General features: G+C 42.1%; 3 protein-coding genes across 18 annotated transcripts; all 3 read left to right on the top strand.

Moving 5' to 3' along the window:
* Window positions 1-56,618: 56,618 nt before the first annotated feature.
* Window positions 56,619-182,480, top strand: MAMLD1 (mastermind like domain containing 1). Of its 3 annotated transcripts, XM_026106346.2 has the most exons (6): window positions 101,807-102,087; window positions 147,713-148,982; window positions 149,196-149,410; window positions 178,195-178,341; window positions 179,847-179,928; window positions 180,223-182,480. In XM_026106346.2, the coding sequence occupies exons 1-6, from the start codon at window positions 102,034-102,036 to the stop codon at window positions 181,239-181,241; spliced, it is 2,787 nt and encodes a 928-aa protein (XP_025962131.2). In that variant the 5' UTR covers window positions 101,807-102,033; the 3' UTR covers window positions 181,242-182,480. The 3 variants fall into 3 exon arrangements, with proteins under 3 accessions (XP_064374325.1, XP_025962131.2, XP_025962129.2); XM_064518255.1 differs by lacking the exon at window positions 101,807-102,087 and adding an exon at window positions 56,619-56,673 and having other exon boundaries at window positions 147,713-149,410; XM_026106344.2 differs by having other exon boundaries at window positions 101,808-102,087; window positions 147,713-149,410.
* Window positions 182,481-197,742: 15,262 nt separating this feature from the next.
* MTM1 (myotubularin 1) lies at window positions 197,743-245,459 on the top strand. Of its 12 annotated transcripts, XM_064518244.1 has the most exons (18): window positions 197,744-197,912; window positions 198,921-199,007; window positions 199,113-199,154; window positions 203,311-203,443; window positions 210,002-210,073; window positions 211,045-211,117; window positions 212,597-212,691; window positions 213,701-213,811; window positions 214,783-214,884; window positions 227,037-227,120; window positions 228,405-228,554; window positions 230,275-230,463; window positions 233,602-233,787; window positions 234,816-235,022; window positions 239,024-239,140; window positions 239,989-240,102; window positions 240,438-240,614; window positions 243,037-245,459. In XM_064518244.1, exons 5-18 carry the CDS (start codon window positions 210,011-210,013, stop codon window positions 243,202-243,204), a joined length of 1,836 nt encoding a protein of 611 aa, XP_064374314.1. In that variant the 5' UTR covers window positions 197,744-197,912; window positions 198,921-199,007; window positions 199,113-199,154; window positions 203,311-203,443; window positions 210,002-210,010; the 3' UTR covers window positions 243,205-245,459. The 12 variants fall into 12 exon arrangements, with proteins under 12 accessions (XP_064374320.1, XP_064374323.1, XP_064374314.1 ...); XM_064518247.1 differs by lacking the exon at window positions 199,113-199,154; XM_064518245.1 differs by lacking the exon at window positions 203,311-203,443.
* Window positions 245,460-246,324: 865 nt separating this feature from the next.
* Window positions 246,325-286,232, top strand: MTMR1 (myotubularin related protein 1). 3 transcript variants are annotated; one of them, XM_064518239.1, is made up of 17 exons: window positions 246,325-246,606; window positions 249,242-249,347; window positions 252,624-252,647; window positions 254,865-254,915; window positions 256,256-256,331; window positions 257,273-257,367; window positions 257,580-257,687; window positions 258,113-258,214; window positions 258,937-259,020; window positions 259,692-259,841; window positions 260,590-260,778; window positions 261,260-261,445; window positions 264,187-264,393; window positions 265,770-265,862; window positions 270,775-270,888; window positions 272,296-272,472; window positions 284,982-286,232. In XM_064518239.1, the coding sequence occupies exons 1-17, from the start codon at window positions 246,494-246,496 to the stop codon at window positions 285,144-285,146; spliced, it is 2,040 nt and encodes a 679-aa protein (XP_064374309.1). In that variant the 5' UTR covers window positions 246,325-246,493; the 3' UTR covers window positions 285,147-286,232. The 3 variants fall into 3 exon arrangements, with proteins under 3 accessions (XP_064374309.1, XP_064374310.1, XP_064374312.1); XM_064518240.1 differs by lacking the exon at window positions 254,865-254,915; XM_064518242.1 differs by lacking the exons at window positions 252,624-252,647; window positions 254,865-254,915 and having other exon boundaries at window positions 246,326-246,606.
* Window positions 286,233-288,358: the final 2,126 nt, after the last annotated feature.

Here is a 288,358-nt window from a genome sequence, read left to right as displayed (position 1 = left end):
TTAGATAGATGCCATTCTAATCTTACCTAAAAACACTTCCAAGGTTAGGTTGGAGCTCGTGGATCTACAATCTGTCATGAGAGTCAGACAATTTCATAAAAGGACAACTGAAAGCAACATGGAAAATATAGGTATTTCTTACCGGGATGTGAACAGCAGGTACTTAGTATGGCGAACGACTGCAGCGAGGCAGCCTGTCTGATGACATTAGAACACTTGTGAATTAATCATAGCCTTCCTTTGTCCTGTATTTTTTAAAATGGTAGCCTTGAAGCCTTTGTGAGCAAATACCCAGTGAGATACTGTTGAATCAGAATGTGTGTTAAAAAGAGATATTTATTATACTGAACATCTGACCAGCCTGAGGTTGCCTTGGCTGCATGGAAGGCTGCTGTTTTTTCCTGCGTGCAAACAGCAAGCACGTATTTTCAGTCAGAATGACCTTCATTCTAGATTAAAGGGAACATCTAAACAAGAACTTGTATGTTTGTCCTCTATGCCATCTTCAGCAAATTAAGTAAAAATTACTTCCTGCTCTCACACATCCTGAAAGATTTAAAGGTACAGCACCTACTAAATTAAGGATTAAGCATAAGTTATGTAAGGTTGTAGAAATAAATAGGAAACAGCAGAAGACTGAAAAAGATGGGTGGTACTTACCATTGGACGATATAGCAAGTCTGTCCAACACAAAACATGTTAGCGGGATGGAGCCAGACCATTTTATTTCTCTTGCTTCCATTTCATTTTAAAAGAATACTACACTTTGGTTTCAGGCAGTAGGAGGCAGTGAAAAGTTGCTCTAGTGCTTCTGTGTGCAACCTGCTTGAAGTTCTTAGGTAAAGACTTTCTTCTCCAGGATGAATGATTTTCCTCCTGTGAGTCTCCTGTGCCAGGAGGGAAAAAAGAGGAAACAGATTGGCAGATTTTAACAGGCTTTTTTTTCCCTCTAGGTTCCAAGCCAAATTCTACCTCACTTGAGTTCTCGAAACCTCTCTGATTTCACAGGGACATCATGGCTGTAAAAGAATAGATTTTTGGGGACTTAAGGTCTAAAAAGCTTCCTTCTGTATAAAGTGCTTTACACTTGGAATGGCTGCTGAAGCAATTTGACTAGAATGGTAGTCAATTTTACACAGCTGCCCTCTGCCCGCGAAGCACTTCTGCTGCCCCACAGAGACCAGCGATGAAAGAGGAGGGGTAGAAACACATGCGTGCACACACGTACAGGAGAGAGAAACGCTTGAAAAGAAGGTTTTAAAAAGGGAGAGAAAATGAAATAGTACTATATGCTCTCTGTCCTACATACTGGTCTCGTTGGGTGGGGGAGAGGGTTTTCTGCAGGACAGAGCATATCCAGTGAATGCACGCTGAGCTGCATTCAGTTCTGATCTGCACTAGGACGTTAGCTTCAAAGGGCTTTCTCAACATCTAGAAAAAATGAAAATTCACAAGTTAGAATCATTTAAAAAAAGATGCATACCAACTCATTCCATTGCTATATTGTAGTCTTCGGGGACAGATTATGTGTTGATGTTAATCCAGCATATTTCTGCTGAAGATGTTATAACCATACCAGTTTACATCAGCTGAATTTCTGGCCCCATATCATCAAACTAATCTGCAAGTTTTAATCAATATTCAATACTGACCAGATGTCTTTAATTCAAAGTATAATGATGTCTTTAGTAAAGAAGGAATCTGACAGCTCTGTCCAGCACTATCCATGAGACTCTGTGTGTGAAAATCTATTCTAGAAAATAATCTTCAGCATATTTGGTAAAACAGAAGTGCTGCCAGTGGAGCAGTTACCATTAGCAGTGTGAGAAAGGGAGCAATAGCAGGACATGTCAGGAAAATATGTTGATTATGCAAGGTCTCTATCTTTTGCAGTAAGGATGGTGTAGTGATACGACATAAAACTGAACAGCTGTTTCTCTGAACATTTGAGAGCTAGTGGGATATAATTTAAGGATGTCTTCTGTGTCCAGAAAGAAGGCTATTTGGTGCTGCTCTTGAATACTCTTTGGTTTTATTTTCAGGGACAGAAACAGAACGGTTACACATAATATAACATACCAAAACTTCAAATGTTATTCTGTTTAGGGGCAGTCTGCTATGCTTATGGTGGTAAATACATGTTTTTTTCATTTTCTAGTCTGCTGCTTCTAATTTTAAAAGAAAAAGTACAAGAAGAGAATAGCAAAAGTGCAATAATAAAGTTAATATTTCCTTTAGAGATCTTGCACATCAAGATTTCTCGCGTTTGCCATTCCAGATCAATTGGAATGACAGAAATTGTGCAAACTCATTTGTCCTTTTCTAACATACGGAGAAGAAATATGACCATTTCTAGCAGCAGAAGCTATCACTTGTACTGGCTTTCTGTAGACCTGTTGGGAATAAAGTGACTCAATCTTCCCCCCAAGTTCAAACAATCCTTTAATGAGGTTTGAAAGCACTAACCTCATGTTTTGTTTTCTTTATACCATAATGCCATATCCTTGGGATTTCAGGTCCATTATAAACATCTAAATAAGCAACTACCTTTGGTATGTTCTCTGTTAAAGTGGGAATGCTGGAAGAGTGGCATCATAGCTGGGCTTCCTGTCTTCACATGGGACACCAAGAGAGAGACTGCTTTTGAATACTCCTTGCTTAAGAAGCCCTAAGAATTATTGGCGATCTTGTAACAAAATCTGTTTTCAAGTGATTTGATCTGATTTAGAGTTCAGGGAAATTTTAACCCCCCTCTCAGAACTTCTCACCAGTATGGAAAACCTTTTACTTACGCTTTTTTTTTTTTTCCATAACTGTAGTTCCTTCAAGTATACTGAGGCTTCCAGACTACCAGTTATGGTGATAGTCTTTGCAATGTTGTCATTCATTTGTATTTTTCATCTGAAATAGGTTTTGTTTGATAGTGGCTCTAAGGTTTCCCTTTACAACTGTAGATTCTATACTTCTTACTGGCTGAAGATAAGGAGGAGATTCTCAGATATTCTAAGTTGTCATAACTCCATCAACACATATGCTGATTTAGAAGATCTGACTTACTAATTGTAATCATGTACATTTTTTCTAATCAGTAAGGATCTTACATTAAAAATAATGTGAGATTTTTATCATCAAAGCATTAACATTATGTATTATCTTTGGAAGAACATTAATTTGTATGTTTATTTTCATTTATAAGGAAATATATAATCAATTCTTTCTACCCAGTTCATTTTAATTAGGTAAATGGCTGGATCTATATTAATTATGACTAAATCTTTAATTTTATTAGGTAGATACGATCTAGACTCAGCAGGATCTTGTTCATTGGAACTTCTCTTTAATGAAAGTTCTTGTTATCCAAAACTTGGGCTATGTCTCCCCATGTGCATCATTTTTATTGAAAATTGATTACTTACATGAGTAGCATGTCGCTTCCCTCCCTTTATCAGTTTTATAATTTTTTAAAATATCTTATACTGCATATTCCATTCTCTCTTAATTCCATCCAGAGTACTGTGTTCCTTAGCTTCCAGTCGATAATGATATTGTGTAGGTTATGTGATATATTTTATTTTTCATTGAAGTTAGGTTCTGCTTCATGCCAAATGAGATGTCGCATTGCCATCAGTCAGTAGCAGAATCTGGCCTTCTGTTTCAAACTTGGCGTTTTACTAAAATCATCGACAAATTAAACAGAGAATGTTAAGAACACTGCTACTTGCATCAGTCGCAGCTGTTGATGGGTGAGATCCACCAGTTTCTGTTCATGTGGATTATACCTAAGAAACTCAGAAATGGGACAGGGGTCACATTATACTTTACAGTCCATTTGTTATTTCTCTTTTGTATTCTTTATACCCTTGTTCATCAATTTTAAAGAAAGTGATATGTGTATGATTTAAGATGTTATATGGCTCATTAACTACAATAGAGCTGACAATCTGATTTCAAAGACTTGTTTCTTAAGCTAGCGGTTGTTTAGCACAGCTTACGATACTTCAGACCCCAGCTGTGCAAAGGAATAAAGGAATGAGAGCACTCTTTCCTGCTCTTAGTCCTGGGGCTCCCTGAGGAGCAGCAGTTATCCTTGAAAGCTTCTCTGTTAATGCAACTGTTAGGATGAGGAGGAGCCTACTCAGCTGCCCCTAGGCATAGCAGAACGGTTGAGGGCTTTTAGAAGTTTAGGGAGCTGAGGCAAAGGAAAGGTGCTGGCAATAAGCTTTAGCTTAAATTTCAGAGTTCATAAATTTACAAATGTTACAACCTGAGCTGTAGCTGATGTAGACTTTTCTAAATGTATGTAAACCAAAATCAGTGAGTTTGACACAGCTCTAACAAGGACTCAGTGAAGACAGGAGATGAGATTGCTTTGAAAAGCAAATGAATTTAAATGGATTTGTGCCTGCTGAGAAAGGAGAGCCAGCTAACAAAGAGGAGTTTCCAATCTGCAGTCGAATTAACTAGGAAAATTCAGTTTACCAGTTACGGGCTCTCTTGAATCCCGGCCTGTCAATGTGGTGAGGAGACTCTTTTTCGTGAAGGCAAAACACCCTCGGAGTTGAGGGAAAATGGTTTTTGTGGCTGGCCACGTGAGGTTTTCCTGAAATACCAGTTCAAGCACAGAAACCTGACCTATGACTTCTTCTGTGAGTATTTTTGAGGCAGTCTCGTATAGTCGCCGATGAATGGAACCTGAAATGAAGAAACTCAGCATTGCTACCAACAGTGAAGTGCCAGGCTATAAATAGTGTATTTCAGTCAATTTTAATCCAGAGAGACAGCTTTAATCTCATGACAGCCCCTTCTTGTCTTTTGACTCCTTCTGTAAATGGTTTCCTCAAAGATTAGTTCAAACAGATACACAAACACATTAACTTATTAAGTAATAATTATGGTAATATAAACAACATAAAAAGTGATAGAACATGTTGAGAAATATATACATACTCATCAAATGCTGAGATTTGTAATAACCTGCTCCAACTGTACTTTTATTGCAGCCATTCAGTGTAGTCTCATCTATTTTGCCTGTTGCTTTTTTATTTTCATAAAATGATAAACTACAATTACCTTTTTGTCTTTGGCCGTACCAGATTACATCATAAAATACACTGAAGGCATGGCGTAGGAGAAGAGCCCAGTTCACCCCAATATTTACAAGTTTGCCCCGCTTTAAACACACACACGTTTCCCTACATTAAACGTTGTGCTGGCTGGGAGCCTACCTTCTCAGAAGCTATCTTAACCTCTCTGGTTGACACACTCTGCTTGATCTGAGTTCATGAAATACATGCATCCTAGCAGATAAAAGAAGTCAAAGGCTTGGGGTATGTTCACACATCCATTGTGCCAATATTGTTTGGGCCTGTGAAGCTGTTTGTGCTGTTGGATGTCGTGCCATGACATGTGTGTCTTCTCAGATGTCCTAGCCGAGAGGCACCTTTGAAATTGTAATAAGAGATATCAAAACCCAAAATATATAAATTGGATGTCTCGTCAGCTAATACCCCTTGCTTTAGTGACAAAAAAGCCTGCTGACATGTTTGGTCCTTCTCCTGCCGCCTGGCAAGAAGGCTCCGTGCAGCGGGAATGGAGCAGCTGCCGCGTGTCGAGGGAATCAATGACTCAGCATTCAGCCCCAGCATCCTGCTGGTCACTGCTGCCAAGTGCCGAGTCATCGATTTTCCTCCCTGCTAGGCGGAGACTGCTCTGTTTTCTTTACAGCAAGCTTTAAAATGTTTCCAGCATACCACATGCAGCTGTCAGCTCCCTTCGGTAGGTCTCAGTAGGAGCACCCCAACACAGGAATTGTATTGGGGATGGGGAATAAATCTCCAGTTCACCCCGTGTTGTCTTTTCGAAGTGCCTGAAACTCAGCATGTCAAATTACAAATCATCCCCTGTACCAAGATCAGCCTAAATGAGGCGTTCTGCTTGCCATAAACTCGCTAAATATTTTTTTCTTGTGTAGTGGCAAATAGAACGCAGCATTGAAACAAATCCAACAGCATGCCGTTGTCATCAAGAAATATGTCTAGGAAAGCCTCTATAGCCATGCAGTTTCAGCACAGCATGCTAGTACCAACCAGTTCTTCAATATTCAGACAAAGAGATTGCCATATATAGTGCACGTTAGAAGTGCTGCCCTTTGATTTCTCCTTTTAAAAGAAATCATCCTTACAGCTGTGGTCTATTGTCCCTGGGTCCCAAATATCTTCTTTACTTAAAGAGACCCTGGGATTCAAAAATAGAATCAGAAAGGGGTCTTTGTCTGCCAGTATTAAAATCTTGTGAGTCATGTTTTCCCAAATCCTCTGCAAAATTCAGTCAGAATTCAGCTCACAGCTTGAACTTCAGGAACATTGTGAAGGTGACTACAAACAATGATATTCATTTACAATTTGAAAAGCTCATTTAGGCTGAAATGTGTGATATATTCATATATATCTCTTTTCTGTTTCATTTACAAAGAGCAACAGTATTACTGAGTTGAACAATAAAGCTTGCAGCTTTCTCTTCCAGTCCATTTTCAAGATGCAAATGAAGCAAGTTCTGAAATCTGCAAACCAGCTTCTACTTACTGATTTTAATCTAAGAAATAGCCAACTTTAAAATAATAATTTCACTATATTACATTTACAAGGATTTTCAGACCTATAGCATTGCCATTCCCTTCAGGAACAAGGAAATATGCAAATAAGTTGTTATTTATAATAGCTGCAGCTTGCTATGTTTGTAAAATAATTATATTTGTCAGTTAATTGACCTTGTGTACACAATGTATGCACAAAAAAATGAAATGATGCGTGAAAATTCAAAGTAATATTGGATTGGTTTTGAAAAAAATATTAAATGTTAATTTTTAAAAATGGTAAGCAATTGATTGCTGCTCTAACAAACATTTCTGTTTTACTTTGGCAACCGTACTGTGTTAACATAATACATTGAGAGTTGAGGCAGACCACATGATTGCAGTGTTTGCACTGTAGTAAGTGTGCTTTTGATTTAATTTTACATTTTCATCTCAAATGTTCTTACAGAAATGCAGATGTTGTCCTATTTGTCAGTCTTGTTAAAATCTTTGTCGTGTGAGTGCCGGCAAATGTAGTAGCACCTAATAAATTATGTAAAGTATTGCAGTGTGCTGTACTTGTATGACCATTTCAATATACTGTAATTGTTTTCCAACACTTCCCCCCCAGGTTAGCCTGGCTTCCAGCAGAGGCAGGAGTGAATAACAAGCCAATCAACATGCAAACTATCGAGCAGAGTAGCTCAGCACACAGCCACCAGCTAACTGTGAGATTAACACGTGGCTGCAGTCCGGACAGTGGCTCTTTGCGCTTGGCTTTCCCAGCTTTGCATGTCTGCTCCCTGCGTCTTCTGAGTCCTATTTCTGTTGTTTATTGGTCAAACTAAGTTGTTGCCCGTGTCAGCACTGGAGGATTAATATGACTGCAGAGGTAGAGGCTGGATTATGTCCGTTGCACACTACCAGCTCAGGCCTCGCCTCTGCCTCCGTGGGAGTTTGGGGAGGGTGTGCGGAGGGAATCAGCCCGAGCCCCCAAGTCCGAGCCTGTCTTCCGAAGCAGGTGGCGGGTGACCATAGCCCCGGCGTGCTGCCTCGCGTGCATGGGAAGAGCAGGTTGGGAGCCCTGTTCTGATATGTAAATACGTTTGGATGCTGTTGAGGAAACTGGATGACGTTATACAGGGTGCGATTCTGCTCCTGCCACACTCCAGTGGTGCGTTCCCTTTCATTTCAGTGGATGGGGCTTTCGGGGGCCATTTTCCACAGACAGATTTATTTCGTGGCTGAGAAGGCGTCTGCAGAACAAGCCCAGGTCTGTTATTTCCAGTGCGGCGCTTGGAAGGGCTGTTCTTGGCAGCTGTGTTGTCCTGGGCCGTGGCGGCCAGCTCCGTGGCGGCAAGCTCCGTGGCGGCGCGCTCCGTGGCGGCCAGCTCCGTGGCGGTGCACTCCGTGGCGGCGAGCTCCGTGGCGGCCAGCTCCGTGGCGGTGCACTCCGTGGCGGCCAGCTCCGTGGCGGCAAGCTCCGTGGCGGCGAGCTCCGTGGCGGTGCACTCCGTGGCGGCCAGCTCCGTGGCGGTGCACTCCGTGGCGGCCAGCTCCGTGGCGGCCAGCTCCGTGGCGGTGCACTCCGTGGCGGCGAGCTCCGTGGCGCAGCGCATGCATGTTTGCGGCGGCCAAGGCCACGCTCCTTGCCCCGGCGGAGAGCGCATGGCGCGAGCAGCCCACCTGCGGCTGCTGCCTCCTTTGGGGCAGACCACGCTTTGTGGATTTTACGAAGTAACAAGTTTCAGTCACTACCAACCTGTGGTGGATTTAACCGGTAGTTTAAAAACAAAAATCCTTGTGCTGTCTTACAAATCCCCTGCGGCATCCAGGAGGGTTTTGGTGGAATCTCCTTTTTTTTAGGGTTTCCAGTGTTCCCATTAGCTACTGTAAGACTGGGTGGATAACTGCCCGTGATTTTGCTCACTTCTCAAGCAGTCAGGTATCTACAAGTTGGGAAGCTTTGGGTTTTGCCTGTGTAGGTTGGTGCCTCTTTGTGAGGCATGTAAAATATTTTTTGCTGTATTTTTTCCAAAACGGAATATTTTACGGTTCTGCTGTAGTGCTAGCACACCTCTATGCAAGGAGCTAATCTGTGCTCGTGACTGTGTAAGAATGAAAAAAAAACCCCACAGGAACTTCTCTCTGAATTTATGGCGTTACAGTCCTTCCCATGGCAACCCCGGCAGTCAGCTGGTTAGGTAGCAAAGTACAAGCAGGAAGAAATGGCGAACAATGACAGAGAGAAAAAAAAACATAGAAAAAGCCATGTGAGTTTCTCTAAAAATATAAGAATTAAATTGTAGAAGAAAATCCTCGTAAATGGTACTGTCTGCTTCTAAAGAATATCCTTCAATGTGTGTTCATTTCTTTCTATTAGACGAGCTTGTCTAAAACATATACCAAAAGCCCTTTAATATCCCATTATACTGTATACTAAAGCATTCAGGTCTAATACTATTACTGATAAAGAAACCAAAAGCATATTTACAGAGACTGAATGTCTATAAAGAGCAGATCAAGCAAGTCTCTTGAGAAAAGAAAGTCCCATATCAGATTATTGTGTGAAAAAAAATAGCATGCTCATCTCAATTACAGCACCAGTTGGGCTTATTCAAAAAGGAAGTCATTCTGGTTTTGTATCGTAAAATCACTTTTCTGAAGCCTGTAAATATCCAATAAATTAAATTTTAAGATAAGATCCATTTTGCAAAAAGCTATTTATGAAAAGCTTCAGATAATAATTAGAGAGGATTTAATAACATAATAACTGACTAATACTAGCACACAGTAAGTGCACTGAACTCGATCCTTCACCGGAGCCGGTGGTTTACCTCATGTCCTGTGACAGTTTCCTGTATGAGCTAAGCTGCTCAAGCCTGTCATTCCTGTGCCTGTAAGGTCCTGGCAGAAAACTTCTGATTAGGGTATCTTTAGGCCATAAATATACATCTGTAATAATGATTGTCAGCTATACTGTCTGACTGAACCAAATACAGGAGCCAAGTACAACCACAGAGTTACAGATATTAACATCAGAAAGACACAAGGAAGTTATGGTATTTAGCATAAACGTAGACCAGTTTAGTATTGTCAATGGAATGTGGAATATTAAAGTTTTTCCTTAAAAAAAATATGGGGTGATCTGTGCTCTACTGCAGTTAATATGAGCCCTTGCATTTGTAAAAAGTGCAGTTTGGGCCAGGCCCTGGAGTTAGTCGTTGGTCACGCAATTTCCCTCGGAGTATAAACACGCAAAACACTACCCTGCACCTGGTGAGGGAGACTGTGATGGGCCAAAATCAGAAGTATTAACACAACACAAGTTGTATCCCTTAGAATGAAAACTACCAATTTATTACTTGAATCTTTACTAGTGAGATTTAATTTAATTTTTAAGAACTTCAGGGCAGGTTAATGAAGGTCTACTCCTGTAATAGACAAAGTATTTAAAATGGGTCAAAACAAAACCCTAGGCAGACCACTGCAGTACTTTGGGACTGTAAAATCCTAACCCAAACCTTCTGTGTTAGCAACACTTGGCCGTTCTTGGTCTCAGCGCTGATGCTGTCGGCAGGCACTGCTGTCCGGTGACAGAGTCTTGTGTCACGTCCATCGCTGGGGCAAAGTAGCCTGGTCACAAGCACCGGAGACATCATATTAAAAGAGAACATAGTCCAGTGGACAAACACATCTTGTACATAGGCAAGTTACATTTCTGTCTGTACACTGGAATGTGAAACAGCGTAGAAGAAGTTAAGAAAAGGATGTAAGAGGAAAACCACAAAAATATGCAAGTAGAAATATCTCTGGAGTTATATATATATGTGAAAAGTAAGGATCAGATCCCTCATATTGAAACTGTCTTTAAGGAAGAAGGGGAACATCAGATCAGCAATGTGACCATCTCCATAGGCACCTCTCAAGTGTCATTAGAAAGTTTCCACTGGCACTAGCTACAGTGATGCAGCCGCAAGGAAACCACTGCTAATAGCTGCAGTCAAAAAGGCGCTGCGTGTTTGCCAAACATGCCGCCTGAAGGACAAACAGCCAGAGGGCCATAAGAGGGAGAAGCATAAAACAAAAGGGAAGTTTTTGCTTTTGAACAAAAGGGGTTTAATATATATGCCTGACAAAAAGTTAGCACTTAAATACCTATATAATTGCATGCGTTATATTTGTGGAAGTGTATTATTGCCACTGCATCGCTATTAAAATGGAAAACAAGCGGAGGCATGTTATGTTTATTAAACCACTAAAAAAATGTTTAGACAACGTTATGACTTAGGTTTCAGAAGCGTCGAAACGGGCAGAGGGAAAAAGGGGGAGGAATCGGAAACGAAATTCTCAATTTACTCTTTTGTGCCTAGTTATTGGAATATATAGTGTGGATTATATAGTCCTTTGAGATGTCTGCAGTAATGATCTTACATTTTAGAATAAATGATCTCAAAGTGCTTTGCAAATTTAACTGTTTGATATTCAGACTTAAGCACAAGATCGCTGCTGCTGTGTCTGAGATGTTCAAGGAAAACCGTTCACAGCAAGAGAAGAATACCTGTATTCTTCCCCAGCAGGGACTGCAGGGGAGTCATAGGTGGGCAGAATGTAATTATGCAGACTGAAATTAGGCCAGTTCACTGTGGCTAATTCCTTCTCTCTTACAAAAAGTGCCACAGGATCTTTAATGCCACAGATGATTAGGTTGTCAGTTTTATGTATCATCTGCAAGTTGGCAGCTCTAGTATCTTACCCAACAGGGTGTCTAGTGTTCAGAGCATAGGGATAAATCCTGGGGGGGCCACAGGCAGCATTTCCCCTCAGTTCTTAATGATCCCATGCTCCCCATCAGTGGAGCTGTAGGTTCAGTGCCTTCTCATTCATGCTTTCAGCTCAGCCAAAATTTCCATTTATTAAATCCTCAGCCTTTCCATCATCATCATTTCCGTTCTATTCATACATCATTTCTATCTATTGTAACACTTTTTCTAGGGATTTGAATAATTGACACTGAATAGCATGTGCAATCTGAACAAAGAGTCTTAAGCTATCAGAACAGCTTTATCTGAAACATACTTACAAACAAATGAATAGGAAGAATGTTATTTGTGTTTTGTGAGTAAAAGTTATGCAGGAATAGAGATATTAATGAAAATTGTATTATAACTTTAGTCCTGAGTACATTCCACTGCAATAGCAAGGTGCAACCACAGCGGTTGAAGGAAGCTGCCATGCCTGCGAAGTGAGCTCTGTCTGCAGGTCCTGGAAACATTTTTAACTGTCCAGTTGGTTCCATATCTCCAAATTTTGGAAGTTGTCTAGGATATTGGCTGAAGACCTGAGAGCAGTGGGCTTGTTCATTTTTCTTTGAGCTCTCTTCTCTAAATACGAGTGCTAATTTACTTCTGTTGCTAATACACCTTTCTGGGTAACATACTTTCCTGTTCTTTAGCTGTTTCTTTCACAATTTCTCAACCAGTCAGGCATTGTCAGTCCAGCGTCACATTCGGATTTTTAACTTGAAAAGCTGTATTGCAACCCTTTCTTTGCTTTAGAACTATTAGATGTTGTGCAACATCCCAAACTGTCTGCTCTGAGATCACTAGATAAAAGCAGACCCTTGGGAGCCCAGTACAAATTTCAGCCAGTATCCATATGTACCTCTTGCATTCCAAGGATTTCACTGCAGATGTGCTTCCTGAGAGAGTGTGTAAAGAAAGATGTTTTTAAACTAAAGCTAGGTTCCTACTTGGAAATACCTCTTCAAAAAAGTAGAAGTCTGCTATGTGGATGAAGTTTTGCTAGAAAAGGATGGGCATGAGCAGAAGAGGAGCGATGTCCCAGGGGAGCTCCAGGCATGTCGACAGGCTTTCTCCTGGAAACCTCGCTGGTTCCTCAACAGCTGTGAAGAGAGCTGCAAGAAGAAAGTTCATTGCAAGCAGTGTTAGAGGGGACTTCAGTGTGGAACAGTATTCTATTTTCTCAGACCCTTGGGCAGCAGAGGGAGAAGCTCCCAATGCAGTTATCTCTCTCCTTGTATACATCTAAGGATGTCAGCTAGAATCCTGCCCCAGAAGGCAAGATGGGAAGCACTGACATCTATGTTCCTTGATATAATGTGCAATGACCCAGCTCTCCTGCATGAACTATGGCAAGCCCTTGCTTACAGTCAGCATGGAAAAAAGGAATGAGAAACAACTGCTGTTCAGGTACATTCTTGGATTACATTACAGTTTTGTTTCATTTCAATTCCAAAGGAGGTAATGCCTATCAGGTTTTGATGAATAAATGTAGATTCAAGACAGGAACATTTTATTCATACATTCAGTTTTTTAAGTACAAATTTCAATGGATCATCAGAAATGACTTTGCCAAAGCAGTTTGTAGGCTTCTGACAATGAGATTCTCTATCTATTCCAGCTCTTTCTTTCCTTCCCTTGCTCTCCACTTTGCTGGGCATTTCCTTGCATTCTGTGATGTATCTGCTATAAGATTGCATGTTTTTACCTTGCTGTCCTGTGTGAAGGTGGTTCATAGCATGTAGCATGAGCCTGGGCAAAAGTGAGAAATCATTTCAGAGCTGGGGCCCTTCTTCCCAGTCCCCAGTGATTGCCTTTGCCCTGGCTCTCAACACTGAAACTGCACTAGTAGTATATTTAACAATACACATAAGAACAAAACGGGTTTCTGGTATTTAACATCTGTGTTGATCTGTTTGTCTTAAAGTCCTTTTAAAAGGGCAATAATACATTCTTGTATTTCCTATTAAAAAGTTGTATCACAGTAGCTTGATTCAGTTTGCACACAGCTTCCTTTTTTAGCTAATCTGATCAGGGAAATTCATACGTAAGGGTGGAGGCTTGCTAATGCTGTTCTCTTTGGGCTGTAGGGGTTCCTGTGTCTATGATTTGGGTTTGTGTGACAATTTAAGGACAGATGTAGAAACACTTCTTGATTGGATCTCTGGAAGTAGGCTAGCAGTATTCAATTTTTATTATATTAAGATGATTCAAGGCTAAGAATGCTGAAGTCACACTTCCCCCACCGCTCTCCATAGGCCGGCACACATGCGCGCGCACACACACACACACACACACACACACACACACACACAGTATTATCTCTATTTGCCTTACTAATGTCATTGTGCAATATTCCATTTTCCTCTCTCTTCTTGTCCCCGGGGTCCATAACAACCCCCTGCTGGACCTTTTATCCACCCACTAAGTCCAGATTAATTTATTATACTCCATCTAGTTTTTGAACTGTTCCTTCTAAATGTGTGATGGGGCTTAGGGTTGTGCAAAAGGGATTCAAGGATAAGGGGAAAAAACATCCTCAGGCTCTGGCTTATAGTGAAAGGTTGTGTTACAGTCTGAACACCTCTACTATTATTATGCATGGCCATGGAAGATGATGCAGGAGGAATGACTGATTAGAGCTCATATTTAGCTAAATTAACATCTCAAGTCCATTTTTTATGTATAAATCTGAGTTCATCATAACCTAAAAGCAAATATTTGCCTTTAATATCTCTGATTTATGCATAGAATACAGTGTACTGTTCATTTCCTTCTTAATTATTATTATTTTTTTTAAACAGCTTCCAGGCAGAAAGTCAAAGCCTGCTGTGTTTTATATTATACTCTGCAACTCATTTTCCTGTTTTTTTTTAATAAAACATCTAATTAATCCATGTAATCTGAATACTTTCTGTTTAAACTCAATGTGCTCATGAAAAGAACTGAATGAAAATGTAGCTGATTTGTTGTACCTATGAAAGTAACAGCCAGGTAAAAAATATACAGAGAGAAAAACTTGAATACTTCATCGCTTTATGGCTAGCATGTGAATGATAAATGAAGGCAGATAATGAGGGTAACTCCAAGTGGAAAATGTCTGAAAAAGTTCTTAATATAAAGTGGAAATTATGCTGCTAATTTTTGCCATCTCATTTTTGTATTTTTCTTCCCTTATGTAAGCTGAGCCTGATGATCTTGCATTTGTACCAATAAAACTGCTATTTCTTTTCCATTGTGTGTGTGGGGGGGTCTCAACATAAGCTATGGAGATATGGAGAAAGCTTGAAAGCTTGTTGCAGCTCAGGCCTCTTTAAGATATCTTGGGTTGAACACTACAAATGACTAGTTATGTTAAAAGTTTCTTGTTCTTCATCTCTGTCCAACTCAGCATCTTCTCCTGGGGAGAATGTAAACAAGGGGAATTGGAGCCAATCTAATATTTAGGAATTAAGAACTTGACTTCAGGTGGCAAAGTCTGTATTAAAGGAAAGGAAATAGAGAAGTGTGCTTTCTGATGGCTTATCATCAGCACAGTTTTTAATGGAATGTTTGTCAGGCTTTTCATGAAATACCAGCAGCTCTTTAACGTCTTTAAAATTATTACCCAGACAATTTCCAGGAACAACGAGGTTGGAAATCGATGCAGAAAATATTACCATAGTAAAAGTAGAAAGATGCCTCCAAATGGCAATATACAAAACCTCACAAGGGAAAGCTTACTTGCCTAAGAAGCTTTCCCAGTAGAAATATTTTAAATCATACATAAGTCAGAGCATGAATGAGAAAAAGAAAAATAATTATCAAGATACAGTTTAGAATTGCTTACAGTATTCACGATTTGGCACACACAAATGCAGACAGAATACATGTTTGTTAAGCATGCTCAGCAGAAACATGGCGGCTCACAGTGTCTGGGTGGAAACTGTAAGTCCTCTTTTTAAGAAAAGATGAATTAGATACTTTTCTCTGCCCTGTGTTGTTGTGGTATCTGCTGGTGGCTGTATGGGAAATGGAGAGTCAGACCCCTTTTTTTTTTTCCAGGAAAACTCACCTTTGAGGCAGCGTCACTTCTGCAGTACGGTCTTGATTTTACCTATTTTTGCAACTGAGCCCACAAAAGCAAGAAAGGATACATGGCTTCTCCTCTGTCACAGAGTCGGTCATTCACATTTAGAGCCCAGCATGAGATCTCAGCCTGGTTGTACCAGTGGTAAATTTCCAAATGACTTAAACAGGAGCAGCAGCTCCCAGTGCCCCCCATTTCACTAGCTACAAGATACCATTTGCTCTTGGCAGTGACTGTTTACACTGCAGATACAAATGGGCACATTTGGAAATACCCAGGGCTCTCAATGTTACCAACACCAGTCAGATAACCTGCCTATAATTCTGCTAGGTTTAATTTTAAATTAGGATGAGCAATATAATCATTGATATCATATTATAGCTTAGTTCCTATCTAGGACCGGGACCACTTTGTCTACAAAACAGTAATGTGAAGATTGTCTCCATCTCAGAAGCTTATAAATTATATGCTGGATGGGATACAGCAGGTGGCAAAAACAGGACATGGGTGGGATGGGAAAATGAAATAACGATAAAATAAACAAAGTTTAGCAAAGAAGCTTAGAAAAATTGTTCTCCACAAAATCACTCTCCTGGACCAGAACCTGCTAGAGGCAGATACCTTCTCCTTTGTAGGCACAAATGGGGCCTTGAGCATGGCTGGAGCATGGACAGCAATACAAATAATAACATCAAGTGTGTCAGTTCTCCAAGAAATACACACACATTTGTACTGTAGTGTTTTGTAATTCATGCTCAACTCAAAAAACATCCAGTAGATCATAAGAACAGCTGATAGTGAACATCGCATTGGCTGAGATTGGTTGCTGTCACAGTTGACCCCAGAATGACTACTGCAACTTTCCACCTAAAAGGAGAGCTTTTTAAAAGCTGGCAAAGGAAAGAAAGATTTCCCACCTAGTTTAGTTTAGTTAAACAACTAGTTTAAACCGCCACCAAATCATGCAGAATTTTTCTGCAGATACTTCATGTCTATATCTACAAAAATTTTTCCTGTGGATATCTTCTTATTTTATTGTCATAGTATCTCATCACTGGCTACTAGTTGCTTTCATCTCCAACATGTTGCATGGCAAAAATCTCTTAAATTAAGTATTATGTACTACTCTTCAGCAATCTTGTCTGTGTCTAATTTTGGAAAGCCTTACTAATAAACACTGTTTTAAAAATAACAGCCCTTATGATTTTAAAATAATTTTTTGGGTGTGTATCCATGGAAAAAAATAGAAATAAAAAAGCTCAATAGCACACTATGGAATCTCTTTCCAACAGCAATGTCACCTTGTTAGCAGAAGTGTGTTTGCATGTGGATTTGCATTGTCCATGCAAATTAGCTGAGTTTACGAGCACGTGGGCATATCATATTTTGATATTTTGCAAGAGTTACCTCTCCTAACTTTTTTTTATTAGGCTCTTCCTTCTGTTTGTATATTATATCTGTAGTAGATTTTAACTACTGTGTAGTAGTATTGTATTGCCCTAGTATCGGCGATGACATAGAGCTTTTAAAGATGAATTAAACCCAGCTATTCCTTGTTTGATGTATAACATGTACAATATTACTATTGGTTTGGGGTAGGTGGTTCATTTTGTTTATCTGGCCAAAGGCAGGTGTCATTTTGTTGGGGAGTTAAGAGGGGAGGGAAGATATAAAATAATAGGGTAGAAGACCTAAAGCAGAGAGTTGGGAGGATCTCAGTCACCTGCCAAGGTGGCTCCACATGGAGTCTCCAGAAAAGATTGCAGATGACACAAGAATTGTTGTGATTCAAAAGGTTCATGTTTTAATTTACACAAGGACAGAGGGGTGAATACCAGGCTATTTACAAATTCAGCTGTGCCCTATTTCAGTCTGAGACAAAGTCACATTGCATAAAGATAATGCTGTATGCCTGATTCAGGTAATTTCTGACAGTTTCCATTTCTCTCTTCTCAGCTTGCTTTGGTATAAAGCAAACCACTCACCAATGGTTTGGGTTGTACGTTCTCTAAGCATGCTGCTCAACCAAGTACATCAAAAACTGGCTATTATTAAAACATACACTCTTTTTATATGATGAGCAGGGTAGTAGAGTTTCTTCATCTTTAAAGCCTTGGATGAGCAGCTGGCCAAGGCTGAAAGATGGCACAGGTGCTGGGAATCAGCTAAGGTCTTAGTCCCAGCTGATGGATTAAATAGACTTGCAGCCTAGAAAGGAGAGTGGGTTATTGGGGGGGGGGGGGGGAGAGGAAGAAGGTGGCTTTGTGGCTGGGTAGATGTGGCAAAGCTCCATAGCTGGTGAGCTCTGGGTGCTGCAGACAGCTGTGTGCTGCTCTCTGACCTGCAGAAGGTAGGTGGTGTTGGCAGTTGTCTCCTGTTCTTGGATTCAAAGTAAAAACTCATGCTGGAGGTTTTTACACCAGGATGCTTGTAGCTGTCACCTGGCATGATGAGCTCATGTGTGATGCTATCTGCTCCTGATGTGCAAAGTAAGGGCACTTTTGTTACTGAGGGGTCTTTGACATTAACCCAGTGTTATCCTGCCTTGTGAGTAGTGTGCAACTCTTACTGGTCCCAGGGTGGCTTTGTAATTCTTCATCTGCAAAGGTGTAAGTTCTGCTGCTTTCTTAAATCTTTGTTGTATGATAGGGCATGAGAAATTTCTCTAGAGCTTTTCCACTGCAGAAAGGGGAGAGCCCTTAAAGAAGTTCACCACAGACTACCTCTTGCCCCTGCCTGATGACTTGTTGCTTTCAGGTAGAAGTGCACATATGAAAAGTCATTGTGTAATAGGGCTCAGAAAACAGTTTTGGAAAAAAAAATACAGCTTGTCTATCTTTCTGACTCCACCAAGACAATACTGGTGTTGCCTTATGGCTTGTATATTGACCCATATTTACCTTTATTTACACTGATTAGGGTTTTGGTCTACTACTAGCACTTTTGTCAGCAGTATGACTCTCTTGGAGCCAGGAACTAGACCATCACATTCCTGGAAATGTAGTAATGTCAAACTGCTGGGCAGTGTTTTTAGTTTTTTTTACTTCATTAAAATCGGGTGCTAGATTTTTTCTGTTATACTCCTCAGCATGGTTCAATCCCCTTTTGAGAGGGAGAGAGGATCAACAGAGGAAAGAGACTGCAGGAGAGCTCTCTAACAAAAGCTATGTGAGATAAGAGTTTGCTATTGTGGGAGTTGCTGGGTTTTTCCTCTCCCTCCACCCTCCCTTGATGCAGATGAGCTAATGTGGCAAAACTTTCATTTTGGGAATTTGAACTAAAATAATACTGTTTCTTCAGATTTTAAAGAAAGTTTAATTCTGTTCCTCTTCAGGCTCAGGCTGAGGCTTAGTCTTAGGCAGAGGCTATGAATTTCTATATGACTTTGACCTGCCTTCAGCTCCAGTTCATTCAAAGTTTAACTGATGATTGCCCAAAGACTGCATTTTTTTTTTAAAGTTAAGAGTCTGAATTTGAGTTTTGTAATGAAATGAGAAGGCAGATTATATTTGAAGCTTTCAACAAATGTTTGCTAAATGCTTGCCACTTGTGTGAGTAGAAGGGCCCTAGAAGAAATCTGTGAGACCAGCACAATAGTTGTGGTGCATGATACTATATGAAGACTAAGTGAAACTGTTTAAGTAGACAAAGTTTGAAAGGAAAGATCTTAGGGTCATACATGTTGAATCTAACACAATAAATATTCTTTTACTTTTTCTTACATGAAAACTTACTGAAACTGATAAGTGTTACACAGATCAAAACTTTGCAGAGTTTGCATCCATGATCAACTGGGCAGATGTCTTTAGGGAGAATTGCTGTTTAGGAGAGTGATGCTAGGGATAAACACAGATCCAGTAGCGATTTCTGATTAAACAGGAGCTAACCAAAGCCAGACCAGCTCTGTGCTTTGTTCTTCTGCAACGTGTCACCTTTACTGAGGATAAGTGAGTCAGATATTGAATGTCACTGCTGAAGTTATATTTGTTTCTGTTTAAACAGAAATGCAGTGCAAGTTTGTGTAGAATTAAGAGTATATACATGCACACAGATAATCTTTTAACATATTTGAAGCTCTGTTTTCAGAAACATACTTCTAGTATACCTGAGGCAAAATGTTGCAAAATAGTCCTGTAAAACATAATAGTTTACTGATAACACATTCTAGACAAAGCAGTTTGAAATGCTGCTTTATAGTCTGCTGTTTACAGCTGCTAAACTGAAAAATCCTTTACAAACAACATTTCTGCATTTCAAGGCAATGGTTAAATCACCTCAAATTAGTACCCCTCACTCAGAATTCTATCTTACTGGTTCAGGGAATACTTATTTTAAGCGTATCCAGTAAAATACATATTTTAAATGATATTTTACAGTTCAGTGGTTTCTCTAACCTGAAGATCCCGAAGTGGTTCACACACGGAGGTGAAGTTAGCTTAAGAATAGTCCTATGAGCACAATTATTTCCATTTTACGTAGAAAATGAGCAGTGAAAACTAATGGTTTGTTCAAGGTTGCACACAAGTGCTGGTGGGTAGAGTGGAAGCTGCACTTCTTGCCTCCCAGTTCAGTGCTTTAACTATAAAGCCACTATTACACTTTCCACATCATCCTGTGATTGAGCAACTGTCATTAGCTCAGTGGAGATTCAGGAATTTGGAGCTAATTAATGCTCTGGCACTTCTCAAACCCTCGGCTGCTCTTTACCTCTGACGGCTCCATAAGGCTCGATGTCTTTCAGTGATGTGTCTCTGAAGAGACAACAGAGAAAGGCAAATAAAGGATGGGATTCACTAACCTTGTCTGGCAAAGGTAGCAGCACAATCAGAAGTGTTTGCTTAGGTTTTTATAGGCTTCTTATTCTTTTTAAACATTAGGCATGAAAGCTTCTAAGATGAACCTTGTCACATTAATTACGCCTTAAAATCTGATATATGAGAAGTTGTTCTTTATCACAGTCCTCTGCATCTGTCTTCCACTGATAAAAGTAAATCACTTGGATCCTCTTTTAAAATTAAACATTTGCAATACCATCAAATTAAAAAAGACATGATTCCTGTGTGGCTACAAGGAATCAAGTATTCCAGATACTCTGCCAGCTGTATTTCTCAATAATTAGGAAGGCATGTAAGCTGCTAGTCTTAGGTTGGGATCAATACCTCCCAGAAGTTTGGGTTAAGATGTTTAGGTTCAGGTTTGTAACACCTCTGATTACAGCCCACTCTGCATAGAGGTTTTAACTCTTTCAACTTTTCTGCTAATAAGATTAATTGTGAAGAGAATAAAGAAGCAAAGCTATCAACAGTGATGAATTTTGCAGCAGGTCAGTTTTTTTGGTCTAACAGCACATGGCCTGTCAGTAATACTTGGCCATAAAGAGGCAGTACATTTCCTGCAGCCAGGAGGACCTGAGAACATTCATCCCTAAACTGTCATGTCATCTGAGTTCTCACCATTACTCTTGGTCTCTCTCCACATGGCAAAGGCTTGTGTTTGGTTTACATTGGTATTTTGATATGTGCCAACAAACCAGAAGTGGGTCATCATTAATCGGTATGTATATGCCCAACATGGGTAACTTCCCTTATTAGAAACAAAGTATAAGAAGGACAAATTATCTTTAATACTACCATGTTTTTTGTCAGTTGGTAATGCAGAATAAAATTAGGAAGGTAATCTTTGAAAATACGATGTCTTGTGATCCTGAGCATCCAAATCAAGCAGTTTATGGCTGCAATACTACCAATATATATTTGCTGCTGCAGAGACTGAATCCTTTGGCTAGTAAAACAGAAACATAATTTACTCTCTAAAAATCTCTGAGCAAATCAGTGCAAGGAACACAGGGATGAAGTAACTTTACAGTGTTAATAGGGCTTATTATATAAAGAATTAAGTACTGCTGTAGTGCTTGTAAAGCAACACGGCTAATGCTTAAACTTGTTTGACATTGGAGCCTCTTTACTACTTATATTCCAGCATATTTACAAATTGAGAAGAGGCTTGTTGAATCTTGTTCCCTGATAGACTTGTGAAGCAGGCAGGCTGCTAGCTTTCAATTACTTCATCTTGGCTGCGATTCAAAGCAGGCCAGCGCGAGGGGGGAACGGCGGCGATCGGCCTGGCCAGCCGAAGCAGGAGGGGATAACGCAGAGTCTTAAAGGGGAAGAGCTGAGCTCTTCTTGACATACATCATTAACTATTAATAGAGATTCATTATTTGGTGGATTTGTCACAATTGGCTCTTAGGACAGGGTGTCTACATGCTTTACTAATTATCCCTAACCTGCTTGGAGGCACATTTGTGAATGCCAATCATTTATTGCCAATTTACATACTTCAGGGAGGGGGCTGGGCAGCCAGATCTGATAATATAAAATATGGTAGAGTTAATGCATTAGCATTTCCCTCAAGATCATCCCATGTCACGATTTGACAAGGCCATCCTGTCCTAAATAAACCTAACCTCTTCCATCCTTTGCAAGCAACAGGAAAGCTAAACAATTTCCTTCAGGTTACTTGAATTCCTTGGAATAATGTTAATCATGCAGTTGAATTTTAGTATTTTTTTTTTTTAAGAATAAGATGATACATTAATGAAAAAGTCCTGATTTGCTGATTCGATATGAAATGTCAGTGTTTTCTCTTTGCATAACCCACTTCACAGCGTGTCAGGAAGCATTTTCCTAACAATCCATAAGGGAACATAAATCCCCTGTTTGAATATATATGAGTTTATTATACTCCTTGCCTTGAGGTTTGAAGCGACGTGTTTTCACTTGGTAGGAGGGTGGGCAAAGCTCAGAGTGTGGGTGTCATGGTAGTAGCATTAGCTCCCTGTACCTAAATGTGAGCTGTCATGCCTGACTGTACCATGCCACCACGACTGAGGTGGCCGTGCTTTGTCATCATTAGGTGGGTGGCTTTTGTGGCAAGATGCTTCTGCTCAGTGAATCAACTGAAACATGAGTGTCAGTCTTCTGCCGGGGGAAGTATCGTGCCTGCTTCTGTGACTTCCCACCCCCAGACCTTCCCCCTGCTCCTCTGACATGCTGCAACAGCTTTATGAAAATCAAAGGCTTTAATTGTAAAACTACCACTTAATTGAAAACACACAGCATTTGTTCAGCACTCAGCTCCTGGAGATCACTTTATTTAACATTCTCCTTTTTTTCCTCACTACGTCTTACCAAACAAACTTTAATATTTAAACACACAGCCCATTGTTAAGGAGGCAAGTGTCAGCATCTCAGTGAGCTTTAAATAAGTTGCTTGAAAACTTCATGTTTCTTTAGTATTTCATTTTATACAGGGCTGGGTTATCCAGTCAGCTTAGAGCTTACAGCAGCTGGCAGTGGATTATTCCTGCAGGATGGAGTTCTCCAGCTGCATAGACGTAGGCGGGGTCTAGGTACATCTTTGCAGAGCCAGGGATGGGACAAAAAAGGGTGCTGCTGTATGTAGTTTTTTAGAGAACTGAAGCCCCTGAGGATCTCACATTTGGTTTTTGCAGCTGTCATTTAGGATGGTGCAGCTCTAAAATATCAGCCATCAAGGTCCTTGCAAGTGCTCCGCTCTAAGGTACAGCAGCCGAGGAGTGCTTTCAGCATGACTGGAGAAAATTTCCCCTGTTTATGTTCTCTCTGAGAGGGCCAAGTGAGCAGGATGCCCCGTGGAGTTACCATAATGGGGCTGCTGCTTGTATGGGGAAGTCTCTAGCACGCCTACAACTAACAAAGTGAATTCATGATTTTTTCAGAGCGATACTACGCTAATCTACACAGAGTCCAGTACAGAACCGGCCCCCAGCTGAGGAGGCTGTAATTGGCCTCATTTGCCGGACACAGAAGAGGCCGTGTCCCACTGCGTAGGTCTGTGTTGTATGTGTTACGGCAAGGGTATTTATAGGCACATGGGTGCTGCAGAGCAGAATTGTACTGTAGAGGGATTCTGCAGTCTCGATCAGAAGTGGAATAAGCTCATTCAAAAGGTGGGTTGGAGTGAAGCTTGGCTGGGTGAGGCCTATGCAGGGTTTGCTGCTATGGAGAGTTTCCCAAGGAACTTCACAGCTTTTCTATGGTGTCCAGTTCTTCTAGACATTGGTCTGGTGACTCTGACTCTTCTAGACAATGTTTTGGTGCCTTTGCAAGGTGTTGATCAGTTTGGAAAGTCTCAGTTCTCCACTGCCACATAAACCTGTGGGAATGGGGAGTCTCTTTCTGGCATAAACATGTAGCACAAATAGTGGGCAGCTTTGCTCACTGTTCAGGTGGATCTCAGTTAGCAGAAGATGAAGTTTCACCTGGAGTCATAACAGCTCACCTCAGTAACATGGCCTACAAATAGATGAGGTCTATTTTAGCTGTGATTTCTAAGTATCTGCTGTAATACCACCTGGGGGTTATTTATCCCGTTTGTTTCAGAAGTGGCTTCTTCTGGGAAAAAAAAGGAGGAGGTGAAGAGATACAGCTTCCTATGTAGTAGTAAATGCATGCTGTGTATGCATGACAATATAGGTCTCCAAGGTTTAGTGAATCTGGAATTATGCCATTTATTTCACACTAATTGAAGCATGTGTCTACAAGTGTGCAGTGTAAAACACAGGATAAATGGAGATCATAAAATAAGGGTACTGCATAGCCTATCTTATTATCAGACAGGCAGTCACTTGCACAGCACCTGAGAATGTATGTTTTGTGTAGAAAAGCTGTGTTTTTCTGTGCATATGTGTCTACATATTAGGCTAATAGGATTTATTTCTGTTAAGCCAGTCTGAGACAAAATATAGTCTTTTGTAGCTTCTCAAAATCTTTCCTGTATGTCCCTTGTGTTTGTGAAAGATAGCAGATGCTTTTCAGAGCTTCTTAAATTGTGAGTCCAAAATAGGAAGTGTTTGATTTTAAGCTTCTTCTGTAGGAGAACAAGATATCTCAAAGAATAAGTGTTGTATCTTAAGCATGACTAAACTGAATTTGTTCCTATATTGGATTCTCTATTATGAGATTTATATATTGTGCAATCTCAAGTGGCAGCTGCTGAGATGAGGCAGAGCATAGTTACAATTCAAAACATCCTGAATGATACTGGGAAAGAGGATGCACCTCCATACCTGGCGGAGAGATTCAAGAAGTGTGCGAGAAGTAGGTTAATGCAATGTGGCCACAAAATACCTTATTACAAGTGTACATGATATCTTATTGTAAACATACTACTTAAAGATAATTAATGCATTTTTGTTATTTGAAACTTGGTTTCATCACCCAAGACAAATGCATCTATGCTATTGACTTGGGGATCAGATCTTTATATAATGTTTCTGTCACTCTTAAATTCAAAAGTCTTTTTCGTAACTTCTTTATTTTCATTACTATGTCTACTGTATGTAGAGCTATGCAAGTGGGTAGGAAAACAATGAGCAACTTAATTATTGTATTCTGGAGATATCTAACCATTAAGAGAGAGAATGCATTTGCCGTGTGCCTGATCTCTGCAAATCACTGAGGCATCCACTCACAGTAAAAAAAGAAAACATTTTTTCTCTATCTGTACGCTTCAGTGCATAACAAGTAGTGTATGCTTTTTAGGCATGATTCACAAGGCAGACTCATGTGCAAGTGACTCTAGGTACAGCAGTGGGGATGGGTCTGGATCATGTAAGGCCAGTGCAGAATATATGCAGAATGCAGAAAAAAATCTTTTTTTTTTTTTTTTTTTTTTTTTCCCCCCCAGCAAACAATGTCAAATGAAAACGACAACCCTGCAGTCTTAGTGTTAAGACAAGAAGAGACCTGGGTCAAACTAAAAGTCCATTTAGTCCTATATTCTTTTTGCAAAAGGAGCTAGTAGCTGATACTTAGGGCAAGAGTATAAGAATGAGGATAAATAGAGACAATCTACCCTGCAAACAGCACTTTGGAGTTTCCCTGAGTGGAGGCAGGAGCTGAACCAGCGTGTTCGGAGCAGCCAGTGGTGGTATGCTCCATGACTTTGTCTTTGAACCTACTTTTACATTACCTGCACAACAGTCTGTGACAGTGAGTTTCCGCAACTTAATCAGGTACTGGTGAAAAAGTACTTCTTTTTGTTCATTTTAAGCTTCCTACCCAGCTAAAGGGTACGCTGTAAGATTGTTGTGGTGTGAGGAAAAATGAATGTTTATTCACAGGCATTTTCTCCATTTTAGAGCCCTCCAACTAATCCAGTTGCAGTTACCACTTTTACAGTCTGAAAGATCCTAATTCTCTCTGTAGAAGGAAGCTATTCTATACTTCTAAGCAGCCTCGTTGCCATTCTTGCTACCTTTTCTGTACTTTTTTAAAAAAACAACAACCTAAGGATCAAAGGAATCATTCAGAAGAAAAGTTCATTAGAAAGGTCAAATGAAAGCAGAAGTTAGCCCAATTCCACAACTGAGAGCTGACAAAAGTATAAGCATGAGAAAATAGGTGGCTTAAGTGTTTTCTTTCAAATCTCTACAAGATTGGTCAGAAGTCTTAGAGGTAGTGTACTGTTTCTGCTTGGCTAATAGAAAATAAAAGCCAAAAGGGCTGATGAAGCTCAGAATGGAAGATACTATCAACCTGCTCTATGATTTTTTTTTTGGTTGTTTCACTCTCATGCATTTATATTTATTTCAAATAAGTTGATTATAGCAGCTGATAAATGATCTGTTGTCAGTTGTAGTCCACCGTGTTTGTCATCGGTGTAACTCATTGTAGTCAGTGATGAAATTTCACCTGCTGTGTGAGAGAAAATAAAATGCACAGTTGTGGTAGTAATTAGGGTTGAAAATCAATAGCAAAAGATGTAAAAATGAGAAAAACAGTGGAAGAGAAAATGGAGAGAGTTGCGAAAGTAGAACTAACGAGGGACAAATAGAACAGGGGATGCAAGAGAAATATCGGAGGAAAAGGGCATTAATACAAGGTGGAACAGCTACAACCACTTTCTGCAAGAAGTTGCGTTTTCAGTATAAGTAAAAATGTCTTTTCCAGTCAAAACCTTTTTTTCCTGTGGCAGTATGTGCATATGCGTGTGCAGAGAATGGAGTTGCTAATGGTGCCGAAGATCCTCACATTTTTTCTGCTTCAATCCCTTGGTGGGCACCATCCTGGAAAATGAAGGCCTTGGATGAAACTCGCTTCAGAATTCATGAAGGCCATCCCTGAATTGGCGAGAGAGCAGCCTGTCACACTACAGTTCACAAAGAAGAGTGCTGCACCTGAAGTTTTTTTCATTTGCCTTCAAACTATTCATTTTATAACCTTTGAGACAAAGTATCTGGGGGTTTGGATATGGCCAGATGGCTGAGCACAGAGCAGCCCTTTTCTAAGTCACTCCTAGAAAGCACCTGTACTAAAAGGGTGGAAAATTGAAAATTCTTGTTGGCTCTGCAGGGGATGACTTGTGTTCGGTTTTGATGGAGCGGAGTATCTTTCACTGTTGCTGATTATGAAAGGGCTTCTTGCTGGCTGGGGAGCAGAAGCAGCAGAGTACTCCTTTCTCTGCCTCTCTCAGCCTTCACCTCGAGAGCCTTGGCGCAGGAGCCGCTGTGTCAGGATGTCAGAGAGATGCTCAGGCAGTTTGTTCTTTTTGTTTAATCTCTCTAAATATCAGAACCCTTGGTCATAGAAAAGACAGTCTTTCTCTTTAATAAGACTACTTCCAGGACAAAGCTGGTACAATATGACAGGCAAGTACAATAACCTAATTAAAACATCTTCTGTGTAACACACAAACGTGTGAAATGTTTTCTCCTAAATAAATAGCCTTCAGTAAGGTATGTGTAGTGTGCTTAGTTATTAGGCTGCATTGTCAAATCACTTTGAAACTACATCTGCTTTATTCTAAATAGCATCCAACAAAGTATGACCAGATGGCAGAAGAGCTTAATATCATGCCCTTTATCTGCCCAGAGAGCAGGAAGAAAAATAAAGCAAATAGCTAGTGTACGAAGGGTAGAGCATGTTTTTCTATCAATGCAGACAATTCTGCTCCTATTTGGCACATCAATGGTATAATGTAGAGATAAAAATGAATCCTTGCACAGTGAATTGCATAGCTCCTAGAAGCTCTTGTTGGAAGTTGTTTCTGGTGTTGTTAGTTAAGGAAGGTTTACTTTAAGCCTAGGTTATCAGACATCAGATCCTTAGTGCACAAATCTACAAGAAAGCAGTGTCTCACAGGTACTCATGAACTTTTTCGTGAAGGGGTAGTAAATATATCTAACAGCTGACATTGAAAACTTTTGGTATATATCAAATTAAGCAAAATGTATCCAACAAACAAAGATTTTCTGTGTTTTTGTAGAAATGCAAATAGACTAGATGATGTCTGACACAGCATGTACACACGAGGGGTCTGCGAGGACAAAATGAGGAGGCAGACAGCTGCTTGGAGCCCGGTTTGGCAAACATGACTCACAAAGAGCCATGTTTGCTTTTACATCTGGGCACAGGGGCGACTTAAGTCCAAGAAGTCTATGGAGCTACTCTTAGAAGTCAATACCATCCATCGGGACTGCTGGCCCCTGTGAACACAGGGGTAGCTGCCACGCAGAACTGAGGAGGTGTGGTTAGAGCGGTGTTTTACCTGTGCCAGTTTGAGGGAAGCTTGTGGGCTTCGCTGGTCTGCACTTCTAAAAAAGTCCTGTGCGGACTGGGACAGAAACAACTTCAAATCCAGAGCTTCTGGTGACTTCAGTGAGGCCATGGGCTCAGGTATTTTTTGAGTCAGTAGCTTCCCTGTGCATCACTGCACGCCCCTTGCTGCCAGACACCGAATTCTTGAGCTGTCTTCAGCAGGCTGCACCGCTGCTTAAATGTAGATCTGCGCCTACGCGCAGGTCCCAGCTTGTTCATCCTCACTGTTGTTTATGCACAAGCCCGTGCTGAAGTGTGGATTTAGGCAGAGCTCCCGAGCACACCCCAGGGCGGCAGCCCCGCCACGCTCGGCTCCTCGGCGGCGGCTGGAGCTCTGGCTGGCGCTGGCAGCACCGGCCGGGGAGCGCGGGGCCCTGCGTGCCGCCCCCAGCCCGCAGCCTGCGACCGGCTGCTGGGGCCTCTGGCAGCAGGGACGATGGGCCACGATGGGCTGTTAGCCAGCAGCGTGGGCGGAGGATGCGCGCACCACAAGTCTCATCCTGCTGAACTCTGCTTTTTCGCCTTTCGGTGGAGACGCGGCTGATGAGGACTTAGTTTTGTGTCTGCTTCCGCAGGAGTGAAGCTCCAAGCCCCTCGTTACCCTGGAGGTTCCCTTTTCTGGTCCTCCCCTTATCACGCATATATTTTTGGAAGTGAAATTAGCAATCAGTGAGGAACCCATTTACTGTACGAAACTTAACTCCCATGGGGTATGACTTGGAAAGTGATTTTAACATTTCAAATGGTAATGGTGTGCTTTTACCATGAATGGTTGAGTAAATGGCCTCTGTATGTAAACAGGCAAAATTTAACATTTACGTTTTATTTTTAAATGTCAGGATGTAAAACCAATGTGAGGGTTGAAAGAGGAGGAAGAAGGATTGGCGCTGTAGTGTTTGCTTAGTGTACAGAACACATGCCCTCAGAAACCTTGATGTGAGTCTGATCTCTGCTAGTTATGGAAAAACTTTATTTTGTTGTTTCCACACAATTAATTGCCCAGCCGTTTCAAATTGTGAGTTGGCTTAAAAATCATGGGGATTTAAAAATAATATACTTCAGTTCTTCTACTCTTCTGGTTTTGGAACATTTTAAGATGTTTTTCTGTCTTACTTTCACGCTTTTCTTTGCCACTAGAAGCTCTTGAGTCTGATAGAGCTTTTTAAGGGAAAAAATAGTTAAAATTGTCTACTACAATACTACAAGATTAGGGTTAAATTTATTGAGAGTTGCCCATAGTACTTTGCAAGGAGCTGTTAATTAGAATTTTCAGAGCAAGAATTCAGAGAATAGAAACGAAGATACTCAGCAAATCCAAGAAAGGGCATCTTCAAAAAACTTAAACACTATACAGCATCAGACCTGCTGTGCACTGTCCGGAGGGTTTGGAGGGGTCTTTCCAACCAGGGGCCCATGTCCTGAAACAGGACTGTAGCCTGTCCTCAGGCTGCAAAGAGGAATCACTTTAAGGAAAAGAGTCCCCTCAGGCAACCTTGGAGAGGTGATTCTTCAGTAACTAATTTGAACTTGTAGAGGTAGATACTTAGTGCTTATGCCTTCTCTCTGGACAAGTTTTTTTAATCCAAGTCAACACTATTCTGAAACATATTTTCAGTTTTCCATAAGCCATAGACACATAGTGATCAGTTTTAATGGCCATATTATAAAATATATCTTCCTGCCAACATACAGAAGTCTCTTCCAAGTTAGAGAACTGGGTATAGACTGTGGGGTTTTGTGCTGAGCTGATTTCAGGGACAAATTATAAACATGTAAAAGTGGGGAGAGGAGAGTTTCAAATCACCAAATCCTCAGCTGGTGTAAATTAACAGAGATCTGTACGTTTCATAGGGACTGCTGTGGCTTACGCTAGCTAAGCATCTGATTCACAAATTAAATACTTCATTATACACATAAAAGGAGTATCATGTAAAATATCCTGATAAACTGCACTTTTATGTTTAAATTCCTCTACAGAATTAGGAAGGAACTCTAAAAATCTGCTGCTATGCACAAAAGCGACATTTATAGTGAATATTTCCAGGCAGTTGTACTCCTAAACTCAATTACACTGGTGGCTTCAGCATAGATCCTGGTAGACAATCACCCACATCATAAAAAGTGCGGGTCATTTGACACAACTGAGCAAAACTGTCATTTTCTGCCTAAAAGAAGCTGGGGCTAAGCTAAGGCAGAAAATAAATCCTCTGTGACTCATAAAGAGAGCGCTTTTTTAGGTCAGGTCAAGAACAAAGACATTGGCAGCGCAATGCTGAGAGGCTTATAGTGGTATATCCCTGAGGACGACTCCCGACACCAATAGGAATTTTTTTTTGGGACAGGGTGAATGGCTTTTGAATGGATGGGTAAATGCCCTTAAAATAATCAGTTTATTCAATTAGCAAAGTCTCCTTAAATATGGAAGGATTTTGCACTAAATATGCTGTTTAGTCTCTAGCAGGGGAAAAAAGAAAAAGAGACAGCACGCAGAACAGCAACAGAGTAAATGCTGTGGAGATGGTGAGACTGAGAGAACGTGACCATTGCCCTCCCCTCTCCCATGTGCAGGAGTGTGCACACCCTTTATTAGCACTCTGCATCTGCAGGTTCTGCAGTATTCAATATGGGATGGAATGGGCTTCCCCCTTTGAGTCAAGGTATTTGCTAGTATTAGTGAAAATTGAATTATAATTTTCACCTCCAAGCCACAGTTTTATTGTCGATCTTGTTGACTTCTGTGACTTTTTTTGTTTGCAGGGAAAGTGCAGAATTACAGATATTTTCCTAATTTCCCCTATGTTACCTTTACCAAAATTTGGAGCAAAACAGTATGCTTGGATTTTCCAATCAAATCCCAAGGTGCTCTGTAACAGGAACCATCTCATGGTATATTTGCTGTCGATCTGCATGTTAAAGGTTAATACTAGCCTAACACAGATGGGAGATGATAAAATCTTTCCCAGAAAGAGAGGAAGGAAAGAGTGCAAGGAAGTGCTGTGTGCTTGCTTGTTTTAGTCCATCTCAAGACCTCTTTTGGCCTTGGGTTTTAGACTAAGATTCAGTTCACCTTGGAATTATAATTATACTTTAAAAAATAATTTAAGAGATCCTTTTCAGGTTACTTGCTACCTTAACATTGATTTTTTTTTTTCTTTCCCAAGCACACTTGTATACACACGGTTGTGTACATATTCTTCCTTCTGCTCTTGAACAATGGGGGTAGTTGGGGTGTTCAGAGTGGGCAGATTTCAGAGGGGATGACATGGATTCGGGGATACGCTCCCTTTCCTACCCAAGCTGGTCCACATGAACTCTGCTTCCTCGCAAACCCGGAAACTCCACTGAAGCTTGCTTGAACTATTCAGCAGGTGGATCTCTAGTAATAGAATTAATTTCTGCTCATCACTTTCTGAGCTCCAGAAAAGTGTCATGAAGTCCACAGATTGCAAAAGGCCAGTGGAAAACTGACTCTATGATTTATGCTCTCTGGAAGAGAGACATTAGAGGGACTGCTTTGGCAAGTAAATATTCCCTAGGATAGAAGGGACCCTGAAGAGTCCTTCACCTACTCTATTCATCCATGAAGTGCACAGTGCTGCACCTAAGGAGGAATAACACCAGGCATCAGCACAGGCTGGGGACTGACCTGCTGGAAAGCAGCTCTGCAGAGAGGGACCTGGGAGTGCTGGTGGACAACAAGTTGACCATGAGCCAGCAGTGTGCCCTTGTTGCAAACAAGGCCAATAGTATCCTGGGGTGTGTTAGGAGGATTGTCGTCAGCAGGTTGAGGGAGGTGATCCTCCCCCTCTACTCAGCCCTGGTGAGGCTGCATCTGGAATATCATGTCCACTTCTGGGCCCTCCAACATGAGGGAGACATGGAGCTACTAGAGCAGGTCCAGCAAAAGGCTACTAAGATGATTGAGGGACTAGAGCATCTCTCGTATGAGGAAAGGCTGAGAGAGCTGGGCCTGCTCAGTCTGGAGAAGAGAAGACTGGGGCGGGGGGGGGGGGGGAATCTTGTCAGTTTGTGTAAGTATCTTAAGGGAGGGTGTAAAGAGGATGGGGCCAGACTCTTCTCAGTGGTGCAAAGCATTAGGATGAGAGGCGACGGGCACAAATTGAAACATGGCAAGTTCCATCTGAACATGAGGGGAAACTTTACTGTGAGGGTGACAGAGCACTGGAACAGGTTGCCCAGAGAGGTTGTGGAGTCTCCATCCTTGGAGATACTCAAAAGCCATATGGGCAGGGTCCTGGGCAACCTGCTGTAGGTGACCCTAATTGAGCAGGTTAGACTAGGTGATCTTTAAAGGTTCCTCCTGACCTCAATCATTCTGCGATTCTGTTATAAATCTTTCCTTTGCTGCTGGAGAATTAAGTAGTAAATGGACAAAATAAACCTCATGGAGTTGAGGGATTTTCTCTTACCCTGTGGATTTCTGCAGTGTGCCAGACAGTGGCAACTCTAAAAGTGTGTGTGATGTCATATGGCCAAGTGAGTATCTTCCTTTGAATCTTTTTTGGTCAAGAAGTGATACTTAATTTTACAAGTTACATGTGAGTCACGTACAGGGTTTGCTCTTAGGAGGTGTTGCAGTTCTTCTGACATGCTAAATTCACAGAAATTGAGAGCACTCAGAAGTTAGTGACCAAGTGAGAGACAGGCTGGAGCCTCATTGTGTCAGAGCTAAACAAAACTGTTCTGTGAATTGTTAAACTTTCACTGCAATTGAGATATCTTAGGAGATTTGTTCTGTTTTTTGAAGCAATTGTGAAACCAGTAAATCTCTAATGGCAGCCTGACTTACTATCAACGCAGGTTCTCAGTGGGGCTAGGTCAAGTGATTTGGCATGTAGAGTTTAGGCCAAATCATTTGCATATTGAGGAAACAAACTCGAGCATTTTTGAGGGTATAAAATAAATTTCTGAAAAGTTTGCCAGTGCTCAGACAGCATGTCTGAGAAATGCACTGTGAGGAAAGAAAGCCTTTCCACATTTTTCAATTTATACTAGACCAAGATGTACTGGAAATCTATCATTAAGTCTTTTTTAGTGATGTTTCTAGTCTGACTTTTTAGATAGAGACCTTCAGATGTAATTAGCCGAACTTTTGAATTCTTACAAATTTATGAATCTTTGAAGTCTTTCCTATCATTAATCAGCACAGCCATGAAAAAATACTCCAAATAAACTCACCATATGTGCTTGCATGTGCCTCTGTAAATAATAATGCAAACAACATCACCATGATGTCAACCTCATTATAATCCACACCTTTTGCAACAGCCTTCCTAGTGTTAGAAGGTTAAGAAATTAGATTCCTACCCTCATTTAAAAAGTATCACCAAGATGTAAAGCATTCCCCAAATGTATATTTTTCTTTAAAGATATTCCTACTTATGATGTTTTACTAGCGTGAACGGCCAAATTATCTACTCATGTAATTGGTTCAGCTCCACTGTACCGCAGAATTTGACATTATCATTTCTGAGTGTAACAAAATTCTTACAAAAGATCGGTTTGTTATATTTACCACGTTAGTGTACAACACCCTTAATAACAGAGCATTTTATGCAGCATTAGTTTTCCAACATTATTTTTAGTGCATGGAAAATACATTGTTTTCTTCGCATTAATTTAAGCAGCTCCTATTCAAGTGTTTTTGCTCCTCTGCTTTTATAAATTAACTAATTTAATTGTACTGTAAATGTTTATGTTCTATAAATTAATGTGGAATCAGAATTAATTAGGTTGAAAAATATGACTTGCTGTTCAATATCACATTCAAACACATAGCAAATTAACAGGATAATTTTTGTGTTTTACTGTCTGAATGCAAAAGCTGCCCAGTGTAAACCTCCAGATATGGTTTCCTTGTTCTCGGTTGTCATTAAGCACAAGCCTCTTTTGACAAGTTTTTGACACATTGCTCTTCCATCAGGTTCCTTACTTTCGATTGCGGAATGACAAGTCTATTTTGTGGCGGTGTGAAATGAACCATGTCCTGCTGCCGCTGTCTCATGTCTCATAATGGAAGGTTCACAGCATGGACAATTGGGAATTTCTCCAGGCAGGGGAAAAGCACTTATTTTCAACCCCTAGCTTTAATCAATCAAGGAGAAACTGGAAATCGCTGTAAAGTAATGAATGTCAATTTATGTACATGCTATTGATTTTAGAAATTTAATGCTCTGTTTCCCTATTTTATGTTGACCTTACAAAGCTTAAGGATGAACACAAAAGGTGAATATTTGCGAGACACTAGGAATTGTTTTTCCCCTGGAAATATGAACAAAAGATTTTATACCTTCTGCGTATGAAAAAAGAAAAAGAGAGGAGGTCATCTGGAATTTAAGTCAAAGGGCTGTACCAATTCAAGCAGCTGGGGAAAACAGGGGAGCGTCAGTGAATCCATTCACTGCAAGAAAGGACAAAACCATTCCTGCAGGACAGGTCCCACTTCATGTCTTCATGGCTTACTGATGGCTGGGGTTATTAAAATTCGCCCTTTGGTTAAATGCAGCCTGTATTTAACATTCGCTTTTTTATATGCAGTGTGAAGGAATTGTGTTTGGAGTAATTCTGAGTTGGCCGCCGCGGTGGTTTGCATGCTTTGTGCTCCTCCGGAGCCGTCTGACAGAGAGTGAGGGAGAGATTAGTAAACATGACCCCAGAAGACCTCTGTAAGTGCCTGTCTCGCATAACTTACTGGCTTCACTTTCTCTGCTCTGAGGATCGTTAGCTTCCCTGGATACATTACACACCAGTTTTGCTTTTACTTATCTTCACAAAGTTTGTATCTCCCCTTTTTTTATTCATAGATAAGGAACTAAGCCCCGTCAGTTAAAGCTTACTCCCAGAAACTTGCCATATCCCCTGTAGCGGCAGAGCACGATGACTTCAGAGATTATATAATTTGAATCTACATTGAAAAGCCCCATTATCATAATGTTGCTTCTATAGTTCCTCATAAATGTAAAAAAAAATTCCAATAAGAAACTGGATGTTCTGCTGGTGTTTTAATCAGTCATAATGTGCTGCTCCTATAGCAGAAGTAAGAAGACAGAATGTTTTGTTCACTCGAAGGATTTCTTGTTGATCTCCACTGTATATTTGTACAAAAGATCTCAGGGGATTTCTCGTGTTGCTTCCCTGAATACACAGTAACAGGATTGCACAGGGAAAGTGCTGGTAATAGCAGTGTGCTCTTAAACAGCATATTCCTCTGCTACTCTGACTAGTGCCAGAATTGAAGCCAGCTCTGAAAGACAGGTCTTCCTCCTCTTTAAAATAGTTTTACAAATGAAATCACAGTACTCCCTGAAATTACTAGTGCACTTGACTCCACAATCTATTTACTCCATTTTCAATATAGACTTTGACAAGAATGATTTGTTTATGCTGTCACATGAATCAGTCTCAGTAAATTAGACCTGTCAAAGTTACTTTTTCAGCACAATACAGTTTGCTGTATTTTTGACACCTGTGCAGTTGGGAGAGCTATTGTAAATAGTGTGAAAACTTGAGAGTCATAAGGTAAGATAACTGCCTTCAGATCCTATTCTGCGTGTCAAAAATACATCTCAGCAGTCCACGGGAGTATTTTTTACTTCATTTGGAATTGAAAATAGTAATAAAAATGTGTTGTCTGAAGTATGGATTTTGAATAGACTACCTATGTATACTAATCTTGATATGAAAGTTGAACAAATGTGTTTGTGGGAGTATGCAAGTACCTATACGTTGTGCTGCAGAGCTGCACAGAGATGTCATGTTGCCATCAAAGTATCTAGGTAGCATGTCAGCGTAACACCATTAACTCCTTTTTTTAATTACCTGGCTCCCTTTTATCATTGTGTCTTACGTCTAGATTGTGTCCTGAGGTTCAGCTGCACCTCTTACGTAGCCTCGGGCCTCTAGGAGCCTCAGTAAAGTCTTGTCCGTGGGGAGTTTCCTCAAGTTTGAGGTCTTGCTGCCCTGCCTGTATTGACAGATTTTTTTTGCAGTTGTTGGAGGTGGAATGGAAGTAGCAGCTCGGTACTTGTGTGCCCCAGCCGGTTAGCTCGGATGGCCTGATATAGGTGTAATCCAGGTCAAAACTGAACCTTGACAACTGTGGACTGCACAGCATGCTTCGGGGTACTGAAGGAGAATAATTGTAATAATAATTTCTTATGATAAGAAAACACTATTTAAGCTGTTTATGGAAATCAGAGTTAGTTTATTGCGTTCGAGTTACTAATAAGAACAAAAATCCAAGGAAGAGTGGGTGCCTGTTACACATGGGCAGGGTAACAGCAGGACCTCACTTTGCTCTGCGTGACAAAGCTGCAGCAGTAGCTTGCGTTCTCTGGGCAGGCTGCTGCCTGCGTGCCTTTCCCAGTGCCAGGGGAACTTTCAGTTTCATTCATACTGATGCCTGGTCACCTTAAACCCACTTTAGACCATAATAGAAGTACTGCCATTTTCTGCGGTGCAGTTTAGTTGTTTCACATAACAGGCTTTGCTTAATCCGGAGCAGCCTCTCCGTGTGGACAGGCCCTTAGCGCTCATTAAGGCCATGGAGTGACAGTTGCTGCTACCAAGCCTCAATTTTGCACTTTGGGAAATCTTACGAATTGAGGAGAAAAAATGTAAAAGCACTGAAGTAAACCAATATCAGTAACAGCTAAAGAAAAGCAAGGCTCGGCAGTGAGTATCAGGGTGATCTGCTACTAGTTGTTACCTGAAGAACCAGATGAATTTGGCTCTCGGGTTGCTCGCTCCGAGTCTTCCTCTCAGCCCACCGGTGTCTGTGCAGTTCAAATGTGCTGCTGGGAGGTAAAGCACGAGTGCTTAACAGGCCTTCATGACAGAGCTCATTTGATTGAGGCAGGCCCAATTTATAGCTGCTTCTCTCTGGAGCCTATTTACTTTGCTAGGATTATGATTTGCTGTTGTAATATTGGGATGTCAACAAAAGAAGCCAGAGACAAATGTTGTTGATTGATGGTACCCTGTGCTTCTCCAAAAGGAGTGTTTTATCAGCATCATAAAGGACCTCATCCTGTCCAAAAACAGGGTGGTTTTGTGGCCATGACAAACAGGAAGGGTTTTTTTCATTAGCATTGTAAGCGGTTCTGTAATCAGACATATTTCTGTGCGTCTGAGCAACTCCTAGGGCTTATTCGAAAAATCTCTTTTTCGATTTGAAATCATGCTCTAAAAGCAGAAAGTGAAAAGTGAATTTAGGATATATAAAAAAGGAAACTAATGTTTAAATCAATAGCATTTTAGGATTTTTTTTATTGTTACCGTTTTCCTTCCCCCCACCCCGTAACTTGCAGTTTGGGACAGCTAGTGATTGTTTATTTTTATTTTGAGAATAAAAATTGGAGTTGAATGGTCCTGAGTATTTTATAAGAAGTTGCTACAGAAATCTGTCTCCATAATTAGTAAGCTGTCTTGCAAACCATAGCTTGTGTAAGTAGTTTTTACTTATATGAATAATCTCATTTACCTCCTTGGGGCAGGAATACTTAAGTAGTCTTAAGAAAGTACATTTAAAAGATGAGGCTTTTACTGGCAGTAGTTCTTAACTCTTACCATTCTGCTTCCTCTTCTGTCATTTAATTAAAAAACGCATGGCTCTGACCTCAGCAGAAGGAGAGGCCAGATCTTACCCGCACTTACAAGTGTCCCCTGTGCTCACCTGTGCAGTTCCAGCGGTTCAGAAGAGGGGTCACTTGCGTCAGTTAAGCTTTGCCGGATTATGTCCTTCTCTTGGTGTTAGGATATGACGTGCAGCTGGCAGCGCTGCTGAAGTAAAGTACGCATTTGTCTTTGGTCGGTTTGGCAGAGCGCGGCCCTGTCGCTGGGGCCCGCAGCCGCCCCTGCTGCGCGGGCAGCCCGTGGCAGAGCCTGGCCGGCGCTCGGCCCCGCTCCCGGCCGGCTGCCGCAGGGAGCAGCCCTGCCCCGGCTGCTCCCTGACAAGAAGAATCAGGGAGCCGCTTGGCACACTGTTACGTTTTGTGTTTCACATCTGGAGGGAAATACAAGGAGGAATGTATTCATACTTTTTGCAACAGCCGTTGATTTCTAGAGGTCATTTCTCCTAAGAACAGATTGCCGTGCTCTTAACCCAGAGAGTGTAGCGCTGGCTCTTGTCCTTGGATCCCTGTTGGAGCTCATACTGCCTGTTTAAAAACAAAAACAAAAAACAAATTGTTTGCTCAGATTCCTTACTACAGGTCTGAGCTTGACATCCTCGCTCAGGCAGAATTCCTTCATGTGCGTTATGTGCCTCCAGTACATGTGGCCTCAAACGGCGGATGGCTGTTGAGGACACCAGTGTATCCATGTTGGGATCAACCCCTCCTCTTTCACTCCGCTCAAGTCCCTTCCTTCCCCACAGGCTATTTCCGTGCCACTTCTTTACCTCTCTAAGACATCCCTCCCACTCATCTCTGGCCATAGTTTCTTGCCCACTGCAATATCCTCATCTACCCCATGTCTGCCTTCCCTAGTGGTGGTTCTTCCTCCTTCCAGGTATCCTTCACCTTTCTTTTTTGGGACCCCAGCAGCTAAGTAGCCGTGAGGATCAGGGAAGGTATTTCCCTGCCAGACCAGTCAGAAAATACAAGCCTCCGTAGGGAGAGTGCTTGCCCCACACGCTTGTTACCTGTCAGCCACAGGCAACTCAAATAAATTGTCCTGTTGTCTGCATTCAGCCCCTGGGCAGCATGATGAGTGGGTCTAGTCTAATGCATGTGCACTATAGGTCTGATTCTTCTGTTAGTTTATGATCACCTGTGTTCCCACGGTTGTGTTTGATTTATAGAGTGTAATAACATGGAAGCATTTTTTGTACAGACAGTATGGCCTCTAACACTGCTGGGTAGGCTTCGCATAGAGCAGGGAGCATGTTCTGAGATACAGTAGATGGACTGTGAATGCAGTTACTGGTGAAGAGGTAACCTGAGCTCGTGTTGATTTCCTCAGTTTGGAGAAGGAAAGCCCACTGGCACCAAGAGTTATGACACCTGAGCAGTGAGCCTGATGCAGCTACAAAGGTACAGAATAACTCCCCCGTTGACATGCCCGTTGGCAGCTGGGGAGCACATTGTGCTCTCCATTACCACAAAGTCCTGGTCTATGGATTTATTCTTTATATAACAGATGTCAGAGAGGAGTTTGGGAGCTACATTCTCAGTGACACCAGTCAGCTTAAGCCCTCCTGAGCTGCACAATCGGAAGTTGGGAGTCTGGCCTTTGGTTTTCATGTGATGGTTGAATGCTAAAGCACATACAAAGTACTGCATCTTCAGGACTTCTGACTCGTCTGCCTGCCTTGTGCATTTGTGCAAGTCATTTGCAGAGGCATAGGTGAGTTGGTGAAGGAATCTGCCGACAGACCAAGTCTATTGCTGACTCAGTTTATTAGAGAAGAAAGATAACTGATCCTGTCGGCTATGACTTCATATTTTGACATCAAGAGAGAAAAACATTCCGTTACAGCCGATGCAACAAAGTGCGGAGCCCATTTACGAGGCTGTGAGCACCTGCACTGAAGTTCATGGCAGCTGGGTATCTTGCAGAGTTAAATCCAGAGGTAAAATTGCAGCACAAGTTTTAAAAGCTAAAATATCGCGTGGCTGTAGCTGCCACTGGATCACCCACAGTGCTGCTCACTAATAAACCAGTTTTACAGTCACCAGGTTCACAGGCAAATATTGGTTTTAAATTAACTAATGCAATTAGAGATTTTTTCTCCCCTCGAAAGTGGGTGCCATGCTCCCTTCCAGGTCCCAGAAATATCCTGGATCCCCAGAAGGAGTCCCTGTAGCAGGAAGGCTAAAGCAGATGTGTAGGTGGCTGTGTGTCTCAAACAAGTTTAGTGAGACAGGGAGTGGGGTGGGAGTTAACTCTAGCTAAGGGAAGAGGGTTTGTTAGGATTTGGGTAGTATGTAGAGGAGTGAGTGCGCATGCTGGGAGGGGATTTAAAGCTTCAAACCAATTAGATTTTTAATTGTTTCTTTTTTCTGTTTGTTAGCAGTTGTAATTAAGTACCCTAGGCCAATAGACATCCCCAAGTAGGGACAATATATCCCTATTCATTTTGGAAAGTTGTTACAGTGAGTCCTGAATTATCTCTGAAGTATCTACTATGCACAAAGACTGCATAAACCTGTAAAAAGAAGTGGGTTTGTTTACTGCTAACAAATTTTAGGGCAAATTGAGAATGTTTACCTTCTAAACACATTCCACTATAATTTTGAAATGATGGGATTTTTTTCCTTTACAAATAACAGTTTCAGCATGCTTTGCTTCCCAAGTGTTTGATCTAACCACAGCTGATATTTAGCCGTGGTAACACTTAGGATCTTTTTTTAATGCCTGTTGCTCCCCTCCAGCACCACCCCCCTGCCCAGAGAGTGATTGATTTGGATATTTTCCAAGCACTCTCCGGAGCGGTATCAGATTCACTCTGTTCTCTCCACACCTGGCCCATTCTGGTTTCCTTTAAATGCTAAAATTAGCAAGGCCCCAGCCCTGATGAAAAAAACTGAATGAGCAAAATCTCGTGACATACTATGCCTGTACAGTAAAGGTAGCTAATGGGGAGTTGTGTTTAGACGGATCTGTAATAGACTGTGTTAAAATGGTTGTTACCAATCAGGCGGCTTCTTAGATCAGATCATATCTAAGAAAGAGAAAAAAATAAATGTAGGCGTTTCTGAAACAGCTGTGCCTACATGTACGCTGCCCTGTGATTGTACCCCTCTGTTTATGCCCCTTTATTCATGCAGTAATAAAAACAAACCATTTCTGTATTCACATTTTAAAACACACACTGCAGTTCAATCTGATATTTCATGTAATAATCAAGCCAATTCCCCAGCTAATAGCTACACACACACTTGTGCGTCAGTCCTTTAAATACCTGACCTTTGGGAAATAGGCCCTGGGCTGGAGCAGGAGGTGCTCAGGCTGAGCATACAATGAGTTTAAATGGAATAAGCTAATTTGTCACTGTTTTGTTATGATTGAATATATGTGTTTAGAATGAAATTTAATTTAAATCCAATTTGTAACATCTCTGTGGGTGGGACAAAGGAAAAAAAACCCAAAGGATATATTAACTGGATACTGTACTGTGAATGTAATGGGACTTCTGAGTTTAATGTTCAATTAAAAAGCCCTGCATGTTCTTATTATTGTTTACAGGGGTGGGTTTGGGGGAGATTTATGTTACAAAAACAACGGTACAACCCTTTTTTGTCACTGCCTCGCGCACACTCTTTACCTGGCGCGGTTAAGCCATCTGTTACTCTTGGAGGAAAATGCAGTCACGGAAGTGTCGGGAGATAAAAAGAGCATTCTTATCTAGACGTTTCCCTGACTTGCCATGTTTTATTTCTTACTTCGGAAAATGAAGATGAATTTGTGTAACTGGCTTTTGTGTTTTGATACAACCCAGGAGGATCTGACCGGAGTGAAGGCGCGCGAGCCGCGCGGGGGCTGCCAGCCGCAGGCGGCAAGGGGTCCTGGCGCAGCGCCCTGCGGCGGCTCCCGCGCCCCGCGTGCCCCAGAGCCGCGGGGACACACCGCCTGCCTTCCCCTGGAGCTGGGGTAGAGAGCAGGCGGTGGGGGGGAAAGCAGCTTTTGCTGCTTGTGGGGTGTTTGTTAGATGGTTGTGGTTATTGGACTCCCGCTGGCAGGGTCAAAATTTCTGAGTTAGATTCCCAGGTGGTAAAAATCAGGACTGCCCTGCAGCCTTCAGGGAAATGACACTCCTTTACACCAGCTTCATTCCTCCCACTTATTTTTTCTCCCTTCTTTACTTGAGAAAAGTGTTCAGATTATCATATATCAAGCAGTGTGTTTAAAGACGGTTCAGCATGTGACACCAATCCAAGAAGAGCCAGGGACCATGAAGCTGGGGCAGGAAGGGGAGTCACCATGCTTTATGTTAAGGAAAAACAGCATAAATCAAAGGTATAGAAGTTCTGAGTGTACTGGCAATTGTTAGTTCCTATCGCCTTTGCATTGTTTATTTAACCTTGAATGTCTCTATCTATTATCTCCTTTATAGAATTACTATTCATGGAGAGAGATATAAATATACACCCATAATATATCTTGCAAAGAAAGATGTATTTATTAGAGACCCTTAAAATACATACAAATAATTAAATATTTTGTTGCTTATACAATATGTTCTTTCATTTGCATGTTATTTGCCTAATATTAAGTAAGGACTTATTACAGGCTCTCAAAACAGACATGTCCCTTATTGGGTAATTAATACTAATCTTGCAAACACATTAGCAACACAGAGACAGTAACAGCTATCTTAGGAGCTGTTACAGTGCATCTTGTAAATCCTTTCTTAGTGCATGGATTAGTTCATGCTCCTTTGGAGACACAAGAAGCTACAGTGTCAATGCTGATGCCATGCACAGAGGCCAAGTCTGTCGGGATCCATTCTCCTCCAGATTTCCAAGTTTTTGGATGCAGCCCTAACAGCACATCTCAAGTGCATACGCATGAGTGGTGTGTGAGCAAGTGAGGGAGAGACAAAAACCACACTTCTGCAATTCTTAACTAGTTTCTCGTATTTGGTTGGCTTTAGGAATAAGTAAAGCAAGCCTTTACGCTTTATTTTTAAAAGTGAATTTTACAAGGTGTATAAAAAATCAGAAACCCCTTTTTAAAATTCCTACTACCTAAAGAAAACAAGAAATACTGTTCAAGATCGTTTTCTTTTTTTAAAAAAATAAATGTCTCTAACTGGAATGCATGCATGATGTTTTGACTCAGATATAAATATACTTACAAGTTTTAGTCTCCAGAAATTACTTTTTTAAAGGGAATGCTAAGTGAAACTGTTGTAACCATGATTTTGCTGTAATAACATGTGGAAGAGAGATGGTGCAGAGTGTGTGATCATTTCATATACATTTACTCATGGCTTTTAAAATTACTTTTCTGCCTAGATAGTAGGACCAATCTTCTTTACCTTCCATATGTATATTTATACTTGGTCATCCACAAGATTATCCTGTGTCTGAGTAGGCAGTGAATGATATCTCCTGCCAGCATTGCCTACGCTGGCCATGCTACACCCTCACTGAGCAAACAATGTTACCTGATATATTTGCCTGCATTAAAATAGGAAATTAAGAGTAATTTTATGGGTGCAAAGAGTGAGTGTTTTGGGTACAGAGCATGTTTATGGTTCTAATCCTAATTAATAAGGAAAACATTATCACATATTTGCTGGGACAAGAAACAGACTCTTACACTGACTGTATACAGCGTCTTCTGACATAATCTCTCTTAGAAATGAGTGTTTCTTCAATTTCCATGCTCTTCCCTCTTTCTTTGCACTGTCAGATCTGTGTTTGTAGTGGTACAAAGAGGAGACACTACAGATAGTCCAACTTTCATTGTGCTGGAGCCCAGTGATGCAGGGGTGCATTTCAGCTCATCATGGGAGAGTTACTGTAATTGTCTCAGAGCTTCATTAACTGTCAGTCCTCCCCTCTGTGTCTGACATGTCAAAACCCAGAGACAAGCTGCTAATTTCTTGTTGAAAGCAGCCGGAAAGTCTCTAGAGCTTGAAAAGATATACAAAGCTTTCATGCCAACACACCTGACAAGTGCCGAGCACTCTTACCTCTCAGTGAAACCTGAAGTCAATAGGTATCGTGGGTGCTCAGAGCTCTCAAGTGGCTCTTGTGAGGAGAGAGAGCGCTGTGCTTCAGTGGGGGTGGATTTTGGGGGGCCTCGGCAGCCTTCTCCGATTCTGCCGCAGGCACCCTGCATGGCCTTGAGCAAGTCACTTAATCTGCCTGCTCTTCAGTTTTTTGATCTCAAATGTTATAGCAAACAGGTCTGTGGTGAAGATTAATTCATGAATATCTGTGAGATATTAAGGTTTTAGTGATAGGTATTATAGAGTAATGTCATAAATAATACTTGGATCTTTGAGCTATTCGTATGGAGGTGTTCACACTGCCAACATCCTGACTCCACCTCCGGACATGACTTAGGTCCTACCCATCCCAAGCTCTCGTTTTCGTGGGAAGGAAACTCGAGAGCAGGTGTTGGAACGCAGCCGGGTTGTGCACCATGTGTAGGGGCACTGTGGGGCCCATCTGCCCCCAGCTAGCAGTGAGATACAGCGCTGGATCTCCGAGAGGTGCTGCACAGTTTGTCCTCTCCTGAAGCCTGACTTTCTGAAGTAGGTTGGAGGCACCTCTGCAGCTTCCTTATTCGGGGCCTTGGTGGGTCCAGAGCAGTTGCTGGGGTATTTCTGGGAAGGCCGTGGGGTCCTGCCTACACAGGCAGACCGCAGAGCGGCTTTGGAAGCAACGTGACGAGCAGAAGCTTGTGGCACCGTCTTGCCCTCCCACGCTGGGGATGACCAGAATGTGCAGTTGTCTTCCTCCTTTCCTAAACTAGTATGTGATTTTATTGCCCCTGGATCCTGCACTGATCCCAGACAGGCGTATGCACAGTGTTAGAAAGGAGGAGATCCTGAGCAATGCTAAATATCTACAACTTTGGGTAGAGTTGCTCAGCTCTCAGGGTGAGAGCTGGGTCAGTTCTTTCATTTAAGGTATCGTGTATGCTGCCATTTTGCACTGAAAACAGGATTCTGATTTTTTGTTAGCAGATAACATGGGCCAAAATATTGTCTAACCACATAGAAGTTTATATAGTCTTTAGTGTGATTGCCTTTTGCAATTTTGAATCTGTTATTTTTAGCTCTCCATTTCTATGGCAGGACCTTTTGGCATCTTTGTGGAACAGGAGCAGTGTCCTGATTTAGCGCAGCTCTCTGATACCGACATTGTATAACCGAAGGAAGGAAATAGCTCCCCTGGTATGTACTCTTGCTGTAAGAGGCACAGGGATATTTGTTGAGATTCATTGAGGAGTAGAGGCTATCAGAAGTTACGAAGTATCGTAGCTTTGCAGCAGAGGACAAAGGTACAGAAGCTCCAGGGGAAGCAGACAACCTTTTTAATTCTCATAATGCTTACTCTTCTTTGCTTCCAAGACGAGCGAAGCAGTAAATATCAAGCAAAAGCTGTTGATTTGTATGCACAGCAATTGTTGGAATGAAAATCAGCTCAGACCCGAGTGACTCTTGCCAGCCACTGTTATGGCTGTAGAGATGTGCATGCAGAGAAGGTAAATAATACTTGCGATGCAAACTTCAAATTCAAGCTACCCATCAGATTGTAAATCCAAATAGATCATTATTCCTTCCAGAAACCACTCTGGAGGATGACAAGTTTCCGTGCGAGGGGAAACCGAGCAGGGGAGCGGGACCTGTGGAACGGTGCTTGTCTGGGGAGGACGATATTGCCGGCCTTGAGATGCTTCTGCTGACATTTCGTTTGTTGTTAAGTAACATAGAAAGCTATTGCAGAGCAATACAAAACAAGAGCTGTATATCAGTGTAGATACCAGTCTAGGCATTAATAAAACAATAAATGAAATGAATAATTTACCAGTGGCTGTTTTTATTTTGGGGTTTTTTTTGGAACACTGGTAGAAGAATATTTCCATTCATACTGAACTGGAGTGAAATTACTTCTTCAATAGATAAAACATATTCAGAAGAGTGGCATACTTTCCCCACAAAGCTAACTGCAATCCCAATTAACACTTCTCAAAACTGAATTTATTTTTTTCCCCCTACTTCCTAATGAGGTTTTTTCCTCCCTGCTGTCTTGATACAAAGCTTTATGCCGTATGAGTGTGTTCATATGGTGCTTGAGTGCGTTATCTGACCTTGATTGGTGTTTTGGGAGCCAGTTAAATAGATTACATAGAGGTTACCTTGACAACTGTCTTTGCTGATTTAGCAATGCAGTTCATTCTTGGGCACAAGACTCTCAGCAACTGTGGAATTCCACTGACTTCATATTAATCATTAACACAATGTTCCAGGGAGGCTCTGCCGAGCTAGCAATAAGGACTGTATTGAAATTATTTTTTTTACTGGGTAAATGCTATAGACCAAGATATGTTTACAGTATGAAATGTTGTTCACAGTCATAAAATGAAAATATATGTTCCTGTTTATTTTTTCTCTCTCTTCTACTTTCAACAATAATATTGGAATAATAAATCTCCTATCATGTCTGATGGGAAAAGATGGTCTTTTAAATGAAACTCTTTCCTTAACATTGATCTTATACCATACCTTCTTTTAGGTCTATGCTGTAACCTCGCAGGCATGACAGATAGTTAAATTCAGTGTGCAAAGGCTTATGAGCCTGGAATCCGATCTCTATTAACTTCGAGGAGATTGCTTCTGATTTACACCGGTGTTATATAGGGATCAGAATCTGGCCCTTTTCACAAAGATGTTTGAAGCAAAAACATTCATTTCCCTTTTCAAAACTGTTGTTTAAAAATTTAAACTTGTTTATAATGTCTTCAGACATTAAAGATAGTATATAACCTGGGCTTTGAACTTTGTCTTTAAATTTAGTCTTTTTACTTTTAAGTGCCAAGCTTGACTAGAATTTTGCAGGAGGATGTCAAGACTCTGAGGCTATATATTGCAAGAGGCTGGAAACTGGGTGGAAATTAGAGGAAGTTTTTTATGAATTAAGTATGAAAATGAATAATGTAGTCAGAGCAGAGGCCACCATGTTATTTCTTTTGATATTAAATTCAGTGTGTCTTATAATGGCATGTGCATCCTCCCCATTTTCCATTTGCAGTGTTGTACAGGATTGGGGGTCGAAAATGTATAAGTGTGTCTTAGGAAATGTCATGTGCAAGGTCAGTGAAGAAGACGGTTGTGGCTTAGGGCAAGTGGGGTTTCGGAGGGAGCCTGTGCAATCCATGGGCAGATGCGTCTGAAGGGCCTTCCACTCCCTTCAAAGCAGAGCGACCACTCGGTCCTGCAGAGCGGCTGCTCGGCTGAAGCAGATTGCAGCGTTGTTGGAGGCAGGTATCTGCTATCGCTCTGCGAGTGCCATGGTGAGACAGTACAGTCGCCTTTGTTGTGCTCGGGATCCTTTGTCTCCGATGCTGCTCTGGCACGCTGATAGCATTGAGACAAAACATCGGTGGAAGAGCCGGTTAGCAGGAACTGGATTCTGTGGCTGAGTTACTATAGCTGGGGGCCGTCGAGGCCCCGTGCCCATCACCCCCATGTCTCCTCCAGCAGAAATTGTCTGCATGACAAACTTCTTAGGATTTCTTAGCCTAAAAATGTACTGGAGCCTAATTTTGGACATGCACCAGAGTACCTCTGATTCAGTAGATTTACATCTCATTTTTGCTGTACAAGTAAAGTCAGGATCAGGCTGAAGCATCCCAGTGTACCTCGCTGGAAGGTTTCCAGAAGAATGCCCAAATCCTCTGCTGCAAGTGCGAGTGGAATTGCTTAAGGATGGCTGAAGGAAAGGAGCAAAACTTTGTTACTAGAGATTTTAATCTGTCACTTTAAAAGATAGTGAAGTGTTTCCAATATATGCTCCAGGGTGTTTCACAATTGGCAGAGCTGATTTATTTTAGAGGCCTGTAACCCTGCAAGAATTCAAAAGTAACACACTTGGGGCCTCTGATCTTAAGTTACAGGGTAAGGATGATGGAGGTTTTCTTGACACAGTTTCTCTCTTTTCGCTTACAATATGTGGATTTGAATATTGAGCACGCTGGTGCCCAGCTGCCAACCACCGGATTATGGAGTGTCGCAATATCATTCTTCCTGGAGAAGGACACGGATTAGCCAAAGTGTAAACAGAGGGAGCCTTTTTGTTACAGCTGGGACAGAACACAGGGTTTATCACAGGAACTTAGAAGCATAAAATGTCTAACTGCCACTCATTTTCTTGTAGGAATAGCGATTCCAACTACCTTTGACTCCTTTGAAAATCCAAGGCTCAACAAAAGTCTTACTTTAGAAGAAGATACATTGCAGATTGCTTCTAGCCCTATGTCATTTTTTACACCCATGTGCTGATTGCTGGAAGCTGTGACCTCATGTGAGCAGAATCAACCCCACTACTCCCTGCTCCTGTGTATTATTGTCCTACAGAAACATATCCCTCCACCATTCTGACACTGCCAGGGAAGCACGGAGATATTTTTGTCTTTCGTGATGTGTCATAAATAGATATCTGCTTTGTTCATATTTGGGCATTCTGTGTAGACATGGTGGCCCCATGTATTGATAATTACCACATTTCAGCATTTATAGGAAACAGGCTTTTCATAAATATCAAATTTCCACTGGTCCAATTTTAACAAAATGAAACTTGATGCCAAGTATCTATGAATATTAAAGCTTAATGACTAGTCAAGCCAAATATCCACAGGAATATCTGGGATATATCTTTGTTTTAGCCACTGAACAAACTTAGCCAGAAGTTGAAGGCAGTGTTCATATAGGCCCAAGAACATATTTTCAAGGAGATAACTGGGTACTGTTTGAGGTTTACAGATCATCTCCTGAGATTAATGGATGTTTATGGCTTCTAAATATCTGCAGCAGAAACTTTCACAAGCTCCCATATGCTAAGAGCTGCTCAGTGATAGCTGGGAGTCTCTTGTAACTAGGCATTATGGAAATGTTAAATTAGGAATACCTGAGCAGTGCAGTATATTCTCAGAGGAGGTGATCAAAACATCAGTGCTGAAGCTATGCAAAGAGTTAAATTAGGCATTCCCCAGGCTGATAAGGCAAATGGCTCTGGAACCTATTAATTCTTCTCCCAGACCCTATTCCTGTGGTATAAGTGCATGGTTCCTAATGGGCTACAGACTCGAACTCGGGGTCTGTCTAGCAACTAGCTCGGGATCAGGGGATTTCAAAGGTCACCTTTGCACCTCCCTTCTTGCGCTTTTTTTCTTGTATCCCAGATCATACCAGGGCAGATGACTGGAGAAGTAATTCACTGTACCGTTTTTCCCTATACACTGATGACTAGAAAAGATTTTGTATCTTGTAGACAGTTATTCTTTTGAAATAGCTCCAGAATTTAGGATTTTTATGATATTTGTCTGGAGGGAGAGCCCTTTGCAGGCTCCTGCTGTTATATATGTTTTTCTAAATATCCTTAATGGAAGAAGATAGCTCCACCTGTGTGCCATCATTCAAGGTAAGCGGAAAGTTGTCAACAGATTGCGCAGGGAGATGAGCACTCTGGTTCCCTTCATATTAAAGTGAGATATATGTGTGTCTAATTCCTTACATGTCACCTGGAAAGTTTCCCCTGAGTATTTCCAAGTCATGCAATTAACACTGCTGAATTCCCCAAGAGAGTCTACACTTCTAATTTCCTACCCTCCGAACGCAGTGATTTCAGCCCCAGACTACTGAGTAACAGCCAAGTACAGGAAGCTCGAAAACGCACGTGTGTGTGTCTTGCTAAAGCAAGACAAAGCATCAGCTTGGAATAAAGAATCATTTCTCTCTCTTCCCTTTTTTCCCTTTTTGGGAGGAGGGGGAGGGGACAGGAAAGTGTTGTCCTTACAGGTCAAGGTTGAAGACTTTGTAATGCAGAGTAACAAAGCTGCCTGTGATAATCTACAGAGCACCTGCCCTGAGGATAAACAAACAGTTCACTTTTTAGTGCTTTCAAGTATGCTTTGTTGACTTTCATGAGCAAAATATTCTTTTGAACCTTATAGAAAAGGAAGAATGGAAACCTTAAGAACAAACAAACTGATATTTTATGTCCTGTGATTGATTTTCTGGTTAATAGTAGCTGCAGCATGCAAATAAAATTGATCAAAATCAACCATGTCATTTACCACATGGTTGGATCCAAGACAGGAAGCCACTGGCTGTTTTCCCAGTTTCCACCAGCTCATGCTTGAGCTTTGCTTCGTCCCAGCTGGCTCATGCCATGCCGATGGTGTGAAGCATGCTGCCTGTGCCGTGACACAGCTCCACGCTCAGCCACTTGCAGTCTTTGGTTCCTCCCTGGAGGACTCCAAGCTGCAATGCATGAGTTAGCTCCACTCTGGCCCTTCCCTTCAGGATGGACCTGTTGTGGCTGAGAACTGACTTACCGAGCATTTGGGCAATACCATTGCACAAATTCTGACTGTCATTTGGTCGATTGCTATAGTTTTTCTGAGTTGACTAAACAAGGCTTGTATTAACAGTCTGATTCTCTCCCACCTGGCTTCCTTGTAAGCAAGGTGATTGTCCTAAACACTCTGCTAGTTGCAATTCTTTAATTTCCTTTCCATGTTCTCCAGAACTCTCCAGCACCTCTTATTCTTCATAGCCTGCATGATCCCATATGTAAACTCTGCTGTCGTAAAGCCTTGCTTCCCTAAACGATCAAAATTCTCGTAACTAACACATCACACATATGTATCACATGTTGCATGCTGACCATCTCACTGACATGTGTGCGCTTTTTGTTCCTTCTTTTGCAGTTTGGTCTGTTGTTCAAATATAATGGCAGTGAGACTCCAGGAGAAGTCTTATACGGTCTGTGCTTTGCGCATGATACACCCTCCAGCCTGTGCGAAATTCCTTCAAGGAAAAAAGTTTCCTTTTCAGATCTGGAACTTTGATCTCCTAGCCCAAACTTTGAGCAAATGTGCTTCTTATAATGTTGACTTTACTTCAGATGATATTCTGATATGTATTGAAATGAAGAGGAACTGAGATGAGGGATCACATTGCCAGACTGAGCAGGTCTGAGGGGTAGAAGGCTATGTATTGGTAAAACACAGGCAAAGGGAAAGGGAACACAGGTCTCAGAAGTTCACATCAGGCTAGATAGTAACGGCCGGATCCAGCTAGCAAACAGGCTTGCTGGTGTCCTTTGAGTTCCTACTGACTACAGCCAGGCTCTGTCTTGATCCTCCTAGAAATCTGTAACATAACTCCTATTTATTTCCATTGCCGTTCATGTGATTATGTCAAGATTTATCTGACAATCCTAGGAATAACAGAAACATCTATATACAAAGAAAATGTGTATGTTTATGATTCTCCTGTGGGTTCTATTTTCCCTAGAATCGACCTCCCAGTTCCCATTTCATAATGAATCTAAGTCTTCAGTTCAGCTTCACTTCTGCTAGCACCGTGGAGAAATCTCAGACAAGCCAGATGCCTGCAGCTACCAGAAGTCTTAAACTGAACTCCTAAAAATAAAAGCTACAGAATTTTTAAATATTTTTGCAAATCAGCCTTTTGTAACTACCCTCCTTTTGTCGCAGTGGCAGTTAGCATTGAAATCCAAGTATATTTCACCAAAAGGGAAAGCTGACCTCTGGCCTGAGAAATTCTGCAGAGTTCTTCAAATTGTAGAAGGCCCAGGGAAGGAAATCACTGCATGCCAAATTTTCCCACTGGTTTGTATTGTCTCTACTTATCATATGTAACACTAGCAATTCATTGTTGAGCACTGTATCTTCCCCAGAATTCTTGCCTAGCTAAAATCCTGTTTATATTTTGTGACTTTGTATTCTCATTCAACATAATTTACTCCTGAGTTAGAAAATATGAATGTCTCCAGAGAAACATCCAGCCCTTTGTTCACAAATTAGTTTAGAGAAGGATCGACCAGTAGTGTAGAAAGCCTCTATTAGATCTGCTGAGATCTCTTCCTATTCAGATTTGATTTCTGCTGCCAGGGGCTACTCTTGATACTTATTTGGACTGAAATATTGTGCATCCCCTTCACAAAGAGAGAGTTGGTTCCACTCAGTATTTCCATGAACCTCAGCGAGTGTTTACATAGCGTGTATTCAAAACATAGCAGCTATTTCTTACCACCTGTGCATATATTCTCTCTGTCCATGGGCTGGCTTCTGTTTTATCAGAAAGCTTCTGTTTAGCTGGACTTATTTTTTATTCTTTTATATCTTTCTCTATGCAATCGTTTCCCAAACTGCCTAAGTAAATATGATTATGAAGAGGAAGTACTAGAGGAAGAGGAACTGCAAAATTCTCCTGTGAGAAGTTCTTTCAGCTCTTCTTCTGAAGATTCACTCCTCTCCCCCTTTCCCAGACTTCGGATTTGGATATCTCCACGTAACTTCTTGCAAAACCTGGCGCTACTTGCTCTGCTTTCCTAGTGCTGGCATGACGACATCGTGGTGGAGCCTGTGAGCAAGTCACTGTGGGTGATTGCAATTTATATCTGATGTCACGGTAAAGCTCAGTTTAGGGACTTCTCTCTCGTGTCTCATAATCCATTTCTATCTGATGTCACAGTAAAACCACTCGACTGAAGTGATCTGTGCAGGATATGATCAAAGTCAAGGGATTCTTTTAAGTAGAAAGTTGCTCACCCCCTAGTAGTTTCTACCTCCATGTCAGGTCTTAGCAGTCAAATGTATCTCTTAAGGTTGGTCTGCACTACCAAGACTTTGCCAGGAAGGTTAAATCAGTAAAGACTTCTTGAGAAGGATGAATGAAGCAGTGTGTGTAGAAAGCATTCTGTTGCCTGGGTCGCTAACCACCCTCTTCTAATCGCGTAAGCCATCCTGGCAAAAGAGTTCTGCTGCTGCTGTAAATTGTGTGAACCCAGGTAATTTCCTAGCTAAGCTGTCTTGGCAAAATGCTTTCGATGTAGTGCTTTGTGGGATAAATGCATCCCTACTGGGGGGCATTTTTTTGAACCAGGTGAATTCTTTCTATTGGCCCACTGTGAATATCAGTGGAAATCTAACTTGGGTCATACCAAAGACTTTGGTTTAACCTGCAGGAGAGGGAAGATGAGAGGAGGAAGACAAGAGGTGTCTCCACTGAACTGAAATCCTAGGCACTGCAGACAGAAAAGCCCCTAATAGATCTCAGCATGCCTAATCCAGCTAAGTAGCTCAGATATATATATATCAGCCATCACCAGACTATGTGAACATTGACAGTATATAACATTCTTCTGCTGTGCATGAAAGTCATCATGGATGAGACATATTAGGTATTTGCTTATGACTGTGCAACCCTTTGAAAACATAGGGCCAGATGCACAGCTGCTTTAGATTAATGCCAATGCACCTATTTATACCAGCTGACAACCTAGTCCACAGCTCACTAAGTGCTATATATTATTTTATTTTATTTGCTAGACTGACAATAGAAATGACACTGATACACAGGTCAATTCAATCCTGCTGACATAGCCTCAAGGTTTTCTTTTGTTTATTTTTTTGTTTTTTCTCCTCCCCCTAAGGGAATCTCCTTTACAGCTCTATTTTTTGTTAATGTTTATTTAATAAGATCAGCACATTGGCAGTCTCATAAGCTTGTTATTTTATGTATCTCTCGATTTCTTTAGCTTTATTAATCATCATAGTACTTGAAGTTGCTAGCATGAAAAATGCTCTGTAAGAATAAATAGTTATTATTATCAAAGTGCTTTCATAAAAATGATCTGTAGGATTAAATCCTTATTAGAGCAGGATTATTAGTCATGATTATTATTATTATTACATATTAATTAGTACTACTGAAATAGTGCAGCTTAACATACACTTTCAGAATTATCATTCTGGAAGTCAGTTAAATATGAAGGTATAAAATTTCAATAGATTTAGAGCTTTAAGATATGGGACTGGGATTATAGTTAGTATCATTTATTCGGTTCAATACTTGCAAAGAGCTGACGATGTGCTCAGTGCTGCGCATAACAGAACTTGCTATCTGAAACACACACTTTAAGAAAGGGGAAGGAAATAGTTGCATTGGAGTAGATCTTTTTTTTCTTTATTTTGGAAACCAGGAGTTCTGCATTGTTTGGGGCTCTGCCACATCCTGAGTCTGTGTCTATTTAATTTTGTACTTTTTAATTTATTCTTTCTCTGCCTCAGTGTATTGATGTGCATAAAGAAAGTTATGTTAATTAATCTGAATAACACACTTTGAATTATAGGTGCCATATAAGCGTGAAGCATTCTTTACCTCATACCTGAGAAGAAGCTCTAGTTTACGTTTGCCATGTTACATGGCTGTGTGTTTTCCTTAGATGTGTTGCCTGTTTGGTTAATGTAACTGTGAAGTGAGATGATGGGCAGATTGTGTACAGCATACTTCTCTTTTTTCTTTTATCTGAAATGATACTATTACACCTTCCCTTTGATGCAGTAACCTAGTCAAGCTTCAAGAGACATAGGATGGGAAAAGACTGACAAATAAAATATTGTTATGGCAGGTGTCATGAGATGGTGCTGTTATATAAAGTCTTCCAATTTTTTTTTTCTTATTATGTGAGCAAATGTTCAGTCTTGGGAAGACACACTGTGTTTGTTAATTTTATTTTGCAAGGTTCTGGATAGAGAAAGTCAAATGAAAAAAATGTTTTTATGCCTCAGCCCCTGGAAGGACTCATTCTGCAGGCAGTCTCTCCCTGAACAGATAGGCGTTAGCATTTGGCTAAAACTCCTGAGCAAACTCATTGCCCTGCTGTTACCATCTCTTTTCCAGGTCTGCTTTTGCTTGTTGCCTTTCTTCTTTATGTCACGCCACACATTAAAACCCCGGGCATCCCTGTGCGAGGCACAGCAGGCAGCTGGGTACGTAGCAAGGCCCGCGGCAGGAGCCGGCGTGCCGAGGGGGAGCTCAGCGCTTGGGGCCAAGGAGGTGCCCCGGGAAGGACAGGCCGGCCTGGCCCCTGCCTGCCTGGGTATCACTTTGCCTGCAAACTTTGTCCTGAAGTTAGGCACCCAAAATCGCTCAAACCTTCCTGTCCAAAACACGAGGGAGGGAGAGACTATTTCTTTTTGCCTGTTGATTTGGTATCTTCTAGGAGACGGGAAATTCACAGCTGAATGTCCCTCTGCCAGATCTGGCATATGGAATTGAATTTAGGTCCCCCATGTCTCAAGAGGGCCCTGCCCACTAGGCTTTTTGGGTGCCATGGGCCCTTTCAGTCCCTCCCAGCGGCACTGCTCCAGTGTGCCTACCGAAGGAAACCCAGCTGCGTTAGGCGTTTTTGTCCCTCCTCATTGACCAACATCCAGGCCTTGAAACGTCGGACTCCACCGGGCGCCCGTGTCCTTGGGCAGGTCCCGATCCTCGTCGTTAAGGTGCCGAGGGGAGCTTGACAGACTTTGGACATAGTGGTTCTTCCTTTAAAAGCACCAAGCTCTGCTTTGAACTCAGTGGCATTTGGGGGTATAGCAGGAGGGCAACCGCAGGCTGCGCAGAAGGACAGCGAGCCGTCTGAGCGGCCTGTACTTTTGCTTGGCTCTATTTAAAATGGGTACCAGCGGAGCAATAGATTGGCGTCTGATGTTAGTTAGAAAAAAACTCCACTTAAGTGATGCAGTAGCAAAGTGATTTTTGTAAATCTCTGGAATTAATAACTACAGCTATTTGAGAAGAGAAACAGTATCATTCATACTGAAAAATATTCTCTTCCCTCCCACAGGGAAAGCCTGTGTAGGTGTGGAGCTGTAGTCTGGGAAATTAAAAAATGCAAATTAAAAAATGCAAATGTAAAAGAGAGGCATTGCTTGCTGCAGTGCTCTAAGGGTTTTCTTGAATAGCAGCAAATTAAAGAAATGCTATGTAATCAAAGTTTATATCAAGCCTATGAAAGAAAAGCACCATTATCTCTAAATACAGGGATAGTACTCTCTGCTCCTGATCTTTTACATTGTGTACATATTACCAGTAAATTACAAAGATACTGTATTATATTTTCAACAAGTCCTTGAAGAAAATGCACATTACCTTTTTATATCCCTTTTTATTCTGTTGTACTAAAACATTATGATTAGGAAGGAAAGGGTAGTCGGGCTACTTTTTTTTTTCCCAACCCCAGTTCATTGAGTTTCTTCGTTCCACTTCCCTTTGCTGCTCATTCCCAGTTGCAGCTCTTCACACTGACACCAATACAACCCAATCACATGGATTGCACTGATGGTGAATTTAGATTATTGGTGTGTTCTGTCTTTCACATCCCCTCTCAATTTATCCCTGCGTAATCTTACGTGCTTACTTATCTCAGCTTCACATCAACTTCATTTATGGTCCATTTGCAACATTTCCCACAACAGGTGAACATCCAGGGAAGATAAATGCATGTATACATATTATTTGTTCAGTGTTTCAAGATGACCACACTGCATTATGAGAAGAAGGCTTTGTAGGGAGATGATATGGTGCTAGGGTATCTGTGTCCCTAGTAAATGAAGCTAGATCAGAATACTATACTAAAAATCTCTTCCAAATTCTATATTGATTTTTAGAGACAGATCAGGCTCCATTACTGGCTTTGTCCCACTGCCTTAAACTGACTTTCCAGATGGCTACTTAAGGATTTCCCAGCATAAGGGTATCCTGGGCAATGTCAAAATCGTGTAACAGCTCTGGAAATGGGCAATGTGACTGAGAAAAAGGAGAGAGAGTCAGAGAAATGGTGCAGCCTAGCAACATCCAGGTAACCTGTTGGTCTCCACGGCAATATGTAACTGGTTTAGAGAGTGATGAGATTGTTGCCAACTAAAATGGAAAATAAGCTATGATGGAAACTGGTATTTATTTGATTGGTAATTACAAGAAGCCTCACTTCCTCCAGCAGAATCCAGGATGTGTTGGGCACAGCTAAGAACTGGGGTACAGCCATAACCATATAGCTGAGAATTTCTCCAAAGGTAAGTTAATGCTATTCGAGCCTTGATTCACCTGTTTGAAAGAATTTGTATTGCTGTGTGCTATGGTGATTGTCCAAATTTCACTAATTTTTGTGATTCTCAGTCATTCGTCTTCGACAGAAAATTCACTAGGGCCAGAGATCTATACATGTCTCTAGGGTCCTGCAGAGATTAAGGGGAAAATAAAATAGAAACTAAAGTTTTGTGGAGCCTTGTTTCCTCAAGTGTTTCAGTGGTAGCTGCAACCACAGGGAGTTACAGAGCCTAGAAGTGGTGGAAAGTAGAGCAGAGGTAAAAAGAGGAGATTTGTGTAAAAGCAAGACAGGCTTCACACAGATGCTTGTGATGATGGCTGTTCATTTCTTTTGGCAGGAGACATATGTCTGCAGCTTGCGTTGTACAGCGAATGCTGGCCTGTGGATTGGGCACTTTGCTCTTCTGGTGGCATTGTGCAAACAAAGACTTCAACTGAACTTCTAGGTTCTTGCAGAAACTAGGCCAAGCAGGCCCAGATAGATAGCCACTGAATAAAATGCTTTATAGACCCTGATTTTAATTAAAATAAAGGATAACTACCCCATTGTGACACCACTACAGTTTACAATTCTTTCTTCATTTATTTAATCAGACAAAACAGATAAATCAGCAAATAGTGTTTTCAAAGCCTCCCAGATTAAGAGATAAAACTCATACAGCCTTAACCAAATATATGGTCAATTAAACCAGAAGTAATAAAATTCCCCAAATACTTCTATGGATGAAAAATATTAAAGGACTTTGAAAATAGCTCTTAACAATAGATACAAACAGTATATATATTTGACTTAATACTGTAAAATAGGATATGCTGTTGACCATTCTTACTCATTAGACAATAGCTATTTGAATAAAATTCTGGCCTCAACTGAGATATCTCAGGTGGTAAAAGGTGGTGTTCTGAGCGGCTGCAGCACCATGATGTGGTGAGGTGAGCAAAGATTCCTCCAGGGCATCTTCTTGAGCTACCTCTTGCATTTCAGTGACTCTCTGTTTCATTTGGGCTGTCAAGTAGGGAAAAAACAGAACCTCATTTGAGGTGCAAAGCACTCACTGTTAGGACTATGAAAGAGCCTCTGAGCTCATTTACAGCCTCTGAGTGACAGGGAGGTGAACTTCTCCCATCCAAAGTAGATTACTACAAAAGGGAACGTGAGAGGTGTCATAACTTTTTTTTTGCCCACTTACTGTAGCTTAACACATTTCAGTAACTAGTGTAGCTCTGCTTCCAGAGTGGCAGGGTATTATAAAAGAACTTCGGAAGTACTTCTCTGATCAGTATTGCAAATACCTCATGTTGCCACATGTGAAATGCAGGTCCAACTCTCCTTTGACATTTTAATATTAAATTGAGGTGGCCACTCAGATTTTACAATTGTCAGTGTCACTCTGTGGTGAACACTTAGAAGCCTTGAAACTCTTCCAAATTGTCTAGCTTTAGCTGCTTAGAAGATTCCATTACTCTTCAATTCAAATACAGTCATAAAAGCTGCCATAACGCCAGAGGTCCTCAAAAAGTCTTTGCCCAGTTCACCTAACATTAACAAAGTGCTTGTAACTGGACTTTTATGTTATATTCCTAACTTTAGTCTATTTTAATATGACTGGCATAAGAAAAAGATAGTGAATTTCTCAAGGTCTAAAAAGAATGTAATATATCTTTCCTATAGTGGGTCTTCTGTTCTTCTTGCATAGTCTCTTGCTCCTGACACTAGATTCATGTTCTGCCAGCAGAAGACTCAGTTTTTATGAGTTTATATTAACTGTTTTGCACCCTTTAAAATTGCTAAATAAGTTACTGAAGTTAGTTCCATCTCTGTGGGGCAATCTAGGCAAACCAAGTCGAGGTTTCAGGCTAATCATTTTCAGACCAACAAAATCAGACCTTCCTGCCCTGACATCTTTGGAATTACCCATCTGTTTCCTGTATTTTAGTGCCTTGCTGATTCAAGGAGTGCCTTGCTCAAGCTTCTTACTAAAAGTGATGCATTAAAGCACATCAGCAGGCACTGAAGTGAGCTGGTAGCACCTATTTGGTGAAAGGATTGAAGGATTTTTGTCTCTAAAGCTATTAATCTTGTAACTTTCAAGCACAGAAATCAATAACATTTTGAAAAGTCAAATTGCTCATAAAGGAACTGTGGATGGTGTCAATGCAGAGAAAAATATTTACTGGAAAACACAGAAAAATGTATGTATTTATTTGATGCAAGGGTGGCATGTATCAGAAATGTAACAAACATCTCTAGCAAGAAACAAACATGGAAATTTTTGTAAAAGAGTATTTGGCCAAAAAAAGCAGAAAAATATATCTCAAACCAGAAGAAGCAGGGCTGTAAGAAATTATAAAATGATCAAATGCAAATAGTAGCTAGAACTGGACTACAGTGTGTAACCTTTTCCTTCAAATGTGGATTGAAATCTTTCCAAATATCAATTAATCCCTAATCTACCATGCATTTCTTAGCTGCTTCCTGTGCATTATTAATGGACTGGTCACCCTGAGATGAAGGTAGGAAGTAAAAGCAATTAAATTCCTCTCCCACCCCTGCAGATACAATTGACCTAGAGGATTCAGCTACAAGTAAAAATGAAAAAAGCTCCAAAAAAGAATAACCATGCCCTTCTTGCCTGAGCCAGATTGTACAGTTTTAAAAGCAGTATGCAATAGCAACAGCAAGCTCCCTATATATCAAACATTAAATGGTAAGATCCAGGGCTGATCAAGGAGGAGAGGAGGTGCCCACTCGGCCGATATCTCCCAGTGTTGTTCTGTAGCTGAGCGGATACTTTGAGACAGAACTCCAGACACGGGCTGGTTTTTTCAGTGTAGAGAAAGAAAACCCCATCTGTCTCCTGCGAGGTATTGATCCCCTTGGAATCTGAAGAAATAATTTTAACTTCATGTTTGCGTGCAGGGTGATGGCCAGAGAATTCAGGGAGGCTCTGACTGTATAGTAGTTACCTCTGGCCTGAGTGGGATACAGTCGTCCTAGCCTGCAGTTACCATACCGCTCAGTCGGTGAGGGTAACAAGGAGGGCTCTGTGCTTGCTCTTTATGCTCTAGCATGGTTCGTGTTTGTTTCCGCAGTGTTGTAACGCCGAGGTGAGACTCTATTCCTTTTGCCGTGCTTAAAATCATTGGAGATAATATATTAAGATAAAATAGGCATATTTCCAAATCACCTCTGATTATTCTTCTATTTAGGAAAAGTGTCCTAGCTTAATGAGGATTTTCTTACCAAACTCGGTGTATGAAGAGCTAACTGGTCAGGGAAGAAGGAAGGAAACGTCGACAGTGCCTAGGCAGCGTAGGGAAGGAAGGCAAAGGAGTGCGATGTCGTCTTACTAGCGAGGGGCTCAGTTCTGACTGTCTGTAAACAAGGCCCTGGGTTACACCCCTCCCCCATATGTGATTGAAAGGGATTGCAAGTCTTCTCTTGCTATTCTTTTCTTGGTCTTTTAGGATCATATATCCTCTTCAGGAGGATACTAGCTCAGCTGAGTGGCAGGGAGAAGAGAGGGGAGGCAGAAGAAATGGTTCAACATGATATTGAGCTAGAGCTAGACATCTCTTTAGGCTTGAGATCTGGTGAGTTGCTTGGGCTTTGCTATGATAATGTGTATCCACCGTCTCCATCTTCAGAAGGATGGAAATTGCAACAGAATCAGTCAGAAACAGAACCAGTGGCACTGAGGAGATCATAGTTTTCCTTGAAGTGTTGTTTTCCTGGTGATGGTAAAGGTTCTAACAACATCCATCGACAGTTCCCTGAAGCTGTGCTGGCCTCAGGTGAGTCTGTCGCGCACGGTGCCACCTCTCCTGAATGATTCTTTGGCTTGGTTTGGAAGTGAGCTCCCTGCATTTCCACGCAGTGGTGAATATTGCACAGGAGCACAAGCTGTGTATGGGAGGGATTGAGTCAAGTGTGATCACTGTGGCATTTCAGAGGGGTAAACCTAGAACCTTAAAGGTCAGGGAGAGGGAGGCTTCAGGGTGCTCATGGGACTCCAACATGCAAAGTGCCACAGGAGAGAGGAGGAGACTGAAGTCCAAAGCAAAACCACAGGGGAGGAAAACTGAGGGGGGGTAAAGGGAAGGAATATAACTGCTGGAACACAGCCATCCTAGGGTTTTGTCGCATTATTGGCTTTCTGTGTTGGCATATTTATTCCTTTTATTACAGTTTATACCTACTAGAAAAATATATTTTGTGTGACCAACTTTTGCATATCTTTTCCGTTTTCTCATTTGACTCGTATGTATTTTTTCAGAATACTTTAATTTATGATATAAAGGGCAATTTTTTATGAACAAATTAGTTTCTGTGTAAGGACAGCAATTACTTGGCCTCGTTTCATGGGAATTCATTAGAATATTTAGAAATCTCCTTTGGGATATCAGTAGACTTTGCGATTAAGATATACAGCTAGTGAACCAAATATGGTTCTCCTTCACATGAAACGCTGAAGAAGTCAAGAGAGCTGTGTGAACAGGACCGAGAGCTGGCTTGTGCTAGAGCAGTGAGCTGGGCTCACAGTGGACTAGGGTTTAGTGTGACTGGAATGGGAAACAGGCGATGTTCATTTTGCGTTGTAATTAAGGATGGCATTGGAAGTAAGGAGTACAGAAAGCTGAGCTAATAACTAAGACTGAAGTGACCATAAAACCTCAGGCAGGATGCAAATTGGTATTGTCATAAAAGACTCAAACAAAAAGATACCAAATACTAAAAACTATGCTTACATGGCAGCAAGACTAAAGCAAGAACTGAGAAAAGCCACAGAATATGAGCTTTGGTTGATTCTGTGCATTTTAATGAGACTATTATGCCTTTTCTTGAAAACAACATAAATTAAGGAGAGACTGTCAACTTTAAATTTGAATTTCCTTATGTTTGTCAGACTGAGCTTCCAAAGCGATTTTTTTGGTCCGCTTCTTTTAAAAGGACAAAAAGGATCAAGATCATATCATGCTCTAATCACTCGCCAAATTTCATTTTTTAAATCAAAGCTCTTTAAAGTTGAAGAATCCTTTTTATGCATGTAAAGTACGGTGTTTACTTTTCTATGAGTTAAAACTGATTTTATTAATATTAGCAAAAATGTGCTCACAGACAGACTGAACTCTTATGCTGTAACTCAAATCCCAGCTAATTATGGCTCAGTTGTAAAGTTATAAACCCTTGAAAAACAAGGTTTATAAGAGAAGTATTGACACAGTCTTAACTATAGCCATGTGAATGAAGCCACTGTAATATTGTTTGGAAATACTGTTCTAAAAGGGAATCTTTTATGAAAAGAGATGCCAGCTGTTCACTTTGGAAACATTTATTTCATTGGCTCGTGATAAAATTGGCTGTGGAAGATATTATTCTGAAACACAGCAACTTTCTAATTCCATTACAGCCTGAAATCACTGGGAAAGACATGACTCCCAGGAGCTGTGAAAAAGGATTTTGAGCGTATCTGTTGCTTGTATCTGTTGCTTATATTGCCTTTGAAGAAATATACAAGTTTTCTTAGCATAATTCAGGCTGGACAGGTCCTCAGAAGGTCATCTAGTCCAACCTCCTGCTCAAACAAGGATAAAAGACATTTCAGGTTTTGTACAAAGGTTGTCTTTTTATAAAAACAATAACAGGCTTTTAAAAGCTTGCTTTTTAAATATATTTTTTGCCTTTGGCAGTAGTTTGCCCTACAAAAGCCACTTGCTTTAGTTTGAGGAGACAGAACTACAGGCTTGGTTAGTACCACCAATGAACCCAAGCGTGCTACACAGTCCAGGATCGCACATCAATAGGTGGTTTTAACCATAAGAAGCCAAATCTGAAGAGATAAGTGAGACAAACTGAGAGAAACAGCGGAGTCTATCGCGCTGACTGGCACATGGTGATCTGCCATGTGGAGTCTCACTTCAGAGTCAGAAAAGTGGAGGGTCTGGGAATGAGATCCAGAATTTGAGAGCGCTGGCAGTAGACGTACCACAGCTGAAAATGGTAACTGCCCTAGTGATATTCTTCCATAGGGTACCTAATTAGAAATAGCTATCTACCCTTGAAAATAAGGTCTAGCCTGAGTGTCTTGTAAATTGTATGGAATTTGTTCATCTCCTACTATCCCCTTGCCCCAAGATTAAGGAAGAGGTATGGAGTGGTACAACTCTGTATGTGTTCAGCTATAGTCCAGGTACACCTGGGTATGAAGGCCTGAAATTACAGATGATCTTGTATCCTATTATGGATCATATTTTAATGGTGTAATATTCTTGGACATGCAAAGGAGGGAAGAACTTCTTACCTGAGTTATTTTACTTTAAATTACAGTGCAGCAGTAAGACACAGACCAGTGTGTGTTCATTCCTTATTGCTTTATCTTTTTGTCCTTGAATAGTGCTGGATGAACTTCTTGTACTGGCCAGTCTCTGCTGCTATTATTGACTACAGTCTCTATCCTTTGCCATGTCATTGAACTTCCATCACCATAGGCTTCATTAGCAATTATTGTTTTGGTGAAAAAAAAATCCTACACCACATATTATAGGATGACCTAAGGCCATTATGGAACTGAGCGTTCCCAAAAGGATAATCTAGCCACAATATATCAAAGTGCTGAGAAAATATCCTTTGTCTCAGGTCATGTAACCAATGTGGCTGTTAAATGTTTTAAAAGCAGTTATATAACTGGCATTTAAAATGTTTTATTGAAAACCCTTAATGCTACTGTAACTAAAATGACCTTTAACAGAGTAAAACACATCCCACCTTAAAATGGGATTTGATTAAAAATATCAAATCTTATAATGTGCTCATGGCATGGTATACATACACCATCCTGTCATACCAACCGCAGAAGCAGATGTGCTAGCTTTGGCTTTTGAATGTTATACTCAGCTTAAACCTATAAAGTAGTTACTTTACAAGAAATGATCGTTTTGAACTTTTAAACACTCCATATAATATTTGACATATAAGCAGTTTATTATTGGTATTTTTTTAAGAACAGGTGGTATCTTTTAAGGCAGATGTTCCCAGATGGAGAGCTTCTGAGCTAGGGAGTGTTGGCTGATCAGATGATTTTCACTGACTTCTCTTCTCTTCCCATCCCATGATGGGATTTTTTCTCTTTCTGAGAAAAAAAATACATGACCTGCTACCATTAATCTCTAGTGTCATAGAAGAAACCACAAGATTGCATGACAGTAGAGAGATAGTTTTACATGCTAAAGCAAGGAAAGATAGCCATAAAACTTTCTTTCTGTTAAGAGATTGCCCCTCACGGAAACAATTTAGAAAGCCCCACAGAGCAAACCTATATGTAAAAATATATTGAATGTCATGTTACAAGTCATTTACTGCTGATGTCTGGAGTTCTTAAATACAAAAACAGCTGAATAGTCAAGAGTGGAAATGTTTTTGAATTCAGGATAACAAAGCTAGAAGTAGAATAGATATACAACTAAAAAAATATATATTCCCTGAACAACAACAGAAATGAGAGATACTTAAACAAAAAATGGAGAATTGCTCTCTCTGCGACAGTCTGGCCCACTGACAGAACATAATCTTTCTCTCACTTTCAAGTACTCTTAAGAGGGTAAGGTGAGGAAAAAAAAACCCTATTCAGACCCATCAGAGCAAAAGACCTTTTCATCTTTCTACTTACTTACCTATCTATAGCTCTTCCCCCCCCCCAGCCCCATGAGTATGCACATTAATCATTCCAAATGGATAATTACTCTTCTCTTTATTTTACAGCTAGGAAGTTGAGTCATACAGAAATAAAGCAAGGTGTCCAAGATCGCAGAGAAAGCCTGTGTTAGAGTCAGGAGCTGAACAGAGTCCTAGACACACAGCAGCCTCCACTCCCAGTGCCTATGCAAATATCTCACCCCTACTGAACTGATATGAGTAGGATGGGCAAGATTTCTGTTGTGTATTAGACTGTCTGGAGCAGGAATCAGGATCCCAGAGGACTAATTTGTTACCAAAGAGGACAGAAATATGCTGATAAAGTGAGTGTGTTCATACATAAATTGAACAAGCGCATGGACAAAACAGACATACAGCTTTGAAAAATCCATACAGAAAGGCTGAAGTTAGTTTATTACAGGTGTCATGGAAACAATACATAGCTAGGAAAAGCTTTTGTTAAAAAAAATGGACTCAACAACTTCGCCGCTTCTGGTCGTGCTTTCAGAAACGCTTGCTATACTCACCAGTGCCTTATAAACTCACAAGATACAGCCACAAACTTTTAAACTCACTCAGCCAAATACCCTAGTGTAATTCTACTAATTGAACATTCAAGGGATTAATTTAGCAGCAGCTGGGGCAAATATGGAACAAGGGAGGGTCCTCTGGGGAGGCAGAGCTCTGGGGGCTCATTGGGTGCTGTTGCTGTTTGGGAACAGGCTGCAGAGGAGCAATGGTGAGAGAAAGGTTGACTGAGAGAGAGAGTTTGGGGCTGGAAATGATCTGGAGCCCTGGAGAAGCCTGAAACAGCAAAGAGGAAAGATGAAGGGTGTGGGGTGAGTGAGGAACCTTTGCATAGCAAATACAATGCTGAAAAACACTGTTTGAGAAGGGGAATGATGCTTCAGGTATCAGAATGTCTCTCTGTGGGCTGGAATTTGACTGTGACTACTGCAGAACTTGGCAGGGTGAGACAGATTTGGTGGTGTTATTACTAAAGAGCTGGCATACCTAGGAAGTATTTAACTTGCAGAGTCACTGGGGTGTCTTTGGAAAATGTTTCCAGGTAGCAGGAAGTTAAAAGTCCTAGTAAAAGTGTTTAAACAAAAACTTGGTGCTGCTGAGGCAAGGGAAGGCTCTAGTGCAGGGTTACAATTGCACAAGAGTTCTCAAAGTCATAACCCAGTGCCAGAGAGAGGGAAGTGCTTGGGAGACTGAAAATGAATGTGATGACTCTGATCGGGAGGCTCATACTGAGCAGTCAGGACTGCTCAGCGTTTGTGCTTAGTCAGATCAGGGCTTCTCAGCCAGGGAGTTCAAATTACTTTGCAAAGTGAGGGCAACGGAACTGTGCACGTGAAGAATGATTCTGTATGGGGGGGAATGTTGCAAAATCCCACCTGAAAGGAAAAGGGAGATGTAGGAAGCATGGACTATATTGATGTTTAAAATTCATATGCATGAGTAAGAAGAAATACAAAGAACTGGAGAAATGGAACAAGTATAAGCAACCATAGCCCTGAATGAAGAGCTGTGAAGGCTCTGGGTAAAATAGTGGCCATAGTGATTGTGGTTTCTATACGCTGCTGAGCCGCTGGGCCATGGCAGAGGTAGTGAGTGAGCTTATAGTACATTAGTCTTTTCAGTGCCTTTGTGATTGTAAATGAGTAGTAACAATAAAACAGGAACAAAATAGAACTAAGAAATGTTACTGTGGAGCTGGGGAACCTGTAGGTTTCCTATGGAACTTTTATTCTAAAAGGAAAACATGAAATAACCCAGAGAACAGTAAATCCTAGTAAATGTTTATACACTAAACTTCACTCTCTGATGTGCAGTTCAATCCCCCTCCACTACAGGGCCCCAGGGTGGAGCTGGCAATTAATCTACAATTGCTTGGGAGGGAGCAGATCACAGCTGAAGGGGCTCTGTGGATTATAAATTTAGCAAGCAAAATGGGAAGTCAGAACACTAGTAATAAAGGAAGTGCCAATAGTTAAAGCTATGATCATCACGACTCTGGGGCAGATAATCAACACCTATATGGCAATTTTCAGTTCAATAAATAAAGCTAACCGAGTTGCCTAACAACGCCATTGAGCTGCGATTACAATTGGCAGCATTATGTAACTGTGACAACCAGGCAAAAGGGTGGGGGGAAAGAGAAATGTATATATATTTCCAGTCTTAGTTACTGAAGGAGCCTGGGGGATGGAGCCCCATCTTTGAAATTTTCAGGGAGAGCATATTCTTCATCAAGACTCCAGGGATCTGCATGCAAAAAAAGTGAGAATTAGACAAAGGCATGTTTTGCCCCTCCATGAAAGTGGCAAGAGAACCAGATTCTTGCTGCTTTCAGTTGTGCAGCCCGAGTTTGCATCGGGGACCTGGAGGCACGGCCAGCCTCGAGTCTAGCCACCAGTGTGGAGTTCTGCACTGCAACATTCGTGTGCTCACATTTACCATAGCAACCTTCACATCACATTTAATACACAGAGACATCGCTCCTCTTGCCTGTTTAAAGAGCCCTTGTTAAGTGGTTTTGCTGTATTTTAGATGCCAAGATGTCGGTAAGATTGATGGAAGGGTGCACAATCAAACTTGCGAGGAGCGCCTAGCATCTAGCTCATTATGTAAGGGAATTAGCAAGGCAGTTCTTTTGACATGACAGTCCATTATGGCAGCTGTCAATCATACCTCAGCATATGCTTTTTTTTTGTCCTCTTCGGTGATAATTTTTTTTTTAAAGAGGTTGTTCCATTCCTGTTTATCAATAAGGCAGAGCTTTGTGTTCACATATAGTAGCTGTTACAGATCTAGATGGGCAGCACTTTCTCCGAAGTAATCACTGTGTGAACATATTGTGCATGCACATGTAATCCTTACTAGTGGGGCTCTTTGTTCCAGTTACATGTGTACAGATCCGCTATTGCTTCTCATCCATCTAACAGCTTTGGTCCTTTCGTGTGAGGTGGTGGTGCTTAGACCTTCTGGTGCAGGAAGTCTAGGTTTGGTCCCCAGAGGAAAAATCCATCCAGAGGGACAGTTATATTTATTCATTCCCTTTTCAGGGGAGGGAAGAAAAGCTTGCACTAAGAGAGTTATCCTAAGATGACAGTGATACCAAGAATAACATTCATGCCTCTAGCACCTTTCACAAAAATACTTCCACATACCTAACAGAGCTTAATGAACTAAGCCTAGAAGGTGTTTCAGTGTCATGTTACCATGGCGTAAATGGGGAAATGGAGGCACAGGGAAGTAAAATAATAGACTCTCAAGTTACTGACTCCAGTTTAATATCCTTCCTGAGGTCTTCCACAACTGAGCCCTCTCCTAGCAATTAGTCAGAAAGGAACTGAGATGGAAAGGAAAGGAAATTACTTTTGGGGAAGGCTCTTCTTTAATCTCTAAAAGAACATCTAAGAACTGGGCAAAGAAACTCAGAAGGACAGACTGCCTCTAAAAAGTAAAGGAGTTCATCTGCGAAGCTATGTCTTGACTGGTGTGCCCATTTGAGAGTGATGATAACTGGCAGCAGTGCATAGCAGTGAGCCTAGGAAGCTAACACAGATAACAGTGCATTTGCAAACAAAGAATACATATTGAGGTAGAATTGGGCATCTTTGCATGTTATTTTTAAGCAAAAAAAACCCCTGTATAATATAGGCAACTTTTATAAATTGTTGCTATATTTATATTTGATACACATAAGTTTATCAAACAGTATAGTTGAAAATAGATTAATACTTTTAAAATTACCCATAACAGAACCAAAAACACAGGAAAAATTGAAAAAAAGAAGCTTCTCTGTTGCACATCAATCTTTCTGCCTCATTTTCTTTCTTGGTATCTCTCTCCTTTCTCCCCGTGTAATACCAGAATCTTCTGCGGTAACATGAAAAGCAACTGCTTGCATACAGCTGTACCAATGGGAAAGAGGTAGCACAGATATCCTGGTAAAGACAGACAATTGAAAGGGGGCTGGTTCACTGGTAAGAACAAGTTTCAACATGGTAAACTGTTTAATCTTGGTTATCACTCTAATTAGTGTAAGTAGGAGGTGCAATGGCACTTTAACAGTGGAGGTTTCATTGAGATAATCTTTTCCTAAAGTATACATTTTCTGAGGAAAGTCTTCTAAAATGTTCTCCAGCTTCTCTCCTCTTAATATATCTGGATAGGAGTAATGTTTGACTATTTAAATAATCTACTCATTAGCCTTGAGATAATGAACATATTGCTTGTTTTTTATGCTATTACTGGTAATCCCAGATAGGATTGGAGCCTTCTCATATGTACACTGCATAAATACAGATAAATGATATCCTCTGCCCCAAGGATCATATAGACTAAGCTTCCGTCCTGAAAATTGCTGACTAAGGCAAATATTTTTGCCTATGCATATCTGCAGTGATTTTGGGGGGCCTCCAGAGGTGCCAAGGCTCAAGCAAACTCCCCGGAGAGCAGGTCTCGGGCAGCGGATATCATAACTACTGTCCGTAGTCTTTCAAACACCTACACGCCTGGATTGAGCACCGCTGACTTCCCTGGCACTGCTCACATGAGCAGATGTTTGCTTCTGACTCTTTCTAATGTAATTTTTTTTGTTTAAAAATAAATGATGCCCTGAAATATCACACTATCCTAGCCGACTACAGGTTAGTTTTTCCGCTCCATGCTATCATCTGATAGTTCCCTGAATAAATACTTTTTCTATTGTTCTTTCTGGGAAAAAAAAAAGTCTATAACTTGTTAAACAACTTCAAGGACATGTCCTTCTGCTGTTTTATCCAGAACCAGCCGTGTGGTGACTTCTCCTGATCCAGTCTGCAATGAAATCAATGGGAAGCGTTCTATTAAATCTGGTGGGCTTCAGATCAGATGCTGCCACAGAAAGCCATAATATAAGCAGTCTGTTCTTTGTAATATCTGCTATAATGGCACAGCGTGGTCCCAATCCTGCATTCTTAGTCTGGGAAAATCCCCATTGATTTCAGTGCAACTTCTCCTTAACTAAAGATTTCACAATCAGGTAATGAGAAGCAATGAGCATACGCTGCCCTCTCTATTAGATCCTGTAGTCTGACTGCTTCTGATATGCTCCTGTAAAGTGTTTTTTCTGTGGCGATCTGTGCTTGCAGCAGCACCTGCTCTGCGAGGCTCTCAATTCTTCACTTAACAAAACAGCTTGACACTGCAGGTGAAAGATTTGGAAATGTTCTAATTAACTAGCTTGAGCACCATCTGATTTTTATCTCCCTGGATGTTTCAGGAAATTCTGAAAAGCTTGTTTCCTTGACTGCCATCAAATAAAAATCTAATGTAGGAGATAGGCTTCTACAGGAGGAAAAGATACTGAATTTACATTGTAAAGTTTGTACTGGGCACCTGTAAACTGTGGGTTTGAGCAGCTTGTCATGACTGGAAGATTTGGCTGGTGATATTTCTCAGGCTGCGGAATAGTTTTAGAAATTATGGGCCAAATCTTACAACTCTGGTTTAGTCAAAACTCCTGTTGGTCTCAGAACTTGTAGTTTGGGGGCTCATCTCAAATTTTTAGAGAATGAAACAAAAGATCAAGGGTAAGAGCAAAAACCCACCTGGGGGTTTTGAGCTATTCATTTTTCAGGTTGTACAGAACATGCGTTTCAGCGGGCTGACGTTGTACAGCATTCGGAGCTCATTCGTAAAAGAACCTCTCAGACATGCAATGAAATAATTACTGAAATATTCCAGTCGTATTAGCATACCTCAGTTCAACAGGTCAATGCTGTGCACCCATGACGGCACAAATACGGATCAAAGAAAGGCCATAAAACGCGGCACCAGCAATCTCCCCGAGGCAGGCGGTGGCGCGGTGGCCGCACCCTTCCTCCCGCTGCTGGCCGGGGATGGAGGGTGGCGATAAGGGGCTGCTGTCCGAGCACAAAGAAAGAGGGACCCCCGCAGGCTTCAGCGTGGACCTCTGGGCTAAGTTTAGGAGGGGTGTAATCTAGCTAGTAGTTTGGAGAAGACCGGTTTATTTGCAGGTATCGACTTCATAGTTACTTGTCTACAGGATTTGGTTTTTAAACACTCACACTGCCAATTTAAAAAAAAAAACAAACAAACAAACAAAAAACAAGGGAGCTGGATTGCAATTTGAAATTTTTAAAAAAATACTATTTGTTGTCATCACTGGATTGTCTTTTGGTTTCTGAGGTTTTGATGTCTCCCTGTGCTATTGTTGTGGGTGGTTTTTCTTTTTTCGTCCAGACAATAATGCTAAAAATACAGCTTTAGTAAAAATACAAAAGCTAAAATTCTTCTGCAATAACTTGCCTCCACAATCTGAAGCTTTAAGAAAAGTATCTGGTATCACAACTCTTACAAAAGGATGAAAGCACAACAGGTTTACCAGTGCTTCAGCAAAGTTACAGTGGGCATTTGTGGAATCTGGGATTCGAGCGTGACTGGGTTTGTACCGAATGGGTTAGAAATGCTCCACACACAGTGAGGAAACCAGGTATCAGCAAATCCTTAATAAACACAAAAGTCCTGCTGGGATGAGTTGTGTGGATTGGGGGGTTAACTTGGGACTAAGACACAGGTATCTCTGCAGAATTACGAATATTTATGTTCTTCAGTCTTCGGCTGTGGTATTACCCCTCACGCGGCCCCCAGTAAGCTCGGTCAGGTGTGGTGTGCTCTGCTGGGTCTCTTCAGAGCTTCTCACCAGAAGCCACCTTCCCTAGCTAAGTGGTGCAGGAGCAGCGTTCCTCGCAGACACTGCGCCACGGAGGCCGTTTGTCTTTCCGCGCCCGTGCGAGCGCTCCCTACGTTAGCAGGCTAACTAGGTTTGTTAATGAATGATCCTCTGCTCGCAGAGGATACTTTACGTGCGTTTGGCTCCTGGCTGCAGGGCTGCCATGAGCCCCGGGTAACAGGCTTCCCTGCCCCTGCTGCATGGGGGACAGGGCAGAGTGCGGGGACGCCAATGCCTCCCGCAAAGAGCGCGTTAACCCCACGACCGAGTTCCCGCGTTGCTGAGTGCCGCGGGCGTCCCACTGGCAGGCTGGCTCTGGCCCGGGAGGTTTTACTTTCGCTCTTCCGCTCAGCGTGTGAGACACTGACCAAAGCACCAAGCCTGATGTAGGGCTGCAGCTCGCGTCATCTGTCCTCAGCTATGCTAGCCTGGCGTTGCCTAGTGCCTCGTCCTCATTTTTATCTCAGGAAGTTTCATTCATGTCGTCTTTCCTTGAATGGACTCAATTTATTAGATTCAAGTATGTTTACAGCCAGGCACCACTGTTTTACACGCTGGGCAGTCTCTTCTGCTGAAGTGCATGCTAGTGCGTACCTTCTGACTGATAACTCGCAGCGTTGTGCTTGAAACCAGTCCCTTGATTGCGATGTGGAACAGTGGGACAGAGCGAGGAAGTGAGGTTTTCTTTCATTTCTCTTTGAAGCTGAAAACACCATTTCCCATTTTCTTATCATGTTTTCAGCTTCATGTGCATTTGAAATACAGCAATTATATAAGACGCTGGTTTGAACTATGTCGTAGAAAACTCTCTTCTTTTTTTTTTTTTCTTTTTTTACAAGGGCCTGGAAGCACTTATGAATGTAAGCTCTTTCACTTTGTTTCTGGTTTTGTGGCTTTTTTGGAATACAAACCAGAATATTGAATCAATCTAGAACAGGCTAGGCTATTCAAAATTAGGCACTTGTTTAGGGAAATGGTGAAATCTAGGATTTATCAAGTAGGGAATCAGGTCCAGAATCCAGACCTTGGTCATCAGTTCCTTCCTCATTCCAGCTGGCAAAACATTTCTTCAGTTTTTTTGAATGTATGTGTTTTTTTCCACAGTGATTTCTTCTAGGAAAGACCAGTATGGTCTCGGGTCAGTTTGTCCAAATGTTCTTTCCTTAAACCATCTTTATTAATACTGTGGAATCGTCAACTTCTGTTGAGTCATTTGAAATCTGCTGACTTCAAGCAAACAGGAGACAGGTGCCTTGCCGGAGTGGCTTCCCCGGCCGCGCCTGCTCCGTGCCCGTGCTCAGGCCTTTGCTGCTGGGCTTTGGTCCGGCGGTTTTGAGGACCCCGCGGGCTCGGGGCTGTCATCGGGAGGGTGTTGGGGCCTGTGGTGGCGGCCAGCAGGCTGAGCTTGCCGCCCCTCGCCTGGGGCGATGCCTCCGGGCACGAGCATCCCACCAGTGCAGGCAGCCCCCGCGGGTCTGGCCGTGGCACGGGTGTCGCTGCCGCTCCGTCCCAGCTGTGCCGAGCCCTGTGCTGAGCGCGCCGAGTGCCCGGGGAGTCCCGAGCGGGACGGGTCGCGCCGGGGAGGAGCACCAGAAAGTTCATCGCAGCTCCGGCCACGTCTGGAGCCTCCTCAACCGCCGCTGGTGGGATCTGAGCAGGGCAGTCTGGCCGGTGAAACTTGAAGAAGGCGGCAGAGCCAAATCTGTTGGGTCTGTGCAGAGCAGAGCCTGGTAAAATCGTGGGTTTTGGGGTTACCTCAGCTGCTATGTCCCCTTCGTCCTAGCACAGAGGCACAAAGAAACCAGACTGTGCCTGAAAACCTGGTCTTGTGTGTTTGCTGCTTTAGCACTGCACTTTGACTGTCAGGTGCTGTCAGAAGGATGGATATCACTTAAAGTAATGTGCATGTGACTGACTGGTTTCTTTGCGCGTACTCTGTAAGCTTTCGTACCGGGCGAACACGCAGTGTCTCCCATCAGTTTGGAGGCTCCTTTCTTCCTAATGTAAATTTATCTGGCTGTGCTTTCTAATCACTCTAAGGCTTTTATTTAGCACCTGTCCCTGTGCCAGATCCTTTTTATCTTCTCCCTTCCAAATACACTATATGCCTGTGAGGCTGCTGAGCACCCCCCTTCCCGGGAGGCATTACAGCCTGCCCTTCAGGTGATTTCTCTGCAGCCCCGATGGCAGTGAAGAATATTTCACAATGCTGCTAAACTGACACCATTTTTCTGCAGGGTTCCCTCATAAATCCGGCAGACTTAGAGGAAGTAATTGCTCCATTTTTGGCTCCAGATAACTTCTGACACCATGTAATGTTTTATAAATACTCAAGAGGCAGGAATTCAGGAGAGGAGACACACTACCTATTATTAAGTGCAGGAGGAGTCAGTTCTGTCTGAGTTTACTCAGGCATTTGGAAACTTCTGAAGTTTTACTTCAGTAGGACCAGCATTTCACTTTTTCATAGTCACAGGACATTTTCAGTTTAATATTGCCAGCCCAGTCGCATCCACACCAAACTTCTGGTTTCATTTCCTAGTGGTGGTTGTGCCTGCAGCCAGGTACCTTGCCGGCAGCGTTCCTTGGGCAGCTCCGGTATCTCTGTGTGCGCAGTCCGGTTTCCTTTCTGGACCCAGCTCTGAAATGCGACAAGGTGCCAAGGTATAAACCGCATTTGAAGAACAGGCTAGCTCATAGGCACGACGACTCGTGCTATAGCCAAGAGCCTATGTGCAGAATATGGTTTTGTGTGTACTGAACTAGGCAATAAACACACTACAGAAAAATCCCGAGTGAGTGAGAATGCTGTTACATAAATTATATTTATTTCTTTGGCTCAGGAAAATGTTGTGACCAAAATATTGAGGGAGATCAAAGAGGCAACAAAACTTAATAAAACAGTAATAACTGGTGAGTCTGGCTTCCCTCGTATAGACTGGTCAGATGGGACAGAAACAAGTTCTTAAGCCCTTCAGTAATCATGGTTGAAATAACTAGCTTCAGAGCACACACAAGGGGAGGCTATTTTTGGCTATGTCCTAACTAACATGGACAAGTTGGCTGAAAGTGTAGCTATAGCTGAACTATTAAGCAACAGTGGCTACAGCGAGCGGTGCTGTACTTTGTTTGAAAGCAAAGCTTCCTCTTTCTTTAAGAACACATGGAAGCGTCTAAGGAGAATCTGATGCTTTTCGACTACTTTTAGGAAATGGGCAAATTAGATCTGACAGAATAGAGATATCAAAAATAACGAATGTAAGACAAAAGGTGCATCAGGGAATTCTCAGACACCCTTCATCATAACAAAACCAAAAGCCATGCAAGATGTGGAAAAACAGAACTGTTGATTGATCAAAGGAATTTTTCTGGCAAGTCGTTCGCAGTCAGAGGAGTAGAAGCCTCTGCTCCATCCGACTGCAATGCCACGTCTCGCTTGCACAAGATCTCAGCAGTGAGGGAAGTCGCTCAGGCTTCATGCTCACAGACATAATTTTTTTTTCCAGCCCACGTATAATGAGTGGAACAAAATACTACCGAGACCTTAGTATTATTGAAGACAGGACAATTAAATGCTCAGAAACAGGTCATGAGCTTATCTACACTGATATTAACTGGGATAAAAATCTTAAGAGATTTAAATACTTATGATTCACAGCATATGTAAGTACTGACTGGCAAGACTTAAGGAAACACTTTGCTTCAGGGCAGGCTTTTTCATAACCAGCCACTGCAGGCCCACTTCCTCTGGTCCAGGATGCCAGGCTGCAAGGAGAGCTGCAGCGATCCACGGTGGCAGCTCCCACCATCCGGGAAGGGGAAGCCTGTGCCTGGCGGTCCCCATTCTCACGAAGACGTGCCGAGGATTGATGCAGGGTCCACTTTTTGTTTTTAAACTTGCAATATCTTTTTTTGTTTTGTTTTTCAGTCTATTTCCTTTTCTCCATTTTAAGCTCCTGCTCTAGTATCCTGGTTGAAAATTTTCCAGAGTTACTGTGCAGATTGATAGCTGACCTGATGTTACACAAAATTAGCCAGTAACTGGTGTGAGCAAGGAGTATTTGTGTACAGTGGAGGCCCGGCTGTAGACTATGCAGAGTATAATTTCAGGAGGAGTTCCCGAGCTTGTCTTTGCTGTATTAGGAAATTACTTAGCATGATCTATGGCTGACCTGAGCAGGATCTTGCCTCTATAGGAATCACCTGCCTTGCTTCAAGACCAGCAGAGCCTGCAGGTGGGATGGCAGGGAAGCAGGTGTGATCTCAGGCAAGTACGGTCCTGTTAGACCAGCAATGAAATCTGTCATCTCCAGCCCACATGCCATGAGAGAGCAAGCGCACGCGTGCCTGCCGGGCTGCCGCCTCTGTGCTGCAGACGTACGGATAGGAAATGCTTGGGGGAAAATGCAGGAGTGCACAGGAGGAGCAAGGAGCAGGGCAGTTGGTGTGGCTGCATACATCCTATACATCCACAGAGAGCAGCTCGATGTGCTCTGACCGAACCAGATCAGCATCCGCAGCAGTAACATGATCTATAACAAGTCTCCTGTATCACATTAAAACTTAAAATCAACTCCCGCTTCTGTTGACAGATCTTTCTGAGCCTCCCACTGGAAATACTGAAACCTGCAGTTAAAATGGAAATATGTTTAAGAAATATACTTTTGTCTGTATTTTCCTTGGCTAGAGGCTAAAGTGAGCACAGCATGTTACTGTGGTGCAATAGGGGAGGCTTCAAGAAAGAAAAGTACATGCGATGTGTATGTATAGATGGAAATATCACTAACAGAGCTGCACTGCAGAATAAATTGAAAGGTTTATAATGGGTTTCTGTCAAGAGGTTGCATAATGGTTAGAAAGGAGATACACAGTTCAAATTCATGGTTCAAGCCTAGAAATGGCAGCAGATGGAAAGCTATTGATTTGTATTAGTGACATTAGAAAAATAGAGGAAATTGAGCTGCTTCAGCTAGTTTAATGCTAAAGAAGTGTTCGTATTATTATAATTGCCTGCTGCTACTGAGTTTCAGGGTGACTCCAGTAGAGAGCCATATTTCAGCCAGTGATCTGCATCTTTGAGTATGGCATGCCAAATCATTTAATTTTAATAGACAGTGACACTGAATTCAGTAACATTACTCTGTATTCGGCCAGTGTAACTGACAGCAGAATTTCACCTTAAATGAGAAATAAAACAAAAAAATCCTATATTTGTACCAGATTCTCCCTAGCAGCAGTTTTGCTCAGCACCAGACAGTGGAAAAGATATCAAAGATGCAATTATATCCTCCTATATGTCGATTAGTATATACCAGCTATGTCCCTGGATGACTCAAAAATGTCACTCCAGTTTACACTACTGGCATGAAGCTTTTATGAAATGAAGAATTATGGGGGCAGAGCATCCCAAATACACCTTTTTTTCCCCAGTTAAAATCCTTAATGGGATTCAAAAGGCACAGAAGTCACTTCCACTTGGCCTTATCCTCTTGCTAAGGGAGGTTTTTTCTGATCACTTAGAGCAAAGCATCTGTTCCTTTGTGCCACTTGTGCAGAATGAGGCCTAACTTAGGGTTTGTAAGTCACCCATGCGGGAGCTGCATCTAGGCTGAATAGTTTGCTAGCATTCATGACGGGTCCTAGTCTCCCCATCACCTCAGTTGGGGTCCTGAATACTGCCATTTCCTTCTGCCCAGGCAGCCAAGTTTTCCTCCTGTGGAAGTCGGGAGGGCAGGTGGTGGGTTGCGTGGTATGGGCTGGGGACGTAGCTAAGGCAGGAATCTGAAATGGGAATTTTCTTCTGCATCTGCCAGTTGACGCATGGCCTGTGATGGTCAAGCACCAAGTAGCACTGTTGTGCAAATCTACATATTTTCATCAGCCTCTACTGCACGCTTGTCAGTAAAATGTTAACTTCTCTAGCTGAATTCACACTACAGCAAGGTGGGCAGCTTTCTGGCAGTAGCCACGTGTTCATACTGGCAGCAGGCATGCTCCCAGAGCCAGGTCTGGGGGACCTTGCTTCTGTTTGCTTGGAAAATCAGGTGTGCCCGATATGCAGCGTGCTGCTGACAGGCACGGACCTGACACGTCTGCCCTTGTAAGTGACTGTGTGAAGCAAAAAGATGACTGGTATTTCTGGGGGGACCTAGGCTTCTTCCTAAAGGAGTACTAATGTTGGCTGCTCTAAGAGCAGATGGGATTTGTAGGAACCTCAAGCTCCATCTGTTCACAATAGACGAGATGAGCCCCAGATCCAGGGCGCAGCTGAATTCAGTGGTTAGCCCAGCGCTGTCAGCTGGAGGTGAAGAGCAAGTGGGTCAGAGCAGCGAGATTAGAAAGCAGAAGGTGGAGACTTCTAGAAAATGACAGAAAACATTTTCACCACTAAAATATACATGTAGGAGAAGCAAAAAGTCTAGCAAGGCCTTCTTCTAAATATGACTGGTTATGCTCTGAACAGCATTATTTTACCTTTAAGTTACCTACAGTTGTGGCTACACTGAACAAATCAGCTAGCCGACTGCAGCATACAACCTTTTACTTAGTGGGTGGAGCCGGCACAGCAGCGCTTGTAACCTCAGAAGCCTGAATAACCCAGATTCGAAAACCATCGCGCTCGCCAGCCTGTGCGAGGAACGTGTAATTAGAGCAGCTCTGACTCTTCCTATTGAAGCAGCTCTTGCAGCTTCTTGTTAGTTCTGATAACAGCAATGTTGCTGCTTCTGCACTAATTGCCCTAACAATCTTCCGAGGGCTCAGTCCTGCAGTTACTCTGTATGTACAGTTCCTGCTGAGCACGCTGCCCGGAAAACGGACTACCAGCACCAGCAAGAGCCGGGAGCAGTGGTGCTGGTGTTCAGCAGGTTTTGTTCCCCAGGAGCTAGAACGAACATTATCACGTGTGATCAATATGTTTCTTCACTCTGATCTCCAGAGGTAAACGTGTGTTTGCATCCATGAGGATCTCTGCAGCTAACGCTTATTAATGCTCATGAGCTCAGCTGTGACTTTCAGTTGCCATTCCTCATACGGCTGCTGAAGAACTCCCTGAACAATGAGTGAGTGATGAGTGTATCTGAGATTGCATCCCTTTGCTGATTACCTCACTAGTTCATATATGGGGAGAAGATGCCAGGATTTCCTTTTCCCTCTATTACCTTTGACAGGTTTCATGTTCTCCAGGGTGGGAGAGCCACACCTGGTTTGGGCTGTGATTCTCAATTGCCATCTGACTGCCCACTTGTGGAGCAGCAGGACACCCTTTGCTTCTCTGTGGCATAAATTCTTCGAACTGCTCAGCCTCAGGTGAGGCCATGCTCGTGCAAGTGAGCTTGTTTTCTCAGCTGTATGGTCTTGTCACTGCAATCTCAGATTATAGCTGTGCACACACAAACGACAAAATGAGCTACACATCCCCTAATGCTTGAGAAGATCATCAGAACTAAAGAAATCAGAATTTTCCACATAAAGCAAAGCCTCCACTTTGGAGCCTCAACTGATGTCAGGGGGGTCAGGCTGAGTTAGTATTAGTAAGCCAGGATCTCGCCAATGTAACACAGTTTACAAAGTGGTGCAGCTGAAATACGTTAACACAGATTTATCAGTCACTTCCTCAGGGGAATTTGTCTGATATGTTGCAATCATCTGGATATTTTAACAGAGTTTCAATAGACTTGCATCAAAATCATTTTGCCATCATCTTGACATATTAATGTAGTCTCCAGTGACTGCAGTGACATTATTTTGCCATCATCTTGATATCATCTATTACAGCATTGTGGTCCCCATGCTCTGGCATTGCTGAGTGCTTTGCCTCATTATATTATTTTCATAAGCTTGCACTGGAATTAGTGTGAAAGAGCTGTGGTTTTCATAGCCAGTTACATGCATAGGGGGAGTTCCCTGAAATCAGAAAAGATATTTCAAGTATACTGATCAGCTATTTTAAGAACACTCCAGATTTTTAACATTTTTCCTTTAAATGACCAAAATGTTTAATTCATACAAAACTGCCAGAAAAATGTTCACTTAGGAGGTAAATGATGTTTTATTCAGAGTTTGGCAGGAGTACTCAAAACTGGTTCCAAATAATGCTTCGTTCAGTTCTCTATCATTAAAAGCAGCATAAACTTACTTAAAATCTTTTTGGGTGTGCACTGGAAGAAACATTGCTCAGTGCAGCCAGAAATAGCTGCAATATTCTTATGTTTGTGATCCAATGATTCTTATGGTTATGATCCAGCTTATTCTAATCCAGTTTATTCTGAATAAGCCCAGTTCTGGACCACACCATTTTATTTTCAGTCTTGATCACAAACATAATCACAAACATGATCAGAAGGATTCATGGGCACAAATCACTTCAAAGAGAAGGACAGTCCTATTGAATTGTCCTGGGTAGGAAAAGGGTTGAGTTTGGGCTTAGCCTGGCCAGGCTCAGCTAAATGTGTATTGAACTCAGCCATTTTTTGTGGTCAAGATGAACTCTGCTTCACCAATGGGAGTACTCACTTGAGTATGAAGTATGCATATAAGTAACCTGGAGGATCCAAGAGTGCCACAGCCAGATGTAGAGATCCCCACTGACTTTAATGGCCTTAAAATGGCTTCAGTGGCTTTAGATTAGGCCCTTTGAGAGCTTCTCATTGTTAATATTTGTAGAAACAGGACCAAGTTTTAAGCGTGGCGTATCAGTTGGTGCGCCATAGTAAGCCTCTGGCAATCCTGTAAGTACCGAGTTTGCAACTTAAATATGGAAAGTGCTGTCTGCTGTTCTTCAGCTCTCCATAAACACTACGAGTGAGGAGAGCCAGCTGATGCAGGAACGGATGCTGAATCACGCTCACTTTCCAGCAGCCTCTCTGTAAAGTGCTGTAAGTCCCTGCTTCTCAAAATCTTGGTGTTCTCATGTCTCTGTTGCACTGGTCTCTTTAACCTTTTTAGTTATTCATATTTTCTAAAGAAAATAACAGTTAAAATTAGGCCTTCATAGGAGGCCATCAGATTATAAACATGAAGTTAGAAAAAATGAGCTTAATTATTTCTTGATCAGGAAAAAATGTTTTATTTTTTGCTATTGATGTTACAGTTTTCAGAAGTACAAAAATAGCAGGAGTTTTAGAGTTTCAACATTTAAAGTATGTCATCTCACATTTCGGTATTGATCCTTGCAGTATTGTCTATCTTGTTCGGCTTCCCTGTTATTTCTCTTCAATTACAGCTCCCTCAAAAGCTGTACAGAAAAAGGATGCAAAATAATAACACAGTCCTTTATTCTAGACTTTCAGTGGTGGTAGACTCCGCTATAGCAGACATGCAAATACTGGCTTTTACTATCACTTCACGTAGAAGCTGTTCTAACAAAACACCACCAACAAAATTCATAGTTAGTTAATGTTTGACTGCAACAGGCTATAGGATGATATGGAATCACTTTTTGTTCAAAATCAGAATTATTTCTTGGTGCTGCTAGCTGTGTTAAGTCTTCGTTAGCCCAAAAATGAGACCAAAATCAGACCATTCATCCATTGACATCTGCTGAGCTTGCAAATGAATAAAACTTTGTGCTTCTCCCCTACATTCATTGCATTGGCAAACAAATAATTATTTTCTGTTGCTATTTTGTTCATACAAAGCCACACTGGGCCAAATCTTGGTGCAAATACATGCGGTAGTAAATCTCCCATTGTCTGTAGCCGGGCTCATGGCCGGGCCCATCTATATGCAAGTTGTTAAGTCTGCCTTGACAAAAGCTGCCCAGTAACCCTGTTAGTATGCCAACAATCATAAATGTGCTCTGTTTTATGGTGCATGCTGGAGAACAACTTGTGCTAGCAAAAGAGTTACTGACAGAAGCAGCCGCTGTCCCCAGGATGAGAAACCAGACACGTCCTTTAGCAAGTCCTTTGTCAGTCCAAGGAGTCGCTTATCTTCGTAATGCAGCCAACAAGGGAAGCCTGAATTACTGTCGGGAAAACAGGCAAGTAGCTGCTACTGTAAGCTGAGTGGGAGAGGAAGCTGGGGAGCAGGTCGCTGGGACTGCCGTCTTCTGCAGGGAGTGAGAGGGGAGTCGGATAGATGAAAATAGGGTCCGTGTCAAAATGAGAATGTTTAATTGAGAGGCAGCAGCAGAGAGAACAGGGGTGGGAAGAAGGGGGGCAGAAGGTGGCATAATAGAAAAGGAAGGAGACAGCGACAACGTTAAGAAGCTCAAGGGTCTTCTACTCGTCTGTTTTTTTGACAGCGAGAAGCATTTAACTTGCTCTGGACAGCAGACAACACTGCTGGGAAAACACATGGTAAAACATTTCTGAAGCCTTGCTCACCAGAGGTAGGAGCTGTGAGAGGAGCGTCCCCAAAAGGGTTTCTCCTCGGGGTGAGGTCCCCCGTGGAAGAGGAGGGCACCCTGCTGAAGGAGACGCAGCTCGTGGAGGGGCTACGTGTGAGCAACGCTTCTCCCCTTCCAAGATTGCTTTCTGGGTGAATAACAGTTACTTGTCAAGGTGGGGGGAGGCAGGTAGAGAACCCCTTTTCCCCAGAGGCAGGGAAATGCTTTTGTGAGCCCTTCTGCTGAAGTTGGTGAGATTAGGTATGTGAGAAGCAGCTCGGCATTAAGGGAGAAGGGTTTTTGTTCTCAGGCCTTCAGGCTGAAGCACAGTGCAGAGCGCTTAAAACGCTTCTGCCAGACTCTGCTCGCATCTTTCATTGTAAAACAATGAGTATAGTTATTCTTAATTTATTGAAGGATTCTCAGAGCTGGCGGATCACCAGTGTTGTTTCTTCTCTCCTTGGATTAACCCAGCCAACTCTCTCCATATTTCCCCGAGCTGCTTCTGCCAGTGGTGTTGTTTTGAATCCTGCAGCACCAGCTAAGTCAATCAATCACCACAATCAGTGCTGGCACTGGGACGCAAAATAACATGGAAAAAAACCCACTGTAACACAGCAAAGGGCTGGGTGGCACTGTGAAATCAAGAGCAGACCCAGCCTGCCAGTGGCTACAGCAGCTCACTGTGTACTGTGTGTCTGTGTGCATGCACATGTGTTGCGGTTTTTTCTTTACTGCTACAAGTTTGAGAAACTTGGCCAGATATACTAGAAAAATAATTGACTGAAACAACAAAATATTTAATGCATCCTCTTTACAGCCTAAATCCAGTCCAATTTAAAACAGAATAGAGGAAGGATTTGTAGTTAAATAGGTTAGCATGACACATACCTCATGCAATGTTTTGTTAACATGTAACTAAATGTTGTTATTTGAATGGAATACACTGCATAACAAGATGCATATCCTTTGAGACTGCCATCCTAAGAAATATATAGGTGCTTGTATAGGAAATGTAAGGATTCTTGCACCTTTTTTTTTCTTCATTTACTAGCAGACAAGCTGTGCTTACTTGTTACTTCCCCAAACATTATTATTATTATTATGGCAATGTCAACTTACATGGTATAAATTCAGATACATTAACTTTCTTACTTGTAGGGAGCCATGGCTTTCTGCAGCTCTGTAGCTTCAGAGGACAGAGATAGAGCAAGCTTAGTCTGTGACTTCAGTGGGTGGTAGGAATATAAATATCTTTGAGAGTGTGAACTTAAATTGGTCAAGATTCTAGAGATATTTGTTGCATTTTTCCATTTAAAAAATGTATCTTTCAATATCTTCTAAACATGGCTATATCTGGGTTTAAATGGATCTGTGACAGGGATAAATTCTTGGCTAGTGGCCGATAATGCAATGTCTCCACTTTGTGTGTGTGTTACCTGTGGGCCATGTAACTGGTGCTAACCAGGGCAGGTAGCATAGCGGGCAGAACAGGATCAGTGAGACGGTGGGGTAACTTGGCCTTCAGCATTTCTGGGGGTTAATGACGGAAGGTACCATGCACCTTCCACTGCCCTCTGAAACTGATCCTCAGCCACTGCACAGAGTATGCTATTGCTGGTTAAATGTCCTCTGGAAACATGCAGCAGAACTCTGCATTGAGGAAAGCCACTTAATGGCCTTCCAAAGCCCTTCCAGGCTGAGCAGGCTACCCCAGGCCCAAGCTAGTAGATGGTAAAAGTGGACAGCTGTGCTGCAGCCTAGCAGTAGAAAAGACTGCCAGTTTAGTCCCCAGTTCAAGCATTGAAGCGTATGCTGAAGTACATAAATATAGTGCATGAGGGATTGCCTTTATGCTTGAGGTAAAGCACCTGCTTAAACACACTGTTGAAACTGTGACACTGTGGGGAGGCTGGGGTGGGGATTGCTTGAGCTGTGAAATACTGTGCTAATATGCAGGCAAAGCTTCCATTTCACTATGCTGAATTTTCTCTCTACACTGGTTGAAAAGAAGTCCTAGGTAAGTGAAATGCATTTTGAGAGGTCATCCAAGTCCATCCCCCTACCTTCATAGAGGATCAACTTTACATGCATAATTTCTGATAAGTGTATGTCTTACATACTCTTGAAAACCTCCAAGGAGGTAGGCTATGCAACCTCCTCGAGCAATCTATTCCAATGCTTAACTAGCTGTATTATTACCAAGTGTTTTCTAATGTTTAACGTAAATTTCCTGTGCTGCTGTTTAGCCCAATAATTTTCCATAGTGGATGGGAAAACTGTTTATTCCTTTCCTCTTTGTATCCAACTTTTATGTGTGTATATATATGTAGTATGTATATAGGCTTTCTCTGTGTTTTCTTCTGCGGGCTCTGTGAGAACCTTCTTTCAAGTTCTCCTTGCAGTTCCTGTTTCCTAGAGCTCTGACCATGCTCAGAGCCCTCTGCTAGATCTTTTCTGCTTGGTCCATATCCTTTCTTGGAGCTGAAATCTGCTGCCTCAAATGATACACAGCTCCAGCTGTCAAAATTGCACTGTATTCTAAGCAGACATCTTTGGAATAGTCTGCTGTTTTTCATGCAGCCCTTCTCAGCTTTACTGTGTGCAGGTAGAAAGTCCCTTTGTTCCATCCAAAAAGACTGTAATAGAAGTATTTCACAGAAGCAAATCCAGGGCAAACGCCTGCAGAAATGCACTCTACAACATCCTTCCAGTTTGACAGAGAATTTTGTAGGTTCAAGTATGTGTTTTTCTAGCTTGCTTGTGACAATGTTCATGAGAAGGACAATACTGGAAAGCTTTAATAAAATCAAGATTTACCTACTGCTTCTCCCCTGTTCCCACTTAAGGAAATTAAACTGATTTAACAAATCTGTGTTTTTGCCAAATCGAGACTAGCTGTTACTCATCTCACCTTGTTATTTCCTGAGTGGTTACAAATAATTTGATTGTTTCAGTATTTTTCCAAAAATTGACCTTCATTCATTGGTCTTTAATTTTATGCTTGTTTAATTCCCCCTTTCTGTCTTTTCCCTCCCTTAAAGGATAGGTGCTAACTGCCATTTTTCTGTCTTCTGGTTATTCACCTATGCTCTACAAGCTCCCAAAGATAACCACTAACGGCTCTGAGACAGCTCCAAACAGTCTGGTAGGATTCCTTAGGATGAATTGTATCTCACCCAGCCTATTTGAAAGATCTAATTTATCTAAGTACTATTTAATCTGTTCTTCCCGTTTTCACTTGTGTTTCTACTCCTTTGTCACTAGTGCTGTTTCCTGCCTGATCTCAGTTGACCTTTTTAGTAAAGATTGAGGCAAAAAAACTTTAAGCACTCAACCTTTTCATTATCACCTGTCAATAACTTTCCCTCTCTGTTCAATAGTAGGCCAACACTTTTTCCTCATCTTCCTCTTACTACGAAGCGTATTTACAGAGTATTTTCTTGTTACCCTTTATGCTCCTTGCTAGATGTGTTCCATGTTCTCACTTGACCTCTCTGATTTGGGTCCTAAATACTCTCCATATTCTTTCATCCTCATCTTCAATAACGTGACCTAGGTTCAATTTCTACTCACTACTGGTGTTTGAGGTCAGCGAGGAGTTCATGATTTAGCCAAGTTGGTTTCTTACAACACTTGTGATGATTCTGCTGCTTTGGGATAATTTGCACGTGTGCCCTTAATAGAACTATTTTAAGGAACTGTCAACTACTCTGAGCTTGTTGCCCATGAGATATTACTTACCAATTCTCTGAGTTTATTTAAGCTGCCTTTCTTCAAGTATGCTGTTTGTATTTTGCTGTTCTTTTTCCCCTCTGGGAGTTCTGAGTTTTCTCATCCCATGATTAACTACCACCCAAACTGCCTTCTATTTTCATCCTTCTAAACCTGTTTCTCCCTGACGCTTAAAATTAAGTCGAAGGAACCTTCCCTCCCGTTGCTTCTCTAGCCTTGGTACAAAGAAATGTCAGCATGGAGCTTTTGTCCTGTAATACCCCTTTCCCAACGGATATCTCCATTACCCTCCCTACTGTATCCCTCCATGATCTTCAAGCTCAGTGTAGCATACAATTCATCTCGTTGCCCTCCAAAAGAAGTAGCTCCATCCATCTGTTCTCTGTGGCTTTAGACCCACCCCCCATCGTGACAGTGCCTGTGTTCATTCCCCCTTTTATTATTATCTGGCAATTTTCAGCTGATCCTTCCCTTCTTCATTTTACACTGCACAGCAAAGGTATCTATGGATAGTTTCATCCTTTTTCTCCCTGACCAAGCTATACCATCTATATTAATATTCTAGTCATGTGAATTAGCCCAAGTCTCTCATGCTAATTAATTCATAATGTTGATCACGTATTAAAACTTCCAGCTCCTCCTGTTTATTCCCTGTATTTCTTGCATAGGTTCTTACAGTTACTCCTTGCAATTATACCCAGAATATATCAGGAGCAACTCTAGTGAAGTCAGTGGGTCATGTTTTGCTGTCACTTATGAAAACGTCAGTCCAGAATGATTCTGATTGGCATGAGGTTATTCCAGATTTACCCCCATGAGGGTAAAAGAAGAATTTGGCCACTGAAATGAATTCTGTGTGAAATAGATCTAGGCCAGGAGAAGCAAGCTTGTTCTTCTAATTGCTGGATATGTTATATATTGTATATAATCAGTGTTACGGTAATAAAATATGATCACCACACCCAGAATATTTCATCACGGAGCTTTTTGGATCCTATAATTGTCCTTCTCTTGTTATTGTGCTCACAGTAATAAGGTGCAGCATTTTACATAATTTGCTGGAAAAAAAAAATTGAAGAGAGAAATCTAACCCTAGCCGAGGTGTGCACGTAAGCAGAATATACCACGTAGTTTGTGCTACGGCACAGCAGTAGAATGTGAGGTAGAAAAAGGCAGCTTTTGAGGTTTTATTACTTTTTGCTTTGTGATGACTGGCTTCGAGCCCACACATTTCTTGAATACACAATAGGGAGTTGGGCAAGACTGCAGAAATAAATTTTATTAACACACAATCACTGCAGCACCAGACAGAATAATCTCCTTTAGTCTCCTCTAGCTGGCAGAGTCCTCTTTGTACCAGGTCAAGTCAATTAGCAGTATAATGTACGACAGGTTTTATTTAAAAAGGGTTTAATTAAAGTTTTGTTACAAAGCTCGTACAAACTAACAATCTGTCTTTTAGGGATACGTATTATCTAGAAATTGATTTTAACTTAAACACTAATTTATAGACTGTCCCCTTTAATAAGTATAATTCCTTGGAAGATATTAAAGTCCTGCCCCAAATAAATTCAGGTCCTGATTCAGCAAAACACCTAATTACTAAGGACTTCAACGAGGCCACTCATGCACCAGAAGTTAAAGGTGTGCTCGAGCACTCTGCTGAATCGGAGCCTTACTCTATAACTACTGCCCTGCTTGCACACATTATTCAATTCAGTCATGTCCTTACTGAGAAATATATTTAAGAAATCACTAGTTCTTTTAAACATCTCATACAGGCCATTAAAAATGGAAACATGCTCTTCTAATAGGTACAGGTATTTTTTTCAGTAGCATCTAGCATCTGAAAGTTCTCACTAGCATCTTCTCAGTTCTCACATCTAAATACAATGGTTCAGATTGTTACCTGCCTATATCTCCCCCCCCCGCCCAAGAAATGATACCACTAATCCTGTTTCTGACAGCAGAGCAAAGGATGGCTCCCCAACTGCTGTAACTAAGCATAGCTGCATTAACTCATACGAAGCTACGTCAGTGTATGTCAACTGACGATTATACCCCAGAAGTTTATTTAAGTAGACTTTCTTAATGAAAACTAGCTATGTTATTGTATCAGCTGCTAGCCACAAACTTGCACCTTATTCTAACCTCTATAAAATAAGAATACCCCCCAAAATGCAAGAGTATAATCACATTTCAGGATAATTTATAGTTCATTATATATATATGAAAATATATATGTGTATGCGTATATTCTTTTTAATTCCCAAGCTGTATAATTTAGAATGGGAAATGGATGGTAGAAAGGATTTGTGTAGAAAAGATTCCAGGTGTTTTTCTGGCTCTCTCCCGAGCAGTGTGGTTATATTACATCAAAACCTTTGGAAAATTAATTTGCTCGATGGCCAGGGAGGCAGGCAAACTGGGTTCCTGCTCGGCTTCAGAGACAGCCCCTCCACACACGCACACAGCACGTAGAGCAGCCTGGAAAGATGGGCTCTGCCAGGGCCGCTGAAGTGGGTCGGTCAGAAATGCTCCTGTGGCTGAGAGCAGCTCTGGGGAGGAATCAGCAGCACCTATTGCATTAGCTCCCAAACGTGGAGCCAGAACTGTGCCTGGAGTCACCAAGAAGCCTTAAAAGGCATCTGTCTTCCCTCCACAGCACTTTTGGGAAAGGCGTACCTTTCTGTTATAACGTTTATTACCAAAGCAAAGCCCCCTCTTTTTCTTCTTTTTTTAATTTTTATTTCTTTTAAGTCTTTGAGCCACGTGGAACTTGGTGCCGGATTACCTGCTCTGCGTAGTCGCCAGCCTAGCTCTGCTTTGTTCTTCCCCACGGTCTCAGTCTAGACTGAAGTGTTTTATTTTTTATGCTAAGGAAAAGTCAAATCACTGAAACTTTTGAAGCGGTAGGCTTGTGTTGCCTAATGCTAAATATGAATAGTCTGAAAACCAAAATCTGACTGAGATTGCGCTGGTTCTGCCCTCTGTGTGGATGAGCCCCACAGCGGTGCGGCAGGGAGGCCGGGACACATCGAAACGTGACAGAGGACTGAAGTGGAGGAGAAGCAGAGGGAAGGGGAAACAAGTGGGTAGGAAAAGTCTGAAGAAAGGAACAGAGGAATATCTGAACAGAGAAATGCGTTCTGTGGGACGAGTCCTGCGCTGACGGATACTGTGGCAGCTCCTCTGATTTCTGCGGGCCTGCAACACTTGCGGCTGCTCAGGCGGTTTAGTCTCGACAGCCCGACTTGTTCAGCAGAGCTGCTGGGTGGGGATGGCTGTCCCTGATGTGCATCAGAGGTGGCCTCGTAGCTAGAAGAACAGGCTGCTCATTTAAAATCAAATCAGGCTCAAAGCTTCTGTTTGCAACAAAAAAATGCAAGAAATAGACTAGTTTTGCAAAAATCCTCAATAATCTGATAGCTGCGCATAAAAACTCGCAGAGATTTGTCCAGGATTAACGCTCGGTCGTCTTGCAAACTAAACACACGCTGGCCATAACATGTTTTACAAAAATTAAAAGCGCCTGCGGTTCGTCGCGCAGGGCGTAGCGCGCAGCGGGGTGCTGCTGGAGCGAGTGCCGGCGCCATGAAATATTTCACGGGCTGAGATTCGTGTTGGCCGGGCGTGAGGCATGGGGTGTTTTTTACTTGCCGTTTTGCAAGTGTAAGTCTCTGTGTGACCGTGGTGGTCACAGTGTGTGGGATTAAGGGAGAGACCAAATCAAAACAAGTGTTTAAGGATTCGAGTGCTCTTTTCCTGGCTGTGTGTCTGTACGCATGCACACGCATGTGCTAGAGGTGGTGGGATGGCTGTGTTTGGATGGGCGGAAAAAAGCGTGGCAAGTGTGGCTAGGGAAGCAGTGTTGCGTGCCTGCAACAGACGGGCTGTGCCCCGTCTGCGTGCCGCATCGGCCATGGTGCTCTTGCAGGATGCTGAACGTGCTCGTGCCAGTTGACCAAGCTTTCGGGTATATGGTTTAAGGTGCCATGGTCTTCACGGAGATACTTGCAGGTTTAAAGTTAAGTTTGTTTTTAAAACTGCGGTTGGGTTTGGAGCCACATTGATGAACATTTTAAGAGTCCAAGCCCAGTGCTGTAAGGCAGAAGTGCAAGAGCCTGATGTGCTAGCCCACTCCTTCATCCACCCCTTCCTTCCCTCCTGTCCAGAAAGTCTTACCCAATCTTATAATACTGCAATGGAAAATAGGAACCGGAGCACACTTGGGCCTCCTCTAACAACCCATTTAGTGTCCAAACGGGTCCCACAGAGCTTCTCACCGAGTCATTCTGCTTCTCTCAGGCAAACTAACCACGTGGGATAAAATACAAACAGCATTAGAGCTAAAAGGAAAAGTACAGAGAAAGAAAGAGTTGCAATAAGAATTAAAATATCTGCAAATGAGTTTAGCTAGCATCTACCGTCCTTTTAGCGTTTGGAGTGATCTTCCTCTGGAAAAAAAATAAAATTAAGGTCAACACACAAACTTCCTCTGCTTCCTGGAATTCTTACATATTTTCACTATGATAACATGATTTGTGTGTGTGTGTAAATGCAGCGGGAGAGGCAGCCGAAAGCTGGCGGCGAGCCCCCTCCCCCTCGGCCCGGAGGATGCCTGGAGCATGAGCTCAGCCGGCCGGCTCCTGCGCCCCGTCAAGCACTTCCCCCAGCAAATTCGCCCTGACACTAAGAAAAGACGGTCTGGGGCCCCGGTCTCTAAAGCGTTCGCAGTGTCCGCGAGGCAGCTCCTGGAGAAAGGGCTGCTTATTTGTTGGATTGTCGAGTTGTTACCCGTGGAGGGGGTGGAAATATGTGAGCGGTCCTGGGGTTTTCTTTGGTACGGTCACAAAAATGTGTTTTCTTCTGTGCTAGCTTTCTCTGACGGGAACCCAGGTCTTCAAATTACGGCTTCTCCCCCTCCTCCCTCGTGTACAAATACTCGTGGAAAAAAGGTAGCCGACAATTAGCCATTAATTAAATCCTTTGCAGCTTTAAAATAAATAGCTGATGAAAGCTTAGGGAGAGAGTCACAGCATAGAGCCTGTCTGCATGGCACGGTGTGCTTCTGAGAAACACAATTCAAATGATTTGCATATGGTCACCTAAATATTTAATGTTTTCACAGTTTGGGAAAGCAGGTTTCAAACCATGCCGCATGGGCAGCGTGCGATCCCACCTGGCTCCGTCGGCTCCGCCGGCGTGAGCGCGTGGCTGCTTTCAGGGCCCGACGCAGGAATTCCAGGAGCTCAGCACCATCTTAACTCAGGCTCTTCGGTGGCTCCTCCGGGGCGAGGACACGTTCGGGTGCCCCAAGCCGCTCGGGCGCTGGAGACTGCAAACCCTGGCGGGCTGCTCTCCTCCCCAGGGCTCGGCTGCCTACCGGCCCCCCTCGCTTCCCGCTTTCTGCCGCGTGCCCGCAGCGCGGCGGCGGCAGCTCCCGGTCTGCGCGGGGCAGGGCTGAGCGCACAGGCACAGGAAACAAAACCATGAGAGACTTTCGGAAATGCAGGCGCACCAAGCACCGCGGGGCCGCGACGGGCAGGTGCAGGGCTTGCGTCTCAGGGGAGGGTCCAGTTTTAGAGCAGAGAACAGAGGCATTCTAAGGAGGCTTTTTTTGCAGGCCGCAGTGAAATATTAACCAAACTGTGAAGTTAAAGAAAAAACCGCAGCTCTTCCCGCAGAGCCGCAGCCTTCGCTCCTCTTCATATTCTTTCGAGCTCATTCTTTCCTCTGAGCTGCAACAACAAGTTGGCTATTTGTATATGGTGAGGTTTGTCGTGGAGAGAGGGACGAAACACGCTCAGAAGCAGAATCTGGCCTCATACAATCATCTTTATACTGCTGCCCCAGCCGCAACTATGTCCCTCCCAGCGCCACGTCCCTGCAGCTTTGCGGTGGCCCAGGCACTTGGCCGCTGTGCCTTAGAGATCAGGTCTCCCACCACAAACACCTCCAAATAACCAACGCTTTTTGGAGCCTTCCCTCCAAGCGCTCCCTCGGCTGAGCGCAGACCCTGGGGCCGGGGCCGAGGAGGCTGCTCATCCTGGCAGCTCTTAATATCGTGCGGAGTCAGGTTTTGCTGGCCCAGTCCTAGATACCCCAAATTCCCGTTGACACCAATGGGAGTTGCAGGTGCTTGAAAAACTCTCAGATATAAGGATCACTTCATTCATCATTCAGCTGCAGCCCTGTCTGGACAGGGAGACAGTAACCTTTAAAGAGCAACACTTCACAACCATTAAGCAACTAATATTTTATGCATTTGTATCACAGTTGGCTCCAAAGCCAACCTTGGCAAGCGTCTGGGGATTTCTCCAGAGAGTCATTTTGTCTGTTTATACTACTATTCTGTTTAAGGTGTTTAAGGGTTGTTTCCCTGATCCTTCTTCATTAGAGGTAATTGAATAGTTGAGAAGCCGGATCATTGTTTGCCTGAGTCTTCCAGTCAGCAAGTCGCAGTAACTGCCTATTCATTCATAAGACATGGAGGCACAGAAAAATAAGTTTATTACAGTTTTCTGGCACTCAAAACATCTTCCAGGTGCTTTACAGGCTACCAGTTAGTTTTTTGTAAACAGTTGCAGATCCAGATCTCGCCAAAATGCAGAAAGCTTCATGCAGCCGCTCACGTCCTCCTTCAGTACGGCTCCGCTGGTGACTCGGGCAGCCTTTGCACAGGCTTCTTTCTTGGGGAATGAATTCCCTCTGATCACTTCACGGGCGGCTCTGTGCAGCCTCGGCTAACACAGCCCCTTCCTGCAGGCTTCCTGGAGGCTTCCCAGGAACTCTGGGCTCTGGCTGCACGAAGGAGTTTGCTTTCACCACCCCCAGCGAGACCCGGTTTACCCTCTGCCTGCGGCAGGTCTGCTGCTGAACCCTGCCAATTATAAAAGATGCCTCCCAAAAGTGTATTCCTGCTTTCCAGAGTGACTCTGGGATGCTACCACACCTACCTTCAGAGTGGCTACCAAGAGGCGATGTGGTCACAGGGAGCCACATACCTCGGTGATGAGCACAACATGAATTGCTGGCTAGGCAGTCAGGGACACCTGAGTTCTGAGCCCAGAATCCCTGACCAACAAAGGCAAATCTCGTTTTTTCCCTGTACTGAAAATAGGCAGGTGAATTACCGTTTGGCTCTCCTTACACGGATGGATGTACCATGCCTCACTTCCCTCGCAGGCGTCACACCCCAAGTTGCACCTACGTGCCTCCCCTCGCTTCGTGCCGTAGGGGCAGTCCCAGCTTCGGGCGGAGGAGCCACAGTGTCACTTGGCCAAGTTGTATGGACCGATTCAGAATGGCTGTCAAGCAGGGATCCACTATTTTAGCACTGAAAAGGCAAACGATCATATTCAAAGACAGAAGAGCTTTACAGAAAGAAACGCGATAACTAGGGCTTGTACCCACAGTGTTTGTATCACAGTGTAGCTGGCATCGTCTCTGTATCACAGATGAGCCCCAACTGCGAAAACTGCTCTCATCTCCATGCCATGAGATTTCATTGCCATTGACTTCAGTTCAGCTTGTCTTGAAAATAACTTTTCCGTAACCCTTACAGAAACCTCGATAAATGTTCGTAGTGCCATCCTAGAAAAGGCCTTTGAAATAGTGTGAATTCCTGGTGAATTTTGCATGTTTGACTGCTTTCCTCCTAGGACTGTTGTTTCCCCAAAGGCTTCAGGATCACTGCACCAGGGGCTGGGTTAGGATCTGCGACAGGCATCCAGAGGGCAATGCAGCTACAACAGAGTGGCACAACTACTGCGTACAGGAAAGAGAATACAACAATTTGGCTAGCGGGCTAAGGTTAGGGTCACCTGTGCTATAGGTATTTCAAATTCATCCAATTGCACAACGTTAATTAGTGGTAATACTTTTTTTCTTCCTAGAACGGTTATAGCAATTCTTCCCTACCTAATAAGGGAAAAATGCCACCAGCTTGAAAAGTGATTACTGAGGACTGATTAAGGAATATTTGTTTAACTCAGAGAAGAATGAAGTCCTACATGTATGTTAACACATCCCCGCTAACACAGAATGGCTTTTTGCTGTTCCCCTCTGTCTGGAACGTGAGCAATTTATAGTCTGCTGCTGCATCTAATTAGTGGATCTGATCCCTAAATTGAAGCAGTAGAGACTTGTGATTTTAAGCCCAAAATTTCCAAGCTCTATCTCTGACAAAAGCTTGACGAAAGACTCAAGACATGAAGTATTATGATATGTAAATGCTAGAGTTGGATACAGATGGAAAATAAAAGGAATGATCTTCAGAAGTTGCAGGGCTGTCTATTAGATCAGCTTCACAACACAGAGTGAAGGTAAACTGCGTTCAACATAGATATGTGGGAAGAACTTGGCCTCACAGAGCTCCCTCTTTGGTACTAGCCAAGATAAAAATACGTCAGGATTACCCGCATCTAGGAAACTAGCATATGGTGCTGCCACAGATTGTAATACTAATATATTTTAGAAGAACATTATTTTTCTCTTTTCATGCAGTTCCTCATTAATCTAGATGCCATTCATTCTCTGCCTGGATTTCTCCCGCATTTTTTCCCATGAAAAGAGAGGATATGCTTGAATTAATTTAATTGCTAAATGTTTTGTTCAAATAGCTGTGGCAGAAATAACTTTTAGTAGCCAGGTTAAATAGCCCCCTTCACTGCAGCAGTTAATGCTTATTGTTGCTGGCAGACCCTCTGCATTGATTCAGGATTGTACCGCTATTAGCGCTGAAGTGGCTTGGGAAGTTGCAGTGCTTCCTTTTCTCTCGCACACTCTCTTTATTTTTCCTGCAAGAGCAAGATTTTGTTGTAATCTGGAAATAAATTGTTTTCAGATATCTTAGGAAGGGCGAGAGTGCTCAAAAGGAATTTGGAGACTCGTTTCCAAGCTAGCTGAAAATCGTCCTTGAATGGGCAGGCCTGATCCTCCGGTGGTGTAAATCAGCGTGCTGCCGCTGACCTCCATGGGGCTGTGCTTATTTTACATTAACCGAGAAGCCAGGCAGCCTGCGCTATGGCTAGAAGACACCCGTTTTATCCGTCCCCTCCATGGCAAAAGTCAACTTTCCTCGATTTAATATGTAAGCTACAGCTGACGCTGCTCCAGAAGCAACAGGTGCCCACGAGAGCAGAGCTGAGCAGAGCGGGGTGATCCCCATCACCTCTCTAATGCGGGAAATGCCTTGTCTTCAGCTCCGCTTGCACTGGCGGAGGCGAGGGAGAGAGGCCGGTTCTCACCTCGCTCTGCCGTCCAGCCCGGAGGGCCCGTTCCTCCTGCAGTCCTTCTCTACCAACTGAGACCCTGGCAGGTCGTGTGAAGCCGCGGGGAAGAGGGAGGAGAGGGTCTCGGCGCGCTCTCCCACGAGCCGTGCCCTTTTCGACTGTTCCCCAGTTAATCTCTTCTGCACTGTACAGAAACGCGTGAGAGTGAAGTGACAAGATGCAAAAGAAAATGCAAACCCTGTCAATTCGGTCATTTTTGCCACTACTGTCAGCCCTGAAGGTTTTAGTAAACAGAACTCATTTTGACATGCAAATGACTTGAGAAAGTGACAGTAAAACAGAGACCTCCTTTTTGGGGAAAAAAAATGAAAACCATGCTCTGAACACTAAGACTGGGATGTGCCAAGGAGAGCACACAGCAGGATCATCCATACCTTCACCACATCCCACAACTGCCACTGGGCTGCCCACGAGCTGCCGATGACCGGCCCGTAACGGCACGCAGCAGGGACTCTCCTGCTGGTGTGCGATGTGCCGGCAGGTCTGCGCACGTCCCTGGCGCCCGGTGAGCAGTGGGTCCGCCCCGGCGCCCGTCCCTGGCGGAGGGAAGCTGGTGGGTGGCAGCTGGGATTAGAGGTGTGAGCACAACAGACCGGCAGAGAGCAAGCCTGAGGAGCACAAGGCCAAACGAGCAAAGGGAAGATGCTGTCCGGGAGCGGGGCAAGCGCCAAGACCAGAAAACGGGCCAGACAACAGCAGGGTGGCAGAGACTGAGAGGACACAAATGCCCAAACTCCCACCAGCTCAGAGTGGACAGAAAGGAGAATACAAATCTTTAAAACTACACACAAGCACTAGCAATTCACATATTACTCTTGGCCCTGATGAACAGTGAGATCCCTGCTATCCTTTTGCACTTGCACGTTGCGTAACTTGCTCGTGACAGATCTGTACCTAAAAGTAGTTAAATTCCAAGCTGTTCTTGGGCTACAGGAGAATTCCCAGCAGTCTGAGGCTGTAACTGTCACACAATCGGAAGATGCTCTGTGAAATCTTTTGAGTATTTTCCTCGGTGGGGGGAATGCAATTTCTCAGGACAGTGCTTTGTTATTAATTGCAACAACAAAATGTAAGATTCTGGAAGGATGCCACAGTTGTGCAAGTTGTGCCGGCACTGTGTTGGGCATGCAAATGTAACTCGAAAGCTGGTATACATTCCTGCACTGAAGGGATGTAGAGCTTTGTTTTTTGGCTCAAGAAATCTGACACTAGTAGAGATGACACACTTTTTTATACAAGGCTGCAGCCTCTAGCAAATGGATGCATATTCATATGACAGGATATGTGCAGTAGCCCTGGGAAACCCAGATTTGAAATCAATAATTTCTAGTAAATCACAAACTGACATTGGCAAGATCTTAGCCTGGCTGACTATCCGTGTCACTACAGATACTCTCCTTTAATAAACAGAACATATGATGTTTCATGCATTGGTTCTGCATTTTCTTGGCAACTGCATGAAGTATGATTTCTAAGCTTAATCCAAGGGATCTCTGACAAAGGAAAATGGGTAACATTTGTTTCTGTGGGTTTTAGAGTTTTAAATCTCAAGGCCAATTCTGCCATCAGGTAGTTTATGAATATTCATGTAAATTGTTTTGAGTTGAAGAATATGTAACTTTGCCATGTATCTGGCATGGAAAAGAATAGTTTAACATTCATGAAATAGAGAATGCTTTAAAAAGTGGTGTCAGCTCTAGTAAAGAGAAGACCATTCTAGGAATGATAGGAAAATAAGAAGTACATGTTTCCTGAAGGAAGGAAAATGATGTAATTCTCTCTTATAAAAACAATAAATGTAGAACAATTACTGCAGATTTTGATACTTTACGCAACTTGCAATCTCTTGTATTGGGTATGGGCCCGAATCTGTTGCCTTTCCTTTGACTTCTCTAGGAGTTGAATCGGGTCTGTAAGTCCCTGATCACTGCGTGTGTATTTGAACTGCAGGATCTAGCAGTGAGAAAAGAGTGAAGCTAGAATTATCACTAAGTCTTTTTTACATTATTATATCTTTTGAGTGATGCCTTGTAGTCAGGTAGGTGCAGGATCCGCGGAGCGTCCCATTGCACAGGCCTGTCACCAAATCGGAAACCTGGCAAATGGCAGCTGGCGCTGCTTGCTCCTGCTCTGAGAGCCCTTCCATGGGCTGGAAGCTGCTCTGCTGCCCGTTTGGTGGCCGTAGCTCTGCAGCAACAGACAAATGTGAGACCGTAACACCAGGAGAAAGGGCAGCTCCTGGGCAGAGACAGGCATGGCAAACACGGGTGCGTTTAGATGATCGCTGTGCATTTACACACGCATTTTCAGCTGGGAGTATCATGGCTCTTATCCTTCCTTGTAACTGAGGCTCCAGGTGAAATACGCAGCGGTCTCAGCGCTGCCATCCCGCTCCACCAGCCGAAGAGCCTACGTAGCACAGGCCAGCAGGCGAGCTGCGCTCTGTGGGACCGCATGTCGTAAATCAGGAGAGAAGACGTTTTGTGCACAAGTCAGACCTGGAGAAATATCGTTAATTAGCAAATGTTTTCGGTGTATCGTCATTGCCAACAACACAGCTATTAAATGTGATGCTACTATTCACTTGTGTCATCTTCTGTAGTTTCAATGGAAAATCTTATTAATGGCAAGATTAGAATTGAGGTGGCAGTAAGTCCTCTACAAAGGCAGGTAAACCTGTTAATCATAATTCAGCCTTTCTGTAGAATATTGTGGCTTTGAAGAAGATACCTAAGGGATTTGATATTCTTTCAGCACTGCTTCCAGAGCTCTCTGTAACTTTGTATGGCCTGATTGCAAGTAGGATTAAAGAGAGGTAAAATGTTGCTAAATCCTGCAGGTCAGATTTCACTCAAGTAAAAATAAAATGCCTGGATGAGATAACAGAATTTGGTTTACACCGAAAGATTCTGAGTAGTGGTCTTGAGTTTGGGATCTCAGTGAGGCTGGGATTTCGCCTTGTAAAGCGAGCAAGACATGATCGCAGCAGTGCTGATGCTGCAGATGTATCTGTGTGCTTACCTAAGCACTCGAGTCACTTCAGTTTCTGAGGGAGTCATACATAATGTTAAGCATGGGCTTAAGTGTATTTCTGAGCTATGCAAATAATCAATTTTTGTATTTAAAATATAAGTTCAAAGTAGATCCATTTGGAACAAGCATTTGGCAGCCAAGCAGTCATTAACAACCTGAATTTAACCTGTACTTCAGAAGAAGCTACACACTTTATGCCACACACCTTTTTATGAAAATATGAAGAAATTACTAATAGTGTCATTATCTCTTTTAACTCCTAAGCACAGAGATCCTGGTTAGATCTGTGACTGTTTTTCTGCACAGGAGACAAGATTGGCATTCACTTTGATTTGTGTAATTCCTTAAATCAGTTCCTGCACCCACGGAAATGTTTGCATGTCAGTCCATCCTTTGATGATTTTACCTATGCCACTCTTCCATGGACATTCATGTAAATAATGACCTACTGAAGGAAGAGCTGACTTGATCAACAGTCTTCTTATTTCATGTCCAAATCAATGAAGGCCATTCTGAAACCCTTTAACTGCTCACAAATGAAAGCTTTTTCCTTGAAGCTTCCTGTTTTTCTAAATGTAAAGTTTCTTTAAAAAATTAGAATCAATACATTAACAACTGTATGTTTTTTTACCTGATAAAATTACTTAATGCAGCAAGCATTACTGAGGAAATTAAAATTGTTTATTGATGTGATTTATCTATTTTTCAGATACTTCCCATTTACTTTTATAGGGAAAAAAAAGGACACCAAATTAAACACATTCAGAAATGGCCTTAGAAGATGCTTTTTTTACTCAACAAAAAATGTTACTGATGCTAATGGTATAATGGGTTTCAGAAATGGATTGAAATTTTATATGCATTAGGAATCTCATCCCCAGTACTTTAAAGTATACTATGAATGAAAGACACACGGAGTACGAGTCCTCCAGGCTCTGAGCATCCGCCACATGCTAATTGTCCAGGCTTAGGAAGAAACCTCTGAACTCTAAACTTGCACCACTAAGTGCAATTTATCCCACAGTTGTTCAGTAAATGTTTCTTCTTATCTTCTGAAGCATCACCTACTGCCCGTTATCAGAGACAAGATATTGAATTAGGTGGATCACTGCTCTGATCTAGCAGAGGAAATGCAATACTGACTGGTCACATCAAAGGTTCATGTAGCCCAAGATCTGTGTCTGAATGGGGCCTCTACGAGACACTTAGGAAAGGCCATGCTTTGTACAGAGGGCATGGACAGAGTCCTGCCCCACTGCAGCCTGCCAGCTCTGGCATGTAGCTGCTCAGAAGCTCCAGAAGCAGAGGTTGCATCCAAGCTTTCATATTAAATAGCCACTGATGAATCTGCCCTCTGTGAGTGCTTTGAATCCCTTTCAGACCCCATTTATTCTAAGATGTCCATCCATGGTAATGATCTCCATGGTTTACTGAAGTGCTTATTGAAAATGGACATCACTGATACCAGAAAAGGTACTGGCTAGACGCACCTTTGATCTGATGCAGAGTGGGAGCTCTTACATTCTTGTTCATATTATGCTGACGTGCCATAATGCCACGTTTTCCTTTATTCCTTGAAAAATCCTTGAAACTGGCTTTGTGTGTTTTTTTCTTTAATTTGCTATCAGAGGAATACATTCATCTTTTTTATGTTCTTCCTTCTTTATGACCTTGTTTATGTTCAGCCGAATAATTACCTTTGCTCTGGAATGGAGTTATCCACATTTTACTTAAGACACACTTAACACACTTTCACATGCTGAGGCCTTGCATTTTGGCTAGAGTAGGGACAAATGCTTGTTTTAGCTTATGAAAACTCATGTATATCTGTTGCAGTTCATGTGATTTCGCTTCCCGGGAGCTTTTCTTTGAATTTTCGCTCCCAACAAACAGATACGCAACACATGTATTTCAGCCAAAGCCGTTGAGCTTTACCTGATTTGAGGTCAAAAGGGTGGAAGTACCAAGCATCACGTGATTTCCATCCATCTGGTCACTGAGATGTTTGTGAATCCTTCAGTGAATCTCTGTGCTGCTCCTGTGCTGCTTCCTTTCAATTGCCTGCTAGGACCTTCGCTGTCCTCACTGACTTCAAGGCCACCCAGGGGCCAGCTGGGAACGGGAGGTGGCTGTTGGGGAGCACATGGCCCTAGCACTCAGGTCACCTTGCCTCTCCGTGTTTGGCGTGCTTCGTTCTCATCAACCTGAAGGATGCGAATCTTTTCTCTGGCCCCTGGCCACCTCGCAGTGATGATGCCTCTTGCTCACGCAGCTCTCCAGGACTGTCCCGAGGTGTGTGACCCATTCCCTTGGCGAGCATAACAGCAAGCATTTAGCATAACATTGCAGTTTTACAGTTCTCCTTAAACACTAGCAAAGAGGATGCCGCTTAAACTGCGGAGTACGGGACCAGGATTGGTTGTGTTTGGTTATTTCAAAAAGGATACAGTTGCACTGCTTTCATCAGTTGTCTAGTTTTTTATCGATAGATAGATATAGTTCTGACTTCTCCTCACTCAGACTGCAGCTTCGTGTCAGGCACCCCAGGCAGGAAGGTGGCACCCCAAGCCCAGGCGCTGGCCTTCAGCCGAGGGCAGCAGACGCTGCCTGCAGGGCGCCCGGGGCCTCGGCGCAGCCCTGCCCGCGGGCACAGCCGAGCTCCTGCACCGCGAGCTAGGCAGCTCTCGCTCGGCACGGCGGCTGTTCCAGGGCCGGTGCTGGCGCCCCGTGCTGTACATGAGCCTTGGGGCCTACGGCAGGGCGCCCCGTCGCTCCTGGGCAGCCGGGCAAGCCGAGACATCAGGGAGTAGTACACCTCCCTGGGGGCACCTGCATCCTCCAGGAGATGGGCCCCCGGGGTCTGCCAAATTCAGGGGCGCACACCCACGTCGTTTATGGGTTTTGTGCATCTTTCTTCAATATGCAAAATATTACAGAAGTAATTTTAAAATATATATAAGGCAAAATCACCAAAAAAAACCCAACCCTAAGTAACAGAGAATTTTCAGGCAATCAAAATTGAAGTAACACAAACACTGCTCAGGGAAGTCAGATGTAAAACCAGAGGTTTAAGCAAAGGTGGAAAAGAACTTTATTTATGAACCGATATTCCTGATATTTATGAACATGGGGTTGTCATGAAATGCGTAGGGCTGGTTTGGGTCTGTGAGTTTCAAAGTGCAAATGTGGTAAAAGGAAAAGCTGTCCTCGGGGAAATGAGGAAAATCCCCAGTGAATCCACCAAGGTTACGTGTATTTAAATGTGAGCTGAAGGTGGCATTTACTAATGTTACAGTAGGATACTGTAATATACAGTATTTACAGCAGGGATGATAAAATATAGAACCTTTTATTAGAATTGGTGCTATGTATTCCAGGCATCCGTTAGGTCAGTGAATTGGGACAGGGTTTCTAATGCCTCCAAGATATCAGGACAGGAGTGACAATCGTATTGATTTAGGGGGGTAATGAAATGAGATTATACCAACAATTATTTAGGGAGCCAGCAGGCTGCCCTAACTGCCTGCAGCTGGCTGTTCCCAGCCCTCCCGCACAGCCCAGGAGATCTGGATAGGTCTCAGCTTTCAGCTGATGGCCTGTCAAAATTAATATTCAGAAGCTGCAGCTTGTTACAAGCACATTTATAGTCATATAAGAAGTGTGTGGCTTAGTGGCGGCACTCTGTTCAGATTTGTATCCATCTTCATAAATACATGCACATCACACACAGGGAGGAAACGAACCAGCTCTGCTGCTCCCTTCCCTCCGTGGTCACCTGGGTTCACCTGTGCGAGGTGAGCTTAACCCTTTGGCAGCGGGACGAGGGTTGAGCATCCCCTTGTAATGGCAGGGAGAGAGAGGAAATTACGCTGTTTAGGATTAGCTCAAAGCTTTACACTTCACGCCTTGGGCTATCTTTTCAGTGATTTGTACACTTTCATTGAAAAAAAAATCCATTAATTGCCGGCATTTTTGGGAGCTACCCTACTTTTGTACTAAACTAAACCGAAGCCCTGCAAAGAAGCTGCGCACATGCTGAGCTCTCCCTGTGCCGAGACTGCCCGCAGCCTGCGCGGGCTTTGCCTCCGCGCACAGGAAAAAAAAAGAAGAAATCCGTGGATCTTCGAGGTTTCCAGTTTCTGAAGAGGAGAAGAAAGTGTTGCTTCCCCTTTAAGCGCGGAGCGGTGTGAGTGTGTGTGTGAGTGCGTGTGTGTGAGTGTGTCTCCTCCTCTTTGAGTGACACAGCACTTAGATATGCCTATCAGTAACTTAAACCCCACAAACTCCACCTTCTGAGTGAGGAAGCTGTGGGTTGATGGAAATGTAGTGAGCAGATTGAGACAGACAGTGAATCATTAGCGAACTGCAACGCCAGGATGAACTTGTCTGGAACCTAAAAGGAGGAACCGTCGCGGAGGCTTTTGCTGCGCCGGGTTTTGCTAAACACAGCCAAAGTGGATCTAAGAGCTGGTTGATCCCCAGTCCAAGATGCTGCTGGTTTCCCAGCGGGTAGAAGCACCACGCATGGAGCCGCATATTCCGGTAAGTAGCACTGAAATCGATACGGACCGGAAAAGTCGGAGTTGCTTTGGGAGGACTCGGGCACCCGGCGAGCAGTTGCCCGCCAGCCGCAGCGCGGCCGCCCGACCGGCAGCGCCAAGTTTCGGGGGCGGCTCGGGACAGCTCCCCTTCCCCCCCCCCCCCCCCCGGGCCGGGGGCCGCGAGCTCGCGGCTGAGGCTGCGCTGGGGGGGGGGGTAAAAAAAAAAACCCCAAACCCAGAAACTTGGTGCGAAGGTGCAACGCTGCTGTCCGGTGGGAGCCGGTGTCAGTGCGGGGAGGGGGGAGGCTGCCGCCGGGGGCAGGGGGAGCCGGGGGCTTTAAAATGGTGGTGAACCAGGTGCTCCGCGGGGCCGCGCCGGGGAGCGGGGCAGGCGCTGCGCGGCTGCGGGGCGAGGGCGGCGGCGACGGGCGCGGAGCGTCCCGGGGCGGCGGGGGCGCTCCGCAAGGGGGGTCGTATTGCCTCGCTGTTATTCCGGCGTGGAGCGCGGGTCTGCGGAGCCGTCGGGGCCGGAGTGGCTGCTGCCGGGCCCCGAGCCGCCGCCGCGCGCAGCCGAGCGCGGCGCCCGCCGCCGGCGCGTCCCGGAGCCGCGGAGCCGCTGCTGGCGCCGGCAGCGCAACTCGGGGCAAACGGGAGGCCGGAGCCGCCCCCGCGGGGGGAGCCGCGCCGCGGGGGGCGGAGGGCCAGGGGTCGCTGCCTCTTTTTTTCCCCTTTCCCTAATAACTCCTGGTATTTCTGTTGGCGGCGGCTTGCCTGGTTATTTTGGGAGTCTGAAGCGCACGTTATGTAGGCAGGATTTTGAACAAAAGGCTCGGCTGAGCCCCGAAGGAGCCGCTGCTTATTCCTGAAAAGAGCGCGGAGCCCAGACCCGGCCTCCCCCCGGGGGGCTGCGCGTGTCGCCAGCCGGGGCAGCCCCCAAGTGCGGGCGCGGGCGCCGACGCGGCGCGTTTGCGGCTCCCTCCGAGGCGCTGCGCGCGTTGGGAATAAAACGCGTGCTGACTCACGCGTTAAACTGTTTTGGTTTCTCATCCTGTGATTAAGATCGGGGTGCAGAGCAGTCGCAGGGTAAGCAGCCGCCCGCCGGCTCGGTCCCGGGGCTCCCCGCGCTGCCCCCGCTGCGGAGCGGCGCCCCGGCCATCGCTGCCCGCGGGGCCGGGCCGGGCCGGCGGGCGGCAGCTGCCCGGGGCAGCGCGGCGTCCGTGCGGGTGCTGCTGGCGGGGGCCGTGACCTGGGGGGTCCCGGCGAGAGCGGCGGTTTCCTGGAAGAAAACGGGCTTTGGTTTCCTTCGAGGTCCCCCTCCCCTTCCCGGCACAATAAATTAAAAGGCCGCTTTTGTTTTCCGCGGTCCTGGCGGCGGGAGGCGGGCGGCGGAGCGGCTCTGCGCGCAGCGCGGCGCCCGGCAGCGCAGATTGATGGGCTGCGGGAGAACCCGCGCGCCGCCGCGCTGTCATCGCCGCCCGCAGACGCGCGGCCGCCTCGCACCGCCCCGCGGCGCCCGGCGGGGGGCGGCCCCGGCCCCCCCGCAACCCCGGGCCGCGCTGCCCCGCGGGGCGGAGCGCCGCGCTCCCCCGCCGCCGCCCCCCGCTTCCGCCGGCGGGGTCTGGGGCGCGGGGGGGCCGCGCGGCGCGGAGCCCGCGTCCCGCCCGTTATGTAATTGCCGCGTTTCCCTGCTGAGCCGCGTAATCCGCGCTAATGCCGCCCGCCCCTGCCCCCCCGCCCCGCGCTCCCCCCTGCACCGCCCCCGCGGCGAAACGGGGCCGAGCGCGGCCGGACGGCGCCCCCGGGGCCGCGCGTCTGTGCGCGGCGCTGCACGCAGGTGCCGGCGGGGCGGCTCGTGGCGGGCTGGGGGGGGCGGGGGGCTCGGCGGTGCCTGGGGCCGGCGCTGCCCCTCGGCCCCCCCCCCCCCCCCCCGGGCGCCGCACGTCGGCGGGGGGCGCGGCCGCTGGGGAAGATGCTCCGGGCGGCGGCGGGGGGAGCGCGGCGCGAGGAAATTCCATGTTAGGAAAGCGCTAGCGAGGGGCCACTTCTGATGTTTTCCTGCCACTGACGTTGCCGGTGACACACATGTGTGGGCTGAAGTTGGAGCGTCACCGAGTTCTTCAGCTCAACCAGGAAATAGTCTGTTGCTCGGGGATAAAAAACAAATACTCGGCATCGTAGGGCAGGTAGCGTGCAGTTAACAGCTCCTCTCCAAGTGCGTGAAAAGCTCTGCAGTGTTCAGATTTGAGCAGCTCAAATCTAATTTGGCTTTTTATTTTATGGGGTTTTTTTCAGCTCATGTTTTCAGTCTCTATTTTTGATTCTTTCATCTAATACCTAAGAATCAGAAAGGCAAATATAGACAGGGCCTCACTTCTAGACCCATGTAACTAGGTAGTTTGGACCTGCAGAGTCTCTCGGATGCTTTCACAGCCAAGGTGGTTGTTACTGCATTGGGGGGTTAGTAATTACAGGCAACAGTTATGTTTTTTTATTATTTTGTATGGTTTCTTCTTACACAGGTAGAAGTGTTTTATAAATAAACATGAGTGCCAGTTTTTTTTTTGTTTTTTTTAACCAGTGCTGTTGCTTGCAGTGTGAGGTGGGAGCCCTCGGAGGCTGCACGTGGGCTCAGGGGGGAGCTCCTCGCCCCGGTGGCAGTGGCCGGGCTGCCGGCCCCGCGGGGCGCTCACCGGCCCGCTGCGGCTGTCGGACGGGGCCCAGCTCGGAGCCGGCCACGGGGAGCGAGGCAGAGGTTAGGAGAGCGGAGGTGACAGGAGGGCGAGGGTAGCGGGGAGTAAAACCCCAGCGTCGTCCCGGAGGTTAAGTACAGCGCAACTTGCTGCTTCCCAGTCGTTTAATCGATAAATGTTCCACGTTACTTTCTACTCTGATGAAAGTCGCCTTAAAATAACTCTTATGGCTACGTAACCATGGGAAAGTGAAGTAAATCATGCAAAAGCTGTGACAAATAGATTTATCCATCCTGGGGGGTGGAGTGGTAGAAGGTTGTCTGAGGCTTTTTAAACATGAAAAAGGCAGGATCCACAAGCCTGCCTTGGTCCCTGTGCGGGCTGTTCCTGAGTTGTCAGCAGTTTTCAACATTTAGGAGAAGGTGACTATAAGTTACGATTCATTAGTAATTGGTGTGGTCTCCAAATAGAGATGGCTAAATCAGCTTAAATGATGCTGGTGCTTCTCCAAGGAGCCCTCTCTGCATCTCACATGTTCGCCACTCACTCCTTTAAGGAACAGTTAATATTGTATACTGCTTTCCCCCCCCCCCCTCTTCAGGAGGAGCAGTAGTGTAACTCCTTACAGAGGCTTTCTACCTGATGTTCCAGTTTGACTTGCTATGTGGAAAGCAAAAAAAAAAAAAAAAAAAATTAAAACCAAAGGAAGCAGAAGACGCACCAAGGCTTTGCGCGGGACTGTTTTATATCAATATTGATTTTTTTTTTTTTTTTTTTTTTTTTTTTTTTTTTAAGGAGGGAGCTTTTATCCCCCTGAGCTCTTTGGCAATTATCTTCCTGCCATAAATGTTGATATGCACATAATGGATGTAACTAAAAAATCTCCTTATCCAAGCAGAAAAGGCCGACTGTTTGTTGGAGCAGATAGAGTGCTGAGAGTGTGAATAGACAAACCCATATGTCGCTGGTGAGAGAGATAAATGATGGACGAACAGGAGTTGGTTACTATGGATCAGCACAATAAACCAATTCCCGTCATACACCTCTCTTAATAATATACCAGTTTCAATGCCATTGACGGGTAACCTAGGTAGCACCAGTCAACTGTAAGTTTTTCAACTGTTCTTTTATATGTCTCAAAGAACAGTTGGGACTGTTCTAATTTTTTCAGATGTTGAGTGCTAAAATTATGCAGAACTTCCTTCCTCGCCAGTAATTTCGAAGGGGAACTTTCGAACATTGCTGTAAAATGCCAAGTGTATAAGATGCTGTTGTGCAGGCATCATGAGTTTTGTTTTGTTTGACTCGTAACAAGGGTGCGCTCAAAAAGGCTAATGCTTAAAAAATATGTGAAGAAACTGTTTAGGCGTCTCACACTGCCCTCATTAGCCTGCTTTCTGAGTGCATGGGATGCTGGAGCCTACTGGAATATTGTTCTTTTTAGGTGAAAATAGCAAAAAACTCACAATACTGTTTAATTAAAAACCCTACAAAATAAGTGGTGACCAATAATACAGTTTTGACTTTCCCTACCCCATTTCAGAGCTGCCAGCAGCTCAAGGGAAACTTTGCAAAACAGGCAGTGCTTGCCTCATGCTTTTCTTCCCGTGTTGTTGTTACTGCCAACGCTTTGTCCAGAAACTTGGAGCCTTTGTCACCCAAAGGCTTCACTTTATGTCCCTCTCTTCTGCTGGATTTTTTGCGTTGCAGTTTGCCGAGACCCAGACCGTTAGCTCTGTTCCTGAAGACGGTGCACCTCAGGGTGCCACCAGAGCAGGGCCCGGGGTCCTGGGACGCGGCTCCATCGTTTTCGAAGGCCCCGGCTGTGCCAACGCACAGTGAGGCCCTCAGAGAGGGGATAGCTGGCAAACGCAAATGGGCAGTGAAGAGTCTTCGTTCCTCTTGGGAAGCCTACTCACTGATAAGAAGTTGGGGGTTTTTATGAAAAAAAAACGTATTACTGAGTAGTTCCTTTCCTCCAAGAGGAAAATACTTGTTTTGCACGGCATTTCTGCGCAGAGCGGCAGTAGCTCTCTCTGGGGAGGTCTGCTGCGCTGTGCCGCTGGGGTGCAGCCGGGGCGTTTGCTCGGCGGTGCCGCAGGAGCGCGTGCCGGAGAGGAGCGGGGCTTCCCGCGCCGGCCTCTGGTGCCGCTCGGCCGTGCGGTGAGCCCTGGCGAAGCTTTGCCCTGGTTAAAGCGCTGCCGCTGGCGGGCGGCTGGGGGCCCCCGGGGACACGGGGCGTGGGGCCGGCTCAGGCCTCCCCCGGGAGCGGGGGCCGTGCGGGGGTCGGGCCTGGCCAAGGGGAGGCGTCGCGTTGTGGCTCGTTGGGCGCGCTTCCCCCTGCCCCGCGAGGGCCTGGCGGCTCTGTCGATGAAGCAGCGTTACGTCAGGCCCCCAGCAGCCATGGCCTAATTTGTTAATAATTGATGATCCGGGTAGCACAGAAATACCGGCGCTGGTACCACCCTCCCACGCAGACCTGCAATCTCAGCGAGCCCGCGCTTCGCTTCTGCTTTAGTTGTGATATAGGTTGTGTGTGGGGATTTTCTGGCTTTTTTGGGGGGCAGGGGGGGAGGGAGGGTGTTACCTGGTGATGTAGCAGCAGCTGCCTGTCTACTCGCTGGTGCAGGCAGGGCCGGCTGGGGGCTCAGCGTGCTGCATGTGGGGGGATTTGCTCCCCTGGGGGGGTGTTAGCAGCGGCGTGTTTCACCCGGTGTCAGGCAGCCTGTGGAGCGGCATCAGCGCTGGCCCGGGGAGCCGCTTCCTTGCGCCTTCGGAGGCGGCACGTCTGCCGAGCAGGGACGCCTCCCGCGGGCGGGTGTCCCGGGGCTGGGACCCCCGAGCGCTGCGGGGTTGAATGGCCGCTCTGCGCTTCTCCCCTCCTGGTGACAAGTCACGCTGGCTTGGTTTTAAAAACTGGCTCGTTTTGCGGTGCCGTGCCTACCTGGGTCAGACTGACACGCGCAAAAAGGAATGCTCAGTGGGCAGCACCAAGATCGGGTGGCCCCATCTCTTGTTTTGCCTCATTTTTCCTTCGCGATTCTGTGGAAGTTTCTGTGTCTGCACAGCAAAATGCTCCAGAGCTCCCAGCAGGTCTGAAGTTAAACTTCCCCTGGTTGGACCCAGTTGCTGTTTCCAAAGCAGCACAGCACCGTCACGCTGCTGCGGACAAGGACATCCATTGCTTGCATTAAAACGGGAAGCGGAAGGGCAACTTTCTGGTGATGTTGTGCAATGTAACACCGTTGCGCGCCTTTATGGACATCCAGAGGCTGGGCAGCCGCCGCTCTCACCGGCGTGTCGTGCCGGCTCCCGACGGCTGGCGGGCGTTCCGCCGTGCTTCCCGAGGAGGGCCCGGCTTTGCTGAGCTGCCTGTCTGTCAGGGATTAATTTAACCTCTAATTACTACATTTTCTTCACAGTTTGCTGCACATGAGCGTGTTATAACAAAAGCACAAAGAAGTATGTCATTTTATTTAGCCACTACTCTGAAATTAATTTAGGGGGTATAGAGTCAGATCTGACACACTCGGTGTTAAAATAATTGTGCTGGCTTAGAATTAAAGTACATAATCTTGTTGTTTCTAATGATACAACAGTACTAGCGTAAATAGTGTTGTTAACTTGTTAGTCGTAGCCACAGTAATAGAAATGATACCTAGTTACAGAGAAGTACTCAAATGATCATCTCGGCAGAAATTTCCCCAAAATAATGCATGGTTCCTGCTTGATACCCACCTCCCGTTTTGGGCTAGGATTAGGTGTCTATAAGTAGTTTGTTGTTTTGTGTGTGTTTTTTTTTTTTTTTTAAAAAAGGTCTTCCAAATTGCAGTAAACAAGCTTTTAAGATGGCTTGGGTTTCTTCCAGCCTGGGTAATGATTTCTGATTTTTTTTTTTTTTTTTTTTTTTAAACATACGGCATCTTGGGAACAATACAAAAGGCCATATGTCCTCTTCTGTCTGCTCATGCTGACATCCAAAATACAGTATTTCACTTTGCACTGAGAGTGGTTTGTAGTCGTCAAGGAAGGGAGTCTGGTTTTGTGATGAATCACGTTATGAGTTTCTTCTTTTCAAGTTCGGTGCTTGGTAGTATTTACAGTAAAGATTTTCTCCTTTGAATTGGGAAGGTTTGGATTGGGAAGTGCAGCCTATCTCCAGTTTTGGTTAATTTAATTGAAAGAACTGTTGTTACGTAATCTAGTAGCGCTCTCCTTGTTCCACCCTCTGCCCATCACCTCTGAGCAGACTTTTTGAAATTACTTTGAAAATGTAATTTCTGAAGTAGGGTTGGATCTGAAAAACTGTTGGTTATGTGTTGCTGATTTATTTCTAGTGGAAACAGAAGATCGGTTGTTTATTTTTGGGTCATGCATTCAAATTACGCAGTGTGGGCCCAACTCGGTAATCCTCTGTCAGTAAAAACTGTAACTGCACTTGATGGGAAACCTTTCCCAAAGATTCCCCAAGGTCAGACAGGACGCAGCTACGGAGTCAAATCTTGTCGTCTCTTTCTCAGAAGGTGAATTAATGTGGCATCGTTATCTGGGCTTGTGACAACAGTGACACAGGAGTGCCAAAAAGACTAATGGAAAGAGATGGATGATTGATTCTCTTTACAGTAGGGGATCACGTTATTTCTCTGAATTCCTGAACTGCTACCGGTTATTGTGATTATTTACCGTAATAACTTCTAATCTAGGGGTAAACCGAGTATAAATTAAGATCAAATGCTGTAAGGGCCTGGATGGTTCAATGAATTGACAGAAGGCATGGAGACTCTTCTGCTGATGGGCAGTTACATGTGGGGGCTGTTGGAGAGCTGGTGTGAAGTGAGCTGTAGGGCCCCGGTCTGATTTTTAGTGGAAGTGAGTTTTCATATAACAATTTGTAGGTTTCCTAAGGCAGAAGCCAAGCCTGAATAATGCCTGCTCCCATTTCAAAACTGTCAGATTTTTTTCACAATATGTCTGAATATCAATGTCTGAACATCTACAGCTCCATAGGCCTGCAGAGGTGGAGGCGATTTTTGGAGTAAATAGTTCCTAGCTTCTTATTTGTACACTGTAAAACAGGAGTGATGGTGCTTTGCGTTAAGGATGCTTAGTGCGAAAGTCAGCTAGTTAAATATTTTGCAAAGCAAAAGTGCTTATTACTAACTGAGGTCTTTGGAGTCTTTTCACATGGTCAGAAATTATATTCAAAATGAAGCCAGCTGTATCTTACTCTAAGGCCCTTCAATATGAATGACAGTTTTATTTCTGTGTTTTGGCTACAATACTCTTATCTAAAGCAAATGGATTTTTTTCTTTTTTTTGGACATTGCATCATAGTATATTCCTTTTTGCTAAAACTCTACAATTTGATATGGGATGAAAGAGAAGACTTTTATCTTCAAAACAACAAAAATAGCACCTACTTTCAGGCATTTGTTTTAATATTTCATTCTGTGTCACAGATATTCATAGGTTAAGTTTTGGGCAAAGGTAAGGAAATGAATCTTTTACAAAGACATTTGTCCTACACAGTTCCACTCGGGCACAAGAAGCTGTGGCCCTGTACAGTTGCATTAGTTTAAGAATAACTAGCAAACACTGACCGGACGTGGTAATCAATGGATGCTGAGTATAATCTCATTTTGTTCTGACTAGTTACTTTTAATCTTACTAGGATTTTCACAATTTCAAATTTATATATGGAATCATTTCTGAATTCTTGCAGTATTTCACTAACCCAGTAGATCGTGCTCCTTGTCAGGTACTTTTAAGGACTTTACTTTTCCTGTGCCTTTAACTTATTTTCTTAATTACCGCTGCTGTTTAAGTAAAGTCACAAAGAGTGAAAAAAACCCCAAGTATATACAATACTGCAGTCAGAAATACAGGCAAAAGGTTTTGATCTCTGACTGCCAAATGGTGACTCATTAAAAAGGAATTTTTGTTCCTCCCTTTTCAAAGGGTTACTCACTATCAAGCAGTAAATATCTAGTTTTGATGCCACTGCATTGAAATGCCTGACATTGTTGGTGTAGTAAGTCCATACTCTGTAAGATTATTTGATCACAGGCTCCATGAAGATTCGTTTTGTTTTTTTTCTCTACTCAAAAAAGTTGTTGGAATTTCTTTAAGCTTTAGCCTGTCAGAGTAAGTATAGCCTAAAATAAAATATGTTTGCTTTTTAATAATGGAGGGCCCTGTCCGTACTTCAAGGGGTGGGTTGCTCAAATTATTTTTGAATGCACAGGGCCATGCGCGCACTATTTGTTTTCTGATTTTTGCATTGGTAATATTAGACAAGGAGTTTCTGTAAATTAAAAAAAGAAATCTTTTTGTCGTCCACACCAAGGGTTGTGTGCTGAGCGTTTTGTGGTATTTCGTTGCATAAATTGTAGTGAAGAGTCACTGCCAAAATCCAGTCGAAGGAGTGCCCTTTTTCTCAATTTCCGTGTTATTCTGGACTCTCTGAGCCATCTCCTTTGTCCTCCTCTTCTTACCTATTCGACCCAGTGGATGGAAGGGCACCAAGGGGTGTGTGAAATCCTCGGTCTCATCCCCTGTTCTTATTCATGGGTTGGTTGGTTTGAACTCTACATAGTGTTGGAAGGATGTTTTCTTGGTTGCAGCAACACTCGTGTTTGACTGGAAGCAGAAAGAGAGTGCGTGTGAGCTTTTCAGTCTTCATCAGAAGTGAGTCTTGGTCCCTGATCCCAGAAGGTAGATCAGCCTTAATTTCAAGTGAAAGTCCTGCATCCTCAAATAACTGCTCATGTCAGTTAGAAGTTCAATATTCTTTCGAGTTCGAGGGATATAGACACGTAGACTCTCAAGTTGAGGGCAAGCGTGAAGCGCGCGAGGGAAGACGTAGGCATTTTTTCTGATGCCTCTCTGCCCTCACCTTCAGGGCTCCTAAAGTCCGTCAGCTGTAATGGAGCGATTTGATTACTTTGTAGTGTTAAACTAAAAGAATAAATCTAAGCGCCTTGGGAATGGGGAACCAATCCAGCAATCAGAAGCAAACAAGTTAATAAATGTGAAGCATTTCTGTGCGGCGCTGCTGCAGAAATGCCTCTCCCAGAACGGCTTGGGGGCAGCCGTGGCTATTGGACCAGTCAATCAGTGTGAGTGTGTTAGCTGTACACAGCGCCATTGATTGGATGCTGTGGGGGTGCGCTCAGCGTTTTGAAGGAGAAGTGCGCATCTTCTGTTGGTTATAAATTATGAAAATCTTGCATGTCACAGGCTGAACCATTTACTGCGTCCCACCTTGCTTCTCCGTCACTCTAACGTGTTTTATACCTGGAGAAAGCTTGGCTTGGGTGGTCTTAACTGTCCTTTCTTTAAAATACTTCTGGCTGTACACATCTTCTACAGACCTTTTTTTTCCTCTCTTGATAGGTCTTCTCTCCTCTCACCCTGCTCCACAGATATCTAGCCAGGTACGGGGCATTTGAATGGCTCTCCACAGAGGTGGTTTGAAATCCAGATTGGCCACCCTGACTAGTTGCTGGTGCTCACAGGGTGCACTGCGTAGAGCCTGGAGACGTTTCTGAGGACAGCATGCATAGAAGTGTTGCGAGCTACGGCAACGCACAACATCAAGTGCAGTAGCGTAGGAAACCCCCCAGCACTTGCCTGCATGGGTCCAATTTTGGATGTTGTTACTTTGTGAAGCTAAGGCGTGAATTAATTGTTGGGAGTCTTATGTAAGCCCATAGCTTTAATTTTATCATGTCTAAGAACGGCAGTGATGGTGAACTACAAGGTAAGTGACTGATGCTGGCCGCCTGCCAGTCCTCCTTTTGGAGCATCTATATTGGTAACTGTGTCTAACATTTCATAATTTAAAGTGGTCGCCCACTTTACAGCCTTTGACCACTCCGTAGGCTGTCCCTCCGCTGGTGCCCGTGCCGGCAGCAGAGGCCGGCGCAGGCTTCAGGCGGGACCGTGGGAAGCAGGCTGCTTGGTGGTTTGCTGCCGGCTCCCCGAAGCGCAGTGAAGCGGAGCGTTGTGCTTTGTGTGGGGCTTCGGCTCGGTTCGCTGAGGGTGCCCCACTGTTGCGCGTCTGCGTGCCTGCGGGCTTGGGTGGCATCCCTTCCCAGGGCAGCTGTGCTCCTGGCAGGACGGGCTGAGCAGCGGCCCTGGCAGGCATTTCCTCCCCAAAGGCAGCTCTGCGGCCGTCATGTGGTGTTCGTCCGGACACGGCGCCAGACGTGGGCAAGGAGGCAAACTCCCTCCACATCCCCCAGCGCTTTCCCAGACAGCGGTTCTCTAGTTCCCTTGTATTTCTCAAGTTTGTAGCTCTTGTTCCCTCTTGTACCCTTGCTGTCGTGCCTGTGTTGTCGTCGCTCTGCTGGAGGAATTGGCCTCTCCCAGCAGCAGCTCAGCAGCGCTCCAGGGAGCTGCCCGTGCTGCCCTGCGCAGGGGCAGGGGGGCTGTTGCAGAGGGCCGGCACGGTGCAGGCTGCACACCTGTGGTTGCCCTGTAGTCACTGGCATTTGCTGATTTGCCTTATTTTATTAGGAGGATTTTTCTTTGGGCAAGCTCGGTGCTTGGGCAGCCCAGCTACTGGACAGCTGACCAAAGCATGCAACCGCTTTTTAGCGTGCAGCTGCAGTACGGGCTGGCTGGCGTTGAGCCGGCAGCGCTCACACTGGGCCAGAAGTCAAGGTTTGTCTGCGCGGCTGTCCTAGCTGTGTACATGCAGAAATAGTGCAGACAGCTTTCACCTAACTTACTGCCCACAGGATAGCTATGGCTGAGTGAGCAAAGTCTGAGCTGCAGAACTTGCTTAAAACAGTAAGTGAATAATGTGGCACGTGACCCACCTGGAGCAGCAGAAGTGCCCGAAGCAGATGTTGGCCTTACCTGGGCCAGTGCCAGGTCTGTGTGCGGGGCCACCGCGGCAGCACCGGCTGCAGGGCCCCTGTGCCTCCATGTGCGCTGCAGCTGGCTCCAGAGATCAAGGGAGCTGCTAATAAAATGTCCCTAAATCTCCTTAACAGAAATTTGTGGTCTAACACTGGCCTTAGATTCTGTCAAGCTAAAGAGACAGTCGTGTCCTGTTTTACAGCTGGCACTGAAGCATTGTGGCTTCTCCAAAGGAAGGAGATGTAATTCTGTGTGTATAAAGGCAGAAAGGAAAGAAAAAGATTCTTTGGTTCTCTTTGAGAGCTTTTTTCACATATAGAAAAAATGAGTCACTCTACATTTCATTACTGAATAGGAGCTGATTTACAAGTGTGCATGTGCTAAGATGAATGTATATGGATGAACTCTTATAGTTTCCTCCATGACCATGTTGTAAATGGGCTCCAGTCAGTTTGATGTAATTCATGCTGCGACACTGTGCTGTCTTTTGAAATGGGACCATCATCCTCCTTATGATCTCCTAAAGGCTAGAAGGCTGATTAACATGGGAATTCTTGATTAGCTTTAATTTGGCTGGTCCAGGAAAGTATAGTTCCTGAATTACACAAAGAAAGACTCTTTAAGCACAGATCCAAAGCCAGGTACTGGAGATCCTGATGGTGGGTGTGGTGACTATGAATAACATTGATGCCTTTCATCTCCCAAGTACTTTACACTGAACAAGCATTTCATCTTCATAGAAGATGTATGAGTTAGGTGAAATGAGTTTCACTGTCTCTATTTTACTAATGAAGGTGGAGAAACTAAGGCAAAGAGGTTAAAGTAGCTTGCTCGTGGTTACGAAGAAGGCCAACTCCAGAACTGTTTAATTTCTGGTTTCTATTTCTGTGTCCAGGCTAATGTCTCTTCTTTGTAAGAAGAAGCAGTGAGAGAGGCTTTTGAGTAAGGAATTCACAAAGAATTTAGTGAGGCAACTGAGCAGATGACTGCAGCAGCACCTGTGTTATTTACAGAGGTGTTTTGCTGAACTCGTGTGGTTTTCCTCCTCTGGTAGAGCAGTTCCTCATTCAGCCTTATGGCTGTATCACCACAGATTTCTGGTGGAGTTTCAGAGCATCCATAGACCTTTCCTGAGACTGATGCACTATTTCAGTTTAACCACTGGTCCAGCTGGACCACTGCAGGCATAAGCATATGTAGATATTTCTGAAGAGTAAAAGAATTTCTGCTGGAGTAAATATGATGAGGTGCATAAATGGTTTTATTCAACCCAATGACTCCTTGAGATGTTCCTTTGGAAATGGACTAGAATGTGCTCAAATGAGATTCTTGAATTTCAAACATGCAAGTGGTGTAATCATTACAGAAAAATCATTTGCTTTCCTTTGACTTGGATAGGGCTACTCGCAGAGCTCAAGTTAAGTATATGCTAAAGTGCAGTGCTGAATCAGGGCCTTGGTTAACAGCAGAGGCTTTGTCACCCTGAACTGCAGGTTGGCGGAGCATCTGTTGCGGGCCCAAAGGTAGTTTTTGGTTTTAGAGAACTTCCTATCAAGATGAGTCAGTGGACAAAGCTTAACATCTGAGAAAGTTCTTATCTGAGGAGGCATCTGAGCTTTTGAAAGAGGAGCCTCCTTCGTAGCCCGGTACGAGCGGTGCGCACCCTTGCTTGGCTTGCGCGGCGTGCTGGGAGTCAGGGATAGCCTCACCAGGGCAGGAGAGCCTTCCCAGCCGGGGCATCCCTCCGGGCTTGGGCGGACCAGGGCTTTCAGGTCCTTCCAGGCCCACGCTAATGCTGAAACACAAGATTGCCCTTGCCTGAAGCTGGAGCCTGCTTGGGGATGGCAGCTGTAGAAGCCACTCTATTTAGTCTAGATTTGACTATGAATTCAGTCTCCTGTTTCAGGAGGGGTAACGATTTCTGCGCTGTGGTGAGGAATCGCTCAGTGAGAGCAGGAAGGCAGGAGAGCAGAGCAGTGCAGCCCTGCTCTCGCTGTAAGGCCATGGTTCACAATGTTTAATTAGTTGTTTCGAAACGGTGGCTCTTCTCCTTTGAGAAAGGAATGATGTATCAGCAAAAGCTGGCCAAATTGATGTAGCAAATCAATTCTATGGTAATCCGTTTATTTAAACTTTGGTACTTAATTTTATAAGCTCTTCTCAAGTGTTCCTGTGCTCCCGTTCATTAGGCGGTATTCTTTTATGCTATTGCTTGGAGGTTGGTACTGCAGATAGCAAAATGGCCAGCACGTGCCACTCTAGACTGCCTCTAAACGTAATTCAAGCAGGTCTGCAATAATAGTGCTAAAGAAGAGCTATTTAGCAGCATTATTAATGGGTAAAGAGTTCAGGCAGGATTATGAAAAAGTAAATTTTTATTAAGAGTGGAGGAGCTAGAAGAATGGACTGATTGCCCCAAGTCCTCTGGGCCCTCGAGCAATCAATTTCCCTTTCTAGTATTCAGTTACTTGCTAATTGTATTGATTTTTATCAAATATGTGTACAAATCAATTTTATATTTTAGTGCTGTTAAAAGCTTCCTTCCGTCCTTGCAGGATTTCAGTGGTGCTCTGATCCTTCTCACTGTCGTCTTCCTTTATTTTTAATGCTTTTCATCCTGATGCATATTTTCTTTAGACTGTGACTTTGGCTGTTTAACTGGGTCAGGATTTTACATAGGTGCTTGGGGTTGGAGCAAACAGACTTCACTCGGACAGAAACTCTGAGCACAGTGGAACTGTCTGCTTAGGGAAAAACTGCAGGAAAGGGATGTGTTATGTCATAAAATGGGTGGATACAACTGCCCGTGTCGGGCGACCCCCCGAAGAGCGGGAAGTGCTGCTGGCCCCAGGGGGGAGCGGCGTTGCAGGAGGGTTGCAACCAGAAACAGAGAGTGGGATAATGCCGAACCTGACGCACTGTTATTGAATAAATATGAAAGTGAAGTCAGGGTGACAAAATCAAACTGCTAAAATAACGCAGGCTGTTTTATCAGTACCGACTTAATCATTTCTGAAGACACTGAGTAGCTTGTGCACTTAAAGTGGTTGCTGGAGACGTCTCGAAGCCAAGTAAATGTATTGAGCTCTGAACAAAATAAAACAACGTTCTCCATTTGTGTTTGTTTATGCCCATGGCAGTTTAAATTGTTCCTGTCAAACTTACCTATTTTCTAAGATAGCGCAGGCTCTTGCTCTCTCTTTAATGTAAGTTGCACAGTTTTGAGTCGAGGAGAGTATCCCTGGCTCGCTGTGTAAGCCAGAGGAATTGCCTCTCATAATTGAAATGTTTGGTGTACGTATGGTGCTGTCAGGAGCTGCGTGATCGACTTTGAACTTTTAATGGTGTGAGCAGTAGTCATGAGAACAGGGAGAGCGAGAGCGCTGCTGTGTCGCTTGCCGCCAACTTACTGTTATACTGCACGGTTTGTGATGCTGTTTCTGCTGCTCTTATTGCCAAGGCACTCAGAAAAATACTCCTGTCCTTCTTCTTCAGGAGGAGAAAAATACTCCTGTCCTTTTTCTTTGGAGGAGTTGTGCTAGCAAGTGTCCAGGTAGATACACGTATCTGATTTAAAAAAAAAATACACTTTTCATTAAAAAATATCTAATATAATGGTAGGAACTTAGAGCATAGGATATCATAGGTTGATCACTTTTAATTTGCCTTTTTTGTTCTCTTCCCAGTTCCGCTGACGGTTCGGTACCTTTGAGCAAAGGCCGGTAAAACCCTGCCCGTCCCGCCGGGCTGCTCGCAGGGTCTGTGGCACTGGGGCATAAGGAGACGTATCCAGACCCTCCCACACGCTGCGCGTGGTCTCGCCAGCTTAAATGGTGCGGAGGTCTCGGGGGGTTGTCTTCCCTGGCGTGGCGAGACCTGCAGCGGCAGTACCCGCCTCGGAGGGAAGCGGGTGCCGGTGCCGCGCTGACCCGCGGTGCTGCTGCACTGCCCGGCGCCGCAGCGGCTTGCCTTGCGGCGGGCTGTTTGCTGCCTTCCCACGCAGCGCAGGCACCTCGGCCGCAGTCACAGGGTAGGAGAAACCAGCCTTATCAGCCTTTGGTCTTGGCGCGCAGCGAGAGCCGTGGCGTGGTCCCCGCTGGACGTATCCTGCCCGTCCGGAGAGCTGAGCGCCCCAGCCGCCGGCAAGGGCTTGGTGGGAGGGGAGTCCGCACTGGCGTCGCCTCTGGCTTGGCGCAATCTCGCGAACTGCAAGTGCGTTAGGTTTATACAGCACCTCGTGTACAAGAAATTGCAGGCCGGATAAGCTATCCGAGGGGTCATTACAACCCCAGGAAGAGAAGTGCACTGGTTCTGCTGGAGGCTGTCCTGAGGCTGTTTGTTATGTGTCTCCAACGCTGTCACTACATCACACACTTCCTCGATCGCCGCGTTGCCTGACGAGCCTGTCTAATGGGATCCTCCGCGGCTGATGCCGGCTTACCCTGACCTACTTCTTTCGTGTGTCCCGGCAAGCTGTCAGGAGCTATCAGAGCACTGGGAGCTGAAATGAACACTCACCGAGGGGAAAAGCAAGGCTGTCTCTAGTGAATTTAATTAGTTTTGTTTAACTGGCTTGTTTGCTTTGTAAATCACATCGTTTTTAGTCAAAATTAAGGGATAAAAAAAATCTGTAATTAAAATCAAATGGTGCACGACCTTATTAGAAGTCAAGGGTTTTAAAAGTTCAGTATAAAAAGTTTTTGAGGTTGTAACGTGTTTGCAGTGGTCTGAATATTTGGGGGGGGAAGAGGGGTAAATTTGAGATGGTTTTTGCTTTTGGGGTCTTCAGACAGGGGCAGGCTATTATTATTGGGTCAATATCTTTACTCTTCCTTGAATTTGAAAAAAAACCACTGCTTTTCAAAATTGAGACTTGAGTCTTTTCATCAAGCATTGTAAGCTTCCTGGATAACTTTTTTTTAATCCAAATAAAGGCTTTTAATGCTTTGTTCTGTCCTTTGGCTTAGCATTAGTATATTATCCATAGTTTGAATCCTTACTGTTACTGGAGGCCATGGTTAAAGCACGGCTTCCCTTTTCACTGTTGCAGTTTTGAGCATTAGCACAGAAGTCACTGTAATTTTGGCTCTGCCAGACAAATGGAGCACTGACTTGGCAAGCCATCCCTCGGCTGAATTCGAAAGTCCTTATAGTGGTTTTATTGGACAGTATGTTACATGTTTCAGGTGCTCAACTGTATTTCAGCGTGTGGTGCACGTTTCTTCTAACAATGGATGTTCTTGCTCTTGTCAGCATAGGGTCTAATCCTCTTGCTGTTGAAAATGATAAAAGTCCTATGAATTCCTAATACGTCTTATCAAATCTGGCTAAAATATAAAACATCTGACCCCAAATTCTGGTGGTTCTTCAGCAGAAATACGTTTCTTCCTTGCATCATGCATGCATATTGATAGATCCTCCTGAATACGTGGTTTATGGAAATACACTCATGCTTGTGCTGAGCTGCAACATGAACAGAAAAGGATTAAAGAACCACTGAGAAAGAAATGGGTATGGATAACCTTGCAACATTAACACAAGGGTAAAATGACTACCCAAGAGTAGGAAAGGAATTCAAAATCTGTTTTACAAAGCAGCAGTCCGTCTTCCAGGCCTTCGAAAGAATGCAATGTTGGTCAACCCATGGTACCCCACTGAGAATTATTTATGGTAATAATTTCATTAAGGAGCATAATAAGCAGCCTTGTTTATTCGATGACTTCTGAGTAACTCGCCAACTTACTGATCACTGCAAGATTTCAGAGAAGGGAGGGAGAAACGGTCAGTCCTCGGTGCGCGTGGCCTCGGCTCTGTGGGGCCGTGCGTGGGACAGGGCGCTTTGCGGGCTGTCAGGGATGGAAATTGTGGAGAATTCTTACCAGAAGAAACACGCTGAGAGCAAAGTTTGGAAACTTTGCTCACGTTCTGCTGCTTTGCTGCATCCTCATTTTCCCTTGTGGATTGAGATCTTGGGTATTTTTGGCATCTGTAGCTGAGATGTGTAGAGTGGGAGGAGTAAAAGTACTTCTAGGTCACCCCTCTAGAGAAGGTGGATGAGGTGGAGATGGTGGAGCTTTTACCACGAGCACGGGAGCAGACATGATAGATAATGGGTTCTTCATCCTGGGAGTGGGATAGGCTTTCTGAAACTGATCCAGTGTGACCAGCAAGCAAAACTTTGTGATCTTAATACCCTAGCAGGAAGGTGAAGGGTAGAGCAGTGAGATAACTGTGGAGTTAGGGCTAAATTCTCAGCTGTATCCATTATCTGTTGGATTTGGCTTGCTGCAGCTGAGAACTGTCCTGGAGGAAAAAAAAAAAAAAAAAAAAAAGGAGAGTTCTTCACTGTGGGAAAATGGGAATTTAGTGTGTTTAGCAACAAACGTGATTAATAGATGTGTGCCTATCACCACTGTGATAGCACTACAGTACCTCCATTCATCTCGCCTCACCGCCGAGGGAGGGGAGCGCGGGAGCCCTCTTCGCGCTGAGGGCACGCTCTGCTCTGGGTGTAGATCTGGAGCGATTCTGCTGAGCGGTGCCTGTCCCTGCCTCTCCCGCTGCGCCCCGAAAGCGCCCGGCGTGTTTGGGCACCGCTGTGATCTCAGTAGCAAACATGTAATTCTGAGCTGCTCACACTTGGCTGGGGTTGGTTTGTTAAATGATGCTTTGCTTGGAGGACATGAAAAGGGGCAAACGTTCAGCAAGACTTGAGTCGTTTAACTTAAATCAACCTCCTCCTACCCACTATTGACATATCAAGAGAACCAATGAGGCATGTTTAATTACACATGCACTGAGTTTACAATTAGTCTGCAGACAGTGATTTTTTTTTTCTTCTGACACAGCAAGGAAAGATTTGATCCTGCAAGAGGTCTTATTAGCTGTAATATGATAAGGTTGGGGTTTTTCATTTTAAACATAAGTGGAATGTTTTTATCTTCTAGGTCAAATGATTTAATCTGATGCTCTAATGTTACATGGTTTAGCAATCCTTCTGATCCCCTTCTGCTTGTAATAAGTGACAGAAGTATGGCTTCTTGCTTGATAAATGGGTTAACAGTATTCGCAAGGCAGGTATTAGAAATCCATATTAATAGGTGGAAATTGGCTCTTGATGCCAGGCAGGAGAGTCTAATGAAAGTATTATTGTTTTAGCTTCCAGCTCCTTTGGAAGCTGAAAACTAAATGCCTATATTACATTCTTATTACCTATTTATCACACCATATAGCTGAGTGGATGTTTATTAAATTACATTTGTGTTTAATGCCTGTTTGTATAGTTTTCACTGAACGTGTTCTCAAAGGAAAATTTCTGGCAGCATTTCAGAAATGCACACTATTTTCCCATTCTCTTTTTATAAAGTAAAACCATTGTTGCCAGCTATCAATATACAATTGACTTGGAAATTAAATTGTTTCCTGCAAAGCTGTAAGAACCAGCTAAGCCTACTCTATTTAATTTGGGAAATAAATATTTAGAATCTGAAAAAAGCACTGTGTTCTTGGTTGCGTTGATTCTATTCTAGTCCTTAAAATACCCAAGATCCCAAGCGTTGGGCTTACCTAGTTTTTGCTTTAATTTAGCATTAAATTGCTTCATCAGGGATTTCATATATGACCTTCTGTATGTTTGCGATTCTTTTGAGAATGTTTAAAATAGTACTGAATACCATCAAAGATGAGAAATTAGGAGTGTGTTTATCATCTCCATACTTATGGTGCTTCTCCAGTTTTACATTCATATTTTCTTCGTAAGCAGCACTTTCAAGTCATTCTATCTAGATTTAAAAAAATGCCAAAACGGCACAGCACAAATATTCCCACGCAGCTCATACCTGGCAAGCGGCAGGATCTCAGGGGCCTCGGCAAGTTCTGGGAGGAAGGAGAGGAAGAGGGGCAGCCTGCTTGCCTTTTCCTCCCCCAGCATTAGCCCAGCGCGGTCCCCGCTGGGCGCTGTGCCCACGCAGCCCGGAGGGGAGAGGGACGTGGTCGCTGCGCCAGGGCCCTGGTCGCGTCCCTAACGCCTCCCCGCGACACCGCGTCCTTTCCGAGCCAGCATCCCCCAGGAAGGGCCAAGGCTTTTTATCAAAGACTTCAACAGAGCTTGTCTGCTTAAAGCTTAAGTTCAGTGGAGTATAGAATCAATCCGCCAGGATACGCCATTAAATATTGTCATTTGAACCATGCTTACTTGCTTATATTAAAAAAAAAAAAAAAAAAAAAATCCAGCGCTGCTACTTAAGTTTCAGCTCTCTGCTTTGCAGGTACTAATGCAAATACTGTCAGTTCTGTAGTGACCAGGTTAATCGCTTAATCATTTTTACTAAAATTTTGCTTCCAGCTCTTCTTTAAAGAGCTAATCTTTGTCATTAGTGGGTCCTTGACACGCACAGTGCACATGCTTTCAAGTCACAGTGACTGAAAAGCAAATCTATATAAAAGGATGTCATGTTGCATTCCTGTTTGATAGCAATTTACTTTGAGTTTCATAGAACTATTCAAAACACAGTTGTAACAATGCTACCTTTTTGTAAACAGTGGAGAGAGAAATGATAAATCAGTCTCCTGGAGTATGTGGAGCGTATGAGAAGCAGTATTTTGAACAAATTTTAGCAGGATTATTCATTGGGTTTTGAAACTTCAGCTATCTTGAACTGGCAATCTAATATTTTAAGAACCATTGCAACTGTCATTTAGATTTTATATGTATATATTAAAATATATAAAAAGTTTACTTTCTCTCTCTATACATATAGATAAGGAATTTCTGTCTATGTATAGAAAGAGAGAGAGAGACAGAGAAACTCCTTATCTCTGTGAAGCATTTTACATGTCATGGGAATAGGCTCTTTAAACTGTTATTCTTTCAGTTTTAATAATCTAAGTTCCTTTTCAGTTCTTGTACCTCTGCTTTACCTTTGTGTTCACTCAATTTGATAAAAGACTCTGTGGACTAATTAGTTTCATTTCTGCTTGTGCTTAGTCTCTAATAATTTTCATTCTTTTGGCTTCTCATATCTAGATCGATGCTTCAGTGTGTTTGCTGCAAACACTGCAGGGAATGATTTTTCTGTATTTCATTAAAACACATTGTGGCATTTATTGGTTCAACATATTGCAAAACCTTTAAAAATATGGATCAGTTTGAGTCAAAATATCTCTTTAAAAAAGGGTGCGTAGCTTTGCTAAATCATATTTATATAAACATTGCAATAGATCCTTTTTCACGTAGTAAAACAATGTAATAGTATTTACAGAGCTGAAGTTTGCTGAAAGATCTCCACAATAACTTCACTATTTTCTGTGCTGTCTTCATGTCTTTTTGTGTTCCAGGCATCGGTGATGGGTGGTGTTAGGTTTTTTGTTTAGTGAACTGCTTTGAGATGAGACCTTGAAAGTTGGTCTTGCATAAGATTTTGCGTTTTTTTAATGTTATTACAGTCTTGGTCTCCAGCAGCCTGTGCACGTCTGAGCTTGGGAGCTTGGATTCTGGCTGGGGACGTCCACACGCAGCGGTTAGCGTGGGGCAGAGATCTTGCAGCTCTTACGCACAACCTAACAGCAGCTTGTGCGACTGCAACCAGGAGCAAAACCACTTGAGAGTGTAGTATGTTTGGACAGGGGATGCACTGGAGAGCGCGGGCCTGAGCCCAGCGCTGCCTCCTAAGTCACGCCGGCACGCAGCCGAGGGCCCTGGGAGAAGCTGGGTGACAGCAGCGTGTGGCGGCGCAGAGGAGGAAAGTTGTGCGCGGGGTGCCGCAGCTGAGGGAGGGTGCCCGCCGGGTATCGATTGCGCGGGGCTCTGGGGAAAGGTCAGCAGCTCTGCTGCGTCGGCAGAGACGGGGAGAGGAATGGCATGCTGAGGTCATGCCGGGGAGGAATTCAGTCACGCTGAAGAAAGGACGTTTTAAACCTTTATTTACTCAAAAAAGGTTGTGAGGTATTGAGCTTGCACATTTACAATCCTTCAGTGTAAGATTAGGAAACCTTATTTTCAGCTTTCGCTGGGATTTTTTTCCCTTTGCTTTGACACTCTGGTTTGAGAGTCTAACACTTTTTAGCTTATCACTGTAATTACTTACGCCTGCTTTTGTTTCTTGCAAAGATAGATATTTCTTAGTGCAAAGAAAGACTGGTAATTTTTTCACATTTTGAACAGATTATGCTCCAGTTCATTTACATCTTTTTTTTTTTTTTTTTTTTTTTTTTTTTTTTTGTTCAAAGTGCCTATAGAGAGCTACACACTGTTCATAGAGTTATGTATATTGTGTTTTGCCTTTAACCTATTTCAGGGTAGCTATTGTGTGGCAGAGCTGATATTTAACAAACCTGAAAGGGAAAGTTTTTATATTCAGGGCAGCAGTCAAGTCCTGGAGAAATCAGGAGAATTTGGGTCTTGTCTGTACGTGGTAGTTAGGCTGATTTATCAACTGGTGTGTTATGTTTCAGGCAGGCTGCATGAAAACTCTCATTTTTTTTTTGCTTACCTCCATTAGGAACCAATTTAACTGAAAGCTTACAGGCCATTCTTAGACTTGTGTTCCTGTGAAAACAGCTTCAGCTTACATCTTTACCTAATCCGATGCAGATTTTTTGTGCAGGTAAAGTGTTAAGTAGATGGCTGGATGGTTTCCTGAGTTTGGAGCCAAAACACCTTAAAATAAGTGTGATATTCTCTCCAATGCAAGGTCCTGTTCAAGACCTTCTCTATGACCAATCCATTTAAGCCCCGGGAGTGGCGTGTTGCAGGGGGCTACGGCCAGGCACAAGGATAACCCAGGGGAGAGGCGCCTCTGGCAGCCCCTCAGTGTTGTGGAAGGCCACGAACATGCTTGTCTTCCTTGTCGGGTTTGGCATACAGGCAATAGGAGAATCAGATTTGCCTTTGCCTGAGAAAAGGTTTGTATGCTGGAGATAGGATTGCTTTGACGGATGATTTTAATATTGCCACTTACTCAGGTTTATAAACTCCAAAATTACATTTTTTAAAAATCCACATCTCTTTCTGCGGTGACTCGAAGCCACTGAGTTTATGATCAGCATAGGTTTTTAGTATTTTAATATGAAAACTAATAAATCCTGCCTGTTAGATCTTCCTAGACTGTTCAGGTAGTTTGCTTTGCTCTCCCCCCATCCTCGACACAAAGCATTGAGGATAAACTCTTCTGTTCTCGCGCCGGTCCCTGGGGATGCTCAGAGCTGCTCCAGCAGAGATGCTAAGGAGCACCTCCCAGTGCCCGCGCGCTCCGGCCAGGCCGCTCAGGACGGCGGCTCTGCAACGAATACACATTTCACCTGCGTTCTGCAATCTCCATCCCCAGCGGATGGTGTGCCTGGGTGGAAGATGCGAGTGACCTCCCGAGGCCCACCCGCAGAGGGGATCCCCCACTGGAGGTGGCGGATGTGGTCTGCCTGCCCCGGCCGTAGCTGCGCGCAGAAGCAGAGAAGCTGCTTCCAGCTGCTGGTGTGGGACAGCTGTGCTGGGGTCTGTATTTAGGGCAAACTTGGGTGCTATGGGGAGAAAGCTGTTTCAGAGGCCAAGGTTAACGTGAGGCTAAGTGCAGGATTTAGTGTTGCTGAAGTGTACTATGATTCCCTATGTAGCTTCTGAACGCTGAAGGAGAGGAGAAAGACGTGTGTGCTAAGTGAGATCGACAGCGATTGTAAGAAAAAGAGACCAAAGTGAAAACAGACTAAACTGAATTTTGGTTTAATTTACTAAGAAAAAAGGAGCCTGGTGGACCCAAGGGATGCATTGCCCCCGAGCTGCTGACCCATACCCTGTCCAGTCCAGAATTACCTGGATGCTGGTATCTAAACACAGTTCCATCCCGTGTGAAACGAACTGGTGAATTACATTCATACACCCCAAAGCTATCTCCGCTTAATAGTGAAAAACCCTATCAGAAAACACTTTAGCAAGGGGCAGCCCCAGAGGAAAAAATCCCTGAAAGGGGTTAAGATTCCCGTTGGCAGCACGCAGGGAAAACTTTGCGTGGAAGCTGCCCCCACGTAGCTGCCTGCCGGGAAAGGTGTGGAGATTGCGAACACCCGGCTGGCAGTGCCGGCAGGGAGACACGCAGGATGCAGGCTTTGGAAAGCCAGGAGCTGCAGTTCCCTCCTTTTCCATTATCGCAGGGCCCCGAAAGCTGTGGCGAAGCCGGGGGAGCAGCTGGGCGACGCGCGTCCCCCCGTGCGGGCGCCCTCCCGCCCCGGCGGAGGAGGCCTTTGTCGGAGGCGCTCCCTTCGCCCTTTCTTTCTTCCCTGAAGTTTTCTATTGGCGACTAGGGGGGCGGGGGGCAGCCTGCACGGATGAAGCAGCTCGTGAAAGGAAAGCTGCTGAATAGGCAGATTGTTTTATCTAGCCGGGTTTTGTGTCCCTGGGCCCGCGTCGCGAGGAAGGCGCAGCGAAGGCAGCGCTGGGGCTCACGCATTTTGCTCCCGCCAGATCTGCTTCTGCTTCTGGTGCCCAAAGCCTGTGAGCCTGAGTTGTCTTTTCCCCCTCCCCCCGAGGAAACCCGGTCAGTGCCGACGGCGTTCCTGCGCAGAAACCGCGGTGTTTACACACTGTAAAAAATGTGAGCTGGTCTTGAGGAGCTGCGCGCCCCCGCAAAGTGGTATTTCCTATGTCAGTTGACTCCAGAAAGGTCCTGTGTTTCCAGCCCCGTTTGCTTAACAGTCTGGAAGGACCACTGGAAAGTTAAGAGCAAGGATAAAGTGTTGGTGTGGGCATCAAAAGGGAATTTGGAGATGCAGGCTGGGAGCGGGGATCCCGGCTCAGTCTGGCGTTGTCCAAATCTTCCCCTCCTTGCCCCTCTCCTTCCTTCGGGTCACCTTGGGCACTGGTTACCTCGGTAGAGGTTTGTTGGTAGTCTTTGGGAAGGAGCGGTGGTGGCCTCCGTGCTATTGAAGGTCACCTGGCACCTGGTCCGAGCTACCAGAAGGGATTTTGTGTGGTGAAGGAAAAAGAGCAAAACCAATGTATAAACCTTAAAAAAATAATAATAATAAAAGGTATGAAGCGATGGTAGTGCCTAGGTTCACTACAGCGGTGAGGGACAGGGAGGCATGACGCTACGTCCAGGCAAAGCGTCCTCGCGGAGGGATGTGCTGCTGCTTCGAGGCCCTGGCAGTCGCAGTCCCCTGAGCGAGGCAACCATTAGCTTTCGACTCCAGACTGCGTGGGGCAGATGGCGGAGCTGGGGCCGGGGCCGGGCCGGTGCGTTGCGTGCTGGGGTGCGTGGGAAGAGCAAAGGGCTCCGAGAAGTCTCCAGCGTTGTGTCCGAGAAGGCAGCGCTCGGGTGCCCCCGGCGTGGGGCCGCGGGCAGGACCGGGCGCCGGGGCGTGCCGGGCGCCGGGGGGGGCTTGCCTCACGCCGGCGGCGAGCACAGCGGAGCGGGGCGGAAGCAGCTCTGGGAGAGATGTGTGTCTGCTTCCTTCCTGTTCACAGAAGCGGGAGCCCGGGGCTGCGAGCTAATGTCATTTCACATAACCGGCGGGCTCTTCTTATAAAGGACAATTACAGTAAGAGCAGTGAGGCTGGAATTTTTGACTTTAAAGTGTTTTCTTTCCTGCTACTGCGGTGGGGATTTTTGGTTGAAATCAGACATTTTATTTTGGTGAACGATGATGCTGCAATAGAGGTTGTCCCACATCTGATTTTCAGGAGATCTTATTTATTTTCTTTCACCTGCCCCTTGCTGCTTCAGTGTCATTGGAGCAAACCTGGCTGTGCTTCCATCGTGCACCGCGTGTGGTGTGATAGCATGAACTGGTTTTGCACCGTTCTCCCAGGAAGTATCTCCCAGTTCAGCCAGAATTAGCGGAGCGTGTTGGGGCAGAACAGCTCCTTTCTTGCACTGCGACAGCCCCCCGCAGCCGCGTGCTACTCCTGGTGTGAAGCCAAACTAACCGATAAGCGATGGACGAGGTTCTCCTGCGTGTGGTCGAGGCTGCTTGCATCTCTCCAAACATTTTTAGTTTTAGGGAAAAGACCTCACACTTGAAACAGTGATCCACACCTAACCAATGCCGCTTCAGAGTGAGCGGGAGAACAGAAAAATTTGGCTTGCCAAGAAGCCTTCAGGATTTTAATCACTTCAGGGCAAAAGAGGGAAAGACCAGGCTGCTCGGCCAGGGCTCGCGGGGCCCTCGCCAGCTCCGCCCCGCTTGCCGGGGAGCAGAGGGATGGTGCTGCGCGGGAGCTGACCTCGGCTGGACCAGTGAAGCTTTGCTCTGCTTTCACTCCTTAACTTTTGTTAATAATTGATGCGTGATGTTGCACAGTAGGAATATCCCTCCAATACTTCATTTTAGACCGCTGTCTAAAGTGGTATAATATAATCCAGCCATGTTGTGTATCTTGAGCATTTATTTAAAAAACAAAAAACAAAAAGGATCTATGAAATCTTCTTTTCTGACTTATGATCAGAGGGAATCTGTAATAAAATGGCTATAAAATATAGGACACTTCGTTCCCTACTAACAGCACCGATGTACTTTACATATGAACAATAGTGCATCGCTTTGCAGAAAGTGTGTTTTTGATATAAAGATTATCAGTGCTGCCACCCCTCTTCCCTCATTTATTATTGGACTCACTGCAGCAAAACTGCAGAGCACCAAGTGCTTTTTCAGCATTCATTCATCTGCATGATTTGTAATGACTGTTGTGATCTGGAGAAAAGAGGAAGTTTAAATTTCTAGCAGTTGTGCATCTATCCCCAGTTAACGAGGCATCTAATTTCTCTGCAAATTCAATACAGCTTTATCACAGCCTCGGCTGTAGCTTCAAGTGTGCTGTAGTATTTTCCAATTTGTTTCTGTACCTTTTCTGTTGTGTGTGTGTGTGTGTGTGTGTGCGCTAAGCTCCATCTATTTCAGATTTTATTTATTTGAAAGATGAGATAAAGAACTGGCCTTGTATCGACGCTGCTCGATAGCAGCCAGCGAGGCTTAGCAACCTTTTGGCTGCCTAATTCCCCACTGGCTGTGCGCCTTCCTAAGCAGATACTGAAAATAGCCGATGCTCAATAGCGACTGTATCGCTAGCGAGTCCTCCTCGCCCAGCGATCTTGATGCATTCAGAAACGTACTGAGCAACTGTGACCATCTGCCGGGGGTGCTCAGGGGGGGATTTATGTTATTTCGGTCGCCACAAGAACAGGGCTGCCTTTCGACAGGGCAGCACGTAACATGTTTACCCCAGGGTCTAGGATGGGAAAGTGAAAGAGGACAAAATATGTACCCAGCTGCAACGCTGAGTGCATTTTGTGCTCAGCGGTGCTGAGGTTTGGCGTAACGCATGGCTCGTACCTGGGAGTGCGGCGTGCTCCTGCGCAGCCGCCCGCGGTCCTGCCCTCAGCGCGTCGCCGAACACATTTCCTCGGGCAGTCTCGTGTTTTCCAGCGCTGCGGGAAGGCAAAGAGACGTGGGGGAGAGGATGCCCCGCGCTGAAGCACCCCACTAACACCCTGCACCACATCCCCCTGCCAGCTATCGATGGAGCCGAGCTTGAGAGCTATGCAGGCTCTTTGGGGCAGTGAACGTCTTTTCGCCCCAGTTTTGGGCAGGTACCCAGCACCGTACAGTTGTGACCCTGGCTGTTGTTGCTAGGAATTACTCTGATTCAAGTAATAATGACTAAGAGTAGATGGCAGCACAGCACAAGGTGGCATTGCCGCAGTTTAAAATAGAAGGTGGCATAATGAAGTTCTTAGGCTAAATGCCAATGTAAAATTAGCATTTAACCTCCCTCTTCGTATTTGCCTGTTAATTGGGCGTCACCATCTTTATTGGCATAGTTTTTAGAGATTGTTTCAGCAATATTAGCATGATTGAAATGTATTGCACAGAATTATATCCATCAGTGTTTTCTCCTAGCAGGGGCTTAGGTCATCCAACCCACAGCTGGGAATGGTATTTATTTCACTTGCTCTATTGTAGACATCCAGACACACACACAGCCCTCAGACTTGCGCCGTAAGAATCTGTCTGCAAAGTGAAATAATGAGCATGTGTTAGACTGTCCACAGGATTATGAGCTTGTTTAAATGAAAAGAAAAAGTTGTGGGAAGAGGAAGGAATGGAGGGAATGACATGGCTTGCAGTGACACCCTCTTTCCCCTTTCAGCTGGGACTTCCCTCACCAGATCAGAGTACGGGCTGGCTCTTAGGGACTGGTCCAAGCATCCTGAGCTGGTTGGACAGAGAAGATTTCCATCACGTCCTTTCTTGGGAATTCCTTTCTGAATAAATGCTACTACGGTGCCTTTCGTGAGGTTTTTATGTCAAGTTTCACTTGCCCGTAGAAAGTTTCCACTCCTGGCAGATCTCCCAGAGAAGACCTGGCTTCCCCCTGCAGCTGGACCCTCGCTGACCTCCCGTGCAGGTCTGGGGTCCCCCAGGGCAGCTGCTCCTTCCCCACCAACCTGCACCCGTCCCCAGCAGCAGCACGGGGGCTGCTGGCCTGCGGGCACTGAGCCGGGTGTCACCCTGCAGCCTCCCACCTCCCCCAACCGGTGACGGAGGCTGCGGCTGGAGCCAGGCTCTGGGGTCCCGCGCCTTACGCCACAGCCCTACCAGAAGACAGGCAATTTGCATTTTAATAGCTCCCTCATTATGTATTTGTCTGATCTTGTCAATATTTTGCATTTTTTAAATTTTGCTGACTGCGGACGTTGTGGACTATCAAGTCGATAATTAGATTGCCTGAATTTAAACCCCTCAGTGCAGCCCATTGCTATAGCCTGGTGCTTTGGCTGCAGCACGCTTGTCCTGTGCGTGGAAGGCAAAAGAGCTGAGCAAAGCATTTCACCCAAATTTGCTGTTGTGAAGAATTACCTGATGAACATATCTGCATGTGGGAATTGGTCATTTTTGAAAAATAAGATTACAGACATTAAATCTTCATCACAGGCTCTAGTATCACATTGACTGTCGAGTGATCGTGGTTCTTCCAGCACTGAGTAGGAGTGCCACAGTCTTTAGCTTCAGTTTATTCCACCTGTCTAATGAGGGCTTTTTTGTCTCATCTAAAGCATGAGCTAACAGCAGAAACATTAAATGCAAATTGCACCTTTAGGGCCCCCTTTGAAACGCAGAGCACAGCTTGCGCTGCAGTTGATGCTAGGTTTATCTTGATTGTCGTCTAAAGCTTTGGAATTATAAATGTTTTTGTTAGACACACACACTTTCTTTTCCATGTAGTGCAATTATTTGTATTGCACATGGGTTTTGAAGTAGGTCAAATACAGTGAGTGCAGAAACAATAGAATCTTGAAACCTTTATACACACGCAGGTATGAGGAAGGAGAAAATAAGCACTGGTATCAAGATAAAAAAAAGTAACGCTCATTTCATTCGTGAAAGAGCTGACTCTGTGAATAGATATGCAGAGAAATACAGTCTGAAATCAGCAGTAAAGTTTCCAGTTATTTCAGTAGTCCAGGTCCGAGTATATAACAGAGTAGAGAATATTCTGAATATGGAATATAACAGAAAAGTAGCAAAGATTTCAGGGAGCAAAAGACAAAGTCCTGCTTTTGTTAAAAAAGAAATAATAATAAAATCACGGACAAGCACTGAGGCGCCCAAGCAGAAATGTGTTTGATGCACGAGGCAGAGGAGCACCGGGAGCCGAGGAGATCCGCAACTGGCTCTGGGAGGTGGCAGATGGGTGCTGGGTACGTCTGGGCAGAGGGGCACCCGTGGGCGGGCGAGCACGGTGAAAGGCAGGTCTTGCTTCTTTAAATGTCTACCAGGAAATCGGACAGAGGAGCCGAGGGAAAGCTGTGTGCAGATGCTTGGGAGGGGGAGGCAAAGAGGCATGAGGGGTTGCATTATTTTTATTACTGTAAATAGTTTTTGTTCAGCCTGGGAAGATAGCAGCTCTTCCTGTGATTGTTCACGGCGCCCATGTGGCCGACGGTGTGAGGGTCCAGCCCGCTCACGGACCAGGTTTCTGCTGAGTACTGAGATGTTTGACGGTGGTGTGCTGCAGCAGCCAGGAGCGTGCTACGTGCTGGTGAAGGCTGCTGTCACTTTTTCGTATGGCAATAAACATTAACGCATTTTTAAGAGGCAGCAAAAATTCCTGCCTGTCTGTGGATTGCCATTAGGGGCGAGTGCAAACTGTTAGCAAGTAAAGGAAATGTATTTAAGCGCAAAAGTTAACTCTCCTTCCCTCTCTGCTTTTCAATCCGAGAGCTGCTAGAGATTTTAGAAGACAGTTAAATCTCTTTTTCACAGACCTAAAACTAAAATGTGCTGATGAGAGACCCCCAAAAGTGGCAATAAGACCGCAAGTGTAGCAATATTAGAGCAGTCCATGAACTCCTTTGCTGCCCCGTTTTGGCGTAACGAAAGGAGCAGTCGGGATTAGTTGGTGGCTCTCAGTGGCTGTGCACGACCGGGGACGGCGGCGGCGAGGCGAGGGCAGGGGATGTCCCGGGCCTCGGCGGCGCCCTCTCTGCCCGCGGCGTGGGAGGTGCCTGGTCGGCCCGGCGTTTTGGGTCGGTGCTGCCTGACAAGCCGGTACCCTGCTCCCGGCCCGCCTGCTTCCCCGCGGTGCGGTGCAGTGTCCCACATTAGAAATACTTTATCGTTAGTGAGCGAGGAGGTTTGTGTTGGGGGAGTTACTCATCCTGACGCTTCAGACTTAGTGTCTCTGTTATTGCAAAATGGATTAATCTAGCAGAAATAAGGAAACGCTGTGTAAAGGAGCTCACAGCCAGCTGCTTGGAGAAGAAACTTCCTTAAGTGAAAGGTCCACCCCAGTGTCACCACATTTTTCCCATGCGTTGTTTTTTGCCTGTAGTTAAGTAGTGTGCTACAAAGCACTCCAACCTGGGGTGGTATAGCAAGTTAATTCTTGACTGGTTGTAACCAAATATAGCACAGACTTGATTTTTCAAAAATGCTCAGCACTATAAACGTCCTGGTGAAGATACTGGATGATCAGTTAGGACCTGCAGATTCTCTAATGATGTAATAAGCCATGTTTCTCTTGGCAGTGAATAGCAAATACAAAAAGGTAAGACAACCCTTGTAAAAAAAGGAGTAATCCAGGAAGAAGGAGATTTTATCACTGGAGGACTGATGAATTATGGTGCATTTTACCTTTGAAAGATACACTTTACATTTATCTTTCCCAGATCTTCTATAATGGAAAAGAAGCAGGAAAACTGTGTTTCAGTTTAAGGTTTTTAAGAGGAAAAGAGCAAGTTTTATTAGAGAAATACATGTTGTATTTGATTCCACTTCCTCACTCCTTGTGTGATCTTTTACACCTGGATAAAGTGAACATGAAATGCTCCCAGGTGAGAAGAGTGCTATTTTGCATACGTTGTCCAAAAGGCTGTGCAAAGAAGCAGTATGAAGGACTAGGTCTTCGTTGGCTTTCTCCCTCGGATTTTTGAATGGAAGCAATATTATGACCGTAAAAGGGAGAGGGAGAAATATAACAGCAGAAGCCTCCTAACTCATGTGCTTAATCATTGTACAACACTTTTGTGCATCAGCATCTACCATCTCTATACAGAGCTCCAGGAATATTAGTTCTTTAACAGTCTTTGCAGTGGTACCAGAAGGAGCACAAAATGGGCTGTTAGTGCCGTTGAAGATGTGCAGTTTATTTCAAGTTTGAATACAAATACGTATAAAAGAGGGTGCCAGCCTTCTTCATTTAAAAAAAAAAAAAAAGGCAATGTGTTTGGCTTTTGATTTGTACTTGGCCCCAGGTCTGACTCAGATATTTGTGTAAGGAAGGCTGCGCTAAAAAGCGGAAGGTCAGGCGTTGGTAGGTTTGTCACACGTAGGAAGCGTAAAAATTGTTGTGTTATGTAAGGTTGACATTTACTGCCCATTTTCTGTCTGCCTCTATCAAGTCTGGCAAATCTAGTGACTACAGCAGAGGAAACCGCCTCTACCATCTTTGCAGTCGCCATAAGCAAGCTGAGTAGCAAGCAGGTTTGTGTTTAAGAGCTGGAGCACTCTGCCTCCAGCGTAACCACAGCAGCTGGAGGAAATGTTACTGGGCAGGATCCCCGGCAAGCCGGAGCGCACGTCGGCGATGCTCTCAGGTACTGGGAGTATCTGCTGAAAAGTCAGTTCAGATTTTCAGTGTCGCAGCTGCGAGGAGCAGTTGGCTCTCTGCTAGGGGCTTGGGCATGGGACACTCATGAAATGGATACTGGTGCCTACGGTGCATGCAGGAAATGCTGTCAAGGACCCAAGCTAAGCTGGCAGAAGCTTTGCATAGTGATCGGGACGGAGGTGAGGGGTCACAGCCATGGCAGGCAGTTGGGAGGAGTCGAGTGAGTTGGTTTGAAGTAGCAACCCGCCCTGAGCGCCGTTCCCTCGTGCGGAACAGGACCTGGCAGCCGCACGCCTCTAGTCTGGGGCAATGTGAGATGAAGTGATGCCCTCAACCACTTTTGCGGCGAGCCAGTTTCCATCTCCATTGCATCTGCAGTCAGCGAGTGCTTCACAGTGGCAGTTCAGTAACCAGCTGCGGGGTTGTCATTTCTTAAAGAGGACAATCATCTTACCATGCCTACGGTGACCCTGTTCCCCAGGGTGAATAAGCTACAAGGAGGTTCACCGGGCGCCATCCAGGCAGAGACTGTACCTGGGCACAGCACGGCGTGTCCCGCAGAGGTGCCGGCTCGGCCCGGCCGCGCTGCCCGCGTTAGTGTGGCACTGGCCGGTGAGAGCCAGCTCCACGCAGCCACCGCTGCAGCGGGTCTGAGCCACAGGGAGGAAATACGGCCTGAAGCGAGGAAATCACCTCAGGCAGCCCCCAGAAACGAAATGGGCCTCCCCTCTTCGGGCTGGGGTTAGAGTGGCTGTCCTTCAACTCCCCCCATCCTCTGATGTAGAGGTGGCTCTTGTGGCAGATCAGAGCATTTCCCATAAATCCAAACTTTTGTTCCCTGTTTTCTAGGACCTTGTAGCTCCCCAGTAGTGTTACAGACTGCCTTCTGACATGGCAGTCTTCTCCTGATAGTTATAGCAACTATATCTTCACTAGACCATCTAACTGTAACTGAAAGAGGACGTTCCTCCCATGGCTTCAGAAAAATGAAGAGATACTGGCCTTCTAGTTCTGTATTTTAGGAAATTTAGTAGTTCCTTCATGTTTGCAGAGTTTGACGTGAATGCCAGCACGTGGCTTGCCTGGCTGTGACTCGAAATCAGCTGCTTTCCAGGGCAGCGCGACTCCCGCAGCCCCTTCTCTGTGGAGCACATGGTGCTTCCCCGCATGCATCGGCTGGCAGCTTTCGCCTTTCGGGAGGAAAGGCTGTACTCTTGACAGAGCAGTGGGTTTGGTGGCAGCTGTGATAAGTTAATACTGAAAAAGTATGTTAGTATTTTGCCTTCATCACTTTCCACCACTGGGAGAAAAGCATGTTCTTGGGCTTGAAGGCTTTCAGGGGAAGCAGTGTAATTCTTGTGGGTAAATTGAAATGTCATAACTAAAAGACAACAACAGGTTTTTTCATCCTAAACTAGGTACATACAGCTTAGATGTTCTGACCTTTCAGCAGTGCATTTGCTCAGCTCTAGATGTCATGTCCATAGGAGAAACTGGAGAGGTGATTTACTGCTGATGTCCAGAAGGATGCCGTGTGTTTTCCTGCAGTATCGTTGTTTCTCAGTAAAGGCCAAATCTTGCAGCCCACTGTGTTCAGCTGAGGAGCCCTGGGTAGGATGAGGACCTACCCTGGGTTGTCAGCCCAGCATCCTGGGCATAGAGGAAGCCTCTTTTTGATTAAAAATTAAGTCTAGTAAGAAAAGACTCAGAAAAAACAAACGACCTGTGGTTTTTTTCTTTTATCCTTAGCCTGACACTCCTGTTACATAATGCGAACACCTCAAATGAATAGAAGTAATATTCTTGGTAGAAAACCTGCTATGCTTAAGAGGAAATAATAACTTTAACAAGAGGAGAACCCAGGGCCCCCTCACAGCCCTGACGCTGTTTCCCCGGTTTTCGTACTCCCCAGGCAGGCGGCCGTGCCTGTGCTAGAGCAGAGGAAGCTAATGAACAGTTTATTTGGGAAGCCCTATTATCATGTAAAGATTTTTAATAACAGTGTTGTATACCATGTAGTAATGGGAGAGAAGGTAGGTGTCAATTGGGAAATGGCAGCTCCAGCCCTGTCAGATTTGGAGGTTCAAAGATTAATCGTCTGATTAACACAGCCGTTCCCATAATGAGTTTGTTCTGTCTTTGTGGTAAACCTGTAGTTCTGAAATACCTCATCCGGCTGACGCTAAAACATTTCCTACACACTTTGACTTGCTCCAGCTGCTATGGTTGGGTCTTGCAACTGGGGATGCTTCAGCCATTTTCAAAAATACCTCTAGGGAATGCAAGAGCAAGCATGGGGCCGTGCCCAGGCTGCTCAGCAGGCTGCCATGAGATAGTTCGGCTGCAGACAGCAGAGAGTTTCAGGCTTTTTTCCCCTGCTGTGCATCTCCTTCACAGAGCTTTGCGAAGAGGCAGGTCGGTGCAAAGCGCTCCCGAGCCGAGGAGCGTGCTTCCTGCTCTGCATTCCCAGCCACCTCTTCTGTTGTGACAGATAACTGCAGCCTGGCTCCTCGTCAGCAACAGGGGTTGGTAACCCTCCAGGATGATACTTGGCACTCAAGAGCAAACACATGTTTTTGTTACATGAGCATGAGTCTAATAAAATGGCTCGCTGGTTTAAGATGCCTCTTTGTAAAAACAAGATGCGGCTGGATTTAGAAATTGTGATGATTTGGCACATTCAATTATTAACTTCTCTTTCAGGGTGAAGCTTTGACCAGAAATTTGCCGTGAACCCATGGGCACGTCCTGCTATGAAATGACATGCAGGAATCCTTCCCTGTCCTTGATTTATCTGCACAGTGCGGACTCGGAGTAGCGCGGAGTTGTGTTTTTCCTGGAGGAGGTCATGGCAGCCCCTGTCCCTCCTGCACAGTCATTCCCATAGCGCTCCCAGGATGCGAAGTCCTGTTTTAATCCTTTGGTACGCTTCTGCCCTACTCAAAACAGTGCATCTAAGGCAACTTTGGCTGGTCCTGAATTGGCCTGTTCTGTAGTTACTTTCCTTTCACCGTGTTTTGGGAGGAAAATTGAATGTGGTGAGGAGACGAAGCTATGCTAGCTATGCAGTGTCCTGGTGGGATTGTTTCTGAACATAGTGGCTAAAGATAGAAGTGCACCATAGAGATGCTAAAAATACTGTCCAACTCTACGGTTGTTGTTTAGCATTTGGAGTGTTTATAGTTTGCTTTACACAGACAAAGGGAAGATGCAGTTTTGCAATTTGAATATGCAAATGAAATCCTAATATTGCAAATGCGCAATCATATGCTCAAATCTAAAAAGACCACTTGTATACTTGAAGTGAAGCGCTGGCAAGATTAAGAGTTTAATCAGTCAAATAGGGTGTCATCAGAAGTTAGCGTGATTGGATGGCAGTGCGGAGACTTTACTTCAAAACACAAAAAAAATCACTTTGTGTGATCAAGGTCAGATTTTTACATTCCACATGTTGATGCTTGGAAACATGTTGTCTGATAAATCATCTCTTATTAACGCAGTAGGTTGCAAACAATTTCTTCTTTACATTTGTATGTGTGATTTAGTAAACAGTATTTTAATATCAGTGGGAACGCGTGCTATGCTTCATAGCTTTCAACTGTGTGACCTTTAAAGGCAGAACAAAGGCTTAGAAATTAGGGTTTACGTAAAACTGAGAAGTGTAGAACGCTTGAAAGGCTCTGTAATTCACTTCTGCAGCAAGAACACCATTTTCTCTAACATCGTTTGCACAAGTCAGCATTTATGTTGTCAATTTGCAGTGATGAATGGGTGATTAACATTGCATCTAGGACAGAAGGGAACTGGTATCTATAACAAGTTGAAAAACTGTGGTTAAAAACTGAGTAACTTAAGCGTTGCCTTTTCTGTTGGAGAAAATTCCTCCAAGTCCTGCACATTTTTAATTCGCCCTTTTAGTCACTTGTAGTAAAAGAGCAAAGAGTGAAATCCCATCCCCACTGAAGTCAGTGTCCTAAAATATTTATTTCACTGAGGCCAAGATTTCAACCACCTTATAAAGGAAGAGGGCTTCAGGGGTGGGGTGATGGTGTGTTTTTGGTTTTGGTTTTTTAGTGTCACTATTTTGCAGAAGCCCTTTAAAGCTCCCTGGATAGTTTCTGAGTGTAAGTAACAGGCACCTTTCAAAGAGTGCGTGTTGGAGGAGCCAGAGCTCCTTCTCACAGTTTTCTCAGTGGTCCAGGAAAGAAGCCTATAAATAACATGTTGCCAATGAACCATGTTGCTATTCCAACTAATGCATACTGAGAATAGTGGAGCTGCTGTGGAGGGAAAGATGAAAGCAGAGGATAAAATGAAGTCGTCAGATACAAATTAAATATTCACTCCTAGAGTCTTTTGCTCTACAAAACATTCCTTCTCCTGGCTTTAGACAGGCTTCCCTCCACACCCACATACCATGAGAGATTCACTAGATTCATGACCTTTTTAATTTAATCGAGGCTTGTTTTTATGGTTCTGTATTAATCAATGTGGTGTTGATGGTTTCACGTGTTGAAACACAGAGGAAGCTCCAAGAGGCAGGCAAAGGAACTGCATAAATGTGCAGGAGAGGAGCGATTCAGACCGTTTCCCTAACTTGCCCATTTGTACCACCTTTCTTAGACTTGTACTCCAGTTTCTGATACCATTTAGCAGAAACCTCAAACTGCTCTTTTAAATGTTTTGTCCCTTGCTTAGTCTAGCGTAGTGCTCTGGGGCCAGCAATGCATTACTTTGGATGCAAAAAGTGAGTAGAAGGCCACAAAGCAGCCCACTGTTACGGACATCCAATGCCACCCAGCATTAGCATTCAGGAACAGGCACACAGGTAAGGTTAGAGCTATTATTCTTTGGGGGGGAATAAGTAGAAAGATTTCAGCCGTTGATACAAAAATGCCTTGTTTTTTCAGACTGCAGTCGCATTGTTTCTTACTGTTCTGAGAACTTAAGAGAACTTTTTGGCCCCAGGTTTGACCTAATTGAAGGCTTTGCCTCCAGGCTGTTAACTGCCCCACCATAGCTTTTGACAAGAAGGAACCTGTAGTCTGGTAAAACTGCAGAAGTAAGTCTTCCAGGATTTTAGAAAATAATGCAATATCTAGCAGAAATACTACTTCATAATTCAGGAATTCACACAGTTTGTTTCTAATATTTAGATCCTGTTGACTTGTGGTAATTGCATGACTGAGCCAGTGTTAGGGGCTAGAAAAGAAGCAAGAAAAGTATGTTTAAAATCCCAGTAGACCTAAGTAGCAGAAACATCACTTCTTGCTCAGTTGAGAGTATTTGCAATTCACCAGCCTAGCTATCGCCATGAGAAATTAATGTAGTCTACAAAATTATTGCAAAGTGTTCCAGAGGACTTCGAAATTAATGGACTATAAAAAAAGATATAAAACAATACTGCTGGTATTAAAACTGAGGTAAGGTGAGGTAATGGTGATGGAAAGGCATTGAGTCTAAGATTGATCTTGATTTACAGCCAGATATGAAAGAAATGCTCTTGTACTACAGCTCAAAAAGCAGAAAGGCAGAGAACTTCTCCTGTCTTCAGCTGTCTAGTTAATAACACTTGTCATTAGATGGAACGTGGAAGTTACAGCCGCACAATATGCATGACGTGATTGCTCTAAGTCTGCAGATGACTAATTAAGAGGCATCTGTACAGAAATCTTCTGCTAGCAGTACAACCCAGGAGCATACACTGGTCCTGTTCCTCCAGATCCATTTGTCAACAGCAATTTTTCCCCTGAAAAAATTTCCATTTTAACAATGTCATTAATACAGAAAGCAGATGAATTACTAAGGAAAGACAAGATAGGAAGGTTCTGATCATTTGTTTTGATAGGGCGAGATCTCTGTTGGTGCCTTTAAAATGAGGTTGGTAATTCTGAGCTGAAAAGCAGCAAAGCTAACTGCTCGTTCTTTTTTCTTTCTTTCTTTTTTTCTTTACAGCATTGTTGTCTCTTGTGTGAGGCTGGCTTATGTGGGCTGGCGAAATAGGTATATTCTTGGCTATGTTTTTTTTTTTTTCTCCTTGGAACTGATTCTACGTTCGCATCTTCACATTGACGTTGGTGATGTTGCCTGTAATTTTACACGAGGTAATCAGAAGAACCTTGTTCACTGGCTTGCCCCTGTGTAATCCATAAGGTGACTGAGTTCAAGGCAGGATGTAGTTGAGCTATACTTTTGTCATTATGAGCTTAACTGCATTCACACAAATCAGTATGAGAAAGCCATAGTCATAGTATTTCTTTTAATTTGTGATTAAAATTTATACAAAAGATAAAACGTAACACTCTTGCTAGTCTAGGTTGAATTTCCTGTTACTTTCTGTGGTTTAGGGTTATTGTAAGATCACATCCTTCTGGGTTTGTCTAGTCATGATGTTTGGATTTTTGTGCTTACCAGCTAAACCGTGCAGTTCTGAGTATTTTCAGCCAGGATTACTTCCGAAGTCATCCGGTTACTTGGGGAAGAAGACAAACTAGACACAAGAAAGTGACAGATCAGCAGTCATCGTTTAAAAGCTCACATACATTTAATAGTAAAATAAGTGACCTTTTTGTACTGCAGCAATGTGATAGAGGAAGAGAACAGGTCCTCAGCTCTGGAGTGACAGTATATACAAGTGAAACCTCTTGTTTGCATTGTCAGAACCCTCAACGTGGTCTGTCTGCACAGGTTCAGGCAATGCATGCAGGCACCTGAGATGAAATATGCTGTTAGTTGATGTGTTTTTAGAATCACAACTTAATAAAGGTGGCAGTACTCCCTATTAAGGGAAAACACACCTTTATTTTCTTGCTTGCTCTTTTAACACAGTTTCGGTTTCCTTCTGAGACACAGGCCGACTTACTGAGGGAATAACCTGAGATGATCGCAATGAGTGGTGACAATAATGGGCCAAGGGGTCACAGCATGCTCCCGCCAAGTCAAACAGTGTTTGGTCTGCTGATGTAGACTGAATTCTGCAAATGGAGCAGCTGTATTTAGGAGTCATTTTACATGTGTGTAGCTTAAGTAGTAATTTTCAATCTATGTTAATATATGATTGTTTTAGAAGATGGCAGATTTTGTATTTCCACTGCAAATTATAAATTGGGAAGAAGCTGTAGTTCCAAATAAAAAGAATCCACATAATACATTGAAGCTAGCTAATAACCAATGTTCTTTCATGGGTGAAATGACTATTTACATCCCCAGTTCCTCTTCCTACATCCTCCCCTCCAATTGCATATTTCCATGAGCACAATGAATAGAAGGAAATCCACCCCTGTGAATTTTCCGTATTCATAATCCTTTCGCCACCGCCACGCCTCACTACGAACGGATCTGCCATCTTTCCAGCCTACAAATACCCAACAGTTCCCAAAGAAGACTTCCCTCTGATACTCCTTAATTGAGGAATTGGGAGGTTGTTATGTTTAAGCAAAGTGAGACACATCTCTGAAAGCTTAGGATCGTATTGTGATCATTTCCTGACAATATGAAATGGCAACTTTATCTTGGTCCATGCTGAAATCACTTGAAATCAGAAGGGTCTACCAGCCGAAAGGAATGGGAAACGTGCTTTTAACTTACTCTTAATCTAGTACAGACAAAGTGAGTGGTAGTTTTCATTGCTTACATCCCCCTGAGTTCTTCCTGTAGCTTTGTACACTCTGAGAAATGAGTATGATAAAACATACTTTTTTTGTTCCTGGTAGTCAGGGACTGCTTTGGCTTCTCACTGGTCAGGAGAAGGCATTTCTTCTTGGATCCAGACATATTATATGATTTTCTTTTACCAAATTGCAGTCAGTCTGTAAGAATGAAACTGCAGATGCGCTAAATATGCTGAATTCTTAATGCAGTGACAGGTTCTGCTCGAGTTAAATGGGATCTTTCCGCAGCATTTTGGGTGTTGTTGCTCACGTGCAAGCCAGCCTGCTGCTGAAAACAGCACATGTGATAGTTCAAGCAGGGCTCCAAGTAACTGCTGCCATTTAAAAAGGTAATGTTATATCAGATCCACTTTCTAGACTTCAAACCCAGGGTGGAATTGTCACTTTTGGGGGTTTTTTTTCCTTTGAATTTTCCTGAAAGATTAGTAGGTCATTAAATTCTACCTAGATTGTGAATTAATAAGTAACTACAGAGCACAAATCCTTTCAAATTGTCTATTTAGGGCACAGGAGAGAAATTTGTGAAGTTTTCTTGTTTTATATGGAAAATTGCCAGGTTCATTTTCTCATTACATGACTGTTTTTGTCAGAACAGATAGAACCATTTTGGGCTGATGGGCAGATAGCTCTCGTTGAAGCTTGTTGAAGCCACAAGAGACTGAAGTCTTGATGGCTGAATGCTGCAAACAGTTTGCCTCTGGCAAACACATACTTCTAGTTTTGGCAGTATCTCGTGTTTGAAAGAGACAGGGAGTGATACATTCTCTGGTCAGCTCAGTTGAGCAAACCTTAGACTCCGATTTTATATTTTGTAGGAGGAAAGAAACAATTTGCAATATATCTTGAAAAAAGGAGGGTTGGAGCCCCGGTCTGCCCTGGAGTCTCAGGGGGATGCTAAAATTCACAGGTTGATGTGCTGAAGCAGAGCTGTCCTACTCCTCTTAGGCTCAACAGCCCATCCACCAAAAACTGAGCATGCTTCCTCTCAGGATTATTCAGATATGCTAAATCTTAGCAGCCCGTTGCTGACCTGATGTCCCCGGCTTTCTAAGGCACCAGTGACCTGCTGTGGAAAGCTTTGTGTAAAACTGCCAGTGCGCTGGCAAATCCTGGCATCTGGAAGGAAGTCTGAAATTCTCCCCACCTTCTCCATCTTCTCCTACGGTCATTGCTCTCTTTTTTTTAGCCAGACAAACAGAAAAAGCCGGCACCGAGGGTTTCCCAAGAGTGAGAAGGGTGTCGCAGTGAAAGCAGGTTCTCTGGCTGCCGTTCTGGATATCCCAGTCACGGGTCGCTATACTTCACACTGTTAGATCAAGGGAGTCTCCAGCAATTATGGAGGAACAGCAATTACTTTGAACTCGAAGCTGAAGAAGAGCACGGCGTGGTCTCTACGGACGCCGTTTCAAAATGGCAGTGTCTCACCAGGCTGCGTCTCGCTTGATGGGGCTGCGTGGGTGTGGGAATCGCTGCTGTAGGCTGGATCCCTCAGTGGCAGCCAGAGGGGTGGGGTGGCTGGAGATCAATAATCGGCGCCCTGTGGTTGCTGTAAATCAGGCTCGAATCTCTGACACGCTGCAGAAGCCAGGAAGAGGCACAGAACGACTTCGCCTAACGTTTTTCCTCTCTCTCGTCACTGCATTATGTTGACCTAAATAGGAGTCTCCTGCCGTTGCTGCAGATCTGGCTGGTTTCGAGTGAACGAGCGATGGCCACCGCAGCGCGGCTGCGGGAAGCGAGGCCTCCCCGGGTTCGCCAGCACAGGACGCGGTGGCTCTTTCCTTCCAGATACAGTGCAGGCAAAGGAACGAGTGATGGCTGGAGAATTAACAGGGGCTGGCAGCAGGACCATGGGGCAGGCTGGCTCACATGGAGAGCGGGAATGGCAACGGAGGACAGTTTATATATTAAAGAGAGAAAGGAAGCTGAGCGATAGCAAGGCAGGCAGCCAGCTCAGGGCAGCTCGTTCAGTTGTACTGAAATCCAGTGGAACCACCCCAGTATGTGTTTATTAACAATTTAATCTCTCTGCTTCGGTTTTCACCATTTCCAGCCTTCCTTTCTCCGTTCCTTGAGACACAGCAAGTAGCTGAAGGCCAGCACTGCCTTCAGTGCTTGGAAAGCGCCTGATGCCAAAAGTTACCCTGGGTGGGCAATTTTAGAGAGCTCAGTCTAGGAGCAGGTACTGGCAGGACTAGTTTAGCTTGCCACGTCTGCCTTTCATTCCTTGCACAACAGAAAGCCTGCAGAGAGCTCTGCCCACACGTAGAGAATTGCTTCTGCACCAAGAGGTAGTGTGTGACAAATTAGATGTTTGCAACCACAGCTGTATAGCTTCCTTGGAAGGAGCAGTGTAAACAGTTATTATTTATTCTTGTTATACTACCATTATGAGCTAGCAGTGCTACTCATTTGTAACTTGGGCCTTTCCCAGAAACACAGCCTTTTCATTCTGAGATGGTAGTAGAGCCGGCATCATGTCAGTCTCGCTTTTAAAACCAGACCTGGGGTAATGGAGACCTCACAGGCCTCACTCCCCAAATCGGAGGGCCTGCCTTTGTTTCCCAGGTATTCCTGAACAGAAGTTAGCATGTGCATGCTAATGCATTTTAATCAGTTTTGACAAGGTCACAAGAGCCCATTCGTTGCTTGTCTGCTTAGTCCTTGTTTGCACGTATGAATGAAGCTTTCACCTCCTTAGCCATATGCAATCCTCAGCCAGCTTAATTGCATGTGTTTACATGTTTATGAAAATGTTTATATTCACTTGTCAGGTATTTGATTTGGAAAAGAGCTGCCCAGTACACTAATCAACGGAGAAAGGGAAGAGCACATTTTGGTGCTCTCCTCTTTTCTGTTGATATTGTCAAACAGCAGAAGTCGTCTCAAGAAAATGGGAGAAAGAGCTGGAGTAAGTCAGCTCCTTCCTAGGAGGTCCAGGGCCCGATGAGGGAAACAGGCAGTAAAAATGGCTTTAGCAAGGGAAGAGTCTAGAAAGGGCTACATAGGCTTTAAGGGGAGGGTCTCGAGTTGTCTGAGAGTAGCTAGGTGAATGATAAGGATCTGCAACAAGCAGATCAGAGGCTCCTGGTCCTGAAAGTCTTAGCACATCCACAATGATCTCCTGCCGCCCTTGCTGCGAGTCTCTGAGCTCAGAGTCTCCGTAATCGGAAACGGCATTTCTCTCCCCTGCACTTGTCACGCTGCCACCGTGGCATGTTAATGGAGACCATTCGAAGGGGACTTTGGGAGCTGGGGAGGAAAATGTAGCAGGCTCTTAACAGAGATAGCAACGGCACAGTGTGCTGCATGAGAGGAACAGTCACGTGCGTTTGCATGTGGAATATTTAAGCAAACCTTTTAGCTACCTCCCCAGCCAAAGGAGAGATTTCTGTACTTGGTTGGTATTTCATACTTAAGTGCTTGCTAAAATACTATCATTTTTCTTTTTCCTTTTTTTTTTTCATTTGTGATGTGCTTGGAGCAGAAGGCTAATGATCCCCAGATGCCCCTTCCAGCCAAAATTTTTCTATGATTTGTTTAGTCCATTTTAAAGATGGTATCTTTATCTCTCAAAAACTGGGCTGTAGTCCCATCTATCTTAAGCAAATGCAACGCTGTTGAATTTTGTCGAGTTATAGCTGCCTGCACTGAGGGAAATTGGTCTTCTGAGTTTAATGGTCCCCATGTGCAAATATTCGAGAGAGAAATAGAAGTCTTACTTTCCAAGGGAATGTAAAACCCAGCTAATTTCACTGTACCTCTTCCAGCCAGGCTTCTCATGAGGGCTAGCCAACAGCATCCTATTTAAAAAAAATCCCATCCCGGTTTCGAAACAGCCATGCCTTCCAAAAGCTATGGCCTTATTCGATCTGTTTATATGTAGTAGTAGTCTCGGGGTAATGGAGTTTTGTTTTCCCATCACATTTACTCCTCAGTTCAACAGTTAGAAAATATTTTTCTGAGTGTTTAAAAAGCCTGAATTTCTCCCCAGTAACTCAGAGCATAGGAATGTCCTATGGCAAAGGAAGCCCTGGCAAGGACATGCATGCCAGCATGTCAGCTGGCCAAGTGTGGGAGATCCCCCACCGGTTCCTGCCTGAAGTTTCCCAGGGTGCAACCTGGGAACAGCCTGTGTTTATTTTGGACATGTGAAGCTCCTGTAAGGATTCTCAATACATGTCTGGGTTTAAATGTAAGTAGTTGTGCCCTACCAACATGTTTCAACCTACACAGCGCAACATCTGTTGAAACATGCAACTCTGCCTTAGTTTTATCAAAGAAAATGAAGGAAAATAAATTCATCCATTATTAGACCAACATTTGGGAAAAGGCTTAGGCCTTGTTCCATTTCCTAAAGCTAAGCAAATTTTGTCCCCATCAATGCAGAGGAATAATCAAATCACTGATGCCTTAGCTGTCTCTGGCTGTGGTGCAAAGGCAGTCTCTCGCAGAGCAAAGATTCAAACCACGCGTAGCACCGCTGACCAAGGAGGGGAGGCAAGAGCAGGCAGCTGAGCTGTCGGTAACCAGTGAGCGTTACGCTGAAAGCCAGTGTCCCCGTTCTGCGCCAGCTGTAACTTGCAAGTGGTTTTCAAGCGCAACCCATGTTAAAGCAATGCAACTGAGAGGTCACAGAAGCACTGATTTCTCTGGTAAGGGTCATGCCACTTAGAGGAGGCATGGAAAATATCCATGTAAAAAGGTCTCTTTGCCATCCATACTATTCAAAACTTCTGTGTCTGTTGATGGAGGCTAGATGAATTCCTTCCAAAACCTGATGCAGAAGCTCACTGTAGTGTGCAGACCTGCTTTTCCATCCACCAGCACTCTCATCATCAGATAGAATTAACTCGTGTCCTCTCACTGTCCTCCAAATATCTCTGTAAACTGGACACTAATACGGTCCGCTCAACACGTGCCTGCCTTGTGCTCCGCAGCTTCCAGGCGCCCTGTGATGAGCGTCCAGTTACGGTGGTTGTACGTGTTGTGTGGGAGCACAGAAGCTGCTGGCCATTGACAGCGATGACTCTTTGGCACAACTGAGATGTGTTTAATATTTAGTGTAAAATTTAGAAGTTACTGAGCCCCCCCCCACAGCCGCAGGGTTGACAGGGCTACACTGGGATTAGGCAGAGGGGTCCTTCTGAGGGTAGGAACTGCTGTTGGATGTGAATCTTTTTCACGGCCCTAGATGACTAGTGGCACTTTTAATTGTAGGCTAGGGCTGGGAGAGGCTTTACTCTAAGAGCAATAGTGACCTTCCATGGTTTTCCCATTGCTGATTAGATACTTTCCTAAATGCTGCCTCCCTCTATTGATAAACAAGAACATAATTCTAATTCTCTTAACTTGTAGCAGCAATGTTAATGTCTGATTAATCCTATGACATACAGGTCATGGATGTTAAGAATGAAAGCCACAGATAATTATGTTTAGAAGAGATTGCCGTACCGCAGTGAATTAATGTTAGAGACATTGTTTTCAGTTTCACTCTCTTTACATACATTGTATAAGGAAGGTTTTTTCCCAAGATTTACAAGTCTACCATTTCTTGATGAACATGATCTTAACGTTAACATTTCAGTTTTTATGAATGAATTGCAATTCCTCAACAGAACAAAGCCCATACTGCCATGAATTTTTTAAAAATTGTTTTTATGTAAATTTAAGGTTTTTGCTGTCATTTACTGTTTTGTAAAATCTAAAATATCTGTGATTAGGAAGCTTGAAAGTTGAAAATCTGCTTAGATAGTTGAGATTTTTTTTTATTTGGTTTGTTTAGAAAGTATGCGAGTTATTTCAGATGCACTGCCTATAAGGAATGTAAAACAATTTAGTTTTCTCAGGTCTGAATTTAATCTGAATCACTGGCAGAAGGTCACTAAATTCAATCTGTGATTTCGTTCAGATGTGCCATTGTTTAGACCTAAAAAATGTTACCATAAAAATGTTGGCATGTTTGTTATGCAGGGAGTATAATGTCGTAATTGAAATGGTACCAGAAACTATTTAAAAAACTTCTATTACAGTTCACATTACAGACAATATTTTATAGCTTTAACATCTGTTTTAAGACCAACATGTCAGATTTAGCCTTTGTGTGACTATAACTCTTCTGATTTCAGTGAAGTTGCACCCACTTAAATCCTGATTGAATTTGTCTCACATGATTGGTTTTTTAATTGTGTGATTTAATTTTCGGTATCTCCGTCTCAGTGTTAAAGTATGGAGCTTCAGAGCATGTTAGAATAAGGTCAATAACAGAGCCTTTCTTCTTCCTTTTTTTATTTTTTCCAGTTACAGGGATCCATTAAAAGAAAACTGGAAGATGATAGCTCTCCTGCCTCCAGCGGTGTGCCTGATGTCATTTTCCCCAATGACAGCAAAAGACTCTGTCTTGACGACGTAACCCTTTCCATGGGCCAAGGTACCAATCCCAATGTGGCGTGTCCGGATATGCAGAATTCGCCGTTCTCCACCAGCCACAGCGCTTCCTCCCTGGGAGTAGCAGGTCACTCAGTGCTCCTGGAAGGCAGTCACCTGAACGGCAGCGGCATCGGTTCTCCTTTTCCAGTTCCACCCAACACAGAAATAAACCAGAAGGGGTCAATAGGAGGACAGAATAACAACATTGTCCACTATGACGAGAAAGGAAACAACTTGCAGACTGTGGACCAAGAACTGCAAGATCTATTGGAAGAGCTGACAAAAATGCCTGATCCTTCCCCCAACGACCTGGATCTGGAGAAGATTTTGGGCAGCAAGGCTGAAGAGCCCCTAGGACTGAGTCATTCTCAATCAAGCATGAGTACCACTCCAAAGTCCTCGCCGCAGACTTCCCATTTGGAGAACCACGTTGCTAACAAAGATTTTTCTCCAGGCTGCAATCCAGCCAGCGGAGGATCTCCTCAGATGAGACCGTCGTCTGCTGGAGCTAGCTTCCAAGTCCCTCCCTCAAACAAACCTGCCGCATCGCCCATCTCCACAGCAGCCCAGGGGAAGAGCCAGCCACCACCTATGCTTCCGGTTCCCTTACCCAGCATGCCTGGCTCCAACTGGCACGCGCAGCAGCTAAAGCAGCTCGCAGCTAGCAAGCAGGTATCTACTACCAAGCAACAAGTTCAGGCTCCCAGCTGGCCAACTATGTCTCCTCCTGGTCTCTCTCCCCCTTACAGGGCAGGATCATCCCCACACCATCAACCGTTCAGCCCCCAGAATGTTATGGTGTCTGGCATGCCCTCTAATAATTTACCAGGAAACAATATTCAGAGTCCTCAAAACACTCTGCTCTCAAGCATGGCTCCCAGCAGCACCCCGTCCAGTGGGCCCTCTCCTCCCTACGGGTCGGAGAAGCTTTCCAGCCCGGCTCTGAACCAGCAGCCTTTCAGCCCTCAGAGCGCCATGCTGCCCACCCTGACGTCCGCCAGCATCCCAGCCAACAATATCAAAAGTCCACAGAACAACCTGGTTGCCAGCATGGCCTCTACAAACACTGGACCTTCTCCGCCTTACAGGCCAGAAAAGCTGTCAAGCCCAGCTCTGCACCAGCAGCCCTTCAGTCCTCAAGGTACATTAATCTCTAACATCACTCCCACCAGCAACCCCACAAGTATGCAGAGCTCGCTTTTTAAATCAATGACTCCAAACCAGTCCAAAAATATGAACATAATTATGCAACAGCCGTCTAGTAGCTTACAGCCAGGTCTGGTGAATGAGAGCCCTGTTAGCCAAGACCAGTTTTCTTTCAATAACACCAAACCACTGTCTCACTTTGCCTCAGAGTCAGCTACTCAAAAGATGTCGCCCATGACAGCAGGACAAGGGCAGCAGTCTCTCATTCACTATCTCCAGCAACAGCAGCAATCTCCAGCCACGCAGCAGTCCCAGCAGACTAACAACAGCCAGTTCCTCCAGCAGCAATTTCGACAACTGATGCAGCCACATCGGATGCAGAGACACATGCAGCCCGCTGCACTGCCATCTCAAAACAGACAGGTGAGAACACTTCTTGTATCTTACAGGGGTTATGTGAAAACACTGAGTTATTCATTTTCTTATTTTTACTTTCTGTTGCATTTCAAACGTAACATCACTAAACTTATGGGGTCAGCACAGCGTATACAGGGACAAGACAGTAAGAACATCCTGGAGTTCTCAGAAGTTATTTTATGTATTTCCTCAGTTGAAATGTACTGTAATTCCATCATGGATGTTCTGTCCTCTAGCAGTGGAGAACTTCATGCTGCTGGGCAAAAAGCAAAGCACATTAGGCAGAGTACATTTCATACCACTGAATAAATCATTTTTTAAGTGTATAGGTGTTGTTCTTATTTAGCTTATATTGTAAACAGTGGAGATGTTCCTATAATAGGTTTCACGTTATCTTTTCTGTGGCCATTAAAAGAGAATTTCTTTTTCATAATGCCCTTGACCAGATTTGTCTGTGTTATGCTTCTGAGGCTAGAAAAGACCAGGTGGGTGAGAAGTGAAGTTAAAATATGACTCGTCATGGACAGCAGGTCAAACAGTACAGCTCCTGAATAGCAAAGAGGCAGACTTGAAATACCTGTTACCAGCGTTTGCCAGGAGCAATGCCCTGCATAGGATGAGGGCTATTCCCCACCCTCTGTCGATCTGCGATACCAGTGGAGATGGTAAACGCAAAAATACTGGCAAAGGATGGAAACACTTCTTGCCCAACAGAAGAGGCTGAGCTCTGAGGCTCTGCTGGGAGCTGCTCCAGAGCTGGGCTGAGCTGGGGGACACGGTCCAGAGCCTGGCTTTCATTGCTCTTCTTCATTGCTAAATCATCCCTTCTTACAGAGGTGGATTTCTTCCATGTGGGTGACTCAGTGTAGCCTTTTCCGATGATAGCAATGAGAAAGAAGGGGATGGTTACTAAATGTCAGCTCCTTAGTGGTAAATTAATGAGGTGCATTTCCACCGTGCCATTTTGGGATCGACTCAGTTTTCCAGATTGTGCACGCTCAGTACTCCCTTGCTTTATACAGCTGCTTGAAAGCGGCCGCTGGAAGGGCCAGGAGCTCGCTCAGTTTGCCTATCCAAGTATATAACGTAGCAATACTGCATGTAGTGTTCATTTCAAAGAGTTATCAGTGTAAGGCCCCTAATTCTACAAAGGCCTGGAGCAAGTGGGTTACTTTAAATATGTGAGGACCTTGCTTGTGTTCAGTAGGACCCCGGTTAAACCCAAAGTAGAGGGTTTCACTGCCTTGGGATCTAAGAGTATGGATGTACGACCAGGAGTGAGCGAGCTGCTGCAGCTTGGTGAATGCCTGCCCATGAGCTGTGCTGCTCCGCAGGCAGTGCGGGTGAAAAATACATTCACGGGGTTTTACTGCATCTCAGATGATGGCTGGTGAATTGTTAAACTGCAGTAACGTGATCGCTTTTGATCGTATGTCCATAACCTTTGAGCATATATTTTTTCTCTGGCTCTCCCGCTGGGTGTGTGGAGTTGCTGTGTCCCTGGTGGATTCCTGAGGTTTCCTGTGCCCTACTTTTCCCTGCTTTGCATTTTTGTCTTACACCTCTGAACCCCTACGTCACTGATTAGCGAAGAAGAACCAGAAGAAAAACTCCTGCAGTGAGTCTCTTTAATTGGCCAAAATAGCCCCTCTTCAAGCAGCTTTCCAAATGCACTGTCTGGGCTGCATTTTTAGCTGATTCTTACCGTCAGAGAATTATTATAAGTTGGGGGCTATCAGTAAAGATCAAGGACAGTTAAGACAATGATTACAGGTGATGAGCAGTTTACGTTTTTAGACTAGTTAGGTAAGCACACGATGCCTCCCTGATTTTACAAGGTAAGACTTATTACATTAATTATATGCCAAATGACAGTGCTTCAGTTTTACAGTCTGCTAAGCTGCCTAGGAAAGATGGTGGATATTCAGGAGCAGAACATTTTGTTAGGTTTTGATAATTTTATTGCAAATCTCTTAAGAAGAAATGGACCCTGAGTGCTGAAATAAAAGAATATGACATGGAGAAAATATTCTAGTTACTGGGCTTCTATTCTAGCATCTGAGATACTTACTATGATGGTTCTTTGAATCTAGCCTGTAGATCTGCTGTTTGTCTGCAATAGCTTCTTATTTACACTGAAACATGGATACTGGAATTTTGGACTGTACTTGCTTTGTGCCAGTTTTGCTCCCATTATGAAGAAGTGGCTTCAGTGATGGTGTTTCTGATTTCCAGCGATGTATCTGAGAGGTGAATTTGAGCTTTTTAGAGTCTCAGTGGCAATTCTGGACTGAGGCTGGTGATGAACGGCAGTCTTCAAACATGGATCAGTTGTTTCATTAGAAGGCAAAAAGTTAAAAATTCAGAACACAGGAGAGACAGCTTCTGCATCTTTAAAAATTAGATACTGTGTGGTGGAAAGTTCCCATTTTTAACCTCAATCACAGAAATATGCTGAAAGAAAAATAACAGCATTCCCTGGAATGTTGTTTAGTGTTTAAAAGTCATCTCCATACTCTGTGTGTGTGTTTGTAAATGTGACTAAAATTTATAAAAAGAAGGCATAGTGCTCTCTTCTTTTGAGCAAGAGGTACAGCTTTGTGCAGAAGAAGAATGTGGATGGTGGCCAGTTGGAGGGAGAACAATAAACCATGAAATTTGATCCTTGTAGCAGGCAGAGCAACATGGGGAAGAGAGCAGTGGCTGTGACATAGACCCGAAGAGTGAGCTTTTTTGCTGTTGTTTTAACATGTATTAAAGCAAAGACTCTCCATTCCAAAAGCTGGGTTACTGCTAGTTCCTCCCAGCTGTATGATTTTTGGACTTAATGATACATCTCTTAAGCTTAATCAGTCTTCACCTGAAATCCCATATTGCCTGGACAATTGGTAAATTTGATAACGTCTAATCTTTTCACATCTGAAGCACTGTGTCTTTATTGTTGAGCATTGACAGATATTGATTTAGGCACGGACAGTTTGCATTGTGTGATATTGTAAAGCCTGGTGGTGCTAACATTGCTCTTGTGGATATGTTCAGGTTTTCATTTTACTCATGTAGTACTGATGCTTGCCAAGTGAAATTACACTCAAAGGTCTGGACTCATAAATCCAGAATATAAAGATGGTATTAAATGCCAGAGAGTCAAAGACTGTCTCCAAAACCATCCGACAGTGTTTACTGGGCTTAGCGCTTAGCCACTTGACTTGCTATTGGCAGTTTCTGGATGCATGAAAAGCTGCATTTGCCCAGGCAGGTTGAGTAGTTGGGCATCTCCCTGACTATCATGTCTAAATACCGTTTGTACTTGCAGATCTTCTATTCTGGCATGGCAGAAATATTGGGCCCAGTTCTCCCTTCAGCTATACTGGTACAGCATCATTGCACTTGGAAGAGCTGCTCTTTTCTTCCCGCTGGTACAACACGAGAAGCGGGTCTTTGCAGATGGAAAGTAGCGTTCCCTCGAAGGTGGAAAAATGAGCCTGTGATCTTTGTAGTTGAATTCGGGTTGATGTAAAAGAAGCTGTTTGGGGGCTGGCTCCTGGTTCTCCAACCCAAGTTCGTCTGAGTTAAGCTTTTAGAGCCTTGGCGAGGAGGGCAGCAGTGCCCGCTGGTATTCGTGGAAAATGTTTAAAAACCAAACACAACTTAACAGCTTGTGTTGGGGGGGGGGGTATAAATAATAAATAGCCTTTGTTTGGGCGTGGCACAAGGCATGTCTGAGCTCCAGTTGCTCTGCAGCAGCCAAACGTGCTATTCTTAGAGCTCTCCGCATTCCTGCCGACATCCAGATAGTTGCTCGGGATTGCCAGGGAAGGGTATATTTGCGTCAGCTCCAGTGCCAAAAATGATGGGAGAGGAAAAAAGATAGGAGCAGAAACAGAGAGAAAAATGATATAATTTGCAGTACTAATAGCTATATTTTGCTACATGTGGACTGCATTTGAGATAGTGAAGAGCATGCTGAAGACGAAAAAAATCCTAGAAAAGGACTTGACAGTGTTTCTTTAACTGTGGTAAAAGCAGAAATACAGTATCTGAGTTGGCAGGATAAATTATAGGTTGCAGAGAAACAGCAAAACCCCTGAGCTAGATTAAATATACGAGGAAAAAAAAATTAAACTAAAAATCTTGCTTCTGAGCATGAGCTCTCCAAATATAGAAACAAAACTGAAGATGAAATGCACTGTTACAGAGAGCAAACTGACCCAGAGCTTTGATGTTAAAGGTTAAATAAATATAATGCAATACAAAATATAGCTTTTTTAATATAAACATAGAAATGCTAATACCATGGGCTGATTCCTTGGTGTCTTGTGCTCGGTAAAGTCATTTCTGCCTGTGGAAAGTCTGCACACAGTGAGTGCTGGGGAGGGTGTTGCGATTCAGCAGCATTTTACATTTACGAGCGCTGGTGTAGATTGGCTAGCAGAGAACTGAGCCTGCTGCATCTGCCTACATGCAATCTTGCCGTAACAACAGGGGCAAAAATGATGTCTTATCTGGGATTTCCGAGATGTCACAAGGAATCTTCCTAACATGTAAAACAACTACGGTATCATGTATTAATAAGACCAAAAGTGCTGGCCAGATTTCATCTGTGGTTTCTATCCTGTCCCCTCCTTTTCCTTTAAGTGTCAAACTTATCTTTAAAGCCACTTTGAAAGAAGTTCCGCTTGGTTTTTCCCTCTTTTTTTCTTTCTTTTTCTTTCTTCCTCTCTTTCTTTCTTTTTCTCTTTCTTTCTCTCTCTCTCCCCCCCCCCTTCCCCTCTGTCTCTCTTTCTTATTTTTTTTAAATATTACTTTTTCTTCTTCTACCAATGCTGCGGAGAAAAAAAACAGATTTGATTTCAAAGGGCAATGGTAGTACAATAGCCAGGCAAAGCCTTTGAGGGAGTGGAGAGCTTTTGAAGGCAAAGCAACAAGCCCTTCAGCTAATTAAGTGCCTTTGAATGGGCGAATAAAGGAAGCTGGTGATGAATCTGGATTACAGAGAGCAAGAAGGCTGAGCCTGGAGTTTGACCTCTCCACAGATGTAAAAACATCTTCTTGAATGGTCATTTCTGCATTTATATTTATTTGTGCAATTGCAACTGGGCTGATATTTTTTCAGACCAGAAGTCTCCCCTCCCTTCTTTTAAGAGAGGCTCGAAGGAGCCCAAATGAAACTGTGGGACTGCCATCTTCCCCCTTCTGCCTCCCTCCCTGCAAATAAATCAGGTAGGATGAGTTTGGGAAAGTAAGGAGTGAGCTTGTGTGAAGAGATGGGGCGTTTGGCCTCAACATGCCAACAGAGATGCGGTATTTTCAGAAGTGCAGTCAAGATATTAAATCTAGTTCATATCTGATTTGCTTATTCTATTGTTGTTTCCTGTTAGCTTTTTAAGTTGTGTATGTCCACTTCTTCATCAGATTGCAGGTATTTCAAAGCATTTCCTTGTTGCAGCTGAGCCCCTGTGGCCGTGTGTTAACCATCACAGCTCTGTGGCCTGTATTTTGGGACGTTTACAGACATCAATATTTCTAGCAGCTCTGTGTAACGCACTCATCGTTCCTTGCAGTTCAGCTATCTGTTGTGCTGAAACGGTTTTGGACTTCATGTAGCGCATCAACGTCGGGGTAGTAATCTGCAGAGAAAAAGGTTGTAGTCGGACAAAATCTTTCCAAGCGCAGTATACAGAGCCCACCCTTGCGCTTCTGAAAATTGCTGTGTATGCCACGTCAAAGGCAAAGGGCTTTCCTCCGTCCGGCACACACTTTCCCCTCCGAGTTGCTGTCTTTTTAACAGAAGGGAAGAAGCTCTGTCAGCAGCCCAGTGCTTCCGACCTGGGCGGCTCTGTGGGAATCTCATGCTGCAGAAGTTAAAATCCACTTGGAGAGAAAACGAGACTCCGGTAGCACTGTAAATACCAGTGAGGGGTGCTGGGGAGCAGGCTAGAAACGATTTCACTTCATTGCCTGCATGACAAGAAAGCGATGTGTATGGGCTGACGTGGTAGTATCCATGTTTTTGGTGGAGAGAGAAAAGAGGAAGTAGCACTTGTGTGCCATGCGCCTTCAGATGGAAAAGCGAGTGAGTTATCCCACCCAAATTCAGAAACCGGTCACTGAATTCCAGCTGACAGGCTGCTTTTAGTGAGTTTCCCCGCACCCGGCACGCGGACTGTCCTTTGTGGTGTTGCCGATATTCCCGGTCCTCGCGGTGCCGCGGCGGAGAGTGTGCCATCGCACAGAGGCTCTGCATGAATGCTAAAAAAAATTGCATTTGTGGTTTTAAGTCAGTCTTTCTGTGTTGCTTTAAGCAACAGACAGTTGTTTCCTTTTGTTCTGCAGTGGGGGGTAGGGAGGCCCTCGCCTCTCCGATGCTGAGGGAAAGTGATATGATCATGCTAAAAAGTGTCTGATTAATTTGATGTGAAACCACATTCTGACACCGACTTGTCCCAGCCGTGCGCGTAGATTCGGATCCTGGCCACCGAAGTGGCCCCTTTCCCCTGGCTTCTTACTCAGACTGGTAGCAATATTCACAAGTTGCTCTTGAGCTACATATTGGCTGAATCCAGCCCCAACTACAGATTTTCTTGCTTTGTTTTTTTTCAAGTAACCCGTTTTGCTTTATCGCCACAAAAAAAAAAATCGATACACAGAAATCTTTACTATGTAAGCAGTTGAGCAAAATGTTTCAAATGTATATTTTTTCTTGACTGTGCCATTAAATGCAATGAAGTTTTAAATGTCCTGGAAATTACAGTCTAAAGGGAAAAGACATGGGGCCTTCTCACTGTGACTAGTGGGCATCATAGTGAAGCTCCGGAGCGTGCCAGCCTTCTTGCATCATTCTGAAAACCCCCATGAATAGTGGTTGGCGATGGGTAAGGCAGACTACTCGCATCCTCCCTTGCAAGTCAGAGCACCCATAATTCTTGTATTGAAAAGGTGCGTTCGTAGTGCGGCATGCTGATGAATAGCAATGAGGAAATGGTTTCCGTGACCCTACTTTTGTTTCATCTGTGCTGTGAATTCCCATTAATATCAGGACGTCTTAATTCCAGTTTTTGCCACGTTTGTGGAAGATGTGCTTGTTTGTTGTCTGTGTGTTTTCTGGATTTTTCTTTGTAATGGCGGTTTTGGGAGCTCATTTTGAGCTAAAAGCAGCCTGGCTTTCAGGAAACACACGCTCACCTCCTTAGAGCTGTGCCCTTCTTGCTGTCTCAAGTGTGATGCCCGAATTAATAATTAATTTTAATATTTTTGCCGTGATATTTTTGGCAGCATGATTTGTGCCCTGGAATTTTGGGGCTGTTTCCTCCTAGTGTTGTCTTGTAGCAGTCTCAAATTGCATCTATATTTTGCAAGGCAGAAACGCTTATAGAACCAAAGACTAATTTAACAAATAGGCTAAAAAGCAAACAAATAAATAAAGAAGGCCCTGAGCTGCTGCTAAATCCTGTGGCTGGCGGCGGCCGGCAGCTCGGTGGGGTGGGGGGCCGGGAGCTGCCCACTTTGTCCTCCTGGGTCCGCTCCTTGCTCCTCTCTGCCTCCCGCCGCGAATGCAGCGCACCAAATAAAAGTACAAACATGTTTTGTCTCAGATGCAATACCTAGAAATAACTTTCCTGGTAAAATGAACTCAGTCTCTTTTTCTCTGGGCATTTTGGAGAAATTTCAGTGTGTGGGTGGGGGAAAACAAAGAAGTGGCTGTAAACAGGAACTGATATTGTCTCCGCGTCTGAATGGGGAGAGAAACTGAACTGGCCCCGCTGCTGCTCTCGTACATCTGTGAGCCTGGAAACACTGGGATGATTCACAGTTTGCTGATTAATACAGGAGCGAGCAAAATGGTGTGAATTAACGGCCATTACAGCTCTGCTCTGTATGGCAAATATCCCCCTAGAACAAATGATTTTTCACGAAGATTGCTTAGAGGAAGAGGTAATGGGTCTTAAATACAAATTAGAAGCAGTCCCATCAAAGCTGTTAACATTAAGGTTTGAAAGCCAAACACTATTATGCGCCGGCCTCAGAAACTCTGTCCATTTAGGAAGCGTATCAGTCTGCTGTGTTTGGCTTTGCGATATTTCTGTTTCAAGCACTTTGGACTATTTCAAGCAGCCGACGCTAATAATTGATAGAAACTCGCAGTCGGAACGGAGCAGCTCTTCCCAGGGCTTTGAAGGCTAATCACTCTATTACATGTACTTTCTTAGGTTAAATTTTTCATACCATATTTAAGGAGAAATATTATCATATCAGGATGTAATTCTTAAAATCTCTTCTGACTGTCAACAAAAAGTAATCCTATTTTACAATTTAACCCTGTGTATATGGGCATTTTAAAAGAAGAAGATATGAAATACATTACTTTAGCATAAATAATATTCTCCATATGACCAGCATAATGGTTTAACATTTCTCAGACTAGTAAGAGCCAGTAATGAAAATGAGATACCTTAAATCAGTGTCAGACAGATGCAGATTTGAATGCAGGTTACGGACAAGCTGTGATGAGCTATTTTTTTCCCCATTATGGCATTGCAAAGAGACACAAGTAAGGAGGGGAAACCCTGCGATGTGGGCAAAATAGTATGAAGATATTCTAAGACATTTCATTAAAGGCTTGATCTTGTAAAGATTCAAACACACCTAAATTTACACAGCGGGAGGTCATTCCAGGACTGCTGAGGGATTATTTGTCAGAGCAAAGTGAATCACATATGTATGTCTTTGTATGCTCAAGAAAGACCAGAGGTGGAGGAAAACGAGGCAGCAAAGGGCAGAGTAATCGCTGGCAATGGCATATTAGTTCCACGACAGAAAGAAAAAAAAAAAAAAAAAAAAAAAAAGAAGAAGAAGAAAAAGAAAAAAGGAAGAGTTGGAAGCTTTCATGCACTGTTTGTGTCTTAGTTCTAGTTTACATTTCAATGATTTTTGGCTTTTCTGTTTTTTTCTGGGTGTTAGTACCAGCATTTTGTAAATAATCCAAGCTTTGAGCAAGTTTTATTTTAATCACCTACTGATTATTTGCAGTCCTCTGGGGTTTGTTTTTTACAGTCGTGAATAGCAGAAGCAAAATTTGCCCATTGCAAGGAGAAAAGCTGCCGCCTCCTCTCTGGGGCACAGCAATGACAAAAGCAAATGAGCAAAAAAAATTTCTGAACAAAGTCTTTTTTTCTGAACTTTTTCTTTTGCAGCTGCAGCCTGCTAATGTTAATGCATTTCTTCCCCTTCCAGAAAGATCAGGACATACAATCCTGGGCTAAGAGTCGTGTCCCCGCCATAAACAGATCAATTTCTCTCAGTACTTAAAGACTGCAGGCTTTTTGGGAGCTTCTCTTTGCATAATAAATGTGTTAATATTTCCTTTACTCTCTGGCGTTATTAAGTATACATTGTTACTCTACTGGATTGAAGTGTAGTTTACAAGGCACTCGTATTTGGATAGTCTGTTTTCTTTTACCATTGCTTCAAAGGGTGTGCTTAAACAATGAATGGATGGTCTCACGTCCATTATTTTTTTAATTTCATACGTCTCTGTTTTTCTGCTCCTTTTTCAGCTAAATCAGCACATTTTCTGCAGTAGTATTTTAGTTTTCTCTATGGAAATGCACCGTTTAGCAGAATAGATGCAAAACAAGGACAAGATACTTTTTTCTTTTTCCCTCTACTCCCAAGAGATGTCCTGTGACTTCCTCTGTTAGTCCATTAATCGCTGCAGCTCAAAATTCATCCTGATCAAAGGAGCAGAACGAGGTTGAAAAGTGCAGATTCTGGCAATTGACTTGGCTGCTCAGATTCCCTGCTGAGCTCATTTAGAGCTGGAATTAGGCTGTTCCTGCCCCGTCCTTCGTCCTTGGCCGGGCGCTGGGGTGGTGGCGAGCCCCGGGCCGGGGCCGGCGTGGAGGAGCGTTGGCGGTGCCGCGAGCCGGGCAGGCAGCCAGAGCATCCCCAGGGCACGGGAGCCGTGGCAGGCAGAGCAGCCCACCAGTCCTTCGAACTGGGAGCCCAGGTTTTGGGTTCATTAGTTATTTGACTGCAGAAAAAGTGCAGAACCTATTAGCTGAAGGTGCCCAAAGTGAATAATGATGATTGTATGTTTTTGAGTTGAAGCAGCAGGTTTCCGTCTCTTGCTGCTCTCTGCACCGAGGTTCATACACGTGTCGCGAGTTGGATGGAAAGAATTAAAAAATACGAATGGGGGAAATTCGTAAACAATGTCAAGTTTCTTGTAAAAGCGTTATTTACAATATAATGACTCAGTTAAGGAATACGGTTGTTTTTAATGCCTTTTTATATGTGCAGTTGGAAACTTGTGCTGTTTTCTGTCATTAAAGGTCTTGTTGGTTCTTGTTTGCTTAAAGCAAAAATGCAGTCTCTCCATACCTATGTTGTTCTCTGCAGATTAGCATCTGCTTTTGCAATCCTTGCACATCTCAAATTCCTATCAGTGTAACTGGGAGTTATGAGTTCTCCAGGAATATGGCATTGGACCCTTGATTATTTGTGATTATACAGTTCCCAAAAGTGTGCTAAATATTTCTCAAACAGAGATAGATTCATTTGATGTGTAGGTTCTTATCTCATTAAAGTGAATTACTGTTACTGAAATGTGAATGGCATTCTATTATCAGAAAATATTATGTATTTAATGGTTTATGAGTACTTAAGGTCAGCAAGAACAGAGAAATACTGATAACATCACCGTAGACTGGTGATGCCCTGAAATGTGAGTAAATCTTTCTTTAGCTGGAAAAAGTTTTACTAGCTAGGTCAGTGTTTTCCCATAGTTAGGGACTTTGTGTGAACCCCCCCAACATTTTTCGATATTGATTTTTTTTTCTTTTTAATTAAAAATTGACAAGTTAATAAGATCTTTTTTATTATGAAAAATTACTGGCAGTGAGGAGGGAAACAGAGAAATCCCTTTCATGCTCAGCTCAGGGTCTGAGCGTTTTCCTATGGAGGCGGCATACATATGTCCATAATTTTAATTTTAAAATGAATTGTGGCCTTTATCAGAGTTGCTGCCTAGAGTAAGACCAGAAAGGGACTTGGGACTTGAGCATGCTTCTCCATTCTAGGGTGCCACAGCATGGAAAACTGCTTTGCTTCAGCTTACATAGGTGTCTTCAAATTTCATACTCTACAAAGAATTATTTTAATATGACATAGGCTAAAACTTTGCTCTCTCTCGTGGTAACGAGTGTGGTACGGAGGCTTTTCCTAAGCTGCAATGCTGTCTGGGAGTGCTGTAAAGAAATATCATTAGATTACCCGTTCTTGCCTGTTTCTCTCTTGATTAAACTAGAGAGGTGTTACCTAACTGCTGCCTAGATTATTGTCCAGCTTAACCGAAAGTGAAGTCGAGTTGTGCTCTGTTCTCTTAACAGAGGCTATTTTCTTCTTCTGACTGGTCCCGAACATGCTTTTACTGTTACACTAACATTTTCCAAATAAAACAGTCTTGCCAACTTCTGAAGAAATACCAGAACAAGCATCACCTTAGACATGCTAGAAGGAGTCCTCTATGCCGTGGATTATAAACCGAAACAGTTGGCAAAAATACGGAGTTAAAGCAGTCCCTTGTATGAGGAGCACGGGAGTGCTTTGACCTGCTGTACGTGCCCTGGGCGAGCTGCCGGCCGCGGTGCGCAGCAAGCAACCCTGCGGGGCAGGGAGCCCGGGCCTGCCGCCACTGCAGCCTCTAAGCGAGTCGTATCTTTAACGGTAGTTCGTGATTGGAATGACAGGAAGGAAATGAGCAGAAAACATCTTATTCTATCTCTCTATAAAATCTTGCTTGTGAAAGATACAGTTACCGCAGTAATGATCAGACACTAATTGATTCCTTGTGCTGCCAGACAAGAGCTGCACGGGGGAGCCGGCAGGGCCCTTCCCTCGCTCCGGCTCCGTGTGGGCTCTTCGCTGCGGAAGGGCAGGAGGGGGTTATAGAGCTGCCGCCGTGGCATTCACTGCCTGTTTTTCTTAGAAAAAAAAGGAGAGACGCCGCCAGCCAAGATCTCCTTCCTTTGGAAGCCGTGGCTGGGATGGGTGCCTTGGGCTTGCAAGGCGAAGCGGGCGGGTGGGGAGCCCTGTCCCCGCGTGCCGGGCAGCGGCAGACGGCCGGGGCCGGGTGCGGAGGCAGCCCCGGCAGGGAGGCAGCCCCGGCGCAGAGGCAGCCCCGGGCGGGCTGTGGCTGCTGCTTTCTCCCCTCGCCCTGCCCTGCCTCCTTTCCCGCCGCCCCCTGACCTGCGGCAGCCGCAGCTCGCGCCACGGGAAAGCTCACCAAGCCGGGGAGAAGGACCAGAGCTTTCTCGCCTTTACGCGCTTCCCTAAAGACCAGCAGCGAATGAGGGGAGAAAGGAAAGAATTAAGAAAAAAGAATCCTCAGCTTAACCAAGTGATCGGTTGCCTTTTTCTTCCGGGCTGGTTAGGACGTGTGTTTCCAAATGCTCTTTTCTCTGTTGCAGTTCGAGTCAGGCCTCACGGGCTGTGGGGAGGGGAGGCAAGAGCCTCCTGGCGCTGCGGGGTTTCTGCACAGCTCTGCGCGCTCAGGTGTCATGAGGGTACGGCTGTGATTTTGGGGGTGGGAAGTGAATGGTGCCGCAGGCTGCCCGCTCTCCTTGTGCCTCGGCTGTCCCGGCCTCCTGGTGTCAGTGTCCCTGCATGGGTGAGGGCCGCTCCGTGGTCCCTCTGGTGCTTGGGCCAGCTGGCTGGCATTTGCCCGCGGGGTGCTCGCTATCACCGTGACAGCAGGAGGAGGCGAGCAGACCCCGTCCCGGCCAGATCTGTGCTCCTCCAGCGCTGTCAGGCGGCCGGAGCCCAGCACCTGGGCCAGCCCCAGCCCATGGGACACCAGGAGATGTCCCAACGCAAATCCTTGTGCTCAGCACAGAAAACGGGCCTGCTCGTGGTGAGGGACAGGTGATGAGGGAGCAGAGGCAGGCGGACATCTCAGACGGCATCTCCTCTGGAGTGGCGGTGGAGTGGTACAGCTGGCTGCTGGTCATCTCCGGCTCGCGGCATCCCTTACTGCGCTCTGCTCGTGCCGAACGGGCAAACTTGGCCTTTGAGCCCGGGCTGCCACTGGGGGTTCTCCACGGAGCAGTAGTTACGGGACATTTGAGGTTTTCCTCCTTGGAACTGTGATACCCATTTACGCAGATGTCCCAGCCTGGCAGTGCGAATGCTCATTTGGTTTGATCTGGTGTTGTTTTTACCTGTAAAAGATCATCAACACCAAAATGTTCTTGACCTGGCTGTTAACAAAAACACTTTTCTGAACCTTGGAGATCTCCTTGGGATATCCAGCACCCAGAAGCTGGTTCAGTCAGGACTCACAGACTTGCTTGTATCTTGTAATCCAAAACAGTCTGAACCACTTGTTTGTGCAAGAAATGGTTTGTTTTCTTAATTGCTGTCGCCCCTGGATTTAAAACTCTGCCTCACCGCCCTAGCGATGGGACTGCCAGCAGCTCACCTGCTTCCCAGAGCGGGGCTTTGGTCGTCGGTGGCTCAGCCAGCCTTTCTGCGTCTGTTCACCTCCAGCAGCAATGTCAAGCTAACCCAGTTTTGCAGCTGGTATCAAGTGCCAGAGGCAAGCTTTGTAGATGTCTCTTTAATTCCTGCACTTGTAGAATTTAGTGTGTATTTTTCCTCCAGATCCACTGACTCATACGGTCCTCGGGGGCGGAGGCAGAGGGAGAACAGGAAGGCTGTAACCCAAGTCTAATTTACTCATCTGGTAAAGCCAGTTGTCAATGGACCTTTCCCCTCTCTGTCCACAACGATATTCTCTCTCTGGAGTACGTTTGGCCTCCCAGTTATAATTATGGCATCAGCAGTTTCGTTCTTGACTGTCCTCTTAGGCCAACTACCTCTCCTCTGCTGGGGTGTCGTGTCTTGGTGGTAGCATTACAATGTGAAATGCCCCAGCGAAGCGACAGAGGACTGCAGTGTATACAGCCCCATGTTGCTTGGGAGCGTGTGCCGTCATGGTACGCTAATCTGTTGGTATGAGACATACTTGATGCTTATTTTTTATGATATCTATAACATTATAAATCAAAACTTGAGGTGGGCACTGGTGCAGGTTTTTGGCACATTTCTTTTACTGCATAGACCTGCGATGGGGCTCTTTGCTCGTGGCCGCTGAAGAGATGGAGGGTATCGCTCCTGGAAAGGTGGAGCAGCTACCAGCTGCTTTGGTGGTCAGAGGGATTTGTGTTGTATGAAATGGATTTAGAAGTAAGGTATAGAAGCATATAAGTGACTTTTTTTTTTTTAATCTGTTCAACATGCAGCCTACAATAGCTCTGACAGGTAGATTTGAATTAAAACCGGCTCCACAAGCTACAAAGGCTCTTGAGCCTCATTTCTGAGACCGGAAATCCATTGTGGCGTCCTGATTAGTGCTGGTGAAATTGGAAACCTTTCTCAGCGCAGATAAGAATCTCACAAATGAAAATATAACCTGTTAATCCTGAATTTAACAAGGAGGGTTATGCAACTCCAAGCCAAATCCAGGATGTGCCCTATCCGTGTGCCCCTTTGTGAGAAAGGAGGTGCTAATATGGAAAGCTGGGATCACCCCCCTGTAAGACCTTCCCTGAAAAAGCACCCTTACTTTCTGCCAGGGCAAGAGGGGCAGTGCTGAGGGGGCGGTAAGGACAGCCCGGCTTTCGTGTGTTGGGGCTGATCCCTTTGAAGCTCTTGGCTGCAGGACATTAGGATGGGGCCTCTATTTCATGGTTCTTCCCATGGCGGGCTTCGCTGCAAGAGGAGGGGTGGGCTGGCTGGGGCCATTCATGAGCTTTTGCAGACCCATAATAGTCCCTTTAATTATGCGTAACAGTAGGTTCTGTTTTGTCCTGTGTTAATAACAAGTTCCAGGTTATAAATAACTCTGCAATTAAACAAAACACTTAACAATTTGCCATTTGACACTTACACAGCCTGCTGGAGCTTTGGCTGTGCAAAGAATTTTGCTCTTGCCCTGAATATTTTATAATTGTTTTTCAAAGAGCACACGGATGCTCCAGTCGTTAAGAAATGCCAGCAGAGGTACGTTGGCACCAGGGAGCAGGGAACAAATAGCTAAACCTGTGCCGAGGCCAGAGAGAGCGCTCACGTCAGGAGCACAGCTGTAGTTTGCTTGACTGCTTCTGTATGTTGACCTTTGGTTTTTAAAAAACAAACAAACAAACAATAGGGATTGCTTTATCGTAGAACCCATTAACTTCTTCAGAGACTTTGTGGTGTCTCTTCGTAAAAGCGGTACACGTGAGGCCACGTACTGCATTCTGGGATCTTCTCTTTCACTTCTCCTTCTCTTCCACATCTCTTCCGCTCTGCCGCATTTGAGTGTTTGCGTGCAGGTGCTGCACGTCCCCTGCTTGTATGTTTGGAAGAGTCTCTCCTAGGTAAAAATATGTGGAAATAGGCCTGGGAACCCTAATCACATCAGCCAAGGAGAAAGGAGCTGTGGGAGAGGGGAGTTCACGCCTGCTTTTGGCAGGGAGAGGGGGCGTGCTTTCTCTCACTTCCAAGCCTGGCAGGGATGTGCTCATTGCTAAGCCTGCAAACTGAGTGGCTTAAATATACAAGCATGAATCTGCCTAAAAATGTAAAAAGAAAAGCAATGCTATTTTAAGACACTGGAATCGGGGATTATAAATAGTTTGATTGGTGTGTTACTCCTGGCTGGCTGTGTCGTTCCTAAAACGTAACCACAAGTGTCGCTGCTCTTTGAAGCAGCTTGTGAGCCAATGATTGGGGCAGTGGGAGCCCCCTCAGGACTGTCACATCCCCTTGGTGAGCCCAGGTCAATGAGAAGATGTGCTCCACGTTTGCATGTACATCACACAAGGCTTTGAGAGCTTGCGCCAGCAAGCACACGTGGACAGAGAAGTGGTGCCTGCCGGCGGGGAGCACTGCGCATCCCTGCCCCGCTAGCAAACGGCAGCTTGGAGCCGTTGGTTCGTGATAGTGCAGCTGGGAGCTGGGATTCACTTGTATGAGGTGAAGTTTGTACGGTAAAGTGGAGGTCTGTCTGCTGAGCTCAAGCTGTGAAGCAAGGGCTTCTTGAACTCCAGTTGAAAGGCAAAAGAGCTGTGTGGTTAAGCTTTGGTTTAGGAGGTGTGAGATGTGGGTTTAGTGCTCTCCTTTTCAGCCTCCCTGTGACTGGCTGGGATCCATCTTCCCAGTTCCAGGCATTTACGCTCCTCCTGTGGTCAGTGGAGGAAAAGGTCCACAGAGGGTTTTTCAGCTGACCCTAATGAGTCCCAAGGAGAGCTGCTCCCTGGCTGCAGCGAGAGAAGGCCGGGAAGCTGGGCGGCACCCACAGGCTGGGTGCTCGTCTGCCAGAGCGGACCTTCCTTCTCCAACTTCGGAGGTGGCAGCAGCTGGGACAAGTCAATACATAGAAGACTGTGAAGCTGAAAGTCACAAAAGTACCTTCAATAGCTGGTTTCTTTTGCCTTGGAAAAAGTCTTCCTTTCTATCCTGTTTTTTCAGGGTCATGGCCAGAAAGAAGGATCTTTGATCGCCGTCCACTGCTTCTGCCTGTCTCCACTCCAAGTACCATAGGCAAGCGGCTGGGCGACGGGCTCCTCTTGGGCTACTGTTTCCAAGAGGAAACCTGGCTGACTCCTGGCTGGAGTAACGAGATGTTTGTTTGCAATATGTGGAGCCAGTAGACATCTCTGGGTGATAGGGATCTGGAGACTGGTAAACAAAAGCAGGCGAGGTTGCAACTCAAACTGTAAGAAGGCTTGTTTGGGTCTAAAGAAAACAACTGTAAAACCAAGTAATGACTGTGCTCAAAAACATCTGCAATGCTATATGTCAGAACAAGGTGCAAATGCATCTGCCAAACGCCTGCACTGGTAGGATGCCAAAATCTGGGTTATTCTTATAGGGAGCTCTAACCAGCTTGTGCCCAGAAGGTGAAGAAAAGGGAGCTCTTTGGCCACTCCTTCTTCTCATAATAAATAGAAAAGGGCCAAGATCCTCTTCTGATGCAGCTGAGTCGTTCCCAGAAGAAGGGAATTTATTTCATGTTCTCTCAGTGGAGGAAAGCTCGCAAATAGGATGTGTCTAGCATCTCTAAAAGAAGCAAAACACTCTGCTGTCTGAAGGTTTCCGAGAGTTCATGCTGAATTCTTCCTCTGTAGCCTGCTTGTAACACAGAGGAGCAGTGTCTTGGCATGAGGTTCCCCTAGCTCAGAACAAGACGCATGTATTTTATGGCGATAGAGAAGACAATTTCCATCAAGAAAAGAATGAGGAAGACAGCAATGACAAATAAGGATCTTGTGGGTTCAAAACCGGTAAGTTGACAGCTCCATTTTCAAACATGAATGCCTCAGACTAGCCACCTAGAAACAGCCTTTTGGCACATCTGCTGACTTCAGAGGAACACCTGCGTTTTCAGCACTGCGGACAATCAGGGCTCTTCTGTTTGGGGGACTAAACATGAATATGAAAGCTTCACAGTAAGTACCAGATCAAAAATTAAAGCCTTTGTCTGAAAGTGAAGGGATGTAAGTTGTTACTTAGGTCTGAAAGCAGGGACTTCTTCCACTCCCTGCAGTGGTCAGGGTGGTTTGTGGAGGGCAATCGGAGGACTGATTTCAGTGCTCCGCGTCTGCTTTCTTTTCTGTTGAACTCTTAATTATGCCTGCACTTCGCTGCAGATTAGCAGCAAGTGTGGCGCAGCAGTCTGAGCCCCCGGGGGTGCAGCGCGCGCACAGATCTCATCTCTGCCGGCCCTCGCGTTTGTTTGCAGGAGCGGTCCGTGTGCGCCGCGAGGGTACGCACACGCACGCAGAGTGCTGCGGTGTGAAGAAGCGCAGTTTGCTCTTTATTCCTTTTTTTTCCCCCACCCTCCTTCTTCTTTTCTGTAATCATTGCAAAACAGGAACAAATGAGTGTGTCACTTTAAACCATGAAACCACTTAGTCCGTAAAGACAGATTTGGCGTCTTTGTGCTCGCAGTGACAGGCCGGTGCTCCATAGTGCTCCCACTGTTCTCGCTGCCCCTCACCCCGCCGCTGCTCCCCACCCCCCTCGAGATTTGCTTCGTGTTTGCTTGCCTCTGTTTTTGTGGTTGGTAACCAGCAAAAGAATGGAATGGATTTAATGATTTGTTGGCTGCAGCGCCGGCATGATTAAGTCAATAAAGCTGCAAGCTGAAAACAGACAGTGTAGTTACAGTATATGACTTTAACCTTGTTAATGCATGTTTATGTCCTCCTGCCTACTGTATAGCTGTACATTGCATAAAGAAGATCTAACCAATCTTTAACCCATTAAATAATTCATAAAGTGAGAGCAGACATCAGCTACTTGCAGAGCGGATCAGTAACCATGGGGTCAGCAATAACTTTGGCTCCCTGGACCATATCCAGCATGTTTAAACTATGGTGATGTCACCCGGCAAGCTTCTAACCTTAATCATTTGGATGTGAACAAAGGGAAGTTAACTGTTGACATGCAATGTCTCCACAGAAGAAACGCTTGCGAATGCTCTGCAGCATCGCTGCCTCACGGGGAACGTAGGCTAGCTCTAGCCTTCTTGCTTCTTTTACGTGCTTCCCTATTTCCTTACAGCAAAAGTGCGGTGGGCCAAATGTTCAAAGGCACGTGTGTCCTAGACTCCTCTTATCTTAAGTGACATAGGCATCACATCCCACAAAATTTCAGTGAAATGTTGGCTTACTTCAGAAGACAGTATTTGAGGCACTTGGATATTTTTTAATCTTGGATAAATTTTGAATCAGAAGTATCTCCTGCCTTGACACAGGAAGGACATACACTGGGGAGGGAAGGAGACAGAGGCTGGAGATGCAGGAGAGGACATGGAGCGAAGCAGGACTGCTCCTGTTGCAGTAGAAGATCTCCCAATAAAATATCAGGCAGGACTTTTAGGAAAATACTAGGATTCTCACCTTTAACTATCTCAAGCCAAGCCTCTTCTCCTTTTTCTTACTAGTCAAAACACAGGGCTGACTTCTCCCGCGCACAGCCCTCTTTCCAGCTGGGCACCGTGGGATTCTCCAGGTGTGGCCATGTCCGCAGTTGTTGCAGCTGCTTCTTTTGCTGGCATGCAAGGGTTGAGTCATGGGACCGCTGGGGCCTGGCCAGGACACGCTGCGCTCCACTGAGCTGGGCAGCAGGGTAGAGGCCCTAGGGGACCATTACAAGTTGGTGTAGTTTAGAGCTGTTCTGAGATGCAACCAGCTGTGGCCGGACCTGGGGCTGGAGACGAGATGTGGAGAGGAGGACAGGGCAAAAACTTGTATACAGAGTGAACCAGAAAAAGCCTCTTCTACCTCTCGGCAGTTAGAGGCACTAAGTGCACTTCTACTGCAGGTCTTTGAGGTCGTAGCCTGGAGGCATGTTAAAAAAAACATCTGAGGAGGCTCCCAGGCAAAGTGACCCTCGTCCTCCTGCTCAGGGAGAAACTTTTATTCCTTTGGGGGAAACTGAGAGAGAAATGAAGTGACTTGCCCACAGTCACATGAAGAAGCTATGTACAATGGTATTGGGAACTGAACCCGGTCATGTGAGTCCAAGTCCGTAAGGCCGGCTTTTATCCTGTGACTAAGCGGAGTAGTCATGAAACAAACTCACCTTTCAAGATCATCTCCTTTCGGGGTGGCTTGGGAGTTCACCTTTAATGATCACATTTTCTAACTCTCCTTCTGACAAATTGCATGCTCAGAGACCGATGAGCTAACCCGCCACGGTGTGTCAAAAGGGACGTTTGCTCGTGCAAGGAAAATCATCGGAGGCTTGTGCACCTATCTGTTCAACATATACGCAGGTGTGTTTGCACCCAGACCTCTCAGTTGTGCCCACCTTTGTGTGTGGGACTGCTGGGACTGGTAAAGGCACCCAGGTGAAAACTGTTGCACCCGTATTTGTGTGCCAGATGGCTGTGCACAGCAGGGCAGAGCTCAGAGCCCACTGCATAAGCCCCGTAGTAAGTCTTCTAGGTGCAAAAAGACATGCACCTTGAGTCGGAGACCAGCAGCTGGAGCATCAGGCTGCCGTGGGCAGCATCTGCAGGTGGAAAGCCGGGAGGAAGGCTGCCCCTGAGCCAGCGCTGATCCTGCTCAATCACTCAGTTATTCTCTGCTGCCGTGTGATTGTACTACGAGGCTCTTACATTAATTTACCAAGGGGTTTTTTATTTGGAGTGGCAGTCTCTCCTTCAGAGAAGGTGTCCCAGAATTACGGCAAGTTAAATTTGAATTGAGTAAAAATTCCATGTTCTTTTTATATGTGTTTTTAGCTTGGAACTTTGTGTGGAGCATCTGAAAATCATTCTTTATCGGGCTATTGATTTCAACGAATGACCCTGCATACACCTAGTGATGTTTTATTATCGCTCACCCACCATAGGGTATATAGCAGCTGGTAATTTTTGTGCAGTGACTGCAGTTTTTTTCTGCTCGATGGAAAACAAGAGTTGCTGCAAGCGTATGCTAATGCTGAATGGGGGGGTCCCAACTTCTGACCCATAGCTAATATTCAAAAGTCACATGAAGCTACCAGGGATTCTTGAGCTGGAGTTTGAAATGCCTATGTTGTCAGCAAATAAACACCATTAATTGCTTCTAATATGTCATGCAGTAGTTAAACGACAAGATCCTTATTAATGTGTGTGTATACCAGCCTTTTCAGTGTGTGTAGGGGGGGAGTATGAAGTGGTAAAATGATTTAAAATTAGTGGGGAATATTTACAGGAAGGCATAAAGAACTGTCAGTTGAGGAAAGCAGCATTTTATGTTCTTGTCCCAGATGACCTTGCTCCAAGGACAAATCAGAGCTTGATGAAATGAAGCTGCAGATGGCTAGTGATCTCAACTCTGTAATAATGAAATGACACAAGAAAAAAATGAGACATCTACAGTTTGTAAATACAATCAGAATGGAAGGGGAGAAAAGGAATTTTTAAGGGGAGATTGAGCTGACGGTTACAGCAGTTCAGCTTCGGATGTTTTAATAATAATTTCCATTGAAAAAAAAATGGAATTCCTCCTTGTCCCCCAAACTCAAGGTCAGCTTAATATATTTTTCTTTTTTAACATGTCGGTATCTTAGTTTTAAAAACTTAATCATGAGGGCTACCTAATCACAGCGTACTTTCTATCCATTATTTTAGCTTACTATTCATCACCAGATTTTGTTTTGTAAGTTGTGGTGATTTGGGGTACCTGAGTGGGTAGATGATCTGATATAGCCATTTTAGGTGTTTGGATAGTTGCATCTGTCAGGAAAGAGTAAACCCGTGAGAAGTCTGAGACCGAAAAAGTGATGTGATACTTTGTGCCGAAGTGTGCTTTGTTTGCGCCCTTCTGTGAAAGATCAGGAGCATATATATGCAGGTTTTGCATGTGGGCAGGTTTTGATGCAGAGGGGCTCTCAGAAGCAGTGAGGCAGCCAGCTCCTATTGAAAGTTAACTGGACTTGGGCATCTGCCTTTGCAAATTGAACCTTTGCATAAAAAGGAAAAAGAAATTCATGGAAATATTAACTTTAAAAAACACTTGATTCACAAGCTCCTGTGATCCAGCCCCCATTGCTGCAGTTCACAGAGCTTTTACAAATGATCTGGTAGAGAACTGATTTATCTCATTAGCTCTACGTTCACTGACTTTCACTTTGTCAGAACAAAATCTGTGCTATTTTCTGATCAAATCTTTTCTTCTCTCTCTTTATGATACACAAATTTACCATCCAGCCAGTGCATTTGTCCACAACAGCTTCTGCTGGGTGCTGAGCTAGCCCGTCTCCTTTTGAATCTCATCGACACCTCTGTTAGAGAGCATGGCTTGATATAACACAAGGATTACTTGAGTCAGACTACTTTATAGATGTGAGATGTTGTAGTTTGTCATCACAGCTAGTGCAACCTTGTAGAGACAGGGAGAAGGACTACCGGCTGAAATTGGGTGAGATAAATGCAGTTTTAGATTATCTCATTAAATTTATAGGCAAGCTGCCCTCCATGAGAACAAGAGGGTGGTGTCAAGGGTTGGAAAACCATGACAGCTGTACAAGCCAAATATAAATATTTTGTTCTTTGCAGAGGATTCAATTTTGGATCTTGGCTATATGGAATACAGACATGTACACAACACCCATCTCTACATCTGCAGATCTGTACATGTAAGAACAAGAATAGATACATTTTATTTTAAAGAATGGTGATACAAAGAACAGTCAGGATGAGTACGGTCTTTGAGTATTGCCTCCGTTAGGGGTTGGGCAGGGCCTTGCATATGCTTCAGGTCGCCTGCCTGGGTCTCAGGTCCTGCTGGAGGGTCCCTGTCCACGCATGGTGGTGGAGCAGAGACGTTCTCCAGGACTGTGCTCACGGGTGGCCCAGCAGGACTATTTGCCACCTGTGGGAAGGCAGGGGGTTGCCGCTGCTGGAGACCTGAATGTGCCTCCCGTGAGCCCCCAGCCCCTGGGGGCTGCATGCATCTGTGATACCCCAGCTCCCTCACACCTGGGTTGTGCCTCAGGTTCCTTGCTGCTCCGAAATGAACTTCACACGCTCTTTCTGATAATATGGTGCTGGTTATAGTATCGTAGCAGCTTGATTTCAGCTAGCCTGATAAAGTGTGTTTTTTATTCTAAAGGGAAGGCCACTGTTGCAATAATTCGCTCTGGATTTTATTACTTTTTGTTGTTCTGATGGCTGCTGCTGTTCAGCGTCTTGTTTCATTGAATGAAACCAGCTCTGAAAAAAATAGTCGAAGTTCTTGCACAGAAGTTTTTAACTGCTTCGATTAATTCTTTTTTAAGAGGGGAAGTGAACTCAGTTGCTGTCCTATTAAAACGTTGCATGCGTTTTTAAAAGCACTTTGGATAGTTTGACAGGGTCTTGTTTTGTTTTGAACAATATGCACTATATAGGGAATATAGTATAGCACCTATAGGGAAATGAGTATTTCCTCTGCTTTGCTGCGCTGGAGGAGTTCCTGATGCGATTGCTAGCAAGGTGGGGTGATCCTGTTGTTGCTTCTACCAAAGAACTGCCTTTGAAGGAAGCTGTGTGTGCCCACGCCGTATGAAAAGAAGAAAGCAAAACTCAAAAGAACTTTTTTCTTAAACAAAACTGTATAGCCATGGATCACTTACAGTCTTCAAACAAAGCCTTTTCCTGACTGACAGCCCCCAAGATAAGCTTAGAAACCTGACTCTGGTAGTATTTCACATGGTTGTATATCAAGTAAATGGGTGAAAGATGGGCAAGAAAAAGATCCACTGAGCTGCACAGTTTGTTTTACCAATGTTCATACTTTGTGTTAAAACAAACAAGCAAACAAACAGAAAGCTTTGCAGCGGTTTTGAACTGAAAGGATCAATTTTATCTTGAAGAGCATCTCTGAACTGTGAGCAGAGTAGAGGCGAGAAAAAGGAAGAAATCTTCCAAAAGAACAAATGGAGAGTTTTGCTAAAGGCAAAAAGGGTATGTAGCAGCTGAACTCCAATGATCACACATGTTACAGACATCACAGTTTTGAGTGCCATGGTCATTCTGCCAAATCATGAACCTGGGTTTGGTTTGCTTTGTCTGCATGTCTTGGCCAAACAGATTCCCAATTTTATTACCTACATGGATTACAGCTGTGGAGGCAGTGATCCTCCTTCGTAAAGGTGGCATCAAGGTCTGCTCTTCAGCCCTGCAGGGTGTTAGATGCAGGGAGGCTACACACGACCTCCTTATGGATCCAAACACAAACCTCCTACAAGCTGTGCAATTCCTTGCTGAATCCACGGTAGGAGTATTAGCGTTTTAATTGTTTAGTCCATAGTATTTTTAAAGTGGTTGTGCCTAGGAATCTTAGTTGTGGACTTAAGAGCTGAGCGCTACCCAAACGCGACATCCTGGCTGAAGAGTTGCCGGGCACGCGCTGGACGGGAGGCCGCATACCGCCAGCGTGCCACGGAGCCCGGGGAAGTGGGGGCGTTCGGTTGGAACGGGTATTTGCATTGCTCAGCTCAGTGCGGAGCTCCTCGTACGTAACAGGCGTTCTTAAAATACAGAACAAAACTGGGTTGATGAAACTTCACCACACCCCTGGAGATACGTGTCCCAGCAGCGAGCACGGGTCCGCCTGAGGTCCCCCACTGAGCTAGCAGGGCCCTCGCGCGGATCAGGAGCAGAGGCTACTCTTCGGTCTTCTAGCTGTGCTATTCCTCTTTGTTTTACTTACTCTGTGACGTCTTGTTAAATACTTCAGGGTTAGTTATCTGTGCTTCCGAAAAATCAAGTGGCGAAAAACAGTTTGTCCCCTCCTCATGCTTTCTACCCTGAACCACTGTTTCCTTTTATTCTTCGGTGCTGTGGCGTATTTTAACAATCCTTCTGTTTTGAGATACATAATTACTGGATTCAGCTGGATTCCCCTTTTAAAGCAGAGGGAATATTTGTCAAATCAGTAATGCCTTTTGAAATGGAAGAAACTTTTTAAATGCAGCTACTGTATGCATTTTTAATTAGATGCATTTCCGTTCTTCCACGACTGTTAATGCTTTCATTTAGGAAGTAGAGTTTTTCACCTACTCTGCAAATATCTACTGCAATGTGCAGAGCTGAGTGGCTCTCTCCCAGTAACCTTGCTATGACCTGGTTATCTGTTAGAACCACAAAGAATTCAGTCTCTAATTAGTCCATCTGTTAACTATTGAAATTCATGGCTTAGTTTTATTGTCTGGGTCTGTAACATAATGCTGAATGGTCTCACCTGGCAGCTTATTTCTTATAAAGCAAATGTGCCTTTCCAAGAGCCATTTTGGTGCAGATAACTGTCTTTTCAACAGTGGACAAATGACTCTGTCTAGCAGTCTGCAGTCCCCTTCGTGCCCTCGCTGAAATAAATTGTAGATCTCCAATAGCTCTGGGCTTAAGTCAATACAATTTAACATGTACATTTCTTTATGTGATATTCTTTAGAGTTACACTGTAAGAGCAGATGGGAAAGTTTAATAATGATAAATGAGTTTAGTGTTTTCACATAGCCCTAAAAAACAATGAATGCTCTTTATTAAAGATTAGAGGGATTTTTACATATTTGCCAAAGAGTGATTAAAGCTCTAACTCTGATCCTCATAAAGTCTTGCTTTTAAATTCTTTTTGGACTGTTTGTTAATGAGGATTCAGAGGAATTAGGGGCCATAAATTTCTTCATTCTCACTTAGGTGAAGCTACAAAGTGATTACTGGATATATAGCGGAGGACTGGACTGGAGTTTATCAACTGTGTTGCCCCAGGACAATTCATCTCCATGCTTTTTTACTGCAGTTGTGTCTCATATGCAGTAAGATGATGAGGCTGGGTAGGTTGTGCTCATCAGTGGGTTTTTAAAGGTTGCAGATGCATAAATAGATGTGGTAGGTCTCAGTAGCGCCGTTCACACGCTTTGAGTCAAGTATGTGCCTGAATGTTTTGTTGGATCAGACCCATGCTTACTACAATTGGACACAGTAATTTGCAGATGCATTTTGCACAGTCTTAACAGTCTGCCATTGTACACATGCTCAGCTTTCGTAAAAGGCTGGCTTCGCTGGTGTGTGCAGTTGCTTTTGCATTGCTATCAGTGTCTGAATGTGGACATAAACAGTACACATTCCTGCAAACCTCGCATCTCATTCTTTTCTCCTTGCTCCTGAAAGGAGTCCATGAGATACTAAGTCAAAACCGTGAAGCCGGCACCAATGCCATTTCAAACAGAAATTGCCAAATTGGAAAGCCCTCCGAGTACTGCGGGAGCCCCAAGCCTGCCGGGCGACACTTTGCCTAGCAACAGAAACACACGCTCGCAAACACGGGCCCAAACTCCACGTCTGTGTTGTGTGCTCCAGGGCTAGCGAGTCCGTCGCTTGGATCTTTTATTAGGAGTTACGGAGAGAGGAATGCTAAAATACCTGATACATGCGTGCAAACAGATATTTTTAAAAGCTGAAGACCAAGAATCCCCTGGAGGCATCTGTGTCCTGCAGGGCAGCCTACGGCTAGCGGAGGTCCACAAGCCTTGGGGGGAGCACCCCCTTCCACTCTTCCTGACTTTGACACTACAGTCTCTTTGCTACCTCCCTGAATTTAAAAATGGGATAGTCCAAAGTATAGACAAGTTAAGACTAGGGCTTGTTTGGCTTGGCCTTAGTATGGGAAGGAAAATGATTTTTCTTGGGGAGTGATGAAAAGGAAAAATGTTTAAAGTTCATTAACCTTTGGTACGGATAGCAGTGTCCTTTCGACTACACAAGAGCTATTCTTAGTCATGTTTACATGGTTATTTTTTACTGTAAGGGAATACAGTAGTTCCCACTAGTGGTGAAAAGAGAGAACTTTTTCCTTTTCCTTTTCCTTTTCTTTTTTTGGCTTAACCTAAATGTGAACTGTAAAAGGAGAGATTTTGCATTCATTCCTTGTCTTCCTGTCTATGCTATTTTGTCCTAATTTCCCCAAAAGCAAAAATTATATCTATAGATTGTTTCTTTACTGGCTAATTAAGTGTTATGCAACTTTGCTCTAAAAAACTCAGCAACCCATTCTGTGTATTTGCAAATGAACTTCACTGATTGTCATTATTGCTATAGGGTGCCTGCAGAAAATCCCATATAATTAAGCTGTTGCACTGCCACAGCACAAGAGCTGCAATTAGTAATGTGATTTATACTTCTTTTACCATTAATAATATGGAAAAATCAACATTATTTTCTTGATAATGCTTAGGAGAAATTAGAATGAGGTGGACATGATTAGGAAAAGAGATTTTAATGTTATGACTTGTTAATGCAATAGCCCTGAGCTAGACATCAGAATGATTGTCCTTGCACTAAACTCATTTGCTTCAGTAAGCACAGACCCTCTGCACGCAACAAGACAAGTTGGGAGGAAATTGGATAGATGGCAGGGATTTTGGTGGTATGAACATTTCAGTGTCTTTCATGTGTTGAGTACACAAACTGAATCCCTGCACGTTCAAGTATTCCCCTAGAGGCATTCTGCATTATTCAAAGCTTGACTATGGCTGCAGAATACTCTCTGACATGAAAGCAGGATGCTAGCTTTACATGAACTTTCATATTTACATCAGTAGTAAATCATATTTACTTTTTTCCTCCCCTCTGTCTTTTTTTGGTGGGAGAGAGGGCGTAAAATGGGTAGGAGGGAAGGGGGAGGAGGAGAGGTGTCCAGCAGAATTGTAAGCAAAGCACCAGCAATAAAGTCTAGTCTTATGAGACTGCCCATGAATAGGAATGATAATGAGAGCAGTGATGAGCTGCAGGTTTGTGTCTTTTAGTAAATTATCTAGCAGGCATTTACATTTCATCAATTGTGCTTTTGCATAATAGACCGAAGTGCTGCAACAAAAGGAGGCACCATAAAAATGAGTAATTTCAGTGACCTTCTTGGTAATCGCTCTTATAAAGAATATCTTGGAAGGAGTTGGGTGATTCCTCATGGTGAAGCTGTTGTGAAAAGGAGCCCCCGGCCTGCGAAGGCTGCCTTTTGACAAATGCCTTCCAATGCTTTCTTCTGGCCACTCTGAAACATGGCTTGTATCCTGTTTTCTCCATCTGAGCATGGTCCTAATTGTCAGATGTCAAAAGGCAACAACCATTTTCTTTTTGCTTATCTCTTGATAACATTGATTCGCAAACAAAGGATATGGCTTCCATTCTGAAAACAAAGGAAGCAGGGCCTAGCTAAGGATGCTGGATATAATATACATACTTCTCCCTGCCAATAATAACAAAAGATCATAAATAATGTAGAGGCTGGATGTGAAAATGGAGAAATGGGAATACTCTGCTACTGCTGTGCCTGGGTATGGCACTTACAGGATCGCTTCCCTTCTTGTCCTCATTGAGGCCTTGACTTCTTTTCTTGTTTTTCTTTTGCATTTCCCTGACTACCTGCCAGCTCTTATGATGTTTTGACTTCAGCGTATTTTTTTTAATTCTTTTTCCCTTTTGGGTTGTGTCTTCATGGTGTTTCTGTGGGTTTTTTTCTCTCTTTTCCCCACAACTGCGTTTCTTTTGAGGCAAGTCCTCAGCTAATGAAAATCAACGCTGATCTTTTATCAGCCACTTAGAGTGATGCTGGTTTTCACCATCCAGGAATCAAGCCCATTTAATCACTGATTTATGCCAGGCCATGATCTGGCCCTGCATCTTTGCATGGTCCCCTCTCCTTTCACAGTCAGCTCTCTCCTTGTTTGTCAGATCAGGGAACCCACAAATTTATCATTTCAACCCAGGCCCGCTCTCCCAGTCCCTGGCCTGACTCCTCTTTTTCTCCTCTTCTGCCTCTAGTTTGCCGTTTTCTTTTACTGTAGGCTTCTTCTTTATATCCAGTAGCCAAATCCTACCCTGATGCAACTTTTCTTTCCGTATGTCTTTCAGTGTAACAGTTGGGGACCTGGTGGGAAATGTGATGCTTTACTCGCATCCCTTCTGCCAGGCCAGGCAGCCATGTGACTCCATTAATCATAGCGAATCAGTCCCGTAGCCTTGGGCTAGCCATGGAGAATTTTAGATTAACCTTTTAATTCTCTCATTTCTTCTTGTGCTGATGCTCTGAAGTCCGAGCAGTCCCGTGCCCCTCGCTGTCCTCCCCATGACATGGGGGCCCATATGAATCCACAAGGTGTTTTGGCGTGGGACAGCCAAAGATGGGAGAGAGGGCATCAGCAAAGGGGATAAAGGCTTCTGTTGTTATCTCCCTGATGAGATTAATTTTCTTTTTTCATCTTTCTTGGCAGGATCAAAATCCTGGAATCGTTGCCAGGCTTCAGGAGCCGGGCTCCATCCCAAGCGGAGGCTCTGTGCCGGCACCAGCCACGGTGAACGGGTACACGATGAGGAACCATTTACTGAAGCAGCAGATAATGAAACGCCAGCTGATGCAGGTATGGTGCCGAGTGCCTCTGCGGGCTCCCGTGCTGTCCGCCTGGCAGGGAAGGACAGACTGACCGGAATGGGGAAATCACCAGTCAGCAAACGCTAAGGAGTGACCCAGGAACTGCCGGGCTGAGTCAGACCAGGGCTGTGGTTAGTCCAGTCTGTAATATCCGAGAGAGGCAACGGCCATGTGCTGCTCAGCAAGTCTGAGTGCTGATCTGCCCGCTCACAGGCCAGGGGAGACTTCAGTCACCTCCACGTCACTGCCATCATCCTTGGTGAGCCTCAGAGCTGGGAGGGCAGGTGCTGAGAAGTGAGGCCTGCAGAGCGAGGGAGTCAGCCCTGGCAGGGCTGTTCTCCATCCTTGCCTCTCGCTCTAGTTCCCTGAGGATTCCCAGAGCAGATGATAAAGCTCCAGTTTGCGCTGGATGTGGCTGATCCCTATAGAGATAGGAGACGTCCCTGTACAAGGCCTGGCATGTGATGTGTGAGGGAGCAGGATTGGGAGCGATCCCACGGGCAAGCTGGGTGCACGGCACAGGACGAGCACCTGCCCGACTTCCAAGCACGCTGCTCGATTTGGGGTGAGCAGGCTCCTTTCCCTGACTGGGGAAGGAGATGATCAGGAGCTCAGTAAACCTCCCCACCAAGCATAGTCCTGCTCTTTGATAAAATTCCCTTTCAAAAGCAACTCTGCCTCTTTGTCACCAGTTGACTTCAAGTGTATCTGGCTGCTCTATCACAGTGGGAGTTTGGTCAGGCCTCAGCTTGCACTGTACACGGAGAGCTGCCCCAGTCAAGGCTGCTGCCCACAGCAGGGATGTGAGTGCAGTGAGCAGGTTCTGGGGTTAAATGGTGGGAAATACAAATCAGGTCACTTGGAGGAAGCCTGCAATGCCTTGCTCAGAGGGCATTTCCAGGGATCCCTGGCTTCCTGTGGTTCATTGCTCTGTTTTGATTTTAAGCGGCACCTAGCACAAAAGGTGATCCACAAGAGCAGAGCCATCCTCCAAGCAGGGCAATGGCCACCAGCGGCCTCCTGTTCGTCCCCTGTGGGTCCCTGAAATGCTGGCACAGATGCTGTCCATTAATAGACTTTGGGCACCTTCTGCCCCTGGATCTAGTACTTCAGAGAACGTGTCCAAATAGTCAGCACAAGAGGCGCTGGGGAGACGCCAGGATTGCTGCAGCCCTGGGTGTGCTGCGCTGCTCTCGCAGCCCCGTGAGCATGCGGGTCTCCACGTTCGTCTAGCTCCCCGCTGGCGTCGGGCTGCCTGCGCAGCATCTGCTGAGGGCTGCGCTCCTAACGCTGGGCTCTTTAAAGGCCACCTTTGCTAGATCCAGTCTGAAGGGAACTCTCTGGGCTGAGTCTCTGCAGAGGTGTGTGCATGTATGTTTGTGTGTGCGCGCTGGAGAGGCTGTTAGTGCTGACAGTGGCTACACTTCAAGTGTCTGCTGCTATTCTTGTTTGTCGAGAGACTGCGACTTGACTGTTATTCCTCTTGTCTTCCAGGAAAAGCAGAGACAAAACATGCTGGGAGTAACATCTGAGCAGAGGAGTTTGTTTGCGGCTCAGCAGATGAATCAGTTTCAAGGTAAGAAGGGAAATGGCGTGCTGTTAAAAGCCTCGAGGAGCCAGGGTCTAGGGTCTGATTAAACACGGGGCTCTTAATGATTCTCTGCCCTGAAATAAAAGAATTCCACATTTTATCATATAACACGAGATTCACCCGTTTCCTTATCGTTCCAGTAATAACTGTGTTACAAAGCACACAGAGGAGAGGCCCGTGTAATGAAAGAGATAAATACGGAAAAGCAGCCTGTTAAGGAGCTGCCATGTTTCCAGGGTGAATGTACGCTCGGTGGCTAACGTATCTCTTTGTATGCAGCTGTGCAGCAGCCGATTCCTACTGACTGCAGCCAGCCGATGCCAGCTCCTCCAGCCAACCACCGCATGCTGCCGTCTAACCCAGCCCTCCTGCAGAGCACCCTGGGCTCCGGCATTGCCCCCGCCACGGCCAGCCAGAGCAGCGGGACGATGGTGATGATTCCACACAATCCTGGTAAACAGCAGGGGATTTTTCCGCCTAACTCTGACTTTAACATCCCACTGCGGCCAAGCCAGAACTCGCTGGGCATGAACTCGGGATGCCAAACAGTACATAGCCACTCTGCTGTGCGGCCGGGAATGGCGATGGCAGGCTTTAGTTCTGGTTCCCTAGCAAATCACTCTGCAACTCAACAACACTTGAGACAGCCGAGTATGCCAAGAATCCCTAACGTCTATCCCAACTCATCTGCCCAGATGTGGACACCAACTGCTGTGCCAAGGATGCCAAATCAAAGCCAAATGGATGCCAGCATGCAGCAGTTCTCCAGTAGCACTCTTTTCTCTAAACAGAACATGAGACCAAATACATCAGGTCAGCAGTTTTCCCAACAGGCCGTAGTGCCACCTAATCAGATTGCTCCCGGCGTCCAGGTCAGACAGATGCAAAAACTAAGCATGGGGCAGTCTGGCCAGGGCTTGAGCTCAATGAGTAATCAGAACTTGAGACACAATTTAACCAGAGGACCATTGCCAGCTATGAATGTTATGAAATCCATGCCACAGGGAGTGTCCAGTTTTAACCAGCTCAATCCTGCCTCAGGCCTTGGCCCGCCAAGTTACCCTTCCACGGGCCAGCCATCCGATACGTTCAGCCGAATGAGCGCTGCCGCTGAGCTGCCCCAGTATGACTTTGTGCCCCAGCACAGTAACTCGATCCTGCCTGGCAACTGCAGTGACACTGACTTCCTCGACTCTCTCATGAAGAACAGCAGCAGCAATGACGAAGAGTGGTTGAACAATTTGACAATGATAGACGACATTTTGGGACAGCATGCTCAAAGCTCCGGACATGTGTAGCTCAGAGAGAAGCAGTCTTGTTGTACATAACGTAAGTATGACTTTTAGAAATCAGAGACAACCCATGAAAACAGCCACCTCTTTCAATACAGAATGAATGGACTCAGCCAATTCTTTGCCTGCATCAAAGTTTAATATTGGCAGTTTTTCAGATGACTGTATATATTTGAATATTTTGTAAATTATGTTTTCCTAAAACTTAAATATAGAAGTATTTATACTTCTTTGTTGGACTGTTTGTAAATAAATCTATAGCATAACTTTTGGTTTTATTATAGGGATTTCATTATACCTTGTTATAAATATGCAAATAATATTGTTAGTTTCAGTAATACTGTGTATTACAGCATAAAATACTTATGTTTTTGACATAACTTAACACATGAGCTAGGGGTGTCATTGCAACCAGACTATGCAGAAATCAAATGTGGCATCTGTGCTCCCATATCAAGAGAAAAGATTGAGGAGTTGCATTAAAAATATATATAAAAGAAACTGCCGATTCACTCGTAGCCTCAATCTTGCAAACTGCTTCGGGTACGCAGGTCCCATCAGGGCTGTCAGTGCATTCAGGGATCTGCCTGCAGAGACCCATTTGCAAGATCACAGGGAAGTTCTCAGCTTGGTACACTCCCACGCATTGGTTAGACGCTGGCAGTGCACAGTGCATCGTCCTGCAGTGGGTATGTGCTCGTGATACTACAGCTGTTGACGTGTGTGGGTGTGCACGTGTGTGGGTGTGCACGTGTGTGTGTGTGTGTGTGTGTGCACGTTGCAGCCAGCTGAGGAACTGCACTGCATGACATGAGTTACACCGAAGAGCAAATACTGCCTGGACATTGCGAAGGCTTCCTGGGGACTGTGTCATTCAGTGAAAAGGTAGTTCTGGTCTGCACACCTCTGCCATGTATATTTGTAGTGTACAGGTGATTCGTTCCTGGTTTTAAGGCTTTTCATAATTTCTGTTTTAATGTGAGACTTTTTTCAGGGGAAAAGTCTATAAACATTAATAGTTAATTTTTTGATGTTTTTCTGTCAGCTACTATTGTCCTATGTATATTTAAGAGTCTGTTTATAAAAGATTCACTGTACTGTAAACTTCTTAAAATGTTCATACTTTGTGTAATCATATTTTAATAGTCACGTCATACTTCGCAATACATTTGTAATATAATGTCGGCTTCAAGCACAGAATGTTTTTTTCTTCATACCATAATAAACTGCCAGGGGAAAATTGCATATATTTTATGTGTTCATTTCATAGCTACAACATTTTGTACCTGCAGATACTTGAATTAATTTGATTTGTCCAGGATGCTACAGCGTCAATCTAATAACATGTACAAATGCATATGTGCTATTACTAGAAAAAAAGGGCTAGAGGAAGAATTTAGGACGGGATTTCTTAGGCCCACTGTCCTTTTTCCAATGTAATTATAGATGAATGTAAACATATTCATCTCTGTTTTTACGAAGCACATGTTTATTTCGGTGACACTTATTATTCAGAAATATAACTGAATCTAGATTTCGGAGCTACTTTTTGACAGCTCCTTATTTCCCAATGTAAATATTTGCTGGCCTAGATAGAAAATAAAGCCTTGCCCAGCATGAGGAAGAGAAGAGGGGTTGTGCAGGTTGTTTTGTGGTGCCACGTCTACTCATTTAGCGACTTCCGTGAGGACTGTGGAAGGCAGAGCACTTAATTTATTTAACGCAGAAATAGTGTGATGGGAGAGCTGACCCTGCTCTGGGGAGAGTCAAGAGCATGGAGGTGGGATGGAGGGGTAAGAAGAAACAGGAAATATGTATGCAAATAACATCTACAGTTAAATCTGCCTCATTTAAGCAGAGCCAGAAATGATGACAGCTTTCTAGGAGACTAGTGTATGGCTGGTGCTACCCTTCACCCCAGGCAGCATTGTGAGGAACACCGCAGGCATGGCAAGCCGGAGGAAATCCCCTGGGGAGGGAGGGATTTGGTGAGATCATGTCCCCCCTGGAGCGAGTTCTTCTTCCCTAGAGCCTTTTTCTCCAGAGCTAGGCAGCAGAAAACAGCTCTTGAAGTCAAAAGTGAGAGGGGTAGTCAGGATTTAAAGCAGCCAGGTGCAAGCTATGCTGTGGGTGCCCAGGTGGGCAGGAGACGTTGCCCCAGCCACAACCATACTGGGCCTGCCAAAGTGCCCCGGAGGGGCTGTGGGGCTTGCTGGTGGCAAAGGCGCTCCGAGGGCAATGATCCCAATGGGCTTGGTCTGGAGAAGGGCACGCAGTCACCTGAAAGCAGGTGGAGAAGGACAGAAGCCAGTTTCTCAAGCAAAGGGAATCAGCCCCACCAAGCAGTTGCCTGAAACAGGCGAGTCTCTGAATCAGACTTTGCCTGCTCGCCTCGGGACAGCCGGGGGGTATAAAAGCCTCCCAGGGCATCTGTGATGAGGACAAAGGTGAGTTTGTTTGGCTATGAAAGCTGGCAGCTCGTCAGCAGCACCTCCGCTACGCGGCGTGCTGGCGGTGAGCAGTGCCGGCCGCTGTCGGTGCCCGCTGCCCCGGTACGGGCTGCCCCCGCGCTGCCGAGCGGGCAGCGCCTCGCTCCCTCCAGGTGAGCTGCACGGCAGGCCGGGATGGCAAAGACTGCAGCACACATGCATTTCTTCCAGTTATAAATATAATACAAATGCTCTGTTTTCATTCTTCGTTTTGTTTTTATCAATGAATCTCTCAGCTTTTCAGTTCTGCAGGATTTCGGCTCCAAACACTGTCGGGGAATGGCTTCAAAAGGCAGCTGTTTCCCACAGAACTTATGAAAAAGGGTTTGTCTTGTACACAGGCTGTGTAGACACTTGTTTTTGCTCTTTTTGTATAGCTTTTGAGCTGGTAGAGCTTTTCACCTCTCCATACCTCAGTTTCCTGTGTCTTAAGTGGGAACACTAATATGTCCTCAACTCACAGGGGTAATGTGAGGAGCTGAGACTGTGGAGCGCCTTGAAGGGGAAAAGGGCTAAGGATTATTACTATCTCGGCATCTCTGGTTGTACTTGTAACTGCTGACTCTTAAACATATCCCTTTGGGGGTTTCCACATAATGCCAATGGCAATTGCCCTGCTTGGGTTTCAGCCCCGTAGCCAGGCTCCTTTCCCCCTCGCGTCAACACGCAGGCAGGCTTGCACTCATGAACGGCGTGCAGAGGCGTGCAGGGATGAAAGCATGGTGACGCTGTGTAACATTGCAGCAACTGCAGCATTAGCACTGCGTTCGGACTGGTATGAGACTGTAACAGCTCAATACATCTACCACAATGAATTGTTTGCTTTATTCTGCAAAAAATACCTTGTTCTATACTTTGTCTTCCCATTTTGTTCTATTTAAAGTGTGAAAATGCCAGAAGGCTGATCCTGCCTATGCTTTTGTGGTCCACATCACTAAGGTAAATAGTTCCAACTAGTGACAGAATTAAGGCTAAATATGTCTGCACAGTTCACCCACTGTGTTTACTGGCCTAACAGATCACACCACAACGCATACGTAGACCTATGCCACAAACCAAATTCGGCTGCCTCGCAGGCCAGCGCAAACACGGACTAGCTCTCCTGAAGCCAGTGGTGCAGCACGGGATTTACACAAGCATAAATAAGAGCAGCAGTTGGTGCTGTGGAAGTGCAAAGTGTATTAAGATTTCTAAAATAGCTACAAGGAATGAAGTGGCTGACAGCACTTGCTGTTGAAAGCTATCATTTATTTCCCAAACAAGTTACGTCACCAGACTGCCCTCATAATTATGGCCATGAAAACAGAGGCAAGCCAGTAAGCTTTTTCCTCTCAGGTTCTAAAATAACACCAAATGCCTATAAAGGCCAGACTTTCCAAAGCCCTGAGCTCACTAAGAGCTTGTCTGTCTGAAAGGTTAGTGCCATAGGTAAGTAGGACTTCAAAACTCTGCAGCTACTACAGAAAAATTCTTTTTGTGGATGCTATTAATCTAAAACAGTCCATTCTGGGTGAAACCAAAACAGAAAAACGCCCATTCCTGTAAGAAGAAGGAAAATCCAGCGAGCTCCTAGGAACAGATGTCATGGGAGCCTGCGTCAGACAATTTCCCGGGAAGCCTAGCCTTGACTTATGCAGCCCCAGTGCTTGGCTGCAGCCCGAGTGCTACCGCTCTGCGGCTCTCCGGGATTGATTACATGTCTTGCTTAAGAAGCTTTCAACAAAGGAAGCTGCACCAATGTTGAAGTGTAAGGTCAAGTTCTCCTCTTATGTAGGATGTTGTAAATCAGGTGCTATTCCACTGGCTGTGGCAGAATAACCCCTGATTCACACCTGCCGGAGAGCTGGAGCGAGTGCCCGGCGGCAGAGCTGGCACCTGCCCCTGCAACTCTGGCATGGATGGCTCCGTGTGAGCACCGAGGTGCTGAAATGTGCACTGCGGCCGAGGAAGACCCACTCAGAGCCAGCGCCAGATGAGGACAAGGGAAGGCCTGGGGCCGACGGGCCAGCCGCTCTGCCGGCCCCATCGCCCCTCCTGCAGTGCGCGGCGCTGGGGCAGATGGTTTGCTCTCCCAGCAGATGCTTGGCCCTGGCACATATGCCCAGGCCAGCTATGCAGGCCATGCTCAGGTTTTGGTGCTTAATATCAATTTAATGCCTGTTTCAACTTCTGTTCCCTGCTATATAGATAATAAATTTTGAAAAGAGGCATCTGGAGGAGAGCGGTATGTTTTAAATACCAATAAGGGTCTCTCCTGGGCAAGCTAAAACACAAGTACTCATTGGCAGCTGCAGGAGGTACTGAGAACTTAAGGCTCCTTCTGGTCAAGAGGCCTCATGTGTATGATCCTGAATAAAACTGGGGAAAGGCTCCTTATTAAAGACGCCCGGCTTGAACCAATAGAGCTCCATTTAATCAAAGCCATTTTCTCTGCTCCCTTCCTGCTCACTCGATGGTTTTTGTAGCACTGCTAGGAACAAAGACACTGTTTTATACATGTCTTAATCCCTTTCCCATTACGTGGCAGGTCTGGGACTTGGCTTTCATCCCTGTGCTGCCTGAGGCAGCCATTTGCCTGACAAGGGCTGGCCCTGTGCGTTGCTGTGCTGTGTGCTCTGCGTAGCCAAGAGCCCATGACCACGTGCATGGTGGGGACATGGAGCCCTGCTTCTTGGCTTTCCTGTGCTCAGGAAGCAGAGACAGTTGGACTTGTCTTTTTTCTTTTACTTGAGGTTGGCATGCCAGTGGTGTGTATTGCATCACAGCTGTGTGTCAATTAAAATAACCCACAGCTACAGCAACAATTTGTCCCCCCAACCCGAAGGGCCCTTTGCTGTGCAGCTGAACTCTCGGCTGCCGGTTTCACTTGTTGGAGCCAGAAACGAGCCAGAAGCACCTGGGGTTTGTGCAGCCCCTATCTTCTGTCCTTTTCGAACTTTGTGATGCTGCAACTTAATGACTAAGATTTAAACAATTGGTAGGAGAAAAAAAACCAAACCATTTTAAGCTCAAAGTTGGTTTTGTATCAAAAAGGATGTTACATTTTAATTGTTCTGATGTTGTCTTAATCCTTTTCCAATGCTCGATGGGATCTGAGTTCTGACCCCACTTGGTTACGTGCTGTGGAGTTTCACTGTGTTTGATGTATGGCTGGGACAGATGGGACCGGAGCAGTGGCAGGAGGTGGTGAGATGGTCTATTTTCACTCCCTGAGGGGAAATCAGCCCCAAGCTATGAAGTTGTGAAATCTTTTTTTTCTCTGTGCTAATGCAGTGCTGTGCTTGACTCCATCCAGCTGCAGAAACATGCTTTGTTTCAAGTTTACACACTGCTCCTCATCAGCTCTCCCTGCTTTGTATGGCAGTGGGGAAACAGAATTAACTCAGAGATCAGGACCCGTGTTCCTTTTCTCTTCTCAGCCCATAAATTATTATTCTCTTTCACCTATTAGCTGACTGCATTATTTATCTGAGTGGCTCCCACTAACCCACTGTTTAAGCCTCACATTCTTTAATAAATATATTTATTCTCTTGTGCCCTCAGGAAGATTATGAAGTCTGCTTAACAGTGGGGGACTGTGAGGCACAAAAGACTAAAGACTAGAATCCCAAAGATATTTAAGTACCTAATGGGGCAGGCAGACACCAGTAGGATTTTTTTCAAGTGTAGTTAAGCAGAGCGGGTAGCCACATCCTGCAGCCGGTGGTTTGTATTTCCTTTGGTAGCTCTACACAAGTTTGGACTCTGTTTTACAGATTCAGGAGGATAAACTGGTTGTTTCTGTATGGATTAGTGTGGACAAAATGTGAATATGAGTCAGTCCCCTCCGTGTCTTAATTTTCCAACCTCAAGAGCCGGTTGGCTCACTCTGGCCTGGGGAGAGCATGCAGCCTGACAGGTAGGCAGAGAGGAGGATGAGCCATCCATCTCACCTATCTTCTGCACAAGCATTTCTCTTTATTCAGCGCCTTATTTCCAGCTTCCTGAGACGCATCACACCTCACCCCTCCGGAAGGGTGTGAGCTCAAAACGAAAATGTGAAGTTTCATTCTGCTTGGCCAATATTCCTGTCAACAAACTCTATGAAAGTGTCACCTGTGTTGTCCTGCAAAGCAGGTGGAGTCTTACTTCTTTTGCTCTGCACCTCCAGATCTTTACTCTGCTAAGGTTTTTGGCTGATGATCTGTAGTTGGAATAACATAGTAGTATTCCATGGTACAACACACTAATGCAAGTATCTAGCCTGCTATCAGGGTAAAGAGGACCTGGTTGGGACAGAGCAGGAGAAAGGGGAAAGATCGGTGTTTTGATCCATCTCTAGAGGAAGCAGGAAGTGCCCCTTTACAGCAGGGAAGATATATACCTGTGTAGTAGGGAACAGCCTGGATATAGGCTCAGTTCAGCATGGTCCCTTCACTGTGGTCTCTGGACTTGGTTGCTGCTTAGGGTAGCAGGGTGCAGTTTTACCACACTAACACCAGGCTCGCTTCAGTCATGCTGTCGGAGCAGGAATGCTGTGAATATGACATTGCCTGAGGCCGACTCTGAAAAGAGGGAGAGAGAGAGCACAAATGCACTTGAGACAGATTTCATGGCTAGGACTTCATTTACAGCCTGTGTGACCCTGCTGCATAGGGATGACCTTTCTGCAAATCCTATGGCATGGCCATCTCCCTAGGAGGCTGCGCTCCCAGGGCCAGTGCTCAGACAAGACTGGACAGAAATGCTAACGGTGTCCATTTGTTAGTGGGGAGAAGTGAATTATGCTGTGTGGGCCTGCACAACCGATTTGCCATAAAATATTCCTTTGCTACTCTGCCGAGCCCTTTGCTTTGTCAGGAAGGTTTTATAGCCTGGTGATCTGTTCTTCACTGTAAACCAGAGGCTACCAGGTTCTAAGCCAAGTTCTGTGCCTCAGTATACCTACCCATAAAACTGGGATAGTCCCTCTTCCACAAAGATAGTCTGAGGGGTAACCCACACTGATAAAGTGCTTTGAGCAGCTAGGATTGTAAAAGTGCCAAGTATTATTATTAGTCCCATGTCTTTGCTTTACTGTGTCAGACAGATCAAAGAACATCCTGGTACCGTAGCACACTCCTGCAGCACTCACTCCACACGCAGCACAGGCCATGCAAAGCAGATTAGCCTACAGCTGGCCTTTTCAGACCAAAAGCAGCAGTTCCTGTGGTCTGTAGTGGGTGACTGAGTATCTAAAGAAAAATTTAAACTAAATACTTGTAAATGCTTGACTACAACAGGCTGAGTTTTGCTGCTTGAGTGACTGAGAGCCCAATCCCTTACTGAAAAGGGAAATTCGTTTTTACACCAATGCATTTCTGGGCAGACTCTGAACCTACCTGGAAAACTGGTTTTTGTTGGTGTCTCACACTTTATGTGGGCAAGTGTGCATTTGTAATTATGTACATTCACTCAGAGATTGTGTTTATCTTGTTCAGCTACGCGAGGCTCTGAGAGGGTATCTGCCTCCCCTGTTCTCAGTTCTGCCTTAATGTGTTACTTGACTAGTTGTTCCCTGAACAGTGGAATTGACTTTAACTTACAGATTTGTACTTTGTAGCTGTCTGTTTTTAACTGAAGTATGCTTAGTTTTCTGTTACCTCCTCACATACCTATACATTTCCTTTATTTTCTTCACATAGTCCTTCACACACGACATGATCGTAACCTGTGGACTGCCACGCCAGCAAAGCCGGGCTGATGGGAATCCCAGGCTGCAAGACACAAACTTGTATTTGGAAAGTGCTCCTCCCTCTCCATGGCTGTCTACTCTATGAAACTTAATTAGCTTGAGACCCCTACTGTCTCTTGAATTTGGTGCAATTAACCAACAGTTCAAAATGGTTCAGAGGGCACACCAATGCAATCACAAAGTGATTGCATCAGACTCATTTTCAGATGTAACTGGGTAAAAGTGAGTTGTGAAACAAATACAGCATTCAACAGAAAGGCACCACACATTATTTACTAGATGTATCGAAAAAGGTCATTGCATCCTGGAATGGTTAGCAGTGTGTAAACCAGGACACATGTCTACATTTCCAGCTGTGACACCAAAAGCTAGCATGCTAAGCCATGTGTAGAGCTGCTATTCCTGGTGCACTCTTTTCAGGCACTCTCTAACTCATGGGGATTTGTGACTGCTTCATCATTTTACCCACAGTTGCAGCATGCAGACATCTCCATGATCAGCTGCTTTAGAAGCTCAGGCGCCTGACACCTTTTGAGCTTCTTATGGATGGCTAATGTACCCAAGAGTGTAGCAAGACACCATCTGCAATCGTGCTTGGCCTTGCATGAAATCAGACAAGGAAGCTCTTTTCATCTTCTTGCACCTTGAGCTCTGATCCCAGAATAATGTTTTCATTTTAATTCTCTGTTAGTAGGTAATTTTATTCCTGGTGTCAGCAACCACAATAAGCGTGACGGGAGTTTTGCTTCTGGCTGTGGCAGTAATGATAGCTGTAGTATCTCTTGTCCGTATCCTCAAACTTAAACTGTAAGCTATTCTAGAGAGCAAGCATCTTCTTTGTGTATTTTACGCAGTGCCCAACACAATGAGGCCCTGGTCTCTAGACAGTACCATAATACTAATAAATAATAACTCAGCACTGAGATTAACACCACCACATAGAGACTTTCTGATTTGGTACATTAACTTCTTATTCTTTTCATGCTGTGAAGGTAAGCTGTAGCTAGAGATACAAAGTGCTGGGAAGATTACTGTAAGTACTCTGATCTTCTGAACTCTGAATGGAGGTCGCTGTTGTATAATAAATTGCATTAAAATATAAATGAAAAGAAATCATGTACAATTTTTCCAGCAAGAATTATTCACAAGAAGTTTCATGGAAGAAATGGCTGTGTTAACTCCAATAAAAGACATTATTTCTTTTAGGTGGCTGCTTGAAGCTTTGCTAATTGCCTGAAGAAACCTATATCAGCATCTGAGGCGATATTCAGGGCTTCTGAAGACCCACTTGGCTCAGTGATTTTGCAGAGCCGAGAGGGGTTTTGTTTCACTCATTAGATAAACTGAAGAAATTCTCCTTCATAATAAAATGATTTTCTCCAACTCACCAGAGTAACACGATGAACCAGCCTAACTGACCGACAGCAGCATGGCTCTTTCGGTACCATGGGAACACTTCTTGGTCCCATAGGAGTTGACAAAAAAGGCCTCATTGTCCTCTGCAGCAGTCAGAACAGATTATCTAAGGCCTTAAAGCACCATCTAAAAGGGTAAGCATCGTACTTGGGGCCCACCATGTCACTCACAGTATCAAGTTCCCTGACACTGCCCATTATATGGCCTTCTTTTTTGCTGTTTAGTGCTCCAGCTAGAGTGGGATACACTGAATATTCCTGCAAAGTGATGGTGACATTTGTCCAGGCTGAAAGTTTTGAAGATTTCAGTCATTTCTGTGTTTGAGGTTAGGAAAAATACATCAATTTCTTAATGTTTCATGCTACTCTCACCTCTCTCTCATATAGTAATGAATGAACACATGTAAATGGAATTGCTTAGGCTGGTGGGCTACAACCACCCCTCACATGAAGAGTCCTGCTAACATAATGAATGCCAGATTGTTTTTAACCCTGCGAATAAAAAGTAATTTTCTGTAACAATGGGAAAGGAAAGTGTACTTATGAAACCCAGTTTCTCCTTTCTCCCCACTATGACATATTTAGAGAAACTGAATATGGTTGACTTTTTTTTCCCTTTTTTTTTCATTATAAAGAATAATGTATTAGCACAGCAAAATTAAATCCATTTTCCCTACACAGGGAAACATAGTCAAGGGAAATGTAAATTAAACCAAAATCAACCCAGCATGAGCTTTGGAGAAGCCAACAATAACTGTCTTTGCAGTTCCCAGAGCTATGCGTTGGGAGCCTATGCTCACATAGGCTTGAGTCCAACCTTAAGTTCATCAATGGCACCTGAGAGTGCAGAGAATTTTAGCAGAATTAACGGACCAGCTGGGCCATAGGGAGAGAAATCAGTAATGCTCCTGTCGGTAGGGGTGCCCAGAACAGCTTGCCAACTCATTGATTTCCTGTCCTGCATAAGAAGCCACCTCTGTTGATGATGTGACACCAAATGCTATCATGGAAATCAAGCAAAATTTTATTCTGATATAAAGAGAAGCATGTTTTTAAAGAGGAAAGAGGAAAGTCTTTCCCAATGGTAATCTTGCTGTAAGCTGCTTGGTTGAGTCCTGTGACCTCAAGACTCTTGGCCATTCAGCTACGACGGTCTGCTGCCTGGAGCCTGACCAAATTTTAAAGCTAACTCCTCTTCTTTGGTGGACGTCAGCTGAGGTGGGCTGTGCTGTGCTCTCGAAGTGCACAAAGATCCCACTGTGAGCAGTGAGTGCTGGTGGAAACACTGCCCTTCCTGCCATGGCCCACACTCTGTGCTATGAAACAAAGAGTAATTCTGAATAGAGCATGCATTAACTTTGTTCTGTCAGCCAGTCTCTGCTGTGCTCGCTGGCATAGTGTCTGAGCACCTTGCTTAAAATATCTCTTATGTGCTGAATTTTATACGTGATTTAGATGCTACTGTGCTTTAAGTTGTACATGGGTGGAGATTGCCAGGAATAGAAAAGGGGGGGGGGGGGGAAGTTCCCATCTAACAGAAGTCTTCTACACTGTTTGAAACCAAAATGTTATCTGTTTTTTTTAACTTTATTTTAACTTTGACTATTAACTTTAACCAGTAATTTAACTTTAACCATTTCACTGCTGCAGTTTCAGCTGCCCTGTGTCACTGGAAGCCTATTGTGATTTAAATGAAGCATCAACCTTTTAAAGAACTTCACTGTGGCACAGACCAAAAGCAAAGCACTTAACAGGTATTAGTCTAAAAGGTTTTCTGTTTTATCAGCTATATTTACACATTGAACAGGTCACTTTGCATTTCAGTGCACTAGAAGCTTATTCCTTTGTGTGCCATTTAATTTAAGAGGATTTCCTTCTATTTCTCTTAATTTAGGGCATTGTTCTGATGGCGCTAAAATTAATTCCACTAATAGTTCTGGTAATTCTGTGGATATTACTAACTTCCATTTGTTTGTTCCTTTCATCCAAATTCATTCCAGTGCTCTTAAAAGCTTTCACTTACTATGCAAATTAGATGTGATATATATAAGAATGAGTTTGCCTTCCTCTGAAATGCAGCTACTTCTCAGATAAAACATACTAACTGCTTCTAATATTTTCATGGAAGAAATAATGGTGGGTTTTTTTTTAACCTGAATATGAAATCAGCAAGTACCTGATATTAATTTTCTCTCTCTTTGAAGACAAAAAATCAGCATCTAACAGGAGATATTTTCGAAATCTGTCTACTAGCCACTGATATATACATATATATATGTATAAGAATGTGTGTGCGCACGCATGTATGTGTATACATATATATATGCTTCAGTTGTCATGTGCCAGCTTTTGGTGACAACATTACTGTGCATGCAAAACATTGGTTTCTGAAAGCTAGCTTCCGCCTGGTTTCACAATAACAAGTATGTACATTCAGCCAGCGTTTCTGAAAATGGTTCCCAAAATACAATTGCTATTTCCAGCCCTTGGGATTCACAGGATCCAGAAATACAACAAGCCTCTTATATAACTCACCTTATTGCTATATTGTGAATCAAGTAGCAGGGGGAAGGTGTTTTTTAGGGTGCTATAGGTGTTTTTTATTTGGTAACAATCTACTTCATAAAGAAATGATTAGGCTAATCAAGGGAAAAGCTAGATAGAAATAGGTTAAAGAGGACTTAAAGTACAGCTTAATTAAATCTGGCAGTCTTTATTTAGCAGAGACAAAAATATATACCAAGTCAGCAAACAGAAAGGACAATAACAGGAAACAAAGTGTGTAAGCAAGTGGCACAGTGTGACAAAAGCAAAAGAATCACTGATGTACCATATCTTTTTGAATATCTAGCTAGTAAAAGGAAAACAAAATGCACACACAAACAGATACATACAGACATACTTACAAACATATATGATACATTTAACACGTCATTGTCTTTTCTATCTGTCACATCAGCAACTATAACTGAGTGAAAAATTTTGCTAGGTAGATGGATATAAATCACCTTTAACTTGACCTATGGGCTTGATTTAAACATGCAAACTCCCCATCTCCACTGCCCCTCTGCTTTCTAGGATAGTGGAAAAACAAGTTAATATTATGATCACATATGGTTATGCTCCCAAACTGCACATAGTTATCATCGATCTCATAATACCTAGATTTTTCTTGGCATCTCAGTCCCATACCCATATTTACTATCTGCATCGCCTTAGCGCTACAAGATCCTGTTACGGATCAGAATCCAACACAAAGGATGGCCCCTGTCCTAAAGAACTTGCAGTCATAGCATGAAATGGGAGAACTGATGAGTACAGATAGAAGAGGTGGCATAAGAAAATACGACACTATATTGTTGCCATTACATGAAAAGAAAGTTTTAAGAAGGGTTTTGAAGACAAATACTCAGATAACTTTGTGGCCATTTATATGGCCCTAGAAATAAAAGGCAGCCTAAGAGAATGCACAAAAGAAGTTGTTCAAAAATGTTACAACTGGGTTGTGAAAGCTGGCGCTATAAGCTGATCGAAGCTGTGGTTAGACCTCAGCAGTGAATAGAAATGGTAGGTAAGGTGAGGAACAGCTATTGAGGCCTTTCAAAGTAAAGACATGTAGGTAAGGACTGACATGATAGAGAAGGCTGAACTAGTAGAGAGATGAAAAGAGGTCAATAACATGGTGAAAATGACAGACTAAGAAAAATGTTTATAGCAGCATTCTCAATGGGTATGAGCAAGACAAGGTTATATTTTCCAAGGCTAAAGAAGACAATTATCGCAGTAACTGAGATTTGAGAAGATGGGAGTTTTATCTGTATGGAAAGATTTAGACATAGTCTAAACATAAAGGACTAGGGAAAGGTCTGAGTCAAAGATGATTACACGCAGGCAGATAATAGTGTAATAGATAAAGTAGGGGGTACTTGTGGGAGAAGACTCAACTCTATTTTAACTACGCTGAACTTAAAATGACATTAGGGTTGCCAATTAGCCAGTTTTTATCCAGATGGTCCAGGGATTGGAGGTTGGACTATTAGTGTGCTGTCTGGGCTGATTATGACCCGGGCACCATATGCCACAATACAAAAGAATGAGGAACAGGCTCAGAAATATAGAGGTAGCCTGAATATTCCAGATCCCCACCCATACACAACACTTAAATAATGTATGTTCTCACAGATCCAAATAGTCATCATGTGACTCATCAGTCAGGTGACTCAAAGCACATATTTCTTACAGTTCACATCTTCAGGTTTCTGACCATGCAGGCATGGGACTCACGGGGCATTTGTGACTGCGTTCAGCGGAAGGTGAAATCCCACTAAACATTTGTAAGAAAGTAGTAGAGAAACAAGTGAAGAGTTTAGTTTGGCAAGCAAAACAATCTGGAGTAAAGAGGCATAGCTGTGAAGTCTCTGACAGAATTTGTTGTTTGAATTGTAGTTGTGGGTCACATTAGCTGGGAGTAAAACACAGAGGGACCAGAGAAGGGGATCCAAGGACAAAAGCCTGGTTAATATCTACTGGAAGTTGGAAGACATGAAAAAAGAAGCCCCTCAAAGATGCGCTGGTAGATTGGTTAAAAATGCAGGGAAAAAAGGGAGAGGACAGAGTCGTGAAACCAAGTGAGGAGAGTATTTCAGTTGACAGATTAAGGTGGAAGAATAGTCCCAATCATTAAAGGTCATATGATCAAGAGATTGTTTTAGACTTTGTCTTTTCAAAGAAATGCAAGGGACATAAGTCAGGTTGGAAAGACAAAACTCATGGCAAGAAATTTCAGAGAGCAACTGTGGAGAGTACTTTCAGTGATCTTAGAGATGAAGAGTCAGAAATGAGTAAGGCAGAAAAAAAGTTTCTGGTCTTCATCATGCCACAAGAAAGCTTCAAAATGTGATCTGAATGAATCCTTGAATGAATGATCACATAAGAAGGATCCTCTGTGTGTATGCACACTCACACACATGTATATATATTCGCATATATATATAAACCAATATGCTGATTAACAGTGTACAGTTGGTAATACCATAATGGAGTCCTTCCACCCAGTCAGTATATATCTGTACCTGGGCTGCTGTATCACCACGTATTCAGCCAGTCAGAGCAGTACTTCAAAACTGTACCAATGAATTTCCTAGCTAGTCGTTACTGAAAGGATGATGTCAGAAGAAGAGGAGCATCAATGGAGAAGACAACAGACAAGATTATCTGCATGAGGGAAGTGAACTAGTATGTCATCTCCTTTCGCTTACTGCTTGCTTCTGTTATTTATTACTGTAAAGCACACAATTCCATGTTTATTGTAGAAAAATATTATTTACTCCAGAAACAATTTTTCCATCATAGTAGGCACCAGCCCAATTCCCTTGTGGGTCTTTTGTTTTTGTTTTTCTAAAGTTTCTGGAATTCCAGATGTAAATTGTTGACACTAAAGGAGACACCAAAAATAATGAATAAAATTAATTTTAAAACAATTGTCTTGTGACTCCTTCTGAAAGTACATCTTGTCTGGAACAAAGGCATGGTTCACCTCAAAATGTAGTTAGTGAGAGTCAGATCTTCAGATGGTGTGACTAATTGTTCATTGAAAACAAATGACCGGCAAAATTATACTGAAGAAAGATTTTAAGGTAGATGTGGAGAAACAGAGACTATGGTTGTAGCTATGATGCCTGCAAATTGGCAGGTGACGATTTTCCTTCCAAATGATGACCAAGCTAATCTCGGCACAGTGCTATTGTGAAGTGCGTACTGCTGGAGCTATGGGATTTGGGTTAAACCGAACACCAAGATTGTAATCACTTGGGATCATGAAGGAGCCCAGTGTGCTTTTTCAGTTTTTTTTTGTTTGTTTTTGACCTGCTTTTCTTTTCCTGAGAGCAGGGGGAGAGCTTGGCATGCCGCCCTGCACTAATAGGGGCACAAGTTACAGAGCCAGCCACTCAACCAGAAAAGATGGACTTTGTTGTTTTATAACTCATTACATGGAAAAGTCCTTTTCCTGTCAGGACGATAGAGCACAGGGCATGGGGCAGCAGAGGGTCCCCAAGTGGCCACCTCGCCCTCTAGTGATACAATACAGCAGGCTAAGAATCGTTTTCTTTATTTTTTTGATCTCACATGAATAATCCTGCCGATATTAGCATTACAGTTTTAATTATTCATATTATTAATTTTCATTTGTGGTTGGGAAGTACTGCGAAGGCCCAGTGCACGCGGGGTCCCGCCATGCGGGGGCCCCGCCGAGGCCGGCGCTGGCCTGTGCGGACGGGCCCAGCAGCGTGCCATGGTACATCGCAGCATGGCCACCCGCCAGCGCTCAAAAACCATGGGCCGCAATCAAGAGCGGATTTTTAAAAGAAGAGCTGGGTATGTGTCCCTAGGTTTCTTGCAGTGTGTTTTCGCGCCTCCCCTCACACTGAAGGCCTGGAAATGTAGCCTGTCTTCCCATAGAGCTTTAGTCTCGAGACTGGGGCAGCTGGAGACCTCTGTGAGTATTAACGGACACTTATCGGTCGCCTTGATCTGCTGTGTAGGACAGGCGCCTGCTATGCTTCCCCCGCCCCCCTCACGGTTTTGTTTAGGAACAAAATCAAGTGACGACCCGGGCGGCAGCGCCGGGCTGTGCCAAGGGCTCTGTGACACAGCGTGTTTCTGGGCAAGCACATCGGGGCCCTTCGGCGACACAGGGCTGTCACTAAAACGGCTTTTCGGCCCCGCGGCCGCCGGCAAAGGGCGCGCGAGGAGCCGCCCTGCCCTGCCGCGCCCCGCGCGCAACCGCCCGCCTCGCCGACTACAACTCCCGCCGGGCCCCGCGGCCCCCCCCCCCCAGGGACTACATTTCCCGGCAGGCACCGCGGGGCGGCGCGGGAGAGAGGAGGAATCTCCCAGCAGTCCGCGCGGGCCGGTCCCGGCGGGCAGCGCACAGCATCCGCGGGCGGGGCGGGGCGGGCGCGGCGCGGGGGGCGGGAGCCGGCGCGTCACGTGGTCGGCGGGCGAGGTCGGCCGTGGCGCGGCGCGGAGCTCTGGGGCCGGCGGAGGCGGCCGCCTCGCGGTGAGTCTGCGGCGGGGCCCCCTCGGTCCCGCCCGCCGCGCTCTCCCTCGTGCGCCCCGGCGGCCCGGGCCTTCCCTCCCGGCCCGCCCCGCTCCCCGCCGCGGCCCCGCTCGGCGCCCGCGGCCCCGCCTGGGCGCGGCGGGAGCCCTGCCCGCCGCTTGCTGCCGCTGCCCCGCGCTGGCGGCGTCCCGGCCGGGGGCCGCCTCCCCCCTCGGAAGCCGCCGAGGCGGCGCAGGGCCGTTGCTGCCCGGCCGCGGCGCGGTGCCCCGGCGCTCCGCGGCGGAAATCCGTAGCCTTCCATTTCGGAGCGAGCGCGGCCGGTGGGTCCGGAGCAGGCGGTGGCTCCCGGGGCGGCAGGCGGGTCTTGCCTGCCCGGCTTTGCGTTGTAGCGGTGCAGCAGCCCGATCCCCAGCTGGATATTTTTTTTTGCCGGTGTTCCCGTCACCGACACCTTCCCGGTGCTCCTCGCCTTCCTCCTCCTCTGCACGGAAAGCCCCGCTTTCCCTGAGACTCTAGAGCACAGCGCAGACAAAGTTAAAATTGCATAGGCGTTAAGGGATGCTTTGCACTTGGCCTATCCTGACAAGTCGATCTATAGGTACTAATTGAAACTGTGTATGTTTAAAAAGTACCTTGGCCCTGGTGTGTAATACCTGTTTATGAGCAGTGTTACACCTGTTGCCTGCTAGTAGTCCTATTTGTTTATCATTAACCAGGTTTGAAGGGCAGATATCTCATGATCAAGAGGTATCGCTGTGCAAAACCAGAACCTCTTTCCTGCTAGAGTTTCTTTTTAATGTTAATTTGTGGTTTAGGTGGTTAAAAAGAAGTTAAGCTTTACAGTTACTTAAAAAGCTGTTAAGCATAGGAAACTTTAGTACATGGGGCTTTTTTAGTTGCACATAGTTTCATCATGTGGCAAAAGTCGCAAGAGTTGAGATAAAGAGATGTTTCCAATAAAACACAGAATTTTCTTTCTGCGCTGTTTATCATCCTATGGTTGCTCAGAAGGAAATGGCCAAAAGAAGCACCTGCTGAAGAGACAGGCGGTAGCATTGTTGAGGCTGAACAAACTCTAGTGCTAATATATTCTTGGTATGTATTGTTGCAGTATTAACTAATAATAGTTAATTCAGAATGCAAGTTTAGCATCATGAGAGCAAACTGTAAATCTTTAATTTTGTCTGTGTGTTTTTGAAGGAGAACACGTCCATTTGTGTAAGAACTTGAACTGTGTAAAAAGTAAGTTTCTCTTCATGCTCAGTTCTTGCTGACTTCCCCTGATTACACATTACCTTTCATATTAAATTCAGAACTGAATATATTTTGGAAAAGCAAATAGTAAATGCTAATATTTGGGAATGTATGAGAGAATAAATGATTAACAGTGCACAGTAAGAAGTTCAAATATGTGTGGTGAGTGTATGTATGATTAGGAGTCTATATAGAATTTGCATGTTAGAAAAAAATTAAAAACTGTGTATCTTAAAGTTTCATGGGAGAAAGTTCTTCAACTCACTTCTTACCTTCAGCTACTTGATGCAATACCTGCTGGTACAAGATAAAACATAAGCAGAGTTATTACTGTTTGTTTCCTTCTCCAGAGTATTCTTAGTAGTGACTGTTCTGGGGTTTAGCTTCCTTTCTGAAGTTTTTAAAAAGTGGTGTTCATTGGAATATTCTGGCAGCACAGATGGTATGTCTTCCTGCCTGTTACAGTCCTGTCAAGGGCTTGCTACAGCACAAAAGTCAGATGTTTGAAAGTTGAAAGTGATGAACATGCTCTTGTCCTTTCATCTCACACTGAAGAGGGCCTCTGTTTTCTACAGCTGAAGTGACTTATTAAACCTGGAGGCTTCTTGAGCAAGGAAAAGTAGAAATAAGTGTTTTCAAGTAGACCAGGTTACACTGTTGTGTAAGATATGTGATATGTGTTTGTAGGTTTTTTGTTTGTTTGGAAAATCTAAGCAACTGGTACCGAGTTCTTTCACTGGGTGGTTGCATATAACTAGTGGAAAGGCCATATGCCAGAGGCTTTTCAGCGCTGCGTGACTGGACCATGCATCATGTATGTCATTGGCAGGTGTGAAATCTGTGATTTCAAAGTACCACCAAACTTTCTGTGCCCAGCAAAGTCCCTGCCTGTTACTTGAAAGAGAGCGTGCCTAAAGGCACGGTGCTGCCCCACGGCTTGGACAGGGTATTCCTGACTGCCCCTTTCTTGGGAGTGAAGCACAGAACAATCTGATGACTTCATCAGAGCTTTGTCTGCTTTTTTCAAACAGGGACAAACTCAAAATGGTATTTTCTCCACGATAGTGTGTGTAATTCAATTCAGTGTGTATTCAGAGAAGGAATGCTTGTACAGGGAGGGGGAACTAAACACAGCAGATGAAAGAGAGTGAGTCTAATACATCAGTTGTATATGTTATCAAAGGAAAGTTGGAGGAAAGCCTGAACAAGGGATGTTACTTTAGCCATGATAATGTATTTTTTTTATAAAATATATCAATGCATAACAGATAAAATTTCCATTTCTCCTGTGGAATCATCAGTTATATCTTTAGTGATAGAACTATAGTGGCCTAAGGGGATATCTTTCAAGAAGAATGAGCAGAGAGCAGCTGAAGGCTTTCTTAATAGAAAACTTTGAAGCTGTATTTGCTATCCCATAGGCATTCTTGTCAACTGCATCAGCTTTTGACAGTGTGGGAGGTATACGTTCCTTGCAGGCGATGCAAAGTAGGGGAAGTAGTCTGGGTGGGTTTGGAAAGCCATGGATCGGCTTGCAGGAATAGGCATCCTATAGGCGTATTGCTGATTCTGGAGGTAACCTGATGAATGATTCCTAAAAAAACACTTGTTTTTGCCCTGCCGCCTAATCTAGCTAGATATAAAAGCTATTTGCTATAGAGGGCTACATGTGTAAAAGGAGACCTAATGCTTGTTCTGGTTCACTCACGTGATTGTCACCTCCCCTTGGAGTTACGACTCAGAGTTATCAGAGTAAATAAGAAAAAGTCAGAAAAAACATGATGATGGCAGAAGAAAGATGTGATGCACAGAACAAATACTGGAAAATTAATGAGAGTGAGAGTGGGCAGAAATAATCGTTACCATGAGTTGCAGGGAATAGACCTCTGACAAAGCTAGAAGACAGGACCTAGCAAATAAATATATTTATTACCACTGAAACAGGTGCTGTGGTTTTTTTTTTTGTTTGTTTGTTTTTTTTTTTTGTTACAGTGATACACAGCATGAGAAGTATCCAACTAACAGATCAAAGTCCTTCAGGAGAAAAGTTAGTGTTGCTGATGTCCTGTTGTGTCATCTTTCCTTATGAGAGAGCTTGTAATTCTCTTGCTAAAAAGGTAGCCAGGATAAAAGCCAGGGATATCACCCTAAGCTATGTTCTCTATATAATTTGAAAGGGGGAAGCAATGGGGTTCATAATTAGAAAAAATAACGTTGTGAACTTTTGTGTGAGCTCTTGTTGAAAGTGTTGATTTGTTTTGAAAGTAGGGTAGGAGTCAAATTCTGAGAGGATCAGACAGTAAAAGAAAATCTTTAAATAGAGACAGGAGAAAAAGAAATGTCATTCAATACAGAACTGAAGTTTTTTTTTTTTTTCTTTCTCCAATTATTACTGATTTAATACCTGGCTTCCAAGTACAGGCTGCAAGATGATTTGTTTAAGAAACACATCCTGAAGTGTGGGTGGTGAGGCTCATAGGATCTATTGGCATTGAGAAAATACTCGGCAAACTTTCTGGTTTCAGCTACATGGTTCCCTTTGTAGAACTTCATCGTCAGGATTTGTCAATGTCTTCAAAACTACCTGGTATGATGATGCCTACAAAATAGGAGTGGGCTGGCAGCTGGTGCGCTTCTGACTTGTTTGCTGCATTAGCAGTCACTCGACTGTTGTGCACTCTTGTTTATATCTGCTTGTTGCTCATATAGAGTTCTTTGGGGCAACAACTTGCCCCTCTACATATGGGCTGTATTAGGGAACTAGAAAGTGGTTTTTTTAGGTGGCAGTTCTGATTCTTCACAAACAAATACGGCGCTCCCATGTTGGTTTGAAGGTTTGCCCATTCACAGTCTAGCAGAGAACTGGCACAGCATCTGGGATGCTGGAATACAGTTTTCTTAAACTCAGGGAAGTCTAGGAGAGAATTTGCTTCTAGCAAACAAGTAGCTCTAGATTTCAAGGTTTTTCCAAGTGGTACTCTTAGGACACAGCCATATTTTATTGTTCATTACAGATGAGCTGAATAAATTGACTTAAACTTAAGTGCAGAAGGGCAAATACTCTGTTTTCTATATGTTCTACATGCACAGTATCCTGTTGAGGCTTATATTGCTGACATGATGTTTGTGTTCTAGTTATGGCTTGAATTGAGAAGGCTTTTAGAGAGATTTGAAAGCTCATATGCTTTCCCCAGACGATGTGGATTCAGTAGGTCCGTGCAGGTAGGGGAACACAATTCGGACGTTAAGGGGAGGAGACCCACTAGTGGCATAATCAAGTCCAAGATCAATAGAATTGCGAGGTTCCACTTGGGGAAAGGCAAAAGCAGCAGAATTTATTACCGAGAGGTTACACTTGAAAGGATTTTGCATCCTGTAACTGATGGTAAAGTAGAAATAGGAGAGTATATGATCTAGTAATCTATATTGACTCCAAAGATACAGTTTGAAAAAAGTGTAGGCAGAAGCATATAATTTGATCTGCAGCAACAAATTGCCTGTGCACATCATAGGTATAATTTGTCCTTGAACTCTGACAGAAAAAAATCTTAAATGCTCTATTAAGTGATTTAAGAGAGCCTCCTCCTCTTCCTGTTTAAATGGTGCTTGTGTGTCTCAGACGTGTTGATTTTCCGTATGTTATAGGGACCTTTATTTTTGTTCTCTCTCAGTTATGTAACAAGTGACAAGTAAGTGTTACTGGCCACAAGTAAATATGTGAATTGGCATTACGCTAAGCGTGTTTGTGATGTCAGTACTGTATGACCTTCAAATGTTAAAATCTATTTTTTTTAAGTTAACTGTCAGTTGTATAGAGTGCGAGCAAAATTATTATGTAAAAATTTAGTTTTGCTTATAAATAACAACCTGCACTGGTATCTTTCACTGTTGCAGGAAGCCTGTCCCCCTCTCCTCTGCGGAAATAAATATGAGCAAGGATTTCTGTGTGCTTTGTGTGTTTTATTTTTTTCTTGATACCTGATACCTGTTTTGATACTGCAGTGCTCTGCTTTACATTATGCTTATTTTTTTGTAGCTTTTTTAAGCTTTGGAGATTCCCGCTACCCTGTTTTTCAGTTGTCGAATGTAGTTTCTCTGTGCTAAAACATAACTCATTGCATAAAAGATGTGTTTACTTCTGCAGACTTGTTTGGCTGGTGATGGTCCTCTGATCTCACCATGTTCCTTTCTGCTTGATTGGCACTGATTGGTTTGGGACAGCCGATGTCTGGAAAACTGCCTTCATTACTTGTGATACAGAGCTTTCTGGTGACTTGCTTGGTATCCCTGTATATTTTTATATCTAGTTCTAAAATTTATTTGATCTTTAATGAGATGAATGACTATTGTTGACTTCATTAGATTAAACACTCATTTAGTAAGGCTAGAGGTGCTGATGCTTATTTCAGTGACTATCTGATGTGGCATGTTAATTGCTGTTGCTAGCATGACCCTTTAGGACTGTTGCTTTTCCATTTTCTTAAAGGATTTATGTTCCCTTCCTGCCCCCCTTGCCTCACACTTAGAATGAAATATGTTTTTCCCCCTTCGCCTTTCAAGTTTAAGCTTAATTTTGTTGCTGTCTTAGTGAGACGTTCCTAGAGTTCTGCTCTGTTCTGTGTATTATTTCTGAAAACCTGTGTGTTGTTTTCTGTTCTGGGTAATTGTGGGGTTGACTGGTATGTATGATTTGTTTTTAAGGACTTTGACTTTATTTTATGTTTTTAATTTTATTAAGGAGACACAAGACTGTTTTTATACTGTCTCTGAAGGTTATACAAAGATCAGAGAGCTTTATTTGGTGTAGTAATGCTGGCATACCTTGTAAATCTGCTTTTTCATTTTCTGTATAAGTGAGGGTGTGAGCAACTCCTTATGTCTAATTGTACTAACCTTCTCCTGCCTCTTAAACACAGTGAAAAATTGTTTACATATCTAATGTTCTTCTTTCTTTGAAACAGTTTATGATTTGGTGTCAAGTATAACTGTGAAAATGACTTCACTTTTATTTAGCTCAGCAGATGGACTGCAGATATTGAATGAATCACCTAATGACCTGATCTCTTTTAAGTATTAAATGATAATTGTCCATTTGTAAATATCACTCTTTTTAGAAGTGCTCTAATTGTTTCCTGAATAACTTCAAAGCTAAAGAGCAAAGAGAGGCATAGTAAATTTTGTAACTATATTTTTAGGAGAAGCCTTGGAGGTGAACGGATTTTTTCACAAATCATTATCTGGAGCAGGATAATGAGAACTGGCATTATCTTGTGTCATGTTACAGATGTTATGACACAGTAATCAGAACGCTTCTAAAAAATATGCATTCAGTCTTTGCTCTTTTCCACCTTATTGATAAATCTGATACTTTAAAAAAAAAAAAAAGAAAGAAAAGAAACTCATCCCTCTCCAGTTGCCCTGATGTATGTAATAACTGATTCAACTGTAGTTGTGGGTGTCACTTTAACATCTTTTGTGCTCTTACTCTGTAGATTTTGTCTTGTGTGTAATAACTTAGTAGTTTCATTTCCTCAATCTTTCCAGGTTATCATATCGAACACTATAGACTATATAAAATGAAATACTTTCTTTTCTATTAAGTGCTATCAAAATTGTTGTTGAACCAAATGGTAGATAGGCACAACGTTAAAAGAATTTTTTTCTGAAGCTTTAATTCAGTGATGGAGAGTCAAGAACGTTAAGTATCTGGAAAGTGGTGCTCACAGCTATTTACTTGATGCAGTTTACTTGATATCAGATTTTTTTGGATGATGTTGCATTGGTGTCTTTTGGGCATGTACTAATGCTTTAGTGTAAAGATTTAAGTTGGCATAAGCCTGTCTCAGTCAGTTGTACAACAGTTGTACAACAGTTACAAGTTACTTGGTGCAATTCTGGGGTGAAGACAAAGCCTCAGAAGGCCCACCAAAATGTCAAGGGAGCCTTCATTTGTTTCTGGATCCTAAACACGCCAAACTAGACTCCTCAGGCTGCTGTGGCTTACAAGCCTTAAAAGCCTTGGTTGGTCTTTCCAAGGTGCATACATCTTGAAGGAGAAATAAGTGTGCCAGTGAGTTTCTGAGCTTGATAAGGGACTCATGGATGTATTGACACAGTCTCCCCTGTTTCCTTTGCTCTTCCCCTCGCCTTGCATATCTCATAGGCTCTGAAGATGGTAGGCAGCATGAGAAGACCTCCAGAAGTATGTGGTGGGTGTTTTGTCTCCCTCCAATCTGTTGGCAGTGAAGAACCTAAGGGAATATTAGCTAGTCATTTCTGGTTTCTTAACCCTCAAAAGCTTACTGACAAGTTTTAAAATTCATATAGATTTTGTCTGTGTGCATGTGCATTTCTTTGTAAAAGTCAATGGAATCCTTGAATTGCCTCCTTAAAATCTGCTCTTTAGTGTCCAACCTTTCAAACGGTGTGGCGCCATTCCCATGAATCCTAGGAAGCACAAGTATAAATATCATTTTTTTCAAAAATGGAAATACAGGTCCTAAGTAATTTGTTTTAATTGTTATTTTAAGATCATTGGAGTCTACATTTCTTGGTAGTGTTACTATATTAAGTTTTGATAACTTTAACAAAGCTTTGTTTATTAGTTCAAGTTAAACCCAGCAAAAACTGCTTTGACTTCTTGCTGCTCTACATGAAGGAAAAATGTTCAACTGTTTGTAACTGCAGAACATCATAAGCAAAGTTGTCTGATTTGTTTTAGATTTTTGTGGCATAATCGTACTTCTGTTCTGCTACTGAAAAGCCTTGAGGCTTGTGCAGTTTTCATTTAGTGCAAGTATATATGGGCAATAGTGGAGAAGAAAACATGTTTACAGTGGAAAATAACTGGTAAGATTTTTTTTTTCCCTATGTGGAAGGACTACTGCTGCTCCATAATAATTAGAAAGTTGTGGTTATTTTGAGACTGTGATGGAGTATGTCTTTGGATTGTTCATGGCAATATTACTTTGGCAGGTTGCCAGAAACTGATTCTATAATTTGTCAGAAAAAAATATTATAAAAGGAAATATTTAATGTTCATTTTAAAAACAGTTTTTGAAAATATTTGCTCCTTTTGTATAAAGGAAACCACCTCTTTGAGGGTACATCCTTGATTGACAGTACTTTTAAATGAGAACTTGATCTTATCTGTAGCCTGCAGGTTGGACAGGGCTTCAGGAAGTCTCTAATTCAGCCTCTTGCTTGAAGCAGGGTCAGATTTGAGATCAGACCAGGTTGTTCAGAGCTTTGTTCATTTGGGTTTTGAGAGCCTCTGAGGCTGCACAACTTCCCTGCACCCCTCTTTCACTGCATGACTGTCCTCATGGGGGGAAAAGTTGTGTGCTTGCATGGTTTTGTCTGTCTTTTTTTCCTTCAGGCCCAAAACTGGGCACAGTACTCCAGATTCTGTCTCGGAAGTGCTGAGTAAAGGGGTATATAATCACCTCCCTTGCTCCGGCCGTGCCCCTGCTGCTGCAGCCCAGGCCGTGCTGGCCGCCTGCGCTGCGGGGCCGCGCTGCTGGCTGCCTTTCAGCTGGCTGCTCAGCGAGACACCTCCCCGCCGCAGCGTCCTTCTGCAGCGCTGCTCCCCGCTCATCCAGCCGCCAGCCTCTGCTGCTGCAAGAGGTTGTTCCCGCAAGGTGCGGGACTTTGCAGCTGAAGTTCTTAATTTAAATCCTGTTCCTTGTCTTATTAATACAAAATAAAGTATTATGAAAAAATAATCTAAAGTTTAATTACTTGACCATAGTTTACTTATAAAAATCAGACAAATGTGGGTGGTTATAAATGTGCTGCTTAGTACTTGGGTTTTTAAAGTGTGATTGGATTTCCAAGCAAAATTTGGGTAGCATTCTTCCGTTTATGTTCTGGCAAAATAACTTGCATTAATTTTTTTTTTTTTAAGGAACACATGCATGATGGATTTAAAAAACAAATCTGTCAGATAGCACTTTACCTCCAATACATATTTATTGAACTTAATTAGCTCTAAATAAGTCTACTTTGCATCATTTATGTTGGCAATGAAGCACTAGTTGGTTGTAATTTTGTAATAGAATATTCTGTAGAATATTTCCTACCTCTTGAAATGGAAGTCAGTGAGTAAATTCATTCTCACTGTAAAGTATGTCTAAAGAAGTCAGTCCTGGGGAGTATCAAAAGCATTTTACACAAAATAAACTCATTTAAACATGCAAACATGCATTTATACATGCTGACTCGCATGCAAAGTTCGGCTATAAAAACTGTCCTGAAATCTCATTTGCTAGAAGTGGCCTAGTGAGATGGCAGTGAGGAGGGGAGAAGAGCTCTGTACTGCGGTATCCTCAGGTGCTATAAAGAGAATTTTTTGTAACTAAAAGGATCTTCTCTGCTTAGTTATTTTAGCTTATGCAAAAGTTACAGCCAGCGTTCTGGGAGTCAAGTGATTGTTTTGGCAGTGTAACTTGCCTTGGGTAAAGCTATGCTTCCACCAAAATTTGGTGAGCATGTAATAGAGGAGGAAATGTGGACATCGAAAGAAGCAGCAGAAAGCTTTTAAAGCTCTCCATACTGTTCCCAGAGCGAGCAGTAGGTCTGCGCTAGGATTGGAGGTAGCATTAAAGACCTTTGGGAGTATCCACGCTAGCTGTGTTCTTGTGAGCTTGGATGCTGGGAGCTGTGACAGGCTCGGCTAGCGCTGGGCTGGATGTCCGGGATCCCAGGTGGGCTTGTGCGACTGCTGCCTCCTCAGCTCTGGCTTCACTGGTGGAGCAGCAGTGGCTGCGGGATCGAAAAGTGGCTTGGCTGTGCCCAGACCTGCGGCAGCCCGAACTTCCACATCTCTCGTCAGAGCAGCCTCATCTCTTGCAAGTCCCTTTCCTAGGGCTTGCTTGTACTCACTGGCCTCGCTGGTTGGTGCAGCATTTAAGTTTATGTGAGCTCTAGGAAAACTGCTTTCCGTTGCTGACATCGAAAATGGAGGCTTCTGCGCTCAGCTAGCTTACTCTGTGCCTTGTCTCATTTGGTATTTCTTGCAATAAGAACAAAAAATATTTCTTGTGGGAAAAATATTTTAAAACAAGCCTCTCAGTAAATGTACCTTTTATCTTTATGAATACCTGGTTATTTGAAAACTTAAACATGCTTTAATAAATCAAAAAAAAAAAAGAAATCCAAACTTAAATACTGGGTGCTTACAGACAACTGACAATTTAACGTAACAACTTAGAAAAAGTCAAATGTACAATATGTATGTAAGATATGGCAAGTAAGGAAAAACCGCCAAAATATCTTCTTTCAATTTTCTAAACTTTATAGTCAAAACATTCATTGCCAATGTTGTAATAGTTTTTTCTATGGAAGGTAGCCTAGAAGAGCAGGTGGTTGCTTATAGCATTTCATTTAAATCTTTGGAGTTGTACTAAAATTCGCTCAGGACCCCTCTGTTTCCCAGTTTGGAGAAAGCTGAGGTTGCCGGAGCTAGAGGAAGGAAGTAGCATCTCGGGGTGCAGGGCTATACAAGCAGCTCGACACTCTGAATCATTTTGCTTCATTTTCCAACTTAATATAGGTTTCTTTTTTCTGGAGGAGTGATTTTTCTGCCCTTTTTGATAAGCATTATCACTGAATATTGTAGTTTTAAGTACAGTGTCAGATTTCCTGTGTTTTCTTTATAAAACATAGAGGAGCGAACATTGTGACAAGGTAACAAACCTGTAGGACTTGAAGTGGAGGCTTTCTGCTCTCTTCCTGCGCAGACTTCATCCTGCACTGTCACAGTAACTTCAAAGCTTTGCGGATCTTGCAGTTTAATCTGTTTTATTGCTTGCGTAGGTCGGCTGCAGCATCGCTGCGAGCCCATCGTTGGGCAGGAGCACGGGCTGATTTGTCATGGTGCAGACACCTATACAAACTCTTCTCGCTGTAGAAGGGGGAGAGAAAGTGCTTATTTTAGGCTAGAGTGTTTCATTTATGCAATGGAGACAAAGATTGGGCAGTCTGTAACCCTCCCGTCCCCTGATAAAAAGATCCCTCAAGACAGCTGTACAATGTACAGTGGGCTTGATGAAGGCTGTGACACTAGTGAAGGGGAGTTAGTTTGCTACAGGGTTACTGCCTGCACTGGGAATGAGTTTTTTCCGGGTGTGCGTGTTCTAGACACCCCTTGTGCAATAGCAGGAAATGCTTTAAAAGGTTAATTCTGAATCATGCACTTCTGTCCTTAGTCAGTACCAATTTTTTAAAAAAGCTTGAGTCTAAAAAGAGCCTTTTTCTTTAAATGCGCCAAGGCTATTCGGTTCAGAAGGTAGCACACTCCCCCTTCTGGTGGGTTAGCTGAAGTTTTAGTTTAGGAAATGGGGGGGGGGGGGGAGGAGGAGGAGGAGGTTTAAATGCACAAGTACCGTGGAACTCCTGTTTTCTCCTTCTCTCCTGTTTTTTAACTTCCCAAAACACTTGAATACATTGAGATGCTTGTGACTTCAAGAGTTGTATAATAATTGTAGAGTTTGTTCCTCTTTTCCTAAGTGAAAATTGTTAATACAAATGCTCCAAGTAGAGTGTGTTTCCTAGTTATGTGTATCCTGTCACTTAAAACAAGCACTCTAATTTCTGTTGACTTGACTAATAATAGTATTCAAAATGAATTATAAAATACAGCTGGAGTCAGGTTATTCTTTATGAGAAGCACTCCAAGAGCTGGCAATGTAATCTTTTCTAACTGACGCCATCTCGCAGAATGTTCTTGCAAGCTCTCAAAGTCTACCTGCAGACGTTCAGTGTCTAAATCTCTCCTGTAAACAGGATGCGGTCCAAGTGGAAGTTTCAGTCTCCACTATGTGCTTTCTCATCAGGTGCCCATTATGGCTTCGTCATCAACACCGAAATATAATTCAAACTCTTTGGAGAGCTCCTCAATTAAAAGGGTGAGTGTAACACATTTTTCATGTTTTTAAATCGAATGTTGCCGAGATCATTACCTTTCTTATTTGCGTCCAAAACTGAGTATTTTTGGATAACACTTTTCTTGATTGTATACATTTACTTTTATTGCTAAAATTCAAATACAGTCAACTAAGTAGGTTTAATATGTTTCAGCATGGTTGAGGGAAATACTCTTAATCACAAGTTATGAGATACCCCCCTCCTTGAAATCAGTTCTAATATACCTATCTGTTATTCTTGCTTTCTACACTGAAATTTTCCGTAGCGTTGCAATTTTGGCAAATCTAGGCTATAGAAAAATTATGTACTGCAGCTGAGTTTTATCTAGTTGTGTGGCTCAGCCAGTTTAAAAATGTTGATCTGTAGGAGAAGTATTCACCTTAACAGCCAGCTAAAAGATTCCTCTATGCTTTGGGATGCCATGAGGCCAAGTGAAATGCACTTGTGTGCCAGAACAGACACTAAAGGTTTAAATATTTTTAAAACAGTTCTTGAAAACCAAGATTAATTTTTATTAGTCATTATTAAAAATTACTAAACATGCTAAAGTCATAAATAAGTAAATTGTGTGTGGTAGTTGTGAATATATTGCTTAAGTTATTTCATTTGATTTGCTTTTCTAAGCTGAGCAAACTTTTTTCCAGAAAAATGAAATATACAAATTTTTTAGAAAAGTAGAAATTTCATTCCGCTTTAATGCAAATATTTTTAATTATCCTATAGGAAGGAGAGATTAAAACATGCTTATATGTCAGCTCTGTTCAATGTTTAATATTTAATAATTGCAGTTTAGGAGAGTGGTGTTTTTTCCTCCTTTGATTTAGTATGTCAATTTCTGCTGTGGAAAAACCTGGTCTTTCACACCCTGATATTCCCTTTAAGATTTTTCTATCTGGAACTTGAAGCAGTTGCAAATAAAATACGTTCTGCTGTTGTGCCTCTTTCTCTTTAGACTCTAAAAGATGGAACTAACTGGGAACAAAATGAGGAAGTACCTCGTCTGCCAGGGGAAACTAGAGTTACAGGTATGAAGTTATACAGCTATATAATGCACTGTATGTTGAAGGAGTCTGGCATGCATGTATTTTACTGGACTGTTTCATAATTTGGAATGAGTTGGGCAGAGGAGTAAGTTATATTAAAGTTCCATGAATTAATTTATTTCAGATAATCACTTTAGAAACCTTAAATTCTTGGCTTCCACAGCTAGATCCTCCAGTTCAAAGAAATGCCAAGCCAAGATGTGTGATAATCATATCTACAGACTAAGTAGCAAGTGTCTAGTGACAAGATTCCCTCAAACCTTTTTGAATTCAAAAGACAGTGAAACATGCCATGCACTATGCATTGATCTCTTGTACAGTAGTGTATAACGGTAGTCCAGACTGTAGCTACACTAGGTACAGTCTTAAGCTTCCTTTACACAACATGACAGGCACTTAACCACTATGCACTTGTCAGCCTTGACGTATATTAATGCTGTAGCATGAGGAAGATTAATGTATGGTGCACAGTGCTTCCCTATTTGGTGGAGGCTTTTCCTGGAATGAAGCCTTTCACTCGTGGAAGTTTGCTATGGGGTATCAGAATGCAACCGAAAGAGGCTTTATATTTTTGAATCCCCTCCTCACACCAATGACTTTTTAGATGAATTTGTAAGTGAGATGGCTTGAGCTGAAACTAAAGTGGCGAAAATAAGTACCCGTGTTTTTGATGAGGAAAGTTGAAGGACAGGCATGAGGGACAGTGTGTGGAACTAAGAATATTTAATGTGATCCTTATGACTATTTTCTCTGCTGTGGGGCAGCACAAAGGAAGGGGGCTGCTTGTTGTGGAAGGCAGAGGAATAGATTGGGTTCAAGAAATGAGTGGACAAGGAGAAACAGGTGGCTTGTGATGCTTCACTTCAGTCTTTAATGGTATTGCTTGAGTGGTAGGGGGTTTTGAGTAGTGTGAGTATTAGTACTTCTGTTACTGTCCTTGCTGGAACAGTGCTGGTGGCCCTGCTGTATTCAGTTGCCTCAAATTGAAATGTAATGGTTCTCTTTGGGATGGAGAGTTCCCTAAAAATTTTGCAACCTGAAATATACTTTAATGCAGGAGAACTGGTTGCAGAATGCTAAAAGATGTAATGAAATCAACCAAAGACTGTATTCGTTCTGGGATATTGAGTGGTGCAGTCCAGTAATCCCAGGGAGTACTTACGTTGCTGTACTATGTCCCACCTCCTGCACATAGTGACAAGAATGAGAAGAAAGCAAATGTAACTAGGAAGGCTGCTGAAATCAAATGGAAGAATTTAGGCAAGTTTAGTATTTGAAACTTTCACATTTTCTTAGTTCAAATGGAGAAAATTCAGTTTTATACTTTTTTCCTTTCATTCAGCTTATTAGAGCAGTTCTTGTGAGTGCAGTTAGCTTTATTTTACTGCTGCTTAAGTGCTGTTGTCCTTAACTCTGATTTTTCTTTTCATAATGTTGAAGAAATGCTGTATTTCTTTACAGACAAGGATGTTATTTATATGTGTCCATTCAATGGCCCTGTTAAAGGACGCGTGTACATCACAAACTACAGACTGTACCTAAGAAGTGTGGAAACTGTGAGTAATATGCCCTCAGTTACTTCCATGGGATGAATTAACACCCCCTATCCTATCACTGCATTTGATTTACCTTGTGGTCAGTTAGTTTGTTTCTTAGTTTATGCAGAAGTATACTTTTGGATTTGCATGGGAGGATTTTTGCTTGAAATGGTCTGTAATATTTGTAATAATACGTGAACTGTGTTATGACTAAATAGCAGTTGTCCCTGTGCCACTGAGAAATTCTTATAAATGGAAGTTCTTTAAAGTTGAATGTGTTTAAATATATAATTTTTGCCAGGTAAAACTACAGTTTAATCACTTACACTAAACTGGTGATACTTTTATCTTTCTGTTGGAGCTTCTTGATAGCTCTTCCATTCACACTTATTCTGTGATGGATCGAGGGCAGTAACTATGGATAGTTGTAATAGTTCTTCTGATAGAAATAGTTTTAAAAGACTATCGGTAAACCAAGATTTTGATTGTCCTTGATGTGGAAAGAGAAATACTTCAATAGAAAGTGTAGGTTGGGGAAGTGGTAGTGTTTGATAAGCTGTGATGTGGAAGAATAAAATGGGCTGTTTTTCTCTTTAAATATATTAAAGAGACAAGGGTTTAAGATTACTGAACTAAGATTATTCTGGTTGAAATTGACTTTTTTTAGTAATCTCACCTTTAATTTGGTTCTGTTTTATTCTGTATATCAATAAAGCAAGCAAAGGCGGTTGGAAGTATGCTGTAGAATTCATCTTTTAAGGTGTTTCCACCTTTTTTTCTTCCTGCCAGCTGTCTTACAGCATAAAATATTTCCTGTTTGGTGCATGTAAAACTGTCTGATGTTCAAGCCTGCAGAGTGACTCTGCAAACTTCCTAACATGTTGAGAGGGGAGACTCAGTCTAACCCAGAAACACTCCTTTGTTTCCTGTATGTTTCACGTTTGCTTTCTGTTGTAGAATACGTAAGAACATTTTGCCCAAGTTCCTTTTCAGATTTATCCTTTCTTTACCCAAATTTTCCTTGCAGGACCCGGTTGTGGTATTGAATGTTCCTTTGGGTGTAATTTCAAGGATTGAAAAAATGGGAGGAGCTTCAAGCAGAGGAGAGAATTCTTATGGATTAGATATAACGTGTAAAGTAAGACTTTCCAGTAATTCAGTAGGAAACAATCTGTGTGTTCTTTTTCTCATTGCTCACCTATTTGTAGGAATGAAAAGCCATGTACTCCTCATAGCTGAATTTGAAAAGAACTTTTTGGAACTGGACAGGGAAATACCCTTTGTATAAAGGGGTACTTACCATTGTCTCTGCACAATTTTTTGGAGAACGATTGGTCTTTCCCTAATTGCTGATTGACAAGTGATTTTGCACAGTAGTCTGGTTTGAGAACTGGGCTGTGGAAAATTGAAACTGGCATTATTCCTGCACCTCTTCATTTATTTTATTGGTTCTAAATAAATTTTAACTTTTTATAAACCTTAAACCTTTGCAGAGTGATCCAACACTTAAAGGAGTCAGAGCTTTTGCAAGCAGTAAAGGCAGTGAGAAGTTAATGTAACATCTCCATTTTCTTAGTCTAAGAAAAAATTTGCCATGAAAAAATATGGTTATGGGGGGAGTTCCTGTTGAATAATCCAGGGTCCTGTCTTTGACTCTTTAATGGAATGTGTAGAATGTGTATGCACAGACTTTTTGTTCTTAGTGCACATCGTCCCTGCCTATCTTCTCTTCACTAACTTCAAAAATAAGCAATGTAGTCCAGACAGATTATTAGCAAAGTTTCACTTTGGAAACATAGGGTAACTCCCATCCCACAAACATTCAATAGCCCATGAAACTTTAGTGAATAAGATACAGTCACTTCTGATGACTTAACGTCAAAGCAGCGTAACTGTGTTTTCACCACACAGCATCTGAGGCTGCTATGTGTAAAGTCATAAACTCTCTTCTATTTTATGGGATAAGAAGATAAAACTGAACATTCGCAACAGTTTAAGGTGTGTTGCAAGCAGATTCTAAATCATCTTTAGTGTATAATATAGCATTTTTACATCAAATAGAAGTACCTTACCACTTTGATTCTTCTAAAAGATAATGCCTTTTTTTAGGATATGAGAAACTTACGGTTTGCATTAAAACAAGAAGGGCACAGTAGAAGAGATATATTTGAAGTCCTCACAAAACATGCTTTTCCCCAGTCACATAACTTGGTAAGTTGTGTCATTTATTATTGAGTCGTCTTAATGCAGAATTCCTGCCTACCTGCTTTAGCTGTTTGACCTACTAACGGAGAGCATGGCGACTAAAAAGAATAGTGTCAATATAAACTGTAGAGAACTGGTGTTTTTATTTTGTACGTTTAGAGTAGTTTTGTCTATGTATTTGTAAAATTATTGATGCTATATGCTATCCTTAAGATACACTACTAAGCACCCTCTGACCTATACAGCTTTCATTCTTTCCTGAAAAACAAGAGACAGTAAGTTATGTTCCTTAATGAGGGTAATGTAATAGTACTTGCATGGTTTGATTTCTTGAAAGCATTAAAATCTTTGGGCAATCTCCAAGGCAATGATAAATGTGAATCGCCAAGAGTTTTACTTGAGGACAGGACATGGTAAGCCAACTATTGTTTTATTGGCAGTTACTGATGAATAATATAACTGGTAGATAATACAGTAATGAATTTACACAGACATATTGCAGGTAAAAACATCTTATGGAAGGAGCTGAGCAACAACAAAGTTAACCAACCGTTATCTTTCGTTTCTTTGCCAGAATTGGTATGCTGTACTGGGTGGATCACTTTGGCATATCTTTATTAAATGCTTTATGTTGTCTTTTGTAAAATTAACTTTCCGTTTTATTGGGTTGCATTTATTTAGGTAGGCTAACTGTATAAGAGCTTTTTTTTTCCACAACATGTTGGAGAGTTGTGCTTTGAATGTGAACTTTGTTCACAGAATTTGACTACATGAAGTTGCAGCAAGAATCTTATTTCATTCTCCAAAGATACATATATATGGGCTATGCTCTGTAAACATTTTTTTTTTCTGTCAAAACTTAGCATTCTGTATTTGAATAGTCTATAGAATGGAAGCATAAAGAAAAATAAATGTTTTTGTTAGAATATTTTGTAGTGTTGACAAATAGCTCTTCCAAAATGAAACAGATTTCTACGTAAGTACACTGGAGTACTTAGAGTTGCGTAGGTGCAGGGAGTTGTACTTGCAAGTAAAGAAAACTTTTGGAGAAGCAAGTGTATGTCTCATTCTACTGTAGGTATTTTTATACATCTTAAAATAGAGAATGATTGAAAGCATAACAGGACGTGTGGACTTCAGATGGAATTTTGAAGGGATGATGGAAAGAAAAAAGCTATATGTAGAAACGTCAAATCATAGAAAGGTTTAGGTTGAAAATGACTTGTGGAGATAATCTGGTCCAGGCTTCTGATGAAAGTAGGGTCTTAGGTTACACTATCCAGGGCACTGTCAAGCCTGAATATTTCCAGCGAGGGAGATTCCACCACTTCTTGGGGCTCTCTCTTCCAAAGTTTAATTGTTCTCAGGGTGAAGAATTTTTTTCTAACATCCAGATGGAATTTCCCCTGAGCAATTTGTGTCCGCTGCCACTTGTCCTGTCTCTGTGCATCCTTGTGAGGATAGTGCATTACATCTTCTCTGTAATTATCAGACTGTGAATAGATCCCCCTCAGCCTTCTTTTCCTAAGGCTGAAGAAATTAATTGCAATTCTGATAGCATAGAAGACAAGAATGGACAAGCATATAAGACAAGAAAGTTTTTGGCAGAGCCCATTGTATGAGGCTTAAGTTCGGATGATCAGAAGGATTTGGAAGAACGATGTGCAGAAATGATTTACAAGAGGAGATGAACAGAGCTTGGCCAAAAAGAAGGTGAAAAAGTCTTTTTAGTACTAGATAGTGCAGAGGGAGGGATTATATATGCTGAAGGATGATGCTGGTATTGAATCAAATAAGTAAAACTGGAGATTTGGAATGATAATTTAAAGGAAGCTATCTAAATAAAGCAAGCTTTAGAATAGTTTTCTAAGTATAATGAGGTGAAGAAATAAAATATCAAGATAAAACATTATAAACTTACAGAAGATAGCTGGAAAACAAATTTGTAGTAATAGCCTGCAGCTGAATGATTTGTCTGTGTCCCATGTGAGGGGGTTGAAAGGAGTCTTCATTTTTGCCATTTCATATTGCAAGAAAGAATTAATGCATCAAACATGAGAATGTGGCAGTAACTTTGTTACACGTAAATATTTCATCTTTAAAAGAGAAATATGAAGCTTTATGCTCAGTCTCCATGCTTCCAGAATTGTGATTAGTGACTTCAATAAGCTGTCAGATAGCAGGGAATGTAGCACAGGTCACTTCTTTGGTTTAAATGATGCTCTTTGCTCTGGTAAGTGAATTATGAAACCCTGAAACAAATTCTTGTTCTTAAATAAAAATTTTTGCATATTGGGAATTTAGAAATAGATGACAATTTATCTGATGATTTGAAATTTCAGGGGTTTTGTTGGAGATGTATTTTGGTTTGCCCTACAGATTTTAGTACTGACTGTGTATTGTAGATGTTTTGTATCTGCTGTTCTTTAAATCTAGGGTATCAGACTTTCTTGTCAGTCTGTTTCCATGACCATTTTCCTAAGTACTATAATGATGTTAGTAAATGATCTGTTTTCACTTCCATTTGTTTTGCATTAAAATTTATAGGTGGTAGTTAAAGCAGACTGTTGAACTTGAGTAATAAGCAGTTTACTTGGCTAAATTCCACTAAACATAATGTCTTCAAGATGTACTTTAAGAATGATTGCTGAATACTTTTTCTTTACAACCAACAGCTTAGCAGAAAGAGCAGTTGTCTCAGGTGGAAAATAACAATTCTTTTCGATACTCTCATGTCTTTTGGCAGCCTAAGTTATTAGAGGTAGAGGGGCATTCCTGTTTTCTTCTTCTGAAGAAAACTAAGTACTGTTCAGAAAGTTGATCAGTATAGGTTTTAGATTGAAACACCTGGCCCAAACAGATGTAGGACTCAAGGTTGTCTTTGTGTATCCCACTGAACTCTTCATTTGGTTTTCCAGGATAAAATGGAAAGCTACATCATTTCCACACTGCATGGCAACCCACACTTAATGTCACTGTTCATTAAAATAGGCAGAACACTGTTAAATTACAGCTATGGACAACCTAGCAGAAGTGGCCTGTTTGTCTTGACTGAATTGGTAATTAGTGTTGTGCTTAGATAGTCTTCAATCCAATCATGATGATCACCAGCTTTGGGCATGCAAAGAGTTTTATTTCATAAATCGGTGCCTTTTAATTTTTAAAATTTCTTTTGAAGTATGTACTTTAAATTTTAGAATTCACCTGTGCAGGTTTGCATGCCTGAATATGGACAAATCAAGTTATAATTGAATTGGAAGGGTCCCTTGTGGGATTGTTTTACAGCGTCTAACCCAACTACAGAGCTGGGAAGAACATGGTGATGAAATGTGAACCTATATTAGGCTTTGTCATCAAAAAGTGCAGTGTTCCTGTCTGGTGATGGTTGCGAGTAATGCGTAGAATAGTACACATCTTGCTTCCTGTTGCACATTTTGAATCTGTTGAAGCTCAATATTAAATAGCCTTGGCTACTTGGAATGTAACTTGCCAATAAAGGTTGTGCTTAATAACGAAAGGCTTGGTCACGGCAGAGGTAGTTCTCGCTTTTGATTCAGCAGAGCGCGAAACTTGAAGATAGTGAAGAAATGGAGAGTGGCTGTACTTTATATACTCTTAGCTATGTCTGGAACAGAGTATAGCTGTTAGAAATTTTAATTATCTTTAAGTGAAATAAAGTGAATCTGTGTATATTGTGAAGTTGCATCTGATCTTGTTGTTTTCAAGTGTTACAATGTGTATGAGCCATCAACTTTAAAAGCAGCTAAGAGTATATGATGTTTTGGCATGCTTTCACCATATTTCAGCAAGCAGTTTAAATTGATCCTGCCGAAGATGAGTGTTTCTAATGGTCATTCACTCCTGCCTCAGTTCTCCCTGCAGGAGTTTGAGGGTGCACAGTGAACCACATATGGAACTGAAATGGCCTAAAGCTGAGCAAGGGGGAAAAAATGCTCTAACCTGGGTCATTTCCTCAATCTTGTTAGCCCAGTATGGGGGTTGGTGGGGGCCTATGGGTGCTTTTTGCTGAGGGAAGTGAATGGGCAGGGAAGATGAGACTGTCTCTTTCAGTGGCTTGTTTACAGTGTGGCTTCACAGGTGGCATATGGCAGCACATCTGGGCCGTGCATGCCCATCTTCTCCCTTGAACGTATGTAACACTTTGTGGCCATGCAGCCGGTTTGATCAGGGAGATGTTGTATAAAGATTGTGGTGTGGCTTTGCATGACAGCTGGGTGAAGATGGGACCTCTGCTACTAAAATGCTGAGGTCTTGCTTTTCTCTGTTCTCCCTCTCACTGCCTTCCAGCCATGTGGTTTTTTTTCCTCTTATGTCAAACTGACAGTTGTATAATCGCAAAGTAAGGCAATGCAGCTCACTAATCCAGCACAAGATATTGTCATCTTGGGTTAGTTTTGTGCTGTTTTTAGTAAATTGAGCAGACTTGGTTTGAAATCAGTGTGCATCAAAATCAGTGTGGGTAGGTGGGTGGGTACGTGCAACAGGGAGCAGGCAGGAGAGAAAGGAAAGGGACATCCCCTTTTCAGCAGTGTTAAGCTGATAATTTTGGTCAGACCACCTTGTGGAACTGCACCCTTGCTCTTCAGCCGGTTCAGCAGCACTGGTGCTTATGCAACTGTAGTGGCAGGGTGGTAGAGGACAGCAAGGGTTTAGACTGATTTTAGCTGCCCTGGAGCCTTACCCTTAGAGTTGATTCCAAACAGTTTTTTTTTTAGGGATGCCTTGCTTCTCTTTTCTTCTTGTTTATCCTATTCTCAGACAAATAGGAGATGAATACATCCTGAAATAATATTTCTGAATTGAATGTATTGTTCCTTTTTATTTCCAAGAGTTTTATCCATCACTTTCCCAATACCTGGGGTTTGAGAGCCAATAAGAAATCCCAAGTCTTATCAATGTCTCAACATTGTGCTTTGTGCTTGCTTCTATGAGCTTATTCTTGGCTCTCATCAGTTTGAGTACAGGTCAGGTTCACATCTCCCTGAATCACTAACATCATGTAAAATCTGATAGCTCATCTGACTGATAGCTTAGTTGATATAGCGCAAACAGCTGCTATCCCCAAACCTCTTTTGCATTTGCAAGCTTGAGCTAGTTGGAAGAAAGTCTGCTGTAACACTGTAAAAGAACTTAAAAGTTTAGTAGCCCCACAAAAGATGAGATATATTTAGCCTCTTTAGTCTAGTTTCTGCATGGCAGCTGCTTCACTTCCTGATCTTGAAATGACATGTCTTTTTTTATAAGGCTATTCACCACCATAATATGTGCATGATACATGTTTGTTTCTAGCTGTGGTAGCTCTGCAGGAATGCCAGTTTAGACAGGATACACTGGTAACCATGCAGTCTGACTTCCACCTTCCCCACCCCTCATTTAGTTAGCTATTCCGAGGATTTAAAATATCTGAGAATCAGATTATGCCAGTGTTGCTATTGGATTTGCAAGGATGATTTTGACAGCAGTGAAGCCTGGCATAGGTGCCCATCTGAAAGAGCACTTGGCTTTGCGATCACCATTTTGACTTGAAGCTTTATTCTGAATGACTTCATCAGTCTCAGCACAATAATTGTGGAAGGTTACCGTGTTTGGAAATGATCAGACGTTAATTATGTAAATATTACAGTGTCTGATCTTAGTTTTCAGACAAGCAGATAAGACATTTGTAACTGGCTCAGTTGTAGTAATCATGTATTAAAGCCAAGGATAATGACAACTTTATTTTTAAACACACTGGGAAACTGACAGCTCTTTTACTGAGTAAGAGCTTAGTGACTTATAGTGTGTAACAAGCATAAACCAGTAAGAAATAGAGAAAACAATTGGCTCTGTTTGCTGATGCTTTTTAACACTTTCTTGTTTTGCTGCTTTCTTATCTTGTAAAAAGATGGGTAGAATATTTACTAAATTGTATATATCTGTATTTATGAATATATAGAACTTGTATTCATGTAATGTAATTGTATAAATAGTGTAAAAATAACTATTGTAAATACAAATATAACTATTTTTAAATACACTGCTTGTTAGACTGTACTGTCAGATCACAGCTGTTCTTTCCTTTAGCTGAATAGTGTTGTAAGCAAACAGTATATCCTATGTTAATTTTTGTGTGCAAAATGGTGGTAATAAAGTTAAATGTTACAGGCAAGTAATGAGTCTGTGGGAGGATTGAAAAAGAGACTGTGCTGAAATTTTGGGTTAGCACCTGCACAGAAGTAAATAGAATTATTTGCACAGTAAAGCATAAAAAGTAGTTTACCAAAAATGTTAAAAGCTTGAAGGCTTTTCTTAAGTGCAATTTCTTCTGCTTTTTAGCGTACGGACCTATAGTGAAATTGCTGCTTTCATTCTATGCACAGAGATTTTAATTTACTTCTGCAAAGTCTTAACTGATTTTTAAAAACTTTTATTTGTTTCTGCCACCTACAAGCATTGAAAAGTCATAAGCTTTACACCCCGGAAGTCTTCTAAGTGGTAATTTACTATACTTTCTTATTTCTTATCTCTTGAATATTTTCCTTAATTCTTTCTTTCAATTTCTCATGGCAGCTGAAATAAAAAAAATGAAAGAGATTTTGAAATAGAGCTGGTATTTGGGGTTTCTGAAATGCAATGGATTTATCAGTATGTTATCCCAAGTTGGCATTGGTTGTCGTGCTTTCTATGCTGTATTTTGGGGAGGTACGGTATTTTTGTATTTTAGAAAGAAAATTAATTTTCTTACTCACTACTGAAAACGAAGGTATCCCCCCCAACCCCTGTGAAACAGGGAGTTAAAGGATGGATGCAATTCATATCAGTTCAGATAACACCTGTTCAGAACAGCTAGTGTATGAACAGAATTACTAGCGAAGAAAGATCGTGTGAAAATATCATGACTTCGGACTGAAGGAAGAAAATGAGATGCGAGTAGATAGGATTAAGGAAATATTTCATCTGCATTCAGAGTGACTGAATTCTGAACTGGTGGGATAAGAGAAGATCATTCTGCCAGCATAATAATATACAAAAACCCTTTCCCTTACATCCCAGGATGTTACGTTGTGTTTGAGCTGATGGAAAGAAGTGTTGCCTCGTTTTGAAAAGGCTGTCCTGTGTTACAAGCATCTGGTTGCCTGGCAGTCAAATGCTTAGTCTCCTGTTGGAGCACAGTAGGAGCTGATAGACTTCAATCAGATGTACAGGACTGATCATCATATGTAGGACAGCTATGCTCAGTAGCATTGGAAGTGATGACAGGCAATCCTGCTTTGAAGCCAGGATGCGAGATAAAACCAGCCAGTAAGTATAACTTACGGTGGATCTAGGTTTTAGTCAAATGGCATGGCTTTTGACTAGCTGTTTTCAGTGCTGTGAGAGGAAGGGTGTCAGCTCAGGCCGGCTATCTGGAACTAGTTTAGTGAGCAGGTAGTCTGCGCTGAACTCTGCTGCTGCTGGTACTCTGTCAGTATCCAAGCACACTAACCTAGCGCTGGCTTAGGTGTGCCTGTACAAACCGGTTATGTTTTTTCAGTGTATGTTCAGTTTTAAAAGCCTGTTAGCTTTTACTTCAGTGCAGTATTGTTCTAAACCTGAATGCCTGCATGGAGGCTTGCTCTTTTCAAATTCCTATCCATTTCTGTCTAATTCGGACACATCTAATGAAGCTACAGTTGATTTAATTCCTGGGAAAATAGGCCGAGTAGCAGGAGCTGTGGAGTTGGGCTTTTAGCTGGAGAGGTGGAGCTGCGAGGGGGGAGAGGAATGGGATTGTGTGCATGGAGGGCAGTTCAGGAGTGTGTGGAGCACCCAGCGTGGAGGCTAGGATGGAGGCTCAAAGTATTTGAAGTGTTGCTGAGGAAGATGGAGGTTTAGCAGGGAAGTGTCAGAGATTTGGAGGGAAGGAGAGATATGGGGCAGAATTGGCCAAGTGTTTATTATACTTTGGCATTTGAAGGGCTTGTCTGTGGTGATGTACTGAAAAGTCAGCAGGGGATTGCCTCTTTGTAGAGGCACGAAGTTCCTGTAGCTGACTCTGTAGTTTGCTTCTGACCTTCCTCTTCCCTCCACACCCTGGAGGATATAAATATATGCCTAGCTGGTCTATACTGAATGTCTATAGGACAGTTTAGTGACTTGCCTGTTTTCATCCTGACTAAAGGGGTGTGTATATGTGAGGAGAGCTAATATGAAGGAACCTGTGTAGACACAAAACTAAACTATGGATTTTTTTACTAAAGTATCTTAAGCTCTCAACTGTTATGTGAAATGATAATGAAAACACATACAGAACGTCTTTGAAGTGGTATACTTTCTTCTTCTGTTACACTTGTTTGTCACACTGCAAAATTGCAGACTACATGCACTGTAATTTGGAAAGCTTCAATAATGCTAAGTTAATCAAAGCATACAAGTGCATAAATAAAAAATGTTTAATCTGTGAGCCTGGATAATTTAGGATACAAGTAGGGTCATTAATGAGGATATGCAGCTTACCTGCACTGTAACAAACCCTTCTGAGATCTAATATATTTGTCATATTGATACGTTAATTGTAGTAGGTTTCGTCAGTTTGGTGCATCAGAATAATAAAATGTCCAATTCAACAAAAAATATGGTATTTAATGGGAATTACTTCATATTTGTCAGTATCTTACTTTACAATAAATAAAAGTAAGGTTCAAATGTATGCTAAATATGGCTTGTACTAGCAGAAACAAGAAAATACAATTGTATCTAAGCATGTCTCTTGTGTTTGCTTAAGTGGAAGATTCTTATTAAAATGGCTGTAAATATGGATTGATCATTGTACTGAAGTTGCACTGTAACTTGACATTAAATGGAACTGTATGAAAAAAGTATAAATGGGTGTTGAGTATTTTAAATGCTCTTTCTCCTACTTTGTCTCTTCTGCTGTGCTGTGTTGGAGTATGAAGAAGGGAAATTTTACTTTTATCTAATAAGCTGCTTAAGTGGTGATAAATATATGAAAAACTTAGATTGAGAAATTACTTCAAATTCTGTTTCATGGAAACATTGCAGAATTGTCAGACTGGAAAAAGAAGCATTTTTGCTCTTTACATATTGTCTGTATATTTTTGCTGTGAGAGCTGGACCTAAGGTGGGCTGAGGATGTTGCCTGATTACAAACTCCAGCATTGATTTTTGCAGTAAAGTCCAAGCCATCTTCATATTTTATTCCTTGAAAAATCAAGCCTTAAGTGAAAGGCAGATGCGGGGGTTGTGTGTGTGTGTTCATGTCTCTAATCCAATCTCTTTTTGCAACAAGTAAAACTTTCAGTACTAATCAGACAAACTGTACTGTTTGTACAAAATGTACATATATGGTGTGTGTATTTGTATTGTCATGTTTGTCGTAATTTAGTCAGCTCTTTCAGAAGAAAACAATTATTTTTAGTCTTCAGGTTTATAAATACTGTTCTTGTACCAAAAATACACTAAGTGTGTTTAAAGGAATGTTGGAATCCCTACACTTTATTCCAGAGTTCTCTTCCCAAATTGCTCAGATAAAAATCTGAGCCCAAGCTTTGCTCCATATGCTTTCACATTCGTTGTAGTGGTCTGTTATTTGTTAGACCACAGCAAATCTTGCTGATTGTTCCATGCTTAAAAAATGTCAATTTTTCCTCAAGTAACCTAGGAAGAACTTGCATTACCTGGAATGTCAGTATAACTGGTGGAGCTTAATTATCAGATCTAATAATTGTGAATTCTGTGATTCTGGAAGTTTTTGTTGCAGATGTAATAAAGTTGCTGTAGTTAAGTGCCTTTGAAAGCAAGGTCTAAATGAAACATGCCCTGCATAGTAGGTCAGTGTTTTCTTAAAAAGGATTCTGTCCATCCCTTCCACAGGCATAATAAAATTAACCCTGGTTTTTAGAAGGTGGATACAAAATACACTTTTTCATCTGATCGTATTGTGGATTATTTTGTTGGTGAAATGTTTATTTTTAGTTGGGAGCAGCACCTTGTTTTTTTTAATCTGCAAAATCTGTTCTAATTAACAGCTGTCACAGTGCACTGTAAACTTGTATATTTTACTTATCAGGGATTAAGTTGAGTAATTTAAGTTTCCACAAGGAAACTTCCATCGAGTAACAGCTTAACATACTCCTGCCTTTGAGACATCTTTAAGTGATCTGTTAGGATTCTAGTGTTCCTGTTTACTCCTGTTTTCAGATTTTTCTCTTTGTCTCTTTGGTTCCTCAGTGAATTCTTAGCATAGTTACTATTTGGGATACAGGAAATTCCTGGGGGAAGGGGGGTTGCATGTAACTGTGTATTAATAGTTCTGCAAATTAGTTGCATCTACTGCTTTAGTGACATTCCTGGTTTGCTATATTCTGTCATTTTTGCAGTTTTTCTGCTTAACTTCTGATACATGCATCCATTTGAAATGAAATGTTTTTTCCGATATAGTTGATGTCCACCTCCTTCCCTTCCCTTTCCTTTTCTCATCTCTCCCTTCACCCTACCTGACTGCAGTCTACTTAGTCAAAAGAATTCATCATGTTTAGTTGCACTGAAAGCCTGGTGCTTTAAGAAAAGGCATGGGGAGTCAGAAGACATAACAAGGAAATGCTTTGTTTACATTAGAAATTTGACGGTAGATGTACTTGCTATTAAATGCTGATTTAATTTAGAATTCTGTTTTCCAAATCTAATAGGATAAGTATTTTGTGTGTGTAATAACTTCAAATTAACCACTGTTTAAAAAGATATATATTAAAAAAACCTTCCTTTTTATGGAGGGCTTCAGTTTTGTATTCTGATTAAAACTGCTTCCTGGTTAAACTAGCCTAACATTAGGGTGACCAGAATTGCCTTAAGCCTTTGGGTAGCTGCCTTCACAAGATGGTCTGCTAAAGAAACCTCTGTCTGTCTGGATGCTTGGTGCGTTTATGAAGCATTGCTTTACCTTTATAGATGTAATCACTTCACCTTAGGAAGCAAAAAAAGAAAAATTACCATTCTAAGTTTCCTGCATTCCTTTTCCTTGTATGGTTGGTTCGGGTCCACTCCTGTGAAAATGATGTAGATACGGAAGGTTGAGTTTATCGTTCAATTTCTTTTTTTAATGTCTTTGAGTATCAAGGAGACTTTCAGCTTTACTGTTACAAATGAGCTATGATGGGCTCTTGAATGATTTCTGTTCTGATCGCTGTTGTGCAGTTAGCTCAGGACAACAAATTCTCAAATTACTCTTTTTTTAAAAAAAACAAAACAAAACTCTTTCAGCAACTTTGTTTCATGCTCCAGCTGGCATCTGAAGAATTCATATACCACCAAATTCAATTTCCTCAATGAGGAAGATTCTTAAAATAAACATTACTTTTGCTTTCATGATAAGCTGTAAAAGCAACCAAGCAAAGAAAGGGTGAGTTGTATAATATGGCCCACTAGGATCTGGTTGAAAAGAGAGGTAGAGCCAAACTAAAAGATATGAGGAAGTTTTTAGGAATCCTGGGTGAGGATTCTGTATAGGATATAAATAAGTCTCAAGATTGGACAACAAAAGAAGAGAAGTAGATAGTGTAACCTGTCAACATCGTATTTTGTTTTGCTTTCATTGGCAACTTTCTACTCTTCAGAGTTCTACAGTAAACCAGATTTGTCAGTGAGAATAAATTGGACAGGGGATGCAGAAAGAAGGTTCCTTCTAATGACGATGAATAGCAATTAAAACATTTACAGTTTCAGTTTAGCATCTAATACTTTACTTAATATTAGGAGCTGTACCTACAGAAGAACTGTTGGTGAGGAGACACTTTTTTCTTTGGGGAGGGGGAGGGGAAGGGGAGGGAGAAATGAAATATGGAGAATAAACTGATACAAACTGTTTTAAAACACTTAAACCTCCTGACAACCTTCACAACAATTTAAGCTTTCTAACTTTAATGTTTTTATCACTTCATTTTAAAAGTTTACATGTTTTCAATATTTGACTATCCTATCTGTATTGTTCATTACAATTTGTTCTTTTCTTCATGCTCTTCTGTATCAGATTTAAATGGGATAGGCTGGGATTGGCATGAGAGAAACAGTCCTGTTTTGTGGCAGCTACGGGGGCATATTTGGTGACGAGCCCTCATATTTTGCTGGAGTTTGCTGTAATAAGTTCCTTTTATGTCCTGTAGCCTTTTTTTGCTTTTGCAAACGAAGAAAAGTTTTCCGAAAATGGATGGATGGTGTATAGTCCAATGTGCGAATACAGGAGACAAGTAAGTTGTTAAAGTTACAGCAGCATGGTGCTTTCATCTCTGAAAACTTAAATAGAGGCATTATAGTTTAAATATTTCACTTATCAGCTCTTTTGTGGAGAGAGCTGAGAACTGGAGAAGATAGAATGCAAGATTAAAGAAAAGTAAGGTAAAATAAGAAAAAGCTGGGACATTTAAGTTAGGAAATGCGAACGTCACAGGAAGTTAGTCTTCTGCTCTTTGAGAGAAGTTATTAACCTCTTCGAATGTTCTGCTATTGAGCAGGGGAGGGGGGAGGATGTGACAATTACATAACTGAAGTGTCCTAAATCTAAAGTTGATACAGTCTGATTCTTCCAGAAGTAAAACAATACTTATTTTATAAATAACTACTATAAAATGATGTTGTTTCTAAGCCTATCAGTGTTCTACCTTGCTCTTTAGGCAGTTGTGGAAATGTCAGTGAAAGAGGATGACGTACTTAATGTCCTACTTTTTTTATTTTGCTTTAAGTACTATGTTTTAAATATTTTAAAATAAAATATTAAAAATATTTTTTTAAAAATACTTATTTTTATATGGCAAACAATAAGAACTTCCTTGGATTTTTTTTCCTTCATAATTTTTGATGGTCTAAGGTGTATCCAGACTTCCACATGATCTGTTTGGTTCAAGGTTTAGGGGCCAAGAACCCCACAAAAAGTAAATACACCCAGACAAACCCCACAATGTATGTGTGGAGAGCTTATCAGTCTTTCTCAATTTCCTGGCTACTGTTGGTGAAACATCTTCCTGAGCTACAACTAAAAGTCATTTTTTTTTTTCTTAGTGAGAAGGCTGCTTTGAATCTGATTTTAAATTTGGGGTAGTATCAGGCTACAAGGAAGAAAGGTTGAAGTCAGACTTCCTGTCTTTCAGGACTATCTCATTATTAATCTTTTTTTCTGAAGGCAGAATGGAAAGGTGGTGCTTTGAGGGAGGAGGGGAGAACAATTTTCTTTCCTTGGTCTGAGGGTTAAAGAAACATCTACTAGTTTCAGCACTGCTTCTAATCTTGCAGTGAGAATAGGGTTGGGTGTAAGGGAACATACGAGAGCTATGTACTTAAGACTGAATCTATCAGCAGAGTGCTGTTTTGTGTAATCTTTTTCTTCTGTTGTTTTGAATCATCATTACTGTAGCTAGTCAGGTTAAATTGGTAGGTTGTTGCCACCATGTGGTCATAACATCATGTAAAATTCAAGAACAGAGTTGTTAAATTTGTACAGCCAAAAATACATTGAACAACTTTGTGTTGCATTTTAGGGACTGCCCAATGAACGGTGGCGAGTGACTTTCATTAATGAACATTATGGACTGTGTGACACGTATCCATCGCTCTTAGTAGTGCCATATAATGCAACGGATGACGACCTCAAGAAAGTTGCTGCCTTTAGGTCTCGAAATAGAATCCCGGTGAGTATTATGTAACAGAGCTTGCCTTTTGGTGTGACTAGTTTGAAGCGTGCATACAAACACCACTTTGCTGAACACGACATACAATGCTTTTATTGGATTTGGTTACAACAAAGTAGTTCTGATCGGCTGACCTTTTTACTGCTCAAAATTAGTATGAGGGCCAAACCTCTCTGTTTTCCCCCCTACAACAATCACCCTTTCCAACTTTGATTTTAACTTTCCTTTTCTGGTAACAACTGCCAGCACTGCAGATTCCCCTTTCTTACTGGAGTATGAGCTTTAGGCTGCCATCTGTGCTAGTTTGTTGACTTAACTATTATTCCCACAGTCAGTCCTAAAACAAAACCTCCTGCATAGTGTCTGCACTGAATTCTTGAGGTTATTTTTAGCTCTATAAAATTTTAAATAGTATTGAATTTAAGATAAACCCTTGTAACTTATTTGGGTATGTTCCTATAGCTAGAATTCTTTGAGATAATATCTTTATGTAGCAAGCTCTGGAAGTAAACTCTTTACAGCAGTGTATAAAATATTATTTTCTAGTACAATACAATCCATTTTAACTAATCAGTTTTAACTTGGCAAACTTGAAGGAGGTGGTTGTTTCTTAGCCGTTGTCAGGAAGCTGCCTTGAATCTCAATTACTTTCAAACAAATGTGAAAATCAAGATGATACATACTTGCTAGATTGTATTTACTGACAAGGTAGGGTTGTTATGCTTTTACTGCACGCACACACATGCGCACACGTTTTCATTACCTGGGTATATCTTCTATATCATCTCTAAATATATGACAGGATTTTTATACTGCCTATACAGTGAGAATCAATTCCTTGGTAATAGTAATTTTATTCTTGTCAGGAAATAACCGATCATTGACCCTCATGCAAACTGACAGCTCTGGTTTATAGATGCATAGCCAAGGATTGTGTTTCAACAGTGAATACTTTTTGAAGATTTTTTTTTTTTGAAGTCTGACATTATTTCACTTTGTAACCTACAATTTTTTCAATCACTGAGAATGTGCTTTCTTAAGAGTTTATCAGGATAAAGCTGGAATATTTTGCCTACTTTTGGGGATGCTTCTTTGTAATTTTTTGTGCCTTAATTTGTTCCCTGGGCAGCTCACTATGTCATGTTATGGCAAGTCCCCTCTGGCTCAGAAAAACAAAAAAGATGGCATGCGTTCTGCTCCACTACCTGCTATTTGTAAAGAGGGCTGGGAAACAAAAGGCATTTTAAAGTGGAGGGGAGAGATTCAGACTACTGCAGAAAGCTCCAATTTTATTTCCTTATCCAAAAAAGGGAAAAGTTGTTCTTGTAGGATCACAGCATCTTAGTTACAGTTCCTAAGATCACTTCATTCTTCTGAGTTATTTCTTAGTTTCAGCAGGCATTGCTGTGTTTGTTTGCAGCTTGCTTTTTCAGAATTACTTGTACAACCTAAGACTTGTAGGAAATATTAAAATATACTGGACCGTGAAAGCACATACAACTTCAGTGAGAGTGAAATATGTAAGAGAATGAACTCTTTTTAAGATATTAGTAAGTTTTATGAGGCTAAATGAGAAGAAGCTGAGATGTCTGGGAATTCTTTTGAAGAAATAAAATCTGTGTTAATCTTTGTATTAATTATTTTAAAGAATGTAAATTTAAACTTTAACATGTGGTTTTCAGCAAACTATTTCTTGCTAATTTTTTTGGTATGTGACTAGGTTCTGTCATGGATTCATCCAGAGAATCAAGCTGTCATTATGCGTTGCAGTCAGCCCCTTGTTGGAATGAGCGGCAAACGGAATAAAGATGATGAAAGATATCTTGATATCATCAGGGAGGCTAACGGGCAAATATCAAAACTGACCATCTATGATGCTAGGCCCAATGTCAATGCAGTTGCCAATAAGGTAAGCAGATGTTTAGTAGTCTTGTTTGTGAAGGGAGGGAAGAAGCCTTGAAGTTTGAAGCTTTGTCTGTGAAGAGATTTCTAGAAACAGTAGTAATTTTCCTGTAGATGTATTTACATAATCAAGTATGTATATATCTACGTAATCAGGCATTGAGGCTGAAGGCCATAAAAAGACATGAATGCCTAAAGCAGGTCACAAGCAGAGTTTGAGCAGATGTGGATTTCGCAACATCCTTTACCCCATCTCTTATCAGTCAAGTATAGATCTTAGCCTGTCACTGAAATCAGATATGACAGTACTCTACACTGTTTTCATGTAAGTAAGGTAGATGTAGGCTGAGCTATAGAGCATGTTGGAATGATGTAGCACCTTAGTACAAGCCCAAACTCTCCTTCGTATTGGGGGCAGGTTCTATTCTGGAAAGGCTATGTGCGTGAAGCTGTGTCTGCTGGGAGGCATCCGTAGTTTGGTTCTTCCTAAATGTTATGTAAACCATTTCACACCTAACCAGGTCTGAGAGAGACCTGGTTAAGAGAGAAAATGTTAAGTTATTCTTTTGGTCTTGCACTCTAAAGAGCAGCACCGGCAGAATCTTGGATATCTAGATAGTGTTCTTCTAGGAACCTATAGTTGGTAAATACAGTAACAGATATTTAATCTGATAGACTAACCATGTCTGTGCCAATCTGCAATCAAAATATGAATGGGATCAGAAGAAATGGTGTTGCTATGCCTTCCTCTGCACACCCACTACCCCATGAGGCCCAGTTTGTTCATGCATGCTCACATAATGCCAGTGTCAGTGGTGTATTCACCATAAAGCACAGCAGATGTGGATGTGCCATGTGTTTATATAAGAGTCTAATTAGGGAGAGGACATGAAGGACACAATTTTAATGCTCTCTTCATATCAGAACATACCAACTTCTCTCTTATCCAGTGGACTTTAGGCACAAAGTGAACATACTCTTCTGCACTTACTGGGGAAGTTGTCTCTGCGTAGCAAAGAGCACAAGAGCTATGAGCTCAGGAATGTGTGAGCTCTTAGTGGCATGAATGTGCTTATCTTGGGGAGAGGGGATTCCAGCTTGAATACTTTTTGGCACAAAATGAACGCTAATTTGATGTCCTCTTCAATGTTTGTACTGAAAAAGAAATAACGAAATAGTAAAACTCCTTTGCCTGTAGGAGGCTTATATCAAACAAATGTTTGCTTGCTTCAGAGTTCAAGGGGCACAACGATGTTAGTTTTGCTTTCTCTAACCTAAACACAGTTGTCTGTCTTTACAGCCCTCTTCTCTGTAATACAGAATATAGTTTAAGCAAGAAATATGACCTTTCTAATCTCTGAAAGAATGTATGATATACTTTATCTTAGGGGCTGTTTGGCTAGGTTTTAATCTGATGTATTGCAATGTTTGTATTTTGATTGCATTTATTTCATTTTGCTCTGCAAGTTACATTACCCTCTGCATATCCAATTTTTATGGGTAAACAAAACATTTTATCTTTGTTAGAGCCATGTAATCCTTCTATCATTTGTCTTGTGGAAGGAATGTTAATTCTTAAATTAACTTTAATTTTTCCTCCACTTATTTTAAAGATGGTGGTCAAACTTTATACATAGATACTTTTTGTTGAAGATTTTTGCACAGTCTTCAGCTTTTTTAAATGGTCTATGTATTTCACCCAATTGTTTTACTTAATTTCTGATGAAGACATTCAGTTTTAGCAATAACAGCAGTAGGGTGCATTTCTGGCTCTGAGGGACAGTGACTTTTACGATGCAAGCCAATGCTGAGCAAAATGGGAAGAAGTTGCAAAACTGTGCAATGATTGTGTGGACTGGCATGCTTTTGCTGTCTGTAGGAAATGCTGTGATTTTGCAGCCATTTTCAAAAAAGCTCATCAATATTCCTGTGTCCTAAAATATGCATGTTTTTGTCTTCCCCTCACGACCAGGCACATCGTCTACTCTGCTTTCTGTTTTGGGTGGTAGTGAAACTTTTGAGAGAGCAGCAATGGAATAGACTTTCTTTTTTGAATTATGTGGCTTTTCTGTATTAATTTCTTAACATTCTAAATAGAGGTTTAGTCTTCAATAAAAACTGATGTTAGAAAGTTTACTTTAAACTTTATTATCATTGCCAGTTTTACTTAGAGGCAGAATTAAAAATTCTTAAAGCTAAGAGTTAAGGTAAAATCTTAACCTAAGTTCATTTTTATTTGGTCAAATATTTCATCCTTTTAGGTATTAAATAGTTCAATTTTATTACTAAATAACTAGGCAGTTTAAACAGAGGAAGGAAAGGGGTTTTTGATAGCAAGTCTGCATTGGTACACCTGAGATTTTCTCTTCTGAATTAATGGTGTAGTGATATAAACAATTCCTTTTGACTGGATTTCTGTCTAATTGTGATAGAAACAAATAAATGAGCAATTTTATTCCTCCAAAACAGTGATCTGTTGGGAGTAACTGGTGTTTTATGTGATGCGCTTTGTCTTGATTTATTTGTTTTAATTGCTGCCTGGGCAGTAAGTGACTTTTGTATTCAGAATGAGTTTGTATAATCCTTGGTAGGAAAAACAAGCGGAAATGAAGAAAGAATATTGACAATATAATATCAGTCGGTAAAGGAAAAAATGTTTACCACCAGCTAATGGGGAAGGTACAAATGTCTTTTCTCAAAGCAGTCAGTCCTCGACTGATGTGCTGCTAGCTCTCTGTCGCTTACCTGACTGGTTCAATCGTATTCCAAGGCCTTGGGGCCCAACAGTGCAAACAACCCTCTCCCCCTCCCCCCCCCTTTTTTTAGTGTTAATTTAAATTTTCGTTTTCATTTTTAGTGTTAATGCTTGAGGTTTCGAAAAGAACTAGACTAGCTGGATCAGCTTAAATGACATTCTGCCATCTCCTGTGCTTAATGTACTTTGTTCTTTTGGACAAAACAAAGCCCCCACATACTTGTTTTCTTCCAGCATTTGCAACTCCAAAACTTGTTTCTGAGACCAATGCTTTAACCATCAGCTGAAATTATAGTTGGGCAATATAAAAAGTTTTTAATCCGTTCTAGCTCTGAAGTGCTACAACAGTGTACATATCACTAAAGTTAATTTTAGGTCTCTTGTTCTTAGGCAACTGGTGGAGGATATGAAAGTGAAGATGCATATCCCAATGCAGAACTCTTCTTCTTGGACATTCATAATATTCATGTCATGCGGGAATCTTTAAAGAAGTTGAAAGACATTGTTTATCCTAATGTGGAAGAATCACACTGGTTGTCTAGTCTGGAATCAACCCATTGGTTAGAACATATAAAGGTATTTTTTTTCTTTGAAATAATGTTTATCCAAATCTGACATATCAGACTTGCTTTCTTCATTAGATTTTGAGATAGTTGTGAAAGTATCACATGATGTGGAATGCCTCTTAATACTTGGTCTGCAAAACTAGTGCGACTGAGTATTAGCACCCAATGTACTTTATATGCCAACTAGTCCTGGAGTATCTTAAGAGATAGCATTACTTAGCAACAGTACGTGGAATTTAACATTTATTTTCTGCCTCAAGTCAAGTGTCAATATTTAATAGAGGAGTGCATTGTTAGTCTGTCTTCACATGCATGAGAACTGTTAGTTTATTTTGTGTTCTAGCAATGCGGGAGTATGAAAAACTTGTATTTTGCAGAATCAATAGTTAGAAAAGTTGGTAGCATTTATGTGAATTTACTTTGTGAAGTTTGTTCTTGTAAATCTTGTAAATTTATTTATAACTTTCAACTTGTAGCAGGAGTAGAATACTTATTTAGATCATAATTCAGTGTTTTTACTAGTTCATCTTTGAACCTTTTACCTCAAGTATGGCTATGCAAAAGTGTTAGAGTATCACGTAATGAATCCTACTTAAAAAATCCATTTTAAGTTCCTGTTTGTAAAATAAGCATATTAGAAGGCTGCTATTTCCTTTTTTCAACAACTGAGGTGTTTCAGCAATTTCGTTCAAAGAAAGGAGCTGAAAGAAATACAGAATTTTTAGAGTATTTCCTGTGGTAAATCCTGTCTTTCTTTAAAAAAGAAGCTTATGTTCTTCTGTTTATCGAGGTTACTGTTTTCTGTCCCATTTTTTAAGAATTTGCTGTAAGATGAATTTGATCTTACTAAGGGATTAGGGAACCAATCTGCTTCTCCATTTTTCTTGAAGAAATTACTTTCTCTCTTACAACATTCTTTTCCATTTAATTACATAATGCTCTTTAGGTCCCTTAATTGAAGGACTAAAATTAATTTATTTTTGTTAGAATGATAACACTCATCTTCTCTATTGTTTGATGTCTCTTCGTCTTTGTTAGCTTGTCTTGACGGGAGCTATTCAAGTGGCAGACAAGGTATCCTCAGGAAGGAGCTCTGTGTTAGTTCACTGCAGTGATGGTTGGGACCGGACAGCACAGCTAACATCGCTGGCCATGCTAATGCTAGACAGTTACTATAGAACAATTGAAGGTTTTGAAGTTCTGGTGCAAAAGGAGTGGATAAGCTTTGGACACAAATTTGCATCGGTAAGAATTAGAACATAATTGCAAGGACTGTGCAACATTAACATTCTAAGAAGTTTTGAATGTTTTATTACTCATTGTATTAAAGTTCGATAATTCTTTTCATTGTTTTGGATTTTCTGATCCAAAACATTTTGAGGTAAATCTGAGCAGAGCTTTCTGTTTTGTACCTTTTTGGTTAATGTTTTCTTGCTTTATTTTGGTTTCAAACAAAGAACCCTCACAAGGCTCCCCATATTTTAATTGTGTATGTGCTCCTTACCCTTTGGAAGTACAAAACAGCTAGTGTTACCATGGTTATTGAGCAAAGAAAGCAAGAAGGCAAAAAAATGGTATCTCCCCAACTTTTCAGATAGAGATCATATAAAATTGGGACACAAGGCGTAGTTCTTTCTGCATTTGGTGCTATTTTGAGTGCCACAAGAGGCAGATGAATGAGTCTGAGCGATGTTTTCTGAGTGATATTTTGAATGCTGCTTCCTAAATATTCTAGAATTTGTCATAATATCTGTCAGTGGGTTGCCATTGATAATGCTGGTTCTAGTTCTGATCAGTCTTCTTCCAGATGCTTAGAAGGTTAAGTGAAAATTGTCTGTAGCAAGTCCTTAATATCCTACCCATATATCATGCAAAGTCTAGCACTTTTGTGTCAGGAAAATTTTCAGAGTCTGTCTCAGTGGAACTTCTCTTAAACCTGGCAGTTAACCATTTGATATGTTAATTTGCATAAAACTGACCCTCCTGAAAGACTTCTTTGGGCAGAGAGCTGTCAGCCTCTATGGATTGATTGCGGTCTTTATAGGCTGACCAGATCAGGTAAATTAATTCCAGTCACAATATTCTTTTAGATTAATTTCTACAACAACAAATAAGATATTTTAATTGGGACAGGCATGTTTTGTTCTTAGGGGTTTTATCAAGTCTTCAGCTAATAAACCTACCCTTTCTCAAAGTATTTTAGTGCTAGCCTCTTCCAATAGCTCGTGTTGCATCCTGCTTTAAAGTGCAAGGTGTAAGGGGGTAGAAGGAGTTCTAGCTAAGAGATAAAAGGATCAAAAGCGAAAGAAGTTGGTATCAACTTCTTGTCTGTCTTTCTGTGTTTTTCCTGGGATTTTTGTCCAACTGAAACAAGTTAGTGCACACCAATGGAGAACTACCTTTGAATTTTTGTTCACCTTGTTAGGCGACAATAACATCTTTTCTGAGGATCAACTCTCAAGCGACTATTCCAAGTGTCGAAGTAGGAAATCTAAATGAGGGCCTGGGGAGGCAATTTGCCTTTCCAGGGAGTGTGCTCTGTGATACGTAGACATACAGCTTAAGCTGGGAGTTTTACAGCGCTGGTGTTAATGCTGAACCTTATACCCCTCAGTAAGAAGTTTCCACACCTGCAGTGGAAGTTATTTGTACAGAGGGCTTTGTCCCCAGTAGAATATTTTAAAGATACTACTTAATATTCCTAAAATCAGAAAAATAAACAATCTGATAAAATCAGGAAATGGTAAACAGTCCTATATGTGTATTACATGCCTTATTTTACATTTATAAAAGCATCTCAGTCATTTGTAAGTTCACATGTAGGTACTCAGCATGGTTCACTTCACCATTAATCATGTTTGTAGGCTGCATCAGTCTTTGATCTGACGTTCTAGAGTCGCTTTGAAGCTTGGAAGATTTGCATTTTGATTATGTGAATGATATCTACTGTGGTCCAGTTTTCTGTGTACTTACCTATAGTCTTCTGGTAGTGATGTTTATATACCCTTTGAACTCTGTCTTGGTATAGCCACCGGAAAACATCAGCCTGCCTTTTTATTCTCATTGTGTTTTATCTTGTTTTTAAAAACATTACAGTTATACTGCAGATAAAATTAGATTGTACCACTAGGACACTTCTAGCCTAGTGATCGTGTTATGATTTAACACTAAGTTTAGATCTGTGTGTCCTTAACCATTATTAATGAACTTGAATCATCTAGAATTCTTTTTATTAAACCATGAATTTTAGTTAGAGTTATCAAAGCTGTTTTTCTCTCTCAACAGATGTTGTTTTCCTCCTATTAATGATGTAGGACTTTTAGACCTAGACTTTTAGACCTTCCAGGTGACTAGCTCACTCCATGGGTTCATCTGACAATGTAGCAGCAATAAGAGTGATTTCAATAAGTTGCCTCCCCCCTCCCCATTTGTTCTTTGAAGTAGATGTCTTTGGAAATGGCTAAAGCCATTCTCCTTTAGCCATGTGCTGTTGTTTGTTTGTTTGTTTGTTTTTTGATGTGCTATATATTTTTGAGTTGATAGGCTGCTTAGCTTCTAGTGAAGATGCTTTTCTGGAGCGTTCTGTAGAGGGAGAGCTGATAATGCAACCTGGAAAATAAGACTAATGTGCTCTGTTTGTATTTGGTAGTTGTTTGATAGAACTGAGTTTTTGGTAATAAGAACTGGCACTTCAGTGCAGTTAGCATTTCCAAAAACTCATCTCTCTTGAAACTTTTTGTTATGCCTTCCCTCAAGTGGGAAGATACGGAAGAGCAGAAGAGCAGGGTGTTCCTCATATGTTCCTCATATTGTCCAGGTTAGAACAAGCTGACTTGTAGAAGCTTCATATTTTCAGGTTACCAGAGCTGCAATATAGGATATTCTGTTAAAAATAGTAGATCTTGACTGCATAGTTTTCCCTGTCAGTATTTTCTGTCTAATGAAGCTCATAATCAGTTCTGTTGTGGAAAAGAATTCCCTACCCCACCTTTTCTATGTATAGTGAACTTTAGTGCAGTATACAGGTGGTAAAATAGCTTGCTACATGGAATGTCTTTGTTCTCATGATGAATTCTAATTTAAGAAATATTAGCTATATTTTCATATATAAATGGGAAGATACTCAGATGTATACAAATCCTTAACAAGGTCCTAAAACTGCTAACCACAGTGAAGGTAGAAAGACTTTCACTCTTTGGTGAACTCATGTAGGACTCTGCTGGCAAGTATCACTTGTATAGGCATGAAAATTGAGGAGCAAGGAAGCCAGTTTGTATTGCCTGTAGCAGTATTCTGATAATTTACTACTGTTGACTGAATTTAGCTACAATCCCTCACATTTTTCAGTTAGTTCTCTGTCATTCAGTTCCATCATTTTAAGTTATCTTGCAAATCATTGTATGTTACAGAGAAGAGTACTGGTTTTATCATTTTTCATGTCTGTCGGATTTTAAGCCCACTGTCTTAACAGACAGGTAGACAGCATTTTAGTTCAACATACGTGCTCTTCCTTTGTCTCCTCCAGGCAAGTATATTCAAGCAGAATTAGAGGACTTAATAGAATCCTTCCCCCTGCCCTGCGCCAAATCTCTTATCTGCTTTAAGCTATCAAATGTGAAAAGGAAGCAAACAGCTTTTACTGACTCTATCTTTTGTCTGTGGGGGAAAATTCATTTGATTGTTACTTAGGACTCCTCCGAGTAACACAGCTGACCCAAACTTTCTTCTAGAATGTGTGTTAATTTTCTATCAAAAGCACAAAAATTTCTTTGAATTCAGTCACATGCACTGTCTTCCTCAGAGTGAGTCTTCAGGCTCAATGTGGAGGGAGGAGAGGAGAATCTATCTGGATAGTTTGGTGATCTGGGTTTTCCGGTGGCTTAAATCACACAGTGTATGACTCTTAGCTTTTGACAGATGGATTATGTCAATATAATTCAAAATGTATTTAGATTATTTTCAATGTAATGCATGGTTAAATGCTTCTGCTTGTCTAACTAGCACTTTCTTCTAATGGGGCCAGTTACCACCTTGGGCTTTTTTCCCCGGGTGTCTTTGGAATAGTTTTGCCATGGTTCTGTGCATCTGAATCTTTTCTGATTGGTGTGATAACTAATTCTGAAATCAGAAGTTTTGGATTGCTCTATTACAGAAGCATTAATACTTTAGTGTAAAATAAGAAACAGTGTCTATTGGCAAAAAGTAGACTGTTTTGAGTAACAGGAGGCTTTATTGTTACATTTCAGAGAATAGGCCATGGTGATAAAAATCATGCCGATGCAGACAGATCACCCATCTTTCTCCAGTATATTGATTGCGTGTGGCAGATGTCTAAACAAGTAGGTTATATCGTTCTTCAGAAGGTAATGTTGTTAGGGGATTATTGACTTCAAAACCTAGACCTTTAAAAAAATGTGGATTGCAAGAGGAGAGCGTACCTATATTTTTGCTCTGACGCTGTAGTCAGAAGTAGCACATTTTCTTTTTAAGCATACCATCCTTCTTCACTATTTCTAAGAGGGGTATGTGAGGCTTAGCCGTGTTGCTTAATAACCCATCAGCCATGCATTGGGATGGGTATGTTCTAGATACGCACTTCTCCAGCGTTTTTAGAGGTGTGACCCAGCAGAATGTCTTCACAGGAACTGTGACTGATTAGCTTATTAGGGTCTTATTAGTGAAGCTGTTCCTTGAAGTATGAAGACAAGCTCTGTTTTGTCAAAGCTTGAAAAGGAAGGCTGGGAGCTGTTGAGTGCTAAGAGTTAAACGTTTTGTTTTCAGAAAGTAACAAAACAGAGTAGCAAACCTAGTACTTTGGGGGCCTAGAACTAGGAACTAAACCCTTATCTTCCTATATGGCATTGCAGTATTAAGAATGCGATCTGAATATGTTGTTAGGGGAAGTATTCTGGCTGACAAATACAAATGGAACCGTAACCATTTGGTTTTGGGGTTTTTTTTGGGGGGGGGGAGGGAGGAATTAAAGGCAGTTACATACAATTTTTTGAGGGTAGAAATTCATATCAATGACTAGTTTGAGGAGATTGAACACCATGATATCTGAAAATATACTCTGTTATAAAGTACATGTAAAATATTAGCTTAAACCTCATTTTTTAGATGCACCTAAGCTTCTAAATGTTTTTTTAGCCTCTTAACCAGGGCATGTGCATTTTACAATATAAAGAAAACGTGCCTTTTTCTGTGCTAGTTCCCTACAGCCTTTGAATTCAATGAGCAATTCTTGATTACAATCCTGGATCACTTGTACAGCTGCCGGTTTGGTACTTTCTTGTACAACAGTGAATCTGTTAGAGAAAAAGAGGTCAGTCAAACTACTGTTTGTTTAATTGCATTGATTGCACTGCTGTCTTGACTCCATATGATTACAGAAAGCTTTGGTTACATTCCTTGTGCCACAGTGTTCTTTATTCTGGCTGTGCAGTAGTTGAGTGGTAATTTGTTTGGTTTTGGTAGCTTAAAGACTACGCAATCACTAAAACGCTTGTCAAGAACTGTTTTTGGAATATTTCTAATACAGTAACTCAGGCTTCTAATTGAATCACAAGTATATTATTTTTAGAGTGCAACCATGGCTTCTGTGATGGACTTGCTAATTCTGTGCAAATATTTACAGTTTGTATTTCATTTTCATTTTAGAAAGTGACTGAGAAAACATTGTCATTGTGGTCTTTGATAAACAGTGAAAAATCTAAATTCACCAATCCTTTTTATACTAAAGAGCTAAATCGAGCACTCTATCCAGTAGCCAGTATGCGTCACCTAGAACTTTGGGTCAATTATTACATCAGATGGAACCCAAGAATTCGGCAACAAGTAAGTAAACCATCTAAAATGTATGAAAGGCTTTTAGACTTTGGAAATAGGATTATATTTCATGACTGTAAGTTATTGGACAGTATCTGTAATCTGTTTGGGTTTCTTAATATTATATTTCTAAGGATGGCAGAAAAATGTGAAAATGATTATTTGGTTCTGTTCTTTGACATCACCCTCTCGTCTTGGAAAATTGAGCGTACTTCACTGCTTAGTATGGAGTCATCTTTGAAAACTGTTTCTAGCTCCTTTCCAGAGGAGCAGAGGGGCATTTTTAAGAGCGCTTAATGATACAAAAAGGTGGATAACAATGCTGAGTAATAGAGTATACTGATCACTGGCGAGTTAATGTTGGCATCACAAGCAAACTTGTCACATTTGCCTAGTATTTCTCCTTTTTCCAGGACAGTGTAAAAAGTCTTTTACAAGTTAGGATGATCTATGCAGTAGTTTTCCTTTTAAGATAACTGAGAATGCCATTTGTATTGGCAGCTTATGGCGAGTTTTTTTTGTTTGTTTGTTTGTTTGTTTTTTTTTTGCTAGAACTTTGACCTAAATTGTTTACACAGAGTACCCACTGGATGAAAGCTCTGATTGATAATACAAGTGGATAGGATTGGACACCCAGAGAAGCTTTTATCAAATCACGGAGAGTTCAGTTTTGTTCTTTTTAATGTTTAATTGATATATAGACACTCGATTTTTTGCTAAAAACTTGCTAAGAATCTAGGCAGTGGAACATAAAGATACAATATACAAAGACTTATTTATCCTTCTTAATAAGTTGTAGAGTTCTAAGTAAGAGAAAAGAAAGAGGAGCAATTTCCTTGACAGAAACAGTGTTCACAGTCCAGCCCCTGGAATGAATTGGGAGTTACCAAGCAATGCAGTTCCTTTTCTGCAGTTGATCTCCTGTGTTATTTACAGAACTCTAGAGGATGGAAGAAAGCCAGACAGTGTACTATATTTTCTTACAAGTACGTTGCCAGTTTTAATTTGAAGTTCTCATTTTAAAGTTTTTTTTTGCTTGCTGTGGAAGATGATGGCATTTTGCAAGAGGTGAAACCAAAGATTTATTTTAGAAAGTGAAGGATTATAGAGCATGCAAATTAGCTGTAAATTTACTTTAAAATGCTTTTCGCCATTAACCAGGAAAGGTGTTTGGCGGTAGAAGCTTCTAATTAGAAATGCAAACACATGTGTGGCTTCTGCCAACGCTCCTTTTTTTTCCACCATTTTTATATATAAAAATATATATTCATATATTTTATATATCTGTTGCACATAAGTGAAGGTGAAGCAGTCTGTTTTTAAGTGACTGAATAGTTTGACCCATGGCCTGAAACAGCTCTTTGGGATGGACCTTTCTTAGTGCTGTTACTTAGAAGCATGTTGGGCATCAGACTTTAGTCTAAGGAGGAATCTGGTCTGTTACTGGCAACATCATTAACCTTACATTTCCAATTATTTTACTACATTCAGTCACTGAAGCAACTATAGAAATTGGATACATGTTCATTGCTTTCCTTAGCTGGGGCTCACATTGAAAGATGTGCATAAGAGGCATTGGTGTATCTGTTTTTGGACTGGTAGAGGGTTTAAGTTTGCTGCTAAAACTGTACTGCTGGTAAAATTAAGTTACAAGCACTTATCTGTGAAACAGCAGCAGCTCCTTGAGAGAAATATACAGCCAAAGGTAACTTAAGGCTCTGCGTCAGTCTTGGACACTTGTAACGCTTCTCCATTTGTTTCATCACTCTACCTGTGAAAAGGAATCTAAATTTAAAATGGAAATAGTTAAGCTGCTGTTGATGTGAATAATCTTCTGAAAGCTAGGGCAGTTGACTTTTAAAGACATTCAAGTCTACTTACAGATTTCACTAATAAAAATAGTTTTGCATTTATTTCATTTATGTGTACATAGTTGCTAAGTTGTTGTTGAAAACTGAAACACCATCAGTAAGGGAAATTACTTATAATCTGAAGACCTGTATTTTATCTTAGTCTGATCAGCATAGCTGAGACCCCCACTCTGGCTAAACTCTGTTTTAAGGGAAAAGATGAGACATCTAACCTCTGGAATCTAATCTGTTGCTCAGTAAAGAAGAAAAAAGTTTTCTTATTATCTAGTATTCTGTGCAATATTGGTATGAACACAATCTGTATGCTTCAGGAACAAGTTGTGCAGGTGGATTTTGTTGAGGTAGTAGGAACTACTTTGTGTAGAGCAAACTTTTCTTTGGATCAAGAAAATTCGAGCCCAGAAGGCTCAAATATAATGCTCTTGCATTATAGAAATAGGTATTTCTGTTTAGCCACCCCTTGATAGATATGTCAGAAATTGCAAATACGGGATGGAACCCTAACTGTATGGAAGTAGCTAGACTAAAGTGATAAAAGACTAATTTGGATCTCTTTCTAGCAGCCAAATCCAGTGGAGCAGCGTTACATGGAGCTCCTTGCATTACGTGATGATTATATGAGGAGACTTGAAGAACTACAGATCACAAATAATTCTAAGATACCCAATTCATCAGCCTCATCAGCATCTCCCTCGCAAATGATGTCCCAAGTACAAACACACTTTTGAAGAAAACGTTGGCTTCTTTCTACACTGTAATAGCAAGAGGTGATTAGCATAGATGTGTAGTATAAAGACAAATGTTTTAATGCCTTACATTGGATTGTGACATTGGATTGTGTCCTAACACAAAATATTTTAGACTGTCTTCATTTAAGGAGGACTTCAAAACACACAAAACCGACTCTTTAATTATGTGCCTTTCAGAACCTGTGGATTGGGAACATTAATAACCAACTTCTAGTTATGGAGTGTTTACGAGTTATTTTGGAAAGTCTGGTACAATTAAAATGAAATCAATTTACTGTTTCTGTAATAATGCTTTAATTTATGACACTGTTAGGTCATATTCCTGTAAGGAAATTCGTGCTCAATCTTACATGTTTGTGAATAAACATGCTGATATCAATAGGAATATTCACATTGTGTAAAATTAGGTATGTCTGTGATCCTTTTAGGAATAAGACTGTGGACTTGAGACAAAAATAAATGATATCTTAAGATTTCAGACAGAAGTGTTGAAATGTTCTGGTTACGTGAGGATCCCAAAATTTCTGTTTTAAATTAAATGAAAATATGGAAGGAATTTCTCTGATATACTTCTAGTTAAACAGTTCAAATTGCTCAATAGGTATCAATCAAAGAAGAATCTAATTTTTATATTAATTTTTTTAAAACATGAAAATTGAACTGGATTCTGAGAAGTCATATTTTGGTTAACTGTTGAACATTACAGTATATTACAGGTTATCAGTGTTGGCTGTATTGGTTCTGTGGATTAATACAGAATAAGAATGGTTTTCTAAAAGAGCTCATATAATTAAAAACAGACCCACAGGGACATTGCTTAAATATCCAGCAACAGCAATTGTCTTAAAGCTTGTATATGTCTTCTAAAATTAAATGTGCCTATTTAGAGCAGCTTTTATACCAAAGTAGGCAAAAATTCTCAGTTACAAATATTGTTGAAAACTTGTAAATGTATAGCTTACTGTTTAATGTATATTTAACTTTGGTTAATGAATTTATTCTTAAGTATTTAAAGGGACTTCAGTATACAGGATTTGCATATAGTATGTGCACTTACATTGAATCTTTCAGTGAATTCTGGCTTGAAGCCTTCATTTCAGAGGCTTTTTGTAAACCTTTCTAATTTGCTCCTTTCAGGTTTTTTTTTTAATAGTTGCAAGCACTTCTTATGACAGCACAAACCTTGCTACTTGATATTTAATTAATGTTTTGCATATTCTCAGAAGTTTTAATGATATTCAGGCAATCCAGGAAATTTTGCAATTCAGAATATGTAGAGGACTCTAATATTGTTATTTTAAAGGAGATGTTTTGATGCTTGAGGCTTCGATCATTGTAAATTATTGTACATGTGATGAGTTTTGATCTGCAAAACATAATAGGATTATGTATAAATTTAAGTTTTGTGTAAGTGTATATATAATATAGTTTATTAGAAATTCTCTGAGTTTATAAAGTGTAAATATTTTGCGTATGAAACTAAATTTAAAACTATAGTTCCATAAAATAAGTCAAAGTTTAGAGGACATCTGAATATTTTTAGAAACAGTATTTTTTCAAAGAAATAAATATGCCACCTCTTTAATTCAGTATATACACTGAATTGCACTATTTTTTTCAGGGAAGTTCAGAACATACTGCATGTGTGTTTTCTAAATACGCGTGGCTTATACACACTTACTTTTGTCCTCTAAATTTCACTCTCCCTTGGATGTTTTTCAGTGTGTTTCCAAAGTAACAGCATTTAATCCTTTTGTCACCAAATCTTGGTGTGTTACGATAAATGGGAAGCGTTGCATCAGATGAAGAACGATACTTGATTGATAATGGTAAACTTTACATTTTGAAAACTATGCATACTCTGGTATATTTGCCTTCCACTTGCTTTTGGCCTATAGAAAAGCTGATTTTATTGGAATATTTAAAGCTTCTGTATTTGAGTTGAATGCACTGGTGTCATTCTCTGAGCAGTGTGGAGGAGTTCAGAAAAATCTAATAGTTTTTTACTGTGTAAACACTACATGATAGCCCATTGCATTTGAGAAAGTGTAACATATTGGAAAGGATTTCCCCCCCCTTACTTTGTTACCTGTATACTGTTCTTCATATTACTGGTTCAGCTGAATTTCATTCTTTGAAAAATCTAACATAGCTATGTATGCACTTGGATTTTTTTCAAGTCAATGAATAAAATATTTGTTTTAATTCTATTAAAAATGGTGATATTAGAAAAATGTTGGTGTTCTTTCTGGAAAATACTACATTTAAAGTTGCTGTGACTGTAGGCACCCGGACTGGTTGCTGTTAACAGGAAGCTGTTCCTTCTGCCGGAGCCGGCGCTTGGGGCTGGCGTCCGGCTGCACGCGCAAACGGTGGTGCTGTAGGGAGCCGCCCGGGCGCAGGTGTCCAGCCCCCCTTCACAGCCGCACTTGTGTGCGTTTACCTGCCGTTATTCCTGGTGTAGCTGAGGGCAGAAGTTGCAAAGGTTTTTGAGGTGGTGAATGAGAAAGGCATTTGGGGGGGGAGGGGGCAGAATGGGGGTGTAAAGCTGTAAATACCAGGTGTGAAATATCAGGTGCAGAACTCCTTAATGCTCCCCTTTTTTTTCATTTTTACTTCAATGGACCAAGGACGATAACCCAGTGGTTGCACAGGGCTTTAATTACTTACCTAGAAAGTTTTTGTTGAAGGCCTTGCCTGGAGCTCCTTGTCCACCCCAGCATCCCCGGTGCGGGTGCCCCCTGTGCGTGGTTGGAGCGCTACCCCCTTTGCGTGTGCTTTTAAACTCTGCCTGGCCTTCAGTGATTTTTTTAATTATTATTACTTTTGTCTAGCGGGGAGAACAGGTGCGTAGGGCCCCCGGTAACACTGCCGGCCGCCCAGGTGCGGGCTGAGTGCCGGGGCAGGGGGCTGCGGGCAGCGATGGCGGCGCCCGTCCCGCTCGGGCGGGCGCCCTGCTGCCACCTCGTCGCTGCGGAGGAGCAAACGGCTCCGCCGCACCGCGCGTGGGCCCGGACGGGGCAGGAGCGGCCCGCGGCGGCAGCGAGGCCTGTCCCGTCCCTCCGCGTGGGCGGCGGCGGCGCCCGTCCCGTCCCGTCCCCTCCCCCGCCGCGCGGGGCCGCTGCCGCGCGCGCGGCGCCGCGGAGGCCTGTGGGTAGCGCCGCCGCCAGGTGACAGCTCGGGCCGCGGGCCGGGCCGGGCCGGGCAGGCGGTTGGGGCGGCGCGGGCGAGCAGCCATCCCGGCGGCGCGGCCGGTCCCGCCGGAAGCATGGAGCGGGCGGCGGCGGCCGGGCCGGCCCTGGAGGGCGGCGGCGTGAGCCGGCGCGGCGTGCGGGCGGCGGCGGCGGGGTCGCGGCAGGCCAGCACGGAGACGCTGGACAGGTGAGGCGGCGCGGCGCCCCGAGCGGGGGGGAGCGGGGCGCTTCGCTTCCCGCCTCGGCGCGCGCGGGGCGGCGGCGGCGGCGCGGCCTGGCCTGGCCTGGCCTGGCGCGGCGGTGGGGAGGAGCGGGCGGCGGAGGCCTCCCGCCGCCTCCCGAAAGCTAAAACAGCGGTAAAGATGGAGCTGCCGCGGTGCGGTGCGGTGCGCGTCTCGCTCAGCCCGTGACGGCGATCGGCACCCGAGATTGTGCCCTTTTCTTCAACCACGCAATAGCCACGCAAGCAGACGGCAGATTTTCCTCTGCAAATGAAATGGTTCTCGTAAAAGTTTCCTGCCTGCGGTGGCGTGTTTGTGTGTGTGTTTTTCCGTGGCTGGCGTCATTGTTTTTGTGAAGTCTGAGACTGTCTAGGATCTTGCTTGTTTTCTTTTTTTTTTCCAGGAGTGTGTAGCTTATCTTCGTGGAATCAAGTGAGGTAGTTCTCAGATTTTAAAAGTATTTTTCATTTTAAGTGCGAGTGTGTATTTCATCTACAGATGGATAACTGTCTTAAATCAGGCAGTTTCTTACCCCTGCGGTACTTCAGTTCTTTCACAGCTGCGTTCATCTCCCTAACTCAGGGGAAGTCAGGGTTTCTGTTGGCTTCAGGTTGGGGGTTTCGCCGATAATACCTGCGCAGGAGTTTGGTATCAGGTGTTTCTGCATCTAGCCCCAGAGTACCTAAGGGTTAGAGCATTTTCTTTCTTTAGAAATTTCTCCTTGGAGACAAACTTCAGAGTTTAATTTAAAAATCCTTAAGATTTTAATCCTTAAAATCCTTTTAATCCTTAAAAACTCCTCCTTAAGGAGTAGGAGCTAACTGAAATTTCACCTAACTTAGGAAAAAAGAAAATATATTTTGCTTAAGAATCGGTGTCATGTTCCACTCTCCATATTTCTCTATATTCACTCACTTTCCAGTCAGGAGAACCCTGGGGTTTCACATGTCCCTAGTGAAGGTGTAAATCAAATGTCTGTTTTTTATCACTAAGTTTTCTGTATTTTTGTTCCTTGCTAAAACACTTTTTTCGTCTTTCCTCTTAATTTTCACCTTCTCTTTCTCTCCACTTGATCTTCTTGTTATACGCTAGAAAAGTTCTAATTATGGCATATTATAACTTACTTATTTGCTGTTATGGTTGTGCCAGGATAAGCTAACGTGTATGACCTTAGATAAAATAGAATGAAAAGTTATATACTGGTATATTTCCCATTTCACAGATTGCAGTAGCACGTATTGGTATGAGTACAATGATCATAGGGTGTGTAAGTGCATTTCTGTTAGTTTTCTTAGTCACATTAACTGTTTATCTAGTGATTCCCAGTGAAGACAAGCTATAGTAAAAATAAATCCTTTTCATAGTTAAGAAGTAAATACATCATTGGAAACAAACTTTGTTTAACCCTAAAGAGAGACAGTGGAAATTCAGCAATGTGAGGGAAGGAGAAAGAAATGAGATCAGAAAAGGATTACTCAAAACTTCTAGCCTGTGCACTCTTTGCAAAACAGGGGTGACGGTTTCTCTAAGTGAAGCTGAACTCCAGTTCAACGGTGACCTGAGACTTGTGTTCAAGTGGGAATGTAATAGATATTTTAATAACAAAAAACATTTTATGAACTGGTACTGTACAAGGTTTTGCAGGTGGGGAGAAAACTGCTAAAATTTTTGTCTTCAGAGTTCTTAAAGTTCTTTCGTTTCAGGTATGAATTGTTGTTTTTGCTACACGCATGATCAGCTCATACCTACCTACCCTAGCAGAGTTGACGTAAGACCAGACCTCTAGTTAAGTAGTAATTTGTCATCTTCTGCCATTAGCACACTCTCTTAACGTCCCAGTTATACCTGTCCTGTATTGCGTGTGTTCATGGCATTGTAGCTATTCACTTCAGTGTCCCAAATGCTCCCAAGAATGTATCATCTCAAATTAATTACAGTTCTGTTGTTCAGATGTATTGTCTTTAGGCTTCTTGTAAACACACCATGCTGCAGAATTCATTGCTGTGACATTAAGACTATTCAGAGATTATTTTATGAATACCAAAAGGAAATATGGCTAAATAGAAATTGCTCTTTAGAAAACATATATTTTCTATGTATAACATTCATATAGAATACTTTTAAACAACACTAGAGTAGCTTACATTTTTAAAGACTAGCATAGAGTAATTTAATTTTAAAGAAGATTTCTTGACTAACAACAGTGGAAAAAGTAAGGAGGGTTTTTTTTTTACAATATTACATGATCAAATTCATTCCATGGATGGCTTTAAGGGAAAAAAAAAAAAAGTATCAATGTTGCACAAGTTACACTGCATAAGGAAACCAACATTTTATAAGTTTCTAGGACCCTAACCACACTTTTGATGTATGGACAGCTCTATGTCTCAGTAAGTTTTAGTACAATTAAATTATTTTCCCTAATTTGATCAGCAAAATAGTTGCATTCTGCCCACTAACATCATAAAAATCAGAAAGCTGACTTTCCTGATGTTAGTGATCATTTATGGTCTTGTTCTCTAGTTGTGCTCAGTTGGTATACTGTTGTCGGTATAAATTTTAAGTTATTGCTTAGTAATTTGAAATATTCTGTTTTTCTAGCCCTACTGGATCACATGTTGAATGGTGTAAACAGCTGATAGCTGCAACCATTTCTAGTCAGATTTCAGGATCTGTCCCATCAGAAGGAGTGTCCAGAGAGTACAGGGTAAGTGACCTGAGGGGTGCAAATTGGTTTATTTGTGGTAAAGGCGTGAATGATCAGGAAATTCCTTGCTACCTTGATTACCAGGTGGTAAGTATTTAAGTGATATCTGAATGTTCCAGAACTGGAAGCATTTCACGATGTATAGGAATCTTTTGCAACTGTTCTGTGCTTTCCTGCATACTTAGAGTAGTGGTCTTGAATAGTACTGAATGAAAAGTAATAGAGAAGATTAAAAGTCAATGCTTTAAATGAAATAGCAAAAGTGAGTTGTCTTTCCTTTTCATTATTACATAGAAGTTTTCAGTAAGATAGATTAATTGGAGGTTGAAATGTTTTCTGTATTCTGAATGACACACACTAGAATTCAACTATTCAGATTTCACAAAAAATAAATGAATGTGTCCTTGCTACTCTGCAAAGAACATATATGATCTCTTTTTTTCTTATATAAGGGGTTTCACCAGAGACAGACAAATTAATGCCAATACCAAATAATATACCTTTTTCTTTCCCTCCCAGCAACATTTCTGTCACTGAGGTAATGATTGTGCACTATGGTTAACCCGATAGGATTCATTATGCTTTTTACCCCTCCTCTTTCAGGCTCATTTACTGTTTTCTGTTTATGCAGACAGCCTACTGAACTATCAAGAGTAGAGCATAGTCAGTTTTCCCCCTCTTATAAATGGAAAAAAGTCTCATCTGTGTTTCAAGTCCTTTTAAGAAACCCAAGCTGCTGTTATCTAGACTACAAAATGTACCATCTTTTTTCTTCCTAGCTTTGACATGTAGTTTTATGATCTTCATGAAAAATGGGCAGATATTGTATCTTTTTTGCTTTTAACTAGGGTATAATTATTTACTAACGCTCTTCATGTTTAAAAAGTTTGGATGTTGTCTAGATACATTGTATTTTAGCTTCTGTGATTGCAGGTCAAATTCAGCTCAAGCCTGAAGTTGAATCCACAAAATATATTTGATCTTAGTCTGTTTAAGAATTCACATCACAGAGACTGTCACTATATTGGCACAGTCAGCAGCTTATACTCGTAAAAAAGGGTAGCTCTTCCATACTATGGCAGCTGAATTGCAAATGCCTGCTTCGGGTCAAGGCTAATGTCTTTGATAAAACATTGTGGGAAGCCTTGCATTGCAGCTGCCTATGTTGTACTTGCCCTGTAGATCAAGGACTTCATTTTAGTAAACTCTGAGTATAAGCTTGGTATTCAGTTTATCTTTTGAGTTATAATGCATTTCTCTAGAGTAGAGAGTGCTTTTTTATTCTAAATAATCTGGTTCTCTACTCCGGACTCATCTTGGATGTTACTTAAAAGGAATAAGTCTTTTGAGGCCTAATTAAAAATTTTTAACTCTGTTTTATTCTCTCTTCCTTAGAAATGAAAGGAAAATATTGAGCCTTTTGGAGTTCCAAAATTTTTGTGAATAAGTTATATTTAGCATCTTTCATTGGTATGATTTAAACTCCTGTGTTTGTGTAAAACACCGTGGAGTATTTTATCTTAGAATATTTACATTCAGGACAAGTATCTTGTGATGTGTTATGCTTTAGGAAACTGTTTCCTTTGCACTTAGCTTGTGAGCTTGTGCAGAAGTTTAGTGGTGCTATCAGTTGCTTCGTCAGTACCACTAACATGCTTGGTTTACGTATTTCCAGAAAATCTCTTCAGTGCTGCACGTTCAGAGTTAAGAAGAACCACCAAACCTAGTATTTAGGAAAGAGGGGAATGAACTTGGTTTATTTGTAAGTGAAGAAACTCTCGGACACCCACTAAAACTAAGATTACAGGAAGATGCTAAATAAACTTTCTTGTGTAGATGCTAGACTTTCAAAGATTTTAATTATTCAGCAGTTCTGTTTTCTTCTTTGAATAAGTACTGCTAATCATGCCAAATAATATTGGTTTGTGTATGACTTTGTCACAGTGAAAATGTGCTTGATTTCTCCTGTGATTTGGGTGATATATCCAGTTGTAACTTGCACTTTTTGGCAGATGTTTAATGTCTATAGTTTTCATTTCTTGTGGTGTCTTACAACAACGGGAGGGATTTTTGTTTTCATCATCCCACTTAAAATATTAGTGATAAGATTGTTGGCTTTGTCAAGCATTTCAAGAAATTAATGCTGGTAGTTCAAACTAATTTTCTTGAAAATTATTCTGCCTCTTGTTTAATATGTATGTGTGTTCTTAATATGGAAGTCTTTAACTTCATTATTAATGTGGAATTCATACATAAAAAGATATTCCAAAATGCCCGTTTATACAGTTGGATTTGAGACATCTTTCCCTCTTGATGTACACTTGATCAGTATTCTGTGTCTTGGTTACCTTTGTTTAGGTCAAATTGTTGCATTTAGAGAGTATCTTCCATCAACTTAGAAGCTTCAGGTAGAGAAGGATGTATTTGCATCTGCAATTGGTCAGGCTGTTTTGTTGCTTTCTGCTGGATTTACCAGTAACTCCTTTTTTTTTTCCTTTTTTTTTTCCTCTTTTAATGTTTTAATTGCTATGTTTGCAAAAACAGGTAAATATATAGAGTCTTGTATCTCATGGTGGCTTCTATGTTACTTGTTCCAGAAACTTAATTCACCAGAATGTATCTGGGGAGGAAAAAAAAATCAAAAGGAAGCAAAAAGGCTGCAAATGGAATAGTCAATACTGAAGAACACAGAACTGGCTCTTGCTCATCTTATTGTAACATGATTTAGCTGTGAACTCTGTGTGTATCTTCTTTGACAGACAACCTGGGGAAAATTCTTGAATGAAGACTTCATATTAATGGAAATTGCTTAGTTTATGGTAGCTGAACATAGACACCTTCAGAAAAAAAGTTGAGATTTGTAGCTGTCCTTGTTTTGGCATTTTAATCTAAAAGATGCAGTGATTATATTTCGTAGCTATTATTGCAGGCTTATTGTATTTTGCCTGGAAGGATTGCCAGACTCTTCTCTTTTCACAATAGCATGTTGTAACTGGATAAAAGGATGATTAGGAATAAATTTTTCAAAAGAGCTTGACTTTTGTTTTGTTACTAAAATGAAGTGGCCAGATTGCTTTCAGAGCAAAACAGTTCTGCAAATGGGAGCTACTAGATCGATCTATCTATCTATATCTGTATATTTTTTTGAAATCTGACTGCTACTTAATACACTTGGAAGTAGAACTCTTCTGAGAATCTGATGAAATAAGATATAGTATCTTTAACAAATGAAATCCATGTGTTTTGTTGGATAACATTTTATATTTTAACTAACAGGTATACAGGAGGCCTGATATACGGGTAAGATTACCTTTGGCCTCCTACCTGTTTGTCTTTTGTGCTGTGTGAAAGCTTGGTGTGTCAAGCGTTCTTCTGTACTTCTTTAATGGTTTTTATGAACCAGTCAGACTATTTTGCTATGCAGTGCAACAGCTTCTTTGCCATAGAAATGCTTTATGTACATTACAATGTTTTCATGAGCAGTAAAAGTCAATGTGTAAGAGAGCAATATATTTAAATTATGTTATAAATGTGCAATACTAACTTCAGTTTTATTACATTAATTTTGACAAAATGGATGCTCACAACTGCAGCTTACATGCTTTGGACTACAGAGCACTGTATTAGCAGCTTAAATGTGTTATCTATGCTAAAGAGTATTAGTAGTAAAAACATTACGTCTTTGTCTACCCAATTTAAGTAAGATACCAATTCTTGCTTGCATTTGTACATGTTTCACATTAATTCCTACAGTCCTACAGTGGAATTGAAAGTTAGGATTAGAGTTAGACACCACTGCAATGACCTACATCTTTTTAATGATTATTTTAGAAACTAGGCCTTGCCCATTGTTCATTGAAGATACAAAAAAGGTCTGCCTTGTTTTCTTGTCCCTCTCACTTAGTAACATTTATGGAGTGAGAAATGATCTGGATAGTATTCTGACATTGTTCATGAAATGTTTCTAATGCTTTTATTCAAACAAAGACCTCTTGTTCAGTCTCAAACCAAGGGATCGTCTGAATGATTTCTTTTTCTAATCAGTTGTTTACATATTTGAAAATGATGTGTTCAGTCCAACCATGCAAATCCACAAATTAATCTTTTTTTTTTTGAATAGATAGCTCTTGAAATAATTGGTTTGGGCTGAGTAACAAAACTTGATTGTTTCCCTTCAGCTTTTCATAGTTCTTGGTGAAGATGTCTAATCTTTGAATGATCTGGTGTGCTTCTCTCTTTCATTTAATTCAAAATCTTTTGGTGTAGTCTCTCGTCCTTCTTCCAGTTTTCTTCCAGGGATCATAACGTCTGTCTGTCTTTAATTCCAGAAACAACATTTTTTTTATGGTCTGAATTTCAAATAACTACTATTTTTCCAAATTCCATCAAGGCCTAATTGTTAGGAGGCCTTTATCATTTGGAAATTTTATTATTAATTATAAATTTTTATGCTGTTGTAGAGTCCAAATTATCTGAAGATATCTAAAGTCTTTCTTTTAAATTTTCCTCTTTTGAGGGTTCTGTAGAAATACTGTAAAAATAAAAATTGACTTTAGCAAACAATTGTATACTTAAACTGAGGCTGTCTTGCTTTAATGGGAGAAGTTTATTGCACGTGGACTGGGAATAATAGGATGTCACGAATACAACATCCCTCCAGTTACTACAGAAGGAATACTCAAGGAAAATTTTGGCTGAATGTATTAAAACAATTCCTTCATAGAAACCAGTGATGTTTTTGTTTTTACCTGGAATGCATAGGGACCTTATGTTGATTAAAGGTCTTTAATTCTTTTCAGGATTTGCCCCCAATATCATACAAAAATCAAATTAATGTAAAAATGTGAATAATATGAATATTTTGCTATCAGAATAACTTTCGGTTCTTTAAGGTTCTGGGTTTCCAACAGCAGCATGGAACTTGCTGGAAAAATAGGTGGAACTATAAAACTGAGCTGAACACTGAACTGAATTAAAACATGTTTTACCCAATATAGCATTTTTTTTAAATTGTCTGAATGCTTCTATTTGACACTGAACTATCTTGTCCTTGAAAGACTGCATGAATTTTCCCCTAATGCTACCATTGCAAGCTGTACTCAATTTCTTCTATTTATACGCATGTGACATACTTTGAATTAATTTTCTGTCCTGTAAGGTTGCTTGTCTGAAAAAGACAGTACATACTTTTACGTTCCTGCGTGCCAGCCAGCACTGACTCTTTTGTGAAAAAGGATCTAAATTTTCCATTTTGTGTTCTGCCAAATAACATAAAATAGCTAGTTCTCATAACTTGGAATCTTTTCTGTGGAAAGCAGTTTGTGCCAGAAGCGGAAAATGTTGAGTAACTAAACTGAAGTTGAAGTATATACTGTCTCTTTAAGGAAAGGTTTTTTTTTTTTTTTTTTTTTTTTTTTTGAGGAATCAAAAAAGGAAAGATTCTGTACTTTTACCTGTTGTCTGCATGTTTTTTCCTGTGACTTCTCTCTTTCCCTACTGCTGCCTCGTGCAATGCAGGAGATTCAGGATGGACACAATGGCTATCATTCTGAAGCAGAAGCTGATCAGGTGGCAAGTTTTACTCATCTTTCATTCATTAACTGTGTAGCAAGGTACTATATACTAGTACTTGTACAGTACATAGAAATCTTACATATCTCATTAAAGAGAACCCACAAAAGGCATTTGGTATGTTAATTGGTTATCTGCTAGGTAGGGTTTTTATATAATACCATGTAATCTAGATTGTAATACTGCACTTAAGCCCCAACCTGACTGAGCACATTTATTCTTCTAAGTATGTGAGTATTGGCTAATTCTCCACATGTCATCTTTGTTTGTGATTTGGTGCTAAATATAAAATTACGTTAGTTTCAAATATAGTATAACACAAAAAACAATTTAAATATTTCTGGAAGTTATTTAATGATGAGTGGTCTTTTTCTTTAAGGCAAGAAAATTCTACAAATCATTTGTTTGTAGATGAGAGCTGTAATACAAAGAAAGTATTTGTTTATTGTAAAATAGCCCATTACATTTACTCTCTATTCAAGATGTAAAAAATTGAAACCTTAACATCTCATCATACTGATCTGAGAGAGATCACTTTCACATGCTCCTTAGAAGTCCCACAACCGTTTTATTCTAAAATCTTCAGTGTGTTGTAAATCTTAGCTGGCAACTAAGGGTCCAAAGACTCAGGCTTGTATCATTCAGAAATGAAGCCACTTTCTAAATGAAAACTGGGTGGAACTCGCCCTTATTTGAAAATCACTGTCTGTTCTTCTGTATTTCATTATTACCTTATTCTTAATCTGACCTTCTGGATCCAAAATTCCCATAATGGTTCTTATACATAACCTGTGGCACTCTCAGTAGAGTATTGATTCAAACAGATGATGGTAGAGATTTTTGATAGCAAGATATCAGAGACAATGGAGTTGAACTGGTAAATAAGTAAAGCTTCTGCCATGTAATTCTCAGATGAAAGTATTTGAATGTTAAATATTCAACATTATATATAGAATAGAAAATAATTTAATATAAGCTTTACAATGTTCTTGAGTAGGTAAAATACCCAAAATACAACCTGCATTTGGCAAAAGACTAACATTATTGATTGCAAAATTGGGCTGATACTCTTGCTGGTATTTTTGTATGCTGTATATGTAGCTAGTATGTGAAACTAACTATTGCATAAATGCTTGGTTACTAATATGTATGTCTGTGTAATACTTACAATATCAAGCTTTGTGTTTTTTAATATGGCACTGTTTAATAGAGTTGTGCTTTGGAAAAAAATACACTTGTGTTCCAGTAATCTCACAGTAAAAGTACTTTGCATCAAAACATATTGATGTAGTACAGATGAAAAGTGAGATTTACTGGTGGTTTTGGATTTCTGCCAGGCACTGCGGGATGGAAACAAACTAGCACAGATGGAAGAGGCTCCACTTTTTCCTGGAGAATCAATCAAAGTTATTGGTAAGCATACTATTGAGTACTACACTGAATACTATTAAATCATTAATTTATTTCTTCATAAATAGGACATTATTTATTTATAATAGCACATTATTTACTGTTGAGTTGTGTTACTTTAGTTTTTAATGTGACTTTGGATTAGCAGGTTTGATGTGGATTTCTTTTCTTTGTCTTTTAATACAAATGTGAGCCTGAAAGGAAAATCAATTGACTTGCTCCATATAGACAGATTAATTATTTTCAAGGGTTAGTTTGTTCCATATAGACAAATTAATCATGTGGTTTGTATTTATGCGAGGAAATTGCCAAGGGTTCTCCATAGAATGAAGCTCCTTAAAACTGTGATAGCAAAGAGGCTGAAATTATGTAAAACTTAATATCTAGTTCTTAATGGGATCTTTTTCACTTTGGTGTGCGATGGCAAGCTGTGTGTTAGCAGCACAGTACTTGGTTAGAGAAGAATACTAACTCTTTTGAACAAACTGAATTTGAAGATATGGGCATATCACTGAGTTACTCTGAGGTCAATTTCATACTCTTCAGTAATTAGCCATTTGCATGCTCACTCCGGAGGTGAGTGCAAGGTGCTTTATGCCTCAGGGAAGGGACCAGAGCTGTCTGCAGCTAAGAATGCCAGCAGGGTGCCAGACTTCTTTGTTACTTGCCTGTCCTTACAGCAGTGCACACTTTCTGAGCCCAGTCCTAACTGCTCAGTAGTTTCCGAGCAACAGTGGGGCTGAGGAATTTGATTATTCTCCTTGTGGAGATAAAGACACCTCTCTCAATACTAACAGCACTTGAAGAATGTACTTCTGTATACAGTCCAATATCAAAATTCTGTGGTAATATGGGCCTGCAAAAATTCTTGTTATTTTTAATAGATTTTTATGGAACAAATACCTGTAATAGTAAAACAAAGCTTTGATTGGTCTGTTTTCCAGCTAAAGATGTTATGTATATCTGTCCATTTATGGGAGCAGTCAGTGGCACACTGACAGTGACGGACTTCAGAATGTATATCAAAAGTGTTGAAAGGGTAAGACTTCACTATCTATCTGCGTATTTCTTCCAGGTAGAAATTTTGCTCAAGTGGGTTTCAGAAATGCCACAAATTTGGTATAAATGAAGTATGACGTTCCACAGAAGTCTATTAAACAGGAATTATAGATGAGACTAGTGGAACACAAATAGTAGTAGATTGTTTCTCCTAATATAACTAAGTTAATTTAATTTATGTTTAAATTTCAGGATCCGCCTTTTGTTGTTGATGTCCCCCTTGGAGTAATAAGTAGAGTTGAAAAAATTGGAGTACAGAGCCACGGGGACAACTCATGTGGTATAGAAATAGTTTGCAAGGTATGGCATGGTACAAATCCATTAATTTTTATTTCATTTTCATTTCATCCAAGTATTTTGATTTCATGTTTGTTTTAAAGGCCTGCAGTGCATGTGTGCTGTTTTTTCTGTCTGCTCTGGTCCCTGTTTTGAATCCTACTTCATTTAGATAATATATTTCAATTCCTCTTGCGATACTATGTAGTGTTAAACATTTCTGCTTTTTTTCACGAGAGGGAATTCAAAGGAAGAATGGCTGTTTTTGTGGTATCTAGGAACTCTAGTGATAACCCTACTCATCTGATACAAACACTTAACTGTGTTCTAATGTGAATTACATGATATCGTTATTTAGTGTTATATATATGCTTTCCTTCAGCCGTGTTCTGCTTTTTTCTAATTATTTTATTATCATAGGGTAAAATAATGTGACTTACTTTTGACAGGATATGAGAAACTTGCGGCTTGCCTATAAACAGGAAGAGCAAAATAGATTGGAGATATTTGAAAACCTTGTAACACGCGCATTTCCTCTTTCTAATGGGCTGGTAAGTCTTAAGATGTAAGGCTGTCTGCGTCTGTCCTCTTTTTGGAAAGTGTAGGCGGAGAAATAAAAGCACTGTGTAATAAACATTAAAATGTTGATTCACAGAATACATTATGAAGCAGGCAAGCTCCTCTGACCCTGTTTTATTTTTGCATTAGTTTGTAAGACATTATACTCTGTTCTGCTGTCCCTAAAGTTAGCTGATTTGTACATAACGCGTAAGATTTAGATTTGCCTAATGTTGCTGACTTAAAATATATATAGGCAGAGAGACAGACAGACTTATTTTCTGCAGTAGATAATTCAGTCTAGAAGTTCACTGCCTAAAAAATAAATAGGTACAATTAGTTGTTGTCTTAGCTGTGAAATGCTGTTTTGTTATGTTTGTCTGGATAAGGAACTGGTTGGGAGGGAGGAGACCAGCCTGACCATCCTGACTCTGCCACTGATCTGTTCTGTGATCACAGACAAATAGCTACCTCTCAGTGCCTCTCTTCCCGTTTCTTGGTTTTGTTAATTAGATAGCATGCACTTGAAAGAAAAAGCTGTTCTTTATTTGTGTTCTAGCACAGTGTTGCCCAGTCTTGATTGGAGATCATAGGTCTAATGTTAAAGAGTTTTTAAAATGTTTCATTTGAAATTTTATAAGGTTCCCTGTTTTGAAGCTTATCTTTCTTACAACCCACTAAATAGTAATTTATGCCTTTGCATTGTTGTTTTTAGCCACTTTTTGCATTCAGCTATAAAGAGAAATTTGCTGTTAATGGTTGGAAAGTGTATGATCCAATGACAGAATATAAGAGGCAGGTAAGTTACACAAGTACTTGGTGTATTATTTTTCCTCCCCCATGTCCCTTCCACACAAAGCCACTTAAAGAAGCAAAAGTTTTTAAAGAAAACTCAAAATTTCAGTGCTGACTTTATATAGAGACTTGCCCAAAATTCATGTTTAGATAATGAAATACAAATGGCCTGACTTTGAGAGTGCTGAACACTCAGAAGCCCTGCTAAAATTGACAGAGATAACAGGTACACAGTATTAGAGCAGATGTGTCTATCTTAACATGCATTCTCAAATCCACATTTTCCAAGTGCCATTTTTGAAAATATAGACCCTTGATTGGAATTTGTTTTTGAGTAAGCATCGTTAACAGAAGAGTAACCTTAGTTTGTAAATCTGCAGTCTTCTGGTTACAAAAGTAATATTTTTAGTTCACTATATGATCACTTTTTACCATAAGTGTATGGCCTATTCAAATGGTTATTTTGCATGGTAATTTTAAAGATAATTAGTAAAAAATCTCTTTCGATGTTTTGGTTTATGATACAATATGAAGACCTAAAGCTAGTAACTTACTTAAAAGAAGAACACGTGCTCACTTAAAAAAAAGTATGCAGCATATCAACACTTTTGTCACCAAACCTAGATATGTAAAGTTCTAACCTGAAAAACATGAAAATGTTTTGCTTTCATGCAGGGCTTGCCCAATGAGAGTTGGAAAATATCCAAAATTAACAGTACCTATGAGCTTTGTGATACATATCCTGCTATTCTTGTTGTGCCAACCAGCGTAAAGGATGATGACCTCTCAAAAGTGGCAGCATTCAGAGCAAAAGGAAGAGTTCCAGTAAGTGAAACTTTCGCAAGGAGATATAAAGGCTTATGTATTTGTAGCTTATACAAATTAACAGAGTTTTTTTAGGTTTTTATGAGGACAGTGGGCCCAGTCCTTTCCTAAAAAGGGAGCAAAGAAAGAAGAATTCAACTTGTTGGGTTTAGAACTGAAGCAAGCTACTCAAATGAGAATCTAATTGGCTGGTTAGTGTGCTGTGTAATAAATTTCTGTCTGGAGTTAACACTTCTGGGCCATGATGGTATCTGATGCTAATTCACAAATTAACTTGTATTCTGAGTTACAGAATGGAATGTATCACAGCCATAATAGGTTTCCTGAGACTAGATAAATTAACAGATTTAAATATGCTAGATGGTGAGAGTATTCATGCTATAGATCTGCCTAGGACAGTATAGAATTAGATAGGTGTGCAAGTCCATAGACTTCCATATGGAAGCAGATTTTCTTCCTCCATTGTACTTTTTTTTTTCCTAATTAATGATACGCAATTGCAGACTTAATTTTTATCAGAAATAAAAGCAAAGTTATTTAGAATTACTTTGTATTTCAGGCTGATCAGATTTAGGATCAGTGATGCTAGTGTGCTGGCAATATAATCTTTCATCAGCTTATCCTGAAGTTTGCATTTGTTGATTTGCCAGGAAATTATGCCATGTAGGCAATGTGATTATCTGATTGCACTATGGCCTGTTGCCTTTGCATTGGTATAATAAGCTAAAATCTTTTGCTTTAACTCCAGGTATTATCCTGGATTCATCCTGAGAGCCAAGCAACAATAACACGATGCAGTCAACCATTGGTAGGCCCAAATGATAAGCATTGTAAAGAAGATGAAAAATACTTGCAGACAATAATGGATGCCAATGCTCAATCACATAAACTTATCATCTTTGATGCCAGACAGAATAGCGTTGCAGATACAAACAAGGTAGGTTGGTTTAATAACTAGCATTAATGAATGTATCTTTGTTACAAGGCTGAAGATTGCACAAGAGATGAGGATAAAGAGAACTTGATGTGAAAAGACATAATGAAAGGTCACTAAAAAGAGTGTGGGAAGGAAGGTGAGTTGGTCGCGGCATTTTGGAAAGGCTGGCAGGAGTTCAAGGCAACATGAAGGTAGATCTGAGAAATGATAGAAGACTACCAAAATTGTAACCAAATGTATCAGTAGTGAAAAGGGGAAATTTGGGGGATGTGTTATTAAATACAGTATATTAAAATTAGGATTTATTTCATCTATAAAAAGCCTGGTACTTTTTGGAAAAGCAAGTGCTAAGAATGTTTTTTATTTGTGCTAAAATAATACTTTCTCTCCCCAAATCCTAAAACCTGACCAAAATAACTTTTTCGAATTTATACTGAACTTACACATGTTCCTTTCTTTATTTTTATCTTTTGAATGGCAGGCAAAAGGTGGAGGATATGAAAGTGAAAGTGCCTACCCAAATGCAGAGCTGGTCTTTCTGGAAATACATAATATACATGTAATGAGAGAATCGCTGCGTAAACTTAAAGAAATAGTTTATCCTACTATTGATGAGACTCGATGGTTATCAAATGTGGACTCCACACACTGGTTGGAATATATAAGAGTAAGACACTTTTGATGTGAAAAACCAGTTGTTTTTTAAACATTTTTTTACTTGAATTTCTGAAAATACTACTAAAATTATGTCTAGATTTAACTACGTCTTTGATCAACATAATCTTGTAAAAAAGCTTAATTTTAAAATGGTCACTTAGCATTTTAAATAAAGTATATATCCATTCCATAATAACTTTTTTGTATTTCAGCTTGTGTGTATTGAGTTAAGTAATGAGTTAATTCCTGATAGTACAGTGTCGTATTCAGTGTTGGACAACACTTTATTCTCCTGAGAGAGAATACTTGTGTGCAGTCCAGGGTTTTCCCTGCTTTTTGGAAAACTGCCCTGAGAACTTCAGATTGTATTGGAACAACTGCCAAAGACCTCAGCTTAAATTCTGTAATCTTTCTCATCCTTCCCTCCTTCAAAGCAATGTTAGTGTTCATGTGTTGGATGCCTACATTTTCATGGGCTGTTTATAGTGTGTGCTTTACTGGGTTATAATCTGCTCTATTATTTAACATAATCTTAAAATAAATTGCTATCATATTCAGTTTACAGTCTGTTTCAATAACCTCTGAAATGCTTTTAGAATAGATTATTTCAGTATCACATTCACTCTTCCATTTATGATGAATATGGATGGAGAGGAATATGTTTTATTAGCAATTGGCTCAAATGTCACTCATGCAAAACATGTTTTGGATTGCTCATTAGTTCTACTCCTCAATTAACTGTGCCTGCTGACTTCTGCAGAAGAACCAGTAGAGGGAGCAAACACTTAAATTAAGAATTAAGCAAATATAATGATGTTTTGATAAGAGTTTAACTTTCTTGTTTTCTTGAAGTTGGAATATTCTAAAACAGCTTTGGGAATCTGAGGGTCTAGAAACCGTTTCTTACCAGTCTGACTTTAAATACAACGGTCTGTTTGTAAAAGTGGAGTCTTGGGGCCCGGTATTTGCCTCTCAATGCTGCTGACTTCAGTGGGGTTTCTCAGCTTAGAATAATATCAGAAGTGAACCTTTATGTCACTGTTTCACAGATGAAATTAGCATTAGATTGGGAGTATCTTGGGAGGCACCAGTAACATTCTGAGTGTATGAAGAGAGCAATACAACATGAGTGTAGTCACCTGCTGCTTTTTGCACACCAGGATGTTTCCTCATGTTCTCCAAGCTATCTTCTAAGTCTTTTCAGAGGAGAACTTCTGCTATTAATTATTTTTAAACCAATTCTCATTTTTGAAATGAATCAAAAGCCAGTTATTCATTAATAGCTTTAACTAAAATAGTGCGGTTGTTGGTATGTTTTGAAATATCTGTAAAGAATATTATTACTTTGTGGAAGAAGCTGTTCATTTGTTAGAGACTTTTGTCCAGAGTAGAATATAATGCCTCATTTACTCCATAGACGTTTACTGAACAATAGTAAGTCGGTTTTCCTTCTCCCATTCTCTGCTTATTGCCTATCTATTCTCTCCGTGTATTTTCTGCAGTACTCCTCCACAGGCATCTGTATTTAGGACAATATAAAGTGAGCTACTATATACCTATATTATGTAGATTATTTTTCTGCTTCTGTTGAAGATCTTTTAATACTTGCACTTTTCTAGTGCAGCAGAGCTTTGTCTGTGACTGAAGTAATTGGCAATTAACTAGTTCAGGTCACAAGCTCTGTTCTCTCATACAAGCTTTTATATTGTTTCTCAGTATTTCCACCCTGGCATCCTTGAGTTTTACCATAAAATATATAATCAATGAAAACTTTTCTCTAAAACATGGATGGTCTTTTAAGACTGGGCTTGTGCACAGTTACTCCAGTGGGTACAGGCTTTTCTGCTTTCAAGAAGATGTTTTTACATGCCAGGAAAGGAAAAAATACAAGTGTTTTGCAAGATTTCATTTTCTGATGCTGGAATGCAAAGATAAGAATCTTTTCTGTTGTACTATTCCATCTGCTTTTCATGTACTTCTCAGTACCATGGCAGGCTATGTTATGGAGACAGCTCTTTACAGGAGAGAGATTATTCAAGCTTAAAAATCTAAAGATCATCTCAAGAGAACACGACTGAGAGTTTTGGGGCGAGAATAATAGCAAGTTCACACAAGTGATCTCAGTCCTGTGCCCTCTCTATCCCTATGCTCCCCAGCATGCTTCTGAACCTAGGTTATTAATGGGCTGCTCATGAGATGAATATTGTGCATCCTTCATGCACTAACAAATCAGCACAGACTCCCAGCCAGCAGTCTCGGTTTTTGTTTGGGTTGTGTTTTGATTTTGATTAGCTGGACGGTTTCTCCCTTTCTCTAATCTTAGAAGAACTGAAAGCTGAGGAAGAAAGAGTGATTGTTTGCTATGAGAATGAATTTTGAAAACATTGAGATTGTTCTTCAGCCTCCTGAATAGGTTATAGTATTTGTTTCTGTTTTCATAATGATACGGACTTTCAGATATAATTTGGAGAAGGGGTTCCCAGCTTCTCTTTCTAGGTATCACTAATAATGGAGAACAGGTAAGGACTGTCTCCTGGACAACAGATCACACATCATTTAGGAATTTTTTTTTGAATCTCTATTAGTATGTGTATCACCACTTGGAAATCTGTAATATAAAGCAGTGGTGTCAAGATGATTGTGTTTTTAATCTGAAAACTTGAAATATAGTAACCCAAGATTACAAAAAAGTTAGAATTTTATAGAGTTTTGGTTTGCATTTAATATGCTTGTTTATTTTTGTTTATTTAGATGCTTCTTGCTGGAGCAGTAAGAATTGCCGATAAAATTGAATCTGGTAAAACATCTGTGGTAGTACATTGCAGTGATGGCTGGGATCGAACTGCCCAGCTCACTGCTCTAGCCATGCTTATGCTGGACAGCTATTACAGAACTATCAAGGGATTTGAAATTCTTGTAGAGAAAGAATGGATAAGTTTTGGACACCGATTTGCAATGGTAAGCTGAAAGAATTAATCTGCCGCTTGTCACTTTCATGGCTTTTTACTTTGAATAGCATATTTTTTCATCAGATTTTGCATTTTAGTTACTATTTGTAATGTTCTTTCAATGGTGTGTGTGAGTCAGATCACAGGTAGAGGAGAATTGTGAGCTGTTCATTTTTGACAGGAAACCTATGTGAGGAATGGGCAACAAGTATGACTAATATTAAGTACATAAGAATGAAGCAGTTTAAACCAAATAGTTTAAAAAAAAAAAAAAAAGACTTTTTTGAAGAGGAAAAGGGGATGTAGCACATTCTCTCATCTTTAACAATCTTATGAATAGGAAAACAGTTGAAGTGTCCAGTAGGTAAAATCGCTGGAGCCACTACTCTGATTTGAGGTCACCGTGTTTATTTAAACCATAGGCTAGTGTGGAGTTAGGACATAAATTACTATGATACTTTGTGGGGTCTGACTCTAGGGTGGTTTAGGTGAAATGACATGTTGTCCTGGCTGGTAGATGTGGAAGAATCATTGTTCCAGTACAGTTTTACTAAATACCTTCCAGTTTTGCCTGTTGGCAGAAATAAACAGCTGTGCACTGAAAGATGGGGAACAGGGGGCGAGGTAGCAGTTCTTCAGAGAAGTATCTGAACGTTCACAAGCTCCATCAGCTGTCATCCATGGCAATTAAAGGACAACAAACTGGTCTTTGAATAGGAGCTATGTCTTCTCCATGTCTGCTATGGCTGAGATGAAAAGCTGCATATCTGAATAACGAAAACAGAAATTTAAGATAGACACAAAGGAAAATTTTTCCTATGGTAACAGTAAAAAAGCAGTAGATTAAGTTGCTAATTATTCTTCAAGATACTCACTGATGGAGACTCCACCACCTCCCCAAACAGGTGTCAGAAATGGTAGAAGTTTCCTCATGATATCCTCTCGAGATTCCTTCCAGTCAGCATTTTTCTTTGCTTCTATAATATGGCCAATTCACGTCATTTCCTTCCTGATGGATGAGAGAATATGCTAATGAAATGATGAATGATATAATCTATTCCAAAATATGATTATACTTGGAATTTTTAAATTAATGTGCATTTGAAAGTTCAATGGGCCATTCACATGGGGAAAAAAAAAAAAAGACCAGTGAGGACAGCTTTGTTGACTGAGTACCTTTTCAGCCCTGTGCAACAGCAAAGGCATATCCATAAATTAATATTGGGATGCATTTTTAGTTGGTAGAAAAATACAGGTTAGCATTATGGAAGGTATGCTTGTCATGCTCATCTTTGGGAACACATTTAAGAGTTGCTGAGCTTTGAAGTGTTGGGATGGTACTGTAAATACACTAGACTGAAATGAAAATTTTGTTCTGACTTTCAGCGAGTAGGACATGGAGATGATGACCATGCTGATGCAGATAGATCTCCCATTTTCCTTCAGTTCATTGACTGCGTTTGGCAAATGACAAAGCAGGTAAGATTCCAAAGAGTATATTTCTATGAGGTCTCAGTCTTTATCTTGGAAAAGTAATTCATGTAGGAGAATACATTTCTTCTCAGAGCAGTTGCATGTTTGGATGAAGCTGCTTGCACTATGGCTGCACAGTGCACGTGCTATAGGGAAACTTTTTGCTCAAAGTGAAATACAAGGAGATAGAGTAGAAGTGTTAAACGGAGACTAAAATGCCAAGAATTCTTTGTGTTTAAAATAGGCTTTCAAAGGATTCTCTGATTAAATAAATGAGGATTATTGATAAGATAAATGATTTGCATTGCCTTTTCACTGATGGTGCAAGTGTTCGTATGGATTTATATTGTGCTTCAGAGAAAGCAAAAATCCAGGCTGATTGTGAACTCAGGGTCCTTCTCGGTGTGCCTCAAATATGAAATCTAAGTTGATGCTGGCACTGTGTATGTGTACAGGAGGGTGTTTCTAACATACCAACCTATTCTCAGATAGTTTTCTCATTTCTACCATTGCTTTTACCTCTGGATCAGGGAGATCTTTCCAATTTGTGGTATTTAAGGTGTCAGAATATTAAAATTCTCAAAAATTTCACTGCTGTTTTAAATTATAGATATGCTTTAATGTTAATTTTCTCCTTGTTTGTACCTCCATGAGCATGAACTTAATATTTTTATGTGCTTTTATATTGCTGTTCTTTAATGGGGTTACTGAAATAACAAATGAAGACTTTATTTCCAAGTAACTTAGAAGTTCTTGACTCTTTTTTTTTCTTTCTCCTTTTTTTTTCTTTTTTCCCCACCCCTTGAAGCCTAATATAGATCTGTGCTCTTATGGTAAAATCTGTTATACAAAAGTCTGTGTAGTATGTGACTGGATTTGAAGAAAGGAAAGTAAAGGTGGTGGAATCTCATATGATGCTAGTACTTCCAGATCCTCAGTCGTCTTGTTCTGAATGTGATGCTTATAAGCTTACTTGCGTTGTAGTTTCCAAAACTTACATTTGAAACAATGATCTTCTGTGTTTTATGGAAGCTTCCTGTTATAATGCTGGACCATTGTCCAGAGTCCCTTGAAAACTTTCTCCTTCTGTGTATCTGTATTTCAGCATTAATATGCTGTTGAATACAGCTGGAGAAAATAAATGAAAAATGTTGTCCCTCTCAGAGGAATGCTAATGACAATAGCAAAGAGAAGCAGTTCTAAGCACCTGGTAGGAACAAAAGTTCTCTGGGGAGATCCTTAATTGAGAGCAGTCTCTTCTATTTTTGTGATCTCCCTTGCTGCCTCCTATTTCTTCCTATAAACAGTTAGGTTCTCTCTAGTTTAAAAAAAGAGGGGGGATGACTGGAACATTTTGCCAGTACCACATCTGTTCAAAACCTGGATTCAGAAACCATTCTGCAATTCATGAACAGCAGTGGCATTGAAAAATCATTAATGTTACAGCAGGAAAAATTGAAACATCATTCTTAGAGAGTTCTTGTCCACTTATTTTTCTTTTTTAGCTGACTTCAACACCTAGAGAATATATGTGAAAGCTGTGATTACCTTGACATGGACTTGGGAAGATCAAGATTCTCTTTTACCCCTATGTAAAACAGTGCTTGTTTTGTGCCTTAGAATCTATGGTAAACATATGTGAAAAGCGGGGGGGAGGGCTAAAAGCAAGCAGATTTTTTTTCTCATGTTCTGAGAGTTACATTCTTAAAATGTTCAACTTAATATATTGAGAGAGTCTCCAGCTTCCCACTAAGATACAAATTTCTGGATGGCTTCAGACAATGAAACTTCATCCTGGACAACCGTATATTTTCCCGTGTTTTTTCTGGTCTTGATGACACACAAAATACAGTAATAGAGAACTTGAGAGAAGCATATTGATAGCAGATTTTAATAAAAAAATATGGCGAAGCTATTTCCCCTCTCTGTTTATAAATTCTGATGATTTTGAATAGTAGGTCTCAAATTAGGAAGCTCACAAATAATCTGAAGTATTTCAAGGAGATGAAATACTGATGCCCTGTTAAAAATGAAACAAAACTGTAAAATTTGCTTGTAGTATTATAGTTCAAGTAATATCTGCCTACCTTTAATATGCAGTACCTGCATAGGAGTAAGGTATGTTTATAATTGGTAGAAATTTGCATCCTGTTTTTTACCAGATATCATCTGTTGCCAGAAATGCATTGTTCATTGGTTTCAGTAAAGTGCTCTGTTAAAATATCTAGCGTTCAGTGAAGTTAATTCAGTCCAACTCCACAGTCATAAGAATTATTTAGCAAGTGTTTCAACTGTAAATATTACTGTAGTACAGAATGAGTTTATTAAGCATAAAATTCAAAAGCAAGTTTATTTTGCATGGCTCTGAATCAGATGCCGCTTGGCATTGTCAAAGAAACAAGAGAATTCTTCTGGTAAATACCTCCTTTACCAAAAAAAAAAAACCCTAAATCCAGTAGCATTAGGTGGGAGATTTTAATGACCCATGTGTTCTCTCACAATTAGTGGATTTGACAGAAAGGAAATTTTCATTTGGGGATTTTTTCCACCTGAATCTTCAAACAGATGCTAATGGGCTTGGAACTACAGAGGAAAGAATTTTTAGGTCAGTGATTTTTCAGCAGCAGTAATAGAAGCTTTACGGTCTTGATACATCAGCTCCAACAGTACCACTCTTGTATCCAAAGATGGGGTTTCAATAACGTGCTATCGCTTATTAATAAATTAGTCAGAGTGTAACCACTGATGTATGGAAGTTTGAATATGCTTTTCTGGATTGGAATAACTGCCATGTCGGTCTCCGTCTGATTAGTATGGACCCATCACAGTGCAGAACCCTAATGTGACAAGGCTCATTAAGTGTTTTCAGTTAAAGAGAGTCCCTTTAGGAGAGGCTTTGTCTTCAAAGTTATTTCCAAATATCACTTTGGACCTTTGCAAATTGTTTTTGTTCTCTGTATCTGGTTGCTGCATTGGGTTGGAAGAAGGAGACTGAGGTCTGAAACCCACTGGATTTTCTCCAGTCTTACTTTGGCAGACCTGCTTATCAGATTCTGTTTATAGATATATATTTTAAATCATAGTTGTGATGTTAACATGGACAAATTGTAATTGAGTTTCAGCCTGATTTACTTTAGGAAAAGTAAGTGCTGTTAGTGATAACTTTTGAGTGTAACTGAAAAAGAGAATTTGATCTTAAGTTCCTTTGTGTTTTATGAAAACAAATAGCGGGGTAAAGAAATACAAATTGGTGATTCGAGAGAGAAATCCCAGTGTGAGCTCACCATACTATGGGAGACTGCATAATCCACAGGAGAGTCACAAGAAGGAAGGCTTCATCCAATCTGTGAGAAGTGATACTGATGATTTCTATATTAAAAATTTTCAGTTGAAAGTTGCTATAAATATCTTAGCTTTAGAAGTGTTGGAAGGAGGATGTTTTTGCAATATTTAATTTCAATCAATATTCTAATAAAAGAACATTTCTTAAAATACAGATCCTTCTGGTTTTAATAAAAGCACAACCACTGTGCTATTGAACTCCTTCCTTTCAACATGAGTAGACATTTACCCTTCATAAATCATAGGTGACATTGAAAAGGACTTTCTGGATCCACCAGTTCATCCCAATGACTGGTTTATTCCTCCTAACTGTACTTGTGGGGGGGGAATTTTTGTTTCTCTTTTTTTCTTTCTTTCTTTTCTTTTTTTTTAATTTAACATAGCCACTGAGTCACTCAGAGTCAGGGTGTCATGGATAACAGAACGCAGTCTGCTGCTTTCTTCATACCTGAAATACAGACTTGAGATTTCTGCCTATAGGAGGAAATTGTTCATTATGAATCTGTAATACCTATTTTTAGCCTTCTGCAAAGATTTGCTCCTTCAGTTATGAATGAACAAAGTTTATTTCATTTGTCCTGAAAATCACTCTCTTAAAACATTCACCTTCAAGGTAGTGAGAGAAGTGTTACTTTTAAAATTTTCCTTTAATCTTCTTAAATTGTTGTTTTTTCTCTTGCATGTTTTTCATTCTGTTTCTGTGTTTGAAACTGTTGTTATATTGAGTGCATTTATTTTGCACTGTCAAGCCGTTGTCATATGTAGTCCTGTCATAAAATTTGATTAAAGAAGGATCTTTCCCATCTGGATAGGTAGCAGCCCATGCAGTTTATATTTATTTCTTCTTTTATGATTTTTGAAGCACTACATATTAAGATAAATCTTGAAAGTTTTGTTTTCAAATTTTTTGCAGTTTTTCTAAAATATATCAGGTAACTTCTACTTATGAATAAAATACCTAATGGTGATCAGTGGATTAACAATTTTTTCATTTCAGATATATAGGATTTACATTCTATTATAGAAAGAAGAGGGATTAGAGGATTATTGTACATAGCTGATGGTGAACTGAAGGGATGAAATGGAGAAAAATAACCTTATTTGGATGGAAAGTGAAAGAAACATTTTAAATACGTTAAGCACACTGTATGTGCAGTAGTCTTGATTATTCAATTTATTACATGTTAGAATAGGAAACAAAGCTCTTAAATGTTATCTCCCCTACCCCCCCCCCCAAATGATTTGTTGTCCTGTAACAAGACAAACAAAACATGTTAAGCCCAGTGTTTTTGTTGAGTTAGAACAGGATACTCTCAGGTGGGGTTCCTTATAATGAATTGCTTTGTCTCAAGTGTGTAACTTTGTGTAAAGTTTCACTTTAGCCAATGATTCCATGCCTGTACTTTAATATGCTTACATAATGAATATAAGGTTTGTATCTGAGGAATATTATAACGAAATAAATGGGTGAAATGTATTAATGCAGTGGGGATTACTGCAATTGCTGAGTTTTCCTGAAAATAGTCACTAAAGAAAAAAAACCATTTGAATAACTTTACCAAATTTCTTATTTCAGTTTCCTGCAGCCTTTGAATTCAATGAATTATTTTTGATCACCATTCTGGATCACCTTTATAGTTGTCTCTTTGGGACTTTCTTATGCAACTGTGAAAAAGAGAGAGTGAAAGAGGTAAATAACTGTTGTAATTCACATTCTTAATTTGTTGTTTTTATATGGAAGTGCTTAGAATACAAGACCAAAGAACTTTTAATTTGCTTTTTGGATACATTTGTCACATAGACTTAAAAAACAGCCTAGAGATGCAATTATCATGGCATGAGACATACATACTGAATACCCCATTATGAAATGAGGTACTGCTCATTTTCTTTAATTATTATGTGCAGGGGGGTTTTTTTGAGTTCTATAAAATCCTATTTCAGATATTTCTAGCCAACATACAGACTTTTAAATATGCGTTGTCAAGTAATGTTGCATTTGCTGCTCCTAGAGGAACTCCCATGGATGACTTTGCAGGTCACTTGAGGACATAATTTGGTGGAAGTTGTGGCTGAAGACTAAGGGGAAATTTAAAATATGTAAATGAATGAAGTTAGGACTCTGTGAAGTACTTTGCATTTGGAAAAAAGTGGTTTAAAAAAAATTATTTGTTAATACTCCAAGTGTACTTTTACTTACTTGTGGCTTTATTTTTTTTTAATACTTCCTATTTGCATTAAAGCAAGTAACTATTCCTCGGTGTACCTAGCTTTGTTATTTTTGTGGTTTGTGTCTCTGTTTCTGTAGGCAAAAATTGCATGCGTATACCACAAGATGGAGCTGAGTAACGCATTCTCAGTAAATGCATGGTTTCCAGATAGCTTTCTTTCATAAATGAATAGTCAGATGCAATTCTCAAAGAAATGCAATTTAAGACACAGCAGTAGTAGAAACACATGCTTTACAACACTGCAGGAGTGTAAAATTGCAAAATGAATCTGATTTTAAGTTCAGATTTTGAACTTTGATCCAACCATGTTTATGGTGATTAGATTTTGTATAATGTAAGTTTCGCAAATGCAAACAAAGCTAAAATCAGTATTTTGAAGTATAATATCTCTTTATATAGGAGTGAATAGTATGGATGGGAGAACAGAGTAATTATTTTCCACAGATGCTGTTTAGGATCTTCCAAACTACATACTCTCTTATTCTCTCATATTCTGATTTTCTTTTCAAAGCTAATTTTTAATTCTAAATCTTCTTGGTCAGTGCATAACCATAGATTTCAGTGGCTGTAGGCATTGCTGTTAAGTTATGAGTAGTACAGCCGTCTTCTGCTCAACAAGACCTTGTCTCTGAGAATAATATGCTTGAATCTTCTTTCTCGGTTAGCTTTGAGAGGGGAGAAAAGTTAAAAGTTTTGGTAACATTTTAAGACTGTTCAATTACCAGCTATTGGAAATGTTTTCAGAGGGCTTGCCATTTTGTTGTAAATAAGATAATCTTCATAGAGGAATTTACTGATACGTAATTACTGTCCTATTTTAAGATTTTGCAATCCTTATACTTAAATGTTTTCTATTACTTAATCAGGAGGTAAGCACAAAGACTGTATCACTGTGGTCCTATATAAACAGTCAATTAGATGAATTTACAAATCCTTTCTACGTAAACTACGAAAACCACGTCCTGTATCCTGTAGCCAGTCTGAACCATTTGGAACTATGGGTGAACTACTATGTCAGATGGAACCCAAGAATGCGGCCTCAGGTATGAACTTTCCCTTGACTTTTATGTTTTAGGGTAAAGTACGCAGATCAAATAAAATGAATATTTTCCCTAATGTTGAATGCAGTATTTCATCTGAAAAGTATTCATATCTGTTGTATTTCAGCAGATGGGGGAGAAGTGATTTTCTAAAACAAGACATGGGATATGGTAAAACTTGGTAAAACAATATTTTCATTAAATTCACCAGTGGAAGAGGAGAGTTACAATATCACTTTATTGGGTTGTGAAAGGTGACAGATTAAGTCTTTGTTATTAGAAGAATATTTTTATAACCGAAGCAGAGGTAATTACCAGTTTTTCTATATTGCCTTAACCGTCTTATATGGTATAGTTTTGCTCATTAAGTTTTTGCCGTTTACCAGCAATGATGTAAAGTATAGCAGTAGTTTTTAAAGGAACTTGACTACTTACCAACTCATTTTGTAGACTCTCCTCATTTCTCATCTTACAGATACTGGTTTTCCACTGACCTTTTTGTTTTCAAGCTGGCATGCTAGAAATTAAACACTCGTTATACATATTCCTTGATTCATCCAGTATTTGTTCTTATAAGTAATGCCTGCTATTCAGATAAATCTCTAAATCTCATCATGCAAATATTCCATATGCACTCATGCTTAGAAGTCGGAAGAAAGAATATTCAGTTTGTGTCACAACTATAATATATCTGAGGGTGCTGCACAGTCTCTTTATTAAGTTAACATTCCAAGGTATCCCCAAGCGTATTATGATAAATTACCTATATTAAGTGACTGCTTGAAAGCTGCTTTCATCCTCTAGCAGTTAGAAAGAGACGTGAGTTTCAAATTTATTAGACACCCACAAGTCAGAGGCTGTTGTAAAAGATGGTGTTCCTAGGTAAGTTTCAAGGGCAGTACACTTAGAAATCCATGCCTCTGAGAAATCCCTTTTAAGGTACTGGAAGAGTCTGGATCGCTTGTTTTCTTGCTGGGATATTTCCTTTAAACTTCTTTCTGTTTTCTCATTTGTTCTTTTTTGGTTGATGCAATCCTATGACTGCTAGATGTTTATAACGTGTGTAAACTTGAACTAAGGTGTATTTTAACTTTTGTGATTTTACAGTAAAATTGTCATCTGCTTTTTAGCAAAATCTTATCTTTACTTAGCCTGTTTTCTGAACAACATTTCCATATCTATTTTAGTTTAATTGACATGCAGCAATGTCAGTTTATTTGTATTTAATTGGGATCTGTAGGCCCTGAAAGTGAGCAGGCTTATTGTGCTAGGTGCTCTGTAAACATACATGAAAGCCAGACCCTGTCCAAAAGCGATTGAGGGGTGGGAAGATATGACATAATGAGAAGTCATCATAACTCTCATGTAGTTAGTGGCAAGCTGTGCTCACTGCCTCTCTTTCCCCTTTTTTTGGAGAGCACTCTGTATGTTCTTTAACATGTGGGAGTCACTGATCTTCATTGGTCTTTAAGAACAGGTCCCTCAAAACAGCAAACCCACATAATTATTGTAATTTCTAGGCCTAAAACTGTTAGTAAAAGATAATGAAGTCTGATGATCCTGTAATTGTCCTCACTCTACTACCACCTTCTTGAAGAACTAATATAGCTGTTTAGACTTCTCAGTTCTCCTGCATTAACTTAACTTTGGCTTATGAGCATGCATCATGCCTTTTCTCTTGTTTCTGGCCTGAATTTTATGTCATGGCAAGTATTTTGAAGTTTCACATTTACTTGGATAAATTCGTTGAGGATATTATAGTTGTTGGTTGTACAACTGTGTTCTTCAATTTAATTATGGAACCTCAAACTCATGCAGGAAAGTAAATAAGTTTATGTAATCACAATTTACAAAGTTTACATTCTTCTGTTTTTGCACTGTCTAGTTTCAGACCCTATTAGCCCATTCAGTAACATTCAGATCCATTCGGTAACAGCAAAAAAGACCATCACCATTGGGACACCCAGCAGGCCTTCACTTATCTTCAGGTGCAAAAGATTTCTTAAACAATCAGTGGAGGTAGTTTAAAAAAGGTGGGTGGGGAGGACATGTCTGCCTACTGATAAAAGGCGGTTTTGTTGAATAGCTTTTAACATGTTTCTTTTGTTTTTCAACTGGAATAACAGAAAATAAAATATTTAACATTAATAAAGAGGTCTCCAAGGAATAGCAGTTCAAGTAAACTTCATGCTGTTTTATCAGCTACAAAAAATTTCTTCAGGAAACTAGAAAATGTTTGTGGTTTTTCAGCAGCTTACCGAAAAGGAGAAATGATTAATATGTGAATTTATGGAAGGATAAAGGGAAAGCCTTTTAGTATAACCAGAATGGTGTTTGATACCCTTTCTCAACCAACTTTATGTTATGGGAGAGGAAACTCCTAAAAGCAAAAGGGCTACGTTTGATTTCAGGCAATATTTTAGGTTTTGTATTTTTAGCTTTATTAGTGAGTGAGGCTTGAATTTTTAAATGAGATGGGGGAAGTTAATCATCCTGCTTTATTCACTTTTCTATTAGAGCTGGGCGTACATCACCTTTATTTTTCTATTTGAAAATTGCCGTCTGCATACTAACTGGATATAAGTATTTTTTTTTGCTTTGTTTTACTCTCTTTAATTATCTTAGTCTCATTAGTAACAGTACAGTAAGATCTGATCATACTCATCAGTGTACTAGGACATATAGAATTTAGAGTTTTTCTTATGCTCTGTAAAGACAAATTTGCTTATAATGATACATATTTACATTTATCAGAGTTTTGGAGAAGGCTGAATTGGTGCATTTGATGGTATTTATTTGCATCAAGATTCCCATTTTAGGGTGATGACCGTATTGTAGTAGATCCTGTCAAATTAGGTGACACATAGCCCCTTTCCAGAGGGTGCAAAGCTCAAGTGTCTGAGAAGTGTACTATGTGGACAATTCTAGCTTAAATGGGGACATCTGTTGTGGATTCCCTTCTTGCTGAATTGTGCTTCAACAAGGCCATTTTAATTCCTAAGTGAAATAACATGTTCCTTGTTTTCAGTTTGGAGGTGTTACATCATTATTGACTTCTTGTCCCAAGCAAACTAGATGGATTTTAGTCCTATCCTATTTGAATTTATTGACTGAGAAGAGATTTTTCAGGTTCGTCCTTTCCTTGGGTTGGATTTGTGGAAGAGAAGCTATTTCATTCAGATACTCTGTGCTCTGTGGCTACCTGCTACTGAATTTACAAACGACTTTACTAGCCTGGAATGGATAAGATACTATGATGCTTTCAGTTTTTTTCGGTTGAGATCATATATTTCTCTTTCTTATGTAATCATTTAAACCTCTTCTTTGCGCTGGTCTGAGAAGTTCTGGCTGCCAGATGCCTGTTATCTGCTTGGGCTCTTTTGGAAGGTGGGGAGAATGCAACAGATGATGTTCCTGAATATGACTTCTGCAGGAGCAGTATTTTTGAAATGGAGTACTCCATCAGTCATATATGCAGAGCATGAGTAAAGGGTCTGGTCCTTCCAGTTCAAGCTGTGTCTGGATACATGAGAGTGAAAGAAAGAATTTTAAAAAGAAACTATTTTAGTCATGTAATTTGCCTAGTATCTCTTTGTCCATTAGGGTATCTTTTGCTGTTTTTATGCCTTCTGAAAAGGATGTTTTAACCTTTGGAGTGGAGGGCGTTAATTTCATTTTGTTTCATTTTTTTCTATTCCTGGTAGTTTTTCTTGAAGTTGTTCTTCTGGAAACTTTCCCACTACCAGAGAGAATATCATAGGAGCCCTTTTGTATTTCATGAGACAAGAAGTTTTACAAATTTTTTTTTGGTAGTGTTTTATCCAGGACACAAGAGTAGCACTGTTTATAACACAGAAATTCAGTTCACATAGTGGAACGGGATTGCCTGCTACAGGCAGTCTTCAGAGCTTCCATGAGCAGCCAGGGAAAGTCTGTTCATAGGTTACCAGCTGGCTTTAAAAAAAAAAAAAAAAAAGGTAGGAATAAATAGCTAGTTGTTCGGTATACACAGAAATGATCTGGAAATGGTTTTAAAAGGTTACAATGATTACTGCTTTTTTCTTTCAAGCTGAGTGTGTAGAATTGCAGAAGGATATGATGTGCTGAGTTGTTGAGTAATAAAATGTCAGCTGAACTTCAATGTCAACGAAATGCAAATTATTGCGTTTTTAAAAGACCAAATAAGATGGAAAAGTAACTGCGAATAAATGAGAGAACACAATTACTGATGTGCTTTATTCTGCACGTAACAGAACGTGACTCACTGCCTGGTCTGTGGCGTGTCCATAATACGGTTATACCTGCCTTTAGTCAAGTTGTCCTGCATTTCCCTCTCTGAGCGTGTTGGCATTAGTTGTAATATTTTCAGTTAATACATTTGATTTAATACTGTTGTGTGGCAGGACAAAGGGATCATATGGCTCTTGAAATTTTGGGCATTGTGTGAACATGAGCCATGGTCTTGAGTCCCTGCCTCCCCCCCCACAATATATGAGATGTCTAAATACCAGTCTAAACGGACTGTAGACTTTAACAATTAATGGCACTAGCTTGTAGCGCATGCAGAGTTTCCTGATCCTGTAAATCTGTTCTGTTTGCAAAATTTGGAGGATTCATAATTTCTGTTTACCAGTCATTGCTCTTCCAGAGAGCCCTTGGTATTTTGGTTGGTCTCCCAGGAGAACACCTCTAAAGAAGTGGAGGAGTATTGATTATTATTGAAAATTGCTGTTTTCATAACTTAAGATTGACTTCTATACTGTTAACTCTGTTTTAGAAGCAACTCTATCAGACTTCCAGCTCTTTATTAAGAGGAACAAAAAGCTCAAGCGAAAGATATTGTTGTTTTTGCAATAAAAAGAGTAGATTAAAAAAAAATTGACCGTCTTAAGCAATGAATTTAAAATAATCATTTTGCTCTGCAGCCTTTTTTCTCTGTTGCTAAAAAAAGTGAAGTATACCTTTTGAACAAGATGAAATGCACTGTTGAACAATTCTCATGTCAATGACTGTCCTTGAGCTGGTACAGTACACAGATATCCATCTAGTTAAGAATTGGCAGTACTGTCAGTGAGTAGCTATTACAATTTCTTTTATATTTATCCCTGTGTTGATACCACAATTTATATGGATAAATTTTATTATCCAAAAGCACTTCAGGATCTTGAAGGATTACTTGGGTAGGAAAACCTGGAAATCAATATTGAAAGTGAACGCTAGTAATTCTGTGAAGAGGAAGGTTTGAATTTTTTTAGGAACTGGAGCTGTCTTATGTCTAGATAGTTGTTTTGTTTTTTTTTTTTTTTAATATATGCTATAGTGTGTATATTGCATGGTATAATTGTAGTTTGTGTGTGTGTAAAAAGAGAAACAAACAAAAAAAAAACCACACAAAACCTTTCTCTTTCCCCAAGTCTTCACCCTCCAGGCATAATTTATTATAACTGTGAAGCAACAGCTTCTGATAGTTACAGTGTATTCAGGACACTAGGTTCTGCTTTTGCATGTGGATAATTCCGTTAAAAAATGGTTTCATATCAATGGTATTTTAAACAATAAAAAAATGTTTCTTTAGTAGCTTTCTATGCATTTTTCAGCTTATCATAGCCAGTAGGTGCCTCATATCTTAAACGTAGGAGAAGTAAGTACCTGCTTTTGAATGAAACAGACAGTAAAGCTAGCTAACGTGGAAAATAAAAACCCATCCATTTTTAACTGGTTAATATTGTAATATAATATATATTGGAGGGAACCTACAATTGGTTCTCTCTGAATGAAGACTCTTTACTTGGCTCAGTTATTTTGGCATTGCCTTGCTGGACTTTTCATGGTTTTTTTCTGTTTCTTGCTTTTTCCAAATACTGACAGTACTGCAACAATGGGAGAATTATATCCACTCTTACAGGGGAAGGAGATTGCTCATGCATGAGGACTTTGACAGAGGGAAGCAAGCAAGGGCAACTGGCAATTTTGTAGATTAGGAAGGGAAGGGAGAAGAAGCAGTAGCAGGGAAGAAATACAGGAGTTCGAACGTAGATAGGAGTTAATATTGTGTGAGGGGGGTCATGTCCTAAGCTTATGCATGGCTTGATGCAGGAAAGCTGGACTGGGTGCTTAAGGAATGTTGGAGTTCAGGGGATATGAATTCCTGGAAAAGTAGGAAACTCTAGATACTTGGCCAAATATCTGCCTAATAAGGTTCATTTGTTACAAAAAAAAAAAAAAAAGCGTAAGATAACTCAGTGAGAAAGAGATAATGGATTAAAAATAGGAATTTGAGTGGGAAGGGGCTATAAATCTTGGTGGGAGCTTAAAATACCAAAAACTTAGTAGAGGCATGGAGAACTGGAATAAGTCTGTAAGGTCTATTATAAGCAATAGCAGAAAGGCTATTGCTCAGGACAAATGAAAGGAGTGGGTGCACAGAGTTTGAGCAGGTGGCGGGGAAAGGTTAAATATCAGTTGAGGAGGGGAACAACAATCTCATGGTGAAGAGCACTGTTCTTAGTTCCTGAGTGAATATTACAGTAGCAATTACAAGGGGGAAGAACAAAAAACCCACACCCAAAAGTCTTCTCAAAGCTTTGGAGCTAAATTCTTCACTGGCTTTTAGAAAGTCAGCATTTTGGTTAATGCCTGGAGCAATGTCAGACTTTCCAAGGATCCAGGCCCTTATCTTTCCGTATCCAGGCCCTGCTACTTAGCACTGCTAGCAAACTCCTCAGTCAGATCCCTGCTTGGATTGTGTTTCTAGCTATGTTAGGTGTAATGGACAGCTTCGTTTTAGATTTATCAACTTCTAATATATTTTAGTAAGTTTTATGTTTTTAGAGAAATCTGCTTTTCTGTCTTATAAATAGTCAAATGAAAGATTTTTTTTTAAATCAGGTTGACCCATCAAAATCTGTTAAAGTATATTAACCTTTATCTTTCTGTTTTACTTTTTGCTAAAATATTTTAGCAAATTTAGCAATTGCTAAAATATTTTAGCAAAAAGTAAAGCAGAAGGATAAAGGCTAATAATGGAGAAATAATGGAAAGGAATTTGATTAGTTTTCAGCACTTCAAGATATTCTGAGGTAGTAATTTAAACAACATGTTAAAAACATCTTGAAGATCTAATGAAAAATAACCTAATCAATTTTTGAATTATAGTAGTACAATTACAAATGTTTGTGAAACTGTTAGGATAGATAAAACCCTAACAAAAAATTAAATGCACTTTTGCCTTAGTTTTCATCTGTGTAGTCCCTTCTTGTGTACCAGAAGTAGCTATTTTCTTTCTCCTGGAGTACAAAACAGAAATGATTGGAAACTGGCCCTAGCGGTCCAGTGTTGCCTAGCAGCATGACTAAGGTGATGTGCTGGAAGCTGGTATTACAAAGGCAAGGATGCATGCCCTTCTCAAAATCCAGCCTCCGGACAATGGAGTGAAGCGGCAAAGAAGATGGCTTGAATGTGACTGGGTCGTGGGTCCAGTGTCGTCTTTTGAGCTTCTGCTCCCTAACTTGAGAGGCAGGATGACAGAGCAGAAAACAGTACATCTGCTGTTAGACTCGAACAAATTCATCTCAGTCAAATCAATTATATGATTTCCTAACAAGACTGTAATAAAAGTTTGCCATGGAGATACTATTTGTGTTGCCTAAGTATACACTGCTAGTGTTAAGGTGGTAACCAGATCTTTTCCCAGACTTGGTATTCCTTATAGAATGTTTCATTCTTTCAGTTCATTCTATCCAAAACAGAGGCAAAATAAAGGGGTATTTAGTTTACAGCAAGCCATGACAGGTGGTATGGTGAAGATTTTTGGACCCATTCTGAAGAAGGCTTTTTTTGAGGGAGGAATTGCACACTGAAATATAGTCGTGTGAAGTGATGAAGTTGTGGACAGTTACCTGTAAGAATTTGCACAGGATGGTATGAGAAACACTGGGTCTTCAGGAAATGCAGATGTGAAGGACTTCTAATTTTCATCATTTTTGTGACAGGTTTCATTTAAAGATGCTTCATCCTCTTAATCCTCCTGCCCCCCTCCAAGATAGTGGGAAGCTGCATGATTCTAGTTTTAGTTGGTTCTCTTTAACTGTTTCATTCCAAAAAATTACGTATGACTTGAGATTGAGGATTTATTCTGTTTTTTCCCCCTTTTCCCTCTAGCACCATTATTTTTCATTTCATTCTTTCATGTTTGAATTCACTGCCTTTCTCAAAAAAGGGAAATGACAGTGGAAGAATTTAAGATATATGGGGAAAAGTGCAGCTCCTTGTGCCATGCTGCTTTTAGTTTTTTATAAGAACTTATATTTTTACATCTTTCAGCTGTCTATATCAGCTTTGTCTTATACCACAAGTATATAGTTCTTGTATCACTAATAAACAGATATTGTTAGCTGTTTAGAAATATTCTAAAAATGCTAAAGATTTCTCTAGAGTGAATTTGACATGTTATTTCAGGACAGTAAAGAATGTACCTGAAGTCTAGTGTGTGAAATCTATTTTTGCAAATCATCGTTTTTATACCATTGTTTATCCACATGATACCTATGTGTGCACATGATGCTGTGTTAAATGTCAAGCAGCAAAGAATCTTTTCCTTTGAAAAACTTAACCATAGAAAATCATTGATGTTTGCACTACCATATAAAATGGCATGATGATATTTGTGTAGAACTGTTTTGCAGTGTTTACATCTAGCACAGACTTTTAAAAGATGATGATTTTCTTCCATTATATAAAAAGCCTGTGTTCCGTTGCTTATAACTTTGCTAGACTTTAGGGATTTGTATTGAGTCACCAAGTGTGTGCGTCTGAATTGCTTTTGTAAAACTTCGTCCAGAAAGGCTCAGATGATTATGGGAGTTGGACTAAGAAAAATGTTTTCCCATATCAAAATATTGATATTGTTGATTTCTTTGTTGGGGAGGTGCTGGTTGTTTTTTGTTAGTATTCCATTTCTGGGGTGGACTTGAAATTTTAGTGAGAGAAATCACCTTTCAGAAATGTGCCTGTTCACATCCTGGAAGAAATTCATCTGTTTTGGAGGGCTGAGGATGGAGCAATGTCAGTGAATTCTCAAGGAACGAGAGTAAGTGGGGTTGGAAAAGGAGAGTGGGATCTGATAAGGAGTCTGAGAGAGCTGTGACCTAGGAATAGGAACTAGGAGTGAATAATGCTCCAAGTGTTGGAGGTCTTCGGTTTCAGTTCAGCCCTTGGAATATAATGTGAGAAAATAAGTCCTGTAAGTTTCATACAGACCGTAATAACAGCATAATTGAAGTTGCAAAGTTAAGCACTTGAAAAATAGGAAATGATAGAAATCAGTTTGTCTCTTGATATAGTTGCTATATATTATTAAATCCCAATAGTGCATTATTTTCTGCAGAGCCCATCTTACTCATTGATGAGGTGGCTTTTTGCGGGGTGATCTAGACTGAGTCCTGAAGAATGCTGTGGTCTGTAGAATCGAAACCTCATTTCAAGCCAAATTTGGAAGCAGTAGGTTGCAGGGGGCAAGACTGCAGAAAAAGAAAGGATTGTCCTGTGGGTAGGAGAGCAGAATGCTGCTCTAGAGAAATGGACTTTTCTCTGTGCCTTTTCCACAAGATTCCTCCATTATAAGGCAGGTCACGCTGTGTGTGCTCCTTGTTTAGTGGGTGTCCTGCTTGATACCCTGGAGGCTGAATTGCAGAATTCTTAAGCTCTCTGTTGAAACAGTTTGAGATCCAAGGTGTCCAAAATTAGGAGGTGCTTGCTTCAGTTCCCTGTCTGTAAAAGTGGAGTCTTACTGCTTCTGTACCTCATTAGGGTGCTGCAGAAATAAATATATTTCTTGACATAAGATGAAAGTATAGGACATCCATTAGGAAACTTTATTTTAATTTATAAAATAAATGTTGTTTATTTTTCAACCTTAATTTTTTGTGTGACACGAATATGCACCCCCTTCGTAAATGTCATTACTGTGTCTTAGATAATTTATTCTAAAGTGGTTCTGTTCTTTGAGACAGAAGGATTGGGAGAACAGCACTTTCATCAAAATTTTGAACGTGTGGTTTCCTGAGTTCAGTCCTGCGGGAATTACAGGAGTGCAGCCTCTCTCTTCCTTCTTTAAGCACTATACACAGCATGCTGGTTCTGCAGCATCTTTTACGCAGTAGTGCATTCCCCAAAAGCCAATTGTATGATGCTGCTTTTCACAAGTGTTTGAGTAGTGTGCAGTGGAACACAGTGGACAATATATTGTTGAAAGGTGTCTAAGAGAAATTGGCCTGTTACGCTGAATGATGATTAAGCTGTTCAGAAATCAGGTGTACAAATCTCCTGTGATCCAAGGCTTGCGTGACTAATGATACCAATGGCTAAATCATTCTGTTATAGACCTTAGTGTTCCAGGAAAATGTCTTCATAAAGAAGAACTCTGCAGTGGGAGTGTAGGAGGAGGGGATCTTTACTTGTGGAAAGGGGGATGAGGGGGGGAGGAAGAGGATGGATAGTGCTAATTCCAGAAGAAAATCTTGATCTTCACTGAAATTTGAATTCTCCATAGTATACATTACAGCATCTTGGAGAAACTTCATCACTGAGCTCGGTTTTGATATGTTCATAGTTGTATATATTTTCTGTAGACCCCCTCTGGAAAATAAGATCAACTTTCTGTAGGAGGTGGTTTGTGTTTGATTAGTGGAGGAGGCAGTTTTCTTTGGTCTTGTGGCCTCACTTGCAAAAAACTTTGTATGATGCATACAGAATAAGATTGCAGGAGGAGAAAGGATTCATTCCAGGGCAAAGGCAGGACTCCAGGGTCATGCATAATGGTATGCAGTGATAACATAGTGGTGTGCAGTGATTGTTCTTCTGAAGACATAAAGTTACGCTTTTAAAAGTGCCATAGGTGGTGTGCCTGATGAATTGATGACTCCCAGGGTACTGGAGGTAGAGCTCTATGAATGGACTGAAGTTTCTGTTCATGGGCTAAACCACAAAACTAGAAAAAAGTACAGGGTCCAAAAATGTTTTACTTCACCTAAATAAACTGGTACTATTTTATTCTTTCAAGTTAAAATTCAAGTAAATTTAGAAACAAAATGGGATTTTTCTATTTCAGAAACACAAGTGTTAGATTTTGAAAATGTCAAAGTCTGGTGCATGGATTTTTGAACTTTCTGTAGAAAGTCTGAATTCACAAAAAGCTAAATTGTGACTCAGTTGTGCATTGATGGCAAGAAGAAACCCTTTCTGTTTCTTGGTATCTTCTCCACATAGCACCATGTAAGAATTTCATGCTTAGATGTGCAGGCCAGCCCTGTAATCATTTTTGAGCAGTAGGAAGCGATGATGGGTAAGTGCAATTCTCTTGAGCCTGGCATTCCAGAGGTGCAAGGTATAAATAACTTTGTGTCTAGCAACCCTTAGGTTTCCCATTTCTGCAATTCTCCACGACTGTCTTGCCAGACCAGTTAAATTCTTTACCCATCTTACTCTTCCCAAAAGCTGTAAACAATTCAGAGTTTGAAGAATAAAGTAAATTCTTTTGGCTGTTCCCTGGCATTTGGAAGAAGGAGAGGTCTCTGTGCATCTCTGAGATAACAGATCCAGCTGTGAAAAACAATGAGTTGGGTCTTCCTTTGGCTTGATACAGTTGAACACTCCAGGTGAGAGTGAGAAACGCCCTTTAGAACTCTAATAAAGAGCCTTGGCCAAAGGCACTGGTGTTTTTCAGGCCACTCGCTGAAACAGAGGCAGAAACCTGTAGGATCCACTTCTGCAAAAGGTTGCTTGGAGTGTGTATCTGGGTGGTCCCCACAAGCACAATGCACTTGACTGCTACACTTTCGCCACTGACAAAGCCTGACTCCAAATCCCAAGCTGGAAGGGTCTTGGAGAGGTGCCTCGTGAGAAATGTATCAGCATGCTCCACACGCATCTAAAACAGTTGGAGGGAACAGTCTCCTCGCTGTTCATTGGCGATTGTATAGGCCAGTGCATTAAGAAGGAAGTCTAATAGAGATTGCACTACCAGATCTGACCATAACCTCTGTAGCTGTATTTCTAAAATTTGCCTAGACGGGAGCTCCTCAGGCTAAATCCATAGAGATTAAACTGAATGATGTTACCTTTCTCATTGCCCGGATCAAAATGCTGAATGCCAGCTCTGTAAACTCTTTTTACATAACAAATTCTCTCCCAACAGGCAGGAGGGAAAAATTCCTAGGGAAGACATTTTAAATTCAACTGAAAGTGGTTCTGATAGCAAGGGATAGCAGTACATTTATTGGAATAACTTGGTATCCCATCAATTTGCACAGTCTTTTGAGTAGCTTTTCTGCCAACTGTGGTGTTAGAAAGTTTGCTGAACTTTCAGATGACTAAAGAAATGTTCTCCCTGAATACTGATGTAACGAAATTCACAGGTGTTGGATTTCTTGTGTTTCTGAAGAAAACAGCAGAACTGTTACTTAAGAAGATAACTCATTACGGTCAAAGTAGCCTTTTCTTTCTTCTTCTGACAGGTTCCAATCCATCAAAATCTTAAAGAACTGCTCGCCATCCGGACTGAACTTCAGAAGAAAGTTGAAGATTTGCAGCGGGAGGCTGCTACCCGCTCTATTTCCTCCTCCTCTGATAGAGGTTCTTCTCCTTCCCATTCAGCCACACCAGTGCACACCTCTGTGTGATGTATAGCAAAAGCCATGTCAAATAATTTATGTCAGGTAATACAGAGAGGAGGGTGGATTGTTTTTCCCATCCCATGAGAACTGTGACTTACAATTGCTATGATCTACATGCCTTACTGTGTCTGGTGTTATCATGATGAGGCCAAAAAGAGCTTCAGTAGATGTGATGTATTTTCCTGTTGGCAGTTCCCACGTGTGTTTTGACTAGTTAAATCACCAATTGTGAAATTAACAGTGTTTTGAGCAACTAACAATTTAACTATCCTAGAAAGGAATCCATCTGTTAGACAGACCGGGGACTTCCTCTCATGCTATCTAGGGTACCATGCCTGGTTGAGAGACTCAGATGAAATGCCACGTGGTGCTTACACTTAAGCAGAACACTGAACGTTCTTCTGAATGGGAGCTCTTTATTTCACTCAGTACCCCCCCTTTTTTTTTTTTTTTTTTTTTTTTTTTTTTGTAATTGATGCACTTGGAAATTGATTTTAAATCAAATATTTTCCAGTGAAGTCAGTTTTATGTTTTGACTAAATATGCCATTAAAAGTGGATGACGTTAAACGGGATTTGTCAACTCCATCACACTGACTTGTATGATGTAATATATTTGGTAAAGCATGAATTTTAGTTTTTTTAATGCCTTTTGTACAAGTTTAAATAAAGTCTTTTGACTGTTCAGCTTATTGTTCAGTTTCAGCCTCCTGAGTAAGGGGTAAACTTAATCATGTCAAGGTCTTGTACAAAGTAAAGCTTGTTTTCTAGCAAATGGTAATATTTTGGGTTGGAATGACACCCAGCTGTGTAAATTGTATAGTCTGTATAGCTCCACATTTTGCTAAGCATGTTTTGTTTTAAAGTGTACACATAAAATGCAGTGCTGTGTCCATTTATGTACATGTGTATGTGATGTTAAACATATGCATACTTCCATGTTTTTAGGCTGTAAGTTCAGAAAATGGATCCTGCCTATCCAGACTCTTTTGAAGACCTTAACTTGTAATGACTTTGTTTGACAAAGTTTTTAAATAATATAATCTTAATTGGTTTTCTTGAAATAAAGCCTGATGGCTTTTTGTTTTGTAAATTGCTGCCAGCATTTTTCTGTAAAGTGAGTAACTTAATCTGTATTTTCATACAAAATACACGTCCTCTACTTTCTTTCAACTCCTTGAAATATATTAATATCAGAGAAATTAGATCACTGTTCTGAGTAACGTCCAACCTTTTAAAACATTATTCAGTTGCCTTCTTGGAAGGCTTGGAAGTGATGCATGCTTAAAATTTCCCTTTGTTTTCTTCTGTGTTTCTTGAGAATCTGGTTCTTCTCCTTAGGCCATTTAAATACTGCAGCTCTGCTTTTTGACTTGCTCTTGTATTGCTCCAAGTTTTGCTGGCAGGAATTAAGTCCCATTCTTAAGAATCAATTGGTTCTGTATGCTGATGTGGTTCTTACTGTCTGCGAGCAGTCATTTATTACTGCCCATTTGTTCTTAATATGAGATAGAGCTGTGCGCTAGCCTGATTTTCTGCATTCATATAACTGGTATATAGTTAATGAGTAAGGTGAGCTGCTAAGCACTTTTACAACTGTCAAGTGGAAAGGCAGAAATGCTGTATCCAGTCCTGTAAGTTTACCATTAGCTGTAAGTTACCAGTGCACAGTATTTCAATATGTCTTTTTTTATTATAGTTAAATAATTGCATTTTGTAATAGATATTCACCTGCAAGAATAAAGCTTAAGGAAAGCTTGCGATGGTGCAACTTTCATCAACGTCAAGCTTTTAATAAATAGATGAAAGATGTTTTCTGTTTAAAAAAAAAAAAAATCTGTTAAACAGTATGCCAGCAGTGAATTTTACATGGCCAAAATATGTTGAGCTGATGGTATTGAATGAAACTCTTCCACACTTCAGATTTCCTTGACATTTTAACTGTATGTTGAAGTAAAGCACATTATCTCTAAAATGCAGTGCTGAAGAATGTCATTTGAAGTTTTTTTCTCTTTATTAGTGCTAATAATTACAACATATCCTCCATAATTATGGGAAAGGGATGACTGGATTAGCTTGGGCACTCCGATATTTAAAAAACTTAAGATTCCTAGAGCTAATATCTGAGGATTCAATTTTGCAAAGAAAAATACTGCTTATTTTGACTGACTGCCTGTGTATCCACAAGCTCCAACATCGCTCACGAATCCTTCTCTGATGTGAAGGGGTAGGATGGGGGGGGGGGGTGTCTTACTATAATATTTACAAGCATAGTGGATTTTTTTATATATTTAGCATGGTAACTTTCAAAGATATTGTATAGCTCTTATATGTGCTAGTTAACGTATAGTTCTGTCCAGAAGAGATGACTAATATGCTCTCTTTGTACTCGGTCTGCTTCCTGATACTCAGATTTTTATCATACTGATTTAAAAATTAATTGCGTCACTTTTTTTTTAATAAGACAGGATTGAAGTGGTTGAGAGAACAGAACCCTATCCCCTGTCTGATGTACCTTGAACAGAACTATTAACTTTTAATTGAATAGCTGGATCTCCTTTTGCTTTGTTTTTTTGTTTTGACTCTAATGAGGGTCAAGGGAATGTGCACAGACAGCAAGCAGCTAAATTTGACCTGTAGAATGCGTATTGTAAATGATACGTGAGAGGGGGAGCAACTTGACCAGGATCCCAGGATGGTCTGAAGCTTTGGTAACTAATGAAACCATTTTTTGCTTGTAAAGTAAGTTGATTGAATCAGCATCAGAGGCATTGCCATTTAGTCATGTTTCAAAGCTGAATTACACTTTTTCCTCCTTTGCAGATAAAAGGGGTTTTTTTTGTTGTTTAATAGAAATGGAAGAAGGCTTTTAAAGCTGATAAACAGTCTTATCTGCCTGCTTTTGTTCCTTCCCCTCCCTCCCATATAATTACTTAGGCAGCCTTCCTCTCAAGGGCTTAAAGCTTTAAACAGGAAATGTTTAATTTTTCTTTTTTTCAAGAAAAGCTGTGCTAATTCATATGCTGTATTTAATAATTCCAAGAATGGCTGGTTCTCCAAGAGCTGGAAATAAGGGATCAAAATATCCCATTCATGTGGATTGAGTCCCAGAGCAGAGGGTAAAGTAAAATGGGCAATGTGGCATTTTTCCCCAGGCAAGGCAAACTTTATTCTTATGTTAAAATGCAAAGAAAAGAATGCCCATTTGCTGACAGATGA

Source organism: Dromaius novaehollandiae, chromosome 11 (genome assembly GCF_036370855.1).
Source record: "Dromaius novaehollandiae isolate bDroNov1 chromosome 11, bDroNov1.hap1, whole genome shotgun sequence".
Lineage (NCBI taxonomy): Eukaryota > Metazoa > Chordata > Aves > Casuariiformes > Dromaiidae > Dromaius > Dromaius novaehollandiae.
The sequence above is the reverse complement of the archived record's forward strand: the minus strand, read 5'-3'. Positions and strand labels throughout refer to the sequence as shown.

What these genes read in the sequence shown, in the direction of transcription:
- MAMLD1 (XM_026106344.2), top strand. Translation starts at nt 102,034, where the DNA reads ATGCTGCTGGTTTCCCAGCGGGTAGAAGCACCACGCATGGAGCCGCAT. An exon ending in TGAAACGCCAGCTGATGCAG is followed by an intron (nt 178,342 to 179,846) that starts GTATGGTGCCGA and finishes CTTGTCTTCCAG; the next exon opens with GAAAAGCAGAGACAAAACAT. An exon ending in GCAGATGAATCAGTTTCAAG is followed by an intron (nt 179,929 to 180,222) that starts GTAAGAAGGGAA and finishes CTTTGTATGCAG; the next exon opens with CTGTGCAGCAGCCGATTCCT.
- MTM1 (XM_064518246.1), top strand. Translation starts at nt 210,011, where the DNA reads ATGGCTTCGTCATCAACACCGAAATATAATTCAAACTCTTTGGAGAGC. An exon ending in TGTGCGAATACAGGAGACAA is followed by an intron (nt 227,121 to 228,404) that starts GTAAGTTGTTAA and finishes GTTGCATTTTAG; the next exon opens with GGACTGCCCAATGAACGGTG. An exon ending in TCAATGCAGTTGCCAATAAG is followed by an intron (nt 230,464 to 233,601) that starts GTAAGCAGATGT and finishes TCTTGTTCTTAG; the next exon opens with GCAACTGGTGGAGGATATGA.
- MTMR1 (XM_064518239.1), top strand. Translation starts at nt 246,494, where the DNA reads ATGGAGCGGGCGGCGGCGGCCGGGCCGGCCCTGGAGGGCGGCGGCGTG. An exon ending in GAGTGTCCAGAGAGTACAGG is followed by an intron (nt 249,348 to 252,623) that starts GTAAGTGACCTG and finishes TTTAACTAACAG; the next exon opens with GTATACAGGAGGCCTGATAT. An exon ending in CTGAAGCAGAAGCTGATCAG is followed by an intron (nt 254,916 to 256,255) that starts GTGGCAAGTTTT and finishes GATTTCTGCCAG; the next exon opens with GCACTGCGGGATGGAAACAA.